The sequence below is a fragment of the Aotus nancymaae genome, unplaced genomic scaffold (genome assembly GCF_030222135.1).
Source record: "Aotus nancymaae isolate 86718 unplaced genomic scaffold, 86718_ANA_hifiasm-v0.15.2.pri h1tg000016l, whole genome shotgun sequence".
Lineage (NCBI taxonomy): Eukaryota > Metazoa > Chordata > Mammalia > Primates > Aotidae > Aotus > Aotus nancymaae.
The window spans coordinates 72967159-73241672 of NW_026988428.1; the positions used below are offsets into that span (position 1 = coordinate 72967159).

The 274514-nt window shown below is 40.0% G+C and overlaps 8 protein-coding genes, 1 long non-coding RNA gene, 2 other non-coding genes and 1 pseudogene across 23 annotated transcripts; 9 read left to right on the plus strand and 3 right to left on the minus strand.

Annotated features, from left to right (window-relative positions):
• Positions 1-1373: 1373 nt before the first annotated feature.
• LOC105707862 (coiled-coil domain-containing protein 77) lies at positions 1374-46908 on the plus strand. Of its 6 annotated transcripts, XM_064377633.1 has the most exons (13): positions 1473-1727; positions 8761-8814; positions 12269-12500; positions 19264-19413; positions 26525-26629; positions 28091-28163; positions 29702-29790; positions 31352-31500; positions 36565-36784; positions 39062-39187; positions 39289-39441; positions 40175-40356; positions 46029-46908. In XM_064377633.1, the coding sequence occupies exons 2-12, from the start codon at positions 8777-8779 to the stop codon at positions 40319-40321; spliced, it is 1482 nt and encodes a 493-aa protein (XP_064233703.1). In that variant the 5' UTR covers positions 1473-1727; positions 8761-8776; the 3' UTR covers positions 40322-40356; positions 46029-46908. The 6 variants fall into 6 exon arrangements, with proteins under 6 accessions (XP_064233706.1, XP_064233702.1, XP_064233703.1 ...); XM_064377632.1 differs by lacking the exons at positions 1473-1727; positions 46029-46908 and adding an exon at positions 1380-1452 and having other exon boundaries at positions 40175-41039; XM_064377631.1 differs by lacking the exon at positions 46029-46908 and having other exon boundaries at positions 1474-1727; positions 40175-41039.
• Positions 46909-55986: 9078 nt separating this feature from the next.
• Positions 55987-152402, plus strand: KLRF2 (killer cell lectin like receptor F2). Of its 7 annotated transcripts, none has more exons than XM_064377637.1 (8): positions 55987-56358; positions 113040-113228; positions 133648-133716; positions 137426-137518; positions 140879-140926; positions 148008-148156; positions 148723-148835; positions 151461-152402. In XM_064377637.1, the coding sequence occupies exons 3-8, from the start codon at positions 133650-133652 to the stop codon at positions 151603-151605; spliced, it is 615 nt and encodes a 204-aa protein (XP_064233707.1). In that variant the 5' UTR covers positions 55987-56358; positions 113040-113228; positions 133648-133649; the 3' UTR covers positions 151606-152402. The 7 variants fall into 7 exon arrangements, 5 of the variants coding, with proteins under 5 accessions (XP_064233707.1, XP_064233710.1, XP_064233709.1 ...); XM_064377638.1 differs by lacking the exon at positions 55987-56358 and adding an exon at positions 80103-80339; XR_010343057.1 differs by lacking the exons at positions 133648-133716; positions 140879-140926; positions 148008-148156; positions 148723-148835; positions 151461-152402 and adding an exon at positions 133773-133916.
• On the plus strand, positions 58591-59061 carry LOC135275222 (zinc finger and SCAN domain-containing protein 21-like; the record flags this gene model as incomplete). Its single annotated transcript, XM_064376662.1, has 1 exon — positions 58591-59061. A coding segment is annotated over exon 1 (471 nt), but the record flags the coding sequence as incomplete, so codon positions are not given.
• On the plus strand, positions 59060-59884 carry LOC135275223 (cyclin-P-like). The gene has a single exon (XM_064376663.1). The coding sequence runs from the start codon at positions 59060-59062 to the stop codon at positions 59882-59884; it is 825 nt and encodes a 274-aa protein (XP_064232733.1).
• LOC135275224 (putative POM121-like protein 1) lies at positions 82151-84934 on the plus strand (annotated as a pseudogene).
• On the minus strand, positions 84931-98023 carry LOC105734268 (trafficking protein particle complex subunit 10-like). Its single transcript, XM_064376664.1, has 2 exons — positions 96498-98023; positions 84931-85025 (listed from the first exon to the last, which is right to left on the minus strand). The coding sequence occupies exons 1-2, from the start codon at positions 98002-98004 to the stop codon at positions 84931-84933; spliced, it is 1602 nt and encodes a 533-aa protein (XP_064232734.1). The 5' UTR covers positions 98005-98023.
• A 7814-nt stretch (positions 152403-160216) lies between the features above and the next one.
• Positions 160217-174429, minus strand: CLEC2A (C-type lectin domain family 2 member A). The gene is made up of 5 exons (XM_012477041.2): positions 174384-174429; positions 173263-173285; positions 169166-169226; positions 165642-165808; positions 160217-160324 (listed from the first exon to the last, which is right to left on the minus strand). The coding sequence occupies exons 1-5, from the start codon at positions 174427-174429 to the stop codon at positions 160217-160219; spliced, it is 405 nt and encodes a 134-aa protein (XP_012332464.2).
• A 4602-nt stretch (positions 174430-179031) lies between these two features.
• LOC105734271 (large ribosomal subunit protein uL23-like) lies at positions 179032-179502 on the plus strand. Its single transcript, XM_064376770.1, has one exon. It carries the CDS (start codon positions 179032-179034, stop codon positions 179500-179502), a length of 471 nt encoding a protein of 156 aa, XP_064232840.1.
• A 47772-nt stretch (positions 179503-227274) lies between these two features.
• Positions 227275-247605, plus strand: CLEC12A (C-type lectin domain family 12 member A). 2 transcript variants are annotated; one of them, XM_012477060.3, is made up of 7 exons: positions 227275-227347; positions 227455-227565; positions 240251-240349; positions 240621-240809; positions 241851-242002; positions 243288-243394; positions 246682-247605. In XM_012477060.3, the coding sequence occupies exons 2-7, from the start codon at positions 227475-227477 to the stop codon at positions 246836-246838; spliced, it is 795 nt and encodes a 264-aa protein (XP_012332483.2). In that variant the 5' UTR covers positions 227275-227347; positions 227455-227474; the 3' UTR covers positions 246839-247605. The 2 variants fall into 2 exon arrangements, with proteins under 2 accessions (XP_012332483.2, XP_012332482.2); XM_012477059.3 differs by lacking the exon at positions 227275-227347 and having other exon boundaries at positions 227355-227565.
• Positions 247606-259465: 11860 nt separating this feature from the next.
• Positions 259466-259572, minus strand: LOC135275445 (U6 spliceosomal RNA). The gene has a single exon (XR_010343078.1). It is a non-coding gene; the product is annotated as a U6 spliceosomal RNA (small nuclear RNA).
• Positions 259573-260550: 978 nt separating this feature from the next.
• On the plus strand, positions 260551-267635 carry LOC105734283 (uncharacterized). Its single transcript, XR_001111465.2, has 2 exons — positions 260551-262554; positions 266813-267635. It is a non-coding gene; the product is annotated as an uncharacterized LOC105734283 (long non-coding RNA).
• LOC135275546 (small nucleolar RNA U13) lies at positions 267635-267739 on the plus strand. The gene has a single exon (XR_010343167.1). It is a non-coding gene; the product is annotated as a small nucleolar RNA U13 (small nucleolar RNA).
• Positions 267740-274514: the final 6775 nt, after the last annotated feature.

Sequence of the window (274514 nt, forward strand, 5' to 3'; positions counted from 1 at the left end):
AGGGCTCCACATTAGGCTTTGACTTGAGGGAATGTTGTGGCTGGTTTGATCTTCTATCCAGATCACTCAAACTTTCTTTGTATCAGCAATATCTGTTTCACTTTCTTATCATTTGTGTGTTTACTGGAGTAGCACTTTTAATTTCCTTCAAAAACTTTTCCTTTGCATTCACAACTTAGCTGTTTGGTGCAAGAAGACGCTTTCATCCTGTCTCGGCTTTCAACATGCCTTCTTCACTGAGCTTAATCATTTTCAGCTTTTTATTTAAAGAGATGTGTGACTCTTCCTTCCACTTGAACCCCACTGTAGGGTTGCTAATTGGTCTAATTTCAATATTGTTGTATCACAGGAATAAGGAAGCAGGAAGAGAAGGAGAAAAGCAGGAAGACTGCCGGTCTGTGGAGCAGTCAAAACATCCACAACATTTATGAATTAAGTTTGCCATCTTATATGGGCATGGTTCATGGTGCTCCTACACAATTACAATAGTAATAAAAAGATAACAGATCAGCATAACATATACAATAATTATGAAAAACTTTGAAATAGTGTGAAAACTACCCAAATGTGGCACAGAGACACATAGTAAGCCTGTGCTGTAGGAAAAATGGCGCAGACAGATTTGGTTCTATGCAGTGGCCACAAACCTTCCATTTGCAAAATCAGTTATCTGTGAAGCGCAATAAAGGAAAGTTAGCCTGTAGCAGATGCACGTTTCATTTAGACATCCTTAGGACTCATACTAGTGAAGGGCCCCAGCTTTTCCATACAGGTAGCTGCAATTTTGAGATGAAAGTGCCTCTTCCCCGACCTTTACACCTTGCTTTCTGGAAAGATGAGACCATAATGGATTTTTAACTTGCTTTGACGATTAAAGCCCATTGTCTTACATTTCTCCGGAAAAGGAAGCAGTGTCTGCTATGGAACAAACAGTAGAATTTGAATACATAATCCCCTGACCGTAGAAACTGAACCTCAGGTCCTATCCTGGCTCAATGGAGGAAGAAACTTTTCTTAGAATGTTTATCTTCTTGACATGCTTGTAAATTACAACCTATATACACCATGAACGCGGAAGTACCTGAGCTCAAAGCAGTTTAGTAATCTTAAGTGGGGGTGACCAGAAGTGGTGCCTTCTGACCCCAAACATCACACTACCCGTACGTGGAGGAGCGGGTTGCAGCTCCGCTGCATCGCCGCGCGCGAAGCAGCAAGCAGAAGAAAAACTACATTTCCCAGCGACCACCGCGCGGCGAGGAACATCGCGAGGAGGGGCGAGATGGGGAAAATGGCCTCTATGTGAAGCCCCTTACCATTGGTGCGTAGTCTAAAGGGCCGTGTAAGCTGCTGCGCGATTGGACAGATTCAGGGACGTTCAGTGGCGCCGTGACGCTCCTTGGTTTGACTTTTATTTTTCGGTTGAGTTCCCTGACTCGGAGACTTAAGTGTGTCGTGAGTACAGAGTTTCGGGTCTGGGGTGAAGGGGTTAGGGAAGAGGCCTTGGGAAGAAAATCTGGTGAGGGAGAAATACCTGCGGAAGCAGTGCGGAGGAGAGGGACGTGGGCCTGGAATCTGGGGTCTGCGGAGGGGCTGGGGACCGGGAGAGGAAAGTTCGAATCTGCAAAGGGAGAGACCTCGCGAGTGCTGGAGGGTTGGGACCTGGAGCAGTGAGGGAGTCGAGAATGGGATGAATTGGAAAAAGGAGTACAAGATTCGGAGTCCTGGAGGTGGGTCCCTGTATACGTTCACCCTACGCTGGTCTAAGCTTCAATTTCCTCATTTGTAAAATAAGGGATAATAAAAGTACTTAACAGTTGTGGAAATAAATCAAATAAATTCCACAGGTTGTTACAGGGCTAAAAGAAAAAAATTCAAAGTGCTACACAAATGTTAATTGTTAATAGACAAGCTATAAGAGTGTACCTAAGCAAGGATATCAGAGATAGGTGCATAGAAGCTAGCTGAAACCCGTTAATTTACCTATAAACAAGGGCATTGTTTTGGGAGAGGCGCTGAAGAGTAACACGGTTTCTATCTGCAGGGAACGCACGCCATCCTGGGAGAAACGATAGCAATAAAGAACTCTAATATGTTTAATTGTAGAGAATTTCAAAGGCAGTTCTTTTGCAGGTAGATCATTTTTGCTAAATCATTTTGAACGGAGAGACTCAGGATAGAGATAAAAGAGGTGGTATTTAAGATGAGTTTTCATGTACAGACTAGATTTTGTTAACTGAAATTATGAGGGTTGTTGAGGGAGCTGTGTTCCAGCTAGAGGGAAGCTCATAAACAAAGGTATAGAGGGGGGAAGTTATCAGGAAACGGTACATTTAGGGGAGTAGAGGGAAATAAGGCGAGAAAGAGGTTTGACCCTTATGTAGAAAGCCATTAATTTTAGGCTAACAAATTTGATTTAATGCTTTAGGCTATGAGGTGCTACTGATGAATTTTATTAAAGAAAATGGTCCAGGAGAGGCAAGGAGTAGATTGAACCATTAGTTAAGCTGTTGTAGTGGTGTGGGTAGGAAGTATTGAGATTCTGAATTAACATGGTCATTTTGCAGATAAAATATATAAGATATTCATATGGTCAGACAGGAGGTTCAGGAGAATGAGTAATCAAATGATGAATTTAAGTTGCCAACTCCAGGTTGCTTGGAAACGCTGAATTAGTAACTAAAATAGGAAAGTAGAAGGGGCACATTTAAATGTTAGCTTTGAGGTGCTAAAAAAAAATCTGAGTGATTTCTTTTTTAAGTTAAACATTTCAAGCGCTAATGAGACTATAGGTGAAAATGTCCAGTATGTTTATGTTAATTCAAATTAAGAGCTTGAAAAAGATGTCATTTATTTATTCAACATGTAATTGTTGCTTACTCTAGTGTTTTAGATGATAGAATTAATAGTCTGGCAGGGTGGCTCATGCCTGTAATCCCAGCACGTTGGGAGGCTGAGGCGGGCAGATTGTGAGGTCAGGAGTTCGAGGTCAGTTTGACCAACATGGTAAAACTCCGTCTCTACTAAAAAAAAAATACAAAAATTAGCCAGGCATAGTAGCATGTGCTTGTAGTCCCAGCTACTTGGGAGACTGTGGCAGAAATTGCTTGAACCTTGGAGGGGGAGGTTGCAGTGAGCCCAGGTCACGCCACTGCACTCCAGTCTGGGCGACAGAGCGAGACTCCATCTCAAAAAAAAAAAAATGATAGAGTTAGTCATAAAAACAGGAGAAATAATGATGTTCCCAAATAAATGGTTAGAGGAAATGGTGAAGTTGAAGACAGAACCTTTTGAACCAAGAGAGTAAAATTGTCAATAATAATAATAGTCCGCCTTTGTTGAGTGCTTATATATGTGTCAAACACTGTCACTTGGCTCTATATTCATTATGTCTTTTAATACTTACACCAACCTATGACACAGAAGTAACTGAAATTTAGAGTATAACTTGCCTGAGGTACACCACTAATAAGAGGCGGAGCTTTAACTCAATCCCTAGTCTGATTTCAGAGCCCACTGTCTCAACTACAAAGCAATATTTATTTTTATTATTATTATTATTTTCAGAAAAGGTCTCACTCTGTTGCCCAGGCTGGAGACCAGTGGGGCAATCTCAGCCCAGTGCAGCCTCTGCCTCCCAAGCTCAAGCAATCCTCTTGCCTCAGACTCCTGAATAGCTGAGGCTATAGGCACGTGCCACCACACCTAGCTAATTCTGTAATTTTTGTAGAGACAAGGTTTCACCATGTTGCCCAGGCTGCTCTTGAACTCCTGACCTCTAGCCATCCACTCACATTGACCTCCCAAAGTGCTGAGATTAGAAGGCATAAGCCACCGTACCCAGCCTATTTTAATTTTTTTTGAGACAGGGACTTGCTGTATTGTCCAGGCTAGACTGCAGTGGCACAATCACTGCTCACTGCAGCCTCGAACCCCCAAGCTGAAGTGATCCTCACACCAAGCAGCTGGGACTACAGATGTGCCACAGTGCCCCGCTAATTTTTACATTTTTTGTAGAGATGAGTTCTTGCCGTGTTACCCAGGCTCAACTCCTGGGCTAAAGCAATCTGCTGGCCTTGGCCTCCCAAAGTGTTGGGATTACAAACGTGAGCCACCATGCCCAGCCAAAGCAATATATTTTTAAAGTGTAGTTGGCACTACCAGGCACAGTGACTCACGCCTGTAATCCCAAACTTTGGGAGGCAGAGGCAGGTTAGATCATCTGATGTAAGGAGTTCGAGACCAGCCTGGCCAACATACTGAAACTAAAAATACAAAAAATTAGCCAGTTGTGGTGGCAGGCACCTGTAATCCCAGCTAAGTCAGGAGAATCACTTGAACCTGGGAGGTGGAGGTTGCAGTGAGCCAAGATCATGCCACTGAACTCTAGTCTGGATGACAGAGTAAGACTCCATCTCAATAAATAAATAAATAAATTAATTAATTAATAAAGGGTAGTTAGCACTATTGAATTAAGCATACAAGTGAAGGAGTAACTGTTGGATGAAGGAGGATAGAAACAGAAAAGAGCAATTGAATTTATTAATTTGGATGTCTGCTGACCAATAAGAGTTCGGTTAGATGTCATAGTAGAAGCCTGAGGCCTGGCTCGGTGGCTCATGCCTATAATCTCAGCACTTTGGAAGGCTGAGGCAGGAGGATTGTTTGAGTCCAGGAGTTCAAGGCCAGCCTAGGCAACGTAGCAAGGCCCCGTCTTGCAGCCAGAGAGGTGAGTGTAGACAGCTTTATTTGTGGACATGTGCAATAGTGAGGACAGTCATTATGAAGGAGAAGAGGGCTGCAGGTTGTTAGAAGACTCTTTTAAAGTTTCAAATTACTCTTTTTTTTTTTTTTGAGACAGAGTCTCGCTCTGTCGCCCAGGCTGGAGTGCAGTGGTGCAATCTTGGCTCACTGCAACCTCCACTTCCTGGGTTCTTGCAGTTCTCCTGCCTCAGCCTCCTGAGTAGCTGGGACTACTGGTGCACACCACCACACCCGGCTAATTTTTTTGTATTTTAGTAGAGACGGGGTTTCACTGTGTTGCCCGGGCTGGTCTCGAACTCCTGAGCTCAGGCAATCTGCCCACCTCAGCCTCCCAAAGTGCTGGGATTACAGGTGTGAGCCACTGCACCCAGCCTCAAATTACTTTTAAATGGTTTTGGAACAGTGAAATTTAGCTTCAAGTTGTCATCAATATCCATACAATGGAATTTTATTCAGCTGCAAAAAGAGATGAAGTACTGATACATGGTGCAACATAGTTGAACCTTGAAAACATTGTGCTAAGTGAAAGAAGCCAGTCACAAAAGACCATGTACTAAATGATTCCATTTATAGGAAAGTCCAGGATAGGGACATTTGTAGAGACAGTAGATTAGTGGTTGCGTAGGGCTGGGAGACTGGGGTGATAGCTGAAGGACACAGGGTTTTTTCTTGAAGTGTTGAAACTTCTGAAATGGACTCTGGTCATAGGTGCACGTATCTGTGAATATACTAAAAAACATTGAATTGTATGCTTTGAATGCATTTAATGGTATATACAAATTAAATTTCCATAAAGCTATTTAAAAAAAAATGTTACCCATAATCCTACCATGCCAATCCAATAGTTTTTATTTTCTAGAGTATTTTGACGAGAGGCAAATTGGCCCAATCTGGAGAAGTATTTTGGAAGGAGGTGGGTTTGGAGGAGAAGAGTAATCATTTTAAAGGAGAGAATTAGAAGAATAAAGATGGCATATTTGAAGCGTTGACTGTAGAAGAAAGCAAATGGGATGAGAGAACCAGAAACAGATTTTTTAGCTGGATTGAGTAGACTGCCCAGCAGAAGAAAAGGATGTTTAATAGTCTTTCAGATTCATATTGAGAATTAATGTGTGTGTGTGTGTGTTCAGTAAATATTTATTAAATACTTATTATGAGCCAGGCACTATTTAAGTTACTAGGGATACAGCAGTAAACATAATAGATAAAAACCCCTGCCCTTAGTGAGTTTGCATATTACAGTGTGGAGAGACAGACATTAAATATTAGATAGATGTTTATAAGTGTTTGACTTTTTTTCTTCTCTCTGTCACCCAAGCTGGACTGCAATGGCATGCTGATGGCTCACTGCAGCCTTGGCCTCCCAGTGCAGACGATCCTTCTACCACAGCCTCCCGTTTAACTGGGACTACAGGCACATTCCACCATATCTGGCTAATTTTCTGTAGAGACAGGGTTTTGCCATGTTGCCCGGGCTGGTCTCAAACTCCTGGACTCAAGCAGTCTATCTGCCTTGGCCTCCCAAAGTGCTGAGATTACAGGAGTAAGCCACTTCACCCAGCCAAGGTTATAAGTGTTATGGAGAAAAGTAAAGCAGAGAAGATGGATGAGGGTGGTGGAATGGTCAGGAAAGACTTCATCAAGAAAGTGACATTTTAGCTCTGAAGGAGGAGAAGGGAGTAAGCCACATAGATAAATGAGGAAAGAACATCATAGCAAAGAGAACTACACGGGTATAGGGACTCTGAAGTAGAAATGTGCCTGTGTTTGAAGAACAGCAAAGAGGCCAGTGTTTTTGCAGCAGTGAATAAGGAGAAGAGTACTAGGTAAGGTCACAAAAGTAATGGGGTTGGCCAGATCATATAGGACCTTGTAGCCAATTTTAAAGACCTTGACTTTCTGAGTAAGATGAAAGTCATTGGAGGCTTTTGGGCAAGGGAGTTTTGTGTTTTGATATATACATTAATGTGTTGAGAATATACTGTAAGGGATGAGGTTGAAAGTGGAAGGGGGGCAGAGTGTGGTGACTCACGCCTGTAATCCCAGCACTTTGGGAGACCGAGGTGGGTGAATTACCTGAGGTCAGGAGTTCGAGACCAGCCTAACCAACATGGTGAAACCCCATCTCTACTAAAAATACAAAAATTACTGGGGCTTGGTGTCATGTGCCTGTAATCCCAGCTACTCCAGAGGGAGGCTGAAGCAGGAGAATCACTTGAACCTCAGGGGGGTGGAGGTGGCAGTGAGCCAAGATTGCACCATTGGACTCCAACGTGGGTGACAGAGCAAGACCCTGTATATAAAAAAAAACAAAAGCAAAAAACTGGGCTGAACCAGGGCTATGAGGGCATAGGTGGTAAGTAGTTGTCAGATTCTAGCTGTTTTGATGTGCTAGCTAGTAGGATTTGCTAATGGGTGTGTGTGGCATGTAAGACAAAGAGAGGAGTAAAATTTCTCCAACCACGTTTGTTTGTTTGTTTGTCATAAACAACTGGCAGCATAGAATTAGTATTTACTGGAATGTAGAATTCTAAGAGAAGAGCAAGTTTTGGTGGTGGGAGGTAGGTATCAGGAGCTCAGTTTTACACTTGACAAGCTTGGGAAACCTGCTAGACATTCACATGGAGAGACGGAGTAGGCAGTTAGGTGTGTGAGTCAGAGCAGAAGGCAGAGTAAGGACTGAGGCATCAATTTGAAAACCCTAATGTGTATATGCTACTTAAAGCCGTGATACTTCAGGAGATCACCAAAGCAATGAGTAATGACCAGTAAGGAAAGGGGACAACCAGGAAGAAGTTCCCTGGAAGCCAAACAAAGAAAACTTTGAAGGTATCAGGGAGAGAGGCACTGTGGGGTTCTGAGCAGGAAAATGGTGTATGGCAGTAACAATGGCAATGATCTCTTTTGATACTTTTTCACAAAATTCTTTCCCAAAGGACTGAAGATTTTAAGCAGATTATACCAGGTAGAAGAACATAACAGAACATCATCTGACTTGCTCAGAATCAGAAGGGGTTGACAGAGTATGCTTGATAAGAAAGCTTTCACCAAAGCAATAAAAAATCAGCCTCTCTTCCCCTCTTCCCCTTTCTCTCTCTCTCTCTCTCTCTCTCTCTTGTGTGTCAATCATGTAACATGGTATGATATTCCCTTTCCAGCCATGAGGTTTATATTCCTGAAAATTTCTTTTTTTTTTTAATGTATTTATTTTACTTTAGGTGCATACTATATCTGACATTTCTCCCCATGTTATCTCTCCCCATGAAAATTTCTATAATAAGATTGTTTAAAGTACAGGAGCTCAAGAGCTTGCATTATGAATTGAGATGGAGATTGTGAAGAGACTTTTAAAGTTTATAAGTAATTTTTTTTCTTTTGCTCAAGATGCTAGAGAAAGCATGTGAAATAAAGATAGCATCAATGGCTTTGTATTCATTTTAAATTCAATATAGTGGGTACACTACCTTAACTTCCATTTACTACTTCCTTCTTTGGAGAGGGGAGTGGGGCAGGGGAAGTCAATATGTTGCTGAGGCTGGCCTCCTGGGCCTAAATGATCCTCCCTCCTCAGCCTCGTGAGTAGCAGGGACTATAGGTGTGGACCACTGCACCTGACTGTATGTACTGTTTCTTGCTTATTAGAGACTTCTCTTCATCTCCCTCTTCTATCCTATAACTTCAAGGAAAAGACTGTAGGTTTGTTTTTCTTTGTTGCAGATAACAGGGAGACCTTTTTTCCTTTGTATGCTTATCCATTTAAATATTTAATACCATTCTGATTTTTATTTGAAAATAATTATGAGGAGTACCTTTTGAAAATTCAAAAGGCATGAATTTCAGGATTTGGAGACACTTTAAAGAAAACTACATTTTAAAACATTAAGTTCTTTCCAAGAGGCAAATATGATGATGTTGAAGAGGGAACTAGTCTATACATCCTGTACTGTTTTTATTTTTCTGTTCTTGGCCCCTCATTATGAATTTTTGTGTATTTGATAGGTGTGAAAAAGACGGCATGAACTTTACCCCAACACACACCCCTGTCTGCAGAAAGTAAGACATTTGCTTATTTTCAACTTGTTAAAATAAGAAATCAAGACTTGTATAGCCTGAATCTTAGTTAGCATAGGAACTGGAAAGGTATTGGAAACGTACTTCCTAAAGTTTTTTTTTTCTTTTTCTTTTTTTTTGAGACAGAGTCTCACTCTGTTGCCCAGATTGGAGTGCAGTGGTGCAATCATAGCTCATTGCAGCCTTGATCTCCTGGGCTCAAGCAATCCTCCCGCCTCAGCTTCCCAAAGTGTTGGGATTACAGGCATTAAGCCACTGCTCCCAGCCTGAGACAACCCCTTTTAGAAAATATGAAATGTTGGCTGGGCGCGGTGGCTCACACCTATAATCCCTGTACTTTGGGAGGCCAAGATGGGTGGATCACTTGAGGTCAAGAGTTCAAGACCAGCCTGGCCAACATGGTGAAACCCTACATCTACTAAAAATACGAAAATTAGCCAGGCATGATGGCAGGCGCCTATAATCCAAGCTACTCGGGAGGCTGAGGCAGGAGAATCACTTAAACCCAGGAGGTGAAAGTTGCAGTGGGCCTGGATCGTGCCACTGCACTCAGCCTGGGTGACAGAGTAAGACTTCATCTCAAAAAAAAAAAAAAAAAAGAAAAAGAAAAGAAAATATGAACTGTTAAGTAGGCCGAGCACTGTGGCTCACGCCTGTAATCCCAGCACTTTGAGAGGCTGAGGCGGGCAGATCACAGGGTCAGGTGTTTGAGATTAGCCAACATGGTGAAACCCCGTCTCTACCAAAAAAATACAAAAATTAGCCAGGCATGGTGGCGTGCACCTGTAATCCCAGCTATTCGGAAGGCTGAGGCAGAGGTTGTAGTGAGCTGAGATCACACCACTGCACTCCAGCCTGGGCAACAGAGCAAGACTCCATCTCAAAAAAAAAAAAATGTTATGTAAAATAGTATTTCTCTCACAAGTTTTTAATGATTGGGAAAATGTCTAAGGTTTTCTTCATACAAGTTGACAAATTTTAATATCTTCATGCTTATTTATTAGAAGTAAGCACATATATTAACTACAACTCAGAGCTTCTGGTATAGTTTCTTCACTCTGCTGTCTGTTTTGTTATGTTGTAAATTGTAGACAACCAAGCTGGATTTATTTTCACATGAGGGTTACTCTTCTTCTGTACTATTTGTTTTCTCACTTCCATTGTTTTAGCTCAAGTCTTGTTTGCTAGAAGCAAACAAACAAAAATTTCAGGTCCACCCTTTTTTTTTTTGAGACGTAGTTTTCCTCTTGTTGCCCAGGCTGGTGTATAGGCTCACTGCAACCTCCAACTCCCAGGTTCAGGCGATTCTCCTGCCTCAGCCTCCTGAGTAGCTGTGACTACAGGCGCATGCCATCATGCCCGGCTAATTTTTGTATTTTTAGTAGAGACAGGGTTTCACCATGTTAGTCAGGCTGGTCTCAAAACTCCTGACCTCATGATCTGCCCACTTTGGCCTCCCAAAATGCTGGGATTACAAGCATAAACCACCATGCATGACCTTTTTTTTTTTTTTTTTTTTAAGGTGGAGTTTCACTCTTGTTGTCCAGGCTGGAGTGTAATGGCACAATCTTGGCTCACTGCAGCCTCCATCTCCCAGGTTCACATGATTCTCCTGCCTCAGCCTCCCGAGTAGCTGGGATTACAGGCCTGCACCACTAAGCCCTGCTAATTTTGTGTTTTTAGTAGAGATGGGGTTTCACCATGCTGACCAGACTAGCTTTGAGCTGACCTCAGGTGATCCACCTGCCTCAGCCTCCCCAAGTGCTGGGATTATAGGCGTGAGCCACCATGCCCAGCCATGTCCAGCCTTTGATCAGAGTCTTTTGCCACTTATAACATCTAGTTCTAGTCTGTGCAATTCAGATGTCTCAGATGTTAGAGATTAGCATCCGATGTGATTGTTCCCATTGCAGTATGTTTGTTTCTTTTTTTTTTTTTTTTTTTTGAGACAGGGTCTCCCTATTTTGCCCAGGCTGGAAGGCAGTAGTGCAGTCTTGGCTCACTGTAACCTCCACCTCCCAGGCTCAAGCGATTCTCCTGCCTCAGCCTCCCAAGTAGCTGAGATTACAGGCATGCACCACCACACCTGGCTACTTTTTATACTTTTAGTAGAGATGGGGTTTCACCATGTTGGTCAGGCTGGTCTCAAACTCCTGATCTCAGGCCATCCAACTGCCTCAGCCTCCCAAAGTGCTGGGATTACAGGCATGAGCCACTGTGCCTGGCCTGCAATTTTCCTTTTTTTGTTTTTTCTTTGTCTTGTTTTTTGAGACAGCGTCTCACTCTGTCACCCAAGCTGGAGTGCAGTGGTGCAATCTCAGCTCACTGTAACCTCTGCCTCCTGGGTTCAAGCAACTCTCCTGCCTCAGCCTCCCAAGTAGCTGGAATTACAGGCATGCGCCACCACGCCCGGCTAATTTTTGTATTTTTAGTAGAGACTGGGTTTCACTATGTTGGCCAGTCTGGTCTTGAACTCCTGACCTCAAGTAATCTGCCTGCCTTGACCTCCCAAAGTGGTGGGATTACAGGCATGAGCCACTGTGCCCGGCCTGCAATGTATCTTATAGTACTGCATTTTCTAATTGTTACTACATGGTGTCACTTAGTTTATATTCTTTTTTTTTTTTTTTGAGGCAGAGTCTTGTTCTGTCGCCAGGTTGAAGTGCCGTGGCATGATCTTGGCTCACTGCAACCTCTGCTCCAGGTTCAAGCGATTCTCCTGCCTCAGCCTCCAACAGGGATTACAGGCACACGCCACCATGCTCGGCTAGTTTTTGTATTTTTAGTAGAGACGGGGTTTCACCATGTTGACCAGGCTGGTCTCAAACTCCTGACTTCATGATCCATCCACCTCAGCCTCCCATAGTGTGGGGATTACAGGCATGAGCCATCACATCCGGCCTATATTCTATTTTTTTTAAGTTATTTCTTTAGTCTCTAATATATTTTACTTTTACTTTTTTAGAGACAGGGTCTTGCCCAGAGTGGACTGGAACTCCTGGGCTCAAGCAGTTCTCCCACCTCAGCCCTCTGAGTAGTTGGGACTGCTCAGCTACTCAGCTGTGCCACCATTCCTGGTTCTAACATGTATTTTGAATTTAGCTTTAAACCAGTAGTACTTGGAAGATAATTAATAAAATTATTTGCTATCATGTAATATCAAACTTTCAAGATTTTTTTTTTTTTATATAGAGACAGGGTTTCACTGTATTTCTCAGGCTGGTCTTGAACTCCTGGGCTCAAGTGATTGTCCCACCTTGGCGTCCTAAAGTGCTGGGATTACAGGCATGAGCCACTATGCCTGGCCAAACTTTCGAATTTATGAGCACCTTAATTATAAGCATTTTAGGAACACAGAACCCCCCTTTATTTAGAAAGTTATAACTCATAAACTTTCACAGAGTGTGATAAATATTTCCTTTCTAATTTCACATAGGCGAACAGTTGTCTCCAAACGTGGTGTTGCCATTAGGGATTCCACCAAGAGGAGGGGAATGGCAGATTCACTGGAGTCAACCCCCTTGCCTTCCCTAGAAGATCGCCTGGCCAAACTCTGTCCTTCTAAGGAGCTCCTGGAATATTATCAAAAGAAGATGGCTGAGTGTGAGGCAGAAAATGAGGACTTATTGAAGAAACTGGAACTCTACAAAGAAACTTGTGAAGTACAGGTAAAGAGACAATGCACACGTTTTTGGAACTCTGATGAAGTCTTCATTAATTAGAGACGCTATAGAAGTACAAGCTTGTATCATAAGCAGATGTTTTATAAAAATATTCCTTTTTTATTCCCCAGCCCAGCTACCTGCCCTTCAGGCCCTCCTTGGATCATAACCCCCAAAACTGCTCTTCTTCTAAAATCTTAAATTCTGATATCTCCATATTTCTCGTACTTGTAGTTCTTTCATCTTATACCTGACTAGTCCTTAACTTTGTTACCTTCGTAGCTTCCTGACTTTTCGGTTTTCTAAGTGCTACATACAGCTCTGACATCGTGTCCTTCAAACCTAAACCCCATGATGCTTTACTTTGGTAATAACTGCACTGCCTGTAAATGACTCCTCGCTCAATTATTCTTTTGCTCCACCTGTATAGCAAAAACCTAGCTGTGGGATCATCCAGTTTTCTGCCACCTGTTCTCCTGTAGCAGGATTTCTTGACCGCAGCATTATTGACATTTTGGCCTGGATGATTCTTTGTTGTGAGGGGTTGTCTTGTGCATGACAGGATGTTTAGCAGCATCCCTGGCCTCTACCCACTAGACACCAGTAGCACAACACCCCCAGCTGCGACAATCAAGAATGTTTCCAGGCTGGGCATGGTGGCTCACACCTGTAATCCCTGCACTGTGGGAGGCCAAGGCGGGTGGATCACGAGGTCAAGAGATCGAGACCATCCTGGCCAACATGGTGAAACCCTGTCTCTGCTAAAACTACAAAAATTAGCCGGGCATGGTGACACGCGCCTGTAGTCCCAGCTACTCGGGAGGCTGAGACGGAAGGATCACTTGAACCCAGGAGGCAGAGGTTGCAGTGAGCTGAGACTGTGCCACTGTGCTCCAGCCTGGCAACAGAGCAAGGCTCTGTCTCAAAAAAAAAAAAAAAAAAAAGTCTCCAGACATTGCCAGATATTTCTGGAATGGGTGTATGTATGTGCAAAGTCACTCCTGATTGAGAACATTATTGTTGAAAGGTCACAAAACAATCAGTATATAAACAAATTCGGCTGTACCCTCAACCACCATATAACAGTTTTCCTACCTGTCCATCCTGGGTTTCCTCTCCTTCCACATCTGTGTCATACCCTCACCTCCAGCCTGCAACCCCTTCTTAGTGCTCCTCTCTCAGCATCCTTCCTGCTTGTCTACACACAGTCCCTCCATATCCATCTTCTTCTTTCCTTTCTTTTTTCTTTGGTTGGTTTTTGTTTGTTTGGTTTTTTGCTTTTTGAGACAGGGTCTTGCCCTGTCACCCAGGCTGGAGGGCAGTGGCACAATCACGGCTCACTGCAGCCTTTAACTTCTAGGCACAAGTGATCCTCCCGCACTCAGCCTCCCGAGCAGCTGGGACTACAGGCACACGCCACCATGCCCTGCTAATTTTTAAAAAATTTGTTGTAGAGGCTGGGCACAGTGGCTCATGCCTGTAATCCCAGCACTTTGGGAGGCTGAGGTGGGCACATCATGAGGTCAGGAGATTAGGCCATCCTGGCTAACATGGTGAAACCCTGTCTCTACTAAAAATAGAAAAAAATTAGCCAGGCACGGTGGCGGGTCCCTGTAGTCCCAGCTACTCAGGAGGCTGAGGCCAGAGAATCGCTTGAACCTGGGAGGCAGAGGTTGCAGTGAGCTGAGATTACGCCACTGCACTCCAGCCTGGGTGACAGATTGAAACCCTGTCTCAAAAAAAAGAAATGTGTTGTAGGGACGTGATCTCGCTATGTTACTCAGGCTGGTCTTGAACCTATGGGCTCAAGCAATCCTCCCACCTCAGCCTAACAAGGTGCTGGGATTACAGGTGTTAGCCACGGCGCCTGGCCTGTAGTCGCCTTTCTGACCATCTTCTTACTGCTTCAGGAACAAGGCATCTTTGTCTATTTGAGCTGGATTGATCATTGATCCCATGCCTACTGTAGCCCTCATCCCTTTTTCCTCTTGAGAGACCCTGCTCCATCATTTTTCTCCACTTTCTGTTGTATTTTTTTTTTTTTGAGATGGAGTTTCGCTGTTGTTACCCAGGCTGGAGTGCAATGGCGTGATCTCGGCTCACCGCAACCTCCGCCTCCTGGGTTCAGGCAATTCTCCTCCCTCAGCCTCCTGAGTAGCTGGGATTACAGGCACGCGCCACCATGCCCAGCTAATTTTTTTGTATTAGTAGAGACGGGGTTTCACCATGTTGACCAGGATGGTCTCGATTTCTTGACCTCGTGATCCATCCGCCTCGGCCTCCCAAAGTGCTGGGATTACAGGCTTGAGCCACCGCGCCTGGCCTTCTGTTGTATTTTTAACTTCTTGCTTGATGTTAGCTTTTTCTTCTTAGTATATAAACATACTGAAGTTTTTTCCAACTTAAAAGAAAAATTAAAAACTCTTCCTTCATTGTGCTTCTCTCTCTAGCTACTCTTTTTATATAAATGGCTCTTTCTTTTCCCAGTCACACTTCCAGAATCATTTAACTTTCCCATTCACTGAATGGGAAATTTCTCGACTGCAGTTTCATCTCTGTCCTCGCCACTCCACTAAAACTGTGCCTTCTGTGGTCTCTAAGTACCTCTTTGCCAAACTCGTCTCTTCTTTTTTTGACCGTTGCAGGGTTTGTCACTTTTGACCTCTCCTTTTCTAAAATTTTCTTCCTTTCTTGATTTCTGTGTCATTTTTCTTTCACGATTTCTATCTAACCTCTCTGATCAGCTCATCTCTGTGTCCGTGAACAACTCTCCTTCCTTACTCTTAAATGTCAGAGTTCTTCCAGATTCGACTGTAAATGATCTTGTATATTACACTACTACATATGTGATGATGACTGTTAAATCACTAACCCTGACTCACTTTTCTCCTGAGCTTCCTTTCTCTACCCCGCCTTCCCCACCCACACATGTACTGCCACCATTTCACCTCCCTTCATTCTGCATTCCTTAACTTTTTCTTTATTCTTTGTCTTGGTAACTGGCATCATTGCCTCTGGTTCTGCCAAGCTCCCTACACTGAAATCATTTGGCAAGTCCTATTGATTCTGCTTCCTAAATATTGCTTAATCCATCCCCACACCTACATCACTCTTGCCACGATGCTCATGCAGACTCTAGAATTGCATTTAAACTGAGACAGCATCTTCCTTGCCAGTACCTGATCTGGCCTCTTACATCCCCAGTTGGCCTCACACTTTTCATTCTAGCAGTACTGAAATATTTGTAGTTGTCCAAATTTATTATGCTTTTTTTTTTTGGACATGTACTTGTCATTTTTATCATGTTATGTATGTATACAGTGAACTACATTGTAGTTCATTCCATTTGGGCTCCTGAATAGCCTCAGGATGGGGGCTGGTTGCCAGATAACAGTGATGCAGCATCTCTAATATATTTACTGGGACTCAGGGTGAGCCACCATGCCTAGCCTAATTTTTTTTGCAGTTTCTACAAAAAAAGTGTTTCCAACCTTGTAAGTTCCACTGTGGACCTGTATGCTGTCCCTTTCTCCAAATCAGTTGTTAATATTTACTTGTCATTTTTATCACCTTATGTATGTATCTGTGGACTTCTGCGTTTTTTGTTTTTTGAGTTAAGGTCTTGCTCTGTTGCCCAGGCAGGAGTACAGTGGTGCGGTCATAGCTCACTGCAGCCTCAAAGTCCTGGACTCAAGCAATCCTCCTGCCTCAGCCTCACAAGTAGCTGGGACTACAGGCATGTACTACCATGCCAGCTATTTATTTACTTACTTACTTACTTACTTATTTATTTATTTAGAGACAGAGTCTAGCTCTGTCACCAGGCTGGAGTTCAGTGGTGCAATCTCAGCTCACTGCAACCTCCGCCTCCCAGATTCAAGCAATTCTCCTGCCTCAGCCTCCCGAGTAGCTGGGATTACAGGCACATGCTGCCATGCCCAGCTAATTTTTGTAGTTTTAGTAGAGATGGGGTTTCACCTTATTGGCCAGGATGGTCTTAGTTTGTGACCTCATGATCTGCCCACCTCAGCCTCCCAAAGTGCTGGGATTACAGGCGTGAGCCACCACACCTGGCTTGCTTATTTATTTATTTATTTATTTTGAGACAAAGTGTTGCTCTTGTCACCCAAGCTGGAGTGTAGTGGTGTGATCTCGGCTCACTGCAACCTCTGCCTACTGGGTTCAGGCAATTCTCCTGCCTCAGCCTCCTGAGTAGCTGGGATTATAGGTGCCCGCCACCACGCTGAGCTAATTTTTGTATTTTTAGTAGAGACTGGATTTCACCATGTTGGCCAGGCTGGTCTCCGACTCCTGACCTCAGATGGCCCACCCACCTTGGCCTCCCAAGGTGCTGGGATTACAGATGTGAGCCACTGCACCTGGCCCAGATTTTTTATTTTTTTGCAGAGACAGAATCTCACTCTATAGTCTAGGATGGTTGTGAACCCTTGGGCTCAAGCCATCCTCCTACCTTAACCTCCCAAAGTGTCGGGATTATAGGAGTGAGTCACTGTGCCCAGCCTTCTTTATAAAATTATTTTTAATGACCTTAATCAATTTTAAGTGTTCAGTTCAGTAATGTTAAGTGTGTGTGTGTGTGTGTATATATATACACACACACATACACATATTTTTTTTTGAGATTGAGTCTTTCTCTTTCACCCAGGCTAGAGTGCAGTGGTGCAATCTCAGCTCACTGCAACCTCGGCCTCCTGGGTTTTAGTGATTCCTGTGCCTCAGCCTCCCAAGTAGCTGGGATTATAGGATGTGCCACCATGCCCAGCTGATTTTTGTTTTTTCAGTAGAGATGGGGTTTGATCATGTTGGCCAGGCTGGTCTTGAACTGCTGGCCTCAAGTGATCTGCCATTCCTGGTGTGTTAAGTATATTCACATTGTTGTGCAACTGATCTCCAGAACCTTTTTCATCTTAAAAAACCAAAACTCCATCCCGTTAAACAGGTCCTCATTTCTCCCCACACCCTCTGTAACCACTATCTTACTTGCTATTTCTATGGATTGGAAGTAGAGCAGTATTTGCCAGGCACAGTGGCTCACACCTGTAATCCTAACACTTTGGGAGGCTGAGGTTGAGGGGGATCACCTGAGGTCAGGAGTTCGAGACCAGCCTGGCCAACATGGTGAAACCCTGTCTCTATTAAAAATACAAAAATTAGCTCGACATGGTGGCACATACCTGTAGTCCCAGCTACTCAGGAGGCTGAGGCAGGAGAATCGCCCCGGAGGTGGAGGTTGCAGTGAGCTGAGATTACACCACTGCATTCCAGCCTGGGTGACAGAGCAAGACTCTGTTTCAAAAAAAAAAAAAAAGAAAAAAGAAATAGGAAATAGAGCAGGATTTATCTAGAATAGAGTGAAATCATACTGTAGTTTTTCTTTTTGTGACTGACTTACTTCACTTAGCATAACGTCCTCAGGTTTTGTCCATGTTGTAGCATGTGACGAGATTTTCTTCCTTTCTAACAACATCAGGCTCTCTCATGGTTCTTATTTCCTGCTCTCTTTTCTTAGAATACCAACCGTCTGCTTATCCCTCTACCAGTCTTCTGTTCCTCTGTCAAGTGTCAGCTTTTTGGTGGTAGTGCTTTGACTTCCCAAACACATTTTAGAATTTTATTCCTGCCGCACTTTCCCCCACACCATTCCACCATGCATGCTTTCATTAAGTAGTGATTTTATTTTAATCATTTGCCTCTCTCCCCATGAATTTCCTTAGCTCTGTAGACAGGAATCATATCTTTTCATCCTTGTTTTCCTACATGTAATAATAATGCTTATGATATAGAAAACATTACCAAAAAAGTGTGGATAGGCCAGGTATGGCTCACACCTGTAATCATAGCACTTTGGCAGGCCAAGGTGAGTGGATTGCCTGAGCTCAAGAGTTCAAGCCAGCCTGACCAATGTGGCAAAACCCCATCTCTACTAAAAATACAAAAATTAGCTGGACGTGGTGGTGCGCACCTATAATCCCAGCTACTTGGGAAGCTGAGGCAGAAGAATCACTTCAACCTGGGAGGCGGAGGTTGCAGTGAGCTGAGATCATCCTACCATGCTCCAGCCTGGGCGACAGAGCAAGACTCTGTCTCAAAAAAAAAAAAAAAAAGAAAAAGTATAGATAGAATAGGTGAATCATATGGCATTCTGGATTCTATAGTCCATAAAAGGAAGATGTGAGAGCTTTGATGTTAAGTGCAAACTTCACACTCATCCTGTAGGTTTTAAACACCAGTCAAGGCCATGCACGGTGGCTCATGCTTGTAATCCCAGCACTTTGGGAGTCCGAGGCGGGAGGATCACTTGAAATCAGGAGCTTGAGACCAGCCTTGGCTAACATGGCAAAACCCCGTCTCTACTAAAAATACAAAAATTAGCTGGGCATGGTGGCATGCATCTGTAATTCCAGCTACTCGGGAGGCTGAGGCACGAGAATCACCTGGGAGGTGGAGGTTGCAGTGAGCTGAGATCGTGCCATTGCACTCCAGCCTGGGCAAGAGTGAGACTTAGTATATATATATATGTATGTATGTATATATGAATAAATAAACAAATAAGACTTGGTCTCAATAAATAAATAAATAAACTCCAGTCTACATATACATGCCTATTGCTGTCATTTGAATTCTGTATTGGTGAAATTATTTATTTCAGAATATTTCTACATTAATAGACTGCTCTCTGTCCCGTAAGAGATACTCTATTGAAACCCAGTATCTTTCAGGTATCTTACTGTGTTTCTTTTTTTTGCAGCATAAACTTGAATGTGATTTACAGCAGAGAGAGGAAGAGATTGCTGAATTGCAGAAAGCTCTAAGTGATATGCAGGTCTGCCTCTTCCAAGAACGGGAACATGTTTTACGCCTCTACGCAGAAAATGACCGACTGAGAATCAGGTACCAAGTAGGAGAGGGGAAAAGTTGGCGTTATAACTTTAAATTACTTTATTTATTTATTTTTGAGACAGCCTCACTCTGTTGCCCAGGCTAGAGTGCAGTGGTGCAGTTTTGGCTCACTGCAGCCTCTGCCTCCTGATTCAAGCGATTCTCATGCCTCAGCCTCTTGAGTAGCTGGGATTACAGGTGTGCACTGCAATGCCTAGCTAATGTTTGTATTTTTAGTAGAGACAGCGTTTTGCCCTGTCAGCCAGGCTGGTCTCCAACTCCTGGCCTCAAGTGATCCACCCACCTCAGCCTCTCAAAGTGCTGGGATTACAAGCGTGAGCCACCATGCCCAGCCCTTTAAATTACTTTCAAAAAGATAAATTTCTCCACATTAATTCTCTTAGGTTGTATTCCATAGGAAACAGACTCTAAGATGGAGATTTGCCTTCAGGGCAGTTATGGGAGAAGCCCTCTGTGATAATAGCTATGAGCAGATTTGGGCACAGATAGAATAGGAACAGATACAATGGTAACAGAGGCGAGGCCTTAGCCAACCCCATAGGGAGCACTAAGGATAGGGTGGCCTTTCAGCGGCAAAGGACTCAAAGTTTTGTGTCCCCGCATTGACCAGTCATAGGATGCAAGCTGTCCCCAGGAAGGGTGTGTAGACTTGGGAGAGGAAGCCCCCTTGAGCCAAGTGAAATTTTTAGAGAAGAACTGAGCTTCTGGGAGATGAATGTCTTGGTCCTGAGGGGGAATCTGAGCAGTACACTGCATGTTGCACTACAGTACACTTCTGTGTGTGTGTGCTGGGAGTGGGGGGCAGGGGGTAAAATATACATAACATAAAATGTACCATTTTAGCCATCTGAAGTGTACAGTTCAGTGGTGTTAAGTATGTTCACATTGTTGCACAACTGTCACCCCCATTCATTTCTAGAACATGTTCATATTCCTAAACTGAAATTGTGTACCCATTCAGCAGTAGCTCCCGCATCCCCGTTACCCTAGTCCCTGCGACACACACCATTCTACTTTTCATCTCTATGAATTTGACTATTCTAGGTACCTCATGTAAGTGGAGTCATACAGTATTTGTTACATCGGGCTTATTTCACTTAGCATAATATCTTCAGAGTTCATCCATGTTGTAGCGTGTGTCAGAATTTTCCTCATTTTTAAGACTGAACAACGTTCCATTATATGTATGTACCACATTTTGTTTATCCATTCATCCACCAGTGTATCTCAGCTCACTGCAACCTCTGCCTCCCGAACTCAAGCAATCTGCCCACCTTAGCCTCCTGAGTAGCTGGGACTACAGGTGTGCCAACATGCCTGGCTAATTTTTTCTGTAATTTTTATAGAAACAGGGTTTTGCCATGTTACCCAGGCTAGCCTCCAACTCCCAAGCCCAAGTGATCAGCCTGCCTCAGCCTCCCAAAGTGCTGGGATTACAGGTGTGTGCTACTGTGCCCGGTCAAAGCCTTGCTTTTCATTCTTTTGTGTATCTACCCAGAAGTAGATCATATGGTAATTCTCTTTTTATTTTTTGGAGTAACTGCCATACTATTTTCTGTAGTGGCTATACTGTTTTATATTCCCACCAGCAGTGCACAAGAGTTTTGGTTACTCCACATCCTTGCCAATACCCGTTATTTTCTTTTTTTTTAAGCTTTTTTTTTTTTTTGAGACAGGGTCTTGCTCTGTCACCCAGACTGTAGCGCAGTGGCATGATCTTGGCTCACTGCAGCCTTTACCTCCCAGGCTCAGGTGATCCTCACACTTCAGCCTCCAAGTAGCTGGGACTACGTGCATGTACCACCATGCCCAGCTAATTATATATATATATATATTTTTTTTTTATTTATTTTATTTTTTTATTTTTAGAGACGAGTTTTTACCATGTTTTCCCGACTGGTCTCAAATTCCTGAGCTCAAGCAATCTTCCTGCCTCAGCCTCTGAAAGTGCTGGGATTATAGGCATAAGCCACTGTGCCTGGCCAACACTGGTTATTTTCTGGGGTTTTTTTTTTTTTTGGAGACCAGGTCTTGCTCAGTCACCCAGGCTGGAGTGCAGTGGCAGGACCACAGCTCACTGCAGCCTTGACCTCCCAGACTCAGATGATCCTCCCACCTCAGCCTCCCAGTTAGTTTGGGGCCACGAGTGTGCACCACTATGCTTGGCTAATTTTTAAAGAGATGAGGTTTCACCATGTTGCCCAGGCTGGTCTCAAACTCCTGAGCTGAAGTGATTTGCCCACCTTGGCCTCCCAAAGTGTTAGGATTACAGGTGTGAGCCACTGCGCCCAGCCTTGTTTTCTGTTTATTTGATAGTAACCATCTTAATGGGTATGAGGGAGTCTCACTGTGGTTTTGATTTGCATTTTAAAATGTTGAGCATCTTTCATGTGCCATTTGTATATCTTCTTTGGGGAAATGTCTATTCAAATCTTTTGCCTATTTTAATAATTGGGTTTATTTTGTTGTTGTTGAGTTGTAGAAGTGCTTTTTTCTTGTTGTTGAGACAGGGTCTCGCTCTGTCACTCAGGTTACAGTACAGTGGCATGATCATGGCTCACTGCACCCTCTGTCTGCGGGCTCAAGCTGTCCTCCCATGTTAGCCTCCCGAGTAGCCGGGACTACAGGCATGTGCCACCAGGCCTGGCTAATTTTGTGTCTTTGGTAGAGTCAGAGTTTTGCTATGGTGCCCATGCTGGTCTCAAACTCCTGAGCTCAAGTGACCCACCCACCTATTACAGGTGAGTCACTGTGCCTGGCCATAGAAGTTCTTTATATATTCTGGATATTAAACCTTTATTAGATATACTGATATATGCAAATATTTTCTCCCATTCCATAGATTGCCTTTTTATTTTCTCCTTTTTTTTTTTGTATTTTAGAGACAGGGTATTACTGTCGGCCAGGATGATCCTCCTGCCTAAGCCTCTGGAGTAGCTGGGACTACAGGCATGTGCCACTATGCCTTGCTAATTTATTTTCTTTTTTGTAGTGATGGAGGGGGGTGTCTGACTATATTGCTGAGGCTGGTCTTAAACTTCTGGCCTCAAGTGATCCTCCTGCTTCAGCCTCCCAAAGTGCTGGAATTACAGGAATCAGCCACTGTGCCCAGCCAGGAGTTTTTAATTTTTATGAAGTTCAATTTATGTATTTTCTTCTTTTGTTGCTTCTGCTTTTGGTATCACATCTAAGAAAATTGCCAAATTCATTGTCAGGAAGCTTTTCTTCTGTGTTTTCTTTGAAAAGTTTTTTGTTTTTTGTTTTCTTTTTTGAGTTGGAGTTTCACTCTTGTTGCTCAGGCTGGAGTGCAATGGCGATTCTCCTGCCTCAGCCTCCTGAGTAGCTGTGATTACAGGCATGTGCCACCATGCCTGGCTAATTTTGTATTTTTAGTAGAGAGGTTTTCTCCATATTGGTCAGGGTGGTCTTGAACTCCCAACCTCAGGTGATCTGCTCGCCTCAGCCTCACAAAGTGCTGATATTATAGATGTGAGCCATCACTTCCTGCCTCTTCTAAAAGTTTTAATTATTTTAGCTCTTATGTTTAAGTCTTTGATCCATTTGAGGTTTTTCTTTTTCTTTGAGATGGAATCTTGCCCTGTCACCAGGCTGGAGTGCTCTGGCGTGATCTCGGCTTACTGCAACCTCTGCCTCTCGGGTTCAAGTGATTCTCCTATTTCAGCCTCCCGAGTAGCTGGGACTACAGGCACACGCCACCATGCCCAGCTAATTTTCATTTTTAGTAGAGATGGGGTTTCACCATGTTGGCCAGGATGGTCTCAATTTCTTGACCTCATGATCCACCCACCTCGGCCTCCCGAAGTGCTGGGATTACAGGCATGAGCCACTATACCCGGCCTTGAGTTAATTTTTGTATATAGCATTAGGTAAAGTTCCAACTTCATTCTTTTGCATGTGGATGTCCAGTTTTCTCAACATCATTTGTTGAAAAGACTTAGCCACATGGTTTATTTTTATTTTTATTTTGAGACAGGGTCTCCCTTTGTCACCTAGGCTGGAATGTTGTGGCACAATCTTGATTCACTGCAACCTCTGCCTCCCAGGCTCAAGTGATCCTCCTGCGTCATCTTTCCAAGTAGTTGGGACTACAGGCACAAGCCAACACACCTGACTAATTTTTGTATTTTTGTAGAGACAGGGTTTTTCCATGTTGCCCAGGCTGGTCTCGATCTCCTGAGCTCAAGCGATTAGCCCTCCTCAGCCTCCCAAAGTGCTGGGATTTCAAGTGTGAGCCACTGCGCCCAGCCTCGCCACATGGTTTTTTGATGTCTCATGGTCAGGTGCTCCGTTTCTAGCAGGATCTAGTATGGCAGAAGCTGGTTTTCAAATGTTTTGTCATTCTCAGCTGTAGACAGCGTAGTCTTGCTGCAGATTCTCAGAGGGTCTGTTACGATTCTTGCAATGGTGCTTGCTGTAAACTCCACTTGGTACCTTGTGCCACCACAGATACCATAGGATCTGCCAAGTCATATGTCCCAAGCAGTAGAGCCTCCTTTCAACTTGGGGCCACACTGAAAGCTCGCCTTCCATGTCAGTTGATATATGGGTCAGAGCAGTATCCCAAAATACGGAGTGTGTTGTCTACAGAACCTGAAGACGCCTTTCAGGCATTATGCTTCCTTCTTGGTGGTAGCAGGTACCAGATGAAATAATTTGATCTTTACTTTGGAGGGAGTATCCTGATATACCTAGATCACACCCTTAAAAACTTTACTGATGTGCTTTGTAAGGTTCATCTCCAACCCTTTGGAGCACACGTATCTTACCAAGGGTTCCAGTGCACTTGCTGTTTTGTTTGTGGAGTGTGACTTAATGCGATATCATCAGTAGTGAGCACCTGGCAATCTGTGAAGTAGCCAGATCCAGATTCCTTTCTTTTTGAGACAGAGTCTCACTCTGTCGCCCAGGGTGGAGTGCCGTGGCACAATCTCGGCTCACTGCAACCTCACCTCCTGGGTTCAGGCAATTCTCCTGCTTCAGCCTCCTGAGTAGCTGGAACTACAGGCATGTGCCACTACACCTAGCTAATTTTTGTATTTTTTAGTAGAGATGGAGTTTCACCATATTGGACAGCCTGGTCTTGAACTCCTGACCTCGTGATCCTCCTGCCTTGGCCTCAAAAAGTGCTGGGATTACAGGTGGGAGCCACCTTGCCCGGCCCAGATTCTTTTATACTGTATTGACAGAGAATAAAAGCATTAACATGGTCCTGGGGGAAGACTCTAAAACTACACCATTGTAGATGTCACATGATATAAACTGCCTCTGGTCTTTTGAGGGGTAGAAAAGAATGCATTTGCCTAATTAGTGGCCACATACTGTATGCCCGAGACCAAGTAATTCTGTTCTAGCAAAGGTACTACACCTGGTACAATGACTGAAATTGGGACCTACTTGCTAGTAGTCTACTGTTATCCTCCAGAATCCATCTGGTTTTGTATAGGTTGTACCGAGGAATGAAATGAGGCTTTGATAAGGACCTCCACCCCTGCATTCTTTAGGTCTTTATTGATCATCTTGACTGGGTAGGGAGGGGCGGTTTCAGCGGCTTTTATTTAGCTTACCCCAGAAGCCAAGAACCTAGTTTGGAGGTACTGCCACCTACCTAGTATGACCATTTTAATCATTTGGGAACTGAAGACATGACCATTGATTTGGTGGATCCAGTAGACCTGCTGTGAGCTAGACGTGCGCCAAAATTCCATTTATTCTTTGGTGCCCACATGCCCCAATGCCATGATGATGCTTCAGGTTTTCTGGTATCAGTGTCAGCTTAGACCCTGCATCCAGCAATCCTTAAAATGCCCAGGTCTTTCCTTTTCCTCAGTATACAGTTACTTGAATAAATGGCTATAGGCCCTTTGGAGGATGGGGGGAATCAACCATGAACATTACCCTGTGGTGTCTCAGGGTCTTACCTCCTGGGAGTACTTCCTTCTTTAGGTAATAGTCTCGGGGACTTATAAAACTGACTTGGGCCTGGAAAATGAGTCAGAGATTGTGATTTTGCATGGGATGCAGCCCTCAGCCTCTTTTCCATCTTTGACTTACCTTTTATTGTTTAGGCTATACTCTGTTGACTACCCATCTACCTTGCTGTGAGAAAGGTCATGTTCTGTAAATCATCTCTGTATCACTGGCTCTGAAATCCCTTTTTATATTTTTTATTTTTATTTTTTTTGAAACAGTCACACTGTCGCCCAGGCTGGAGTGCAGTGACGCAGTCTCGGCTCACTGCAGCCTCCACCTCCCAGGTTTAAGCGATTCTCCTGCCTCAGCCTCCTGAGCAGCTGGAATTACAGGCATACGCCACCACACCTAGCCAATTTTTGTATTTTTAGTAGAGAACTCCTGAATTCAGCCTCTCAAAGTGCTGGGATTGCAGGCATGAGTCACCACACCCAGTCTGAAATCCCTTTTCAGTGTTTGCCTCCTTTGTCAGTCCAGACCTGAGCTATCTTAGGTTGGGCTCTCTGGGAAACAGACTGTGCCGTGGAGATTTGCTTGCAGGAATTTTATTGGGAAGTAAGGCAACTTAAACTGGGATTCAGTTGCAGCAGTTCTCAGCCAACACCACACAGGGGTCTCTGAAGCTGGGATGGCTCTTCAAAGATATCCTGAACTGAGGCAAGGGGACTGGATTTTTGTGTCCCCCTCATTGACCAGGCACTGGATATGAGCTGTCCCCAAGGAATGAGAGGCATAAACTTGGGTGAGGCAGTTCCCTTGGCTGGAGATTCAACTACAAGCTGTCAGCAGACAGCATTCCTGGCAGGTGGCAGAATGAGCCCATTAGCCAAGAAAAAGAAGATCTGAGCAGTGCCCCTCAGCAGCCACTACAGTTCCCTTTTAGAATCAGCACATAATGTCCTGACCCCTTCTCTCTGAATGGAAATACCTGATGTTTTACAAAGTAGAGCTAAAGTCTGTATACATCCTATTCAGTTTTAATTTGAGGTTACTATTTTAATTTGAGGTTTAATTTTAATTTCAGGTTACTATTATTTTAAAAAATTGAAGGGAGATCCTTTAAACAGAAAAGGTTACTTACTTGGGACATATAATAATGTGTGCTTGCTTTCTATGAGAATGGCAGGGAGCTAGAAGACAAGAGAAAGATCCAGAATCTCTTGGCTCTTGTGGGAACAGACGCTGGAGAAGTGACCTATTTTTGTAAGGAGCCTCCTCACAAAGTAAGTAATCTTTGGTGGAGCATGGTGAATGTGGCTTTACAAATCACAGGCTAGGGCCCATCATCAGAAGAACTTTAGCATTTGCTAGAGAAGGCAGATGGAGAATTAGCCATCATAATGCCATGTTTGCCTGAGTTTTAAAAACCTTTTTGATCGAAGACCTTGGGAAGTAGCATTGTTTACCCCATTTCACTGTTTAGAAACCTGAAGCCCAGAGGGGTGGCTGTTTTAGTTGAGATAGAGAGGAAAGCAGGAGGAGACTGTGTGTGGGAGACAGTTTTGGTACTTAAGTTTCTTTTTAAATCTTTGTTTATGCTGATTGCAAATCTAATCCATGGTCTTTATTAAAAACAAACACAGAGTATAGTAATCTATCATATAAAAGGGGCAGGTTCTCATAATCCTGTACCGCAGTGATAATTCATTATTAATAGTTTGGTATATATACTTCCATCTCTTTTTCCATTCCTATAGAAATAGTTATGTATGTGTCTATGTATACTATTTCTTTTTTTGCACTTATATAAACAGTTTCTGAGTATTTTGTACATATCTATATATGTATATATCCATTTCCTAAGGGTCTTTGATAAAGAGGTGCTTTTTTTTTTTTTTTGAGACAAAGTCTCACTCTGTTACACAGGTTGGAGTGCAATGCACAATCTTGGCTCACTGCAACCTCTCCTCCCCGGGCTCAAGCAATCCTTTCACCTCAGCCCAAGCAGCTGTGACTACAGGTGTACACCACCATGCCCAGCTAATTTTTGTATTTTTTGTAGAGATAGGGTTTCACCATGTTGCCCAGGCTGGTCTCAAAACTCCTGAGCTCAAGCAATCTGCCCGCCTTGCCCTCCCAAAGTATGGGGATTACAGGCATTAAACCACCACATCTACCAAAGAGCCGCTTTTAAAAAAAATTTTTTTTTAATTTTTTTTTAGAGCTGAGGTCTTGCTCTGTTGCCCAGGGTAGACTCACACTTCTGGGCTTAAGCACCATCCTTCCACCTACAGTCGTGCATCGCTGTGCCCCAAGCTATTTTTGTTTTTGTTTTTAGTCATGTATTACTAAATAGCCCTACAATTTTATTTAGGTATTTATTTTATTTTTTCTAGAAACAAGGTCTTACTCTGTTGCCCAGGTTGGAGAGCAGTGGAGTGATCATAGCTCACTGCAGCCTTGAGCTCCTGAGCTCAAGTGATCTCGCACCTCAGCCTCCTGAGTAGTGGGACCACAGGCACATGCCACCACACCCGGTTAACTTTAAGTTTATATCGTCAGCACAGGGTTGTATCCAGTTTGTTACTTTGCTTATGTGGCCTCTCATATGCATGACATCCTTATATAATATCAGTTTTGACAAATTTAACTTAGAGTGTTCGATCTGCAGAACTAAGGCTGAAAAGTAAAATATTACATTTATATGAAGGCTACTTCTTCTATACCAGTTTTTGCTTCTTCAGGTCACCATTCTCCAAAAGACTATCCAGGCTGTGGGTGAATGTGAGCAGAATGAATCTTCAGCTTTCAAAGCAGGTAACAACCATATAACCTATTAGAAATTCTCATTGATTCAGAATTGAAAATCACAGTGCAGGCTGGGCACGGTGTCTCACACCTGTAACCCCAGCACTTTGGGAGGCTGAAGTGGGCAGATCACCTGAGGTCAGGAGTTTGAGATCAGCCTGGCCAACATGGTGAAACCTCATCTCTACTAAAAATACAAAAAATTAGCCAGTGTGTTGGCAGGTGCCTGTAGTCCCAGCTACTTTGGAGACTGAGGCAGGAGAATTGCTTGAACCTGGGAGGCAGAGGTTGCAGTGAGCAGATATCACACCATGGCACAACAGAGCAAGTCTCTTTTTTTTTTTTTTTTTTTTTTTTGAGGTGGAGTCTTGCTCGTTGCCAGGCTGGAGTACAGTGGCATGATCTCAGCTCACTGCAACTTCCGCCTCCCAGGTTCAAGAAATTCCCCTGCCTCAGCCTCCTGAGTAGCTGGGACTACAGGTGCGTGCTACAATGCCCAGGTAATTTGTGTTTTTTTGTTTTGTTTTGTTTTTCTTTTGTATTTTAGTAGAGACTTGGTTTCACCATGTTGGCCAGGATGGTCTGGATCTCCTGACCTTGTGATCTGCCCGCCTTGACCTCCAAAAATGCTGGGATTACAGGCATGAGCTACCACACCTGGCCAACTCTGTCTCAAAAAAATAAAAAAGAAATAAAGAAAAGAAAATCATAATGCAGACAACTGGAAATGTTTTCCTATTGTGCAGTGATAATTGACATTCATGATGATGCCTGTGGTGATCTAATGTCTTAATGAGCTTTTCGAATCATCCAAGAAATTAAATTTTGCTCAGTTCAATTTTTAGTGTTCCTTATTTTTAAAATAACCTTGTCTTTTGAAAGTTGTGTGGTGTGTCGTAACCAAAATGTTTAAGTTTTGTTTTTCTTATTCTGTTTGTTGATTGATTGATTGGTTGATTGAGACAGACAGGCTCTGTCACCCAGCCTGGAGTGCAGTGGTGCAATCATGGTTTACTGTAACCTTGAACTCCTGGACTCAAGTGACCCTCCCACCTCAGCCTCCTGAGTAGCTGGGACGATAGGCATGCGACACCACACGTGGCTAATTTATTTTATTTTGTGTAGAGGAGGTTCTCACTCTGTCACTCAAGCTGGCCTTGAACTCCTGGCCTCAAGTGATTGTCCTGCTTTGTCCTTCCAAAGCACTGGTATTATAGGCATGAGCAACAGCACCTGGCCTTATTCTGATTAAATAAAATTTTATTAAGAAATAGACACAACTATTTTAGTGGTTTATTCTAAGGAAAATTTAGTGGTTGATTGTGCCAGAAGAAGAATATGATTATTTAGGTGACATCCTGCAGAGTTCCCTTATAGAGATTCCTATTTGAAAAGTTAAGCCCTGTAGTTACAATGTTTCCCTTTTTCCTCCTTTCCTTCCCTTACAGGTAAATGAATCTGAACTCCTCTGCACGGGAAATGCTGATATTTCGATAGCAGACAGAAAAGCTGGGTAAAATCTTGATTGATTTTGTTTTCTATTTTAGATCCTAAAATAAGCAAAAGAAGACCATCAAAAGAGAGAGAAGAAAGTTCTGGGCATTATCAAAGAGACATACAGACGCTGATCCTACAGGTAAAGAATGTATTTTGGCAGACCAAGATGGCTTTTATCCACAAGTTGAACTTTATATAGCATACCTTCAGTATAATGTGGTAAGTACCTTACTGCACACAGGTTACATTTAAGCATCATGTGATTAAGAAAATTGTGGTTGTTCCTAATTTCCAAGAGCTTATATTTAAAAACCATCCTTTTCTATTGGAACACTCTAAAAGCACTACTCTGAACCTTTAATTCAATATGCTAAGCCCCACCCACCAAAATCATTATAAAGTAAGAATTCACTGGCCTAGGGGTATACAGAGAGTTGCAGAAGGAAGCTTGTCTGTGCTGATATATCAACATTTGGTGGAATATTCATTTATTTAGTGCATGGGTTCTAAAATCTAGGAAAGTAATGAACTATTAACCTCCTCGTTATTATATGTCATTTGGAACCATGATTTTTCATCTAATTGCACTAAAGTTTCTCTCCTCATTAGGCTAAGTCTCTTGATTTAAATGACAGTTCGTACCTTTGGCCAGTGTCTCCATGTAGAGTCATGACAGCCAGACACAGAGAAGGAAATTACATTATATTCATTTTGCTCTACTTGTTGAAGCCAAAAACTAAAAAAAGAGTCATTCTGTTTCTATACAGCTAGGGTGTCTTAAAAGGGAGGCAGTTAAGGGAGATAGCGAAAAGGCAAAAATCATAGGGTCAAGGAAATTGAATTTTGTAGCTTTGTTCGTGTAATGTTGGTGCTGGGTTTTGTGTGGACAAAGAATCTACTCTTAGCCTAACCCCATTTATAAGACATTAAGAGGAGGCCAGGCAAGGTGGCTCATGCCTGTAATCCCAGCACTTTGGGAGGCTGAGGCAGGTGGATGACGAGGTCAGCAGATTAAGACCATCCTGGCCAACATGGTGAAATGCTGTCTCTACTAGAAATACAAAAATTAGCTGGGTGTGGTGGCACATGCCTGTAATCCCAGCTATCAGGAGGCTGAGGCAGGAGAATTGCTTGAACCAGAGAGTCAGAGGTTTCAGTGAGCCAAGATCGTGCCGCTGCACTCCAGCCTGGTGACAGAGCAAGTCTTGGTCTCAAAAAAAAAAAAAGACATTAAGAGGAATTGGGCTGGGCATGGTAATGCCTATAATCTCAGCACTTTGGGAGGCCAAGGAGAGATGATTGCTTGAGCCCAAAAATTTGAGACCAGCCTGGAAAACATAGTAAGATCCCATCTCTACAACCCAAGACCAGCCTGGACAACATAGTGAGACCCCCATCTGTACAAAAAATAAAAATAAAATTAGCTGGGTGTGGTAGTACACACCTGTAGTCCTGGAGGCTGAGGCAGGGAGGACTGCTTGAGCCCAGGAGATTGAGGCTGCAGTGAGCTATGATCACGCCACTGCACTCCAGCCTGGGTGACAGAGCAAGACCTTGTCTCAAAACAAAGAAGAGGATTAGAATTGAGACTTTTTGTTTGTGTTTGTTTTTTAATTTTTCTGAAGAAAGGCTCACTTTTCCTAGAGGTATGAAGTAAGTGGAAGTAGGGCTGGATTTCTCACACTTTTTGGCCTGTCTAGGTGGAAGCACTGCAGGCTCAGCTGGGAGAACAGACCAAACTTTCTCGAGAACAAACGGAAGGGCTCATGGAGGATAGACGGATTCGCCATGAGGAAATACAAGTTCAGCACCAGAGAAATCAGGACAAAATCAAAGAACTAACCAGAAAGTGAGTGTCTAAGAAAGCTGTGCCTAACAGGTGTTTTATTTTTCTGAGTGGCTTGAAAGTTAACATTTTGTACTTGAGCAGCAGCAGGTCATAGAACTGAAGGGAACCTTGAAAAAATTGTCTTCCTCAGAAACACCTGCCTCCAGGTAGATGAGTGTCTCGCTTTTCCAGGCATGCTGTTGAATAGCTGACGAGTTTTTCACGTACTCCTTTAAATCCATTTTAGCGTTTTAGCTTGCTTCTGGTGGTTAAGAAGTTCTTCGGCTAGGTGCAGTGGCTCACGCCTAGGCGACAGAATGAGACCCTGTCTCAAAAAAAAGAAGTGTTATTTTATCCACTAATGTACTGTCTGACTCAGTGTACTAGGGCCCTTTTCTTTTGTTTGCCCCTTCATGAATATGGAAAAGATGAGTTTACATATCTATACCAAAAAACCTGCACACTCAGTATTTTCATCAGAACTCTGCCAGTGCTTTTTTCTAGAGATGTGTCATCATTTTTGTCTTCTAAGAAATTTTTGACCCAAGAAAGGCAGGATTATATTTTTTTCAGATTGAGTTGATGTAGTGTATTCTTGGTTATCAAAATCCTCAAATAGCTTTGGGATTTTGAATTGGTAAATATCTATGATGTGTGAAACAGCATGGTACATACTGTACAATCCCAATCCCATAAAATTGGATGTTGTGTCTACACACACGCAAGACTTAGAACGTCCTATAAACTTTACAGTTTACAAACTGTAAAGTGCCTCTGATGGTGGATGACTTCATTCTTTGCTTCTTGTGTGTTTCAGTTTCCTATAATGTACATGCTTTTTAAAAATTATTAGGCTGGGTGTGGTGGCTCACACCTGTAATCCTAGCACTTTGGGAGGCTGAGGCGGGAGGATCACGTGGTCAGAGTTCAAGACCAGCCTGGCCAACATGGTGAAACCCTGTCTCTACTAAAGATGCAAAAAGTTAGCTAGGTGTGGTGGCGTGCACCTGTAATCCCAGCTACACAGGAGGCTGAGGCAGAATCTCCTGAACCCAGAAGGCGGAGGTTGCAGTGAGCCAAGATCGCACCATTGCACTCCAGCCTGGGGGACAGGGCAAGATTCTATCTCAAAAAAAGAAAAAAAAATCTAAACAAATAAAAGCAAGAACTGGCAAACCCTGTCCTCATGGTTTTTATTCCTGACCTGCTTGTCTTTCTTTACTTTTCTGCAGTCTGATTTCATCCCCACCATTTTATTAAGCATGCCCTTTCTGGGATCATCATTGACCTCTTAACTTTTTTTTTTTTTTTTTGGGAGACCAAGTTCACTCAGTTGCCCAGGCTGGAGTGCAGTGGCGCCATCCTGGCTCACTGCAACTTCCGCCTCCCGAGTTCAAGCAATTCTCCTCCCTCAGCCTCCCAAGTAGCTTGCATTACAGGGGCATGCCACCACGCCCTGCTAATTTTGTATATCTAGTAGAGATGAGGTTTCACCATGTTAGCCAGTCTGGTCTCGAACTCCTGACCTCTGGTGATCCACCTGCCTTGGCTTAAAGTTCTGGGATTACAGGCATGAGCCACTGCGCCCAGCCATCCTCTTAACTTCTAAGACCAGTTATATCTCTGTTCAGTCCTTATTATACTTAGTATCTTCCTGCATATTTGTCATCACTGATCAGCCCCTCCTTGAAATTCATTTTTCTTGATTTCTGCAGCACCTGTCTTTCTTGGTTCTTCTACCTGTCTAACCACTTCACCCTTTTGTCTGGTTCTAGTGGCCAGACCTATGCCATAAGGACATCCTCAGTTGAATGTGTTTGAGCCTGTCAAATTTACCATTACTGAAACCACACTGTTTCTCTCTTCCAACAAATACCCACATCCCCATCTCAAACCTACTACTTTCTTTTGTTTAGTTTCATGGCATCACATGTATTCAGTTTCCCAAGCTTGAAACCACAAGATCATCTTCAACTCTTAAACTTATTCCTTAATTCCAGATCCTATGGACTGTAAGCCTAAAAACCCTCTTAAGTCCATTCTCTGCTCTGTTACTGTTTTATTTTGTTTTTTCCAGTAAAGACAGGGTCTGATGCCCAGAGTATGAGTGCAGTGGCGTGATCATAGCTCATTGCAGACTTGGACTTCTAGGCTCATGCAATCCTCCCGCCTCAGCCCTCCGAGTAGCTAAGATTACAGGTGCATGCCACCAGACCTGGCTTATTTTTATTATTTTTTGTAGAGATTTGGTCTTGCAATGTTGCCCAGGCTAGTCTCAAACTCCTGGCTTCAAGCAATCCTCTCACCTCAGCCTCCTGAAGCACTGGCATTACAGGCATGAGCCACTATGCCCAGCCCTGCATTCTTATTCTTACTACATTAATTCAAGCTCTATTACTTTGTTTAATTGTTGCAGTAATCTACCTGTTCTTCCTATCTCTGATCCTTTGTATTCTTATAGTCCTCCTGACTACTATGATTAGTTCCTCTATTAGGAATTATCAACTGCTTAAAAATATTTGATATGTCTCTATTTAGCTTATGATTAAGTCCTGATACCTTAGCATCAATTTTTAGGGACATCATCATCTGACATCAAATAAACCTTCAGCCTCAGCTCCTCCCCTGTTGCTGTAGTTCGTCTTGTGCTTCAGCCAGACTAATTATAATAACTATTGTTTATGGGACACTTGTTATGTGGCAGCACCTTCCATCACCTCCTTCTTTGACGACTTCTCTAGGCCAACTTAAGTTCTTCCTTCTCCATATTCCCATGTTTAGCATGCCTCTGTGGTGACACTTATCACCACGTATTGTAATGCTGCCTTTGTTCCCAGAGTCTTGCTGTGTGGCCTCTGCCCTGCTCTCTGTGCACAGTAGGCACACAGTAAATGTTTGTTGAATACTTAACAGTCCTTATCAAATTGTACCTTACCATCGCTTTTGTGCATTAAACATCCTACATTTTAAAATATTTTCTCATGTTACATTCTTCATTCTTATATCATTTTCTTACTGTCTTCCCAAACTTTTCTAGTGTCTGTTTCTCCATTGTCAAGTGTGGTGATTAAAATTGGACATGATATTCAAATTAGGATCTCTGAAAATTGCAGGGTAGAAAATGTCTTCTGGCCCTTACAAGCTATGTTTCTTTTCTTTCTTTTTTTTTTTTTTTTTTTGAGATGGAGTCTTGCTCCGTTGCCCAAGCTGGAGTGCAGTGGCGCGATCTCGGCTCATTGCAACCTCCGCCTCCCAGGTTCAAGCAATTCTTCTGCCTCAGCCTCCTGAGTAGCTGGGATTACAGGCACCCGCAACCACGCCCAGCTGATTTTTGTGTTTTTAGTAGAGACAGGGTTTCACCATGTTGACCAGGCTGGTCTTGAACTCCTGACCTCAGGCAATCTGCCTGCCTCAGCCTCCCAAAGTGCTGGGATTACAGGCGTAAGACACCACACCTGGCCTGCTATGTTTCTTTTAACATACTATAATGTGTTTGCATTTGGCCAGTATTTCTCCATCTTCACTTTTATTTTTAGTATTTTTGCACTTAAGTATAGCATCTTGACTTTTCATTGGGTTTTGTTTCTAAGGGACAGATATTTTTAAATTGTCACAGTAATTTGTAATTTTTTATCTGTTTTCCAGAATATCAGTAACTTTCCTTGTTTAGCATTATCTTCACATCTGAGCACGTGATCGGTTCCTTCCATTAGATAGATCTTCCTAAGAATGGCATGAAATCCAAGGCCATTAATGACTGCCCTTTGGGTGTCATTTTTCAAGCTACTTGTATTTTAACAACCCCATACTTTCCTGGTTTGTAATTGAGAACCTAATGTAAGACAGAATAAAATAACTCATTGAAAGTGGGAGAGATCCGTGTGGTAACTGAATCAATCTCGCTCTCTTTATACACACCATACATACCTGACTGCATATATTCATCTTGTGACATTTACTCTGCTGTGTGCTTGGCACTATGCTATCATTTTCCTCTTATCTCATGGAAATAACTAAATGGATCTGACATTATTTGTTCAGTAGAAAACTATAGCGATTGCTTCATGATATTTAATACTCTTGCAAGCAGTTAGATCATTTGGTATAGCATTTTTCTAGGTTTTGATGTTAAACTGATGAGTTGCTAACTTCCAGGGAAATTGTTTTTTAGAGACAGAAACATTGTCTATCCCCAAATTTCAGGAAATAGTCATCAAGAATCTGTTTACTGCCTGTGTATGTCTAGTAGTTAGTATTATCCTTGAGAATTTCATGGCATTGGGGCAAAAATAAGCGATAAATAAGGTATATGCTTTCACTCAGGCTGGGAAAAAGTGCATGTTGACAGTTAAAATATGACAGATGAGCAAGTGTTGGATTATAAGACAAGGGAACATTAACACTTACGGAATTTCAGAGAATGGAGGAACTAAAATAGGCTAAGTTGTTGAAAATGACTTCAAATAGGAAGTTGATTTTTTAAAAAGGAAGCTAGGTGCAGTGGCTCACACTTGTAATCCTAGCATTTTGGGAGGCTGAGGTGAGAGGATTGTATGAGCCCAGGAGTTCCAGACCAGACCAGCCTAGGCAACATAGCAAGACCCTGTCTCAAAAAAAAAAAGTTCTTTTTAAAATAAAAAAGGATAAGATTTTGATACAGGCAGTTCTACATGGAGCACAACATACACAAAAGCAAAGCTGTTTTTGATACTTTAGAATTTGTGTTAACTTGTCAGAAACCATGATTTAGTTCTTCCTTGTCTTATTCCTAGGAATAGTCCATACTTATGCAGCCTATGTGTAAATATCCCTGCAGTCCTTCTAATCATATAACCTGAAATTAGCACTCAGGAAAATATCTGTAAAGACCAGTCTATGAACCAGTGAGCATGGGTAGACACATTGTGCTTTGCCCAGTGAAACATGTAAGATTGCCAGTGATCAGATTTTTAAAACTGCTAATATTTTACAAAATTTATATATTATACAATTTTAAAATAACCACTCTCTTCCATTTTGGAATAATCCTTGCTTTCAAGTGTGTTCTGTGTGCATCCTCGTGTCTGCATTTATACTCTTTCCTAGTCTTCACCATACCCAAGAACTGCTCTATGAGAGCGCCAAAGACTTTCTGCAACTCAGATCTGAAAACCAAAATAAAGAGAAGTCATGGATGCTTGAAAAAGATCATTTAATGTCAAAGATTAAGCAATATAGGGTGCAGTATAAGAAGAAAGAAGATAAAATTGGAGAAGTGTTGCCTGTTATGCATGAGAGTCATCATGCCCAAAGTGAATATATTAAGGTAATGTCCTTATGTTTTAAAGAAGTGATTTATTTTTCTGGAAGAGTTGAAGGAATTCCAAATAACCTACAATTTGTAATATAAGATCCATTCAATCCAGGAAGCTCTTGTAGCAGCTACAAGAGCTTCCTCAAGAACTAGGTTTCAAAGAACAGCTGATCGTTACAGTGTTTGAGGATTTAAAATATTAGACTTGTTGATTCATTCATTCAACAAATATTTATTGCACTCCTGTTATGGGTTAGGCTCCAGAGTTACAGTAATAAATAATCTAAACAAGGTCTGCCCTCATGGTGTTTATATTTTAATGGGTGAGAAAAAAATAGAAACCTTAACAACTAACTAAGAAAATAATAGATTAGGCCGGGCATCATGGCTCACACCTGTAATCCTAGAACTTTGGGAGGCTGAGGTGGGTGGGTCACCTGAGGTTGGGAGTTCGAGACCAGCCTGACCAACATGATGTGAAACCCCGTCTCTACTGAAAATACAAAAATTAGCTAGGTGTGGTGGCAGGTACCTGTAATCCTAGTTACTTGGAAGGCTGAGTCAGGAGAATCACTTGAACCCAGGAGGCAGAGTTCGTAGTGAGCCGAGATCATGCCATTGCATTCTTTTTTTTTTTTTTTTTTTTTTTTTTTTTTTTTTTTTTTTTTTTTTTTTTTTTTTTTTGAGACGGAGTCTCGCTCTTGTTACCCAGGCTGGAGTGCAATGGCGCGATCTCGGCTCACCGCAACCTCCGCCTCCTGGGTTCAGGCAATTCTCCTGCCTCAGCCTCCTGAGTAGCTGGGATTACAGGCACGCGCCACCGTGCCCAGCTAATTTTTTTTGTATTAATAGAGACGGGGCCATTGCATTCTATCTTGGGTAACAGAGTGAGACTGTGTCTCAAAAAAAAAAAAAAAAGACTTTCGGAGGCCGAGGCGGGTGGATCATGAGGTCAGGAGTTCGAGACCAGGAGTTCAAGACCAGCCTGGCCAACATAGTGAAACCCCATCTCTACTAAAAATACAAAAAATTAGTCAGGCATGGTAGCGGGCACCTGTAATCCCAGCTACTTGGGAGGCTGAGGCAGGAGAATCTCTTGAACCCAGGGAGGCAGAGGTTGCAGTGAGCCAAGATTGCCCACCACACTCCAGCCTGGGTGACAGAGCAGGCCTTTGCTTCAAAAAAAAAAGTGGTATTCCGGGAATAAAAGAATTACATGAAGACTATATGAAGTTGCTGGAAGTGAATTGTATTAATAGAAGGAACGCACAGGGACACTCTCTTATATCTAGCGTTTTTGTTCAGACCTGAAAAATGGGACTAAGCTTGCCATATAGATCTTGAGGAAGAGCATTCCTGGCAGAGGGAAAAGCAAATTTATAGGCCTGGAGTATGTTCAAGGAAATGGAAGGCTGGTGTCATGGTTGTAGAGAAATAAGTAAGGAGGAAGTGGTATGCTCTTTAAGAAGGCAGGGTCAGCAGCAGCCCATTGTGGAGGGCCTTGTGCATCATGGTACAAAGTGTGAATTTAGCTCTCAGAAGTGTTATGTCCTTGAAGGATTGTGTGAAAGAAGTAACATGGGCCAGGTGTGGTGGCTCCCGCCTGTAATCCCAGCACTTTGGGGGCCGAGGCAAGCGGACCACAAGGTCAAGAGTTCAAGACCAGCCTGGCCAACATAGTGAAACCCCGTCTCTACTAAAAATACGAAAATTAGCTGGGCATGGTGATGCACACCTGTAGACCCAGCTACTCAGGAGACTGAGGCAGGAGAATCGCTTGAACCTGGGAGGCAGGGGTTGTGGTGAGCCATGACAGCACCACGGTGCTCTAGCCTTGGCAACAGAATGAGATTCTATCTCAAAAAAAAAAAGTAACATAATCTGATTTGGGTTTTTAAAAGATCATTTTAACTGCTCAGTAGAGCATGTATAATAAGTGTTGTTGTTCATATTTCCTCCTTTTTAAAGAAGAACTTTAGAAATGTAGCCCAAAACATGTATTGTAATGTCTTACTTGGGACAGCTTCTGAGCTCCACTGTCTGACTCTACCCAGAGCCAAAAATATTTGTTTGAATTTCTACTGTGTACATTTGAGAATAAGGGCTTAAGAGACTAGTCTAGAAGTAGGAGATTTTCAGCTATTCCTCAAAGTTCTTGTCATCTGGTTCCTCAACTCATTTTGTACCTTTGGAAATCTCTTGTTTTCTTTCTTTCTTTATCTAAGTGCTATTTGAATTACCTAAATTGTAGAACTGATTATTAATGGTTTTTGTCCCTTTCACTTGCAGTCCCTAAAAGATAAGTTAGTACAAGAGAAAAAGCTGTCCAATATGTACCAAGAGCAGTGCATTTCCTTAGAAGAAGAACTTGCCCGAATTCGTGAGGAAGAGGGAATGAGGAGAGAGATCTTCAAGGTACAAAATTGTCTGCCACTTATAATGGAGTAGGAAGTGCAGATGGCTTGGGAAAATGCTTCCGTTACCTTCATAAGTGCCTTCCCATTCCCCGTATTTAGGATCGCACTAACAAGATGGGGAAGCGTTTACAGATAATGACAAAACGCTATGAGGCATTGGAGCAGCGACGTATCTTGGAAGTAGAAGGCTTTAAGACAGATATTAAGGTTCTCCGACAGAAACTGAAAGACTTGGAGCAAATGTTGTATAAGGTAATTGCTGATCCTGAATTGCCACAAGGGAGAAAAGAGGTGGAAGTGAGGGAACATTGGGTCACGAGGGTTCCTTAAAAGAAGGATGTGCTGTTTCCCTGCTGGTAGACACTAACAGATCACCATCTTTAAGCCTCCCTGAAAATTAGTTCAACAAGTACATGCTAGAGAGAAAATAAAAATACCCTGAAATCATTAAATGACTGCATCATGAATACTTCCATGTAAGCTAAACTTAACAGAAATTGTCATCCCTCCTAATTCAAGAAGTAGATTAAAGAATCATGTCTGTTTTACAGTTGGGGAAAGTGAGTAATTGAGTGATAGAGTAATTTTTTCCAGCAGACACAGCTTTTTAGAATACAAGTTGCCTCAAGAGCCTTCTTAATGAGATTTAGCCAGTTAGCCTGTGTTCCAAGCAAGGTTAGTTACAGAAAAGAGGAGATGCCTGCTTTGATTCTTTGACAAATTTACCAGTGGTATTGCTTATTCTGGTCTCTTACTCCTCCTTCATTGTTCATTGATCTCTATTTCAAGGCTCCTTTATTGTATGGGAAGGAGTTTCACGAGATTTCTACCTTAATTCTACATTTTCCCTCTTTAGTTAGCCACTGAACAAACTAAGGATGGAATTTATCTTATGTACTCAAAATCTCATAAAAAGGAGCCAGCATAGCTGTCTTTTTGACTGATATCTCTGCCCATTTCTTCTTTTTTTTTTTCAAATCCCTAGGTAACAGTTAATGCCCTGGCAAATCAGGATCTCGCCATTCTGTGCGAAGTCCGTGACAGCAATAGACGGGCACATAAGATACAAGGAGAATTGAAGAATCTTAAGTCCAAAGTGTTTGGTCTGGAGAATGAACTTAGAGTCTGTTGATGTCTACTTTTGGAAATGGCCCCCGTCTGGAAGAGGTATGCTTCTTGAAACCTGAGGACAAGGTCATCTGCTGCCAGAAAATGTAGACCTAAGTTGACTAGAGTGGTGGTATTCATTATTATAAAGACAGGGTGAAGAATCAGGGACCACTAGGAGAGCTTTTCTTGCATACTCAGCTTGCTTTATCATTTTTGCTGTCCTTTTAACATTTGTGAGGAGTGGGGGCCTGGTCCCAAATGACTGAGAAGCTTTCATTATTTATCCTGTCTGTATTGACAGGTTTTTGGGTTTTTTTTTAGAAGACAGTGATGATGAAAGCTTAGGAAGAAGGTATTTTGCAATGAGCTTGGCTGAGTGTCCGTGGGAAGAACACTTTCCCTAAAGAGGAGAAAGAGGCTGCCTTTCTCCCGAGCTCAGGGAGAAGTCAGCACATCACAACTTGTCACATTGGAGTAGGCGCTAATTCTATTTCACCTTCTGTCATGCACAGAACCTCAAATCACATTTTTGGGCAATTTCATGGTGTTTCACCAGAGGGCACTAGAGACTCTAACAAAATGTCCATCTGGATGAACAAAGGAGATACTTTGGCAAGGGTGAATGAAACTGAAATTATCCTTATATGGAAAGTTTGATACTTTATCAGTAACATGGCTTTTTAAAAATGATGTATCTATTTTAAATTAACTATTTTCAATAAAATATTTCATTCAAAAGATTCTATTTGAGTTTTCTATAACTTCTCAATGCTATGTTTATGCTTTGTTAATGACTCACGCAGCTCAGTCTACTCTCTTGTTCTATGGCCTCTGCTGTACAAGTTTGTTTTTTGTTTTTTGTTTGTTTGTTTGTTTTGAGATAGAGTTTTGCTATTGTTGCCCAGGCTGGAGTGCAGTGGTGCAGTCTTGGCTCAGTGCAAACTCCGCCTCCCAGGTCAAGTGATTTTCCTGCCTCAGTCTCCCAAGTAGCTGGAATTACAGGCACTCACCACCACGCCCACCTAATTTTTGGTTTTTTTTGTTTTGTTTTGTTTTTAGTAAAACAGGGTTTCACCATGTTGGCGAGGCTGGTCTTGTACACCTGACCTCAGGTGATCCACCTGCCTCGGCCTCCTCTCTAATTCCAAAAATTAGAGAATTTTGGAGTAAGAAAGAACTCTAAATATTTTTTTTTCTTTTTTTAATGTGTTATTTTTTTTTTTTTTTTTATAGAGATGGGGTTTCACCATGTTGGCCAGGCTGGTCTTGAACTCCTGACCTTGTGATCCACCCACCTCAGCCTCCCAAAGTGCTGGGATTACAGGCGTGAGCCACCGTGCCTGGCCGAACCTTAAATATTATATACTCCAACTTACTTAAAAATGACTGAGACCTACTACCAGTGACCTCAGCAATCAGTTGATAATGTTTCTGACATCCTGCTCTCAATTCTAATGACATTCATCTTTATATTAACCACCCACTGGTGTGGCCACTCTTTAAATCTCATGATCAGTTAAAACTATCACCAAGAAGCAGCATAAAATAGAGGAAAGGGTACAGGCTTTGGACAACCACAGGTCTAGACTGAGTCACACCTCTTACTAAAATTCTCCAGGCTCTAGTCTCTTTGTCTGTAAACGAGACAAAAAGCTACCTGTTTCAGCAGGGAGATTGTGAGAATTAAGAAAGAAAATCTAGTATCCAGAGTATATAAAGAGCTCTTACAACTCAATTAAAAACACACACAATTTTAAAATGGGCCAGGGATCTGCATAGACATTTCTCCAAAAAGGATATACAGATGGCCAATTAGTACATGGAAAGATGCTCAACGTTAAGGAAATGGAAACTAATGCTCGCTAGGATGGCTATAATCAAAAAGTCCGTAACAAGGGTGGATAAGGATGTGGAGAAACTAGAGGCCTCATAGATTGCTGGTGAGAATGTAAAATGGTGCTTCCCCTTCGAAAAACAGTCTGGCAGTTCCTCGAAAAGTTAAGCATAGAGTTACCATATGACCCAGCAATTCCACTCCTTAAGTATATACCCAAGATAAGTAAAAAATACACCCACACAAAATCTTGTGCATAGCTGTTCATAGCAGTATTATTAATAATAGGCCAAAAGTGGAAACCATTCAAATCTCCATAAGCTGGTGAATGGATAAACAGAATGTGGGATATCCATATAATGGAATATTACCAGCAATGGGAAGGAATGATGTAGTGATACATGCTATTACATGGGGGAACCTTGCAACATTTTGCTAAGAAGGCAGAAATCGAAGGCCACATATTGTGTGATTCCCATATACATGAAACGTCCAGAATAGGCAAATCCATGTGGAAAGTAGATTAGTAGTTGCCAAGGGCTGAGAAGAGGGGGCAATAAGGAGTGACTGCTAATGGGTACGTGGTTTCTCTTTAAAGTGTTGAAAATATTCTAGAATTAGTGATGATGGTTGTCAAACTATGAAGATACTTTAAAAACCACTGAATTGAATGCTTTAAAAGGGTGAATTTTATGGTATGTGGGTTTTATATCAAATTTTTTTTTGAGACGTGGTCTCGCTGTCATCCAGGCTGGAGTCAGTGGCTCAATCTTGGCTCACTGCAGCCTCAACCTCACAGGCTTAAGCGATCCTCCAACCTCAGCTCCCTTAGTAGCTGGGACTACAGGCACGTGCCACCATGCTCAGCTAACTTTTGTATTTTTCTGTTAAGGGGATTTGCAACCTGGTCTCGAACTCCTAGGCTCAAGCAATCCTGCCCTGGCCTCCCAAAGTGCTGGGATTATAGGCATGAGCCCCTACACCCAGCCTATATCAATTTAAAAACAAAGCAAAACAAAACAAAAAGCCTCCATGAAATGGCTTAGTCTGGTGCCTAGTATATAGTAGACATTCAGTTACAAGTAGCTGTTATCTATATTTTGGCTTCAATTGACTTATCAATTGCTCACTACTGCCAATTGGATCCCATGATGTATTTAATGCAATTTATTTCTTCATTCAGTAATTTATTTCTTAAGTGCTATTTATTTTGCTTTGTTTTTCAAGAAACAGCGTCTTGCTCTGTTGCCCAGGCTGGAGGGCAGTGGTACAATCAAAACCCACTGCCATTTTGAACTCCTGGGCTCAAGCAATCCTCCCACTTCAGCTTCCCAAGTAGCTGGGACTACAGGTGCATGCCACTACACCCAGCTAATTAAAAAAAAAAAAAATTGTACAGATAGAGTCTCACTGTGTTCCCAGGCTGGTCTTGAGCTCCTAGCCTCAGGCAGTCAGTCCTCCTGCCTCATCCTCCCAAAATGCTGGGATTACAAGCATCCACTGCACCTGGCCCCTTAAGTGCTTTTTATGTTCTAGAAATTATGCTAGATCTTAAATTTACAGAGAACACTATAACACTTATGCTCCAAAGGTTGGTGGGGAAGATAAACATAGAAAAAACTCAGTAATGAAGTGCAGTGCTATCAGTGCTCTCTATAGAAAGCAACAGAGAAGGCGACTCAAAGGAGTTGCGTGTGAACTGAACTTCAAAAGTGAATTTGGAGACAAACAAGAACCTGGACCTCGTAGGCAGAGGGACAACATGTATGAAGGCATTGAAGAACAGAATGTTTGGGGAAATGCAAGTGCAGGAGACAGAGCTATGTAATATAAGACATAAGAAATGGAGTGAAATTTCATTTAATACAATTATGCAAACCTGTTAAATATTCCCAGACACTTTGAATCAATTGAAAATGTTCGGGTTTACTTAAAACTAGAGAAAAACAACTTAAAAATCTGAAATATTTTGTGATATAAAGTCATGCATGAAAAATAATTTGAAATGCAAACTCATTTCTTAAAAATTAGGGGCAAGGGGGTCAGGGTGTGGTGGCTCACGTCAGTAATTTAGTAATCTCAACACTTTGGGAGGCCGAGGCTTGCTAGAGCCCAGGAGGTCCACGCCTGTCTGGGCAACATGGCAAAAACCCATCTACAAAAACTACAGAAGTTAGCTGGGTGTGGTGGTGCACATCTGTAATCCCAGCTACTTGGGAGGCTGAGGTAGGAGGATCACTTGAACCTGGGGCGTTGAGGCTGTAGTGAGCCATGTTTGCACCTCTGCTACAAAACAAGACTCTGTCTCAAAGCAGGCGAGGGGGTAAGAAGTATCATGAAATAATAAATATATGAAATGTTTATTTCCTGGTAAATCTTTGTATTTCAGATCAAGCTAAGGCACAATCACTTGATTCTAGGATTTATTGCAGTATCTGCAGGAACAAATCAAAGGATAGTGCAAAAGATCTTTGAAAAGCACCATCATTATCATTTGCTCTGCATTTTAAACTTTGTCTTTTAACCATATATACGAGTAACTTGGTAATAAGTCACCTTTTTATCCATATAACTTAGGCGATTTTTCACAACATAAAATAGCCTCTGGCTATGTTATTTTTGGTCCAGTCTTACGATTCTCACTGCCTCTCCACCCACACCACATTAGTTGGGCTACTAAGACTTACTGTAATATTTGCAACATAGCAGATTGCACTATCATCACTCACTGTATCTAGGAACAGAAGGAAAAAGATGGCTGCTGTCCTCATCCAGAAGAGAAATTCAAGGTCTAAGCTAAAGGGAGACATTGAGAAGAAAGTGGAAGGGACAGATTTGCAAATCATTTAGGAGTAGAATGGTCATCGTATCTTTGTGATGGATGAGATGTGAGTTAGGGAAGAGTTAAGGAGGTGGGAAGATAGCTTGAGCCCAGGAGTTTGAGTTTGAGACCAACCTGGGTAACACAGTGAGATCTTGTCTCAACAACAACAAAATTAGGCAGGCATAATGTCTCGTGCCTGTAGTCCTAGCTACTCAGGAGGCCAAGGAGGGAAGACTGCTTGAGTCCAGGACTTTGAAGTTGCAGTGAGTTATGATCGTGCCACTGAACATCAGCCTGGGCAACAGAGTGAGACTGTATCTCAAAGGAAAAAAAAGGGATAATTCTCTAACTTCACAGTTTCTGGCTTGAAGTGCCACGTGTCCAGTGACACCATTAAGTGAGCTTCAATGTATAGGAGAAGCAGCCTGTTTCTAGTAAATTTGGGAATAGAGATCTGGAAGATAAGTTAGTACTAAAGATTTGGAATTCTAAGATATAGAAGGTAATTGGATGTGGATGAGATCCGAGATGAAAAGCATACAGAAAAAGAAGAGAAGAGAGTCAAAGAGGAGAAACCTTAATAGTAAGAGGAGGGGTAGCCAGTAAGAAAGGAACGGTCTGAATAACAAGAACCTAGTGTTCTGCAAAATCAAACACCGCATGTTCTCACTCATAGGCGGGTGTTGAACAATGGGAACACATGGACACAGGGAGGGGAGCACTACACACTGGGGCCTGTTGGGGGGAAATAGGGGAGGGACAGCCGGGGGTGGGAGGCTGGGGAGGGATAGCATGGGGAGAAATGCCACATATAGGTGAAGGGGAGGAAGGCAGCAAATCACACTGCCACGTGTGCACCTATGCAACAATCTTCCATGTTCTTCATATGTACCCCAAACATTTTGGAGAACCTTCTCTTTCCATAGCCCTCAGAGCCTCTTTGAGCCATTCAGGTAACTGGTCTCCATTACCACCTGGTCACACCAAATTTTCCCTTCAGACGCAGCACCATCCAGTCTGATTTCCCTTTTCTGGGCTCAGTTTGACTCTAAGTCTGTTTTGCTATTTCAGAAAAGTCAAACCTAGTCCTCAACAGAGCTTGCCACCCAGAGATGTTCAGGAGACCACGCAGGCTCTGAAAGGAGCTCCTAGTCACGGCAGCTGCCTATTTGAACCAACGGAAGGGTGCCAAGCTGCCTCTTTTGAAAGCCGGTGCTCACTGGGATGGCTGACTTCTGGAGTGTGTGTTCAGGATCAATCATTATTATCCTTGTAGTCATGCCTTGATCACTTTGAGATGAAGCAGGGATCACAGGCCTGGGTTAGCATCCTGAGGACACACGGTACTGGGCTCTCTGGGCTGGAGTCTTTATTCTGCTTTATAGCTGTGTGATCTTAGGTATGTGACTTGTGCTTCAGTTTCTATGTTATAAATTTACAGACAATAACTGCATCTGTCTCTATCATGAGGATTCAATGAGTTAATATATTTCAAGTGCTTAAAAATGATGCCTGTGTCCATAGATGAATGGATAAACAAATTATGGTATGTGCAAACAATGGAGTATTACTCAGCCAGAAAAAGGAATGGGTAACTGATCCATGTCACCATGTGATTAAACCTCAAAACCATTATGTGAAGTGAAAGCAGCCAGACACAGGTTACATATTGTATAATTCAATTTATATGAAATATCCAGAATAGGTAAATCTATAAAAACAGAAAGCCAATTGGTGGTTTCCAGGGGCTGAGTGGAGGGGAGAATGGGAAGTGGCTGCTTCATGGATGCAAGGTTCCATTTTGGGATGTTGAAAATGTTTTGGAGCTACCTACAGGGAGTGGTTGCAAAATGTTGTGAATGTACTAAATGCCACTTTTAAATGGTCAGTTTTGTGTGCATTTTACCTGGAGCATAAGAAGTGCCGTGCAAGTTACTAGTGTTACCCTGTATGCATTCCTTGACTTCCTCAATACTCTTGTACTTTCCTATCCTCCTTGGTGTGAACATTTACTGGATGTGAGGTGGAATCAGAGAAAGTGAGAGCCTGAAAGACCTCAGGAATCACAGAGCTGATGCTCCACCGATAGAGGAGATGGGGAGGGGACACTATTGGGCTCTTCTGTATGCTCCAGGGAAAACTTTCCGTTTCTCAGGTCCAGGATGAGGAGGCAGAACAGTGTCCCTGTCACCACAGTTACTGAGTGCTTGCCCTGTGCCTTCAAGCAAGCTGGGGAAACAGACACATAATCACATGATGTGAGCGCGATGCGTGTTTTGATAGGTGCATCGAAGTGGAGCAGGGTGCCTGGGAGCACTCACCGAGGAGCTCTGTCCAGTTAAGATTACTTTCAGCTGTGCCCAAGAAAAACCCAACCACAGTGCTCAAGCACCGGGGTTCGTATTCTCCACACAACAGGAGAAGGGAGGTCGGCAGCACAGGGCTGACGTGGTTGCTCCATGGTGCCTTCAGGAACCCAGGACTTCCTTCTACTCTATCTGAGCACGTGAGTTTCAGCCTAAGGGTTGTAATATGTGTGCCCATTTGCAGGTGCTGCCTCTGAGTCCCAGGCGGGAAGTAGGCAAGCCCAGAGAAAAAAGTTAAAAGGCAGAAATGAGCCTAATCTCTTTCTTTTTAAAAAGCTTTCCTGAGAATCTCCACCCTGCTGCTTCCTCTTACATCTTACTGGCCAGTACTGGATCACATCACTGCTTCCAGCTGCACGGGAGTCTTGGGATTCTATGAGGAAGAAGGGGAAGGCAGGCAGAGGGCAACCAGCTGTGCAGCATCTGCTGGAGACACCGAAGACTTGGTGGAGAGGTTGGGGTGCCCGGAGAAGGCTTTCTGGAGGGTGTGATGGCAGAGATCAGCTTAAAGGCCAAGTAGAAATTAGCCTGGTGAAGCAGGGCAGGGTTATAAGCATTCCCGGGACAGGAGGCAGCATGAGTGTTTTAATGCAAAGATGGCAGTTGCTGTAACAAAGTATAAACAAACAAACAAGCAAATAAAGGCTTAAACACAATAGAAGTTTATTTCTCACTAAAGCAAAGTCCAAATCCATGATGGTTTAAGTCAGGGACCCAGGTTCCTCCCATCTATAGCTCTGCCACTGCTAGTCTGGGGCTTCCATGATGGCCGTGGTTTTTGGAAGTGGGAAGAACAGGCAGAGAACACTTAGACGGTTTGAGGGACAGGCTTGGAAGCAGCATGTGTCACTCTTGTGAAGAGTCCATTGGCCAGCACTGGCTCTGATGGCCACATCACTGCAGGGGCAGTGGGGAAATACAGTCTGGCTATCTACCCAGGAGGAGGAGTAGCCAGTCTCTGCTACAGTGATAAGGTGAGAACATGTTCAGTCGGGCATGGAGTGATTATTTCTTCTTTGTTTGTACACAGCAGGTGAAGAGGGGATGGTGCCCTGATATTGGACAAGGAAACTATAGTCGTTGGAACTTTGACTTTTGCTCTAAACTTAAGGCCTTGGCTCTCTAGTTTGTCAGGCTCTTGGTTGAATTTGGTTAGCATGAATTTATTCTGCAGCACGAAGTTACTCCCAAATGAGCTAGACTTGATGAGTTTCTGCAAGACTAAGCACGAGATCTTTAACTCATGATGAATCTAGCAAGTGCGGTCTTCTGAGTCCCAGCTGCCTCCCCCAGGTGACCTTCTTCATTTCTTGGTATGAAAATAAATCTGATTAGAGGGTCCACTGAAAACAACATCCTCCGAGTAGCAGCTTCAATTGAAAGAGATCTTTGTACACATCTAGTCTGATCCCTGCCCCATTAGAGGTCCCATAAGTGATCGTCTAAGCCAGCAGTGAGCTTATCACCTCAAAATTTATTCTCTTTGGAGTAGATCTGATTGTGAATATTTGTTTTTCTTTACATAGCCAGCTGAAAATTTTCGGTTTGTAAGTTCATTTCTCTAGAGGTACACAGGATAAACGTACTTCAGCCACAGGAAAGCCTTTTGAAACATTAGACTTGAAGGAATTATACATAAGATGTAAACATCCCTTACAATGAATTTCTCTTTTCCTTAACAATGTAAAGACTGTTCAATTTAAGAGAAGAAGATGATTGAGTGACTTTTGTATTGTAGGCGGAGGAATGAGTCTGACTGGAACAAGTGCTAAGCTTGTCTTTTAATCTTCTATTACATGGTGACTATCAGGAGCTGTGGAGGTTCTGAAATTTGACCTTATTTGCAAAGCTAACAAATGAGTCTGCCACAGTTTCAGGATGCTGGCATTGGACGTGAGACCCCTGGGTTAGAGATAAAGGACAGTTAATTACTCATAGCAATAGCAGTAGCCTGAGCACCATCGTTTTCTTGTGCTGGTTCCCCAAGCCCTAATTCCTACATGGCTGACAAGCAGGGCCAGGTGACAACTCCATATACAGGGTGTGTTGCAGGAGAGGAGCCCTGAGTTTAGGAGACACCATCTTTTATTATGGGCTCTAAGCAAACCTGCTCAGCTTTGCCTAGGGGAAAACATGATCTTCATTGTACTGAACAGCAAACAAACCAGCCCTCTCCTCCAGAGGGAGACACTACCTCTATTTTCCAAGGGTGTTCTCTATGCAAACATCTTTGGAAAGATTATCTAGGGCAAAGGCAGTCAGGGCCTCTGCTTGCAGTATGTGAAGAAACAAGATAACCCTGGAGAACTGTCTCCCATTAGGATCTACCTTTGACTTCAGTTCAGCTCTTTCATAAAAATCTGCAAATCACCTAAAGTAGTACACTCATTTTTCTAAACTTCCCACCAAATCAAAATTCCATTTTAAAAGATGCACAAGCTAGCAAAAGGAAAAGAGAAGGTGGGAGCTGCATTATTTCATTATTTCCCTACTCAGTTTCATGTGCAACACTCTCTATTCTTTTCATTCCCATCCAAGAGGCTGCTTCCCTTCCACATAATTCAGATTAGAAGAAATTGATTTGTAGCAATGCGTGAATTCAACTGAAATTTTTTATGGATTACATAAAACTTAGGAATTTTATGTGACAAAAGATAAAAGAGTGAACTTTTTTAAAACTCAAGTGAGAGGCTTGGATAAAACATTTGCAACTTTTTAAACAGGCCAAAGATTAACAAATGTACTATTGCTCCTGTGTGTCCTGCCTGCCAAAAAACCAACCAGCCAATAGAAAAAGGACAGAGAAGTTGAATAAGTAACTCCCCAAAAGGGAAATGGAATGGGCTGATAATCTTTGAAGAAGTGGTTAACCTGAAGCACTCATCAGGTAGAAGCAAATAAGAGAATAAGACAGCCTCAACATATGGTGAAAATGTGAAAGGTTGACCGTAGCTGGCCTTGGTGAGAAGGTTAGAAATAAGCACTTTCAATGTGGGGAATGGTGATGTAAATTGACACAAGCTTTTTGGAGCCAACTTCTTAGTTGAATCTCATGAAAATGCTAATTTAATATTTCTGGTAATAGTAAAATATTGGAAATTATGTAAGTAGCCATCAATAGGTGGATGGTTAAATAAATGATGGCATTTTATACTATGGTATAAGTCCATAGTATAAAATATGGCCATGCAGCTTTTTTCTTTTATTTTTTGTATATTTCCTGACCGGCTTGAAAAAAAAAAAAATATATATATATATATACACATATATATGTATATATATATATACACATATATATGTATATATATATATACATATATATATGTATATATATACACACACACACATATACATACCTACATACATATATGTACACATACATTCCCTTTATAATTTTTAAATTTTATTATTTATTATTATTATTTTTTAGAAACAAGGTCTCATTCTGTCACCCAGGCTGGAGTGCAGTAGCCTAATCATAGCTCACTGTAACCTCAAACTCCTGGGTTCAAACTGTCCTTCCACCTCAGCCTGTAAAGCAGCTTGGACTACAGGTGCATGCCACCATGCCTGGCTAATATTTTAAATTTTTTGTAAGATGGGATCTTACAATGTTGCTGAGGCTGGTCTCAAACTCCTGGCCTCAAACAAGTTATCCTACCTCAGCCTCCCAAAGCACTAAGGTTATACGTGTGAGCTACCACACCCAGATTCTGCAGCTTTAAAACGAATGTAGAATCTATTTACTCATTTTAAAGGATATCTAAGAAATTAATTAACAATAGTTAATTAATAAAAATGAAGTTGCCAATCAATACTTGTAGTATGATGTTATTTTTTTTCCTTAAAAAATCCAAAACAGGCCAGGTGCAGTGGCTCACGCCTGTAATCCCAGCAGTTTGGGAGGCTGAAATGGGTGGATCTCCTGAGGTCAGGAGTTCAAGACCAGCTTGACCAATGTGGCGAAACCCCAACAGTTCAAGACCAGCCTGACCAATATGGTGAAACTACAGGTGCGTGCCACAATGCCCGGCTATTTTTTTTTGTATTTTAAGTAGAGATGTCTCAAAAAAAAAAATCCAAAACATATTTCTACCTGTAAATGCCTAGGTATGTGTATGCATATAAAAGGCACAGAAGATTACAAACCAGCTGCCAATATTTGCTAGCTCTGAGGAGTATAACAAGCTCCTCATGGACCAGAAATGTAACTCCAGTTGAAGAAACAGGTGGAATTTTAGAACAACCACATGGGAGAAAGAAAATCCTCCTATGTTTGCACAGCACAGAACTGAGTGGCTTTCTGTGTCTAGAGCTCCTTAATGAAAGAGAGAAACACACGCTGATATCAAAAGAGAGATCAAGGATGATTAAAGAGTAGAAACTAAAACATATTAAAAGAACGCAGTAATTTCAGGGATTGAGGAAACCAGCATACATATTATAGAGATGCTATAGATCCTCAGTGATCTGGGAATTAAGGTGTCACAAAACAGCTGCTCAAGGAAGTCTTACCAGAGGTTCTCAAAGTATGGTCCTGGACCAGTGGGGTTATTGCCAGGAAACTTAGAAATGTTAGAAATGCAAATTCGCAGACCCCGACTCAGACCTGTTTAATCAGAAACTTGGGTGTGGGGCTCAGCAAGGTTTTAACAAGCCTTGTAGAAATTTGATGTTCACTTAAATTTGACAAATGCAAATCTGGACAGGTGTCTCTAAAGTTAAAAACATGCGACTCACCTGGGAGAGTGTTAAACGGCGCGTCTGATTCAGCAGGAAAGCCGGGGAGCCTGAGGTTCTGGATTGCTCCCGGGCTCCCAGGTGAGGCTGTTGCTGCTGCTTCTCAGCTGCACGTTGAGTCATTTTTGAAGGAAGATGGAGTGAGCATTTAATGACTGGATGGCTTCACAGGGAAATAGTCCAGGAAAATACAAATAGCAGCATCAGTTTATCTCCACTGGCATTTTGAAGAATAGAAGCAGGAAAAATGCCGTTTTCTTTCAGTGGCTTGTTACCTGGTGTTCTGTGGATGCCTTCACCAATAGCGGTATCTGTGCATGTCTACAACTGAAACTCTAAGCATTACTTGCTACCCCTAATTTTTGTTAACCACTTCTCTTCGCAGATGCAAAAGCTGAGGCTGGACAACAGAGCTATTTTTGTTCCAAGGTCATAGAAGCCTTGGACAGACCGGGTTGGCAAAAGTGTCCTGACTACATGGCTGAAGCGCTTTCTGGGGGGCCCTTACGGCTGTCTTAGTCAAGCCACAGTGGGAAGGAGTGACAGAGCTCATGAGACTAATGTTGCTCTGGCTGAGTCGTAAAAACTGACCCAGCTCTGTCTCCAGGCTCTCTGGAGAATAACAGGAATCTTTACCATCCTTTCTGTTAGAAAGCATTTTATTTAAAATTCCTCGGCTAACTCAAAGGGTCAGCTGGCCTGTCACACGAAGTGGCTATCACACGGGATAGAAACTGGCAAATAAATACAGCACCCCACCTCAGCAAACTCAGACCAAGATGTTCACAGGCCAGCCCAGTCCAGGAGGAGCTGGGGGCTTTCATTTTTAAACTAAGAGGTTTCCAGAAAAAGTGAAATAAAGCTTAAGTGTGTTATGCTGAATTTTGGGCACCTGTCCCCATCAATAACTTGGCATCCTCAAAATGCTACAGCAGGACTCCAAGGGCCAAGAATGCCCATCCTCTGCACAGATCAGGGACGGCCAGTGGCCTCACTGCAGAGCTGCCTCTCAAAAATTGGAAGATGCCCAAAGGGAAGAGCTTGCTCCAAGGACAACTTGTTTGTTTACCGACTCTGGGGATGAGGAGAGACACATTCCTCAAATAATAGATGCAGTTTCCTCTGCACACTCTGGAAAGAGTGCTGCACCTGTAGCCTGTGTTTTGACTGTAGCAATGCAGGTAAGCAACTCAAGTGCATTTCCATGATGGCAAACGGCAAGGTGGGCATAGTGAGTAGTGAGTTTCCTGGCTTACAGGGGGCAATCAGAAGTATGGTCTGGATGCACTGGCACAGCTCTGCCTGCAGTCCAGGAAGCTTTTCTGTTACAAAGGTGTCCTTTCTGGACCACCTTTAAAGTGTAAATTAACCAGAGTGGAGTTGGTGTGCGTTTTCTGGATCTGGCGGTGTGTGTAGGGATGCCTAAACAAGAGGTGTTGCCACTTCCCATTTTAGCCAAAGACTTGGCCAGAATCCTACGCTTTAGTGGGACTGGGAATGTGATGGTGAGAGGGAGGTATGGGGATGAGTCTTGCACAAGCTAGACTCATTAGTCACATCTTCCCGAGCCCTTGATGTGCCTGGGGAATGATGGCTGCCCAAGTGCCATCATTAAAGTATTTGCCAAAGAAATGATAGACAGGAGATGCTTTTTTCTTTTTCCTCCAGTATGTATTCTCTTGTGCTGAGTTAGGTTAGATTTTGTGCTGAAGACTTTAAAACACTGATTGCATTCATTGAGCTTCACTCCACGATGACTTCTTTCTGTTTTTACACGTTTAGACTGTTCTTTTTTGAAAACATGCTTCTTAGGGGTTAACCATTTGGCTTTAAGTAGAGTCTCCAAATCTGGACAGGTGCTTGGTAGAATTCCTCTTTCCTCTGTCATTACCTTCTTGTCTTGTTCCAACTGGGATATCAGTCTGGGTTTATTAACATGACAACCCAGGGAGGCCAGGTTCCTGCAGTTCTCCAGCATCACAGGGTCTGGCAGGTGCTCAGTAAATATATCTTAAACTGACTCACAAGCTCTCAGGTGCTTACTGGATGGTACCTGACTGTTGCTAATTAAATCCCCAGTCCACCAATGATTATTTTGACTCAGCAGTCCTTCCCCATTAGTAATCATAAAACTTCAGGGAAATAAAAGTCTCTCATTTTGATTTGTTTTGGAATTACTAGCATAAGATTAGGAAAGGCTAATATACATTTTTTGCTTCCTTTGCTGCACATGCCACCCCATGTCTTCCACAAAGACTTTACTTATGTTAGGTGCATAGATGCTCTTGCTCCCCTAACAGTGGGCTTGGTTTCTCTTTATCAGAATGTTTGAAGATATTTCTTGTTGCTTTTATCTGAGGAATGGCAGGTTGGGCAGAATGTAATTCTTGTGAGGTAGTTTGACATGAATTGGGTTTTCACCTAGTAAGCAAGTTGGCCCTTGCCCTATTCCTTCTGCACATTCCATTCTTTTCATCTGGAGTTTTGAGGGTTGGTTCTGGGTCTTTAAAGTAAGCCTCAGCTGAGTTGGTCACAGTGGCTCATGCCTTTAATCCCAGCACTTTGCGGGGCTGAGGCAGGAGGATCGCTTGAAGCCAGGAGTTCAAAACCAGTCTGGACAACATAAAGAGACCCCACTCATCAATACAATAATTTTAAAAATTAGCTGAGTGTCTTGGCTCATGCCCGTAGTCCCATCTGTTGGGGAGGCTGGGGATCGCACTGAGCCCAGGAGTTTGAAGCTGCAGTGACCTATGATGGCACCACTGCACTACAGCCAGAGTGAGATCCTGTCTCTAAAAAATAAAATAAATTTTTAAAACTTTAAAAAATAAAAAAAAAGGTTGCTCACGACGCCGCGGATCCCGGAGCCTGCGTAGGTTGGGTCGTCGCTGAGGCCGCTGCGCCTCGGCTGGAACGTGACCCCCCCCCGCCCCCAGGCCCTCTCAGGACCCTGCGAACGGGTACAGCCATCCAGAGAGCGCAGGAAGGCGTCCGCGCCCTCAGCTCTCGTCCCCATGAGCTCCCAGGGAGCTGCGGTCCCGCCGGGCAGAGCTCAGCCTGCAGGCCCAGCGGCAAGCCAAACAGCCCAGCAGCCCAGCAACCCAACCTTGCGGCGCCTCACAATCGATGACTTTGAAATTGGGCGTCCCCTGGGCAAGGGGAAATTTGGGAATGTATACCTGGCTCGGCTCAAGGAAAGCCATTTCATCGTGGCCCTGAAGGTTCTTTTCAAGTCGCAGATAGAGAAGGAAGGACTGGAGCACCAGCTGCGCCGGGAAATTGAGATCCAGGCACATCTACAACACCCCAATATCCTACGCCTGTATAACTACTTCCACATGGTGGAAGGGCAAAAAGGTTCTCTCAAGTGTCTTTTATAAAGATTTAAACACACGAATTTGTTGGGGAGGGGGCACATACATTCAGACCACAGTGTATTGGGTAGACAAAGTCACTTTTTTATAGTACAGTACATCTTAGAAACTTTAACATTTTAATATGCATTATGGATCTTTAAGAAGAGGATGGCATGCGCAGAGCGCGGTGCGCGCGGCGGTTGGGCCGTTGGCTGTTCAGCCCTGGGATCCGCCGCGACTCTGCGATCAGCGGGCTCTGAGCCGCGATCCGCCGTGAGCACTCGGACTCAAGCGGGCGCCAACGAGCCCGGGGGCATAGCCCGCAGCGGCCAAGCTCATGGCCTGCTGAGCAGGATGCCGCCTCCGCCTCAGCCACCACCACCGCCGCCGCCGCCGCCGCCGCCTCCTCCTCAGCCGGCGGCGGCCCGGGCCCAGCAACCATGGCCGAAAACTACTGGGACGGGCGCCTGCGGCGAACAGGAGAAGGAGGTCGCAGGGCCTCATCCCGGGCCGCCGCCCCAGGCGCCGCCTCGCCGGCCCAGCGGCTCTGAGGTTGCTCGCGCGCCCCCACCGATCTCCATGGATCGGATGAAGAAGATCAAACGGCAGCTGTCAATGACACTCCGAGGTAGCCGAAGCATAGACAAGACTAATGGTGCCACTGAGCAGATAGGCCTGGATGAGAGTGGTGGTGGTGGTGGCAGTGACCCTGGAGAGGCCCCCACACGTGCTGCTCCTGGGGAACTTCGCTCTGCACGGGGCCCACTCAGCTCTGCACCAGAGATTGTGCACGAGGACTTGAAGATGGGGTCTGATGCGGAGAGTGATCAGGCTTCAGCCACATCCTCGGATGAGGTGCAGTCTCCAGTGAGAGTGCGCATGCGCAACCATCCCCCACGCAAGATCTCCAAAAAAAAAAAAAAGGGTAACATAAAGGTACGTTTTAATATTTAAGTTATTCTATCTTGGAGATATAATCTATGTGCAATTCACCAGTATTACCAGTTTATTGTATAAATAAGAGATTTGGCATGACATGTTCTGTATATTTCAGGAAAAATGCCTTTAGTGCTTTTTCAAGAACTAACACAGTAATTCCTATGCTGGATTTTAGGTCTCTGAAGAACTGCTGGTGTTTAGGAATAAGAATGTGCATGAAACCTAAAATACCAAGAAAGCTTATACTGAATTTAAGCGAAGAAATAAGGGGGAAAAGAGAAGAATCTGAGAATTAAGGAGGCATAGATTCTTATGAAAATCACAAAATTTGTCGTAAATTAGAGGGGAGAAATTTAGAATTAAGTATAAAAAGGCAGAATTAGCATAGAGTACATTCATTAAACATTTTTGTCAGGATTAATGTTCCTGTAAAGACATAGTGAGCACTTTTCATATACTAATTTAGTTGTACATTTAACTTCGTTTGTATAATACAGAAATCTAAATATATTTAATGAATTCAAGCAATGTATCACTTGACCAAGGAATTGGAATTTCAAAATGTTTGTGTGGATATATACCAGATGAGTACCATGAGTAGTTTTATGTATCACCAGACTTGGTTATTGCCAAGTTATATATCACCAAAAGCTGTATGATTGGGTGTTCTGGTTACCTGGTTTACAGAAGTATCAGACTAGTAAAACTTTGATATACATGAGGACATTAAAACCATGCTGAGTATCATTTGACTTCGATTCAGAAAGTACTTTAGTATCTCTCAGTACTTCAGTGTTGTCATTGTGAGCAATTGCCTTTTATATTCAGTACTGTAACCATACTAGGCCTTTCTGTGCCATTCTCTAGATATTTCTTTTTTACACAATAAATTCCTCATGTCAAAAAAAAAAAAAAAAAAAATTCAACATCAACTATGAGTTTGCCAAAGCCGACGGAGCCTCCCATGAGTAAACGCCTGTCTTCATCCACTGTGGCAATATCCCATTCCCCAGACCGAGCTCATCACATGTACCTTAGTGAAATGGAAGCCATTCTTTTGCGACTGTTGACACCTACACAGTCTTCTTTAGCGAGAAACAGAACTTCATTCAGGCTCTCTGGGCAGGCCAGTAACTCAGTATTCCCTGTCTGTCCTCGTTTAGCTCTTCTTGGCCCTCTTAACCCTTCTTACAAGTCTTCACCGACTCGAAACATTGAGAAGAAGAAAGCTGCATCTACATCTACATCTACATCTGACACAGGAGATGTTGGGAAAGAAGCCCTTGTGGGAGGAGAGGCCTCTCTGGTGGAGAAGGGGAAGCGGGGGCAACGAACAGCAAATTCTCTTCCCACTGTGAATTTCGGGTCCCCTCTGAGAAGATGCGAGCTTTCTGGAAGCATTCCTAAGAGACCATCTTCTCCTGTGATATCCAAGACAGCTATTAAAGCTTATCCACAGTCTCCAAAGACAACAAAACCTCCCTACTCAGGGTCTACTATGAGGTACCGCTTACCTGCCCTTTCCAGCCAAGAGATGCCCAAGAAGAAAGCAGATAAAGAGAAGAGCAACAAGGAAAGGGAAGCTGCCTTGACTCAGCAGACTGCTGGCCTGCAAGGGGAGGAAGCCCCAGAGAAGCACGTAGTGGACAAGCATGCCAGCGAGAAGCACACTGCTGCCGCAGGAGGGAAGGCCGAAAACAGTGCAGCCTTGGGGAAGCCCACAGCAGGCACCACTGATGCGGGAGAGGCTGCAAAGATCTTGGCGGAAAAGAGAAGACAGGCCCGGCTGCAGAAGGAACAGGAGGAGCAAGAACGACTGGAGAAGGAAGAACAAGATAGAATGTGAAGCTTTGCATAGTGCCACGTGAGAGGTGAGGAGTAAGGAAGGAAAGGACCAGACAACCTGGGGCTGGAACACAGCGGCCACCTCTTGGAATAAGATCATCCTCAAATCTGTTTTATGTTTAGAGTTAAATATAAAATAGTTAAAGCCACAGATATGTTGCCAAATAAAAGAATTTAGAGAAAAATAAAGTTACTTGAGTCAAAAAAAAAAAAAAAAAAGACTTCCGGCTGCGCGGCCCCGAGGTTTGCGGTGCGATCTCCTGGTACCAGGAGCGGCTCTGACTAACGGTTTAACGTGTGGCCCTAAAGAACTGGAAACCCAAAGGAACCAATATTCCTGCCTCACAGAGTCCCATCTTTAGTGGGGCTGCTTCTGGAATTTATATGATGACCAAGGTCCTAGGCATGGCCCCAGTTCTGGGCCCTAGGCCTCCACAGGAGCAGATGGGGCCTCTGATGGCAAAAGTCGAGGAGAAAGAAGAGAAAGGCAAGTGCCTTCCTAGCCTGGAGATGTTCCGCCAGCGCTTCAGGCAGTTTGGGTACCATGACACCCCTGGACCCCGGGAGGCTCTGAGCCAACTCCGGGTGCTCTGCTGTGAATGGCTGAGGCCCGAGATCCACACCAAGGAGCAGATCCTGGAGCTGCTGGTGCTGGAGCAGTTCCTGACCATCCTTCCCCAGGAGCTCCAGGCCTGGGTGCAGGAGCACTGCCCGGAGAGCGCTGAAGAGGCTGTCACTCTCCTCGAAGATCTGGAGCGGAAACTGGATGAGCCAGCACACCAGGTCTCAATTCCTCCAAATGAACAGAAACAGCGGTCAGTGCTTAGCCTCACTCACGACGCCCTTCTGGAAGATGCTGAGTCCCACTGCCTCCCTCGATGCAGAGACTCCGAGCGTCCCAGTCCCCGACAGCTTCCCCGCGGGCCCCAGTGTCTCCCCAAGACGCCTGGAGAGGCCGCCGGGGCTCGAGGAGGCGCTGAGCGCGCTGGGGCTGCAGGAAGAACGCGAGTACGCCGGGGACATTTTCGCCGAAGTCATGGAGTACCTGGGTCTGGCTGGTGACACACTTTACCTGGCGGTGCACCTGCTTGATTCCTACTTGAGCGCCAGCCGCGTGCGCTCACATCGCCTGCAGCTGCTGGGCGTGGCCTGCCTGTTTGTGGCGTGCAAAATGGAAGAGTGCGTGCTTCCCGAGCCCACCTGCCTCTGCCTCCTGGGTGCGGACTCCTTCTCGCGGGCGGAGCTGCTGCGCGCGGAGCGCCGAATCCTGAGCCGCCTGGATTTCCGGCTGTACCACCTGGGCCCGCTGCTGTGCCTCGGGCTGCTGGCTGCGCTGGCAGGGAGCAGCCCCCAGGTGATGCTACTTGCCACCTACTTCCTGGAGTTGTCTTTGCTGGAGGCCGAGGCGATGGGATGGGAGCCGGGTCGTCGCGCGGCTGCGGCTCTGAGCCTGGCGCACCGCTTGCTCGATGGGGCGGGCTCCAGGCTCGAGCTGGAGCTTTACAGCTCCGAGGAACTGGGTCCCATCGAGCCGTGCATGGCCCGCGCTGCGCTCCGAGGTCCCGCGCCGGGCCGCGCCGCCGTCTTCTTCAAGTACGCGCGGTCCCAGCGGCAGGGCACCAGCCTCACCGCTGCCTGCCTGCTCCGCCGCCTCCACCTGAGCCTCCCTGAGTGCTGAGACTCAGTCATCAAAACAAACAAAAAAAACAACCTCCCAGTGTGTGTTCTTCTCTCATCTCAATAAAGTTTTTATTTTGAGCACTCTCTAAAAAAAAAAAAAAAAAAAAAAAAAAAAAAAAAAAAAAGCCAGATGCTCTTCACCTGGCTCCACCGCCCCGTTGAGCTCCAGTGAGCGACCCAGCAGGGAACGGACGCGCTTGGACCGCATGTCGAGGATGGTGTCTGTGTAGCCCACCTCTTCCAGGTACTGTCGGAGAAGCTGCCGCCCCTCCTTCCACACCAGCGGGCTGTTCTCCAGGGTGACCGATTCCACGGGGCCATTGGAGACTTGTTCTGACACATCTGCTTTCTTCTCCCCCTGGTTCAGGTCTGTCCCAAACTTCAGTTTATGATATTTGGCCCTTTCCTGCTTCAGTGCGTACTTTAGCATCTTGATCCGCCGCACCAGGTCCGTTTTGAGATTCTCCTGCCCTTTCCTCTCTCCCTGGAGGAAGGCCACCTGCGCCTGTAATCACAGCAACACAACTGACCGCTTGCAGCTCTAACAAATAGAGCTGCTTGGCAAGATTGCCAAGCGCGAGTGCAAGGTCCTGGTGGTGGAACCCGTCAAGTAGCACCATGCCAGCTCTGCTCCCTCTTACACTCCAGAGACCCAACGCCCCCAGATGGGATCCCTGCTCCCGAGCTTTGCCTCCCCTGGGATGCCTCCCGGGGGGGGCGGGGGAAGAGGCCCGGCAGTGCTGCCTGACTGTGTCTGCTGATGAGGGATGGGGGAAGAAGCTGTGAAGTGGGCGGGCATGGCTGGGACTAAGCCACCAGTATTCCCCGAGTTCCTGTGGGGAGGGCTGGCCCCACCCCTAAGGCAGGGCAGGGGTTCCCAGAGCTCCCTTGCCCCCCGCCCATGACCCTGGTTCTAAGTTTACAAAGTCTCTTCCTCATTCCTGTTGCGTTCTTTCCCACCTCTGACATTCCTTCCCTCCGTCCCTCCCGCAGGGCTGATATTAGAGGGTGGTGATGGGTAAGGGCCCCTGACAGTGACCCTCCTGTCTTGGGTTGGGGACAGAGCCAGGTGGCCTCCTTCTGCCCCTTCATGTTTACGTTTGCAGCCTGAAGCACTTTAAGTTGTTTTTCTTGTTTTTTGTTGTTGGTTCCTGTAACTTATTCTCCAACCATTGCTTCCAACTGAAATAAGACTATTAAATGCCTGTTCAGGAGGGAGAAGGAAAAAAAAAAAAAAAAAAAAGGGCACTTTTTTTTTTTATTTTTTTTTCTTCAGTTTGATTGTCACTCCAACTTCCTCCCAGTCTAGCCCCTTTAAGTACTGCCAGGTTTCAATATCCCCAATCTCTTAAATGTCCAGTTTCTTTCCTCCTTTGCCCCTACCGATGATCTGGTTACTCCTTTTTGCTCCAACATTCCCCCAGACCTTCTCAAACACTGATATTTTCCCCTCTTTCCCCACAAATCTCCCTGCCAGGCTTCTGCCCCCAAGCATCTTCTCACCCCTTCACACCACATCACCCAGGTCCTTTAGACTCCCATGCACCCGATTTCTCTGTCCCCTCATACCCGCTTGCTTCCCTTGCTCCCACCACAGCAATGCCCATCTGCTCCTCCCCGCTCACTCAGGTCTGCTGCTCGGGACGCCTTTGGCGACGGCGCGGGAGATTCTTGCTGAGGAGGGGCACCGGGGGCAGCATGGCAACCCTGGGGACCTTTCAGAATTTTGCAGAAAAACTGTGCTTCTTAAAACCAGTGCTGCCAGGCACAGTGGTTCACACCTGTAATCCCAGCACTCTGGGAGGCTGAGGCAGGAGAATCTCTTGAGCACAGGAGTTTAAAACCAGCCTGGGCAACATATCAAGACCTCGTCTTTACAAATAATTAAAATTATCCAGACACGGTGTCACATGCCTGTAGCCCCAGATGCTCAGGTAGCTAAGGTGGGAGGATGGCGTGAGCCTGGACAATCATGGCTGCAGTGAGCTGAGATTGTGCCACTGTACTCCAGCCTGGGTGGCAGAGCAAGACCCCATCTCAAAAAAAAAAAACCTTAGTGCTTCTTAATGTATTAAAGTTTAACTGGCATTAAATTATTGCTTTGTAAAATAGCTTGTCTTTGTTTTGGAGACAGAGTCTAACTCTGTCACCCAGGCTGGAGTGTAGTGATGCGATCTTGGCTCACTGCAAACTCCGCCTCTCAGGTTCATGCAATTCTCATGCCTCAGCCTCTTGAATAGTTGGGACTACAGGTGCACGACACCATGCCTGGCTAATTTTTTGTATTTTAGCATGTTGCCCAGGCTGGTCTTGAACTCCTGAGCTCAGGTAGTCTGCCCGCCTCAGCCTCCTGAAGTACTAGGATTACAGGAATAAATGACCATGCCTGGCCAGCTTGTCTTTGAAATGGAAAAGGTATTTCTGCTCAGTCTTGTATTTTCAATATGGCTGGATGGACTTAATCTTACCAAAGGGAAAAAAAAAACATCTTCAGGGTGAGACCAAGACAGAAAATTTCAAACTAAGGATTTTTCAGCCAGTTTTGAGTGAATGAAACCTGATTAATAAACTTCCCATTGCACATTGTGTTACAGTCAAGCTACTGCACTCATCCAAACAATTGTACTCACACACATGAACTCTGTTAATATTGTCATGTTTCCCCTTAATTGAGAATGTACTTAGGTGTGTGAAATTGTATTCTCCTCATTAGTCCCTGAGAAACGAGAGACCTGGGTCATCTACAGAGGAATACAACAACTAACAATCCCTACTGTAAGTTTCTTCATAGCTTCTAAAGATTGGTGGAGAAACCAACCCATTTCCTGCTTCCTTACCCCAAGTAAGAATGTAAGGGGGTAATATAGGTTGTCTAACAATACAAAATGACTTGCCTGTGAAAGTATTGTGATCAGAGTTTTGACTTCAGCTTTAAAGGCCAAGAAACATAAGATGTGAGTCACTGCCAAATATGCATATTGTTTTATTTTGTGTGCATGTTTTGTTTATGGTTTTGTTTTTGTGATGCAGAGCCTTCTGCTCCTGACATTTGTATTTTTCACCTCATATCTCCAGTGCATTTCATGCCACCATGCTCCCCCCAACACCACCCCCATGAGGACAAGACAAGAACTTTGTCTGTCTTTTTCAGTGCTAGGGCAGTGCAGAAGGGAAATGTGGGGTCAGAACCCCCACACAGAGTCCCCACTGGGACACTGCCTAGCGGAGCTGTGAGAAGAAGGCCACCGTTTTCCAGACCCCAGAACAGTAGATCCACCGCTGGTTTCCACCGTGCACCGGGAAAAGCCATAGGCACTCAATGCCAGCTCATGAAAGCAGCTGGCAGGGGGACTGTGCCCGGGACCCCACCTCTTTCACAGCATGACCTGGATGTGAGACATGAAGTTAAAGGAGATGATTTTGGAACTTTAAGGTTTTGTAACTGCCCCATTGGATTTTGGACTTGCCTAGGGCCTGTAGCCTCCTCGTTTTGGCCAGTTTCTCCCATTTGGAATGGGTCTATTTACCCAATGCCTATACCCTCATTGTATCTAGGAAGTAACTAACCTGCTTTTGATTTTACAGGCTCATGGGTGGAAGGAACTTGCCTTGCGTCAGATGAGACTTTGGACTTGGACTTTGGGGTTAATGCTGGAATGAGCTAAGACTTAGAGGGACTGTTGAGAAGGCATGATTGTGTTTTGAAATGTGAGGACATGAGATTTGGGAGGGGCCAGGGGCAGAAAGCTATGGATCGACTGTGTCCCCACCCAAATCTCATCTTGAACTGTATTTCCCATAATCCCCACATGTTGTGGGAGGGACCCATGGGAGGTAATTGAATCATGGGAGTGGTTACCCCTCCATGCTGTTCTCGTGATAGTGAGTAACTTCTTAAGAGATTTGATGGCTTTATAAGGGCTTTTTCCCCTTTGCTTGGGACTTCTCTCCTCTGCCACCATGATTGTAAGTTTCCTGAGGCTTTCCCAGCCATGCAGAATTGAGTCATTTGAACTCTTTCCTTTATAAATTACCCAGTCTCGGGTATTTCTTCATAGCAGCATGAGAATGGGCTGATACACTATGTCTTTATATTTAAAGCGGGTTTCTTATAGAGAGCATGTATCAAATCAGTAATTGTCTTCTGATTGAAATGTTTAGAACATTTGCACCTGTTATAATCATTGACATAGTCGAGTTAAATCTATCATCTTTATATTTATTTATTTGTTTCATCTACTGTTTTTTCCTCTGTTTCTGTTTTAAATTAATTATTTTTTATTATTTCATTTTATTTTCACTAGTGGCTTAAAGCTCAACTCCCCACCCCTTTTAAGTGATTGCTCTGTGGTTTACAATATACAGTTTTAGCTTATCATAGTCAAATCTTGAAAACACACCACTTCAGGCATAGTATAGGAACCTGCCAATAGTACACTTCTGTTTCCTTTGTCTCACACTTTATGCTGTTGTTGGCATACATTTTATTCCTTTATGTATTATAAACCCCATAGTACATTGTTACTCTTTTTGCTTTAATCAGTTAACTTTTTTCAAACATAAATTTTACCATCTTAAAAATTTTTACGTGTACAGTTCAGTGTTATATTTATAATGTAAACTATCACCACCATCTATCTCTGTAGCTCTTTTCATCTTGCAAAACTGAAACTCTATACTTGTTAAACAATAACTCCCCATCCTCCCTTCCCCCACTATTCTATCTTCTTTCTCTCTGATTTTACTACTCTAAGGACTTCAAGTAAATGGAATCATGCAGTATTTGTCTTTTTGTGACTGGCTTATTTCATTTAGCAAGGTTCATCAGGGTTTCACAGGGCTTATCTCTGTTGTAGCTTGTGTCAGAATTTCCTTCCTTTTTAAGGCTATTGTTGTATGCATATACCACATTTTCCTTATTCGTTCTTCCATTGATGGACACTTGGGTTGCTTCCACATTTTAGCTTTATTATCATGAATAATGCTGCTGTGAACATGGGTATATAAATATCTTTTTGAGACCTTGCTCTACGTTCTTTTGGTATAAAATCAAAAGAGGTGAAATTGTGGGGCTATGTGGTAATCCTATTTTCGGTTTTTGGAGTGACCTTCCTGCTGTTTTCCAGTCACTGTACCAATTTCTCAACAGCAGTATACAAGGGTTCCAATTTCTCCATAAGGCTAACACTTGTTATTTTGTGGCCTTTGGTGTGTTTGTTTATTTTTTGTTTATTTATTTATTTTGGTGTGCTTTTTAAATAGTAGCCATCCTAATGGGTGTAAGGTGCCGTCTCATAGTATTGATTTCCATTTCCCTAATGATTCATGATGTTGAGCATCTCTTCATGTGCTTATTGGCCATTTGTATTTCTTCTTTGGAGAAATATCTATTCAAGTTTCAGCCTATTTTTGAATCAGATTTTGTTGTTGTTGTTACTGAGTTTTAGAAGTTCTCTACATATTTTGATATTTATCCCTAATCAGATATCTGATTTATAAATATTTTCTCCCATTCTGTGGTTACCTTCTTACTGTTACTGTGTTAATAGTGTCTTTTGATGTATAAATTCTTTTATTTTCGTGAAGTCTCATAACTTACTGAGACTGGGTACAGTGGCTCATGCCTGTAATTCCAGCACTTTGAGAGGCCAAAGCAGGAGGATTGCTTGAGGCCAGGAGTTGAAGACTAGCCTGGACAATGGTAAAACCCTTACCTCTACAAAAATTTAAACTTAAATTTAAAAATTAGCTGGATGTAGTGGTGTGTGCCTGCCGTCCCACCTACTCGGGAGGCTCAGGTGGGAGGATCACTTTGGCCCAGGCGTTCGAGGTTGCAGTGAGTTATGATCATGCCACTGCACTCCAGCCTGGGCCACAGCATGAGACCCTATCTCAGTAAATTAAAAATAAATTTCAAAAAAGAACTTCCTTTTAAATGTCTTGTAGTACAGGTCACCTGGTAATGAATTCTGTTTTATTTGTCTGAAAAAATGTTTTTTAATCACCTTTGGCTATGGCTGGGATTGTGTCCCCACTCCTAAAATTCCTGTGTTGAAGTCCTAACCCTCAGTACCTCAAAGTGTGACTATATTTAGAGATAAGACCTTTAAAGAGATAATTAAGTTAAAATGAGGCCATTAGGGTGAACCCTAATCCAGTGTGACTGGTATCCTTTTAAGAGACACACCAGGGTACACACACAGAGGAAAATACCACGTAAGGGCAAAGCAAGAAAGGCCATCTGTAAGCCAAGGAGAGAGAGGCGTCAGAAGAAATGAAACCTGCTAATACTTTGATCTTGGACTTCTGGCCTCCAGAACTGTGAAAAAATTAATTTCTGTTGTTCAAGCCACCCAGACTGTGGTATTTTACTGTGGCAACCCTAGAAAACTAATGCACCTTGTTTGTGAGATGTTCTCCTCTGGGCACAGATTTCTTGGTTGACAGGGATTTTGTTTTTTCCTCTTTCTTTTAATACTTTTAAGATGTGGTTCCATTTTCTTTTGGAGTGTATAGTTTCTGTGGAAGTCTTCTATTTTCTTTTTTTTTTTGGAAACAGTGTTTCGCTCTTGTTGCCTAGGCTAGAGTGCAATGGTACAATCTCTGCTCACTACAACCCCCACCTTCTGGGTTCAAGTGATTCTCCTGCCTCAGCCTCCCAAGCAGCTGGGATTACAGGCATGTGCCAGCATACTCAGCTAATTTTGTATTTTTAGTAGAGGTGGGTTTTCACCATGTTGGTCAGGCTAGTCTCAAACTCCTGACCTCAGGTGATCCACCCGCCTTGGCCTCCCAAAGTGCTAGGATTACAGGTGTGAGCCACCACACCCAGCTGGAAGTCTGCTATGTTCATATAGTTTTGTTTTGGGGTGAGTGGGTGGGTGGGTGGGTTGGCTGGTTTGTTGGTTGATAAACCATGTTCTTTTCTCTCCAGCTGCTTTCAAGATATTCTCTTTATCTTTAATTTTCAACCATTTGATGATAATGTACCTAGTTGTGTTTTTCTGTATATTTATCCTGTTTGGAATTATCTGAGCCCCTTCTCTGCATCTGCGTTTTGTTGTCTTTCATTAGTTTTGGAAAATTATTGGCCATTACCTCTTCAGATGTATCTTCTGCCCGCTTCTTTCTTCTCCTTTTATAACTACCATTACGTATTTGTTAGATCATTTGAGATTGTCCCATATCTCTTGGATTTCTGTTCTGTTCTGTTTTCCACATTTTCTTATTAAACTTGAAGTTTTCTGTTATTAGTTTGGATAATGTCTATTGATCTATCTTTAAGTTCACTTTCTTTTTGTGTGCTTCTCATAATTTTTTATTAAATGTCATTGCGAAGCCTTTTGGCTAAGATCAAGTGTATTAAATGTTAATAGTCTAAATAAAAAGAACAGTAGAAACCAAGATAAATAATACTTGTATCTGGAAATATACATTCCTCTTCTTCTGTCAGGCCATTAGCATTGGGGACTGAATCAAGTCTCTAATTGAGCTGGGTTTGGGCTTCTTTCCACTATAGTTACCTTCATTGCGCCACAGGCCCTAAGATTTCCAGTGGATTGCCACTTTCATACGCTTAATGTGAGCTCTATGGTGCTGACGTTTCTGTTTCAGGCTTCTCTCTCAGCTTTCAGCGTGTCCTTCGTGCCTGCACCGCAGAGGGCTTTCTCTCCATGCTCTTGTCCTTCTCCAAGCAGTAGACTGTTGTTGTTATAAGACTCAGGGTTGCTCAGGGGTGGCTTCTTCATTTTCCTGCTCCAGTCTCGATCTTGGTGCTTCTGTCCCACCTCCAATGACAGACAACATATCTGCCTACTCAGCACAGGTCTAGACTGTTGGCTCATTTCCCACCCTGTCCGCAGTAGCAGCAGACTTCTAGTTTGAATCAGTTCATAATTTAGGGGGCCTACTGGACTCCCTGTCTCCTTCCTGGCGACAGTTTGCTTTTGCCTAACGTCAGCAGAAGAGGTAGGGCAGAGTTTATACTCCTTTTCTAGCCTAGGAACAGAGGCCCTGAAGGTTTCTTCCCTGCCCTCAGGAGCACACAGCTTTTTCTGTCACAGTAGGGCTGGGTTCCAGGCACTGAAGTCTTTCTTGCTCTTCTCTGGGTCTCATGTTCTTAAAGAATGATAGCATAAGAATCAGAAGAGATTTAAGATGCTCTTTCTGTCCAATTTGGAAAATCTCTTCCCTGGCACATTTCTTTTTCTTCATATCAAAGGAAAGCCCAGGGTACAGGTGGAACTCATGGGCCTGTCACCACCGGAGCCAGTCACGTCTGTGCTCACGCAGGCCAGAGCATGGCTCGATTTCTGTCATGCTCCTGCTCTGCCCTCAGTGTTGGCAGGCCCACACCTCTGTACCATAGAGGAGCGCTCTCTCAGTTTCCTGCTCTGTGCCCAATCTTTCCAACAAAGCCAGTGGGAGCCAGTGGAAGAGTTGGACAGTGGGTGTGTACTCCTTTGTGTCTGGGGCTCTGAGGGATTTGGATCTGTCAGGTTCTTTCTACCCGCTTTACGGCTGCCACCTCTTCCTCCAGCGTGCTACCAGAGGTGTGTCCCATCTCTCCTCAAATGGGCTCATTACCTATGAATTCAGTTAACCTCGTTACCTTGGGATTGCCACTCCAATGAACTAAAAAAATTTTTTTTTTATTTTGTAGCTTGTCCAGCCTGTTCTTGTTAGTGTGGGAACAATGTTCTTTTAGGGATTTCTACATTCTGTGCAGTAGTGGAACTCCTCATAAACTTGGGTTATTGTCAGTTTTCAAGGTAAAAGAAGAAAATACACAAAGGGACCGGTCACGGTGACTCACACCTGTAATCCCAACACTTTGGGAGGCCGAGGCAGGTGGATCACGAGGTCAAGAAATCAAGACCATCCTGGCCAACTTGGTGAAACCCTGTCTCTACTAAAGATACAAAAATTAGCTGGGCCGGATGGTGCATGCCTGTAGTCTCAGCTACTTGGGAGGCTGAGAGGCAGGAGAATCGTTTGAATCCAGGAGGCAGAGGTCGCAGTGAGCCGAGATCGCACCACTGCACTCCAGCCCAGGCAACAGTGTGAGACTCCGTCTCAAAAAAAAAAAAAACAAGAAAGTACACAAAGGGCATTATTTTAAGGCTTTCAGCATCTCCTGGTCCTTTGCACATGTTTACACAAAGTTCTCTTTATCTAGCACCCTCAAGTTCTGCCTACTTGGACAGCTGCAGTCTATTAAACTTATGTGCCAATTTTTAAAATACATTTCTGTATAGAATACATATAAAAGAGAGATGATTAAAACAGCCCATTGCATATGCATTCTTAGGCTTTTTGAATGCTGACAGATTACTGGTACTTTAATTTGTGCTTACTTGGATAGGCGAGGTGGACTATTTGAACGGCAAGAGAGAGAACATGGTAACGTCTCATGTCCTTAAAGAATGATGATATGAGGCCAGGCACTATGGCTCACGCCTATAATCCTAACATTTTTTGAGGCCAAGGCGGCTGGATCACTTGAGGCCAGGGGTTTGAGACCAGACTGGCCAATATGGCAAAACCCCTCTATACCAAAAATACAAAATTTAGCTGGGCGTGGTGGCATACTCCTGTAATCCCAGCTAGTCGGGTGGCTGAGGCAGGAGAATTGCTTGAACTCAGGAGGTGGTGGTTGCAGTAAGCTGAGATCACATCACTACACTCAACCTGGGGGACAGAATGAGACTCCACCCCTCACCCCTCCCCCTCAAAAAAGAATGGTAGCATGAGAAGAATCAGAGGGGAAACAAGGTGTTCCTTCTGTTCAACCAGTTTGAAAAATCTTTTTTAACCAAGTAGAAATAAAACTCAAGGAACATACTCAAGAGAATGGTCCCCACATCTTACACTCTCTCCCCTCTCCCTGCTCCCCCTTCTCCTCCCTCCTCCCCCCTCCCCTCTCCCCTCTCCCCTCTCCTCCTCTCCCTTATCCTCCCCTCCCCTCTCCCCTCTCCTCTCCCCTCCCCTCTCCTCTCCTCTCCCCTCCCCTCCCCTCTCCTCCCCTCCCCTCTCCCCTCTCCTCTCCCCTCCCCTCTCCTCTCCTCTCCCCTCCCCTCCCCTCTCCTCTCCCCTCCCCTCTCCTCTCCTCTCCCCTCTCCTCCCCTCTCCCCTCTCCTCCCCTCTCCCCTCTCTCCCCTCTCTCTCCTCTCTCTCCCTTCTCTCCCTCTCCCTCTCTCATACACACACACATAGTGCACACAGAGTGTCATAGTAGAAAAATAATGACCCCTGGTAAAACAGATCTGGGTTCAAAGTCCAGCTCTGTCACTTTCTGGCTTTGGACATGGAAGAACTCCTAATCCTTCTGAGCCCTAATCTTTTCAAGTCTAAAATAGGGATAATACTTGGCCCCCAGGATTGCTTTTGGCTTAATGAGATATTATGACCTAAATAGTTACAAAGAAACACTCTGTAATGGTGTTTTCAGGTGAATATCAGGCCATATGTTCAATTGTGAATCACTTCATCCAAGGTTCTCCCTATAGACTAGTTAACCTTTCTCAATTCCTTAAGATTTTTTTTTTAAGACAGTTGTACATTTGGCACTTGTTCTTGTACAACCCATAGTATTATATCATAAAAGATAAAAATAGGCCTGGCACGGTGGCTCACACCTGTCATCCCAGCACTTTGGGAGGCTGAGGTGGGTGGATCACGAGGTCAGGAGTTCAAGACCAGCCAGGCCAACATGGTGAAACCCCATCTCTACTAAAAATAACAAAAATTAGCTGGGCATAGTGGTGCACTCCTGTAGTCCCAGCTACTCAGGAGACTGAGTCAGGAAAATCGCTTGAACCCAGAACGCGGAGGTTTTAGTGAGCTGAGATCGCACCACTGCACTCCAGCCTGGCTACAGAGTAAGGCTCCGTCTCAAAAAAAAAAAAAAAGAAAGAAAAATAAATTCAGAACAATGAATAAATCTTATCTTTAAAAAAAAAAAAACCCAGGCTGGCCACAATGGCTCACACCTATAATCCCAGTGCTTTGGGAAATGGGAGGATCACTTGAGGCCAAGAGTTCAAGACAGGCAACATAGTAAGACCCTGTCTCTAAAATAAAATAAAATAAATTAGACATGGCAGCACACACTGTAGTCCTAGCTACTCAGGAGGCGGAAATGGGAGGATCACTTGAGCCCATGAGTTCAAGACTAGTGAGCTATGATTGCATCACTGCACTCTCGCCTCAGTGACAGAGCAAGACACTGTCTCTTAAAAAAAGAAATCAAGAGATGAGAATATGAATTTTTTTGTCAGAGTTATAAACTGAAAAATTAAAAGTCACTGCTATGTATAGATTCAAGGCAGAGCCTGAGAAGGAATTAGGAAGTAAAGTCTTATCATTGTGTCAGAATTCCGTAATTGTCTGTTTAGGAAATATGATGATTGCTGTCATTTTATTCCTGGTGCTGTACAGTTGACTGAACTGGCATGGATTTACTCCAAGTAAAACGCTCCATTTTTGAAAGTCAGATTATTTAAACCCATACAATTATTAAGTTTTTTTAAAATCAGACTTCCTGTGGGAAGTTAATGACAGTTACAGGATTGCTAGCTGGCAGAACATGATGAACTCCTTTCTAGGTTTTCCCTTGAATCTGTTCATAGCAGTGACTTTTCATTTTTGCATTTTGTAAGTCTGCCCCCAAATTTTATACTATTTGGAGTTTTCTTTGGGCATGATATATTCATTTGGATTGAACTGAATTAGTAGACAGGTACGTGGTTGATAGGCAGACAGATGTACACGAGTGCCACGTGCTGTGGTGGCCGCTTCAGTGCATGTTGGAAGGTAAAGGCCTACATTTTAGAGTCAGACAGACTTGGATTTGCTTTGCGTCCCCTCCACTTCCTGTTTGATCTGAATTTTCTTCACATCTCTATATCCGTTCCTTCATCTTGCAGTGGGCACAATGCTGTTGTGAGAATTACAATGCTTAGAGGTCGTAGTGGTTATTGCTCTTATCATCATCATCATTTTCAGCTAGTATTTTCTCAAGAAGCAGCCTGATAGCCCCACATCAACTTTGGAATTTTTCCTTGTTCTAGAATGTTGAGTATGGAAAATTCAACCTTATATCTACTCACATCTGGGCTTTCTTAATGTCAAGCTCCCTGTCATTCTGTGTCCATGTTGTGATCCAAGAAAGCAGTCTTAAACATGCATATTTTAGGAGTCACAAAAATTAATTGCAGAGGATTCCAGAAGATTTCTTCTGTGAAAACCTTCACTTATCATTTTTTACATAATATATATATTATTTCTATTTTTGTCCCCAGGCTTTTTTCTTTATTGTGTGTGATTGTATCAAATTAATTTTAATGAAATATTTCAAACATTTGGAAAAGTATAGAGATTAATATAACATTACTTTTATACCCAGAATTAACAAATATTACTTTGTCCTATCTGCTTCAGATCTTCTTTAATGCTAAATATAGTATGATATTGTGATATAATAAGAAATATATATTTGATCTCTGCCCCTGGGTCCTTGTACACAGCTCCTAAAACTCTTGGAATCTCCAGAGTGCTGCGTGTTTTTTTAATGTTAATAGATGATTGGTGGCTGGGAGCTCTGGATGAGACTGGTTGTCAAGGGAACCAACCCTGTGATAGATGGTTGGGGCTCTCCAGCCCACACCCCAGCCTCTAGGGAGAGGAGAGGAGCTACAGGTTGAGTTGATTGCCAATGGCCGGTGATGTAATTAATCATGCCTACTAAATGAATCCTCCATAAACACTCAAAGGATAGTGTCCAAATGGGTTCTAGATAGCCAGCCGAACACATGGAGGTGCTGGAGGATAGTGCCCAGAGAGAGCGTAGAAGCTCCACACCCCTCTCCACTTACCTTGCCCTATGCAGCTCTTCATCTGCCTGTTCATTTGTATCCTTTGAAATATCCTTTGTAATAAATGGATAAACATAAGTAAAGTGTTTCTTTCCCCAAGTCCTGTAAGCCATTCTATGAAATTAACCTAATCCAAGGAAGGGATCATGGGAACTCCAGTTTATAGCTGGTCAGTCAGAAGCACAGGTTACAACCTTGGGCTTGTGATTGGCATCTAAAGCTGGAGGGTGGATATTGTGGGACTGAGCCCTTAATCTATGGGGTCTGACACTGTCTCCAGGTAATTAGTGTCAGAATTAAATTAAATTATAGGACATCCAGTTGGTGCCTCCATTGTCAGAAGAGTTGTGTTGACTGAGTTAGATTAGGAAAAACACTGGTTTTTCCTGCCTCTAATAACAATTAAAGTCTTCTTTGTACCTCTTCTCAGCTGTATTTTTCTTTTTTCAACTACAGTGGCAGCCACTGTCCTAAATTGGTGGGCGTTTTTATAGTCCACATTTTTAGCTTTTTAATACAGTTTTCATGTTTCCATAAACAATGTACAACATTGTTTAGTGTGATATAAATTTGAAATATATTGTCTCATACTACTTAGGCTGGCAATTCATTATTACTCACTGAACTCAGGCCCTCTAGTCATTTGATATTTGAAGAAAACACATTATTGAAATTTTTCAGAGAGGGTGATTCTTAGACCATTTTATTTATGGTCCTGGAGCCCTAAGGAAGCTTTTTTTTAAAAAATAGGCAGAGATAATGTCAAGGTGGAACACTATTATGGTACAGAGTGTCTTGACCTAGCACTAAGAAAAAGGTTTTATTAAATTAAGGGGTTTTTTTCAATTGATATATCATAGATATACATATTTTTGGAGTATGGATAATAATTTGATACATCCATATATAGTGTAATAAATGGGAATAATTGGAATATCTGTCACCTTAAATATTCTTTCTTAATGCTAGGAACCTTGAAATTCTCTTCTAATCTTCATAAAATGTACAACAGATTAATATTAACTGTAGTCACCCTATTGATCTATGGAACACTAGGTCTTATTTCTATCTAACTATATTTTTACCCCCTAATCAACCTCTCTTCAGCTCGCCCCAACCCCTTTACTGTCCTCTCAAGTTCAGTTTTAGATTTAAGCATCTTCTCTGTTTACTTTAGGACACTCCCATATTTGACCACTGTGTTAGCTTTTAGAATCACAGATCACTGAAATTCCAGGTCCAGGGGTTCTGCACTGCACTTAGAACTTCTCCTCATATATAAGATGCCCTGGTTGCACTGCCAAGCCCTATTGCCATCTGTTGGACAGGAAGCCTTGTTAGTGCCTCCATGAATTCAGCATTGACATTAGCTAACATAGAACTAACATCTACTCAGGGAGTTCTGTTAGTGGCTTTTAAGTTGAACTCCATGAAAATTGGGAGAAGGCTGGGTGTGGTGGCTCACGCCTATAATCCCAGCACTTTGGGAGACTGAGGATCATTTGAGGTTGGGAATTTGAGACCAGCCTGACCAACACGGTGAAACCCCATCTCTACTAAAAACACACAAAAAATTAGCTGGACGTGGTGGCATACACCTGTAATCCCAGCTACTCGGGAGGCTGAGGCAGGAGAATCGCTTGAACCTGGGAGGCAGAGGTTGCAGTGAGCCAAGATCATGCCACTGCACTCCAGTCTGGGCAACAGTGCAAGACTCCGTCTCAAAAAAGAGAAGGCCAGGCGCGGTGGCTCACGCCTATAATCCCAGTACTTTGGGAGGCCGAGGCAGATGGATCACAAGGTCAAGAGATCAAGACCATCTTAGTCAACATGGTGAAACCCCGTCTCTACTAAAAACACAAAAACTAGCTGGGCATGATGGCATGCGCCTATAGTCCAGCTACACGGGAGGCTGAGGCAGGAGAACTGCTTGAATCCAGGAGGCGGAGGTTGCGGTGAGTCAAGATCACGCCATTTGCACTCCAGCCTGGGTAACAAGAGCGAAACTCCATCTCAAAAAAAAAAAAAAAAAATTGTGAGAAATTTTCAATGAAAACATTTTTGACAAATCATCTCTTGTATATAAATTCAAAGTTTTTTATTTTGAGAATTTCAAACCTTTTCATAGAACTCAGATTTGAGTCCTGCTGCATTTGTGAAGGGTAACAATGGGTTTTACATAAACATTGTGTATGATTTTGAAAGGCAGTAGTGAACATGTGCTGCACATTAATTCCTTTGTTTTGAAAGATGCAACAGAGTGGGAAAGTTCTATATCCACAGGTGCAGATATTAGAAAGACCACACTAAAGTATGTGATCTTTCTCATAGCTGCAAGTGATTGTGTTCAGCTTTACAATGAGGTGAAGAAACATTTATGAGCCTCCTATGGCTCTGTTATTCATACACCACTGTGCTGTGTAACACAATTTTCCTGCAACAATAAACTTCAACTTTTCAAGTTGTCACCAGTGCAATGGCTCATGTAATTATAAAGTGAATGTGGTAACAAAGTTGGGGCATAATATTGTTCCTCAAAAGTATCCTAGTTTGAAGAAATTTTATGTATTGTGATTTTATACACATTGGTCAGAGTTGGATAGTCTGATTCAGTAGATTTGGTTTTGGCTACCTATATGTAGTTAATTCTGCATACTTTATTTTGGTTTGCAGGTATTTTTTGAAGACTTAAGTATTTGGTTTCTATTTCTTTGGATTTCCTGTCTCTAGATTCTACCAAGCTTATGTTGTTGAAATAATGAATTCAGGGCCACTTTACCTCTAGCTGCAATCTTGTCAAGTTCCAGCAGCTAAGTAAACTTGGACCAGGTCAGATTGGAGACACCTTATGACCAAGAAGATACTGTTCCTAAATATCTTGCATATGTGAAAGAACAGCCATTATTTTATCTCTTCAAAGTAATTTTCTTATCTAGTTCATGTGATGTTTTTTACTTCTTTATATAAAATTGGAAGTTATATTCATAATATCATATAGTTGTAATGTAAGGCTAAGGGGGAGCACACGTCAGAAGATGGAATAAGCAGACAGAAACTTGGGTCTGAGTCTCACAGTCCTCGAGATGCAGTAAGTAGTTCTGGAGCTGTGCTTCTCAGAGACGGTGGCAGCTGTCAGAGAGAGTGGGTCATCAGAATCGCCAGAAGAACTTTGTTCTTTTCTGCATTCCCATCCCCCTAATTCTAATAATCTAGAGAAAATGAAGATAGAAAAAGTAAGGGGAAGTCAGGAGTGAGCTCACAGGCACTGTCAGAGATTTAATTATTATCATGTGCAACATGACAATGTTTCAGTCAGTGACAGACTCCATATTCCGTAGGGCTCACATAAGATGGTAATGCCATATTTTTACCATACCTTTTCTATGTTCAGATATGTTTGGATCTAGAAATACCACTGTGTTCCGGTCGCCTACAGTATTCAGTACAATCACATGCCGTACAGGTTTGTAGCCTATAAGCAGTAGGCTGTACCATATACCCTCAGTGTGGAGTAGCTATACCACCTGGATCTGTGTAAGTCACTCTATGATGTTCCCACAAGATCACCTGGTGACGCATTTCTCAGAATATATCACCATCATTAAGTGACATGTCTGTAGTATGCAGTTTATAGTCTCCCACAAGATTAAGACAAAAACAGAAAAAAACTCCCCCCAACGGGTCTTCATAAAAAATGTAATTGTAAGCAGCATCTTCAGCATCCTTCCGTATGTACAGCCATGAGGCTCAGAAGACTTCTTTTTTTAAGAAACATCTCAGCAATACCATAATGCCAAAGTACATTTCATAAAAACTATTTCCTAGTAGACTCTAAAGATTGCTGCCCAAGCACTCAGATGTCTAATCTACTACTTAATATAGGGAATACATTTTCAAGTATTTGGAAAGATTTAGGCAATACTCTAAATATTAGTTGTCTCAACCAAATTTTTTTGTATATTAAGCAGCAATATGTTTAGGATCTACTCTTTGACAGTTACCAGAATGTAGTTATTCAGTGTTCCTTTCAAGTATAGAGCCATACACTTTAAAAGTTAATTGAAAAAGGGAAAAAAATTAGCCAAGTATGGTGGTGCATGCCTGTGGTCCCAGCTACTTGGATGGCTGAGCCTCACTTGAGCCCAACATGTTGAGGCTGCAGTGAGCCAAGATCACACCACTGCCCTCCAGCCTGAGCCATAGAGTGAGACCCTGTCTCAAAAAAAAAAAAAAAAAAAAAAAAAACAGAAAAAAAAAAAAAAGTCAATCTGCCCCTTCCCCTTTATTGTGGCCAAGGAATCACCTTTCATGGTCAGTGAGGCTGGTCCCAAGTATTCAACTGATACAGCCAAAATGATTGGCAGGACAGAGGCACAGGATTTGACCAGCATGGTTGATATATTTGGTAGTGAAGCTGGTCCTCAGGATCAGGCCGTGGGCATTTGGCAGGACCATGGATTCTGCTAGCATAGCTGGTGTGTTTGTCAGGCTGGGGACCAAGAAGCCAACCCGAATAGCCAACATTTTTGGCAGGCAAGGGCTGAGGACTCAGCTAGCATGAGTGGAAATAGCAGGCCAGGGCCAAGAAGGTAGCTAACATGGTTGAGAGATTGGTTACATACCAGGATATCAAGCAAATGAGTAAATTATTGGGGCTAATATATTGAGGATAATGTGTTTGTCATGATAGGAAATAAGAGTACCAGATACAGAAAACCCTACCGTGTTGGATTGTTTTTAGAGGTATTGATATGAATTCATGGTTTTAAACAGATAAATAGATTTAGATTTCTCTGTGTGTGTGTGTATATATACATACATATGCATGTATGTATTTTCTAACCTTATTCTGCTGAAGTGACCTGAAAGCAGTGATACCCAGTAACAGAGAGCTCACTTAGTACTCAAATGTTGGTTTATTAGATGCCTTTTCTCACCAGAAGGAACCAGAGCTCTTTGGAGAAATGACTGAGTCTAGGGCTATGTGTGGGAAAGCAGATGATAATCCCAGAAAGTAAGGAAGCATTCCAAGAGTGGCGGGGATATATCAAAATAACATGGGGAAAATCTTGAGGAATTTGAGCATCAAAATAAGTAATGATGGTAACAGATTATAACAACACATTCCTGTAATCCCAGCTACTTGGGAGGCTGAGGCAGGAGAATCTCTTGAACCCAGGAGGCGGAGGTTGTGGTAAGCCAAGATTGTGCCATTGTACTCCAGCCTGGGCAACCAGAGTGAACTATATCTCAAAAAAAAAAAAAAAAAAGTCTCTAAACCTCATAGCTGTATATAAGGAAGGATACCGAAGATGTCGTTTACAATTAGATGTTTTATGAGGACCCATGGGGGAGAAATTTCTTTCAGATCTCAGGACTAGAAATAATCAATATTCTATTAAATAAAATAGAAATCTATGAATCTGTGATGATATAAAGAAATGAATGAGTGAACACATAAATGGAGGAGAAAGGAAAACTCTACCCTGTACTTGAATGCCAGCATAATGTAGACGGAATTACGGAATTAGAGAATCTCCATTTGGCACCATTATAGTAGTAACTGATTTGGACAAGTATCATCAATGATTGTGAAAACCACTGGGTACAGGTTTGCTAAAAACAATCTATTTGCATAGACTGAAAATTTCTCTTCAAACACACAAAAATGTCTTTCAGTTAATTAGCACAAAATATTTATAATTTACATTGGAAAAATCTGACACACGCCATCTAAACCAAGTGATTAAGGTTAGCATCTCCAATAATGGGACACATCAACATGTGCTTCTTGGTCATATGCACTGAAAAGAACACAGGTGGTATTCTTGCCAAACGATTATCACCTGAATTTAACACTAGGAAACATTCACTGAGTGATACAGATAGAGACACAGATAAGGATACAGATATAGACAGATGTGAATACACATGTCTATTTATCAAGATAGAGAATTCATGAATGAATGATACGGCAAATGTAAAATGTTAGCAATTAAGAAATCTGGGTGAAGTCTATACCAGAATAGACTCATAGATTTCTGTTTTACTCAGAGAGTTATAATATGTTATAATCATTTATTTCAGTGCCCAAATTCTCCAAGATTTTTCCCACATCCTTTTGGAGAGTTTTAAAAACTAAGGTTGAATCCCCAACATTTAGTGCCCCCTCCCCAATCTCACCATACTTGTCAATATTGTACCCATTTGATACAGATCATCTCATCTAATTAGCCACATGGAATATATGGCCAATTAGATGAGACATGTATGACTTGTATGTTAAATGATTGAGTATTTTTGAAAGTGTATACAAAAATTAGCCTAGTTTGGTGGCAGACACCTGTAATACCAGCTCCTCAGGAGGCTGAGATAGGAGAATTGCTTGAGCCTGGGAAGCAGAGGTTGCAGTGAGCCGAGATTACACCATTGCATTCCAGCCTGGGCAACAAGAGCAAAACTCTGTCTCAAATAATAATAATAAAAAAATTAAAATAAAATTGAGTCTTTGTAGCAATGGGTGGTTGTTTTAAGCCTTAATACAGAATGTGTTTTAATTCCAGATATTAACCAAAAGACACATAACATATATTGCTAAAACTACCCCCAATTCAGCAGACATAGAGACATAAATCACTAAACTTAAGAGAACAAAATGGTAAATTGGACTTTATCAAACTTTAAACTTCTGCTCACCAACACTGGGGAAAAATACTCACTAAATACATACATACATACACACACACAACAAAGTACTTGTATCGAGAAGATATTTTAAAAATCAGTAACAAAATATATTTAATGTATATTTAATACTATTAGATATTTAAAACAGCATAAGTTTTTAAATGGGCAGAAGACTTGAACAGACTCTCCAAATATACAAAGTAAGCACATTAATAAATGTTTATACAAATGAAAGCCACAAAGAGATAGTACTACAGTATCACTAAAATTAACAAAACTGACAGTACCAAATGTTGGTGAGGATGTGGAGCAACTGGAACTCTGATACGTTGTGATGAGAGTGTAAAATTTTGTAAGATTTTGGAAAACTGATAAGCAGTTTCTTATAGATGTACATCAGTCCTGTATCCCAGGAATTCCATTCTTACTCAAAAGAATTGAAAACATATGTCCACAAAAAGACTTGTGTAAGAGTGTTCATAGCAGCTTTATTGGAAAAAGTCCAAAAGTGGAAACAACCCAAATGTCCATTAACAGAATAGGTATTTTAGAATGATTATATATCATATAATGGAATACTACTGAGCAATAAAAAAGAATGAACTACTGATACACACAACTGATGCTCCCACAAGCAGCGATTCTCCACGCTCAGCTCTTCCAGCCGCCGCTCCAGCTCGTCGACGCTCTGGCGCTGGGTGTGGACAAGGCTCTGCTGGTTCTTTTTGGTTCTATTTCTTTTTTATTTTGACGGAGTCTCGTTCTGTTGCCAGGCTGGAGTGCAATGGCACGACCTCAGCTCACTGTAACCTCTGCGTCCCAGGTTCAAGCGATTCTTCTGACTCAGCCTCCCGAGTAGCTGAGACTACAGGCGCGTGCCACCACTACCAGGTAATTTTCGTATTTTCAGTAGAGACGGGGTTTCATCGTGTTGGCCAGGATGGTCTCAATCTCTTGACCTCGTGATCCACCCACCTAGGTCTCCCAAAGTGTCGGGATTACAGGCGTGAGTCACAGCGCTCGGCGAGGCTCTGCTGGTTCTGCACGATGGCCCTGAGCTCCTTGAGGTGGAGCCCGGCGCACCAGATTCTCCGGCAGCCTCTCCAAGGCGCCCACCCGCCGCCTGTGCCCTGCGTGCGCCTGGGCGGGTGACGGGGAGCGTGAGGGAGCGGGATCCTGGCAGCCCAGCGTTCGGCTAGCTTCCTTCTTCCCCGGACCTAGCTTCCCTCCCGCCGCTGGCGCCGCCTCACGGCCACCCTGACCTTCACACACCCACCGCGGGGCGGTGCCATGACCCAGGGCAGCCCCTCCTGTCTTGGCGTTCAGAGGAGGCTCTTACTCGCCAGGTATAGAGAAGAGGGAGAAAGCGAGCAAGACGTTCGGGTGTGGGAGGGAAGCAGCATAAATGCAGGGAACTGTAGAAGGATGGTGAATCTGACTGGCGAGACGCAAAAGTGAGTGAGTGAGTGAGTGAGTGAAAAGGAAGCAGCGATACTGGGAAGGTGCGGTCGGGCCGGTAGGAGAAGAGAAGCAGATAAGAAAGAAAGAGAAGGGGAGAGGCTGGCAGAGAGGAAGCAGAAAAAGTGAAGGTGAGGCAAAGGGAGAGAGAAATGTGCTGGAGGAGAGGAAGGTGTGAGACCCTGAAGTGGCGAATTCTTTTCCCTGGCCCAGCCCTTCCAGAGGTTGGGGTCCATCTAGAGACCTGTTGGGGTCCATCTAGAGACCTGTTTGATGAATCTCAAAAATATTTAGGCGGGACGTGGTGGGGGTCATACCTGCAATCCCAACACTTTTGGAGGCAGAAACAGAAAGGTTGCTCGAGTTCAGGAGTCCGAGACCAGCCTCGGCAATAAGGTGAAACCCCGGCTCTACAAAAAAATACAAAACATTGGCCGGGCGTGGTCCCCACACTTGTAGTCTGAGCTATCTGGTCGACTGTGCACCCCTCTCCGCCCGCCTCGGTTGTCCCCCGCCCCCCATTGCCAGCAGGTGCCTCGCGCGTGTACATCGACCCCTCTTCCGCTCCTGCCAGCAGGTGCCTTTTGCGCATACCTCGCCGCCCTGATCCCTTAACGTCCCGGGTCCTTTGTGCTCGCCTCTCTCTCCAGTACCTATTTCGCGCGCCCGGCCCGGACCCCCATTTTCCTGCCCTTGCCAGCAAGTGCCTTGTGCACGTGTCTTGCCACGCCAATCCGTTAAGATTCCGAGCCCTTTATGCTCGCCTCTCCCTCCAGTACCTAGTGCGCGCACCGCTCCCTACCCCGCCCCCGATCCCGCAGTTGCCAGTAGGTGCCTTGTGCCCGTACCTTGCCGCGCCAATCCGTTAAGGTCCCAGGTCCTTAGTGCGCGCGCCTCTCCCTACAGTACCTCATGCGCGCGCCACCCCTTCCGTTGCCATCAGGTGCCTTGCGCGCGAACCTTGCCGGCCAAACCGTTAAGGTCTGGCGTCCTTTGTGTGCGCGCCTCTCCTTCCAGTACCTATCAGGCACCCTCTCTACCCCCGCGCCCTCCCCCGCCACCATTGCCCGCAGGTGCCTCGCACTCATATTGTGTCCGCCGACTCCGCATTGCCAGCGGGTGCCTGGCGCGCATACCTTGTCCCGGGAATCCTGTAAGGTCGCACCTCCGGTGCGGATCTGTCACCTGCAGATCACTGATTGTGACTCTCATCTGTCGATGTCACAACCGCTCAGATTTGAATGATGCGTTTCCTGGCAACAGGAGAATGTTCTCTTAGCCTTCGGCCGAGTTGGCAGCAGACAAGAGGACGCTCAGAGCCCAGCTCTCGAGAGTTCAAGGGTCTGAAAATACCCCACTGCTCCCAGGAGCGGTTACCTGGACACTCTGTGCCCCTTATCCCTGTCCCGGTCCCGTCCCGGGGCCGAGGACCGGCCAGTAGGACTCAGGTGCCTTGAGCCTGCTGCCCGCATCCCTCAGTTCATTTTCCTTGTGGGACCTCTCCGTTGCTCCTGCCCCTGGACGGAGTGGCAAGCCATCCTACGAGTACCCAGACACACGGAATCAGCCTGGTGTCGAAAGAACTCCAAGGTTTTCTGTATCCTACAAGCCCTGTGTTCCGTTCTGGCGATCCTGCCTTCAATTTGAGGCACAGGTACCGCAGCAAGCCAGTGCTGTGTGGTCGCAATAGCAGAATGTCCTGCAGCTCAGCGAGTGCACTGAGCCTAAGGACTCTTAGTGAGGCACTGGAGCAGGTAGTCACCGTTTCGGGGCCCACAACACCCAGCTGTGCCCCACGTTCCTATCCAGAGAAGATCATGTCGAGGGCCCTCAAGGTGAGTGGGACAGGGATGCCTGTGCAGGACAAGGACCCCAGAGCCCAAGAGAAGCCTGATGATCAGAAAGGGGGCCCTGAGGGCACCAGGGATGCACGGTCTGCATTTAGGCCGCTGCGGGACAATGGAGGCCTCTCTCCCTTCGTGCCCAGGCCTGGGCCCCTGCACAGAGACCTCCATACCCAGAGGTCAGAAATCCCATCTGATAAGAAATACCAGCCCTCCGGGATGAGCTGCTGCACCCAACGAAATGCCATCTCCAGCTCCTACAGCTCCACGGGAGGTTTCCCGTGGCTAAAGAGGAGGAAGGGGCCAGCCTCATCCCACTGCCAGCTGCCCCTCACGTCTTCAAAGACAGTGAGTGAGGTCAGCCCTCCGGCTGTCTCTCGGGGTCAGACCCAGTGTGAAAAGGCGGCAGATTCAGCACCTGGGGAGAAACCGGCCCCCAGGAGTGGCTCCCAGACATCTCAGGCCTCTAGGCCTCCTAGACGAAAGTTCCCTCTGCTGCCACGCAGGCAAGGGGAGCCTCTGATGCTGTCACCTCCCTTACAGCTGGGGTTCCGGGTCACTGCTGAAGACCTGGACCTGGAGAAAAAGGTGGCGTTGCTGTGCATTGACAGTGCACTGCGGGGTGAGGCCAAGGGCATCATTGAGTGCAGAGCCTCACTGCTTTCCCACGCTTTGGCCTCACCTGCAACAGGGACGTCTTCTTTGCCTTCTGTCCCTAAAGCACCCAGCAGGGATGCACAGCAGGAGAGATGCAAGTCCCAAGACCGCCGGGACCCCGTGGCCCTCCTACCATCTGCTGCAGGGTCCCCCTCTAGACCTCCTGTGTCTGGGAGGAAGCGCAAGTCAGCAGGCCCCTTGGTCTCCTCCTCAGACCCCCTTCCTGCCACCTCTGCACACTCCCGGGACTCAGCCCAGGTCACCTCGCTGATTCCTGCCCGCTTCCCAGCTGCAAGCAGCACCTTGAAGCGGGCTCGTCCATCTTCAGATCTAGCTGCTTCAGCTGCAGCCCAGGCCTCATCTTCTGCTCCAAGACAGCCAGCCCAGGGCCCCAGCACAGCCTCAGGAAAGGACACCACCACCCTGGCCGGACAGAGGGTCAGTGGTCCCAGCCCAGGACTGAAACTTCCCATTACCGCTGCAGCCACCACCCAGCCCAAACCTGTGGTCCTTCATGGGCAGCAGCAGGGAACCCGCGGCTTGAAGCGGGCTCGTTCATCTTCAGATCTAGCTGCTTCAGCTGCAGCCCAGGCCTCATCTTCTGCTCCAAGACAGCCAGCCCAGGGCCCCAGCACAGCCTCCGGAAAGGACACCACCACCCTGGCCGGACAGAGGGTCAGTGGTCCCAGCCCAGGACTGAAACTTCCCATTACCGCTGCAGCCACCACCCAGCCCAAACCTGTGGTCCTTCATGGGCAGCAGCAGGGAACCCGCGGCTTGAAGCGGGCTCGTTCATCTTCAGATCTAGCTGCTTCAGCTGCAGCCCAGGCCTCATCTTCTGCTCCAAGACAGCCAGCCCAGGGCCCCAGCGCAGCCTCCGGAAAGGACACCACCACCCTGGCCGGACAGAGGGTCAGTGGTCCCAGCCCAGGACTGAAACTTCCCGTTACCGCTGCAGCCACCACCCAGCCCAAACCTGTGGTCCTTCATGGGCAGCAGCAGGGAACCCGCGGCTTGAAGCGGGCTCGTTCATCTTCAGATCTAGCTGCTTCAGCTGCAGCCCAGGCCTCATCTTCTGCTCCAAGACAGCCAGCCCAGGGCCCCAGCACAGCCTCCGGAAAGGACACCACCACCCTGGCCGGACAGAGGGTCAGTGGTCCCAGCCCAGGACTGAAACTTCCCATTACCGCTGCAGCCACCACCCAGCCCAAACCTGTGGTCCTTCATGGGCAGCAGCAGGGAACCCGCGGCTTGAAGCGGGCTCGTTCATCTTCAGATCTAGCTGCTTCAGCTGCAGCCCAGGCCTCATCTTCTGCTCCAGGACAGCCAGCCCAGGGCCCCACAGCACACTCAGCTGCAGGGGTTTCCTTACCTACCACGTCCACCTCGAGCCCCCCCACCAAAAGAAAGTCAGCCTGGGCTGCAGGCCCGGCTGGGACCCTACCTCACCCAACTTCTACCTCTCCCCATGATGCACATGCTGCCTTCTCACGCTGTGGCTTGGCCAAAGCTAGGCGGCTCCGCTAAACACTTGGAAGCAGGACCCTGGCCCCCTCGATGTTGGTGGTTTCTGTAACATAAATGGGGCTGCAGCAGCAAAGTGGCAAAGAGAAAGGCCCTGAGAACCACAAGGCAATGCAACGTGAGGGGGCCTGAAAATGAGGCCCCCCACCAAAGGCAGAGCACCCCCATGGTGACTAGGGGACCCAGCACCAGGAGCAACTCTGTTGGGTGACGCTTTTGTCTTTACTTTCCATCATATCCCTGGGGGGCCATTTTAAGAGACACCCCAAATTGCAAGGCGGAGACCCAGTGCCACTGCAAACAAGGCAGGCTTCAGGTGCAAGTCTGGGCCAGCCTCTGACCCTAGCAACCCCACTTCCCACGTGAGCATAGCAAGGAGGCCTTTAAGGTTATTTATTATTTAATCCTAAACCCATCTCTATAATGTTCGTTTATTGGTTTGAGACAGCAGTTGCTGAATCAGATGAAGAAAATAAGCTTTTATTTTTTGTTGAAAGTGCTTATCAGGAAACACTTAAAGAAACCCATTATAAAATGCAAACCTTGACTGAACCCTCAGCTGGGTAAATAAAAAAGTAGTTACACCTGTAAAAACAACCTTGGGGAAATTTGAATATGAAGTAGTTATCCCACTTTCGTGGAATTGTTGTTAATTTTTCTTAGGTGTGGTGATAGTACTGTGGTTTTGATGGAGAAGTCCTTGTTCTTAGGAGATGCATGCTAAAGTACTTGGAGGTAAAGTGTCACTATGTCTGAAACTTAATTCCAAATGATTCAGCAAACAGAAAATGCAGATATCCAACTCACAGCTTATATCCAAAGTGTATGCAGCAAAAATGGACAAATTTGAGGAAAGATACAGAAAATTCAATAATTAGAGTCAGAAACTTTATTGCACCAATTTCAATAATGGGTAGCACAATCAGACAGAAGATTAACAAGGGAATAAAAGACTTGAACAATATTATTTGTGTATTGTCGCATAGTTTGTGAAAACTCAACCTAACAGACATCTGTAGAACCCTTTATCAACAATACAATACACATCCTTCTCAAGCACATCTGGATTATTCTCTAGCACAAAACATGTACTAGGCCATAAAACAAGCCAAAACACATTTAAAACGATTAACATCCTTTGAATTATAGTCTCTGGCCATGATGGAATGAAATTAGAAATCAGAAATTAGAAAACAGAAGGAAATTTGGAAAATTCACAAATATGTAGAAATTAAACAACATACTCCTAAATCATGAGTGAGTCAAATCTCAAGGAAAACTAGAAAATACTTTGAGATGAATGAACACAAAAATGCAACATACTAAAATTTATGGAATGCAGCACAGAATGCTTAGAGGAGAATTTATAGCTGTAAAATACCTGTATGAAAAAAGAAATAGAATCTCAAAACAATAACATAACCTTCTACTTATACCTAGAAAAAAATTCACAGTTAACAACATATTCAATGACTAAACATTGAAATAATTCTCCTTAAGATCAGAAACAAGTCAAGGATGTCTGCTCTTGACACTTTTATTCAATATTGTACTGGAGGTTCTAGTTAGGGAAATTAAGCAAGAAAAAGGAATAAAAGGCATCCAAATTGGAAAGAAAGAAGTGAAAATGTCTCTATTCACAGTGACATAATCTTAAATATAGAAAATCCTAAGGTATCCTCTCCCACCACTGCCACACACATGTGCAAATTATTAAACTAGGAAATGAATTCAGCAAGGATGTAGATATAAGATCAATATATAAAAAAACTTTATTTCGATACCCTAGCAGCATCCAACAATAAAAAAAAGAAAATAACTTCGTTTATAATGACACCAAGTAGAACACCTATTTAGGAAGAAATTTAACAAAGGTAGTATAAATGTTGTACATTGAAAAACTACAAAACATAATTGAAAGAAATCAAAGATCTAAATAAATGAAAAGACATCTTGTGCTCATGGATTGGAAGGCTTAGTATTGTTAAGATGGCAACATTCCACAGATACACAGTTTCAAAATAGTCTCTATAAAAATTCCAGCAGCCTTTTTTGCAGAAATTGGCAAGCTGATCTTCAAATTCATATGGAAATTTCAAGAGACCCAGAATAGCTAAAACAATCTTGAAGAGGGGGAATAAATTTGGAGGACTCATGCACACCAATTTCAAAACCTACTACCGGGCAACAGTAATCAAGATAGTATGTTACTAGTATAAGGATAGATGTATACACCAGAAGTGAGAATCTAGAAATAGACTCTTACATATTTGATCAATTGACAAGAGTGTCCAAATAATTCAATAGGGAAAGAATAACATTTTCAACAAATGGTGCTAGGACAACTGGATATTCACTTGCAGATGTGCGAAGTTGGACTCTTCACAACATATACAAAAATTAACCCCCAAAAATTGGCTTATGCAAAGTATTCACGACTAGGACATCAAAAGCACTAGGACATCAAAATAGACAAATGGGACTTAGTTGAACTAAAAAGCTTCTGCACAGCAAAATAAATAATTGGCCAGGCGTGATGGTCCAGTACTTTGGGAGGCTAAGGTGGGCAAACAACTTGAGGTCAGGAGTTCAAGACCAGCCTGAACAACATGGCAGAACTCTGTCTCTACTAAAAATGCAAAAATTAGCTGGGTGTGGTGGCAGAAGCCTGTAATTCTAGCTACTTGGGAGGCTGAGGCACGAGAATCACTTGAACCTGGGAGGTGAAGGTTGTAGTGAGCCTAGATCATGCCACTGCACTCCAGCCTAGGTGACAGAGAGCCTCTGTCTCCAAAAAAAAAATCCACAGAATGAACAGACAATCTGCAGAATGTGAATGTGAATAAATATTTGCAAACCACACATCCGACAAGGGACTAATATCCAGAATTTACTAGGAACTGAAACAACTCAATAACAACAACAAAAGATCCTCTCACAAATAACCTCATTACAAAGTGGTCCAAAGGGGCAAGCATAACCATGGCAACCCTGAGCTGGTTGTGAGAAGCTCCAGGCCCCTTGCTGGTATATGAAATATCAAATTTCAAGCACAACAAGTCACAAATCCAGGATCTGATTGAGATATAGTATCCACTGCATGTGTGCAGCCTTTTGAGGTACTAGAAAAAAATTGCAATTACTGTAGAATTACAGATCCTGAACTTCTGGCCATGAGCATAGCAGCAGCTCCATCCAAAGCTCCCTTATCTACTCCAGTGGTGGGAAAACATTACTGCAACTAATTTAGAAAAGCTGCTGACCTGCTACAGTGAGCTCCCTCACTGCTGCCTTCCACTTTGCCACACCTGCCACTCTCAGGCACTTCAGCTGCTCAGAAACCCCAAAAGTCATCTCTCAATATTGTTAGTTTCAGAACATCCATACCCAACATCAATCCAGCAGAGCCAAAAGTAACAAGTGGAGTTGAGGTGGTAGATAAATTTGCATACATGGCTAAATGAGGGAGAAGACAATAAAATTTGAGCTGATTTCATGAGTACATTTGGAATACATTAACGTGGATCCCAGGAGGTTATCATTGACCAATATGTAAGCATCATAAAATACTTTAAAATGACTACGTACAAGAACATAAAATGAAACACCACATGTTCTCACTCGTAAGTGGCAGTTAAACAATGAGAACACATGGACACAGGGAGGGGAACATCACACACTGGGGCTGGTTGGGGGGCTAGGGGAGGGATAGCATTAGGAGAAATACCTAATGTAGATGACAGAGTGATGGATGCAGCAAACAACCATGGCACATATATACTTATGTAACAAACCTGCATGTTTGCACATGTACCCCAGAACTTATAATAAAAAAAGACTCCGTAATAAAAATTTAATACATTTCCCTCTTCACTATAGTTTTATTTCATAAGGGGTGGATTTTCTTGGGAATTTAGTTTGCCAGGAGATTTAGAGCTATTTCAATTGTCAGGTGACATGACTTTGTAGACTTTTTTTTTTAAATAGAGAATAGTGAAATACAAGTCACCTGGGTGAATATAATTGAGGCTATCAGGAGTTTTGATGGCTAAAGAGAATATTTGTTAAATTCAGTTTTATTCTTTTTGCTCATGTGTAAAAATTTTAAAACATGCTTTAATTGATTCTTTATTTAAATTTATGTTTTTAAAAAGACTTTCATTGGTCAAGCATCCTGCAAATATATATCAAAGGCTCTCTATTTGCAGAGAAATGCATATACATGAAGGCACAAAGCATGGAACATAGTATTGCCCACAAAGGTGGCAACCTACTTGAATAAATAATAGTGTGCACTTTAAACAGTTAAGAAACAGTACCAACATGAAATACTATAAAATTGCACTTAGAGGGGGAGGATGGATGAAAATTGCTGTTGTCAATAATTATCTAATATGTGGAAAGTGTATTGGGAAAACCAGGAGCTTTGAAGACAGGACTAGGCTGGAATATGAATTCAGTTAATTTCTAGCTGTGTGATATTGGGTAATGTACTTAACCTCTCTGAGCCTTAGTTTCCTCATCTCTAAAATAAAGTTAATAACACATAATTCACAAAGTAGTGTAAAAATTAAACCAGATAATATATGTGAAGAATATAGCATAGTACCTGGCATGGAGCAGGAATTCAGTAAATGTTAGTTTCCCTTTCCCTTTACTATGGGAGATTATGGGATATCAAAGAAAATGGCCCTACAGTCCACAAACTTACAGTCTAATTAGGAAGATGAGACAATGCCTCTAGAGATGAAAAATACATATGTCCATATGAAAAATACATACAGTGTATTGAATTATCATGTGTACCCCAAAATATGTACCTCTGTTATGTATCAACAGAAAAATAAAATTTAAAAAATGAAAATGCATAAGGCAATAGTGAAAAGTGGCAACTAAGCAGGCAATAGGTTCCATAGGACTCAGAAGGAGAGAGGATTTTAAACGGATATGATAAAAGGAGATTTTCCAGGATGTGATGGAATTTGGGTGGCATATACATAGAGATAAAGAGTGTTTTCTCTTTCTCTTATATGGTTATATTCACCACACTTCTGACACCAGATGTGTGGAGGTTGCCCCCCAGTACCAATTCTCCAGCAGCACAGTCTCTGGTGGACCAGGTGGGGATCCTCTAATCAATTCAATTCTGACACTATCTACCTGGCTAGATGGTTGAGTCCGCAGATTAAAGATTCGGTTCCAGAAGACTATCCGCCCCCACATCAGATGCCAGTGGCAAGTACAGATAGTGAGTGACCTGTGTTTTGACTTGATATATAAATCCCACAACCTCTATGTTGTGTTCAATTAATTTGTTAGAGCAGTTCGCAGAACTCAGGGAAATACTTATGTTTAACAATTTAAAGCATATTGCAAAAGATACAGAGGAACAGCCAGATGGAAGAGATGCATAGGGCGAGGTAGGGGGAAGGGTTGTAGAGCTTCCACACCCTCTCAGGTGTCGCTGCCCTCCGGGGACCTTTATGAGTTCAGCTATCTGGAAGCTCTCCAAATATTGCCTTTTTGGGCTTTTATGGAGGCTTCATTAGACGGGCATTTTTGATTATATCATTGGCCATTGGTGATCAACTCAACCTTCAGCTACTCTGGCCTCCCTAGAGGTTGAAGGGTGAGACTGAAAGTTTCAACCCTCTGATCACATGGTTGGTTTCCCTAACCTGCCACAGCAATGCACTTGACTTTTCTGAATACTCTTAAAATGCATGATGATTTGCTCAAAGATTTATCCTGTACCTAGCTGTCTCCAAAGATGTCGGAAGAACCTCACAAACGCCTATGGAAAGAAAAATTATCTTAAAATAATTTTGAATAGAAATTTCCAAGTTCCCTATTATCCTATGGATATTTATAAAAAATAAAGCTTTAGTCGTCTGTGGGGCTTAATACCTAGGGGATGGGTTGATAGGTGCAGCAAACCACCATGGCACACGTTTACCTATTCAAAAACCTTTATGTCCTGCACATGTATTCCAGAAATTAAAATAAAATAAACTTTTTAAATCGTTAGTAGTCAAGAAAGACCTTTGAATATCCTCAAATGGTTTGTCACGTTGGGGGCAAAATCAATTGTACCTTACTCAGTAACTCCTGTAGGAGGGGCTTAGTTGTTATTTGTTTATGACTTCACACAAAGTTAATACATTATTTTAAAATGGAAATATTTAATAATAATAACATTTATTTCATAGAGTTATTGTATGGATAAAATGAAATGAAACACATAAAGAATTTAGCAGAGTGCCAAGCACATAATAAACATTCATTAAATGTTAGTAATCATTATTATTATCAAAATAGGTTAGTCTTTATTATCATAGCTATCACAAGATGGGATTTACACATTTCTGCTAAGATAGTCCCATAATGAAAATAAGACCACATTTTACTTTGATCATGATTTACATGATAGTTAAAAATTTATCCTACAAATCTTTTTTGAGTGCCTCCTTTGTTGCTAAAGTGGGCACAGAGTATCCAAGGATAAATAAGACCTGTTTCTTGCCCTCCAGAATCTTGCAGTCAATTGGGAGACACTTACAGAGATATAATTGAAATCCAGAAGAATAAACATTGTAGCAGAATGCAGAGGAGAGAACAATTAAATCAGTTTAAGAGGTTCGAAGGAAGAGAAAAGGTGATTATTTAATTGATCCTTATTATGAGAATGAAATTGTGTCAGAAAATGGAAAGGCATTTTTGGGCTGGGTAAATACTGTGGAAGAATTGTGTAAAACTTGTGTCAGAAAAGAAAGGGCATTTCAGCCTGGGTAAATATCATATGTAGAGAAGTTAAAGTGTAAAAAATGTGCTCTATTAGGGCACAAGTATACCTCTGATTTTTGTTTTTGTTATTTTGGTATTTAGAGCCTTAGTTGTATCGTTAGAAATACATGTGACAGATAGGGAATGCATGGATTATGAGGGAGTTCAAATGAATGATACAGTTTAAAAATTGGTGTTTTGGAAATTGTGGTAAGGACAGTTGACATGAGATCTACTCTCTTAACAGATTTTTATGTGTACAATGTGCTATTGTTAACTACAGGCACAATTTGTCCAGCATTTATCTAGAAGTTATTCATCCTATGTAACTGAAAATTTACACCCATTGGTTGGCAACTCCCCATTTTCCCCTTTCCCTGGCCTCAGATACCACCATTCTACTCACTATTTCTATGAGTTTGACTTTTTAGATACCTCATATAAGTGGAACCATGCAGCACTTATCTGTCCTTCTGTGACTGCCTAATTTCACTTAGTATAATGTCCTCCAGGTTTATTCATGTTGTCACATATGGCAGGAGTTCCTTCTTTTTGAGGCTAAATAATATTCCATTGTGTGTGTGTGTGTGTGTGTGTGTGTGTGTGTATGTGTGTGTGTATACCATATTTTCTTTATCCATTCACCTATCAATGGACATGTAGGTTGTTTTCATATCTGGCTATTTTGAGTAACCCTTCAGTGAATAAGGAGGTGTAGATACCTGTTTAAAATCCTGTTTTCTATTCTTTCAAATATATATCAAGAGTGGGATCTTGTTGTAATTCTAGAATTTGAGTTCATATTAAATGGAAAGAATAAGTTTTAAAATGAAAGAGTTATTGGATTAGATCTGTGTTTTCAAAAGAAACATGGTGGGCAGTATAGAGGATAAGTTGGAGGTAGGCAAGATAGAAAACAGGAAGACCATTCAGGGTGTGCTTTTAATAGACTAATCAGGAAAGGATGATAATCTAAACCATAGAAGTAAGAGTAGTAACAAAGAGCAAGGGATGTTGACTAATTAGGAATAAGAGACAAGGGAAAATACTTCAGGGGAACTCACAGCATCCTAACTGAGCAGTAGTGAAATGGTGCTATCATAGATCAGAGATGCTAGAAGAAAATATGATTTAAGAGAAAATATGTTATTAGACAGGCATGGCCAATTACTGTAACAGACAATCTGAAAAGTTCAATGGCTTGACAAAGTAGAATTATGTCTTACTTGTTTAAGTCCAATTAGTAAAGAAGGAATATTCAGCTCCACACAGTCATGAGAGACCCAGGCATCTTCCACCTACAGTCCAGCCATGCCTTAGAGCCACACATTTCTGTTGGATTCTTAACATCCAGCAAGCAACATGGAAGTAGAGAATGGAAGGTAAATGTAAATTTTGGTGGCCAGACACAGAAATGATGTACATAACTTCTATCAACACTTTATTACCCAAACCATCACCTGGCCACACCTAATTTTGCAAGGAAGGCTGGGAAATGGACATAACCAGGAAAAAGAAGAAAAAAATGATTTGTTAAAAAAAATAATAATAAATTTGGTTTTTGACATAGGGTATCTAAGGGAAGAATTCCAGAAAGCAAGTGAACCTCTGGAAATTAAAGAAATAGAAAAAGCAGATAACGAAAGGGAATTCTCTATATAGTCTCGCCCAAGTCTGAATGACTTTGTTTTTCTTAAAATGTGAAGTAGAAATACTAGCTCTCACTATTGCCCAGTACTACAGAAACCAAACTAAGACATTTCTAAGTTTCTTAGTGTGAGACACAAACTTGCCTGTACAAACCTAAAGAATGGACTTAGGAAGCCAGAGAACAGCGAAAGTGAGAATTTTAATGAGAACAGTGAAAGTGAGACTTTTTAAATGAGAACAGTGAAAGTGAGACTTTTAATGAGAACAGCGAAAGTGAGACTTTTAATGGTTTTACAAGATTGGGTGTTTGATAGGCAGACACACCCAGTGTGGTTTTAACAAGCAATTTGTCCCCTACTGCCCAGGTCCCTTCCCCTGTTCCTTATAGGATGAGTACTATAAGGTTACAATTTTCCCAGCCTATTGACTGTTGGGTAGGGTCTTCAGATGTTTTTCTAGGGTTGTTTTGCTGCATTTTGTTGCAGGCTACAATGTATTACAATCCTAGTTAGTTTCGGGGCTCTTGATTACCTGACTTATGACCTAAGTAGCTGGGGAGGCTGATAAGTACAGACAAAGCAAGCTATTTGCAAACTAGTAAACTTTTATTTTAGGATAAACTTTTTTGGTTTGGGCGAGGGCAACTACAGTCAACAAGCAGGCTTTGGCTATCCAAGCAACAGCCTAGTATATCCTGTTTTTTGTTTTTTTTTTCTGTAGTTTTCTGACCTAAGCTGATTGAAGGCACTTTGTCTTGGAAATGAAACATTGTATACATTATTTCCTTCAATTCCCTCCTCTTTTTCTTTTTACCCCTACTGGCCCCATTTCCACATTTATTTTTGTGTCCTTTGGTTCTTAAATTTATTAGGCACTCCTCTAGGGACATCTATTGAGTTAATATAGATGTTGGGATTACAAGAATTTGTTAGATTTCTCCAACTTTGGTGGGCATGTGAATTTTCAGGGATTTTATGGAATACCAAGGTGAATGGAATGGCCAATTGAACTAAGGCACAAGTCCCAATCCAGTTTTATGGTAACAGGTCAAGGAAGTTCTTCTTCCCACAATACCACCAGACATTAGCCTGGGGTATATGAAGAGCTGGGTATTTGCCTTTGTTTGACTCACCAGCCACATTTAGGATGTGGGTACAAGTTGAGAGTTTTCCCACCGGCCTATTGGAGCAAGAGGAGTGGTTCATATTCCCTGTGGAGATCAAGGGGATTTTTAGGGTCTGACCTTTGCAAGGTGGGAAAGAGCAATAATAGACTTTTGCAGGTTTTATTTCCCCATGTGTCCCTGTCCTGTTATAGACCCAACATCCAGCATATTCCTTTGGGATTGGTATCCCATTCAAGGGGAAACAGAACTACCTGTGTCTGAGGCCGCCCAGCTGAGCATGCATAACAGTTGTCCTTATTAAGAGCTTGTACCAAAAATTTGATCCATTCAACCCAGGCACTTACATCCCCATATCCAGTCTTAATTTCTAAAGTTTGCCTCAAGTTAGTTAGCGTAATTATTTTTACTTTCTTAGTGTCATCGTCTGGTGGATTAAAGGAAGTAGTGGGACCGGGAGTTATAGTAACCCTGGTGGGCTTGGGGAGGAGTTGGTAACTAGCCTAAAAGCTAACTGTCCTATGGGATTCCTTCCTGAGCTGTCTATTCCTAATTCATACCTCCAAGGTTCCTGGTTTAGAGTAGCTGAGTTGTTTATGGTAATTAATATGGAATTGCATTCTAAATTTCTACAGTTAGGTGTCATGGGGCCCTTATATTTTGTTATTTAAGGGTTTGTTTTTGGAAGAAGACTCACCCAGCCTTGATATTGAGTGGTCCACCAGACCTGATTCCAGCCAGCACAGAGCTTATCTGAGAGGGCCCAATAATGATGTGTTTTAGGATGCAGATATTTGTTGTCTCATGACAACTAGTTTTAGTTCCCTAAATTCCCACAAAGTAAGACTTGGCAGGCATGAAATTTTATAGTTTGGTTGGATGGAGGTCTTAGTTACGTTGACTGTTAGTTTGATTGGATATTCCCTACTTTCCACCTCTAATACTGGGGCCTAGCCAATACTTATGTCTCTTTTCATGCCTTGTATTAGGATTAATCCTAACAATATTTACCCCCAGTGACAGGGGCTGCTCATAGCTTCCTCTTAGGTTTTCCTTAGAGTTAGCTTTAAGCCTTCCTCAGGTGATTTATACACTCCCCATCTACCCTTTTCCCTTCCTTCTGGGGGTTCTTTTACCAGTCTGTGACTGGAGTGTCATGTGTCCACCCCTGTTCAGCTGTTCATATGGCTGTTACAGTGATTAGGAGTACATGATGGGGACCTTCCCAGCTTGGGTAGAGCTTGTCTTCTTTTTAAGTCTTAATTAGCACCGATTTGCTAGGCTGGAAGTGGTGAACTTGAACTTAAGAGGCAGGGTTTGAGTTAGAAGTTCTTTTAACCTAAGGCATGACAAGGTGGAGGATATGGCCAGTATATTATTTCTTCAGAATTGTTTTTTGGTTTCCACAGTAGGAAGGTCAATAGTCCCGCCTAAATACAGGAATGCTTTGAAATGGCCTAAACCTAGGAAGTTTTCCCTCAGTAGTCTGCTTTCTAACTACCTTTGTGTTTATTCTCTGGCAGGTTACGTAACCTCCTCACACTTATTTAGCAAGGGTATAAATCCCTATACACTGATAATTCTTGACTATTTCATCACACGTGGCCTGGGGACCCCAGTGACTTCTCTTATGCAGTATGGACATTAGTTCTCTTATTATGGGTTTGCTTATTATTTTTCTTTTCTTTTTTTTTTTTTTTTTTTAAGAATCTACATGTCAATTTACTCATCATTATACTTCCTTAGAATTCTTTAAGTAAACTTAGTTACAAAAATTTAGATGTTTAATTAAATAAAAGAACCTCAAAGACCAATACTAGTTATTAAGAGTAACAAGCAGAAAAGCTCTCCACTGGTTTTCAGAAGAAACTGAAAAACAAAATGATGAGGATGGAGGAAAAATTAGCCGGGCATGGTGGAAGGTGCCTGTAATCCCAGCTACTTGGGAGGCTGAGGCAGGAGAATTGCTGGAACCCGGGAGACGGAGGTTGCAGTAAGCCGAGATCGCACCATCGCACTCCAGCCCGGGCGACAGAGCAAGACTCTGTATGTAAAACTCTGCCAGATCTTTTCCAACAAACTTAGCAGATCGAATCCTCCCAATGCTTGTATACATTTCAATGGTAGCATGAGACAAATCTAAGTAGTGTTTCTCAAAAGCTTCCACTGATGATAACGCCTCTTTCAATTTCTTATAAGGACTCTGAGCTGTGTTGGCTGTTTCTGGCCGCTCAGCTCCCAAACCTGCCGAAAGGTCCACCGTCCTGTTGAGATCTTCTGAGTTCGGTCCTTTCTCTGACACAAGTCCACACAGATAGCCCAAGGACTTTAACTTTTCTGTGGCATAGCTCCACAGCCCCACTGTGTGGGCAATGTTTGAGTCGATCTGTGCCCGGTCACAGCAGCCTTCTATCCTCTGCAACACCTCCAGACAGCTCAGAAACACCCAGCAGTCCAGAGCACCAGGCGGGACGGAGACTTCTAAGAGCTTCAGTTCCTGCACACAGTTGTGCAGCAGCTCTAGGGCGTGCTGGGCCACCTCCCACGGCCTCTGCAGGAAGAGCAGCAGGGTGCACTGGCGAGAGAACAGGTAACTGCGCAGATCTAACAGGGTGGCTTCTCGCCTCTGGATCGATTCCCGCTTCTCCATATCTATGGGCTTTCGGAGGACCAATCCGTTCCAGCTCTTCACTGGCTGGCAGAAAAAAGTCAGCCAGTTGGCACCATCCCCGGCCCCGAAGTTGACGACATACTGAGAGAAGAGGGCGTCCAGCTCGTCGTACTGCGCCAGGGCATCCTCGAACTGCTGCAGCATCTCGAAAACAAAGGCAAGCTCCTCCTGAACCATGAAATATTCACAAAAGCTCCAGCCTGGCTCAGTCCTCTTCTCCCTCAAGGTTCTCATGTCATCCTCAAACTTGCCTAGGTTTTTGGTAAAAGACATAAGCAGCAGTGTCCTGAGTTTGGTCAGGAAGGCATTCCAGGATTCCTGAGTTCGAGAAGAGTCCTTCAAGGGGTCGGAGAGCACAACACACCTGTCACTCTGTTTATTACAAAAATCATTTCTTATTTTGTCCACAATAGAGGTTCGGGGAAGGATGTTGGTTTTGTTTTTTTTCTTGGCATCATTTTCAACTATCACTATTAACCAGTCCACAGAGCTGTGAGCCTTCAGAACATTCTGCCACTTGGTGAGGTCATCTTTTACTGTAGCTTTATACACTTCAGTATCACAGCACTCTGTCCAGTAAATATGGAGGAAAGGAAACGTGAGCAGAGCTTTGTTTCCTTCTTTGGGCAACAGCTCCTCTTTGAACTGAACAAAGTTAGACTCTAGGTGAATCATCTTGGGAGCCCAGCCATAGGACCTTCTCCATTCCATCGGTTCTCTTGGAAGCTGCTGAGAGAGCGTTGGATAAACAGAGGTAAATAAATTCTGATCTCCAGCACAGGTGACGATGGGCTTGTTCTCCATGGTGTAGATCACCGGCGGCAGCGGCTCCTCAGAGGCGTCCATGGGCGTCCGGCGTCACCGGCCCGGCCCCCCGCGCCCCATGGGCAGCCCCGAGGCCGCGCCGGGCCCAGCGCGAGCCCGAGCCTGAGCGGCGCTGCCCGCCCGGCCGCGCGAGGCAGCTCTGGAGCCGGTAGCGCCACCGCTGCCGCCCGCTGCCGCCAGCCGCAGCCACCTGCTTATTATTTTTCTTTCACTAGGGAGCACCCACCTCCCATCCTCAGTTTGAGTGGCCCCTATCTTGCCCAGCTTTTCCTCCTCCTCTTTAGAAAATTGGGGTTTTAATACCACCTTAGGGATGTTTGGGATTAGGCTAAAGAATTTACTAACTTTTTCCTCCAGGGAGGCTTGCTTAGCAGCTTTATCCACAAGCCTGTTTCCTACAGCTTCTATAGTGTTTCTTTTGATGGCCATTTACATGAACTATGGCATCTCAGCTGGAAGAAGGAGGTTTTTTTTTTTAAACTTGTTTGACCAGTTTCCCATGTACCAACTCTATACACCTGCTATTTATTAGGTCCTGCTTTGCCCAGATTTTTCCAAAGGTGCGTATTACTCCATAGGCATGTTTGGAATTAGTATATGTAGTGTCTTCCTGGCCTTCTAGGAGCTTTATGGCCTGGTTAATAGCACATAATTTACAGGTTAGGGCTGACCAGTTACTGAGTAATTTACCTGTTTTACATAAGGATTGTTTGTTTTTACTAATGACAGCAGAGCATAACCATTGTGTTTTTTACCATCTATCACGTGGGATGACCCATCCACAAACTGCCTGATTCCATTATGTAGTGAAGTTTCTTTAAGGTTTGATCTAACTTTAGTTTGATATTCTATGATATTTAAACAGTTATAGTTTGATGACTTTTTATTCTCCTCTCCTTTCCATAAGAAACTGGATGGATTTAGGTTAGGCACCTCTCCAGGGCCCACTGACCCCAGGAGGAATTTGGGGAGGCAAGGGACTGACCAGCTGGCCTCCCAGGGTGCCCTTGACCAGGCCCTGCTGGGTCTGACTCTGGGCCAAGAACTGCTGGTTTAAAGAGCTGCCAGCCTGTGCCACCTTCCCAGATGGGCTTTCTTACCAGCAAAGGCATCACTGGATCCACCCTCCCTTCCTCTTTCTTTGCTTCAAAGGCACCGTCCATCTCCCTGGCAGGCTGAGAGCTGTACTGTTTGTGTTCCACACCACCTCTGCTGTTAGCCCAGCAACTGCAAAGCGTCTCTGGTCTATCCAGCTCTGGGAGGGGACTCTGGCTTTTTCTCCTTTTCAGTGGCAAGGATCGTCCCCCAGCCCAGCCTGGCTCTGAGATACAGAACTTCCATACATCCCACCTCAAAGCATCTTGGTGGACTTCTCCCCAGCATGATCTCTCTACTTCAGTGATTGCAAACTGGCATCCTCTTTTGCCTGTATTGGGTTTTTAAGTTTGTTGAACTGATCACCAGCATTTAAAAATTCTATTTTACATAAAAAGTGAGAATGCTGGCCTCTGACAAAGCAGACAATCTGGCAACACAAGGCAGGCACTGTAAGAACAGCTGAGCAGCCGTAGCCTCTTTTTTAACATGGTGCACCCTCTTCAGTTAGCCACAGCCCTCACCCAGCCCTGCAGTCCTCTTCATCATTTGCTGGTCCTGTAGATTTGAGTTTACAGCCCTAGTTCTGATCTTCCTTTTGTATCCCCCAGCCCTTCTGCAACTTGACTTCCAGCTGCCCCTGGTGGACTTACAGCCTCTCAGTAAAACAACAACAAACCTTAATGGTCATCTTATCCATTTATCCTTCCATAACCTGAACCCTTTCTACCACCTCCTGACAAATAGCCATCTAGTCTTTGCTGTAGGCAACCCACTACACCTCCAGTGGCCTGATCCTAAACTCTCCTCCACATGCCTTTCTCACTTGCGTACCCCAGTTCCTGGGCTCTGTCCTTCCTCAGCGGCCACACTGCATCCTTTCCCTGCACCTCCTTGTTGCTTGAGACTCTAGAACCTTCCCCCAGCCTTGCCAACCTCCTCATGCTTTTACCTGGTTACCCCCAATCCATCTGCAAAGACAGACAGCTCTGCCAAAACGACAGAGATTCAGCAGCAACCTTTATCAACAGCTTTTCCCAGCCAGCTCCTATACACAGCTGTGGAGCCAGCTCTCCCCTGCCCTCACAGTCAGTGGCACAACTCTTTCTTTCTCTCTCTGGCCCTCTACATTGGCCGTCTCCTCCCTTTCTCTTTCCAATTTTCTTTTTTACTTTTTTTCTCTTTTTCCCTTTCCAAGTTTCTCCCTTTTCTTATGAAAACCTTCTGAACGTCCCTCAGTAATTCCTTAATCAGTTTATCAGTTTTTCATTCTATCCATTAATTTTTTGAAGATTTTTAGTAATATTAGGCCAGCTTTTAGTCACAAAATTAACCTTTGAAAGGCCTTGCCTTACTGGGCCCTCTGGATTTAATCCCGAATATTTTCTTATTTGATACTTGAGCCTCTGCAGAAACACAGATGGAGTCTCCTCTTCCTCTTGTTGGATCTCAAATGCTTTTGAGACATTTTCTGTCCCAGGAGTGCACTCTTCAATTCCTCTTATTATTAGTGTCCCCTTAGGTCCTGCATTTGGGCCCAATTTTGGGGGTTATTGTTGTCCCAGCTGGTATTTGCACTAGGGAATTTCTGCTCGGTTGACAAAACTCCTTGCCCAGGAGGATGGTGTCTCTCCCAAATGGTCATGGCTGCCCTTCTAATTATTCCCCTCTCTTCCCCAGTCAACAGAATATTCATGATTGACATTATCTTAGCCCAAGTATAAAAATTAGGTCCTAAAAATTGATCTAGCCGCTCTGATAAACTGAGGGAATTTTCCAAGAGTGGCCTCATTTCTCTTTTAAAATTCCTAACCTCAGTACTTGTTAGAGGCTCACTTACAAATCCAACTTCTCCCTGTCCCACAGGGACTTCTCTAAGAGGGTACCTGTTAAACATCTGCTGTTTAGAAGGAATAGCGAAATTTTCAATGTCTTTCTTACATTGTTCTAATTATTTCCTCAAGTTTGGATAAGGATTTAGGGGAGCAGTGGGTTTAGCTTCTTCATGATCCCCAGATTCCTCTTCCTCTGATCTTCCTGTTGCCCTCTGATCTTCCTGTCCCCTACTTTGTGAGATGTATGGGAGGGCAAGCTTGTTAGGGGATCCCAGGATTTTCACTGGGCTAGGGCTCTTTACTATGGTCTTACTCTTCCTTTTTAAGAGGGAACCTGGGAGTTAATTCACTAATCCAACAAAGAGCATAACTCATCTCCTCTTGTGAAAATGGGGTTTTATTATTCACACAGAGCATTCAAGCTTGGCACACCCAATCCTCATCCGAGCCAAACTTAGGCCAAAAGACCGAAGGCTGACAAATGGACTCTTTGGGCCAGATAAAGCAACAATACCTTATCATCTTTTGCTTTTCCTTGCCCCTGGTTTGAGGATTATCCCTTCAAACCTGCAACATTCTCCTCAATGGACTATCTGGGAGAATGTCACAGGGGGTCTTTTTAGTTCCCTCTTTCCTTTGTTCCCTAGGCCTAGAATTCCTGTTTCCCATTTTCTGTTTGTTAGTCTCTGTGTCTGAGCTTTACCATGTGTACTTAATTCCCTCCCCTGACAGGAGATTTCTTGCACACCCCTTGTCCTCCGACAATGCCCAACCACCAAGGCAATACTTACAGTCCTATTTGCCTAAATAGGCTCATGCATGAGGTTGCCTGTTTGCCATGGTGCCTGCTTTTCTCCCTGTGTCACTTCCATTGTCTCATGAATAACAGTTTCAGGTTTGTCTATGGCGTTTGTGGGGAGCCGGGACATCCAGACAGAGAGATCCACATAAATCAAGTGAGATGCATCCCCCCTCTCAGTCAGAGTTTCACTCCAGGCACGCACAGAGATCCCTGTACAGACCATCAGGTTATAAGAAACAAACTCATCTGTCCAAACCCAAAATTGACATAGAGACCCAGAGAACAGTGAAAGGGAGACTTTAATGATGGTCTTGCAAGACTGGGTGTTTGATAGGCAGGCACACCCAGCACAGTTTTAGCAAACAGTTTGTCAGGTCTCTCCCCCAGTTCCTTATAGGTTGAGCACTATGGGGTTACAATTTTCCCAGAGGTCACCTATTGATTGTTGGGTAGGGGTTTCAGATTTTTTTTTGGGTGGGGTAATGTCTTGCTGCATTTTATTGCAGCCCACAATGCATTGCAATCCTAGTTAGTTCGGGGGCTCTTCATGTATTTGACTTACAACCTAAGTATCTGGGCAGGCTGATAAAAACAGACAAAGAGTGCTATTTTGCAGGCTAGTAAACTTCCATTTTAGACTAAACTTCTTTGGTTTGGGTGAGGTCAACTAAAGCTGACAAGCAGGCATTGGCTACCCAAGCAGGACCTAGTATATCCTTTTTTTCCCTATAGTTTGCTGACCTAAGCCAATTTAAGGCACTTTGTCTGGAAATGGACTACTGCATACTTTATTTTCCTCACTTAGTCACAGATAATATTTAATGTAAACCAATGAAAGACCATGATTTTATGTGCAGATGATCTAAAACTTTGACAGCTTTGAATTGAGATTCCATTGGCCAAGAATTTTATTGAAGGGTTATGCCACCAAAGTGAACATAAAACTGTAGAAGCCAGAAGTCATAACATCTGAAGGGTCAACTTTTTATTTCTACCAATAAGTCATATCTATATTATTTTGGTACCTACTGCTTAAAAGAAGAGACAGCTAAAAGCTACCAATATATAGATAGAAAGATGGGGGAGAGAGAAAGAGAGAGAGAGAGAGAGAGAGAGAGAGAGAGATATTTGGGGGAGGAGGGGTGTCTGGGCATTTATTGCTATATATTTTCCTCTAGACACTGCTTTAAATGTGTCCCAGAGATTCTGGTACATTGTGTCTTCGTTCTCGTTGGTTTTGAAGAACATCTTTATTTCTGCATTCATTTCATCGTTTATCCAGTCAACATTCAAGAGTCAGTTGTTCAGTTTCCATGAAGCTGTGCAGTTCTGAATTAATTTCTGAATTCTGAGTTCTAACCTGATTGCACTGTGGTCTGAGAGACTGTTTGTTATGATTTCCGTTATTTTGCATTTGCTGAGGAGTGATTTACTTCCAATTATGTGGTCAATTTTAGAGTAGTTGTGATGTGGTGCTGTTAAGAATATATATTCTGTGGATTTGGGGTGGAGAGTTCTGTAAATGTCTATTAGGTTTGCTTGGTCCAGGTCTGAATTCAAGTTCTGGATATCCTTGTTAATTTTCTGTCTCATTGATTTGTCTAATATTGACAATGGGGTGTTAAAGTCTCCCACTATTATTGTGTGGGAGTCTAAGTCTCTTTGTAAGTCATTAAGAACTTGCTTTATGTATCTGGGTGCTCCTATATTGGGTGCATATATATTTAGGATCCTTAGCTCTTCTTGTTGCATTGATCCTTTTACCATTATGTAATGTCCTTCTTTGCCTCTTTTGATCTTTGTTGGTTTAAAGTCTATTTCATCAGAGATGAGAATTGCAACTCCTGCTTTTTTTTGCTCTCCATTTGCTTGGTAAATCTTCCTCCATCCCTTTATTTTGAGCCTTTGTGTATCCTTGCATGTGAGATGCATTTCCTGGATACAGCACACCGATGGGTTTTGGCTTTTTATCCAATTTGCCAGTCTATGTCTTTTGACTGGGGCACTTAACCCATTTACATTTAGGGTTAATATTGTTATGTGTGAATTTGATCCTGCCATTTTGATGGTAGCCGGCTGTTTTGCCCATTAGTTGATGCAGTTTCTTCATTGTGTCACTGCTCTTTACCATTTGGTATGTTTTTGGAGTGGCTGATACTGGTTGTTTCTTTCTATGTTTAGTGTCTCTTTCAGGAGCTCTTGCAAAGCAGGCCTGGTGGTGACGAAATCTCTGAGTGCTTGCTTGTTCATAAAGGATTTTATTTTTCCTTCACTTATGAAGCTTACTTTGGCTGGATATGAAATTCTGGGTTGAAAGTTCTTTTCTTTAAGGATGTTGAATATTGGCCTCCACTCTCTTCTGGTTTGTAGGGTTTCTGCTGAGAGATCTGCTGTGAGTCTGATGTGCTTCCCTTTGTGGGTGACCCGACCTTTCTCTCTGGCTGCCCTTAGTATTTTCTCCTTCATTTCAACCCTGGTGAATCTGACGATTATGTGCCTTGGGGTTGCTCTTATTGAGGAATATCTTTGTGGTGTTCTCTGTATTTCCTAGACTTGAATATTGGCCTGCCTTGCTAGGTTGGGGAAGTTTTCCTGGATAATATCCTGAAGAGTATTTTCCAGCTTGGATTCATTCTCTCTGTCACATTCAGGTACACCTATCAAAAGTAGATTAGGTCTTTTCACATAGTCCCATATCTCTTGAAGACTTTGTTTATTCCTTGTTACCCTTTTTTCTCTAATCTTGCCTTTTCATTTTATTTCATTGAGTTGATCTTCAATCTCTGATATCCTTTCTTCTGCTTGGTCAATTCAGCTGTTGAAACTTGTGCATGCTTTGTGAAGTTCTCGTGTTGTGTTTTTCAGCTCCATCAATTCACTTGTATTCCTTTCTAAGTTGTTTATTCTCATTAGCATTTCGTCAAATCTTTTTTCAACGTTCTTAGTTTCTTTGCATTGGGTTAGAACATGTTCTTTTAGCTCAGAGGAGTTTCTTATTACCCACCTTCTGAAGCCTGATTCTGTCAATTCATCACACTCATTCTCCATCCAGCCTTGTTCCCTTGCTGGTGAGGAGTTGTGATCCCTTGTAGGAGGAGAGGTGTTCTGGTTTCGGGCGTTTTCATCCTTTTTGCACTGGTTTCTTCCCATCTTTGTGGATTTATCCACCTGTCATCTTTGTAGTTGTTGACTTTCAGATGGGGTCTCTGAGTGGACGTCCAGTTTGTTGATGATGAAGTTATTTCTTTATGTTTCTTAGTTTCCTTCTAACAGCCTGGCCCCTCTGCTGTAGGACTGCTGAGGTCCACTCCAGGCCCTGCTTGCCTGGGGATCACCTGCAGCTGCTGCATAACAGTAAGGGTTTCTGCAAATTTCTTCTTCTGTTATCTTTTTTCCCAGAAGGATACCTGCCGGATGTCCGTCTGAGCTCTCCTTTATGAGGTGACTCTTTGGATATACAGGGGTCAGGGAGCTGCTTGAGGAGACAGTCTGTCCTTTATAGGAGCTCACGTGCTGAGCTGTGAGCTCTGTTGTTCATTTAGAGCTGCTGGGCAGGTACGTTTAATTCTGCTGCAGCAGAACTCATAACCTCCCCCCTTTTTTTCCCCAGGTGCTCTGTCCCAGGGATTTAGGGCTTTATTCATGAGTTTCTGTTGTGCTGCTGCCTTTTTTCAGGGCTGCCCTGCCCAGCAGGAGGCAGCCTAGTCACTGTCTGCCTGCAGAGGCTTTGCTGAGCAGCTGTGGGCTCTGCCCAGCTGCCGTGTGAACTTCCCTGCAGTCCTGTTTATACAGGTATAGTTAGAACTGCCTCAGCAATGGCGGCCCACCTCTATAATGGCGGAGTCTGTCTGTAATGGCGGGCTGCCTTGGCAATGGCGGGCTGCCTCAGGAAAGGTGGACTACCTCTGTAGTGGTGCACTGCCTCAGTAATGATGGACACCCCTCCCCCACAGAGCTGGACTGTCCCAGGTTCAGCTGTGCTTGCTGTGAAACTCTCAATCCAGAGCATTTCAGATTGCTGTTTTTTTGTTGGGGTGGGACCAGCCAAGCCTGATCACCTGGCTCCCTGCCTCAGAGCCTTTTTTTTTTTTAGTTGAATGGGCAACTCTTTGTCCCAGGTGTTCCAGTTGCCTGTTGAAAAGGCACTGGGATCTGTGTGATTTCCCGTGCAGTGACCCACTGTGCCAGCTGCAACAGTCACGCTGAGGTTTGTGGCACTTTTTTGTCCAGGAATCTCCTGGCCTGGCTCCCTGTTTCAGTCCCCTTTTTGTAATCAGTTGAATGGATGACTCTGTGTCCCTGGAGCTCCAATCGCCAGCTAAAACAGCACCTGGACCCATGTATTTTGTGTGGACAACCACTGCGCCAGCCAAAACAGCCTTGCCGGCCAAAACAGCTGCACTGACGAAAACAGCCATGCCAGCCAAAACAGTCACGCCGGCCAAAACAGCCACACTGGTGACCTGTGGGGCTCCTCCGCCTGGGATCTCCTGGTCTGTGGGCAATAAAAATCCATCTGGAAATGTGGCGTCCATTCACCCTCCATGCTTTCGCTGTGAGCTGCAATCCTGAGATGCTCCTTATCAGCCATCTTGGATCCTGCCCCCTGAAGTTCCTAGTGGTGGGTTTTCTAAGAGGCTGAACACAGACTCTCACCAGATGGATCATGAAACCACATTGGGATCTGAATTTTTTTACAGCAACAAATGAACCTCTGGCTAAGGTTCCATTGGCACTTCATGCAATGAAAGGTCACCCCGGTTTATGGTGTACAATAGTCCATTGTGTTTCTCCCCTGACCATTACAAGAAGCTCAGCTGTTTTGCAGTTATAGCTACTTTTAAAATATGCTTGGTCAAATAATATTTATAAGCAGCTTTGGAAAGGGCCAGCCAATTTATTCTACAACTACCAACAGAAATCCTAGAGCTAAATTGGAAAGATTATGAAATCTTCTTTAGAGAAGCACAGTGAAGATAGGGGAATCCTGGCAAGATGTGCTTCAGCTGTCAGGTCCTGAAAAATTAGGAATCAAATTTTGACACTTGTAATTGATTCATCCACCCTTCTAAGTGAGCCCAGGCAAACCTATGATAGTTTTAGGACCTTTCAAATCACATTTTACTCTTTAGAGTTCATAGCAGGACCTGAGGCTCCTAAAATTTCCCAGGAGATAGAACAAAACAGAATTAAATAAATTTGGCTCAATTCACTGTAATAAAAGTGTAGTGTATTGTGCATGCAGTCTAGGTAATGCCATACTTTTAACCCCAAATTTTAAAACTTTTCATGGATTTTTTTTTTCTGGAGAATTAACACTTGGACAGCAGTTGAAGCACCATTAGAGATAGTAACAGCTGTGTAGTGGTGATTTGATTTATAATAGAAGCACAGAGACCTTGGATGGTGTGATTAAGTGTGTTTTACAGATGGATGTTCCTGCACCACAAATTTCATGTAATACAGATTTTTACCCACATATATCATATTGATTATTACAGATTTTCTTACAAGAATGAGCAGTAAACTAGACACTACCATGTGTAGATAATTACATTGCTTATGCTTGACTTTGTGAGATTTTCTAATTTACAGTTGGAAATGTTCCACTAACAGGTTAGAAAAAGTTAGAATATTATTTGTATATGTATTTATATGGCACTAGTTATGATGGGTAATTTAAAAAGACTGAATTTAGCAGATAGCAAAGGCTGCTTTGAAACATTTTCTCTTGTCTTAAAACAAAAAGCAACTCTGAGACCAGACTTCAGGGATTCCAAATAATTTATTGGAGCATGACATGATGGCCTTTTCAGGTTTTCTTCAAGTCTGAAGTTCTGTCTAGAGCACAAGACACTGTCAAATGAGCTGGAAGACTATGGCCTTTGTGCATATTCATGCCACTCCTAAGCAGTTGGTGCTATCTCATCTCATGCCTAACTCCCTTGGGCCTATTCTTGTAGTTCTCTATGCTTATAAATTATTTGATGAAATAACTGATGAAGATGTAATCGGCATATGGAAAATAGCAAGGATGTTGGACTAACAGGATTTGAGGACAGAAGTGTTCATTCTAGTTATTTTTTCTAACTTACTGAACTTTGGTAAGTAGTATTCATTTATCTATAGGTTTCCTAGTGCTTTTTTACTTTAAAAAATGTCTCTGGCCAGGTGTGGTGGCTCACACCTGTAATCCCAACTCTTTGGGAGGCTGAGGCGGGAGGATCACCTAAGGTCAGGCGTTCTAGACCAGCCCTGCCAACATGGTGAAACCCCATCTCCACTAAAAATACAAAAATTAGCCAGGCATGGTGGTGCTCCTGTAATCCCAACTACTAGGGAGGCTGAGGCCAGAGAATCACTTGAACCTGGGAGGTGGAGGTTGCAGTGAGCTGAGATCATGCCATTGCACTCCAGCCTGGGTGATGAGAGTGACTTTGTTTACAAAAAAAAAAAAAAAAAAAAAAAGGTGGTATGGTTCTTAAACAATATAAATTACTTATTATAAGATAGTCTTGTCAAGTCTTCACAGCTAATTACTTTGAAAATTATTTTCATGCCAGATACTGAGGGAGAAAATTTGCAGCAGGAGCAGCAAATCTTGTTTCACATAAATATCTAGAATGATGCCTAGAATCCAATAATTCTTTTGAGTTCCTGATAAACTTGAAAAACATTTACAAATGGTTATATTCTTAGAGAAATAAACTGCCTATCAATTAAAAAGCTAGCCCAGATTCTGATCATTACTCTTAAAGGTGGTAAAACATATTTAATAGACAAAAGGAAAAAGAACATTTGTCAATTTCCAGTTTGATCACAAGGGAGCTGAGTCTTTAAAATTGGTCCTGAAGCCAGAAGCTAGCGCTATAAAGCATTAGTCCATTACGAAAACCAAATGCACACAGAGATAAAGATTAGAGTTTCATATAATTGAATACTGTCTCAGCACCTGCTAGTATAACTGTAAAGTATTAATCTTATTTGATCTCAGCATCTAAAATGATGGCTGCTCTTTCATAGAAGACTAATTTAGATCACAAATGTATTTAGGTACAAATGATTAGTAATAGCTGGTATAATGGGCTTTTCTGCCCAGTGGCAAGCTTTGTAGTTCACTTTACTGACAAATTGGTTTGATTTACCTGTTACAATACACTATGGGAATGTTTTTCCTTAGTGTTCTAAGGATTTGTTGCTTACCTCCTATGCCTTTAAAAAAATTAGTTTTTTCCTTTATAGCTAAAGATGACTGACTGGGAGTTCTTTATAATATCTTGCCCAGCTACTGCAAAGGCTGAGTGGATTAATATCTTAGCACACCCACAATATTTGTGGCATGTGCGTGTACCAGAGCATATTCCATTTAGGAAGCTCTGCTTGGGAGCATTGCTACTCAAAGTGTGGTCTGAAGACTAGTCTACAATCTGTTAGTTTCTTCTAATCTGCAGCCATATAAATTGAGAGGAAACATTTAGAAACCCTTATAGTCACTTGACAAACCTCAGTATTTTCATTATTTTACAAAAGTGTCCAATGCACAAATGTTTGGAAAATTTTTAAAAACTGGTCCTTTATCCTTAACAGATAGTTTGAGAAACTCCTGCTACTCATAGATGTGGAGTTGTTGAGCCATAGAGTATGTACAATGTCTACTTCAGTAGACATGCCAAGTTGTTTTCCAGACTGTTGCTGTAAATTATATATCTCCCTACAATTTCCTCCACATCATCACCAACACTTGGTATTGAAGGACTTTTCATTTTTGTCAATTGGGTAAATAAAATAGTATCTCATTGTTGTTTTAATTTTTATTACTACCTTGATGTCTCACTAAGGTTGAGCATCTTTTAATTTTTTTTTGTTTGTTTTGAGATGGAGTTTCAATTTTGTTGCTCAGGCTGGAGTGCAATAGCACAATCTTGGCTCACTGCAACCTCTGCCTCCCAGGTTCAAGCAATTCTCCTGCCTTAGCCTCCCAGGTAATTGGGATTACAGGTGCCCACCACCATGCCTGGCTAATTTTTTAAAATTTATTTTTAGTAGAGATGGGGTTTCATCATGTTAGCCAGGCTGGTCTCAAACTTCTGACCTCAGGTGATCCACCCACCTCGGCCTTCCAAAGTGCTGGGATTACAGGCAGGAGCCAATGTGCCAGGCCAAAATTTATTTTTTATTAAGAATAAGGGCCTAAAAAGTCAGCATCCCCAGTCAAAGTAGTAGTTGGAGTGAGCTACTATCTTTTAAAATTCCATTTTACTATAAGGAAATTGACCTTCTCAATATGACCATTTATCACATTGTCCCCTTCTTTATGGTCATACTTTTTTCTTCCAGTTTGTCATTCAAAAGTAATTACCTAAGATAATCAGCTCTTTCAGCCTTTGCAGCCCAGATGTGGCATTTGTAATGGCAGCTGTATACACACAAACATGCTTGTGTGCACTAAGAGAATGGGAATAAATTGCACAAACCCAGTGAAAATCCCAAAAGTGATTTTTAAAATCAATTTATCTGTGAAAGAAGATAGAGAAAACCAAGCTTTTAAAAAATGAGGAACGAAATAGGGATGAATTACCTGGCATCATGGAGGATATAGTAATAGAACCATGATCAAACTGTTTCGTCATTGGTGCACAAAGCATATTTGCAGTTAAAATAATGTTACCTTTAAAAACTGCACTTGGAATTCTTTTTAAATTTTCCACAAGCAGTGTGTGTGTGTGTGACTCTGTTGCCCAGGCTGCAGTGCAGTGGTGCCATCTTGGCTCACTGCAACCTCTGCCTCCTGGGTTCAAGCAATTCTCTAGCCTCAGACTCCCGAGTACCTGGGATTACAGGCACACACCACCACGTCCAGGTAATTTTTGTATTTTTAGTAGAGACGAGGTTTCACCATGTTGGCCAGGCTGCACTTGAACTTCTGACCTCAAGTGATCTGCCTGCCTTGGCCTCCCAAAGTGCTGGGATTACAGGCATAAGCCACCACGCCCGGCCACAACAATATATATTTATGCTCAGAAATAAAATACAATATTTTTGAAAGGTTGGCATTGTTTGCCAAAAGCTATCCAACTTCCCCACTCTAAATTCTCTGCTTGATTGAAACATTCTCTTTTTTCTGTGACAGGCTGTGTTGACTTCCCTGTCGTAGGTAGGAAATTCCAGCACAGAACTGGTACCAGAAACTCCTAATCCTGCTGATTAGGAATCTCTTCTAGAGGCCAGGAGCCTTTCACAGAAGCACTTTGGTGTTTATCCTTTATCCTTAGAGAGAGAGAGAGAGTTTTAAAAACAAAAATAATGCTGGCCTAGCACACTGGCTCACGCCTGTAATCTCAGCACTTTGGGAGGCTGAGGTGGGCAGATCATGAGGTCAGGAGATCAAGACCATCCTAGCCAACATGATGAAACACCATCTCTACTAAAAAAATACAAAAATTAGCTGGGTGTGGTGGCACATGCCTGTAATCCCAGCTACTTGGGAGGCTGAGGTACGAGAATAGCTTGAAGCCGGGAGGCAGAGGTTGCAGTGAGCCAAGATCACGCCACTGTACTCCGGCCTGGCAACAGAGCGAGACTCCATTTCAAAAAAAAAATTATATGCTAAATTGATTCATTTTCTCTGGTTTGTCTAGCCAGGCTCCAGCTTATATGTTATTTTATACTGTATAGACCTAAACTGAACTCTGATCTTTTTAGTAAACTAAAGATTGTTTTAGCCACTAAGCTCTTGCTCTTTATTCTCTCTTAATTATTTCCTGGAAATAATATTAGAAACAAAGGAAATACACTGTGTGTATTATGCAGCCATTGAAAACATTTTCAGTCATATATAATGCAGTGAACAGTACTCACAATACAATGTTAGTTAAAGAATGTGTCAAACGAAATGTGAAGTATGATACTGTTAGAAGCTGATTTATATAAATTTATTAAAAGACTTGGCATAAAAATTACCAAAATGTTACAAATGATTACTTCTTGATGGAAGTGTATGCAATTGTCTTATTTCCTTTATATTTTTCTTGTTTCCCCAATTTTTTGGAGTAAAATGTATATTGTTTTTATAATAAAAACATAAAATTATATTTGCTTAAGAAACTCTTATTTAAAAAGAAATAACGGAAGGTGACAGGAGCAGTCCTCTGAGGGGGTCCAAGGAGGAATCACTGTTACTGTGGAAAGTAATACCAGGCTTTGCTTCTGTTCACTTGAAGATTATTGAGCTCCCAATTCATTAGTTAGGCCAGAGGTGTCCTGTTGATGAAAATTGCCAGGCTGGTGACATGCAACAGGTGCAGACCTCTGTAGTGTGAGCCCTGGGAACACACTGAGAACTGCCAGCGTTTTGGTGGTGCTTCGCAGTGCTCACAGCTGCTGTGTGTCAAGCAGGTGCTGCTCTAACGCTTCAGTGTTCTGTGATGTGAGGTCTGGCCCCACTCTCTTCCTGAACACTCCAGGCTTTGACCACCTCCCAAATACCTGACCAGACTATTGTCACGAGAGCTGTCAAATGAAATCCTGGGGCAGGAGTCATCAGTCATTTAGTGAGCTTCCAGAAGGAATCAAAGGAGTAACTGTTCATGCAGGGTAAAGGAAAGAGAAAAGAAAAAATGGAGAGCAAGTCTGTTCCTTAAGAAAAACACAGAACCAATGTTACAACTAAGAATTTTAGAGTCCTTGGCTGTGAGTCAGGTGTTTGGTGTTATGTAAGGATTTATCAGTCACTGTTTCAGAAGAGTATCGGATAACCTCTGTGAAATGAATGAGGGGAGCATAAGCCAGGATGAGGCAGAATTCATAATGAGTTCCCTCATCACATCTCTTGGCCAAGAAAAACATGCACTTTCTCCAGAGACGGAATTTTTCTTCCATTCCAGGAGGTGGAGGAACATTTGAAGTATATGTAGTCCAGGATTTCAGATGAGCAGCTTTCACCAGCAGTTTTTTGTAATTCACTCATACATAAGTGAAAAGAGAAATTGTGAGGTAACTGGAGTCTTTCTGTATCAGGAATAGCATCTCTGTAAAAACAAGTCAGTCCTGTTCTTAATCCCTGTCTCAATACAAAGCTATCCTCTAGTGTGGATATATTAAGCCAGCATTCTCTTCCTGTCTCCCAGAAGGGCAGCTGGGTGTGACAGCACAAATGTGTGACACTGTGTGACAATGTTTCTATAATCTTGAAGATTTCAGTAGTGATTAGAAGAGCTTTAGTCTCTGGTCAATTTTCTTTTACTTGGGAGGCATAAAGAATATTTGAGTCCCTCATTTCAGACTGACCTTGACTTTTCTTATTGTTATGATTTCTTTTGCCTTAGATCATCCAGCCCCTCTTAGAACTTGACCAAAATAGAAGTAAATTAAAGTTGTACATTGGACACCTGACAGCCCTCTGCCATGACCGAGACCCTCTGATCCTCCGTGGACTCACTCCACCAGCTTCCTATAACTTGGACGATGACCAGGCGGCTTGGGAGAATGAGCTGCAGAAGATGACCCAGGGGCAGGTGAGCCTCTCACTCATACTTTGACAAGAGCTTGTGAAAATCCATTTGCTATGTAGGTTGATGCAGTGGAGCTACCTTGGGGAATTCCATGTTCAGATTCAAGATTTTGGGGGTGGTGAGGGGTTTCCAGATACCATTTTTTTAATGATTTTTAATTGCTTTTTTATTGTTTTATTTTTTTAATTCACAAATTAAAAATATATATTTCTCATGTACAACATTTAATTTTGAAATGTTTATCCATTGTGGAATGGCTGAATAGAGCTAATTAACATTTGCATTACCTCGTATACTTTTCATTTTTGAGTGTGTGTGTGGTGAAAACAGTTAAAATCTACTCTCAGCAATACGTTGTTAAGTGTAGTCAGCATGTTGTACACTAGATCTCTTTTTTTTTTTTTTTTTTTTTTTTTTTTTGAGACAGAGCCTTGCTCTGTCATCCAGGCTGGAGTGCAATGGTGCGATCTCAGTCACTGCAACCTCCACCTTCTGGGTTCAAGCCATTCTCCTGCCTCAGCCTCCCAGGTAGCTGGGACTACAGGCATGCACCACCATGCCCTGCTAATTTTTTTGTATTTTTAGTAGAGATGGGGTTTCACCATGCTGGCCAGGCTGGTCTCAAACTCCTGACCTCAAGTGATCTGCCCACTTCAACCTCCCAAAGTGCTGGGATTACAGACGTGAGCCACCAGATCTGGCCAGTTGTACACTAGCTCTCTTGAACTTATTCCTCCTTGTCTAATTGAAATTTTGAAACCTTTCAGCAACATCTTTCCAGCCCCTGGTAACCACTATTTTCCTCTTAGATTCAAGATTCTTGACAATGAATAGTCTTCAACAGATATTTGGAATTACGTTTTGAGGGAAATACCACTCAATTCTTGCCTCAGTGTAACTTACTCAAGTATCAGGAAGGGCTGATTCATAAGGGAGAAGGCTAAGGACAATCTGTTAACATTGTCATAAGTTATTACATAGAAGTGGTAGCCACTGAAGGAAGGTCTGAGTAGTTTAGGTTAATCCCATGTCTTAGTCCATTCAGGCTGCTAAAACAAAGTAGCACAGACTGGGCGGCTGATAAACAGCAGACGTTTATTTCTCTCTGTTCTGGAGGCTGGTAGTCCCAGATCAGGGGCCCCAGCATGGTTGGTTCCTGGTTCCTTTTTCCCTATTCCATTCTTCTGATCTCATGAACTAATCACCTCCCAAAGGCCCACCTCCTAATTCCATCACATTGAGGGTTAGGATTTCACCATATGAATTAAGGAGAGGAGGGTAAACATTCCGTCCATAGTACTCCCTATACTACATTTTCTGTTTACTGTCACCTATAAAAATCCAGTGATTATTTTTTTTACATGTTATGATTTTTATTTCAATAAAGACAGGGTAATACTAGCCTGGAGACAAAAATCAGGAATAAAAGAAACAGAAGACAGGATGAAGATAGGGATAGAGTACAGACATGGAAAGGGAAGCAAAGAAAAAGTGGATAAACACTGAGAAATAGAAAAAGAGAAAAACAGGTCAGTTTTTAAAGTTAAAGCTCCTTTTGCTCCTAGTTTACTGATAGAGGTCAGTGATACTCCTTACCCCTTTCAGACTTAATCATACCAACAGAAGTCTAAAGAAATGCACAGATGTTATAAACTTACTAACACTCTTCATCAGAACTTTGAAGCTATGCACTATTTCTAGCTAAATACTTTCTATTTCTTAAATATTGTTTGTTTACTCATGGTATGTGAAGGTAAATTGTATTTAATACAAAAATTCCTGTGGTATGATATTAAAGATAACAGTGACAACCCACAAGTCAAGAAATGCAACCTGGTGAGACTTAGAGCTGTACTTTCTTTCCCGTGATGTGGATATTGCCTAATAGTTCATAGACATATTTCACAGCCCAACTAGTTATCCAAGGCACCTCGTTTATTTGATGTGAAAAGATAAGACCTACTTCTCAAATTTAGCATGTTGCCATAGGAATTTTATTTTCTTCTTCTTCTTTTTTTTTAATAGAGACAGGGTTTCACCATGTTGGCCAGGATGGTCTCGATCTCCTGATCTCAGGTGATCCGCCCACCTCAGCCTCCCAAAGTGCTGGGATTACAGGCGTGAGCTACCGCACCTGGCCCAGGAATTTTAATTTCTTTCTTTCTTTCTTGAAAGAGGAAAAAAATGTAAAGGACAGTATTAAATTCAGTGAGGTGCTGTGGCTTACACCTATAGTCCCAGCTATTCAAGAGACTGAGGCAGGAGGATTGCTTCAGCCCAGGAGTTCAAGGCTACAGTGAGATATGATTGTACCACTATACTCCAGCCTGGGTGGTGACATAGTGAGACCCTGTTTCCAAAAATAAAAAAAAGAAAAGAAAGGAAAAAAAGAAGGACCTTATTAAATTCCTAATAGCTCCTTTTTATATTGATAACCATATAGTAAAAATGTAGTGGAAATAAATAAATATATACATAATTGCAATGCAATCAAAAGCCCATCGGAAACAGGGCCCATGGCTATTCATTTTAGAGACTTTTGCTTCAGAATTTTGCAGAAAAACTGTGCTTCTTAAAACCAGTGCTGCCAGGCACAGTGGTTCACACCTGTAATCCCAGCACTCTGGGAGGCTGAGGCAGGAGAATCTCTTGAGCACAGGAGTTTAAAACCAGCCTGGGCAACATATCAAGACCTCGTCTTTACAAATAATTAAAATTATCCAGACACGGTGTCACATGCCTGTAGCCCCAGATGCTCAGGTAGCTAAGGTGGGAAGATGGCGTGAGCCTGGACAGTCATGGCTGCAGTGAGCTGAGATCATGCCACTGTACTCCAGCCTGGGTAGCAGAGCAAGACCCCATCTCAAAAAAAAACTGAGTGCTTCTTAATGTATTAAAGTTTAACTGGTATTAAATTATTGCTTTGTTAAATAGCTTGTCTTTGTTTTGTTTTTGTTTTGGAGACAGAGTCTCACTCTGTCACCCAGGCTGGAGTGTAGTGATGCGATCTTGGCTCACTGCAAACTCCACCTCTCAGGTTCAAGCAATTCTCATGCCTCAGCCTCCTGAATAACTGGGGCTACAGGTGCACAACACCATACTGGGCTAATTTTTTGTATTTCAGTATGTTGCCCAGGCTGTTCTCGAACTCCTGAGCTCAGGCAGTCTGCCCACCTCAGCCTCCCAAAGTGCTAGGATTACAGGAACGAGTGACTATGCCTGGCCAGCTTGTCTTTGAAATGGAAAAGGTATTTTTGCTCAGTCCTGTATTTTCAATATGCCTGGATGGACTTAATCTTACCAAAGGGAAAAAAACATCTTTGGAGTAAGACCAAGATAGAAAATTTCAAACTAAGGATTTTTCAGCCAGTTTTGAGTGAATGAAACCTGATTAATAGACTTCCCATTGCACATTGTGTTACAGTCAAGCTACTGCACTCATCCAAACAATTGTGCTCACACACATGAACTCTGTTAATATTGTCATGTTTCCCCTTAATTGAGAATGTACTTCCATTACTGAAGTTATTGTTTGAGGTGTGTGAAATTGTATTCTCCTCAATAGTCCCTGAGAAACGAGAGACCTGGGTCATCTACAGAGGAATACAACAACTAACAATCCCTACTGTAAGTTTCTTCATAGCTTCTAAAGATTGGTGGAGAAACCAACCCATTTCCTGCTTCCTTACCCCAAGTAAGAATGTAAGGGGGTAATATAGGTTGTCTAACAATACAAAATGACTTGCCTGTGAAAGTATTGTGATCAGAGTTTTGACTTCAGCTTTAAAGGCCAAGAAACATAAGATGTGAGTCACTGCCAAATATGCATATTGTTTTATTTTGTGTGCATGTTTTGTTTATGGTTTTGTTTTTGTGATGCAGAGCCTTCTGCTCCTGACATTTGTATTTTTCACCTCATATCTCCAGTGCATTTCATGCCACCATGCTCCCCCCAACACCACCCCCATGAGGACAGGACAAGAACTTTGTCTTTTTCAGTGCTAGGGCAGTGCAGAAAGGAAATGTGGGGTCAGAACCCCCACACAGAGTCCCCACTGGGACACTGCCTAGCGGAGCTGTGAGAAGAAGGCCACCGTTTTCCAGACCCCAGAACAGTAGATCCACCGCTGGTTTCCACTGTGCACCGGGAAAAGCCATAGGCACTCAATGCCAGCTCATGAAAGCAGCTGGCAGGGGGGCTGTGCCCGGGACCCCACCTCTTTCACAGCATGACCTGGATGTGAGACATGAAGTTAAAGGAGATGATTTTGGAACTTTAAGGTTTTGTAACTGCCCCATTGGATTTTGGACTTGCCTAGGGCCTGTAGCCTCCTCGTCTTGGCCAGTTTCTCCCATTTGGAATAGGTCTATTTACCCAATGCCTGTACCCTCATTGTATCTAGCTGTGTCTCCACCCAAATCTCATCTTGAACTGTATTTCCCATAATCCCCACATGTTGTGGGAGGGACCCATGGGAGGTAATTGAATCATGGGAGTGGTTACCCCTCCATGCTGTTCTCATGATAGTGAGTAACTTCTTATGAGATTTAATGGCTTTATAAGGGGCTTTTCCCCCTTTGCTTGACACTTCTCTCCTCTGCCACCATGATTGTAAGTTTCCTGAGGCTTTCCCAGCCATGCAGAATTGAGTCATTTGAACTCTTTCCTTTATAAATTACCCAGTCTTGGGTATTTCTTCATAGCAGCATGAGAATGGGCTGATACACTATGTCTTTATATTTAAAGTGATTTTCTTGTAGAGAGCATGTATCAAATCAGTAATTGTCTTCTGATTGAAATGTTTAGAACATTTGCACCTGTTATAATTATTGACATAGTCGAGTTAAATCTATCATCTTTGTATTTATTTGTTTCATCTACTGTTTTTTTCCTCTGTTTCTGTTTTCTTTTAAATTAATTGTTTTTTATTATTTCATTTTATTTCCACTAGTGGCTTAAAGCTCAACTCCCCACTCCTTTTAAGTGATTGCTCTGTGGTTTACAATATACAGTTTTAGCTTATCATAGTCAAATCTTGAAAACACACCACTTCAGGCATAGTATAGGAACCTGCCAATAGTACACTTCTGTTTCCTTTGTCTCACACTTTATGCTGTTGTTGGCATACATTTTATTCCTTTATGTATTATAAACCCCATAGTACATTGTTACTCTTTTTGCTTTAATCAGTTAACTTTTTTCAAACATAAATTTTACCATCTTAAAAGTTTTTACGTGTACAGTTCAGTGTTATATTTATAATGTAAACTATCACCACCATCTATCTCTGTAGCTCTTTTCATCTTGCAAAACTGAAACTCTATACTTGTTAAACAATAACTCCCCATCCTCCCTTCCCCCACTATTCTATCTTCTTTCTCTCTGATTTTACTACTCTAAGGACTTCATGTAAATGGAATCATGCAGTATTTGTCTTTTTGTGACTGGCTTATTTCATTTAGCAAGGTTCATCAGGGTTTCACAGGGCTTATCTCTGTTGTAGCTTGTGTCAGAATTTCCTTCCTTTTTAAGGCTATTGTTTTATGCATATACCACATCTTCCTTATTCGTTCTTCCATTGATGGACACTTGGGTTGCTTCCACATTTTAGCTTTATTATCATGAATAATGCTGCTGTGAACATGGGTATATAAATATCTTTTTGAGACCTTGCTCTACGTTCTTTTGGTATAAAATCAAAAGAGGTGAAATTGTGGGGCTATGTGGTAATCCTATTTTCGGTTTTTGGAGTGACCTTCCTACTGTTTTCCACAGCCGCTGTACCAATTTCTCAACAGCAGTATACAAGGGTTCCAATTTCTCCATAAGGCTAACACTTGTTATTTTGTGACCTTTGGTGTGTTTGTTTATTTTTTATTTATTTATTTATTTTGGTGTGCTTTTTAAATAGTAGCCATCCTAATGGGTGTAAGGTGCCGTCTCATAGTTTTGATTTCCATTTCCCTAATGATTCATGATGTTGAGCATCTCTTCATGTGCTTATTGGCCATTTGTATTTCTTCTTTGGAGAAATATCTATTCAAGTTTCAGCCTATTTTTGAATCAGATTTTGTTGTTGTTGTTACTGAGTTTTAGAAGTTCTTTACATATTTTGATATTTATTCCTAATCAGATATCTGATTTATAAATATTTTCTCCCATTCTGTGGTTACCTTCTTACTGTTACTGTGTTAATAGTGTCTTTTGATGCACAAATTCTTTTGCTTTCATGAAGTCTCATAACTTACTGAGACTGAGTACAGTGGCTCATGCCTGTAATCCCAGCACTTTGAGAGGCCAAAGCAGGAGGATTGCTTGAGGCCAGGAGTTGAAGACTAGCCTGGACAATGGTAAAACCCTTATCTCTACAAAAAATTTAAACTTAAATTTAAAAATTAGCTGGATGTAGTGGTGTGTGCCTGCAGTCCCACCTACTCGGGAGGCTCAGGTGGGAGGATCACTTTGGCCCAGGCGTTCAAGGTTGCAGTGAGTTATGATCATGCCTCTGCACTCCAGCCTGGGCCACAGAATGAGACCCTGTCTCAGTAAATTAAAAACAAATTTTAAAAAAGAACTTCCTTTTAAATGTCTTGTAGTATAGGTCACCTGGTGATGAATTCTGTTTTATTTGAAAAAATGTATTTTTATCACCTTTGACTATGGCCGGAATTGTGTCCCCCCTCCTAAAATTCCTGTGTTGAAGTCCTAACCCTCAGTACCTCAAAGTGTGACTATATTTAGAGATAAGACCTTTAAAGAGATAATTAAGTTAAAATGAGGCCATTAGGGTGAACCCTAATCCAGTGTGACTGGTATCCTTTTAAGAGACACACCAGGGTACACACACAGAGGAAAATACCACGTAAGGGCAAAGCAAGAAAGGCCATCTGTAAGCCAAGGAGAGAGAGGTGTCAGAAGAAATGAAACCTGCTAATACTTTGATCTTGGACTTCTGGCCTCCAGAACTGTGAAAAAATTAATTTCTGTTGTTCAAGCCACCCAGACTGTGGTATTTTACTGTGGCAACCCTAGAAAACTAATGCACCTTGTTTGTGAGATGTTCTCCTCTGGGCACAGATTTCTTGGTTGACAGGGATTTTGTTTTTTCCTCTTTCTTTTAATACTTTTAAGATGTGGTTCCATTTTCTTTTGGCGTGTATAGTTTCTGTGGAAGTCTGCTATATTCTTTTTTTTTTTTTTTTTTTGAGGCAGTGTTTCGCTCTTGTTGCCTAGGCTAGAGTGCAATGGTACAATCTCTGCTTACTACAACCTCCACCTCCTGGGTTCAAGTGATTCTCCTGCCTCACCCTCCTAAACAGCTGGGATTACAGGCATGCGCCACCACACCCAGCTAATTTTGTATTTTTAGTAGAGGTGGGTTTTCACCATGTTGGTCAGGCTAGTCTCAAACTCCTGACCTCAGGTGATCCACCCGCCTTGGCCTCCCAAAGTGCTAGGATTACAGGTGTGAGCCACCACACCCAGCTGGAAGTCTGCTATGTTCATATAGTTTTGTTTTGGGGTGAATGGGTGGGTGGGTGGGTTGGCTGGTTTGTTGGTTGATAAACCATGTTCTTTTTTCTCCAGCTGCTTTCAAGATATTCTCTTTATCTTTAATTTTCAACCATTTGATGACAATGTACCTAGTTGTGTTTTTCTGTATATTTATCCTGTTTGGAATTATCTGAGCCCCTTCTCTAGATCTGCGTTTTGTTGTCTTTCATTAGTTTTGGAAAATTATTGGCCATTACCTCTTCAGATGTATCTTCTGCCCGCTTCTTTCTTCTCCTTTTTTAACTACCATTACGTATTTGTTAGATCATTTGAGATCGTCCCATATCTCTTGGATTTCTGTTCTGTTCTGTTTTCCACATTTTCTTATTAAACTTGAAGTTTTCTGTTATTAGTTTGGATAATTTCTATTGATCTATCTTTAAGTTCACTTTCTTTTTGTGTGCTTCTCATAATTTTTTATTAAATGTCATTGCGAAGCCTTTTGGCTAAGATCAAGTGTATTAAATGTTAATAGTCTAAGTAAAAAGAACAGTAGAAACCAAGGTAAATAATACTTATATCTGGAAATATACATTCCTCTTCTTCTGTCAGGCCATTAGCATTGGGGACTGAATCAAGTCTCTAATTGAGCTGGGTTTGGGCTTCTTTCCACTATAGTTACCTTCATTGCGCCACAGGCCTTAAGATTTCCAGTGGATTGCCACTTTCATACGCTTAATGTGAGCTCTATGGTGCTGACGTTTCTGTTTCATGCTTCTCAGCTTTCAGCGTGTCCTTCGTGCCTGCACCGCAGAGGGCTTTCTCTCCATGCTCTTGTCCTTCTCCAAGCAGTAGACTGCTGTTGTTATAAGACTCAGGGTTGGTCAGGGGTGGCTTCTTCATTTTCCTGCTCCAGTCTCGATCTTGGTGCTTCTGTCCCACCTCCAATGACAGACAACATTTCCGCCTACTCAGCACAGGTCTAGACTGTTGGCTCATTTCCCACCCTGTCCGCAGTAGCAGCAGACTTCTAGTTTGAATCGGTTCATAATTTAGGGGGCCTACTGGACTCCCTGTCTCCTTCCTGGCAACAGTTTGCTTTTGCTTAATGTCAGCACAAGAGGTAGGGCAGAGTTTATACTCCTTTTCTAGCCTAGGAACAGAGGCCCAGAAGGTTTCTTCCCTGCCCTCAGGAGCACACAGCTTTTTCTGTCACAGTAGGGCTGGGTTCCAGGCACTGAAGTCTTTCTTGCTCTTCTCTGGGTCTCATGTTCTTAAAGAATGATAGCATAAGAATCAGAAGAGATTTAAGATGCTCTTTCTGCCCAATTTGGAAAATCTCTTCCCTGGCACATTTCTTTTTCTTCATATCAAAGGAAAGCCCAGGGTACAGGTGGAACTCATGGGCCTGTCACCACCGGAGCCAGTCACGTCTGTGCTCACGCAGGCCAGAGCATGGCTCGATTTCTGTCATGCTCCTGTTCTGCCCTCAGTGTTGGCAGGCCCACACCTCTGCACCGTAGAGGAGTGCTCTCTCAGTTTCCTGCTCTGTGCCCAATCCCAACAAAGCCAGTGGGAGCCAGTGGAAGAGTTGGACAGTGGGTGTGTACTCCTTTGTGTCTGGGGCTCTGAGGGATTTGGATCTGTCAGGTTCTTTCTACCCGCTTTACGGCTGCCACCTCTTCCTCCAGCGTGCTACCAGAGGTGTGTCCCATCTCTCCTCAAATGGGCTCATTACCTATGAATTCGGTTAACCTCGTTACCTTGGGATTGCCACTCCGATGAGCTAAAAGAATTTTTTTTTATTTTGTAGCTTGTCCAGCCTGTTCTTGTTAGTGTGGGAACAATGTTCTTTTAGGGATTTCTACATTCTGTGCAGAAGTAGAACTCCTTATAAACTTGGATTATTGCCAGTTTTCAAGGTAAAAGAAGAAAATACACAAAGGGACTGAGAGTGGTGACTCACACCTGTAATCCCAACACTTTGGGAGGTCAAGGCAGGCGGATCATGAGGTCAAGAAATCAAGACCATCCTGGCCAACTTGGTGAAACCCTGTCTCTACTAAAGATACAAAAATTAGCTGGGCATGGTGGTGCATGCCTGTAGTCTCAGCTACTTCGGAGGCTGAGGCAGGAGAATCGCTGGAATCTGGGAGGTGGAGGTTGCAGTGAGCCGAGATCGCACCACTGCACTCCAGCCCAGGCAACAGTGTGAGACTCTGTCTCAAAAAAAAAAAAAAAAAAAAAAAAAAATAGAAAAGAAAGTACACAAAGGGCATTATTTTAAGGCTTTCAGCATCTCCTGGTCCTTTGCACATGTTTACACAAAGTTCTCTTTATCTAGCACCCTCAAGTTCTCCCTACTTGGACAGCTGCAGTCTATTAAACTTATGTGCCAATTTTTAAAATACATTTCTGTATAGAATACATATAAAAGAGAGATGATTAAAACAGCCCATTGCATATGCATTCTTAGGCTTTTTGAATGCTGACAGATTACTGGTACTTTAATTTGTGCTTACTTGGATAGGCGAGGTGGACTATTTGAACGGCAAGAGAGAGAACATGGTAACGTCTCATGTCCTTAAAGAATGATGATATGAGGCCAGGCACTATGGCTCATGCCTATAATTCTAACACTTTTTGAGGCCAAGGCAGCCGGATCACTTGAGGCCAGGGGTTTGAGACCAGACTGGCCAACATGGCAAAACCCCTCTATACCAAAAATACAAAATTTAGCCGGGCACGGTGACACACTCCTGTAATCCCAGCTAGTCGGGTGGCGGAGGCAGGAGAATCACTTGAACTCAGGAGGTGGTGGTTGCAGTAAGCTGAGATCACATCACTACACTCAGCCTGGGGGACAGAATGAGACTCCATCCCTCACCCCTCCCCCTTAAAAGAGAATGGTAGCATGAGAAGAATCAGAGGGGAAACAAGGTGTTCTTTCTGCTCAACCAGTTAGAAAAATCTTTTTTGACCAAGTAGAAATAAAACTCTAGGAACATACTCAAGAGAATGGTCCCCACATCTTACACTCTCTCCCGTCTCCCCCTCTGCCTCCCCGCTCCCTACTCCCCTCTCCCCTTCCCCTCTTCCTCTCTCCTCCCCTCTCCCCTCTCTCTCCTCCCCTCTCCCCTCTCTCTCCTCCCCTCTCCCCTCTCTCCCCTCTCTCTCCTCTCTCTCCCTTCTCTCCCTCTCCCTCTCCCTCTCTCATACACACACACATAGTGCACACAGAGTGGCATAGTAGAAAAATAATGACCCCTGGTAAAACAGATCTGGGTTCAAAGTCCAGCTCTGTCACTTTCTGGCTTTGGACATGGAAGAACTCCTAATCCTTCTGAGCCCTAGTCTTTTCAAGTCTAAAATAGGGATAATACTTGGCCCCCAGGATTGCTTTTGGCTTAATGAGATATTATTACCTAAATAGTTACAAAGAAACACTCTGTAATGGTGTATTCAGGTGAATATCAGGCCATATGTTCAATTGTGAATCACTTCATCTGAGGTTCTCCCTATAGACTAAACTTTCTCAATTCCTTAAGATTTTTTTTTAAGACAGTTGTACATTTGGCACTTGTTCTTGTACAACCCATAGTATTATATCATAAAAGATAAAAATAGGCCTGGCACGGTGGCTCACACCTGTCATCCCAGCACTTTGGGAGGCTGAGGTGGGCAGATCATGAGGTCAGGAGTTCAAGACCAGCCAGGCCAACATGGTGAAACCCCATCTCTACTAAAAATACAAAAATTAGCTGGGCCTGGTGGTGCACTCCTGTAGTCCCAGCTACTCAAGAGGCTGAGTCAGGAAAATTGCTTGAACCCAGAAGGTGGAGGTTTTAGTGAGCCGAGATCGCACCACTGCACTTCAGCCTGGCTACAGAGTGAGACTCCATCTCAAAAAAAAAAAAAAAAAAAATTTCAGAACAATGAATAAATCTTATCTTTAAAAAAAAAAACAACCCAGGCTGGCCACAGTGGCTCACACCTATAATCCCAGTGCTTTGGGAAATGGGAGGATCACTTGAGGCCAAGAGTTCAAGACCAGCCCAGGCAACATAGTGAGACACTGTCTCTAAAATAAAATAAAATAAATTAGGCATGGCGGCACACACTGTAGTCCTAGCTACTCAGGAGGCTGAAATGGGAGGATTACTTGAGCCCGTGATTTTGAAGGGCAATTTCTTCATATAGCCCCATGTAAGCCAATGGCATCTAGCCAAGCATTGCTAGGATAGGCCAGCATATCGCACTTCAGGTACTCAGCTCTCTGTTCACTGGCTTCATATAGTATGTAAATCATGGCTTACATAAAAATATTAATTTTCCAGATTTCCTATGGCAGGTAGCTGAAGAAATGATAAAAATGCTTAGAGAAGTGGGCATGCTATAGTGGATAAACTATATAAGGCCAGGAAATCCACCAGTGGACTCTGTTCTATGGGATGGTATAATCGGCACCATAAGGAAGGCACTGGTGAAAGGACTTAAGTCCTTCATAAACGTCACTGAGAAGCTTAGCATGACTCTCCTCTGCATGCCAAAGATTACAGTAGGAGATGTTTCCACAGAAGTGGATTCGGAGAGAGAGTATTGGGAACGACAGTGTTTAAAGTAGGAAAGGCCAAGTGTTAGAGCTCCACTATAAAACAAGGTGGGCCCCATTATGGTAATAAGGGTTGAACTGCAATAGCAGCTGAGATTACTCACCCACAGAGCTATAGCAATGTCAGATAAATCTCAATGTTCGCAGAAGTAATACAGAGAGCAAAAAGGTGCTTCTACTTCTGTGCTTTCCTATAACAACTGGTGGCACAGAGAAAAACACACACAACAAGCCCTGGTTTGTAACACCAACTGATTTCCATGATGTGATTATTCCCACCATTGCCGATTTCAAGGTACCCAGGTGACATCACTGAACACAGAGTTGGAAATTAATGTGCAGTAGTACAGCATTACTTATTATTTTCACTATACAGATGTAACAGATGTTAATAACTTCATGCATGGATAATAGCAAAATGCACTAAAAATCATCACAAATTGATGAGTTCTAAGTAATTGTTTTATTAGCTTGGTGTTAGGTCCACAACCATGCTAAATATCATGACCCGGGTTAGGTTCCAGCCAATGCTGAGGTCTGAGGGGAGTGGGTGGATGGACGATAGCTGAAAGAACACTCGGGGGCCATAGGCAGGTGAAATGGAGATTTATTTAGCAGCTCTCTCATCTCACACAGTCTGCCTTTATCTGGGCTGTCTGCTCCGGCTCTGTGGCTCCTGTCACTTCCACACCTGCAGCAGCACTCCCTGGCCTGCAAGTCCAGCTCTGTCAGGAGCAGCAGCTGCACTCTTTCCCTCTGGGTACAAGCTAGTTCCTGGTTCCCCTCTGCTCACCTTCAAGGCCACTGGCTCTCCCTTACAAGGGTCAGTACTGTTACTCTCTTTTTGGGCACCAGTGTGAGCCATGTCATGACATGCCATGCAATGCTGAGCCAAGGCAAGCCCAAGAGTGCCCGTACAGCATCAGTAGGGTTGTTGTATTTTTTCCATAGCTTCCAGGCAAGCATGAGCTTACACAAACAGGCTATACAACATGTGGAGTTACATGCCTACGCTCCAAACTCACTGAGTCACTTGCCTGGATGTCTGCCTCAGCCTGTTTCTTGACCAAAGCACATTCATGTACCTTACAGTTGGTGCAAAAGTACCTTTTAATATTATTTTTATATTTTATGTTTTTGCTTTTAATATTATTAATTCAAAGTTTAGATAATGCAATGTTTAAAAATAACTATGTTTAACAATGGGCTCGAAAACCCTCGGAAATTTCACAATCAGCTCTTGCAAGTATACCACTGGCTTTGCTGGACATGTACAACAGGAAAGAAATCAAAGGTAGATTATTAGTAGGCTAAGGGCAACCGTGTCCTCAAAACTTATAAACTATGACCCCAAGCTAGTTTGGCCAAAGCCAGTTTTCTGACAGAGGACCCAATAATGGGAGAACTCATCGTTAAAAGGAAGCCCTCTTCAACACCAAGACTGGAGTAAATGGTAAGTATTCCTCCAGTCCATCCCCGGTGGGACTTACGTTAGTCTTCTCAAGCTGCCATAGTGAAATAACATAGGCTGGGTGGCTTAAACAACAAGAACTTATTTTTCATCATTTTGGAGACTCAAAGCCTAAGATCAAGGTGCTAGCCAGGTTAATGTTCAGTGAGGTCTCCTTTCCTGGAGCTGACTACTGCCTTCTTACTGTGTCCTCACATGACATTTTTTCTGTGTGTATGCAGAGAAAGAGAGCTCTCAGATATTTTCACCTCTATCTGTATGTACGCCAATCTTATGAGATTAAGGCCTTATCCCTATGACTTTATTTAACCTTAGTTTCCTCCTAAAGATACTCTCTTAAAATATAGTCACCTTGGGAGTTAGGTCTTCAGCATATGTGTTTGGATGGGAGTACAAATCAGTTCTCAACAAGATTCAGGGCCATTTATTTGAATAACTAGGAAAAACATCTAGGACATACATTTTTAGGATTACAGAATGCAGGGATAAGTTGACATCGATTCCCAAGAAAGGATCATGACCCTCCTGTTAGAGTAGAAGCTTATGGAGTCCCAGTAATAGAGTACTTGTTTATGTCTGGTTCACAGTAGGCCCAAGGACTCACCCAGAAGACATTCTTTGGCCTTTGAATACACAATTGGGCATCACATAATTAAGAATCGGTATGAAGTTTACATTGGTTCCTTGGCCAGCTTGGTACATACTGTGGTCAGAAAGACCAAGGCTCCTGAAACTGTTCTCCTCCCCTCCACTGAGCATGATAGTAAACCCAAACTAATTTTGAATTATAGAGTGAGTGACAGAGGTTATTTCCACCTGTAAATACCTCAAAGATGCAAGGATGCTGGTATCCATTTATCTCTATTTTATTAACCAGTGTAGCTCTTACGGAAACTATATGGATTCTGGATGATGACAATTGATTATTGCAAGTTCAATCAAACAATAATTCCAAGTGTAGCTGTTGATTCAAATGTAGTATACTTGTTAAAGCAAATTACCCTACTCTCAGGTACAAAAAATATGGTCACTAATTTGGCAAAAGAATTATTTTTTAATCTCTTTAAGAAATGAGTACCAGAAATATTTGGTATTTATTTAGGGCTGACATGAGTAAATACTTATTATATTCTTACCCTAGATCTGTTAATTCTCCCACTGTGTAACATAATATAGCGAAGAGACCTGGACTGCTTGGACATCCTACAAAGTTTAACTCTGGTTCACTGTGCTAATGACATTATACAAATTGGACCAGATGAGAAAGAAGGAGCAAGTACATTGTAGGCATCAGTAAGATGCGTACACTGCACTAAGTTGTGAATACAACAAAGATTGAATGGCCACTGCATCACATCAGTGAAATTTTTAGGTTTACATGGGCTTGGTGAATGCTGGGGCATCTCTTTAAAAAAGCAGAGGACACAATGTCTGGTAGGCCTCACTGAATACTGAGGAAGCATTGTTCATCCTGGGAATAGAATTCTGACATATATATTAGGGGATATAAAGGGCTGCAAGGCTCCTATCATGGCTCAGAGAGTAAGTGTGGACTCCTCAGCAAATCTGCTGCAGTGGAAGAATCTCTACCACTGGAGCCACGCAACTTATGGCACACTATGATACCAGAGGTATCAATGGTGAGAAAAAACTTTGTGGAATTTATGGCCAAGTCCTAACAGGTGAAACAATTTCTACTGATCCCTTGAGCCCTAGAGCAAGACCAGATCAATTATACCTAAGCATTTATAGAGCTTTTGTGAAATAGCTCCTGGCATGCTACTGGACCTTGTAGAAATTGGATGTGAGTCATCAAGCATACATATGTTCTGAACTGCCATTAACAAAAATGAAACCCAGCCAGGCACAGTGGCTCACACCTGTAATCTGAGCACTTTGGGAGGCTGAGGGAGGCAGATCACTTGAGGTCAGGAGTTCAAGACCAGCCTGGCCAACATGGTGAAATCTTGTCTTTACTAAAAATACAAAAATAGATGGGCTTGGTAGCAGGTGTATGTAATCCCAGCTACTAGGGAGGCTGAGGCAGGAGAATCACTTGAACTGGGAGGCAGAGGTTGCAGTGAGCCAAAATCCCACCATGGCACTCCAACCTGGTGACAGAGCAAGACTCCATCTCAAAAAAAAAAAGAAAAAAAGAAAAAAAGAAAAAAAGAAAGAAAAAGAAACCTGTAAGACTCACCAAATAAGTTCAAGCACTCCCAGCAGCAATTCATTATAAGATGAATTGGTATATCCAGAATCAGCACAGGCAGATTCTCAATGAAAAGGCAAGCTGAAGACCCCTATGCCAACCAGAGAGGACAGGCAAGCTTCAGAAATAATACTATCCAGCTGTTTCACTGGCACCTATCCCTTGGCTCATTTCTATGGCTGTTTAAGATATTTCCTATAACCTGCTGACAAGGAATAAAGTTGAGTTGGTTCTTAGAAAGGTCTGTTTTCGATGTAGATGAAAGCTCTAAATGGACTATGGTTACACTATAGCCCCACTAACTGAGATTCATAAGGCAATAAAAGTAACCCACATTTAAAACATATATAAACTCCTGGGCAGTAAGTAATGTGTCTCTGCCACTGGAATGAAAGCTCCATGAAGCTATGAAATCAGAGGTGTTTTTCTGTTTTACTTGTTGATGTCTTCTCAGTAGTTAGAACAGTGCCTGTAGCATAACATATTCAAAAAGTCTTATTGAATGAATTAATATATGAATGAAAATATATGGTGGAATAGTCATAAATACATTAGTAACAGAAAATGAACAAAGGCACAAATAGCTAACCCATAAAAAGGCAAACATAGTTAATGTATCCAAAGTTGTCTAAAAACAATGAAAAGTCAAGAAATCTAAACTGAAACAGGCCGAGTGCGATGGCTCACACCTGTAATCCTTGGGGTGGCTGAGGCAGGTGGATTATGAGGTCAGGAGTTCAAGTTCAGTCTGACCAAGATGGTGAAACCCCATCTCTACTAAAAATACAAAAAATTAGCTGGGCATGGTGGCAGGTGCCTGTAATCCCAGCTACTCGGGAGGCTGCAATTGGAGAATTGCTTGAACCCAGCGGCAGAGGTTGCAGTGAGCCGAGATCACACCACTGCACTCAGCCTGGGTGACAGAGTGAGACTCTGTCTCAAAAATAAAATAAAAAATAAAGTGAAACAATACCACAGCCCATCAGATTGAAAATGTGTCTATAATCACTTGAGCTCAGGAGTTTCAGGTTACAGTGAGTTATGATCACACCACTGCATCCAGCCTGGGCAACAGAACAAGACCCTGTCTCAATTTTTAAAAAAAATCCTATATAAGACTAAAATAATAATCTCATATAGGTCTTGGAAATTCCGGATTTCAGAAGTGTAAAGTTGTAACATTTTTGTAGAGAATAAAGACTTCCTTTTATTAACCAATTAATACATGAGGATATGAATTTTGTAAAAGATGCATATTTTCTATATCTATTTTGGATTTTTTGGGCATCACATTTATTAAGCATCTCAACCCTTAAAAATACTCTTTTGTTTTTCATGGGACAAGGGGAGAGGGCAAAAGGAGACTAAATGCCATGAAGGAATAGTGTCAGCCCACATGGTGGTTGAGCCAAGATGATGGCTTTTAAAATGGGAAGTAATGAATTTACTAGGGAAGTGTGCAGGGGATTAAACGGACAGAATTTCATTACTAATTATGTAGAAAACACTGGATAAATCTATAGTTTGGGAAAAACATTAAGATGTAAATTTTAGACATCTTTAAGTTTTGATACTCTAAAATATTTCAGCATTCAATCCCACCGAATCTGTTAGACCCATACTGAGAGAATTAGACTCATACTGAGAGAATTAGCCCAGGCATAGAAGGTAAAGAAAAGAGAAGTTTCTGAAGCTACTTGATGGCCCTGGGGTAGAACTGAGGGGTCTGGAGTTCAGCATGGGTGTGGGGGAGAAGTTTCAAGGTCACCACATTTTATACAGTGAGGAGGGTAGGCAGTCATTGATCCCCTTTCTACAGCCTCCTCTAGGCTTTGATTTCCTCTCCTCAAGGCCAGTTTTGTGGGTTTTTTGGAAGGGTAAGGGGTGGAGAATGCTGTGGTGAGAGACACTGGTGACGGTCTGTTGTGGCAACTGTTCTCTGTTGACTACAGATGTAGTGGGAGATGCTATAGTGGAAATCAGGCTTTCTCATATCACTGGTAATAATTTGACTCTAGAGGTCAAGGGGTTGAATTTGATATAATAAGCCAGAGGGAATAAGCCAGAGTTTTCATCCACAGAAATCTGTGACAATGATTAGCTTATTTTGAAGTTTTGGGAAATAAATAAAACAAAAAGAAAAAGCAAAAAGAAAGGATATTTCACTAAGGAGCTGCTGATATGCTAAGGAAAAATCCATGCATGTTGGCTGGGAACTTAACACATCTTCTCAGAGAGGAGACTCATTGTGTCTTACCCAATCCCCAGACTTCAATGCAGTTAGTAGGCAAAGCTTTTCCCAGACCAGGAACCACTCAACTGGAAAGGAGATAGGTTGGGTCTCTTGTTGAAGGATATTGTAACATGGTCACAGGTATAATTATGACATTTATTCCCCAACACCTAAACCAGAGGAAACTTCAGTCATTTTCTTGAACGACTATATACTGGGAAAATGCTGAGAACCTGTGATGGTTTCCAGCTTGTATTTACAAACAAAAATAGCAAATATTTCTTTGCTGCCTTGCCCAGGTGTATGTCAGCACTCCTGATCTCTGTTATAAGATGGCCCAGAGAGAACTAAATCATCTTGATATAGCTCCCAACATGATATACCTCAGAACTGGCTGCATACAATAGATTCATTACATTGGTGCAATCATGCTAACTATTCCTGGTGAAATGTAAGCAGTAAACATTCTACATATTTTTATAAGATATTATATCCACCAGCAAGAAATTGATCTAACCTGACCACTTTGACCCAAGGAACCCTAAGTTTACAACTGCACAGAAGCATTTTATCATAAACATAATTGTGGCATTTTGGAGGCCAGGCCTGAGCAGTTCCAAAGAAGCTCAGTAAATTGCATGAGCAGATGACTCAGACTCTGATGGCACATGTTCACATTCCTTTGCTATCTCCACCTCAAACGTACCTATGGTCCGGGTTGGGGAATGGGGAAGAGCATTCTGTATGATCTTATGCTGAAGTAGTTGAAAAAAGAGGTTTAGAAGTGGATATGTAAAATATGGCAACTGGAAATAGATGCCATTCTATAATCCCATTCAGAAGAAGACTGTGAAAGACAGAAGTGAAGATAAATCTTCCCAACAAACCAAAGTTTGGGTGATATGTCTGGTTGTTCACCCGACAGGAAGGATAAGCACTCCGAGAAGTAATCTAAATTGTCTCGTCAGAAATTAATAAGTAAGATGCCTTATCAGAAACTCAAAAAGAAGAAAATAGAAAAATTAATGAGAAGCTAAGAGGTACATATAGAGATTATGCAGAAAGGACACGGAGTGTGTAAATATTTATTCCCATGCACATACTCACAAGTGACATCCAGTGTTGAAGAGGAGACTCAGTAACCAGGTGGACACAACATGTGCTGTGGGAAACAGTCAGTCACTTTCCCCAGATACTCTGGTGTTTAATCAATGAATTGATATTGAGTGGCCATATAGCAGAAACAGAACCATTAGTGCATGTGTGTTTGTGTGTGTGAGTTGTGTGTGTGTGTGTGTATGTGAGTTAAGTAAAAAAATAAAATAAAATAAAATATATATATATAAAATAAGGAATCTGATTATGGAGGCTGGTAAGTCAAGATTCTGCAAGTGGACATGGACATACTGGGTACCTAGGAAGGCTCGTGTTTCAATTCAAGTGCAAAGTCTATTTATTGTCTGTAGAATCAGGAAAAGCCAATGTTGCAGATAAAGTCTGAAGGCCATTGCTGGAGAATTCTTTCCCACTCAGGGAAGATAAGTCTTTTTGCTCTATTCAAGCCCCAGTTGACTCAATGAGGCCCAATCACATTACAGCAAGGCAAATCTGCTTTACTCGAAGGCCACCAATTTAAATATGAATCCCTTCCAAAAACACCCTCACAGAAATAAACAGAATGATGTTTGATCAAGTATCTGGACTCTTTGTGGCTCAGTCAAGTTGGCACAAAATAAACTGTCACACCTACTGTAGGAAAATCTGTCAGGCATTTTCTGAAAAACAAACAAACAAACAAAAAAGTTAAATTCTTTTAAATTGATTCCTATTTTCACCAGCTTGAGACTTGCTAATCATTTATTTTACTATTTTGTCTCATCTAACCATTGTTATTTGGACCCTACGAGTCAAATATGTCCCAAATAGCAAAATGGCTATTTTAACTTTTTTTAATTTAAAATTTGAATTTTTATTTACTTAGAAATTTGTTTTGCTTCGTTAGAGATTATTTGGTTTCTTTTATTTTTTCTCTTACTTGATTATAAAAAATATGAAGGAAGGAAGTACGTCTATCTTGTTCAGTATTAAGTTTCGAATACACCGCATGCAAATGGCAGGTACACACAAGTCCATTTGTTGGAAAGAGTAGAATGCACTAGCTACCTTTATCTTGAAATACACAGAATTATAGCCAAATATTAACAAGTTTATGTCCATTTTCATTTACCAACACATCCTGTGTGGTTTTAGACATCTGAGTCTGAATAAATTTTGACTATTTTTGGTCTTCCTTTTAGTTTCTTTTGGTATCTTGTGCCTAAGAGACATATCCAAGGTTGAGATTACTTTCCATTTTCTTTGTGCTATCTTCTGGATAATAATATATTAAACATTTGAAGAGATGGAGAATGAAGATGGGTATATGATGCTGAATTTCAAGAATCGTAAATTCAAGCAGAAATCTAAAGGTAGGAATATTGCCTCCCATTCCCCCATTTAGTTTAAAATTGCATTATTCTTCTAGGAAGAGAATTATCTTTGAAGATTTTTAACATCTTAAAATTGATCATAAGAAGAAATATAAAAATGGTCATAAATTGTCTGAGATAGATTATTTAGATTCATGAAAGTATCAACAATAAAAATGCAGCATTTTCAGAGCCATGAGGTAAGAGAAATGCTAATATGATGATGTATAATCCTGCATGTTGTAGCATAAGAAAGAGTATAATTTTCAAAGAAAAGGCTGAAAAATTGTGTTTTTACAGAAACTTCCTCCTACAAAACTTAAAGTTTATGGAAACACTTATCTTGGTATGGTATCTATGAAAACATGTTTTGCGAAGTTGCCTATTACAGTTGGAAGGTAAGATCTAGTGGTGGTGGTGGGAGTAAGAGTGGTCCTGTAGTGTGTTACAGCTTAAAAAACATATATATATTAGTTTTAATCTTCATAAAAGCTCTATAGGATTGATAGAACAATCTACTGGGAATGAGAGAAGAGGGAGAAAAGAAAAACATTAATCTTTGCTCCTTAGGGCTGCTCTGTGTTTGGTTTTTGTTTCTTAAGGTCTGTTACAGGTTCTATAGACAAGTTTGATAAACAACATGCTGGTGCCTGAATTCAATTTGTCTAAAGGGAATTTTGAAAACAATCTTGTTGAAGTCATCAAGACCTAAGTTAAGATGACATAGGCCAGGAATTCAGAATTACCAGCCACTGTGGAAGTTCTGCCATATGTATCGAACATTCTGGTGTACTATCTCATTTTACATCTAGCAAATGCAACCACCCCCCCACAAAAAAATGACGCTTTTGTCATCATCTGAAGACTCAGGATCTTTTTGTGTTTTAATATCATGAAACAAATGTTTACTTTTTCAATAGTAACTTACTTCCATGCAGCAAAAGCTAGTACCAATGGTATTAAATTGACTGAGTCAGGTCAGGCACAGTGGCTATTCCTGTAGTCCCAGCACTTTGGGAGGCTGAGGCAGGCAGATCACCTGAGGTCAGGAGTTCGAGACCAGTCTGGTGAATATGGTGGAACCCTGTCTCTACTAAAAATACAAAAAACTAGCTGTGTGTTATGGTGCATACCTGTAATCCCAGCTACTTGGGAGGCTGAACAGGAGAATCACTTGAACTAGGGAGTGGAGGTTGCAGTGAGCTGAGATCATGCCACTGCACACCAACCTGGGTGACAGAGTGAGACTCCACCACAAAAAAAAAAATTTGAGTCAGACCCTATAGCCCACAGACTAAATGTACAGCTCTGGGAAGAAGCATTTAGTCTTCTTAAATCTCAGTACATTGATTTATAATAAGAAAAATCTACCTAATGATGCTTTTATGTGGATGTTAAACTAAATTTACTATTTTTAATCTATAAACTACTTTTTAATACACAAATATGTTCAGAGACTTAAAATCTGAGTATTGATACATAACATATAAGATAATATCCATTTAAATTATAAATAAAGGATACAGATGGGAAAATAAATTGGACCAGAAAGGTTACTGTAGGCATGTTTGTTCTTGTCATACATTTGCTTCTAAGCTTCCTTGTCATTATTGAGATAAGGGAAGCCTGACTAGTTGTTCAATTCACATTGTGTATAAGATAAAGTGACACCTATTTCTTTTCTTTCCTTTTCTTTTTGAGACAGAGTTTTGCTCTTGTTACCCAGGCTGGAGTGCAATGGCATGATCTCAGCTCACTGCAGCCTCCGCCTCCTGGGTTCAGGCAATTCTCCTGCCTCAGCCTCCTGAGTAGCTGGGATTACAGGCACATGCCACCATGCCCAGCTAATTTTTTGTATTTTTAGTAGAGACGGAGTTTCACCATATTGACCAGGATGGTCTCGATCTCTTGACCTCGTGACACCTATTTCTTAAGATAGATATAATTAATCTTCATCCTAATTCAGAAAAAAAATATTTTCCTGAGTTCTCATGAAGCACATAAAATAATACAATTATTGTTCTTGCAATAGTAGCATTAAAAGATTTTGAAGGGCAATTTCTTCATATAGCCCCATGTAAGCCAATGGCATCTAGCCAAGCATTGCTAGGACAGGCCAGCATACTGCACTTCAGGTACTCAGCTCTCTGTTCACTGGCTTCATATAGTATGTAAATCATGGCTTACATAAAAATATTAATTTTTGATCTATTGTTAGGTTTTTTATAAATCTTATTTGGCAAGAACTTTAAAGTCTCCCTCCCTGGCATGTATGGAATGAGCACTTGTTCTTTATTACTAGTTAACTGCAGATCCATATACCTATGATTGGTAGTTCCTCATAAAATTACACAAATGTATTTTGATGATCTTCAGCTAAGTAGAAGTCTTTCCATATTTCCTTGAACAGTAGAAATATCTACAGGTAGGAAAAAGAAAGAAAACTGTTTTGGACTTAGTAATACAGACAATTCAGTGTTAAATTTCAAAAGGTATACTACATATAGTAAATTCTCTAATTATATACTATACAGCTAATCAGATGCAGTAAATCCATAAAACCTATTAAAGTAAGGCATCCACACAGTAATTAGATGTGAAAAACAGTACTTTTATTATGACTTAGAAGATGTGTTTTTTTGTGAAATGTACAACCAAGATGATGAAATTAAGGGCTTGCTTATAGACAAAATAATAAAAACTAGGGAATAATTATCAGAGTATCTCAAATTACTTTGCTTTCTCTTTGACCACTAGCCTGGCAAATTTACTAGAATGATTCTAGATTGAGATACTAATCAAATGATATCTGCATGTAAAAGGAACCTGTCATAATTTTGTGAAAAAAAGTGTATACATCTAATTTATTTGAAAGTGCTAATATGTAGAAGGAAGTAGATAAAATTGAAAGAGGATTATAATATATATATATGTTCCCATTTACCCTCTCTAGAGGTTACTTGTTTATTCATCTGTAAGGAAACTATTCTTTTCAACTCTAATGCAGCGAAATACTATAGCATAGATTCCTTATAAGTATCATTAATTGGAGATCTAATACTGCCTAGGCTGAAACTGATTCCTGTCTAGAAAGCCAAATCCAGAAAAATATAATGTATTACATGTATAAGGTGAAATAAAACATGAATATTCCCAGTACAGTGACTGGTATGTACTAGAACTTTAATAAATATTTCTTTCCCTCTTTTATTTCTTACAGTGAGTCACTAAATTGAATAAAACACATCATTGTGCCTGATATAGATATGTATATTCTATATGTTATTCTTTCTATATAATTTACATATATAAAATAATGTATTATATACATTTACAGTGCATAAATTTATATTTTAGATATTAATATGTTGCAATAAATATATTATATATAATTTATATAACTATATGTCATAATTTTTTGTATGTATAATATATATGGAATTCAAGACATCATTTTTAGGTCTTCAAAAGCACCACCAAATAATTAACAAAGCCATCTCAGTACCATTCAAAACATTAAAAAATAGTATCTCCTTGGTTTGGGATTATCGACTTTTTTATTTTTAAATTTTCATTTCATCATACATTCTAATGACATATCCAAAATGAATATGAATTATCTCTGTAATAAAGATGAAACAGAAAAATGTTTATAAAGTGAAAAACCACAAGAATTTTAAAATTCACGAAATAAAATTCAACATTTCAGATTTCTCCCTATATCCAAGTTATTGTCTTCTGCTCATATTTGGATGCGTTGGGATCCTTATTTTCATTATGACAGTGACTGACCTGTTCTGGCGTGAGTAATGAATTTTTATTTCTTTGAACTTTTTCAGAAGATAAACATTGATCCTTCATTCCTCTTAATGCCAAGATAAGATATGCATTATAGCCCAAAATTGGTAAATTAAACGGACCAGTGGTATATGTCATATTATAAAATTATATTACATTAAAAAAATTAAATACTTAAATGCAAAATTAGTATTTATTCTGCATCTTTTCTTATAAAGAACCCCCAATAGAGGTTGACTTTATTATCCTATAATGAAAATTTAGTAATTTTTCTTTTCTAAAAGAGTATATGCTCATTGGTGTCTCTTTGTGAGGTCACTATTTAAATAGTTTTTCTAAGACCCCTTTGAAAACCATTTTAGGTAGACTTCCAGACTTTTTTCTTCCTGAAGTGGTATTTATATGTGTATACTGTAGCTATACTATTTGAACAACCAAAGAAATTCATAGTTTCTTTGATTTTTTTTGTCTTGCTTTTAAGCCTGTGAGCGAAAGTGAATAATGTCTTACATATAACATGACAGGAAATAGATTTTAGGGGATTTTGAGATGAGATTTCCAAAAATAGGTGAGTCCTAAAGCAACTTCTTTAGGGCAGAAGATTCTTTACTTCTTAGTAAGAAGTATTTTTGTATTGGGCAATTGGGCAATTTTGTGTTTTTCCTAATACAAGGGAAAATATCAGACTTTTCTCAGACCAAATATGTATTCTACTTAATGTATTTTTTCTCTGAATATCAATCATACACCTCAAATGTGTTCAATGCTATATTGATATCAATTACTAATAATCTGAAAATTTTCACTTATTTAACATTCAATGTTAAACAATTATTTTTTAGTTCTTATGAATCTAGCTAAGTAAGTATTGCTTTCTGTTAACCAGCAATTCTAAGAAGTTGAATTCACTGTACTAATTATTATAGCTTTAAAAATGCTCCTAAAATTCAGGAGTAGATAGTTGCTTGTTAGACACTGAGTATGATCTTTATAGGTCAACATGCTCTCTTGTAAATCAGTTTTCTCTTCAACAAAGTATAAATGGTAAAACGACATAAGTGATGCAATTTTTTTTTTTAGAGAGAAATGCTATTGGGAAGAAATCAATAAAATTTGACATGCTGATGAATTACTAGTCAGAAAAATATTTTTTTCTAGCCATATTTTTATTCTAATAAATTAGTAACAATTACAATATGTGTGTTTCTATAAAATTTGTCCTTGGATTTTGACCCGTTTAAAATTTTCCATGTCTTCCAGTCAAAATGGAGTATTGACCATGAATATTTATATCTCCTCTCCCCCAAGAATCTATCCGTAGAACAAGAAATGATAACAAAATGGAATAAATTAATCAAAGTACATAGAATGGAAAGGGGAGAAAATTTTAAAGAAGATGAAAGCTGGATAGAATAATGCTATTGGAGAGAACCTTAGTTAAAGCGTAAAAGACAGCTGCAGTGTAGATGGAAACTGTTCATCATGGCTAAGCTCAGTCAGGGCTCCATTTCAGAGAGGAGAGTCAGAGGGTAAATGAAGGTCTAAAACAAGGTAATTCTTGAATGCATACAATGCTTATTGGCAATTAAATTTAAAAATAAAATAACCTTTGAAACCAAAAAAATGAAGCAAAGTAATTAAGTGAAAGACTTTCTAAGCCGTGCTCTTTTAGATTGGTGCTTTGCCAATCTGTTGGTCCATTTACACAGTGGCTTTTGCCCCTATATCATGCAAATAAATAAGTAAATAAATAAAATCAAAGAACTCTCTAAAACAGTGAGATATATAGATAGAGCTAGCTAGAGCTCCTGATTTATGGACTGGCGGTTGGTGCAATAAGATGTATACCCCTTTGTTTTGGTTCTGGAGTGAGAGAGGGGAGTAGTGTATAGGTCTACTATGTAGCTTGGCTATTTCTTGTGCCCTTTCTTCTGAAAATTCATGGTAGCTAACCAAATATCCCAGAGCACAGAGCAAAATGTCAGGGAAAAAAAACCATAAATAAATATAAGAGGCTATCTGAGACAGAAAACCAAAATTCACCTGTTTATCCAGGAAGGTCAATAGCTCTTTTAACGAGCTTCTAGAAGAAGAAAATAAGTGGGAAAAAAAGTAGACATAAAATAATGAAAAAGTATTATAAACCATTTTTCAAGAGTAAAAGGGAAACCAAAAAACTGTGTTTTCAGCTTATAAGAACCCATTAAGTTCAGAACAGGACACCAAAATAGATAATACATAGAAAGAGATGATAAAGATAGATAGATAGACAGATATTTCAGAACACTATGAATAAAAACATAACCTAAAGGAAGGTTTTACATACATAATTAGTTTTCCCCAAAGCAAATTATCATCAGTTTTATTATTATTATTATTATTATTATTATTATTTGAGACAGAGTTTCACTCTTGTTGGAGTGCAATGGTGCTATCTCAGCTCACCGAAACCTCTGCTTCCAGGGTTCAAGTGATTTTCCTTCCTCAGCCTCCTGAGTAGGAGGCTTATAGGCATGTGCCACCATGCTGGCTAATTTTGTATTTTTAGTAGAGACGGGTTTCTTCGTGTTTGTTGGCCTGGTCTCGAACTCCCGACCTCAGGTGATCCACCTGCCTTGGACTCCCAAAGTGCAGGAATTACAGGTGTGAGCCACCACTCCCAGCCAGCATCAGATTTTTAAAAGTACCTAAAAACACTCTACTGTGCCAATGCCTTCAAAGTTATTAGCAATCTTGATTTTAACTTAGATTTAAAGCAAGAGTAATCAATTAAATATTTTTCCTAGTCATTCTTTCGGAAAAACAACAGCAAAAAAGAACATGGGAGGTGGGTGGCTAATTTTAGATAGAACGAAGCTAGCCTAAGAATACAATTAAAAGACTTTTCAAATTAACAACTGTTCGGTGTTCCTAGCCAACAATGAATTCTGTCCATATGAAAACAAACTATAAATAATACAACTAGGAAGCTGAAGGAACTTGATGATATGGTCAAAAGATTTTTTTTGGTTTGCAACAAGGACAAATAAGATCAAGACTAAGTGCTGGAGCTCATGCCTGTTAAGAATATCGATTTAAAAGACCATGAAAAAAAGAAAATAATATACAAAAATGTAACATCATATATGAAGTCTAAGATTGCACATATTATTTAGAATTGTGATTTGCACTTAAAGGAGTAAAAACGGATATGGTGAAAAGTAGTTAAATCTGGGGAAGAAGAGGAGAGTGGACGCATAGGAGAAGAGAAACTCACAATTTTTGTTAGCATGCCTCCATTTTGTGCTGGTACTTTATGCTCATGTATCTAGATTGCTTTTAATTTTTAAATGTCTCTCATATCTTTTCTTTGCACTGAGTACAGATAAAAAAGTGGATTTCTCTCAGAATGTAAATATCAGCAGTCTATCAGGTAATGCTCTTTTTGTTTGTTATGTGCTACTCTTAGGGATAAATGTAGTTTTGACTTCCCTCTTCCTGCATTCACTCTTGTTACACACTAAGCCAAGAGCTCTGGTAAAGAAAGGTATGGGACTGAAAAGGACATCCTCTTCCTCAGTGCCACTGCTGCATATCAAATGGTTGAAAGGAAGGAGGGTTACGGTGATTTCTAGAAGGAAGAAAATAGGGTTTTTCCTAGTGAGTCAGCAACAGGATGATAGTGGATTTCCTGCCATACCTAACTTGCCACGTATTTATCAAGCATCCAATGATAGGTGTGTGTGTGTAATGGCTGTGGGCTGTAGTGGGAAGCGTGCGGGCTTGGGATAGACCTATGTTTGAATCAAGAGATTTCAGCCAACTGGTCACATGAATTTAGGCAAATTAAACATCAATTTTTTTTTTATTTTCAAATGGGGATATTATAATAATAACTGTATCATAGAATGTTTCATGTAGATTGAACAAACTGTGATTAATTTTGTGTGTCAACTTGGCTAGGCCAGAGAGTTTGTGAAATACCAGCCTAGATGTCACTGGGAAGATATGTTTTAGATGAAATTGGATTTTACATTTGTAGATTTTGAATGAAATGGATTATCTTCCATAATGTGGGTTGGTCTTATCCAATCAGCTCAGTCTTAGAAAAACTACTAAGGTCCCCAAAGGAAGAGGGATTTTGGCCTCCAGACTGCCTTCAGACTGAAGAAATAATATCAATTTTTCCTTTCAGACTGAAGATATAATAGCAAGTTTTTAACCTGATGGCCTGTTCTATACATTTTGGACTTGCCTGCCCCCACAATTACATGAGCCAATACCTTAAATCAATCTCTCTCTCTCTCTCTCTCTCTCTCTCTCTCTCTCTCCCTCCCCCCTCACTCATACACACACACACACACACACACACACACACGCCATTGGTTGTGGCTAAGAAGAACTCTGACTAATACACTAATACAGTGTGGAGGCAGTATAGTGCAGTGGATGAGAACATAGGCTGTACATAAAAAGGGATGAGTTATGAACATAGGCTGTACATAAAAAGGGATGAGTTCATGCCCTTTGCAGGGACATGGATGAAGCTGGAAACTATCACTCTCAGCGAACTGATACAAGAACAGAAAACCAAACACCACACGTTCTCACTCATAAGTGGGTGTTGAACAATGAGAACACATGGACACAGGAAGGGGAACATCACACACTGGAGCCTGTTGTGGGTGGGGGGTTAGGGGAAGATAGCAGGGGGTGGGGGGGATTGGGAAAGGCTAACATTAGGAGAAATACCTAATGTAGATGATGGAGAGATAGATGCAGCATACCACCATGACACATGTATTCCTGTGTAACAAACCTGCTCTTTCTGCACATGTATCCCAGAACTTAAAGTACAATAATTAAAAAAGAAAAAAAAAGAACATAGGCTGTAGAACTAAGCTAGCAGGGTTAGAATTTCAGTTCTGATATTTATATGCTCTATCAGTACGTAGAGTTAAACAATCTCTATATACCTCAATTTCTTCATCAGTAAATTGGGGGTAATAATGACACCTACTTAATAAGGTTTTATTTTATTATATACTTAAATTTGTATTATATACATATAAATGGAAGTAGAGTGAATTATATAATAAATCTCCTTGTACCACTTTGAAAGGTACAATATTTTCCATCTCCACATCAATATTTCCCATCTATATCTCCACCATCATCACTCCCCCAAGCTAGATTATATTAAAATAGTGACTAGATCTCATACCATTTAATATTTAAATACTTCTGTATGTGAGTCTTACAGCTAAAGACATCTTTTGCTATAACACAATCACAATGTCACTGTAACTCCTGCACTTGTTTTTGATTGGTATATAACAAATTACCACACACTCAGCGGTTTAACAATGTATACTTGTTACCACCCAGTTCCATGAGTTGGGAGTCATGGCCCAGTTTAATTAAGTCCTCTGCTCAGGGTCTCACAGGTAATGCAGTGTAGATGTGATGCTGGCCAGACAACCCATCTTTCTAGAGCTGAGGTTCCTCTTCCAAGCTCTCTCTTATAGTGTTGGAACAATTACATGTGGTTGTAGGATATAGGTTACCACTTTCTAGGCTTTCAGCCATAACTCCTCTAAGCTTCTGGAGGCCTCTGCATTTCTTTGCCATGTGTCTCTCTCATACACCCTCTTGAAACATGGAAGCTGTATAACCTGATTATGTGAGTGACATTTCATCATATTCACAGTCTTACCCACAGTCAGGAAGGAATTACAAAGGTCATGTGCACCAGAGGCTGGATCTAAGCAGCCATTTTGGAATTCTGTCTACCACAATTCCTAACAAAATTAGCAATAACTTTTTTTTTTTTAATAAAATGGTGAGTTGAATCTCAAGAACTCAAGTCATATGTCCACAGCCTGGATTATTTGAGATGCAGGCTATGTTTCTAGGCCTTTAATTTTTCATACTTGTTTGATTTATTGATTTTATTTTTCTTCTCTAGCCATTGATCACAAAAAGCTAAGTCATTGCCATATTAAATAAATTTGTTTATAAAAGATAAAGCTGCCCATTTGTTTCTATTTACTATTAATTTCACCCATCATTATTCAGCAGCCTTGGTCTAACTGCAGATACTAGCATCTAGTTAAGAGAGCCATCACACCTTTTTTGATGTAGGCATATATATTAATGTCCAAATTTGAGATAACTGTTAAGTACAAATGACAGGCACTCTATTAATTCAACAGAATTTTATGTCATTATCCTCAGGCTCCCTGTTGTTAGTGCTATATTTTGGCAGCACGTCCTTTTTTTTTTTAGTGAGAGAAAGAAAGAGAAAGAAAAAGGGGGAGAGAGAACAGGAGTCTTGCTCTATTGCCCGGGCTGGAATGCAATCTAAAAATAGATATTAAAAACCTCTTTTATGCCAATAATTGTGCTTAACAACAGAGACAGGAAGGAATAAGGGAAGAAAATAACAAACAAACAGCCAACCAATATTTCATTTAAGTCTGTGAAATGCTATGCAAATGCTGAAGAGTGATTTACTTCCAATTATATAGTCACTTTCAAAATAGGTGTAATATGATACTGAGAAAAATGTATGTTCTGTGGACCTGGGGTGGAGAATTCTATAAATATTCACTAAATTTACTTATTCCAGGTCTAAGTTCAAATCATAATGTCCCTATTAATTTTCTATGTCATTGATCCGTTGAATATTAACAATGTGGTGTCAAAATCTCCCGCTATTATTGTGCGGGAGTCCAGGTCTCTTTATAAGTCATTAAGAACTTATCTTATGTATCTGGGTTCTCCTGTATTGGGTGCATATATATTTATAATCATTAACTCCTGTTGTTGCATTGATCCTTTTACCATTATGTAATGTCCTTCTTTGTTTCTTTTAGTCTTTGTTACTATTAAAGTCTATTTTGTGAGAGATGAAAGTTACAACTCCTGTTTTTTTTTCGCTCTCGACTTAATTGGTGAATCTTCCTCGATCCCTTTGTTTTGAGTCTTTGTATGTCGTTGCTTGTGAAATAGATCTGGATACAGCGTACCGATGGGTTTTGACTTTTTATTCAATTTACCTGGCTGTGTCTTTGATTGGGGCATTTAATCCATTTAAATTTAGAATTAATATCAATATTTGTGAGTTCAATATTGTCATTTAATGCTAGCTGGCTATTTTGCCCATTAGTTGATGTAGATTCTTCATTATAGAGATACTCTTTACGTTTTGTTAACTTTTTGGGATGACTGATACTGGTGGTTCCTTTCTGTTTGTAGTGCTTCTTTCAGAATCTCTTGTAAAGCAGGCCTGGTGGTGATGAAATCTCTGAGTGCTTGCTTGTTCGTGAAAAACTTTCTTTTTCCTTTGCTTATGAAGCTTAGTTTGGTGGGATATGAGACTCTGGGTTGAAAATTCTTCTTTTTGAGGATATTGAATATTGACCCCCACTCTCTTCTAGTTTGTAGGGTTTCTGGTGAGAGGTCTGCTGTGAATCTGATAGGCTTCCCTTTATGGGTAATGTGACCATTCTCTCTAGCTGCCCTTAGAATTTTCTCCTTTATTTCAACCCTAGTGAATCTAGCAATTATGTGTCTTGGAGTTGCTGTACTTGAGGAATATCTTTGTGGTGTTCTCTGGATTAGCTGGAGTATTGTCCACTTTACTAGATTAGGAAAGTTTTCCTGAATAATATCCTGAAGAATATTTTCCAACTTGGTTTCATTCTCTTCATGAGATTCAGGTATACCTATCAATCGTAAATTAGGTCTTTTCACATAGTCCCATATTTCTTGGAGACTTTGCTCATTCCTTTTTACTCTTTCTTCTCTAATCTTGTCTTCTCATTTCATTTCACTAGGTTGGTCTTCGACCTCTGATATCCTTTCTTCTGCTTGATCAATTCGACTGTTAAAACCTGTGCATACTTCGTGAAGTTCTCGTATTGTGTTCTTCAGTTCCTTTAATTCACTTATATTCCTCTCTAAGTTGTCTATTCTTGTTAGCATTTCATCAAATCTTTTTTCAAAGTTCTTAGTTTCTTTACATTGGGCTAGAACATGTTCTTTTAGTTCACTAAAGTTCCTTATTATCCACTTTCTGAAGCCTAAATCTGTTAATGGAACACACTTGTTCTCCATCAGGCCTTGTTCTCTTGTTGATGAAGAACTGTGATCCCCTATAGAAGGAGAGGCATTCTGATCTTGGGTATTCTCAGCCTTTTTAGGCTGGTTTCTTCCCATCATTGTGAGTTCATCCACCTGTTGTCTTTGTAATTGCCTGCTTTCAAATTAGGTCTCTGAGTGGATGTCCAACTTGTTGATTCCCAGTGCTGAAATCTGAGCAACCCACTGCACCAGCCAAAACAGCGGCATTAAGATCCATGGTACTTTTCTGCCTGGGGAATCTCTGGTCTGGCTTCCCTCTTGAGTCCCTTCTTCAATCAGGTAAATGGGCAACTCGGCCTTCTTGGAGCTCCAAACGTCGACCAAAAGGGGACCTAGTCCCATTTACTCTGCACCAAGAACCGCCACGCCGGGGCACTGGCAAAACTGCCACACCGGCCACAAGAGTCGCTGTGGTGACCCGTGGGGCTCCTCCACTGGGAATCTTCTGGTCCATGGGTAACAAAAATTCATCTGAAAGTGTGGCATCCTCTCGTTCTGTGTGCTTTCTCTGGGAGCTACAATCCCGAGCTGCTAGTGATCAGCCATCTTGGATCTCTCTCCAGCAATAACTTCTTAATATCCTCTAATAGTCAGCATTAAAATGTCTTTTTGTTCTTTTCATTGGATTTCTAAGAATTATAATCAAAGACTATAATTGCATTTGGTTAATATGCTTCTTGAATTTATAGATCATTTATAGAATATGCCTCTTTTAATTTATAGATCCTTGTCTCCTTTTATTTGCTCTTTGCCATTTATTTGTCAAAAGGTAGGTCATGGTTGGGCATAATTTTTTATATTCTGATTTTTCCTTTTCATACTTCTCTTGTGTCATTTAACTCTACAAAGTTATTTTAAAAACTGAGTGTATATAAGATGCTTAGAAACCTGCCTGACCCACAACAACAGCTGTACGTGTATGTTGTCATTATTATGTAAAGCCTCTAAGAGAGCAGTTGATGCAAAGTGTTGTTCAATAAATACTTTATTTTCATCCTGTATTTCTTCTTCTTATAGAACATAGCACTTAAAGCTCAGTTACCTACAATAACTCTTTTGGACAGTTAGCATCCACACCATGCTACACTGATCATTTGGAGTATTTTTATTGTGTTTTGCAGCACTGCAGTAATACTTCATTGACCAGTCTGTCAATATCTACATAATAAAATTATTTCATCTAAGTGACACCTTCTCACTAATAATCATGAATAAATATAACCTCTCAAATCGTAACTTGAGAGGTATATTAGAGGTCATTTTATACCTTTTAGCAAACATATGTATTTGTACAACTGAAATTACAATTCAGTTATCCTGAATCTTTTCACAGTTTTTTTAAATGATAATTTTTTCAGCATTGGCAACACTTGCCCCGATATAGCATGTATTAATGAGTTAAGAATATATATGAAGTTTCATAAATCTAAATTTAGGTCATAATAACCTTCTTCAAGTTATACCTGCTCAGGTTACTTTTTTAAGCTTGGCTGGACTTATAATTTAATTTCCAAAATTAATTTTTAAATAAAATTTTAGACTTATAGTTGACATACTAAAATATTAACAATGAAAATATTACATGCTTTAACTTAAAATATTTAATCCAACCATTCAACATTCAACAACAATTGCTTATTACGTACAAAGTGTTGAATGATAAGAGATTCAAAGATGAATATGACAGTCCCACCTCAGAAACCTTTCAATCACGTGGAAGATATGGAGATGTTTACAAGTGACTAAGGATGTAAACTATTTGTCCTTTGCTTTAGCAAAGATATCATTTATGATACCTAAGTGTTGAGTTTTACAGACAGCAGAAATTGACTGGTTCAAGACTTCCTTTTTGAGGTGGAAATATAATTGTACATTAAAGAAAAAGTTAGCAGGTAAAGAAGGAAGAGGAGGCTATTCAAGACTAAGGTAACAGTATGAATGAAAAGCACAGGAGAATAAGTACCCAATGCACCAGTAATAGTAAGTAATCTCGCAGACATGAAATACAGGCTGCAAAGACAATCTTGAAATGTCAAAGGACTTAGAACCAGATAGTGGAGGAAGTTAAACAATAAGCTTTTACTTTTTCAGCTGATAATTAACTGTCAAAAATGTTATAATTTGCGTCCTCTGATTATGGGGATCAGAATCCACAAACTTAGTTCTCACCTACTCCATCATCCAAAACCCTGTCCAACTCCAGGAAATAGACAGGTTAGTAAATTATTCTCATTTTATAGAACTGCTTTTTTCATGACAAAAAATGAGGTGGTAAAGTCTATTTTCCAAGAAATCACATTTGATAATATTTATATCTTCCCAATTGGCTATAAAGTTTAATTAATTTTCCCCTATGTTTCCTTCAGGACATAATTATTTGTGCCCAAATGACTGGCTGTTGAACCAAGGGAAATGTTACTGTTTTTCAACTTCTTTTAAAACGTGGAAAGAGAGTCAACATGATTGCACACAGCTACAGGCGCATTTACTGGTGATTCAAAATTTGGATGAGCTGGTGAGAAATCAAAAACAGAATCTGACTGTACAGGGAAAACTTGTTAAGTGCAGGTTCACTGTCTAAGAAGCATGGGAGGGGCCGGGCGCGGTGGCTCAAGCCTGTAATCCCAGCACTTTGGGAGGCCGAGGCGGGTGGATCACGAGGTCAAGAGATCGAGACCATCCTGGCCAACATGGTGAAACCCCGTCTCTACTAAAAGTACAAAAAATTAGCCGGGCCTGGTGGTGCGTGCCTGTAGTTCCAGCTACTCGGGAGGCTGAGGCAGGAGAATTACTTGAAACCGGAAAATGGAAATTGCAGTGAGCCGGGATCGGGCCACTGTACTCCAGCCTGGCGATAGAGCGAGACTCTGTCTCAAAAACAAACAAAAAAAAGAACATGGGAGGTTTATTGTCATTGCTTTTGAACATGTATTAGCTGTAAGGTAGTTACTATTGTTTATGAAAATGCTAATGTATATAAAAAATATATTTTATTAATGCCTGGCACAGAGATTTACTCTGTAGAAGACATCAAAATTTGTTTAAACAAATGAATGAATAAATACACCATTTTCTCTGCAGAAGTTCATACAGAACAGTTTAAAACCTGGGCATTTTGGTTGGATTGGATTATATGTTACATCCCAAGGAAACCTATGGATGTGGATAGATGAACGCTTTTTAGTTCCACAATTGTGAGTAGTTATTTGTAAGGGAGGGGTGATAATGTTTATTGATAGAATTATTTTTTAAATTACGCTTCCTTACTTTCCATTCTTTTTGTCTTCTTTCTCCATTTTCCCACATCTTTAATTTTGTTTTCTTTTTTTTTCCTTTCTAGCTCTCTCTTTTCTTTTTTCCTTCCCCCTACCTTTTTTTTTTTTGCTTCCTCTCTTCTTTTATATTAACTGATTTTGAAAAATGGGGATGGAAAGCATTTGTCACCTGGCATTTTAATTGTCCAAAATTCATAATAATTTTTAAATTTCTAAACTGATTTAAATCTCGTTTGAAATAATATTATGCAAATCTTTTTATGTGGTAAATGCAAAGACAAAATTCGCCTGTAAATAAAAGCAGCTGGAATATGTAGAAAGGTCTAAAGTTGAAATCAGAAAACATGAATTTAAAAATTTTGGCCTTCAGAAATTCAACTAAACATGTTGATGCTCCCTTCCTTCCTTCTTCCTTCTTTCCTTCCTTCCTTCCTTCCTCCTTCCTTCCTTCCTTCCTTCCTTCTTTCTTTTTTCAGCAGAGCCTTGCTCTGTGGCCCAGGCTGGAGTGCAGTGACATGATCATAGCTCACTTGATAATGCAACCCTTCCGCCTCAGCCTCCAGAGTAGCTAGGACTACAGGTGTGTGCCAATATACCTGGCTAACTTTTTGTGTGCTTTGTAGAGACGGGTTTTCTCCATGCTGCCCAGGCTGGTTTCCAGCTCCAAACTATCACCCACCTCAGCCTCCCAAAGTACTGAGATTACAGGTGTGAGCCACCACTCCCAGCCTGATACCTGTATATCAGTATAAAAAGAACAATGGTACTTTCTTTACATTGTTCTTATGTGAACAACATGAGGTATTGCATGTAAGAGTGCTTTAAAATTCTGAAGCATCACATTTAGACATTTTCTTCTGTACTTTCATTTACTAGTCATATTGCCAGAACAATTGAGATGTGGTAAAAGCAAAGAACGTGGAGTGATAGTTCATTTCAGTTGATAGTTATCTACTTCTAGGTACATCTATTCTACATTTATTGTCATCCTTCATAAACATAAACTAATGTATGAAGTTGTGTCCATTTCCTGAACCTGCTTTTAATACAATGTTTGAAAAATAAGTAATATTTCTTACTAATTTTTATTATAATTTCTATTTTTTTTTTTTTTTTTTTTTTTTTTTTACTTTTTTGGAAGCTAGTATTACTATAAAGGTAACATATCCTTTTTAAAAGCTTTTTTTTTTTTTTTTTTTTGAGACGGAGTTTCGCTCTTGTCACCCAGGCTGGAGTGCAATGGCGCGATCTCGGCTCACTGCAACCTCCACCTCCTGGGTTCAGGCAATTCTCCTGTCTCAGCCTCCTGAGTAGCTGGGATTACAGGCACGCGCCACCATGCCCACCTAATTTTTGTATTTTTAGTAGAGACGGGGTTTCACCATGTTGACCAGGATGGTGTCGATCTCTTGACCTCGTAATCCACCCGCCTCGGCCTCCCAAAGTGCTGGGATTACAGGCTTGAGCCACCGTGCCCGGCCAAAAGCTTTTATCTTATCATTTAAGGGAAACAACACACATGCAGTTGGTTATAATAGTGTTCAGTTTGTATTTTCTTAAATTACCATTAGTAACTAGAAAAAACAGTTTACGAAATAGCTCTCTTCAAAGTCATTCCATTCATACATCATGAATTGTCCTACCTTATATTGTGGAGTTATATAAAAAATTTAAGAGTCATCTAATAGGTTTTATTTTGACTTAAACAAAATCCTGGGTGGCTGGCTGCCTCCCAACTCACATCGTTTTAGCCTATCTATCATTGTGTAGTTTTTATTGAAAACATTTATTTTGGCATCTACTTATCATACACAAAATTATTTATGCTGCTATCTGGAAAATGAATAGATGGGAGACAAAATTGAAACTACGGAGGTCAGTTCAAAGGCTATGACTAGAGATGAGGGAGAGATAATGGTAGCTTGAGTCTAAATTGAGAAACTGGGAGAAGTGAATGGATAGAAGGGATAATCTGGAAATAGAATACTCAGGTATTGCAGGTACATACAGTGGGAGGTTTGAGAGGTAAGGAAGAAGTTGGGATGTCTTCTAGTCTAGCTTGAGCTTGCATGGCATTGTTACTAAGATAGGAAAGAGGAGAAGAGGCTGCATTAGCAATGAAAATTCCGTTCTAAAACATGTGCAAAATGTTGGCTGCTGAAGAATTACCTATAAAAGTTTGGCTGGAGAAAACTTTAAAAAATACTAACATCAGGCCAGGCACAGTGGCTCATGCCTGTAATCCCAGCATTTTGGGAGGTCAGGAGATCGAGACTAACTGGGCCAACATGGTGAAACCCAGTGTCTATGAAAAATACAAAAATTAGCTGGGTGTAGGGGCACGTGCCTGTAATCTCAGCTAGTTGGGAGGCTGAGGCAGGAGAATGGCTTGAACCAGGGAGTGGAAGGTTACAGTGAGCTCAGATGCCACTGCACTCCAGCCTGGTGACAGAGTGAGACTCCTTCTCAAAAAAAAAAAAAAAAAAAAAAGATACCGTCATCATTTTAAGATAGATGCTCAAAAATCTATTCTTTATCTCTTAGGTTTTCGGTGATTGGACCAACTGATGACAGGAGCTGTGCCGTTATCACAGGAAAGCAGGTGTATTCTGAAGACTGTAGCTCCACATTTAAAAGCATTTGCCAGAGAGATGCGATCTTGATGCACAATAGAACCAGTAGTGTGTAAATGTACAACAATGTACAAAATGTAGAAATACCTTACAAGTTAAAGCAGAGCCAGATTTTAAAGACTTGGGTTTTTTAGGTAAAGTTTCTAAAAGAAAGTTTCTGCTAACAGACACCATCTAAAAAGGAGAAAAGTATTTTGTCCTAAATTGACTATAAAGACAACTTCTGAACAGAACTTTTACTCCATACTTGTATTTCTGTTTTGTCTTTTACATGGCTCTACAATGAAAGCTAAATAAAAAGCTTATTTAGCTTTCATTGTAGAGCCATTTTTTTTGCATTTAAAATAGCATAGAATAAGACAACTTTAAAGGAATGTTATTTAACTATATGTGCTATGTGGTAGATGAGAAGGAAAGAAGCAACATATGTATAAATATAATATTCAAAGCATGGAACATTATTGTGAATTTTTCATTTGTGTATTGTAGCCTGAAGTGTTTGGTGGGGAGTGGGTGTTGAGAAATAACCTAATTGGTATAATGCAAACTAATCAGGTGATGGATAAACTAAAACTCAGACTTCGCCACTATGTGATATATCTACGTAACAAAATTATACTTGTGCCCCTTAAATTTATACAAATAAAATAAAATAAAGTCATGTGGCCAAATATTTAAACAACAGAAAAGAATAGAAGCAAATCTGTGCATGTAAATAAAGAATTGAAAGAAATATGTATGGATGTTAACAGCGCCTATTTTTTTTCTTTAGTGAAATACAAATTTATTTCATTTTCTATCCAAATATAAAATGTTAATGTAATGCTTTTAAATAAAAAAATACAATAACTCATTTTTATTTTTAATTTATTCTTTAAAGCTTTATTGAGGTCAAACTGATATACAAAATATTGCACATACTTAGTGTATACTTTCTGGTGAGTTTGTATATACCTGAGATGCCGTCACCACGGCTAAGGTACTAAACATATTAATCACCTCCAAATATGTCCTTATGGTCTTTGTGTCTACCTCGTTTTAGTTTTATAAGAATACAACATGAAATATAATTTCTTGATTTTTCTTGTTTTGGAAATGGAGTCTCGCTCTGTTGCCCAGGCTGGAGTGCAGTGGTGTGATCTCAGTTCACTGCAACCTCCACCTCCTAGATTTAAGCAATTCTTATGCCTCAGCCTCCCGAGTAGCTGGGATTACAGGCATGTGCCACCATGGCCAGCTAAGTTTTGTATTTTAGTAGAGACAAGGTTTCACCATGTTGGCCAGGCTGGTCTCAAACTCCTGACCTCAAGTGATCTGCTCACCTCTGCCACTCAAAGTGCTGGATTATAGGCGTGAGCCACTGTGCCCAGCCTCTTATAGAACTTATTCATCTTGCATAAATGAAACTTTCTGTGCTTTGAGCAACAATTTCCCATTTCCCTTTCCCTCTTGCTGCTGGAACTAGCATGCTATTCTCTGTTTCTGGGGGTTTTATTTTTAATGGGAAACCAAAAAACCTTATTTTTCAATATACTAAAAAACTAAATTTAATCTCATTCTGTCACTTTTTCTATGTGATGCAGGAGTTTTGTGACTTAGTTGAGCTAAAATCCGGGTTCTCGTCACACAACCAGGAAAAATTAGGCACGTGGACACATTGAAAGGTGAGGAGAGCAGAATTTATCAAAAGAAAACACTCAGAAAAAAAAAAAAAAGTGGAGGGAGGCGTCCTGCCAACGGTCCCAGCTGGCATATTGAATACCAGGCCAACACCCATGCAAGCCAAAGAGGCCAGGCTCCTCTACCTGCATAAGGTTTGAATTCCTGGTAGCTCCACCCCATTCTCCCAGTGTGCAAGCAGGCCCCCAGTCCATTTTGTGCAGGATCCCTCATCTGCACAAAAGCATCTGATGTAAACACTTTTGGGGTGGGTCAGAGATTCTCTGAGGCTCCTCCCTTATCTGCCTCCTTCATCTATCACATGTGTTTTCTATTCCTTGGATTTTAACTCCTCCTAAGCATTTGGTGGAATAATAGACCAGGCACATGACTATAGTTATGCCATTTCTTTGTTAAAATCTCCCATTATTATAGTGTGGTAGTCTAAGTCTCTTTGTAGGTCTCTGAGAACTTGCTTTATGAATCTGGGTGCTCCTGTGTTGGGTACATATATATTTAGAATAGTTAACTTTTCTTGTTGCATTGATCCCTTTACCATTATGTAGTGCCCTTTTTTGTCTCTTTTGAACTTTTTTGGTTTAAAGTCCGTTTTATCAGAGACTAGGATTGCAACTCCTGCTTTTTTGTGCTTTCCATTTGCTTGGTAAATATTCCTCCATCCCTTTATTTTGAGCCTATGTGTGTCTTTCCATGTGAGATGGGTCTCCTGAATATAGCATACCAATGAGTATTGACTGTATCTTTTAATTGGGGCATTTACTCCATTTACATTTAAAGTTAGTACTGTTATGTGTGAATTTGATCCTGCCATCATGATGCTAGCTGGTGGTTTTGCCCTTCAGTTGATGTAGTTCCTTCATAGCATTGATGGTCTTTACAATTTGTAATGTCTTTGCAGTGGTTGGTACTGGTTGTTCCTTTCCATGTTTAGTGCTTCTTTCAGGAGTTCTTGTGAGGTAGACCTGGTAGTGACAAAATCTCTTGGCAGTTGCTTGTCCATAAAGAATTTTATTTCTCCTTCGCTTATGAAGCTTAGTTTGGCTGGATATGAAATTCTGGATTGATAATTCCTTTCTTTAAGAATGTTGAATATTGGCCCCCACTCTCTTCTGGCTTGTAGGGTTTCTGCCGAGAGATCCACTGTGAATCTGATGGGCTTCCCTTTGTGGGTAACTCAACCTTTCTCTCTGGCTGCCCTTACCATTTTTTCCTTCATTTCAACCCCGGTGAATCTGATGATTATGTGCCTTGGGGTTGTTCTTCTTGAGGAGTATCTTTGTGGTGTTCTCTGTATTTCCTGAATTTTAATGTTGGCCCGCCTTGCTAGGTTGGGGAAGTTCTCCCGGATACTATCCTGAAGAGTGTTTTCCAACTTGGTTTCATTCTCCCAGTCACTTTCAGGTACACCGATCAAACGTAGATCTGGTCTTTTCACATACTCCCATATTTCTTGGAGGCTCTGTTCATTTCTTTTCACTCTTTTTTCTCTAATGTGTCTTCTAACTTTATTTCATTGAGTTGATCTCAATCTCTGATATCCTTTTTCCACTTGATTGATTGAAACTTGTATATGCTTCATGAAGTTCTCGTGCTGTGTTTTTCAGCTCCATCAGGTGGTTTATGTTCTTCTCTACATTGGTTATTCTAGTTAGCATTTCGTCTAACCTTTTTTCAAGGTTCTTAGCTTCCTTGTATTGGGTTAGAACACGCTCCTTTAGTTCAGAGAAGTTTGTTATTACCCACCTTCTGAAGCCTGCTTCTGTTAATTTGTCAAACTCATTCTCTGTCCAGTTTTGTTCCCTTGCTGGCAAGGAGTTGTGATCCCTTGGAGGAGAAGAGGTGTTCTGGGTTTTGGAATTTTCAGCCTTTTTGCACTGATTTCTTCCCATCTTCGTGGATTTATCCACCTTTGGTCTCTGAAGTTGGTGAACTTTGAATGGGGTCTCTAAGTGGACATTCTTTCTGTTGATGTTGAAACTATTTCTGTTTGTTAGTTTTCCTTCTAACGGTCAGGCCCCTCTGCTACAGGTCTGCTGGAGTTTGCTGGGTCTGGTCAACTCCAGACCCTGCTTGCCTGGGAATCACCAGCAGGGGGCTGCAGAACAGCAAAGATCACTGCCTGTTCCTTCCTCTGGTAGCTTCATTCCAGAAGGGCACCCCCCAGATGCCAGCCAGAGCTCTCTATATTAGACATCTGTTGGCCCCTGCTGGGAGGTGTCTCCCAGTCAGTATACATGGGAGTCAGGGAGCCACTTGAGAAAGCAGTCTGTCCATTATCAGAGTTCAAACACCATGCTGGGAGATCTACTGCTGTCTTCAGAGCTGCCAGGCAAGGATGTTTAAGTCTGCTGAAGCTGTACTCACAATTGTCCATTTTCCCATGTGCTCTGTCCCAGGAAGGTGGGGGCTTTACTTATAGGTCCCTGACAGGCTGCTGCCTTTTTTCAGAGATGCCCTGCCCAACAAGGAGGGAGTCTAGTGGTACAGCCTGCCTGCAGAGGCCTGGCTGAGCTGCTGTGGGCTCCGCCTAGTTTGAACTTCTCAGCAACTTTGTTTAAACAGGTGAGGTTAAAACCACCTACTCAAGCATCAGCAATAGCAGATGCCCCTCCTCCCACTGAGCTCAAATATCCTAGGTCGAGCTCAGACTGCTGTGCTGGCTGTAAGAATTTCAAGCCAGTGGATCTTAGCTTGCTGCTTTTTGTGGGAGTGGGACCTGCTGAGCCAGATCACTTGGCTCCCTGGCTTCAGCCTCCTTTCCAGGGGAGTGAACAGTTCTGTCTCACTAGTGTTCCAGGTGCCACTGGGGTATGAAAAAAAAAAAAAAAAAACTGCTGTGACTAGCTTGAGGTCTTCCCAAATGGCTGCCCAGTTTTGTGCTGGAAACCCAGGGTCCTGGTGTTGTGGACACTGGAGGGAATCTCCTGGCGTGCAGGCTGTGAAGACCATGGGAAAAGTACAGTATCTGGGCTGGAGTGCAGGGGACAGTCCTTAATGGCTTCCCTTGGCTAAAAGAGGTGCTTCCCCAACCCCTTGCACTTCCCAGGTGAGGTGATGACCCACCTTGCTTGGGATCACCCTCCTTGGGCTGTACCCACTGTCTAACCAGTGCCAATGAGATGAACCAGGCACCTCAGTTGCAAATGCGGCAATCACCTGCCTTCTGTATTGCTCTCACTGTGACCTGCCTACCAGAGCTTTTCCTATTCAGCTAGCTTGCCAACAATCCCTCTAGTAGCTTTTCTTTTTATCTTAGAAGTGTGATAGTTATTTTTGAGTTTTTTTGATGGGTGGATGGTGGGGAGGTTGGGGAGGGATAACATGGGGAGAAATGCCAGATATAGGTGATGAGGGACGGAGGCAGCAAACCACATTGCCATGTATGTACCTATGCAACAGTCCTGAATGATCTGCACATGTACCCCAGAACCAAAAGTTTTTTAAAAAATCAGAAAACAACTTTTACTGAAATAAAAATTAAAATAAAACTATTTACATTTGCTGCAAATCCACTTGATATCAATAAATCCTCTGGAACTATGGACTCCATCAGCAGTCAGGAAAGCATAGGATCCATTCCCTGTAATTTCAAACCTGAAAAAGAACGCTCTAAATCAGTCTGGAAATCACTTACAGCTGTAATCAAAAAGACAATTAAGAATAGAATGGGGGCCAGGCGCGGTGGCTCACGCCTGTAATCCCAGCACTTTGGGAGGCCGAGGTGGGTGGATCACAAGGTCAAGAGATCAAGACCATCCTGGTCAACATGGTGAAACCCCGTCTCTACTAAAAATACAAAAAATTAGCTCAGCATGGTGGCGCGTGCCTGTAATCCCAGCTACTCAGGAGGTTGAGGCAGGAGAATTGCCTGAACCCAGGAGGCAGAGGTTGCGGTGAGCTGAGATCACGCCATTGCACTCCAGCCTGGGTAACAAGAGTGAAACTCCGTCTCCAAAAAAAAAAAAAAAAAAGAATAGAATGATTTGAAATACACTAAACAGTGAGTTCTCAGAAAATCAGAAAATATACCCACACATCTTCATATGCTACATTAAAATATCTGGCATACTAAGGGAAATTAAGACTGAATATAAGTGTTTTAAGTGTTTTTGTTGGAGTTAAAATCTGTAACCCTATTTAAAACAATTTGTAGATAGGCAGACAGACACATATAGATATATAAAGACAGGGGCAAAACCATTATTTCCTTCCTTCCCTCCCTTCCTCCCTTCCTCCCTTCCTCCCTCCCTCCCTCCCTCCCTCCCTCCCTCCCTTCCTTCCTTCCTTCCTTCCTTCCCTTTCTTCCTCTCTATATGGAAAGAAAGAGAGTGTTTGCCAAAATCGAAGATCTCTGAAATTAAAAAAAATCAGTTTTCTGGCCTAATTTTAGTAGATGTACTTTTTCAAAAAGTAAAAATAAGATTTATATTTACTTGGTACTTTTGAAACATACTGCAGTAGAAACCTAAGAGACTGCTTACAATATTTTTTACATTTCATCTTCATGGATAGGAAAAATCAATATCATGAAAATGGCCATAGTGCCCAAAGTAATTTATAGATTCAATCCAATTCCCATCAAACTACCACTGACATTCTCCACAAAATTAGAAAAAAATTACTTTAAATTTTATATAAAACCAAAAGATATTCCATATAGCCAAGAAAATCCTAAACAAAAGGAATCAGCTGGAGGCATCACATTACCTGGCTTCAAACTATGCTACAAGTCTACAGTAACCAAAACAACATGGTGCTGGTACCAAAACAGATATACAGACCGATGGAACACAACAGAGACCTCAGAAATAATGCCACAAGTCTACAACAAGCTGATCTTTGACAAACCTGACAAAAACAAGCAATGGGAAAAGAATTCCCTATTTAATAAATGGTGCTGGGAAAACTGGCTAGCCATATGCAGAAAACTAAAACTGAATCCCTTCCTTACATCTTACAGAAAAATTAACTCAAGATGGATTGGAGACTTAAATGTAAAACCCAAAACCATAAAAACCCTAGAAGAAAACCCAGGCAATACCATTCAGGACATAGGCATGGGCAAAGACTTCATGACTGAAACACCAAAAGCAATTGCAACAAAAGCTAAAATTGACAAATGGAATCTAATTAAACTAAAGATCCTCTGCACAGCAAAAGAAAGCATCATGAAAGTGAATAGGCAACTGACAAAATGGGAGAAAGTTTTTGTAATCTACCCATTTGACAAAGGTCTAATATCCAGAATCTACAAGGAACTTAAACAAATTTACAAGAAAAAAACACTGTCAAAAAGTCAAATATAAACAGCCACTTCTCAAAATAAGACATTTCTGCAGCCAACAAACATATAAAAAAAAAAGCTCAGCATCACTGATCATTAGAGAAATGCAAATCAGAACCACAATGAGATACCATTTCATGCTAGTCAGAATGGCAATTATTAAAAACTTAAGAAACCATAGATGCTGGTGATGATGTGGAGAGATAGGAATGCTTTTACGCTGTTAGTGGGAATGTAAGTTAGTTCAACCATTGTGGAAGACAGTGTGATGATTCCTCAACCATATAGAACCAAAAATACCATTTGACCCAGCAATCCCATTACTAGATATATTCCCAAAGGAATACAAATTATTCTATTATAAAGACACATAGACACATATATTTATTGCAGCACTGTTTACAATAGCAAAGACATGAAATCAACCCAAATGGGCTATCAATGATAGACTGGTTAAAGAAAATGTGATACATAGTGGTACCACAGAATACTATGCAGCCATAAAAAGGAATGAGTTCTTGTCCTTTGCAGGGACATGGATAAATCTGGAAGCCATCATCCTCAGCAAACTAACACAGGAACAGAAAACCAAACACTGGATATTCTCACTCATAAGTGGGAGTTGAACAATGAGAACACATGGACACCTGGAGAGGAATAACACAAACCCAGGCCTGTCAGGGAGTTGAGGGGGTGAGGGGAGGGAGAGCATTAGGACAAATAGCTAATGCATGTGGGGCTTAAAAACTAGATGATGGGTTGATAGGTGCAGCAATCCACTATGGCACATACTTGCCTATGTAACAAATCTACACATTCTGAACTTGTATCCCAGAACTTACAGTAAAATTATATATATATATAGTTTTTAAATTAGTTTTCTTTGTTGATAACCAAATCTTTACTTATTTATAAATACAATTTGTCCTGTCTTGCATATTTCAATATTTATATTGTTGGTTGTTTTTCTTATCTAGCACTTAATTAAAATAATAAGGCAAAAATACATATGTATCCAAGAAACAGTTATATAAATAAATAAAAAATAAGTAAACTAATAAAAAATAATCAAAAATTTAAAAAATAAATACAATATTGCTTATGATGAACATTTGGAAAGCTAAAGACAACTACACAATCTTTAACTGTTTCATCCCAAGAAACACTTTTAACAATTTTAATTCACTCAGGAAATGTTTACAGAAATAAAAATAAATAAAATAAGCAATAAATAAATAAAAATAAATACTATTCATTGTGGCAGACATTTGAAATATTAAAGACAATTATAAGGTCCTTAACTCTTTAAAGACAAAGAGATCTTATATAAACTTAATTAGCTGGAAAGAGGTACAAGTAATACATGAGTTTGGGTTTAAAATTGGCAGAATGGTTGAATTTGAATTAGCAAAAGAGCTCTTATTGTCAAGCAAGAGCTTATTGTAAAGCAAGAGCTTGACAATAAAGATAAAATAACAAAAATAGAAATGGAAAATTTTGCCATGTGTTATTTAACAAGGTGAGAAGAAAATGGGTTACTCTAGTGTGTGCTTCAGTGTGAAAGGGCCCATGTCATAGATAGAAGACTGAAAAGTTAATTACACATAGAATAGAGAAAGATTTGTTTATATTAATACAACTGAAAATGGTTTAAAAATTTTTATGCAACATCAGAATAAGAACATTCCTAATACATTGGAAACTCACCAATTATTGAATGTGGTGCCATTTGTCCATTTCCAATAATCTTCTGGTTTCCTGCTTAGTCCAATCCAGTACATAGCCATTCCTGCAAACCTCTTCAAAAATTCCTTTCACAAAGCAAAGGGAATCATCAATTACTTAATATGTTACAGTACATTGCTTAACATGCTTCCCACCCCAATTATTCCATCTTTTAGGATTCACATTCTAATTTGTCTTCCCTGAGGCTTCTAAAATAACAAACGGCACAGATGTTGATATTTGTTAGTTTTATCAGAAAGATTTTCATTTTGCTTTTCTGCATCTTAAGTATCTCCAAATAGTTGGGCTATAATCAAGTAATTGATGCTGAGCTACACTCTGATTATCTTTAAAGGTAAATTCCATGTCTCTAGTTGAAAATTAATGAGAAAACCATATTTGAGTTTATTTCCTTCAAGTTCAAATTCCTAAACCATTAATATGTTCTAGTCACAGATTGAATGACATAGGCTATCAATTAATATGATGTTAAATTTGCCTAGATGACAATATAAAACCTTAGCAAGTTCTATGAGATCTGATACAGATCTTCTTCAAGGATGACAGAGAACTAATGTTTATATATATTTTTGTGTGCACAGGCACTCTTCCAAAAATCATAGAAGAGGGATTGCAGGGGGAGGAGTTTAATGGAAAGTGTAAGTGGTATTAGAATAGAAAAACCCAATGATAAATTACTTTGATTATATACTATAATATGAATGTCACTGATATCGTATTTTTTACATAATCAGATATGAAACTAACTTCTATATGAATATAATTTACTGAACAAAATATATTAAGTGATGGGTTTAGTCATTCCTCTATTGGTTTTTTGCTATTGAACCACAAAGCTCTTCATCAGCTTTTTGTTCTTTAACTTTTATTTTAGGTTCTGGGGTATATGTGAAGGTTTGTTACATAGGTGAACTTGTGTCATGAAGGTTTGTATTACAGATTATTTCATCACCCAGGTATTGAACCATTAACCAACAATTATATCTGTCATGTCTGTCATCACATAGTTCTAGGTTAATCACAGCAATGTGCTAATTGAGATCAATAGGAGAGGACCAGAAAGTTTTTTACATACATCATTTACATAAGTACTGAACAAACTTATGTATTAAGCAATTAACTAATTAAATATGAGTCTTATCCAATCCTGTCAGTAGTAATTTTAGATCAAAGATAAAAGTAGACTTATTAGTTAAGAGAAGACTTTCAAAACAATGAATTCATCCATAACAAAAGAATTATAAAGTCAATCATGTAAACACCACTGCAACCATTGTGGTTCTGCTTTTAGCTCTTTGAGGAATTGCCACACTGCTTTCCACAGTAGTGGAACTTATTTTCACTTCCACCAACAGTGTATAAGTGTTCTCTTTGTTCTGCAACCTCACCAGCATCTGTAGTTTTTTTGGCTTTTTATTAATATCCATTCTGACTGGTGTGAGATGATATCTCATTGTTGTTCCGATTTGCTTTTCTCTAATTGTCAGTGATGTTGAGCCTTTTTTCATATGTTTGTTGGCGGCATGTGTGTCTTCTTTTAAAAAGTGCCTGTTTATGTCCTTTGCCCAATTTTAATAGGGTTGTTTTTGTCTTGTAAATTTGTTTAAGTTCCTTTGTTTTGGCAGATGCATAGCTTGCAAAAATTTTCTCTCATTCTGCAGTTTGTCTGTTTACTGTGTTAATAGTTTCCTTTGCTGTGCAGAAGCTCTTACATTTAATTAGATACCACTTGTCAATTTTTGCAATTTTTTTTTCACCATTGCTTTTGTTGTTGTTGTCATGAAATTTCCCTGTTTCAATGTCCAGGATGGTATTGCTTAGGTTTTCTTCTAGGCTTTTTATAGTTTTGGGTTTTACATGTAGAATTGACCTTTGTATATGGTATAAGAAAGGAGTCCTGCTTCTAATCTTTTGCATATGGCTAGCCAGTTATCCAGCACAATTGATTAAATAGGGAGTTCTTTTCCTATTGCTTGTTTTTGTCAGCTTTGTGAAAGATGAGATGGTCATAGATGTGTGACCTTATTTCTGGGCTCTCTATTCTGTTCCATTGGTCTATGTGCCTGTTTTTGTACCAGTACCACGTTGCTTTGGTTACTGAAGCCCTGCAGTATAGTTTGCAGTCAGATAACATGATGCTCCCAGCTTTGTTCTTTTTGTGTAGGATTGTCTTGGCTATTTGGGCTCTTTTATGATTCCATATGAATTCTAAAATATTTTTTTCTAGTTTTGTGAAGAATGTCATTGGTAGTTTGATAGGAATAGCATTGAATTTCTGTCCCTCAGTATCATTCAACTGTTAACCAGTCAATTCAGGCTGGTTAGAACTCTTGTTGGAGAACGGGTGCAGTTGTTTAGAGAACATATGACACTCTGGCTATGTGAGTTACTGGAGTTCTTGCATTAATTATCTCATCTCTGCATGTGGGTGTTACTTTAACTGCAGTGCATATTTAGTACTGTCAACAGACCTCTTTTATGTATGTTTTCATAGGGGTGAGTGATGCCTATAGATTGTGGCCTGGCACTCCTAGGCCGCCCACTGCAGCTCTTGGGTGATCTCAGTGTTTATATTTCCTCCCTAACTTTGAGGCAGCAATGGAAGGGATCTCAGTAGTGGTTAAGGCCAAGTCTATTGCTTTTCTCCTGGGAGCTTCACTCCAGAGAGATGCAAGTAAGTAATCATTCAGTGCAATCAGCCTAGGATGGAGAGTCTGCACTGTGGGCCCAAGCTGGGGGTTCCACGTCTGGTCAAGGTGGGTGGGCAGAGCCTGTGAAGACGGACTGGCCTCTCCTGCGACTTACTGGAGGCATGGATAAGAGACTTAGAGTCTTTGCTCCTTCATTAGTCTGACGGCAGCAAGGGTGGTTCCAGGGCAGAGGCAGTGGCAGAGAGGTTTTCATTGCCCCTGGAGGCTCTGTCCAGGACATTCCAGAGCTGCTACTGGCTTGACAGCTCTTGAGAGGGGTGGCTGGAGGCTGAAACCTGGAGGACCCTCCTAGTAAAGAGACAAGGAGATGGGCACCCATGTAATAGCCTGGCCACTTTTTCATAGGGCTGCTGTGGCATGGTGGCGGCCATCTCCAGTCCCTATTCACCTCGGATTTTCCAATACCTGTAGGTACCAATGGTGAAAGCTGCAAAACAGCAAAGATGGTGGCCTGCCCCCACCTCTGTGAGCTCTGTGTCAGGCAGGTACACACCTATTGCTGGCCCGAACACACCTGAAAGAAGTGGCTAGTGACCCTGATTGGATATCCTGCCCAGTGAGGAGGAATGGGATTGGGTAACCACTTATAAGAGCAGTCTGGCCACTTTTTTTGTAGAGCAGCTGTGCTGTATTTGGGGCCACTTCTGCCCCTGGTCAACATGGACTCTCCAAAGCCTGAAGGCTGGATGGCTAAGTCACCCAAACAGCAAAGATGGAGGCCCACATTTCCCTCTAGGAGCTGTCTTAGGGAGGTGCAATGCTGTTATTGATGGCTGGCTAAAATTCCAAGACAGTAGGTCCTATCCTGTGAGATGCCATGGAAGTGGGTCCTGCAGAATGTCACTGCTCAGTCCCCTGGATTCAACCCCTTTATTAGGGACATGTAAGGTAGTGTATAACCTCCCTCTTTGCTGGAGTTGCAACTACTTTTGCTAGGAAGCCTGGCAAGCCTGGCTAAGGCTCCCAGGTCTCTGCATGTGCCTGAGTGGCTGCTCTTCTGAGGCTCCAGGTAGCTCTGTCAGACTGAAGGCCCTGGTGGAGTTGGTTCACAAGGGGATCTCCTGACCTGAGGGTTGCAAAGATCCATGGGAGCAGCATGGAATCCTGGGGTTGGACATTCACTCACCACTTCCCTGGGCAAGGAGAGGTTCCCCTGGCTCTGTGTCATTCCCAGGTTGGCCATCTGCCTGCCTTGCTTTTCTCCATTGTCCATGGGTTGAGTTGTTTCCATGATGAGTTCCGTTGTATGTACCCTGGATGTTTCAGTTGAAAGTGCTGTATTTACTTACACCTTCAGTTCCTCTCCGTGAAAGCTGTGCACACCAACTACTTCTAGCCGGCAATCTTGCCCACTCCCCAATCCCCAGCTTTTCTTTAAAAACTAACTAGTCTATTTTCTTACTCTGTGTCCCTAGAGTCCACGTGTCACCTTCTTCACTTCCATTAATTCACTCGCTTCTTCAGAGTGCACATATTTCCTTCATATCCTTGTCTCTAAATTTCAAGAGCTGTATTTTATTTTTTTCAGTCTATGCTTGGTAGAATGCAAATTGAAATGGTTTAAAAAATAATCTACTTAATAATCTAAGAACATTTAATGAAGACATTTAGATACAGAAACAGTACGCATTGTGGTAAAGGACATGGCATCACTAGTCATCTTGCCTGGGTTCAAATCCCAGCTCAACAAATTATGGCTGTAACATTGGCTGGGTTACATAATATTTCTGTGACCCACTTTTCCCTCTTTAAAGTAGGGAGAGTTATATAACTCCTTCATGGGTGTTACTAGAAGATTACATAAGTTTCAGTGCTTAGAACACTGTTTAGCACATATTGTCATATACAGTTGACTTAAACAATGTGGCAGTTAGGGGCACTGACCCCCTGTGCAGTCAAAAGTCATATATAACTTTTGACTCCTCAAAAAGTCAACGACGCTGGGCATGGTAGCTCAAGCTAATTATAGCACTTTGGGAGGCTAAGGAAGGAGGCTTTCTTGAGCCCAGTTTGAGATCAGTCTGACCAATGTAGTGAGACCTCATCTCTACAAAAAATAAACAAAATTAGTCAGTGTGGTGTGCACCTGTAGTCCCAACTACTCAGGAGGCTGAGGTGGGAGGATTGCTTGAGCCCAGGATTTCAATGCTGCAGTGAACTGAGATTGCACCACTGCACTCCAGCCTAGGCAACAGAGTGAGACCCTTTCTTAAAAAGAAAACAAAAACAGAAAACGTAGCCACTAGTAGCCTACCATTGACTGGAAGTCTTACTGATAATATAAAAGTAAATTAACACATATTTTCTATGTTATTTGAATTATATGCTGTATTCTTACCAAAAACAAAGCTAGAGAAAAGACGGTATTAAGGAATCATAAAGAAGAGAAAATTTATTTGCTATTCATGAAGTGGAAGTGAAGCATCCTAAGTGTCTTCATCCTCATTGTTTTCATATTGAGTAGGCTGAGGAGGGGGAAGAAGAGGAGGGGTTGCTCTTGGTGTCTCAAGGGTGGCAGAGGGAAGAAAATCCGTGTATAAGTGGATCCACACTGTTCAAACCCATATTGTTCAAGGTTCAGTTGTATTATAGTATTAGCTATTATTGCTTTTATTATCTTTTTATAAAAACTTAATCTCTGAAATTACTGAAGACTTTTCTGTTTTCTTACCATATCTTTTTGTGTATCAATCTGAGCAAGTTCTGATTTCTGTAAACTGCAAAACATTTTACTGGCTGTCCAATTTCTGGTATCATCAGAAAAATAGAAACACTTATCTCTTATTCCAAGCCAGCCCTCTGAACATGCCACAGGTTTAGCACGTTTTGAGCATATGACTGAAAAAAAAAGAAAGAAATGATAAGATAAAGCATAATTTAAAAAGTGTTTCTACTCATTCTACTGTATTAATTTTATTTTTTGCTTCCATGGTTTGAGGTCTGTAAATTAGCTTCACCCCTCGAATGAAGATTAATTAGCTTCCCCCATCTGTAAGGAAGATCATTTAGTGATCAAGCAGTATATGCTTTTTTTTTTTTTCTATTTTCCTGGCTTCTATTTTGAGAAATGGTGCTACTCATGTAGGGCAAACTTAAATGTAGGGCCAACTCCAAAGCCTGCACTCTCTACTCCACCATGATGTATTTTTGTTGTTGTTGCTGTTGTAGTGCTCAGAAGTGGATACACGCTACTACACAGGGTATAAAACATATTGTGTTTCAACTCTCTTTCTTTCTGCTCTTTTTTAATTCAAATTTTTACTTTCAGTTCTGGGATACACCTGCGGAACATGCAGGTTTGTTACATAGGTATACATGTGCCATGGTGGTTTGCTGCACCTATCAACCCATCATCTGGTTTTAAGTCCTGCATGCATTAGCTATTAGTCCTAATGCTCTCTCTCCCCTTACCCACTACCCTTTGACAGGGCCTGGTGTGTGATGTTCCCCTCCCTGTGTCCATGCATTTTCATTATTCAACTCCCACTTGTGAGTAAGAACATGCAGTGTTTGTTTTTCTGTTCCTGTGTTAGTTTGCTGAGGATGATGGCTTTCAGCTTCATCAATGTCCCTGCAAAGGACATTAATTCATTCTTTTTTATGGCTACATAGTATTCCATGGTATATACATGCCATATTTTCTTTATCCAGTCTATCATTGATGGACATTTGACTTGGTTCCAAGTCTTTGCTATTGTAAATAGGGCTGCAGTAAACATCTATGTGCATGTGTCTTTAGAGTAGAATGACTTATAATCCTTTGGGTATATACCCAGTAATGGGATTGCTGGGTCAAATGGTATTTCTGGTTCTAGATCCTTGAGGAATTGCCATATTGTCTTCCACAATGATGGTACTAATTTACACTCCCACCAACAGTGTAAAAGTGTTCCTATTTCTCCACAGCCTTGCCAGCATCTATTGTTTCCTGACTTTTTAATAATCACAATTCTGACTGATCTGAGATGGTATCTCATTGTGGTTTTGATTTGCATTTCTCTAATGACCAGTGATGATGAGCTTTTTTTCATATGTTTGTTGGCCACATAAATATCTTCTTTTGTCCTTCTGCTCTTTTTAATCAATGGGTAAACAAATATAAAAAACTTTTTGTAGAAACTCTTGTCTACATTTAACTTCCAGCTATTTAGACACCAATAACATTAAGCTCTAATACTACAGTGACAGAAGAGACTATAAACTATCAGTATTCTTGAGAATGACCAAAACCAAAGCAAACCAAACCAAAACAAACAAGAATCAGCAGTGCTAAGCACTAACTTAGCCAAATTTAAGTGCTAAATTAAGCAAAACATTTTCAATATTGAAAATCAAGTGCTGAGGGCTATTTGGCCATAATTAAATTCCACCTTTGGATCCATTTCACAAAATAAACCCATAGTTCCCAGAGGAAGTTTAACAACTTCATTTTTACAAATATTGCAACTCCTACAATGAGACAATCTTGCAACAAGTCACATACGCCATTATTTCTTCATTTTTTCATTTAACTTAATATGATAGTAAAGGAGTTCAGAACATGATGCCCTGAAATATGTCACTCTAGCATATAGACTATTTTGAGTTAAAGGCACTTATAAAACAGCAGATGCAAGACAAAACACTCTGAACTTCCTTCTTTTTCTTACAAGCAGGAGACAAAATACCTACGTGAAAGATAGCCTCTCTATACCAGAAGGAAAGTAAGAGTCTTATAACCAAGGATAGGTAGTTGAGGCCAAAGGAAATGTGTACAAACAACGTTGGTTAAACTAACATTTATCTTTCTGGTCACTTTTCCACCCAATTAGTTACCCTAGATCAACCCCCTTTTCCTTGCCACATTTTCATAATTTATTACCTTTTGTTTAATTAATTATCTAAATGTTCAACTCTAACTGAATCTTTAGGCTTTCATAAGTAAGACATACATGTCACATAAAACTTATATTAAATAAATGAATGTGTTTTGCTGAAGTTGATGTGTCTTGCGCCAATTTCATTCTCAGGCCCAGCAGCAAAATCCTGAGAGGGTAGAGGTAAAATTTTGCCTCTCAACTAATATAAATAAATGTTTTATAGAACAATGGTTAGTGGCATAACTTACTCTTGATTAAAAAGAAATTAAAGGAATGCTACAATTATGGAAGTACAGCTGCATGATTTTTAAAATTTATCATGGATTACAGTTATACAGACAAGGTTTTTGATCCTAGGTCCAGAATTTATTATTTGTGAGAGGCAACTTACTCATTCTGTCCTGTATATATTTTTGTCTGTAAATGGATTTCCTTATATCTGTGTCCTAGTCCAATGAGGATTAAATACAAATAACAGAATATAGTGTATTTAACATTGGCTTACAAATTCACAAACGTCTTAAAAAGAAAATTAGCTGTAACAAGTCCTAAAAAAAATAAATATAGAGATTGATCCTCCTGGTCTTAAAGCTTGAAACTTACATTTGTCTTATTTGAGTTCTTTCTTTAGGAATCTGACCCTTAGACCTCCCAGATAGTGTCAAGAAACTGAAAGTCACCAGATCACCACATCCAGATAATGAGATGCCCAACTCCTCACTGTCATGACTGCCTAACTGACCACCTGTTCTCTGTTAATCCACTCTTCTTTTCTACCCCTCCATAATTCCTATTGATCAACTCCCACTCCTCCTTTTTATGGCTCCCTAACTCTTCTTTTCTCACACATAGTTACCTTTCTTTCCTTCTGTATGAACCCCTAATTTTAGTCAGCTGCGTAAGTGAATTTGAGACTGATTTCCCATTCTCCCTGTTGCCATCTTCCAAATAAAAAGTCTTTTTCCCTGGCAATAGTCATAGTCTTTGGGATTGGCTTTCTGTGCCGTGAGCAATGGGACCTAGACTGAACCCCTGGCAATTCAGTAACATAGCTATTGCTTTTGCCATCGAGTGGTCATCTGAGAATTGAAGATTATTTTTCTTAAATATCAAGAACTATAAAGTCAAGAACATAATTCTATTGTGAGACTGTGAGTGTTTTGGGAAGAGGCAAGGATTATGGTAAAACCTGTTGTACTGGTAAAAACTTGAGGACAAGTTCACTACAAAACCCTTTAATTACTCCAGATCTGGGAGATTTGGAGTTAAGCTTGAGATAGAAATGGACCTCTCAGGTGTGAAGAACCATAGAAAGTGTATGAGTTAAACCACTCACCTATTATTGTAGAAATTAACACTATAATAATCAGGAAGCACATACCAAGGTAAATCTTCATCTTGTAAACTGCAAATTAAATCAACACATATTATAAAATGTCTAAATAAACACTGACTGGATATTATTACTAGTGTATTTCTCCCTCATAATTGTTAATCAAAAAATTCTCAATAAAAGGATATACATCTCAAAATAATAGAGAATAGAAAACCATCACAAAGTGCAAGGAAGGTAAGTACCAAAATAAATAAATAAATAAAAAGATTGCTACAGCTGTTCAGATGGAGAGAGGATGAGTGGAGAAATCACTTAGTCTTAGGGGAATGAGGAAGGAAAGGAAAGGTTACTCAAAAGCTGGAAATAGTTTGAATGGAGGATTGTAAACAAAAGAGCATAAAGATCATCAAAAGATCCATGAAGAGCATAAATGTTTATAACAGATATATAAGGCAATAAAATTGAAGACAGTAAAAAAAAAAAAAGTCATATGGTCATGACAGAAGATTTTAAATGATATATTTTTTTCTTTATTCTTTAAGCCATGGCAGAAAGAGTGTGTTTGAGCAAGAGACTATCAATATAAAAACCATAATTTATTTATTTGTGGTAAGCAGAAAAAATTAGAGAACACACAGGATTTCCCACTCATGGAAAAGCTATAAGGTTAAGGACAAATAATAATTCTATTAATGATAAAATTATTGTATTTGATACATTATTAGATGTAGAAACAATCTAGGAAGAATGAGTGTGTACATATATATGTACATATATAGATGTATATATGTATATATATTATATATGTGTATACATATAATATACATATATATGTGTATATACATATATATGCATGGCTTAGCAATGGGGGGATATTTTGAGAAATGTGCCTTTAGGTGATTTTGTCATTGTGTGAACATCATAGAGTGTACTTACACAAACCTAAACAGTATAGCCTACTTACACCTAAGCTATATATTACAGACTGTTGCTTCTAGACTACAAACCTGGATAGTATGTTATTGTACTAATTACTGTAGGCAATTATAACACAATGCTAAATACTTGCATACCTAAATATAGAAAAGGTACAGTAAAAATACCACATAAAAGATCAAAAATGAAACACCTTTAAGGGCAGCTTCATTACAATCTTATGGGACCACTGTCATTATGCAATCTGTCATTGACCAAAACATTGTTCCGTGGTGCATGACTATATATGTATATAGTGCATATGTGCATAAACACATATTGTGTATATATATATATACACACACAAGTATGCAAGCCTGTATGCATATATGCTTTACATGTATTTATATATATATACATGTACATATATATGCATATGTTCAAATATGCATATATATGAACAGAGAAAAGAGGACGTGAAGAAAGAAAAATTTAAAAAGAAGTTATAAGGTTTCTCTATTTCTTCAGAGCCTAAAGCAGACTTAGTGAATGAAAACTAAAAAAGTTATTAGTTTTCATGATCACCAGACTACAGATAATGTGTAACAAAGCAATTTCAAGAAGGGATTGAGAGAAGCCAGATTCTAAGATGTTTATAAAGAGAATATTTGATAAGAAGAAGAGTTTGGTAATTTATCTTACATCAAGAGAAACAATAGCTAAAGAGAAAATATAAAATGAGTTTTCTTTTTTTTTCAAGATTAGAGAAAAATGAAGAACAAGGAAGAGGAAAAGATAAAATCCACTGCACAAATTTCAGACACTCAAAAGAGTAATGTAACACTTAATATAAAACTCCAATAATGAAACAACGTGTTTTGAGGGAAAAGATTGGTGTATAGATGGATGAAACACAATGAGGAGTCCAGAAATTGACACACACATATATTGTTAAATAATTTTTGCAAGGGTAACAAAGCAGTGTAATGAGCAAAGCCACATCTTACACAAAAGGTATGAAAATAACAGAAAGAAAGACTTTACCATACTACAACATCATTTTACAAAATTTAGTTAAGATATATCTTTGACTTGAACATAAAACCTAAAACTATAAAATTTCTAGAAAACAAAATAAGTTGTTTGTGACTGTGAGAACTAGTAAAGATGTCTTAGAGAGAACAGAGAAAATACTGTATAAAATTAAAAGAAAATGATAAATTGAACCTAATTGAAGTTTAAGGGCCAGGCATGGTGGCTCATGCCTGTAATCCCAGCAGTTTGGGAGGCCAAGGCCGACAGATCACCTGAGGGTAGGAATTCGAGACTAGCCTGGCCAACGTGGTGACACCCCATCTCTACTAAAAACAAGAAAAATTCCCTGGGCGTGATGGTGGGCACCTGTAATTCCAGCTACTCGGGAGGCAGAGGCAAGAGAATCCCTTGAACCCAGGATGTGGCGGCTGCAGTAATTGAAATACCACTTTACTCCAGCCTGGGAGTAAATTGAGACAGAGTGAGACTATCTCAATTAATTAAAAAAAAAAAGAAATTTATAACTTTTGATCATTTCAAGTTACAAGACACTGTTATAAATATAAATATTTAAGGTACAGACTGGGAGAAAAAAGTTGTAATACATGTACCAAAAAAGACTAGTATCCTAAAATATTAAAAGGTCTGTAATTTAGAGATAGAGTACAAACAACTTGATTTAAAAATGAACCAAATTCTTGAACAAATATGAAAGAATACACACAAGTGACCAAGAAGTACATAAAAGATGTTCCATATTATTAGTCACAAGAAAAATGCAAAATAAAACCACAATGAAATATGACTATGTGCCACTTGCAGTAAAACAAAAAAGACTGCCAGTGTCAAGTGTTAGGATATAGAGCAGCCGAAACACATACACCACTGGTTGAAGTACAAAAATGTACGAGCATTTGGGAAAACTCTTTAGCAGTTTTTATTTTTAATTAAAATGCATGTCCTTCTTTCTTGTTCTGGCATGTGATATTTGCAATAGCTTGTAAGTCATCCCTACGATTCTCACAGTGACAACAAAAAAAAGCTGAAAAAACTAAATAAAAACAACACTTCTGGTATACAGACATAGTATGGTTTTGTTAAATGTGCTCTTTTAAGTAACCTTGCTGAACTCTGGTATTATTTCTTATAGTTTTCTCGTTAAGTTGGTACTTATTTTTATATAATCAAATTGTCTGAAAATATTGCAGATACAACTCTTCCATTGTAATCCTTTTCCTTTGTACTTCCTTCTGTTTTCTTATATCTCTGGTTATCACCTTTAGCATTGCACTACACTATACCAAACAGTAGCAGTTACAGTCAACATTTTTTACTTGTTTTTAATCCTAAATGGAATGTTTAAATTTTCATTATTAAGCACTATAAAAATGCTGTATACATTTAACATATAACATTAGCAATTCAAGAAAGAGTTTTTCTATTCCTTGTTTCCCAAGAGGGACTTAGATAGACATTGAATGCTATCAAATGCTTTCTTATGATTATCAAATGCACTTACTGAATAATCGTGTGGTCTTTCAAAAGGTTTTAATGAGATAGCTTGTACTGATTTTCTGAAATCAAAGCATTCCTAAGATAAATCCACTTGAATATGAATTTTTAACAGCTTTGTTGTATATAGTAAATAAACATTTTCTTGGGATTTCTACTTCTAATTTCATAAGAAAATGAATTTATTTCTTTTTGTCTTGTTCTGACCTTGTTTAAAAATCAAAAGGTCTATTAAATCGGGGTAAATTTCTCATTTTGCTATTTCTTGAAGGATGTTCAATAGAAAAATTAGCTATTCCTTGAAAGATCGGTAGATTATTTTAACTGCCATTTCAATTTATTTATCTTTAATTTCTACAATTCTATAATTCTTTATTCTCATTACATATTGGCATTTTATATTTTTTAGACATCTATGTTCTTTTTTTCATATTTATAAATGCATTAGTGTTTTGGTTTGCTAGGGCTGCCATAACAAGCTGTCGCAAAGTAGGTGGCTAAAATTAACTGGAATGTATTGTTGTGCAGTTCTAGAGACAAGAAGTTTAAAATTAAGATGTTGATAGGATGGGTTCCTTGTGAGGCCTGCGAGGAAAGAATCTGTTCCGGGCCTTTCACCTTGGCTTGAAGATGGCATTCTCCCTGGGTATGAATCTGTCTCTAAATTTTCCTTTTTATGAGAACACCAGCAATATTAAATTACGGCCCACCCTATCAACCTCATTTTAACTTGGTAAAGACACTGTCTCCAAATCAGGTCACATTCTGAGGTCGGGGGTTAGAGGTTCAATATATAAATTTTTAAGGGAACAGAGTTTTCCCCATAATAATTAATAAATTATTTCCATAATGTTTTATTTAACTGTAATATTTGTGGGTTTTGTGATTATTTGTAGTTTTTTAATATTTTATTTATTGTATCTTCTTTTACAAACTTTTAGACATCTAGTTCTATAGTTTTCTCTAATAGCCACCATTTGATTTATCTTTCTCATTTCTTCTCTTTTTCATTAACTTCTCCTATTACTTCTATTTTTTAAATTTGTATATTTTTATTTCACTCTATTGTTCCAAGATGCATGTTTTTTTTTATCTATTTTGTTTGCACACTTGATATTATTTGAATATCACTTAAATGAATGATATTGAATAAATATTTGAATATTATTTCTTCAAATATTTCCTATCGACTATTCTTTTTCTCTCTCTCTCCATTTCAGATTCTTGTTATATAGAAGGTGGCACTTCTACTTCTATTTTTCATATCTCTCAGCTTTTATTTTGTATTTTATATTGTTTTCTTTTCTGTCATATTTTTAATAGAATCTCCTAGGTCTTACTCATTCTTAATCAGCCTCCATTCTACTAATTAACTCATTTCAGTCTCGTTAAGTCACAATCATCAAGCCTCCTTCCAGAGTAAAGCATTTACTTTTTGTTCTGGATAAAAGTGTTAAGCAACTTTTTTTTGGTGAAAGTACATTTTGAAAACATCCTTATTGAGATATACTACATGCAGCATAAAATTCTCCCCCAAAACCTTCTTATACACAAGCTTATACCGTCTCTTGCAGAAATAAAACTCTACTTGCTCTGGTAGTCTTCCACAATGCTCCAGAATGCTTCCCCCATGCGTCACTTGCTCTAGTAGACTTTCACCATAAGTAAAGAGTCCACATTTTTAAGCTGTCCTGTATTTTATTTTATCTCTCCTTTACTTCCTTCTCATTCACTCAATAAAACTTACTTGTCCGACGTATGAGGCCATCAGATCTGCCATCACGTAGCTCTGAATTAATCATGGCAATGTTCTAACTGATGGAGATCAGTGGGAGAGGAAGAGAAAGTTTTCACTTATGTAAGATGCACTGAGGAAGCTTCTCTTTTGGACAAGATAATTACCATCAAGACTCTTACCCAATCCAGGCAGAAACTGTCAGTACTCGCTTGAGATCAAAGATAAAAGTAGGCAGACTAGTTTAGGGAAATAATCTAAAATTATTTCCATAGCAAAAGGATCATAAAGTCAATCACATAAACACCACGACAACCATGCTATGGAACATTTCCATCATCTTTCTTTTTTCCCTTTTGTAATTATTATGTTTTCTGACCCTGGTCCCTGGCTAGCATTAATTTGCTTTATATCAACAGAGTTTTTCCTTTCATGAAACTTTTATTGTTTTTGAGACAGGGTCTCACTCTGTTGCCCAGGCTGGAGTGCAGTGGGGAAAACTTGGTCCACTGCAAGTGGTCCTCCTGCCCTAGCCATCCAAGTACCTGGGGCTAAAGTCATGCTCCATCATCCCCTGCTAATTTTATTTTTTGTAGAGACTAGGTCTCATTATGTTGCCCAGACTGGTCTTGAACTCGTGGGCTTAAGTGATCCTCCCACTTCAGTCACCCAAAGTGCTGGGATTACAGGCATGAGCCACCACGGCTAGCCCCTTTCATAGAGTTTTATATAAATGGTATCATATGTAGTGTCTTGTCTCTGGCTTATTACATTTATAATAATGCTGAGATTCACTCAAGTTGTTGTGCAGGTAAGTAGTTCATTCCCTTTTATTTCTGAGTACCATTCCTATTGTATGTTGTACCAGAAATTGTCTATCCCATCGCGAGTTAATGGACTTTTGTTGCTAGGGTGTGACTATTATAAATGAAACTGCTGTACACAAGCATTCCAGTCTGGACAAGTATTCTCTTGCATAAATTCCAAGAAATTGAATTGATGCATCAGGTAAGTATGTTTATCTTTATCAAAAGGTGTCAAGACTGGGTGTGGTGGCTTATGCCTGTAATCCCATCACGTTGAGAGGCCAAGATGGGCAGATCACAAGGTTCGGAGTTTGAGATCAGCCTGGCCAACATGGTGAAGCCCTGCCCTAGTAAAAGTACAAAAAAAATTAGCTGGGTGTGGTGATGGGCACCTGTAATCCTAGCTATTTGGGAGGCTGATATAGGAGAATCACTTGATCCTAGGAGGCAGAGGTTGCAGTGAGCCAAGATTGTGCCACTGAACTATAGCCTGGGCAATGTAGCAAGACTTCATCTCAAAAAGAAAAGAAAAAAAAAATGCAATCAAACTGTTTTCCAAAGTAGGTATATGAGTTTCAGTTTCCATCAACACCACTTGTTATTGTCTATCTTTTAATTTTAGCTATTCTACTATACATGTATTGATCTCTCATATGGTTTCAGCTTACATTCCTCTAACGACTAATCATGTTCAGCATCTTTTTATGTACATATTGATCATATGTCTTCCTTGGTGCCATACTTGTCCAATGCTTTGCCAATTTTTAATTGGGTTTTCTATTATTGACTGATAAGAATTATTAATAAATATTGGATATGAGTCCTTCATTATATATATGTTTTGTAAATATTATTTCCCAGTTTATGACTTATTTACTTTTTCACAGATTTTTGAAATGTCAAAAGTATTCCTTTTAAATAAAGTCAAATTTATCACTTTTTCCATGATTTATGAGTTTTGTGCCTTCACTATGAAATCTTTGCCTATCTCAAGATCACAAACATTACCCCATTTCTTTCTAGATATTTTAAAGTTTTAGCTCTCCTATTTAGGTTTCTTGCTCATGTTGATAAAAGCTTTGCATATGGGATAAGGTAAAAATCAACATAAAATTTTCAAAATATGAATATCCCACTGTTCCAGAACCATTTGCTGAAAAGATTCTCTTTCTTTTTTGAATTACTTTGTCACTTAGATGAAAATTCAATCTCCTTTAATTTGTACTCAGCAATGTTTTACAGTTTTTAGTGTACAAATTTTGCACATATATCATTAATTTTATCCCCACATATTTTATATTTTTGATATCTGTGCAAATGGTGTTATATATTTAACTTAAATTTCCAATTGTCTGTTGTTACAATGTAGGAATGTAGTTTATTTTTGTTTATTGAGTTTGCATCTTTAGACTTTGCTGAACTATTCATTTATTTGTTCTATTATCTATTTTGTAGATTTCTTTGGATTTTCTGCAGAGACATTTATGCCACTGTGAATAAAGTCCATTTTACTTCTTTTCTAATCAGTATTCCTCTGTTTCTTTTTCTTGCCTTATTTTCCTGCTAGCACCAGCATAAATGTCGAATATAAGGGGGACATTTCCTCCTCCTGCAATGTCTCCAGTCTTAGGAGGAAACCATTATCTTCTATCATAAGGTATGCTAGGTGTAGGGTTTTGAAGACGCTATTTATCAGCTTGAGGAAGTTTCCTTCTATTTGTAGTTTGCTGATCCGGCTAGATGTTTATCCATCTTTGAATTGGATAAAAGTTGATCTTTCCAGCAGGGTACAGTGGTTCATGCTTATATCCCCAGCACTTTGGGAAGTGGAGGCAGGTGGATCACCTGAGGTCAGGAATTTGAGACCAGCCTGATCAACATGAAGAAAACCAGTTTCTACTGAAAATACAAAATTAGCTAGGTGTGGTGGTGCATGCCTGTAATCCCAGCTACTCAGAAGGCTGAGACAGGAGAACCACTTGAACCCTGGAGGAAGAGGTTGCTGTGAGCCAAGATTGTGCTGTTACACTCCAGCCTGGAGAACAAGAGTGAAACTTCATCTCAAAAAAAAAAAAAAAGTGATCTTTCCAAAACATCAGATATTGTTTCCATTAATTTTCTCTTTTAGTTTTCTCATTTTTATTTCATTGTTTTCACTTCATTCTTTTTTACATTAGGTTTAGTTTTATCTTGTTTTTCTTTCTTAATGTAGAAGTCTAGATTTGAAAAAGGTAGAAAAAAGTAGAAAATAATAAGTTCCAGTCATTAAGTCAATTGCCTCACTAAAAAATTAACTCTCTTACTTTAAGTAAAACAGTGACTGAACTTTTAGCCTGCATTTCTCCGTCTCCCAAGGGGGAAGTTGCAGTGAGTTGAGATCATGCCACTCACACTCCAGTCTGGGTAACAGAGCAAGACTTCGTCTCAAAAAAAAAAAAAAAGTTGATGTTGGGAGAATATGGCCTAAGTGCACACAATAATGGGCTTCCCAATTCTGTTTCTGTGAATGAGACAGATTACCTCCCCAGGAATCAGCATTACTCCCGAAGAAAGGTGTTGGGTAGCAAAATAGAATGCACTCAGTGCCCATGCAGAATAGAATATGCTCCACTCAGACAGTAGATCTGGAGTAGGATGGAGCTAGGGGCTGAACCAGGCAAAATTCCTCACTTAAACCCACTATTCAGATAAGTCACCTTTTCTCCTAGGAGTCTTTTGGGAAAAAACTATTTTCATAGAAGTCAGACAAAGATCTCATACTTCTCATTCTCTGAGAATCCATATAGAGATGTTGGCTGGGCGCCGTGGCTTACACCTGCCTGTAATCCCAGCACTGTGGGAGGCAGAGGCAGGTGGATCACTTGAAGTTAGGCCAACATGGTGAGACCCCCATCTCTACTAAAAATACAAAAGTTAGCTGGTGTGGTGGCAGGTGTCTGTAATCCCAGTTACTTGGGAGGCTGAGGCACGAGACTTGAACCCTGGAGGTGGAGGTTGTAGTGAGCCAATATTGCACCATTGCACTCCAGCCTGGGCGACAGAGCTAGACTCCATCTTAACCAACAAACAAAAATACATTCAAATATACATTAAGAATACATTTAGAGATATATACACACACATCACTTGCTGCCTTAGAATTACGTATATGCATACATTTTGCCTCTTCATTCTCTTATTCAACATTTACAGGGTGCCTAATTTTTACTTGGCATTTTTCTGGGTGCTTGAGATACATCTATTAACAAAACAGACAGAGGTTTCTTTACTTGTGGGTTTCCATTCCAGGAAGATTAAATATACTATAAAGTCTAAAGATGATAAACAAATGGTGTGATATTTCAGTATGTAATAAGTTCTGCTAAAAACAAAGGATGAGCCAGGTTAAAACTGATTAGTAATGTCAAGATTGAGGAGTGTTAGCTGCAATTTTAGTAGGGTAGTCAGGGTAAGCGTTACTGAGAAGGTGAACTGTAAATGAACTTTGAGGAGGGAAAGTCCCATGTGGCTATATGGGGGAGCATCATCCTGGTGGAATTGTGTGAAGATCCTAAAGCAGGTGTGTCACATTCCAGAAAGAGTGAGGAAGCCAGCTGTGTTTGGATGAGGAGAGTAGTGAGAGAAGATTTCAGATAAGTACTGACAGGGTAATTCTGTTTTTGCCATTCTGAGGTGTCTGGCTAATATTCTAAGTGAAAAGGGAGGATGGAAAATTATTTTGAGGAGAAGAGTAGTGTGATCTGACACACATTTAGTATGTTCATTCCGGGTATTGTTCTCAGAACGAATTGGATGGGGATGAAATCTACTTATTTAGCCAATAAGTATACTTAAAAATATTCAACCCTCTGCCTTTTCACAAGATGGCTCCGAAAGCGAAGAAGGAAGCTCCTGCCCCTCCTAAAGCTGAAGCCAAAGCGAAGGCTTTAAAGGCCAAGAAGGCAGTGTTGAAAGGTGTCCACAGCCACAAAAAAAAAAAAGAGGATCCGCACGACACCTTCCGGCTGCCCAAGACACTGCGACTCCAGAGGCGGCCGAAATATCCTCAGAAGAGCGCCCCCAGGAGAAACGAGCTTGACCACTATGCTGTCATCAAGTTTCCGCTAATCACCGAGTCAGCCATGAAGAAGACAGAAGACAACAGCACACTTGTGTTCATTGTGGATATTAAAGCCAACAAGCACCAGATAAAACAGGCTGTGAAGAAGCTCTATGACACTGATGTGGCCAAGTTCAACACTCTGATTCGGCCTGATGGAGAGAAGAAGGCATATGTTCCACTGACTCCTGATTACGATGCTTTGGATGTTGCCAACAAAATTGGGATCATCTAAACTGAGTCCAGCTGGCTAATTCTAAATATATGTGTATCTTTTCACCATAAAAAAAAATTTCAAACTTCTGTTCCTCGTGTTCATAAATTTCAACCAATAGCCCATTATTTGTTCCTTTCTCTTTTCTTCTTTACCTGTCAAATCTTGATCACTTGGCACTCTGACTCTTTTTAACATTATTTTTATTTCAGGACAGTTTGATAAAAATTTCATCGTTAGGACTGAATTGTTCTTGTACAGCATGTAAATTATAATTTAACAAAGACTGCATTTAACCTGCTAACACAATTTATACACTATTAAATCCCAGCCCAGGAGAGAATAAAGAGATGGTGACATTTGATTCTGATGATGTTAAATGTAACATCTATTTTTTCAATATTATTTTCTGTATTGCTTGAATGTAGGTAATATTTGTGATACCCAGCTGAGTTTAAAATGTGTTTCTACCATTTACTACAATCCCAGGTGCCGAGACCAGCTCAGCCATGGAGACCCTAACCCAGGCAATGCTGAAGGAATTAAGAAATAGACACAGAGATAGGAAGCAAAAGGTGGGTTCAGAGTGGAGCACCAGGGGTCTCACAGCATTTCCAGCTGAAAGCCCAGAGTCGACTCTGATCCACCTATTTATTCTTTACTTCCAGTGAAAAGTTTTACAATCGGATGCTCTGTGTTCTTTCATTGGTTAAAGGTAAACTAACCAGGCAGCTAGTGGATATTTACTATAGGTTAAAGATAAACTAGAAAGCACTCTTTAGAGAGAACAAAGGAAAGAGTCACATTTCTTGTGTTCAAAGAACGAATTCATCTGGCATGAGACATATTCATATTGGTTACTGTTTTATAACGCTTTGAGCTGTTTTCTGCTTTGAGCCGTTTTCTGCTTTGAGAGGCAGTTTTTCCACTTTGGGGGGCTGACTAGGTTTTCCTTGCTGCCACTCTCAGCAAACAGTATGATTTCTCACACACGTCAGAATTTGCTCTCAACATGTTCCAGCTTTCTTTTCCTGCAAAGCTAGGTAAGCAAGTACAGCTTTATCTTGGTGAGCTATTTCTCAAAGGATTCAGGATCTGCATATGTAGACTACGCAAAGAGAAATAAGACAAATTAATAACACAATCATAACAGCAACCATAGATCCTCCAAGTGTTTTTACCTGAGCCACAGGGTTCAGGGGTGCGATTCCATCAGCAGCTCCCTCAAGCACTTCAGTTCATGCAATTAAAGTTAAATGTGCTTGAGAGACTTGAAAAACTTGTTCCTTTAGTTTTGTTATATCAAGTCATAAATTTTCAGCATGACCTTCCAAGTGACACTTTATTTTTTTTCCAGTCATGTTCAATTTCATTATAAGGATGAGGAGTGATATGATAATCAGAAGTATTCCAATCACACTGTAATTGAATTTTATACTCTAACTACTCTGTCCCCTAGCCAGAGAACAGTTTGCCTAAGATTATTAATCTGATTAGCTATACTTTGATCTATCTTTGTTTGAGAATTCCACAGTAAGGTAGAGTTTTTCTGCCAAGTATTAATGAACTCAGCTGTCTGTACTGATGAATGCAGAGCCATTCCTGCTGCAGTGGCTGTAGCCAGGACTGCAATAAGACCCATAGTGATTAAAATTAAGGTGGCAATGAAATTTCTGGTATGTCTTAGCACCTTTTGTAAAATTTAAGTGAGAAAATGTACTGATGGGGATGCTTCCCTGGACAAGATAGATTTACTGGTAGCCATATTTCTTCTTGGGTTCTCACCAGTAAAATAGAGTTACAAGTGTCAAACCTGGAGGCATTAATACAAGAAAACAATGTACAATTTTAACATGTTACCTTGGAGTTAAGAAAATTGATCTGTAACCTTCCCACTACTAAAAGATAAGGAGGTTTAAAATAGCTCTGAATCCAGAGTTCCATTTTTCACAAATTCTAATGAATAATAATGATTGTAACGGGATCCTGTAAAATTTCCTTCCCAGACCTTTATTAGTTTCAGGGCCATAAATAATTTCCAAAGTTTGTTTATTCAATTCTCAATTTTGGCCACATCATTCTTGGTCATGGTCCTACCATGTCCCCATTTCTTCACATAATAGGGACATTTGTTTCAGTGCATATTGACTCAAAACTGTTATTACTTGTTTATACCATTTAAGTAATTCCATGTCATGACAAGAAGGCTGACTGATGCAATTAATGCTAAATATCCCCTTAGGGGACCGATTAATAACAATTCCATGGGAATTATTGTGCAGCACCTCAGCCTGTGCTGAAACACAATCTTCCCAAAATTATTATTTTAACTTAGAGGACCACTCTTTATTTTGTCTGTATTTAGGTTTTGGGGGGTGAAACATAGTTGTTTTATTTCCTGAATTATTATAAAAAATACTAAGGCCAGAAATCATATTTCAATAAAGGAGGAAAAGAAATATATGCCCAGTATGTGACATTTCCTTTAACTTTTGCCCCAACTCCAGGAGTACTCACTGCAATGGTGATAACTGCTGCTCATGGTAAGGCTTTAAATGTCTGGATGGTACCCACGCCTGTTGTTGATTTGAACTTGGAGAAATGCAAACAAATCCTCTCCCCCATGTTATTACATTGCCTTTTTCAATTCTTTGTGAGTGGATCTCACCACCAGATTAATTGCCTTAAAGTTTCTTCTTTGGATGGTTGTTCAGCCAGGTGTTGTTCCGCCACTGTTATTGGTCCTCCTTAGCAAACTTAAATTTTTAAGTTTAGTAATGCTGTTAAGTTGCATTTGTGGGGTCCTATATTCACTGCCCCCCCTTTTGTTTTTCTTCAAATGTTGTTTAAGAAAAAGATTTATTCATTCCACAATAGCTTGTCCCTAAGAGTTCTATGGGATACCTGTAATATGAGTAATGTTTCATTGTTTAAAAATGCTCCTAAGGAATGACTAACATATTCTGGGACATTGTCAGTTTTTATGGAAGAGGGAATTCCTATAATGGCAAAACACTGTATTAGATGTAGTTTGACACAGGCTGATGCTTTACCAGTTTGATAGGTTGCTTAAACAAGAAGAGAAAAAGTATCTACACAAACATGTACATATGCTAACTTTCCAAAATTAAACATAGGCAACATCCATCTGCCACAAAGTGTTTGGTTTTAACCCCCAAGGGTTTACACCTCCTAAATTGGAGAGAGAATTGACTAACTGACAAGCTGAACAGGTTTGAATAATCCTTTCAGCTTCTTCCCAGTTTAGATTATATTCCCTTCTCAGTCCTGTCGTGTATAGATGAGTCAGTGGGTGAAAATGTTGAGTATCAGAAAAGACTGCAGCCACTAGCCAATCTGCAGGGTGACTGCCTGCTATTAGGGACCCTAGAAGAATAGTATGAACTCTAGGATGAGTGATGTAAAAAAGATGCATTTTTTTTCTTACTTTTGTTTATAATTGACTAAATAGTTTTATAAGTTGATCATCTGTACTAAAACGCAGTTGAGCACACTCAGTCAGTCAAGTAGAGTGTACAACATATATAGAATTAGAAATTACATTAATAGGTTTTTTTTTTCAAATTTGATAATACCTGAATGACAGTTACCAACTCTGCCTTTTGAGCTGACGTATAAGGAGTTTGAATAAATTTGCTTTTAGATCCTGAATAAGAAGTTTTACCGTTATTAGATGCATTTGTGAAAACAATTTCTGCATTTTTAATGGGGTTTGATTTAGTAATTTTGGTTGATATCCAATTGGTCAATTTCACAAATTGAAAAATTGTGTTTTTTGGATAATGATTATCTAAAGTGCCCATAAAATTTGCCAAATAGGCTTGCCACGTTACACTATTAATATAGGCTTGCCGAATTTGAATTTTTATAAGAGGCACTATTATTCTTTTGGAATCAAATCCATCCATGTAATTTTACAACTCAAGAACACACAAAATTTCACTGTGGGTCACCCGTGGAGAGCAGCATGCAGGTATCTGGATGGCAGCCGCGCTGACGGGCCCCCTCCCAGCTGCTGGCTGCAGCTTGCTGCTTGCTGCTTTCCACTTGTGTTGCATTTGCGCGGCTCGCTCCCCCCACCCGGGCTGCAGTTACTGGCCTTAGGCTGAGCCTGCTGGCTTGAACACCGCTGTGATCTTTCTTTGCTGCTGAGCATTTTTCCATTTTTTTTTCCCTCTTTTCCCACCCACTTGGCTGCAGGCAACACCTTTTGCTTGCTCTGCTCCCTCCTCCTGCCTGGGCTGCAGCTACCTGCCTGGGCAGAGCTTCCTTCTGGAGATTTTTTCCTTTTTATTGTTTTCTTTTTTATCTGAGTCATCTTTGATTCCCTCGTTCCCATTGCAATTTCCTTCTTCCCCAGTTCCTTCTTTATAAAGCAATGAAAGACAAAGAAAGCAACAGAAGAATGGAGTAAGAAAGCACAGATTCATTGAAAACAACAGACAGAACAAGCAGCTGGTACTAACTTTAACTCTCCCTCTTCTTAGCAAATGGTGAAGGAAACTAAAATAAACTTCTCATTTACTTGAACCTTGACCCATTTGTCAACCCTGATTCTTCTGAGCTCCCCCTAATTTACCTGGGAGAGGTTTTCAAGAGTTCTTGGGTGTCCTTCAGTATAAATTATCTTCCCCTTTTCTGTCACTCAGGCAACCCTTTGTCCTGGGTTCCAGCCCCACTATTTGGGTGCCACTTGCTGAGACCAGCTCAGCCGTGGAGACCCTAACCCAGGCAATGCAGAAGGAATTAAGAAATAGATACAGAGATAGGAAGCAAAAGGTGGGTTCAGAGTGGAGCACCAGGGGTCTCACAGCATTTCCAGCTGAGAGCCCAGAGTCGACTCTGATCCACGTATTTATTCTCTACTTCCAGTGAAAAGTTTTTCAATCGGATGCTCTGTGTTCTTTCATTGGTTAAAGGTAAACTAACCAGGCAGCTAGCTAGTGGATATTTACTATAGGTTAAAGATAAACTAGAAAGCACTCTTTAGAGAGAACAAAGGAAAGAGTCACATTTCTTGTGTTCAAAGAACGAATTCATCTGGCATGAGACATATTCATATTGGTTACTGTTTTATAACGCTTTGAGCCATTTTCTGCTTTGAGCCGTTTTCTGCTTTGAGAGGCAGTTTTCCACTTTGGGGGTCTGACTAGGTTTTCCTTGCTGCCATTCTAGCAAATCATATGATTTTTCAGACATGTCAGAATTTGCTCTCAGCACCCAGGTAAATAATCTTTCATTTGCTCATTTATTTAAGCCAAAATATGATTTAAAAAATTATTCATCATTGAGGGGTGAAAATATTTAGCATAATTCATGGTACAACTTAATACTCATTATTTCAGGAAATGTACGAGTGAAGAAAAGGAAACTAGGCCAAAGTAAAATATTAAAAGGTGGAATCTAAACCCCAGAGCTTTGTGGGAATCCAGAGAAATCACCGTGATTTCTTCAAGTCACCAGGGCCTCCTACTTCGTGGTTCTTCCATCTCTAAATACTCATGTTTTGCTTCCATGACTCACAGCACAAAACTTGATTCTTCCACTAGTTTCTTTCTTTCTTTTTTTTAAAGAGAAGCAGGAGCAGCCACATCACATGGCCAGAGCAGGAGCAAGAGAGAGAGAGGTGGGGTGGGGGGTGGGGGAGCACCCACAGACTTAAACAACCAGATCTTGTTTTTTCTTTTTTCTTTTTTTTTACCCTCTAAAAAAAATTTTTTTTAAATGTAATAAAGTGAGGATTATATACAGAACTTTTGTGTATGTACTTACATACACATTGTTACGTTAAGGGAACAGTTAGATTGAATTAAATATAGACTTATCTTTCTTTTTTTTTTAAGGAAGAAAGAAAGAGAGAAAGAAAAAAAAGAATGAAGGAGAGGAAGAAAAAGGAAGAGAAAGAGGGAGAGAGAACGGGAGTATTGCTTTATTGCCCAGGCTAGAATGCAGTCTAAAAATGGGAATTGAAAACCTCTTTTATGCCAATAATTGTGCTTAACAATGGAGACAGGAAGGAATAAGGGAAGAAAATAACAAACAAGCAGCCAACCAATATTTCATTTAAACCTGTGAAATGTTATGCAATTACTGAGGAGTGATTTACTTCCAATTATGTAGTCACTTTTGGAATAGGTGTGATGTGGTACTGATAAGAATGTATGTTTCCACTAGTTTCAACAACAACAGCCACAACAAATCCACTTAATGTAAATAATTTACTAGTTTAGTACATTAACTAAAGACCTAGGGAATCATGGGAAGTTGCACGTGGCTCAGTATGAATTTTATTTCCAGGGAATTTGGTCTCTGATGGTGATGCAAGGTCAGAGACCCTAATCAATTTCTGAGTATTTCTCCCATGGACCTTCTTTCCAAATTGTAATTTTTAACTTTTCAGTTTCAGGGGTATATATGCAGGTTTGTTATATAGGTAAATTATGTGTCATGGAGGTTTGGAGTACAAATTATTTCATCACCCCAATAATAAACATAGTACCTATAATTTTTCATTCCTCGCCTTCTTTCCACCCTCTACCCTCAAGTAGGCTCTGGTGTCTTTTGTTCTTTGCGTCCATGTGTACTCAATGTTTAGCTTGTGCTTATATGTGAGAACATGTGGTATTTGGTTTTCTGTTCCTGCATTAGTTCACTTCAGAAAATGACCTTGAGCTCCAACCATGTTGCTGCAAAGCACTTGATCTCATTCTTTTTAATGGTGAAGTAGTATTTCATGGTGTAGATGTACCATATTTTCTTTATCCAGTCTATCATTGATGGGCATCTAGGTTGATTGCATGTCTTTACTATTTTGAATAGTGCTGCAATGAACATACTCACACACATGTTTTTATGGTAGAGTGATTTATATTCCTTTGGGTATTATATACCCAGTAAGGGGATTGCTGGGTAGAATGGTAGTTCGGTTCAAATGAGTTACATACCACTTAAGGATGAGTGAAACACTGGATACTCACCAAATTTTGCATATCTTTTTATCTTTTAGTCAGTTAATTGAATTTTGGTCTAGTGGAGGTGTCTTTCACCCTCTTCCCTTTACCTTTCAATTCGTTCTGCTGAGGAACTGTTGATAAATCAGTTCTGACCAAGATGACCATTATGCTCATGGGTTTAAATGTAACAATTTATGTAGTCTAGCAGCACCATGTAAAAACTCATTTTAATTTCTAGGTTTCTTGATGATTATTTAAATAAAGATAAATATCATTTAAATTCTGATCAATTAACTTAAAACATGTTTTATACAAAGAAAAATGCATCTATATTCATTTATAATACATAAAAAGGATGGGTTTCTGTTAATTATTTTATTTCCTGTATGGGAGAACTCTTAATCTAAGGACAGTAGCTCTTCCTGCTGCAAATATATTTTTTTGTATCATTACAATTGTCACTACTTATGCCTGTCTTATGTATGAAGGCACAATCGCCTCCTTCTTCAATACTGAACCTGGAACAAAACAAAGACATGAATTCTTTATTTACTGGAACTCATGAGAAATAACTGAACAAAGCCTCAAAAACAGATTGTAAACTTCGTTAGCCTTGTTTCTAAAACAGGTGCAATGTGGAAGGAGTAGAGGAAGTGAAATAAACTGTTGCTCTCCTCGTATCTTTCTCCAAATTTCACCTCAGGACCCTGATGGTAGGAAGAAAAGGACAATATGGTACTTCAGTGCCTAACAACACAGTCCTGGAACTCTACGCTGTTGATACTATAGCAAACATTGTAAATCATTTTGTGAGGGATTGGATTTTTCCCTTTATACTGTAGAATAAGCATTGATAAATCAATTTAGCCATTTAGAAATTATAAAGAGGGGGAGTATAACTGACATTTCATTGAACATACCTTTCATATATTATAAAATTGGTGTATTAATGCTGAAATAAATGTTCATTTGGCCACTCTTTATCACCATCACTGTAGTGAAATAGGTACTCTTTACTCAATAGATTATGATACACATAATATATTGAGTAATCATAAATAAAATATATAGAAAAGATTTCCTCAGTTTACATTTTATGCCATACATATGAACATATGAAATTAAAAATTCAAAATGGGGGAAAATAGAATGGTGAACTGTGATACATTTCTGGTTATATTGTAATTATTTTGAGGAACTTCACAGTACTGGTGTATACTTTCCTAACTTCTAGGATATCTTCAAATTTTTATCTGCCCATTCCCAAAATATATGTGTATTTTTATGCTTATCCAATCTATAGTGCCAACTAATAACAACTGTTATGGGCTGAATTATATGCCTCCAAATTTCATACATTAAATACCTAACTCCCAGTACCTGAGAATGAAACAGATTTGGAAATAAGGTATTTGGTTTTTTTAAAAGAAGTGATTGAGGTAAGACAAGGTCTTTAGGATGCATGCTAACACAAAATGACTGATGTCCCTATAAGAAGAAATAAGTTAGACACAGACATGAGTGTGTACAGAAGGAAGGCCATATAAAGACAAAGTGAGAAGACGGCTGTCTCCAAGCCAAGAATAAAGGCCTCAGAAGAAACCAACCTGATCTATTAAAACACATTCTTAATCCAAGATGGCCAAATAGGAACAGCTCTGGAGTGCAGCTCCCAGTGGGAACAATGCAGAGGGCGAGTGATCACCACATTTCCAAATGAGCTTTTACTGCCCACAGACCAGGAGATTCCCAGGCTGAAAAGTGCCACGAGTTTCCAGTGAGGCTCTTTCAGCCGGCGCCATGGGTCTCTGTGCAAAAACTCACACAAATCTGGGTGGCCATTTCAACTGGCACCCGGAACACCTGGGAGACAGAGCCACATGTTCAACTGAAAAAAAGGGGGCTGAAACAGGGAACCAGGTGATCTGGCTCAGTGGGTCCACTCCCACAAATATCAGCAAATTGAAACACTCTGGATTGAGAGTTTTGCAGCAAGTGCAGCTGGACCCAAGATGGTCCAGCTCAGTGGGGGGAAGAGAGTCAGCCCTTACTGAGGCAGTCCACCACTACTAAGGCAGTCTGCCATTACTGAGACAGTTCACCATTACTGAGGCAGTCCACCATTACCGAGACAGTCTGCCATTACTGAGGGAGACCACCATTACTGAGGCAGTTCTAACTATACCTCTGTTAAAAAAAAAAAAAAACCACAAGGAAGTTCACACAGCAGTTGGGCAGAGCCCATGGCAGCTCAGCAACACCTCTGCTGGCAGACTGTGACTAGACTACCTCCTTGCTGGGCAGGGCATCTCTGAAAAAAGGCAGCAGCATGTCAGGAATTTATAAATAAAGCCCCACCTTCCCAGTACAGAGCACCTGGTAAAAAAGGTGGTTATGAGTTCTGCTGCAGCAGACTTAAACATACCTGCTCAGCAGCTCTGAATGGAACAACAGAGCTCACAGCTCACTTGAGCTCCTATAAAGGACAGACTGTCTCCTCAAGCAGCTCCCTGACCCCCATATATCCAAAGAGACACCTCATAAAGGAGAGCTCAGGCTGACATCAGGTGGGTACCCTTCTGGGATGAAGATAACAGAAAAAACCGGTAGCAACCCTTACTATTTTGCAGCTCCCACAGGTGATCCCCAGGCAAGCAGGGTCTGGAGTGGATCTCCAGAAGTCCTACAGCAGAGGGTCCTGACTGTTAGAAGGAAAACTAAAAAACAGAAAGAAATAACTTCAACATCAACAAAAAGGACCTCCACTCAGAGACCCCATCTGAAAGTCACCAACTACAAAGACCACAGGTAGATAAATCCACAAAGATGGGAAGAAACCAGTGCAAAAAAATGAAAACACTGAAAACCAGAATGCCTCTTGTCCTCCAAGGGATCCCAACTCCTCACCAGCAAGGGAACAAAGCTGAATGGAGAATGAGTGTGATGAATTAACAGAAACAGACTTCAGAAGGTGGGTAATAAGAAACTTCTCTAAGCTAAAAGAACATGTTCTAACCCAAGGAAAAGAAACTAAGAACCTTCAAAAAAGGTCAGACAAAATGCTAATGAGAATAAACAGCTTAGAGAAGGATATAAATGACTTGATGGAGCTGAAAAACACAATACGAGAACTTTGCAAAGCATATGCAAGTTTCAATAGCTGAATTGACCAAGCAGAAGAAGGGATATCAGAGATTGAAGATCAACTCAATGAAATGAAATGAGAAGGGTAGATTAGAGAAAAAAAGTGAAAAGACATGGACAAAGCCTCCAAGAAATATGGAATTATGTGAAAAGACCTAATCTATGTTTGGTAGGTGTACCTGAATGTGATGGAGAGAATGAATCCAAGCTGGAAAACACTCTTCAGGACGTTATCCAGGAGAACTTCCCAAAGCTAGCAAGGCAGGCCAACATTCAAGTCTAGGAAATACAGAGAACACCGCAAAGATATTCCTCAAGAAGAGCAGCCCAGGCACATAATCATCAGATTCACCAGGGTTGAAATGAAGGAAAAAATACTAAGGGCAGCCAGAGAGAAAGGTAAAGTTACCCACAAAGGGAAGTCCATCAGTCTCACAGTGGATCTCTCAGCAGAAACCCTACAATCCAGAAGAGAGTGGGGGCCAATATTTAACATCCTTAAAGAAAAGAACTTTCAACCTAGAATTTGATATCCAGCCAAACTAAGCTTCATAAGCAAAGGAGAAATAAAATCCTTTACAAACAAGCAATTGCTGAGAGATTTTGTCACACCAAGCCTGCCTTACAAGAGCTCCTGAAAAAAGCACTAAACATAGAAAGAAATAACCAGTACAAGTCACTCCAAAAATGTACCAAATGGTAAAGATCATTGACAAAATGAAGAAACTGCATCAATTAATGGGCAAAACAATCAGCTAGCGTCAAAATGGCAGGATCAAATTCACACATAACAATATTAACCTTAAATGTAAATGGGCTAAATGACCTAATCAAAAGACACAGACTGGCAAATTGGATAAAAAAGTTAAACCCATCTGTGTTCTGTATTCAGAAAACCCATCCAACGTGCAAGAACACACATAGGCTCAAAATAAAGGGATAGAGGAAGATTTACCAAGCAAATGGAGAGAGAGAGAAAAAAAAGCAGGAGTTGCAATCCTAGTCTCTGATAAAATAGACTAAACCAACAAAGATCAAAAGAGACAAAGAAGGGCATTACATAATGCTAAAAGGATCAATGCAACAAGAAGAGCTAACTGTCCTAAATATATATGCAGCCAATACAGGAACACCCAGATACATCAAGCAAGTTCTTAATGACCTATAAAGAGACTTAGACTCCCACACAATAATAGTGGGAGACCTTAACACTCCATTGTCAATATTAGACAGATCAAAGGGACAGAAAATTAACAAGGATATTCAGGACTGGAAATCAGATCTGGACCAAGTGGACCTAATAGACATTTACAGAACTCTCCAACCCAAATCCACAGAATATACATTGTTCACAGCATCACATTGCACCTACTCTAAAACTGACCACATAATTGGAAGTAAATCACTCCTCAGCAAACGCAAAAAGAATGGAAATCATAACAAACAGTCTCTCAGACCACAGTGCAATCAAATTAGAACTCGGGATTAAGAAACTAATTCAGAACCACACGACTTCATTAAAATTGAATAACTGACTCTTGAATGTTGACTGGATAAACAATGAAATGAAGGCAGAAATAAAGATGTTCTTTGAAACTAATGAGAACAAATACGTGATGTACCAGAATCTCTAGAACACATTTAAAGTAGTGTCTAGAGGGAAAATTATGGCAATAAATGCCCTCATGAGAAGCAAGGAAAATCTAAAATCAACATGCTGTCATCAAAATTGAAAGAGCTAGAGGAGCATGATCAAAAAAACTCAAAACCTAGCAGAAGACAAGAAATAACTAAGATCAGAGCAGAACTGAAGGAGATAGAGACACAAAAAACCCTTCAAAGCATCAATAAATCCAGGATCTGGTTTTTGAAAAGAACAACAAAATAGACAGACCACTAGCTAGTTTAATAAAAAATAAAAGAGAGAAGACTCAAATAGATGCAATAAAAAATCATAAAGGGGATATCACCACCAATTCCACAGAAATAGGAACTACCATCAGAGATTACTACAAACAACTCTATGCACATAAACCAGTAAACCTGGTAGAAATGGATAGATTCCTGGACACTTGCATCTTGCCAAGCCTAAACCAGGAAGAAGTTGAAACCCTGAATAGACCAATAACAAAGTCTGAAGTCGAGGCAGCAATTAATAGCCTACCAACCAAAAAAAGCCCAGGTCCAGATGGGTTCACAGCCAAATTCTACCAGATGTACAAAGAAGAGCTGGTACCATTCCTTCTGAAATTATTCCAAACAATACAAAAAGAGGAAATCCTTCCCAAATCATTTTGTGAGACCAACATCATCCTGATACCAAAACCCAGCAGAGACTCAACAAAAAGAGAAAACTTCAGGCCAATATCCATGATGAACATAGATGCAAAAATCTTCAATAAAATACTGGCAAACCAATTGCAATGGCACATCAAAAAGCTTATCTATCACAATCAAGTAGGCTTCATCCCAGGGATGCAAGGCTGGTTCAACATACACAAGTCTATAAATGTAATTCACTACATAAACAGAACCAAAGACAAAAATCACATGATTTATCTCAATAGATGCAGAGAAGGCCTTCAACAAAATTCAACGCCCTTTGTGCTAAAAACTCTCAATAAACTAGGTATCGACAGAACTTATCTCAAAATAATAAAAGCTATTTACAACAAACCCACATCTATATCATACTGAATGAGCAAAAACTGGAAGCATTCCCTTTGAAATCTGGCACAAGACAATGATACCTTCTCTCATCACTCCTATTCAATATAGTATTGGAAGTTCTAGCCAGAGTAATCAGGCAAGAAAAAGAAATAAAGAGTATTCAATTAGGAAAGGAGGAAGTCAAATTGTCTCTATTCGCAGATGACATAATTGTATATTTAGAAGACCCCATCGTTTCATCCCAAAATCTCCTTAAACTGATAAGCAACTTCAGCAAAGTCTCAGGATATGAAATCAATGTGCAAAAATCACAAGCATTCCTATACACCAATAACAGACTAAAAGAGAGCTGAATCAAGAGTGAACTCCCATTCACAATTTGCTATAAAGAGAATAAAGTATGTAGGAATACACCTAATAAAGTATGTAAAGAACCTCTTCAAGGAGAACTACAAATCACTGCTCAAGGAAATAAGAGAGGACACAAACAGATGGAAAAACATTCCATGCTCATGGTTGGGAAGAATCAATATTGTGAAAATGGCCGTACTGCCCAGAGTAATTAATAGATTCAATGCTATCTCCATCAAGCTACCTATGACCCTCTTCACAGAATGGGAAAAAATCACCTTAAACATCATATGGAACCTAAAGAGAACCCACATAGCCAAGACAATCCTAAGCCAAAAGAACAAAGCTGGAGGCATCACACTACCTGACTTCAAACTATACTACAAGTCTACAGTATTCAAAACAGCATGGTACTGGTACCAAGAGATATAGACCAATGGAACAGAATAGACCAATATTCTGGCCTCAGAATCTACAGAATCTACACCACACATCTACAACCATTTGATCTTTGACACACCTGACAAAAACAAGCAATGGGGAAAGGATCCCCTGTTTAATAAATGGTGTTGGGAAAACTGGCTAGCCATGTGCAGAAAAAAGAAACTGGCCCCCTTCCTGACACCTTACACTAAAATTAACTCCAGTTGGATTAGAGACATAAACATAAGACCTAACACCATAAAAACTCTAGAAGAAAACCTAGGTGAAACCATTAAGGACATAGGCATAGGCAAGGACTTCATGACTTAGACACCAAAAACATTGGCAACAAAAGCCCAAATGAACAAATGGGATCTAATTAAACTCCAGAGCTTCTGTACAGCAAAACAAATAATCATTAGAGTGAATCAGTCACCAAAAGAATGGGAAAAATTTTTTGCAATCTACCCATCTGACAAAGACCTAATATCCAGAATCTACAAAGAACTAAAACAGATTTACAAGAAAAAAACAAACACACCCACCCAATCAAAAGTGGGCAAAGTACATGAACAGACACTTTTCAAAAGAAGACATGTATGAGGCCAAAAAACATATGAAAAAATTGTCATCATCACTGGTCATTGGGGAAATGCAAATCAAAACCACATTGAGATACCACTTCACGCCAGTTAGAATGGTGATCATTAAAAAATCAGGAGACAACAGATGCTGGAGAGGATGTGGAGAAATAGGAACACTTTTATACTGTTGGTGGGAGTGTAAATTAGTTCAACCATTGTGGAAGACAGTGTGGTGATTCCTCAAGGACCTAGAAATAGAAATTCCATTTGACCCAGCAATCCCATTGCTGGATATATACCCAAAGGATTATAAATTGTCCCATTATAAAGACGTATGTTCATTGCAGCACTGTTTACAATAGCAAAGACCTGGAATCAACCTAAATGCCCATCAGTGATAGACTGGACAAGGAAAATGTAGCACATATACACCATGATACTATAAAACCATAAAAAACGATGAATTCATGTCCTTTGTAGAGGCATGGATGAATCTGGAAACCATCATTCTCAGCAAATTGACACAAGAAAGGAAAATCAAAGACTGCATGTTCTCACTCATAGGTGGGTATTGAACAATGAGAACACATGGACACAGGGAGGGGCACATCACATACTGGAGTCAGTTGGGGGGGGACTAGGGGAGGGACGCAGAGGGTTGGGAGGTTGGAGAGGGATAACATGAGAAGAAATGCCAGATATAGGTGATGGGGGGGTTGGAGGCAGCAAACCACATTGCCATGTATGTACCTATGCACAATCCTGCATGATCTGCACATGTACCCCAGAACCTAAAGTACAATAAAAAGTATATAAAAAATACAAATAAAAAAGAAGGAAACCAGCCCTACTAACACCTCGATCCTGGACTTAATGGTCTCCAGAGCTGTCTTTAAGCCACCCATTCAGTGGCATTTATTACAGCAGCTCTAGCAAATCCATACACTAATGTTAACTCCTGTCTCATTTTTTGATGGGCCTATATATAATATATAATGCCACATTAAGCTGTTAATATTTTCTTTCAAGAAAATATAATATTATATTTTATAGTCAGAAAGTTTAACCTGTCATACTTTTTTTTACATTTTCCAAAGTAAATATATAATATTGGGTATATTATCACTCTCAAATCGTTGTACATTTTTATTCCAAATTGGATGTAAATACAATAATCACAAGAAAGTTTTCTCAAATTTAGGAGATTTTCCTACTAATATTATTATATTATATACAACATGTATATGTTGTATATAATGTCTGGCACAGAATACCACAGAACCAGTATCTATTACAAAGTAGGCAGTCAATAAATGGTAGCTAGTGCTCACCTTTAGCTCACCAAACATATTGAGAACACAATATAATATGATATTTTCTTGAAAGCAAGTATTAACAGCTTAATATGACTTTCTTCACCCTGAAGTTGGAGAACAAAATAGATTCTAAGTGTACAATGAATTTTTCAAGGTACAGAATATTAAGAAGTTCTTGAATTTTTAAAGAAAAGTAAACTGGCAAACATTCTCTTTTTAACGTACTCTCGTCCATGTAAGGCCACTGGTGGGTGTGGAAAGCTTAGGCTTCGGTACACTCGGCAATGCTCCCCCATCAATGACAGGCCAAAGGAGCAACAACAGCAGCAGGAAAGGCCCCAGGTGGAAAGAGGAAAGAATCAAACTACTTAGACTTGTATCTAGTTTAGGACAAAGGGAACACTTGCGATTCACATGTGGTATACACCAATTCAACGTAATATTTAAATATTGGTATGTGATGCCAAACCCTCACTAAAATCCTTAACTTTGAGTATTCTCTTCAGCATCTATTTTTTGAGGGCCTTTTGGAGGGGTGGTGTGGAGGAATCTATTGAGGAAGCCAATTATAGACTCAGAATCTTTACCACACTTTAGACATTTAAGAGTAAATACATGTTATTAAGGCTTACCAATTGCTGAATGCAGCTCCATCGGCCCACACCCATGTTTTGTTTGCATTGTGCTTGCTCAGTTCAAACCAATAGGAAGAGGGCCCCAGATAATGCATCAAAGATTCCTTTTACAGAGTACAGAGTGCTGTCACAGGTCTCTCCTAGCTTTCTCATTCTCACCACCTCCAATGCCATTGTCCTTGTTTAAGTTCTTATTATCTTGCCACAGTTACTGCAAAGACCATGATTCCCTGCTTTTACATTTGCCACTCAGTATGAGATGTGCCAGTCTAATCACAGCAAAGATAATGATTCTTTCACAATTTAAGTCAGATTCTATCACATTTTTCCTTATAATTTGGCAGTATCTCTCTATTTTGCTTGGAGCAAAAACTAAACTCTTTACAATAGCCTGCAAGACTATTGTAGATAGTCAGTAGATCCACATTCTTCACTCATTCCCTCATCTTAGATACATTGACTGGCTGCTTCTTTTCTGTTCCTTGAATATTGCAGACATTCACTGGCCTTAAGACACATGCTCCAGCCATTTTCCTTTCCTGGAAAGTTCACTTCCAGATAGTCCCTTACCTGCTTCATATCCTTGCTAAAATGTCACCATCTTATTGGGATATAAGTTTACCTGCAGTAAACCCACTTGGAGACTCATTACATCCCTTAATTTGTACATTTTTGCATGAAACTTAATAACTTCTAACACAATATATAACTTACATATATCTTAAGATAATTTTTCATTGCTTATTTCTTCTCCTAGGATGCAAACTCTACAGGGACAAAGATCTTTGCCTCTTTGGTTTCCTAATGTCTCACACCCTAGAAGTGTGCCTAGCTATTAAATGAGATTAATATTGCAAAGGAGAAATCTAACCATTTCATTCTGAGAGTTGATCCTGGCAAGAGATCTATAATAACTTCTGCAGTTTTCTTGACCATTGATCCAAGTTGTTTCATGTTCAGATTGAAAGAAGTTTATTGATTTGGTTCCAGCCTTGTGGGCATACAGTTAAATTCTCTAGGCATGTCTTGTTTCTGAGGTGCCTTGGATTTCCAGCTGAAATTAACAAGTGATAGAGAAAAAGAATAAAGAAAGAATCCGAGGAAGAAAGAGTTTGAGCTTCAGAGTAAAATATTATATAACCCAGACTAATGTATTTTATTTACATATTCAATTGGAATGACTTAACTTAAACATCAACTGAAAAAAATTGAATATCTAGAACAAAACATGAAAGGAATAAGCACTGGAGAATGAGATCTATGAAAAATTTTAAAACTTGATAACAAACTTCCAGAAATTCAGTATCTTCCAGCCATTTTCCCTCCTACCTTTTTATACTACTTGAATTTTCTTTATTCATCTATTTCCTTTCCTAGAATTTAGTATGCTCTCTAAGACAGTTTGCAGTGTAAATAAACAATTTTTTCTATATTCATAACTTCAGTGTGCTGGTTTCTATCATTGACTTAACTGAGACTAAATTGTCTTTCAAAGACAGCATTTCTCCAGAAGGTGGAGCAGTTTCCTTGTCCTTTATGAAACAAGAACCACTGAAAGAGGGAAAAGAATGCTAAAATTTCTCTGGCTTTTTACTCTCCACTTTTTACCCCTTAACTTACTGTGCTATTTAAAGGAAGTTACTTGTTAAGGTATAACCCTGAAAGAAACAAGCTCTAAGAGCACCTCCTACCCACAGCTAAAGTAAATGATGTTCATATTGAAACCTGTGAATGGGAAAATCCTCAATGAGAAGCATCATCTAGCAATATGGTTCTATATAGGTAAGACCTGTAAAGAGTGGAGTGAAAAAATCAAGTTATCAAGATTATTTGGAAGTGTTATGTTCAAAATTATTTTAAAATGTCAAACTCAAGTCAGTAACCAATGTTAAAATCAAGTGCTTGGTTCAAAACTTGGGTCACCGTAAAGCCAGTTTTCTCATTTATTTGCTAATTAGTTCATTCTTTCATTTATGCATTCAACAACTACCGGTTGAGTACCTACCACATGGTAGACATTTTCGTGGAGATGAGGGAGAAGGTATAAATTACTCATGAATGGCAGCAAAAGAAGTAACACACTTAGGGAAATGGAATACAATTGCCAGTTCCCCACCCGACTTCTTTGTAACGCCATCATAACTACACCTGGAATGATTCTCTGATGTGTATGTTCGTTCTAAGGTGATCTTTGATAAATGCTTACTTGACTTTATGATTCAGCACAAATATTTCTCCCTTCATTAAAGCCTTACTTGACTACAAGAGGCTAACATAATCTCCTCTTCTGCTTTGAATTGAACATAGTTCTATCTAGCAATTATTTCTTTTGTGTTACAGTTGTTCACTTACATGCTTCTTTATTCAGTTAAAGATAAATTACTTTCAGGCAAGAAATACCATTTTTTCATTGTTGTATCATCAGCGTCTAGCACTGTGCCTGAAGCTTGATACATATTTACTGAAAGACTAATCATTCTAGAAGGTGAAGCAGGTGACTAACTTTGAAGAGCAGTTAGGTGCTCTGTCTTGGAGAATACATTTGCTTCCAAATTGTTCTATATTAAGGAAGAAAAGACTAGTTATTGGTATCCAACTGAATCAATAATACAATTAATAATTTTAGCAGAAAGTGTTCACTTACATTTTATGGGACATCCTAAAATCCACCAAAGAAAAAAAATGCCTCCAGAAATCAAAATTGAGATGACCATTATTCTTTTTATTATACCAAAGAGAAACACATGTCATTGCTTATCTTCCAGAGAGAAACAAGCACACAAACAAAAAAACCCAGCATGTTTATCTCTTTTCTCTATCTTCTGTGTGTTCTACTGTTCACAATTCAGCAATTAGGATATTAGAAAAATGAGAAGGGGAACTAAGATCTAACTTTTGAACATCAGGGGGCTCAAAGGTGCTCTGGCTCCACCTTCCTGTGCTATTTGGGAGAACTATGTTACTCATTCTTCTGCCCTGCTTCCAGAACAGAAAACTGACAGTTTCCTCGTAGGGTCTTTTAATGAAATGCTGCCTTTTCCAAGGGAAAATTCCAAGTATTTTTAATGAAATACTGTCTTTCTCAATATGGTGGAGAAGGCTAGAATCTCCATTTATTATTATTATTATTAGAGTCTTTGTTTTATTAATGAAAATTGCTTTTATTTAAGACCTATATTATGGTCACTATCCTTCATCCTGCTCTTCCCTCCCAATGCTGAGGGTGCAAGCTGGGATCAGGAAAAGATGCTAGAATTATCACACAACCTCACCCCCTGGCGTGTTGGTCTTCTGCTTCACAACCTCCATCCCATCCTTATTCTCTAACCCTTCTCCCCTCATCTCCCACGCTCATGCAGAAGGCTCTTCCTTCTGTGTGAGATCACAGAGGTTGGAATAACCTTGTGGGTGAATTGCAAATTGGTAATTCTATTTGGTGAGTGCAAACCGCGGGATACCGAGGACCCGGTGTTTCTGAAGGGTAGTGAGGCAGCAAGACTGTAGGAGAAACAGCGCCGCAAGCTGGCATCCTTGGCTCAGGCCTGCACATTGGACGATGGTTCCCATGGGCATGTCATTTGCCTTCTTTGACCTTTGGGGGGCAGTAACGGCAGCCGGCATGCACCAACAGTACCTCCGAGGCCTCCGCAGCCCATGACTGGCTGGGGCACAGCGATAACTGAGAATTCAACCTAATGGGCAGCTCGCCTCTCACCTGCTTTCTACGCAGAACAGAGAATGGGGAGTCCCATACTCGCCCTTTTTGGGCTTCTTTATATTGTCTCCCTAAAAATCTCAGATCAGACAAAGTTATATAACATAAATTGCCTGCACTGGAAAGTATACACATTCCCTCACACCACAAGGCAGATCTGCCTCCATTTTCTGGTTTTTAATAACTTTTTTTCTGTTCTGTATGTTTAACTGCTGTGTTCTAAATTTACCTGTGGAGTGTTTAGTAAAATTTGGGAAAACAAAGCTATTGTTTTTACATGTTTTCGTAGGAACTAATGAAAGCTTGTTTCATATACAGTTTTTATGTTGCACAGCAGTAAAAATTACTGCAGAAGCTGAAATCACACCAAGCTATTTTAATAATTAATAGGGAATTGCGATTTTTCTTTTATCCTTTTTTCATAATTGAAAATTATCTTCCTTTCACTCATAAATGTGTAGGGAAATGTGAAAAAAATAGAATTAATATTTTTAAAGTATGTCAAGTGTTTTGCTTAAAAAAAATAGTATGAAGTGAGCACATAGTCTTGTATCACAATATGGAGCCAGCATCTTTTTGATGCCTTCTCGAGCTTTTTTTGTTCCTAAATTTGGATAGACTTCCAATATTCTGTCCTTTGCATTTGAAATGTTATGAAACACTTTGAGTGTTCATTTGACATTAAGACTTTTGCTCGAATAACTTCCTCTGGGACTTCTTCATTCTTTTCATCACAACCACTTGACTTATTTTTGTCAGTGAATTTGCCTTCACTAAATTCCTCTGGTTGCATTATCTAGAGACTCTTCAAAAGGTGGAGTGGAATATTAGTAACCCTATCAACAGCTATGCTTCTCGAACTTCATGTATCTCCTATTTGATTTTCCCTTCCAGTATCAACACTTTTTGCTGCACTTTGTGTTGCTAACCAATTTCCTGTTTCAATTATCTTCCTCTTCCTGTCTTCATGTTTCAAATTTCCTTTGAAATTTGTCACACAGTGATAAATCCATGTGACATTTACAAAATAATGGATAACTGATAACATATGTATAGAATAAGGTATATACACATAGAAAATATATGCTTATACATGCACGTGTGTTTGTATATGTATATATGTATATATACATACGTGTATATATTGAGACTCTGTTTCAAATAACAGATGCACGGTGACCAATGAATCATTGACAGACTTGGAAAGAAGTGACGTGATTGGTCATTAATCATAATAAAAACCTGTTATGTATACAGTGATTCGTGAACTGAAAAACTAGCATACAAGTTTCTACTTTATATAATTGCTTACAGCAAATATAGTACAAATATAGGTAAGTATGCTTAAAGAATTAAACTGTGCTTTTGGGGGTTATTTAATTAAACTGTGGAGAGTGAAGTTTTTGCATATTAGAACCATGCAAAGTAAAGTGTATACACACACCCTACGCCCATGGACATTCTCTTTAAAATATACATATACAGCCAGGCACAGTTACTCACTCCTGTAATCCCAGCACTTTCGGATGCTGAGGTGGGTGGATCACCTGAGGTCAGGAGTTCAAGGCTAGCCTAGCCAACATGGTCAAATCCTGTCTCTACTAAAAATACAAAAATTAGCCAGGCATGGTGGTGGGTGCCTGTAATCCCAGTTACTCAGGAGGCTGGGGCAGGAGTATCACTTGAACCTGGGAGGCCGAGGTTGCAGTGAGCTGAGATCGTACCATTGCACTCCAGCCTGGGTGACAGAGCAAGATTTCATCTCAGAAAATAAAATAAAAAGTGTGTGTGTATGCATACATATACAAACAAATACAATAAATAAATAAGATAAAATGTGTGTGTGTATACATATACAAACAAATATATACATAGACGAATACATATGCATGTATAAGCATGTGTTCTATGTGTATATATCTTATTCTATACATATGCTATTTATACTTATTTTATGTATTCCTGTGACTTCAGTAATCAATTAGCACCAATTTCAAAGCTATAAATGGTAGAAATGTGTTCTCTTACAGTTCTGGAGGCTAGAAGTGTGGAATAAAGAGGCTCTGAGGCAGGACCTGCTCCACACCTCTCTTCCAGCTTCTGGTGGCTGCTGGCAATCCTTAGTGATCCTTACCATGAAGCCACACCATGCCAGTCTCTGCCTCCATCTTCTTAATGAGTGGAAAATAGTTTCTAGGATTCAACCAGAAGATTTCTCTCATTTTTCGTTTACCTTGCCAGAGCATACATTCCTTCTTAAGTCGATGACTTTCAAGAGGAATAGAAACACTACACAATGATTGGCTTAGATTAAATTCAACCAGCTCATTACAGATAAGATCAAACTGTCCCTCATAGAAGCAAGTATACATATATATATGGGGGGCAGGAGGATTGTTTCCTCTTTATAACACTCTCAATACTTCACCTTCTACACCAGATGTGTGGGGAGAGGGTTTCTCCTCAAATCAATAAATTGTCTAGGGCAGGGGGTTCTGAGGAACCAGGTTGCACAGCAGGAGGTAAGTGGCAGGCAAGAGAGAAAAGCCTTTTCTGAATTTACAGCCACTTCCCATCACTTGCATTACTGCCGGAGCCCCACTTCCTGTGAGATCAGGTGCTGCATTAGATGATTTTAGGAGTGCAAACCTACTGTGAACTGTGCATGTGAGGGATCTAGGTTGTGTGCTCCATATGAGAATCTAATGCCTGATGATCTGTCACTGTCTCCCATCACCCCCAGATGGGACCATCTAGTTTCAGGAAAACAAGCTCAGAGTTCCCACTGATTCTACATTATGATGAGTTATATAATTACTTTATTATGTATTATGGTGTAATAATAATAGAAATAAAGTGTGCAATAAATGCAATGTGCTTGAATTATCTTGAAACCATCTTCCCCCCACCCCAGGGTCTGTGGAAAAATTGTCTTCCCTGAAACTGGTCCCTGGTGCTGAAAAAGTCGGGGACTGCTGCTCTGGGGGACAACAACTGTGTGTCCTATAATTCAGTTCAATGCTGACAGTATCTACCTGCAGTTCACATCAAATTCCACAGATTAAGGGCTCATTCCATCAAGGCTGCCCTCCACTTCAGATGCCAGTGTCAAGTCTGGGCCTCTGGAACCACTGACCAACCAGCTACAAACTGAGGGTTCCCTCGACACCTCATCACATTTTATTAATTTGAGAGAGGGGCTCAGAGAACTTGGAGAAACACTCAATGTTTACCAGTTTATCATATTAATAAAAGGTCCGCATGAACATTCAGATAAAAAGATAGTTGGGGGAGGTCTGACAGGGTCCAGAGTGTGGGAGCTCCTGTCCCTATAAAGTTGGGGTGCATCACCCTTGCAGCACATAGGTGTGTTTGTCCACCTGGGAGTTGTTGGAACCCCATACTTTTGGGATTTTTATGGGGGCTTCATTATGTAGGCGTGATTGATTACTAACTTTTTCCAACCCCTTTCACATCTGTGGAGAATGTGGGGTGAGACTGAAATTTCTAAGCTTCTAACCATGTCTTGGTCTTTCTGGCAACCAGTCTTCATTTAAGAACCTACCAAGAGTCACCTCATTAGAACCAGAGATATTGCTATTGCCCAGAACATTCCAAGGGATTTAGGAGCTCTGTGTTAGATGTTCCTGTCATTCAGCCAATTTCAAAGGTGTTAGGCACTCTGTGTCAGGAACCAAGGTGGAAAACCAAATATTGAAAGATACCCCTAGCACTCCTACTGTTCAGGAAATTACATTTTTAGAAGTAGCTAGGGATAGTTACTTCTAAAAGGAACTAGGGATAGATATAGATAATTTTATATAGGCCCACTCCCCACTGCCAAAATTAGGACTCTACCTGAAATATAAAAGAAGAGAATGGATTTGGACATGTAACCAATCAGTCTTATTGCCAAAATATGTTTAAGGGAGAGAGAGAAAGAGAGAAAGAGAGAGAGTCTGCATCTGTATGGAAGTTGTTTACTCATTGCAAGACATAAAAAAAGGAAGTCCCATTTAAAAAAAGAGGAAGTACCAACACCATCCATATATATTATAATGAAATCTTCTAAATAAAAACTGATTCTGCTCAGTTTTAGCTGAGGTCTCAAAGGTCAAGAACAATTCAGAAGTTTTGAGTAGCTTTGTATCCTAAAGATACAGATGCTATGTCACTTAGCAGGAGACACTAAGAGAGTATAATTCCCAGTTGACCTACTTTAATCCATGATTCTCCTTATGAATACAAAGAAATGTGAGTAAAAGAATAGAAAGGAGAAATGTATTTGGAATGAGTTGTCATTATGCTGTGCATAATCTCAAAGATCCACAGTAAAGGAGGGATTTTCTACTCAGGATTTTCTACTGAGTAGGAAACTCTGAGTTTCCTACTCAGCCCCAAATAAATGACAGGAGCTTCCAAGGGACCACTCAGCAGATACAAATGTACTCCATAGAGTTAGAATGGAGAAGCAGTGACCCTTAGCAGACCCTAACTGGAGAAGTTTAAAAAGTATTTACAGAGCAGCCTGGAGTCATTAGAGGAAAGAAAAGACTGCAAAGGAGTTCATCTACTTTCACCAAGAACAGAGGAGAACCAAATGTGCATCCCACCTTGGGCAAGTGGTTTGGGTGATTATAAAATGTATCCAATGCAGACTTAATGCAATCTCTATCAAAATTCCAATGGTGTTTTTTGCAGAAATATAAAAATCCATAATAAAATTTATGTGAAATGTTAAGATATCTCAAATAACCAAAACAAAATCAGCTCAAAGTTAGAAGTGTCACACTTCCTGAACTGAAAGTTTATTGCACAGTTATAGTAACCAAAACAGCATGGTTATGGAATAAAGACAGATATATAGACTTATGGAATAGAACACAGAGCCCAGAAATAAACTCTCACATATATAGTGAAATAATTTTCAACAAGGGTGTCAAACTCATTCAATGGGGAAAGGACAGTCTTTTTAATAAATGGTGCTGGGGAAACTGGATATCCACATGCAAAATAGTAAAGTTGGACCCTTACTTTACAATATAAACAGAAATTAACTCAAAATGGAGAAAAGACCTAAATGTCAGAGCTAAAACTATAAAACTTTTAAGAAGAGAACTTTATGACATTAGATTTGGCGATGATTTCTTGGAAATGACACCAAAAGCACAGGCAACAAAAGTAAACATAGGCAAATTGGACTACATCAAAATTAAAAACTTCTGTGCATCAGAGAATGTAATCCACAGAGTGAAATGGCAACCTGCAAAATGGGAGAAAATGTTTGCAAATCATATATCTTATAAGGAATTAAAATGCAGAATATATCACAAATTCCTCTAAGGCAATAGAAAACAAACAAATGAAAGGAATAAAAATAACTTGATTTAAAAACTGGGCAAAGGACTTGAATAGATATTTCTTCATAAAACATAAACAAATGGCCAGCAAACATATGAAAAGACATTTAATATCACTAATAATTTGGGAAATTCAAACCAAAACTATACTGAGAGACCGCCTCACATTCGTTAAGATTGCTCCTGTTGGCTGGGTGCGGTGGCTCATGCCTGTAATCCCAGCACGTAAGGAGGCCAAGGCAGGTGGATCACAAGGTCAGGAGTTCAAGACCAGCCTGGCCAAGATGATGAAACCCTGTCTCTACTAAAAATACAAAAATTAGTCAGGTGTGATGGTGGGCACCTGTATTTTTAGCTACTCGGGAGGCCAAGGGAGAGTATTGCTTGAAGTTGGGAGGCAGAGTTTGCAGTGAGCTGAGATTCCGCCACTGCACTCCAGCCTGGGTGACAGAGCAAGACGCTGTCTCAAAACAAACAAAAAACAAAAAAACAGAAAATAACAAATGCTATGGGGATATGGATAAATTGCAACCCTAATGAAATTTTGATGGCAATGTAAAATAATGCAGCCACTACAGAAAACAATATGGTGGTCCCATCCAAATTAAACATGAAATTATAATGTAATCCAGCAATTTTGCTTCTGGATATATAGCCAAAATAATTAAAGCAGGATCTCCAAGAGTTGTACAGCCATATTCATAGCAGCATTATTCACAAGCCAGCAGGTTAAAGCAACCTTAGTGTCCATCAATGGGCAGACTAAAAAAATGTGGTATATACATAACAATGGAATATTATTGAGCCTTAAAAAGGAAAGACATTCTGACACAGGCTACGACATAAATAAACATCGAAGGCATTGTGCTATGTGGAATAAACCAGTCACAAAAGGACAAGTACTGTATGATTTCACTTATATGAGGTACATAGGGTAGTTAAAGTAGTTAAAATAGTTAAGAAACGGAAAGTAGAATGGTGGTTGCTGGGTGAGGGGGAAAGAGGAAATGGGGAGTCATTGCTTCACAGGTAAAGTTTTAGTTTTGCAAGATAAAAATAGTTCTGGAGATTGATTGCACAACAATGTGAATGTACTTAACACTACTGAACTTTACACTTAAAAATGGTTAAGATGAAAACTTTTGTTATGTGTATTTTACCACAATTTTTAAAAAGTAGTATCCCAGAGGACAGCCAGACAATGAAATCCTAATGGTGAGAAACTGTAGAATCCCAAAAATTGAGGATAAATCAGCTTAAGAGAAGTACCTCTGACAGGAAGTAAGTTTCAGTCATATGACGTGACTTCTGAAAAACCCACAAGAGCACTTGGTAAGAGGAAGAGCCGTTAACAGCAGACATCTGTGCTTCTATTCCTCTCCCCCATGAAAAGTTTAAGGAATAGCAACCAACGAATAGAGGATTTTTATGATGCTAGGGTAAAAAGAGGCAGCAAAATAGCCTGTCTCTTCTTCTGCAGGCTTCCAAGAAGAGGTTTTAAATTGAAGTTTGGAGTTTCAATATTGTGCTAGACTGGACCTATTAATTTCTGACATGAGACTGCTCTTGTTACTTAAAGGGACCATAAAAGCCATGGGATTGACTCCAGCCTACCCAGATGTGGGGATTGCTAAGTCTCAGAGTCAGCTTGAGGGGAAAATAAAGTGAATGCTGTGTGTACATACCAAAGTGTGTTTCTTTCCAACCACAAGAGTCACCTGTTTCTCTGCCTTCTGGTTTTTGTGATGCATTCTTCCCATTTTCCTGAGTGTGTCTGAGGGCTGTGGATTAGTGATTTTTCCTTGACCATAAACCCAGTAATTTCATTTTCTGTTGGGTGGAAGGGAAGAAAGGCACAACCTTAAGAAATATTTTGTTCATACAAATTACATTTTTAGTAAATATACAATGTTTTCTGGGATCTCATGATTGGGTTGGAGGGTTTTTTCTATTTATTTCAATAACTGTTTTATAAGGAAAGATTCCCTCTTAGTCCTCAGAATGGACGGCTTCTTTTAAACCTTTAAATCATTGCATCTGCCTGCAATTATTTCCATTTTTCTAGCATTGAATTTTGAGATGAGTTACTTCAGAATGAGTATTTAATGTTTTAGATGAAAGTGGATAAAAAAATCTGTATCATTGCTGGGCGCAGTGGCTCACACCTGTAATCCCAGAACTTTGGGAGGTTGAGGCAGGTGGATCACAAGGTCAAGAGATCGAGACCATCCTGGTCAACATGGTGAAACCCCGTCTCTACTAAAAATACAAAAAATTAGCTGGGCATGGTGGCACGTGCCTGTAATCTTAGCTACTCAGGAGGCTGAGGCAGGAGAATTGCCTCAACCCAGGAGGCAGAGATTGTGGTGAGCTGAGATCATGCCATTGCACTCCAGCCTGGGTAACAAGAGTGAAACTCCGTCTCAAAAAAAAAAAAAAAAAAAAAAAATCTGTATCACTGACTGTTACAGTTTTTGAGATTTAGAAAACAAATTGAGTTGTAGTAACCAAAAATATGGACCATAATGGTCTGACAAAGCCTGTGGTCCCTGTGGATAATGATCTGAAGATGCTCTGAAGCTGAGTTGGTTGTCTGGGAACATTCCCTTGACTGGACTCACTTCTAGGTACTACCACACAGAGCTTGTGGGGTGTTTGTTCCCCATCAAATTTCCAGTTGAAAAATTTAAAAAGGCAGAGATGGTGACAACTAGCGTTGTGGTGTATAAGTGCATATATTTCAGGTATTCTGCTGCTATTGTTGTGGCAGTCTGAATTTAGAACTTGGTTCTATGAAGTTTCTTTTACTAACAAAGTTACTTTGCAGAATCCTTAGTGGATAGGTTCTTGCTTTAGTCCATAAGCTTTCTGTGACTTGTGAAGGCCAGAACCTAGAGTGGCAGGCAGCTAATCCACAAAAGAAACATAACAAATGTCCTGATGCCTCTCAGTCATCTGGAAAATATTAACTGGGCACCTAAATACTTGATAAATGCTGTGAAAAACACGGGATTGGGTGGTGAATAGGTTGACTGACAATGTGTGTAGAAGGGTGGGGAGAGTGCACTTTAGGGTGGGTAGTGAGAATAAACCTCCCTTCTCATTAAAAGAATGTTTACTGCATATACAAATTTGTCTTCATTTTTTTGTTGTTGTTTTTTTAGCCAATCCACTCCAATGGGCTTATGGATATGGTGGCAATATTTAGCAAATTAAGACACAAGATTTCCACTTAAATTTGAATTTCAGATCAACCACAAATGTTGTAGACACAACAAATACAAACATTGAATGAGCAATACTTACATTAAAATAAGTCACTTTTATCTGAAATTCAAATTTAACTAGATATCTCCTAGTTTATCTGACAATCCTTAGATTGCAAGAATCTGTCTTACCTTTATATAAGTACTCCAATGCTTGGTCTGGGGTTTTTCTCTACTTAAACCTCAAGTCACACCTCTCTCTGAAGCTTTAGTGTAGGTGTATGTGTCTGGATGTTATATGTTATTTTTAGAGGGTAATAAATTGGCTTATAAATTAAAAAGTGTTCATAAATTAAGTAGATGAGTCAACATTTTTCAAGTTTACATGTCTTAAGTAAATCTTTAATAAACAAGATAGCTTTTAGGTAATTTGTAAAATAAAAATAGAAATGTCTTTGGAATAGTCAGCATATCTTTTTGGTTTGGTTTTACAATTGTCTCTGCTAGATATTTTAAAATGTCAGAGTTTGGCAAAAAGGTTATGACCATAAACCCAGCCAAGAACAAAATTTTCTTTGTTTATTATTTATCTTTGTTTATTAATTATCTGTGTGATTTTTTGATAAAACTAATTTAATGTTGTTAGTTTAATAAAAACAGCTGAAACTTTTGCATTATTGCTGCAAGTATCCATGTATTTAACTTTATATTTCTTACTTAGGTGAACATCTAATATGCACAAGTTGTAAAAATGGTTAACAAGGAAATAATGAATAGATTTGATATCTCATTTCTCATAAGTAACATAGATAATTGCTAAAAAGTGAATGAAATATGAATGGCATAAATGCTCTAGGTAAACTTTTTGTGTAATTTAATATCTTGAAGTTATTTCAGATGCTCATGAGATGTCTGGGTCATTTCCAATTATGAAAGGGTTGTAATACAGAAAGTTAAATGATGTAAAAACCTTAATTCCTTTAAATCTCAGTTTTCCTAAACAATCAAAAACCTAACAAAAATGACATAGAAATTATTTTCATAAAATATAAAATCTGTCTTTTTATCAGTTACCAAAAGGCAAAGAAAAACCTCCTGCAGTGAGTGCTTCTCCTATGGGACTCCTGTCTCGAAAACCTGAAAGTCAAACCTGATAAACAATGTAGACATATCAAGAAAAGCCAAGAGGACAGAATCAAGTTATACTGGAGGAAAACATTGCTTTTCTAGACTTTTAAAATAAATATTTCAGCATTAGACCACAACAGCAGTTAAGACCAGAGGAAAAAAATATAAACTGACAAAGTTGAAGGGGAGAGTGATTATTTCAGGCTCCTTCAACAAAAGACAAGCTAAAAACAACAAAACATAATGAAAGTACACTCTGAAGATCTAAATGTGAGAAGTTTTCAAAAAGTAATGGATTATAGAATCAAAATCAAAACTTCTTGTCCAATCAATAATTTAAGAAAACCTTGTTCTAACGCAGGGAACGAATCTATATCTCTCTCCTCTAGTTACTGGTTTCTTTCTAGCTTGTTTCACAAACAACCTAAGTCCATAATTTGAATTAATGTTTAGATAACTTCTGAATTAAACACAATTATCCTTTTTATCAATAAGAACGCATCTTCTTTGGCACATTTTGTACATGGAATTACACAATTCACAAGAATTCTTATTCTTAATAACTCTAAATTTTAATGGAAACCCAGGAAGCATGAAATCCTGAGCTGTCTATCAGGTATTGACATTTTATAAACGAGAAACATGAATGCTTTCAGGCCCAGAAACCTCAAGTAATTTTGGAAACTCAAGAAAAGAGGAACTCACCCAATTCATACAGGTATCTGCAAGCACAGATAGATTCTTAGTTGTGCTCAAGAGGCCTTTAAAAATCAAATCAGAGATTCCTTACGATGAAAAGTTCCAGCAAAGCCAATTTAAAAGAGCCTTTATGAACAGTAATTCTTGCTGCACTTTATGCAAATAATCAGGCAAACTATAATAAGATTAAAACTGATTTTGCAAATAAATTGGTCCTACAATGATTTGCCTTTCATGGAAATGGAGAACTGGAGAGAGAAAAATTATGTTTTGGAAGAAACCTATAATACACCTGTTATTAGGTTAATCTTTGACCTATGGCAAGCTGGTTGCCCATGGTATGGAGATATATCTGTGCTGTGTTGCATTCAGCTATTAAAGGTACAGGTTACCAGTGAAATTTAGATATGGATTCAATACTAAGAAGTTGGTTCACTGGATGTATAAGGAAATAAAAGCTAATTTTTTAAAAAAAATTTCAATCCATTTTCTTTGTTGTCTATATTAACCAAAATGTATCTGAGGCAGGTCTCAATTAATTTCAAAGTTTATGTTGACAAGGGTAAGAATATGTGCCTGGGAGACAGGTCTGTGCCTTTCTCCAAAGGTGATTTTGAGGGCTTCAATATTTAAAGGAGAAAGGGCAGATATTGGGGAAAGAGGAAGAAATGTTAAAAAGGTGTAGGAAGATAAGAGACAAATGGTTGCATTCTTTTGAGACTTTGATCAGCCTTTCACTGAATACACAATTACATGTGAGAAGCAGTAAAGAATAGTCACTTCTGCCTCAGTCTAGTTCAGTGAATCTGCACTTTTATACAAACAAAAGGGCAGAGGAAGCAGTCAGAGATGCATTTGTTTAAGATGAGCAGAGGGATGACTTAGACTTCTGTGCTTTGTCCCATACCTGTGAAGATAAGCTATCAATTTATATGCCAGGGTGAAAGTCAATGGAATAAAATGGGAATCAGGTTTGCCTGACACAGTTTCCAGCCTGACTTCTCCCTTTGGCTTAGTGATTTGGGGGTCCCGAGATTTATTTTCCTTTCATATCTGTAACAGCTGAAATTAAAGTAAGAGAATATTGGGTCAGGCCTTGAGGCTAAACCAAGCCTAGATGCGGGTCTATCTGAGCTCAGATCACTAGGCCTCAAGGCTACTCATGAATGAGAAAATTATGCCTGGAAACCAGAAAGTACTGCTGAGAACTTTGGTTCCCTGGAAGGTAGTGAATGTGGGGAAGGGGCAAAACCAAGTAACTTCTGAAACCACAGGGTATAATGTGAAGGAATTGTTCCATTTTGTAAGTAAATATAATTAGCTTCCATGAGGAACCTTTACTAAAATGGATTGTGAGAGTAATTAATTTAGATGCAGTGCCTATGGTTTTAAATGCTTCAGAGTGGAAGAGCAGGTTTTGCTTGATACAGAGCCCATAGCTCACAATTGAACAATTGCAGATGGGTATATATAATCCAGACACACAATATGTTATTCCCAAAAGAACAGACTACTTGGTGGACTGGATAAAACACTGTGAGAACTATTTACTCTGAGAAGGAGAATTGTCCCACTCCACCTATAAATGCCAAGTGGAGCACTCCAGATGAAGCAATAGACATGCTTCAAATGTAAGTCATGGGGGACTGGCTTTATAATGATGTGGCAGGCCAGGTCTCACTGACACAGGCCTCCATAACAACTGTTTCAGTGCTGACTGAGTGGTTAAGTTAAATGTTAAAAGCTAAAAGAGCCATGCCCTCATACAAAGGCTGGATTATAACAAAAGTCCATCAAGAATTTTGCCTAGGACTTTCCTGGGCCTTGGACCATGGGCAAGATAATGAAGGAATCCTTACAGGACCCCTTTAGGATTAAATAAGTTTGATCCTGGGGGTCTGAAGAATCTTCCCAAGCCTCTATGAACAAGTTTATTGAGGGTCTTAGGAATTTCCCAAACCTCCATGATTTAGCAGGAGACAAGATAGGATAATCACTCCAGTACCTGGACCCATTTAGATTAAGTAAATTTACTGAGCCTCCAGAAGAAGGTCTTCAGAACTCAGATCTCATTGTACATTAAAAGAAGTTAATCACTTATGTTTTTAGATGAATGACACTTACACACAGACAAATAATTTAGAAGATATATAAGCTCTGGAAAACTGTAATTTTGAGTTGGTCTGGCAATATTTTCCTTCTCCCTATAACTGGTTACAGAAATCAAAACTGTCTTCCTCCCCAGTTCATTTGCATCTTGTTATTAGGCTGGGAGAAATAGCAGTCTGACCCTCGGTTTGGTCTGGGAACAATGATAGAAATATTAACTTGACCAGGCATGGTGGCTCACACCTGTAATCCCTGCACTTTGTGAGGCCAAGGTAGGTGGATCACCTGAGGTCAGGAGTTTGAGTCCAGCTGGGCCAACATGATGAAACCCCGCTCTCCTAAAAATACAAAAAAATTAGCCGAGTGCATTGGTGGACACCTGTAATCCCAGATACTTGGAGGTTGAAACAGGAGAATTGCTTGAACCCATGAGGTAGAGGTTCCAGTGAGCCAAGATTGTGCCACAGCACTCCATCCTGGGCAACAAGAGTGAAACTACTTCTCAAAAGAAAGAAAGAAAGAAAGAAAGAAAGAGAAAGAAAGAAAGAAAGAAAGAAAGAAAGAAAGAAAGAAAGAAAGAAAGAAAGAAAGATTAACCTTACTTTTTGGCTTTTGGTTTTTTGCTCTTAAATTGCTTACAGTTTTAACAGTTAATGAGTACCTGGCACCTCTATTCTTGTCTGGCCTAGAATGTTTAATTGGCTATAAGTCTTTTTTGACTCTAAGTCCCTTGGCTATAGGGGTCCCAATGAGGAACAGGATGGACTTTGAGCTGGTAGTCATCCCATCCTGGAAATGATATGGAACAAAATAAAGTTTGGCCATTAATGCACGCTCTGGCATATTCCAAGGGGACCTCAGTTTCCAAGAAATAAATCTTACCTGGGAAAATGTCTTGCCCCCTTGCTCTGCTAAGCATACTGGTAGCCCCCAGAAATGTGTTGGCTCTTAGCCCCTTTCAAAATGTTGACTTGGAGATTTTTTGTGGACTCTCTGATGCTTGAGGATTTTTTTCATCCCTTGAAACAGAAGCTAGGTCATTAATTGTTAGGGACAAGTTGCCTCAGAAAATCCCCTCCATGCACCTGACCTCCCACCCCCCACCCAGATTGCTCTGCAGCTGCATTCCTGAACTCTTATCTAGGTGACACAGCAAGGCTGCCAGACATGCTACCATTAAGTAAAGTCTTATTGCAGCCTTCGAGACAGCGCAGGGGGGAAGTCATGGAAAACAAATGTCTGTTACACATACTTGTAAATCCCTGTTTTACGCTTCCTGTCATGACCTGAACCAACCTCTCAGGTTAAATTTTCAAAGAGCCCTGATTGAAGACTAAGTCCATTCAGATGGTTGGAGGATCTTCGAGTTTTATTTTTGGTTTACACCCCACACACAGCTACATTTCAGCCTGCACGTAGCTATATTCCTTTTCCACTATATAACCTCCTAATTTTAGTTTGTTGGAGAACAAAGCCAGAATAAAGCCAGTTCTAGCCATAGCACTGCAGCTTGTATCAGATGAGAGAAACCTACAAAAACATAATTATAAAAGATAGATACAATTTATAAAACAACTGAGAAGGCAAAATTTGAGGGGGCTCCAACTGATCAAGGTTTGCTGTTCACAACTATGTGCCTGCCACAAAAAAAAAGAAAAGAAAACTTTTTGGTCAGAAGATCATTTAAAATTTCTGGTTTTAATACATAAGGGCTGTCATTTAATAAAAAAAATTATGAGATGACCTAGAAAAAAAACCTAAATATTAAAACATTGATCGATAGGCCAAATTATAAAAACTGACCTACATGTGGTTCAGATAATAATATCAGTAAAATGAAAATTATCTGAGACAGTTCTCATTCAATTTAGAAGTTTATTTTGCCAAGCTTAAGGACATGTCCAGGAGAATAAAATATAAACACCAAAATAGTCTGTGGTCTGTGCCTTTCTACAAAGAAGACTTTGAGAGTTTCAATTTTAAAGGAGAAAAACAAGCTTTAGGGGAAAAAGTGAACGTGTGGTAATCCACAAGTTGCAAGGGAAAAAGAGCAGGAAGGGGAATAGTCAGTGATGTATTCCTCACAGTAAATGGGCATTTTACCTAAGATAAGGAATTTTCCTTTCATGTGTTAGACAGAAATGTAAAGCAATAATGATTAATGTGTTCAAGTAAATGGAGAAAAGTATTAAGAATTTCAACAACATAAAATAATTCAGGAATAAATAAAAATTATAGAACTGAAATAAATAACTATAAAATTTAGAGTAATTTAATTAAGTGCTAGAAGAGGGCAAGATAGAATCCAACAAATGAAAGTGTTTAAGAAGGAAGGAGTAGCTATGGACATCAAATGGTTCTAAGGAATAAAGTCAGTTAAGATGTAGGGAATATTCTGTGGATATAGTGAAAAGATAGTCTTTGTTGAACTTGGTGAGACCTATTTTTTTAAAAGAGAAGAATTCATATTGAATTATATTGATGAGGTTTATGGAGTAATTTATTAATCGTGGACTTGAAAAATGAGTTATTAATCTCCTTGGCATTCCTTCTATGCCCTCTGACAAAGAAACTCATTTCATGGCAAAAGAAATGGGGCAGTGAGTGCTAATTTACCGTATTTAACACACACATTCATCACCCAAAATCAGCTAGTTGGTTAGAGCAGAGGAATGAGTTGAGTGCTTTTTTAAAGACTTAATTGTGGTATAATAGGGAACACAATACTTAAGCAGATTCAAGTATTTTCTTATATAACTTGTTGTATTTGCTTTAAAACACCTGTCAAAATATGGTGTCAACCTTCCATATGCAGAATGTGAAAATAGGAGTAGCTGCTTTGTGTATTGTATGTGAGAGCCCGCATAATAAATATGTGCTTCTTGTTTGCCAAACTAAATTTTGATATGTTTAGAGGTCCCAGTCCCAAAGGTTGTAATGTTTCCAATGAAAGAACATAGTCATGTTCCTATTAATTTAAAAACAAAAATTCAGGAATTATTATCCTAACAATTTAGGAATTTGGTTATCATTATTTTTTTTTTGAAAGAAAGAGAAAGAGGGAGACAGAACAGGAGTCTTGCTCTATTGCCCAGGCTGGAATGCAATCTAAAAATAGGTGTTAAAAACCTTTTTTTTGCTGATAATTGTGCTTAATGCAGAGACAGGAAGGAATAAGAGAAGAAAATAACAAACAGCCAACCAATCAATATTTCATTTAAGTCTGTGAAATGCTATGCAAATGCTGAAGAGTGATTTACTTCCAATTATGTGGTCACTTTCAAAATAGGTGTAATGTGTTACTGAGAAAAATGTATGTTCTGTGGACCTGGGGTGAAGAATTCTATAAATATTCACTGAGTTTACTTGTTCCAGGTGTGAGTTCAAATCATAGATGTCCCTGTTAATTTTCTATCTTGTTGACCATTGAATATTAACAATGTGGTGTCAAAGTCTCCCGCTATTATTGTGCAGGAGTCCAGGTCTCTTTATAAGTCATTAAGAACTTGTCTTATGTATCTGGGTGCTCCTGTATTGGGTACATATATATTTATGATCATTGACTCCTGTTGTTTCATTGATCCTTTTACCATTATGTAATGTCCTTGCTTGTTTCTTTTAGTCTTTGTTACTATTAAAGTCTATTTTGTCAGAGACAAAAGTTACAACTCCTGTTTGTTTTTTTTTCTCTCCATTTGATTGGTGAGTCTTCCACCAATGCTTTGTTTTGAGTCTTTGTGTGTCCTTGCTTATGAGATTGATCTGGATACAGCGTACCAATGGGTTTTGACTTTTTATTCAATCTACCTGTCTGTGTCTTTGATTGGGGCATTTAATCCATTTAAATTTAGGATTAATCTTGATATTTGTAGTTTAATATTGTCGTTTAATGCTAGCTGGCTATTTTTCTCATTAGTTGATATAGATTCTTCATTACAGAGATACTCTTTACCTTTTAGTAAGTTTTTGGGATGACTGATACTGGTTGTTCCTTTCTGTGTATAGTGCTTCTTTCAGAAGCTCTTGTAAAGCAGGCCTGGTGGTGATGAAATCTCTGAGTGCTTGCTTGTTCACAAAAAATTTTATTTTTCCTTCATTTATGAAGCTAAGTTTGGCTGGATATGAGATTCTGTGTGGAAAATTCTTTTCTTTGAGGATATTGAATATTGACCCCCACTCTCTTCTAGTTTGTAGGGTTTCTGCTGTGAGTCTGATAGGCTTCCCTTTATGGGTAACCTGACCTTTCTCTCTAACTGCCCTTAGAATTTTCTCCTTTATTTCAACTCTGGTGAATCTAATGATTATGTGTCTTGGGGTTGCTCTACTTGAGGAATATCTTTGTGGTGTTCTCTGTATTACCTGGAGTTGAGTATTGTCCTGCATTACTAGGTTAGAAAAGTTTTCCTGAATAATATCCTGAAGAATATTTTCTAGCTTGGATTCATTCTCTTCATGACATTCAGGTACACCTATCAAATGTAAATTAGGTCTTTTCACATAGTCCCATATTTCTTGGAGACTTTGCTCATTCCTTTTTACTCTTTCTTCTCTAATCTTGTCTTCTCATTTCATTTCATTAAGTTGGTCTTCCACCTCTGATATCCTTTCTTCTGCTTGATCAATTTAACTGTTAAAACCTGTGCATACTTTGCAGCGTTCTTGTATTCTTCAGTTCCATTAATTCACTTATATTCCTCTCTAAATTGTCTATTCTCATTAGGATTTCATCAAACCTTTTTTCAAGGTTCTTAATTTCTTTACATTGGGCTGGGACATGTTCTTTTAACTCACAGAAGTTTCTTATTATCCACTTTCTGAAGCCTAATTCTGTTATTGGAAAGCATTCTCCATTAGGCTTTGATCCCTTGTTGATGAGGAACTGTGATCCCCTGCAGAGGGAGAGGCATTCTGATTTTGGGTATTCTCAGGCTTTTTATACTGTTTTCTTCCCATCATTGTGAATTTATCCACCTGTCATCTTTGTAATTAATGACTTTCAAATTAGGTCTCTGAGTGGATGTCCAACTTGTTGATTCCCCATGCCGGAATCTGAGCAACCCACTGTGCTGGCTGAAACAGCAGTGTTAAGATTGATGGTGCTTTTCTGCCTGGGAATCTCTGGTCTGGCTTCCTTCTTGAGTCCCTTTTTCAATCAGCTGAATGGGTGACTCTGCTTTCTTAGAGCTCCAAACATCAACCAAAAGGGGATCCAGTCCAGTTTATTCTGCACCAAGAACCACTGCGCTGGCCACAAGAGTCATGCTGGTGACCCACGGGGCTCCTCCACTGGGAATCTCCTCGTCCATGAGCAACAAATATTTGTCTGAAAGTGTGGCATCCTCTCATTCTCTGTACTATCACTGGGAGCTACAATCCTGAGCTGCTAGTAATTGGCCATCTTGGATCTCTCTCAGGAATTTGGTTCTTAATAATTTAGAAGTTGAGAGCTGGGTCACTGCTGGCAATTGTGTGCTGCTTATGCTCCTAAAACAACCAGTAATATTGTTCAAAGTGAAAGATTCAAATGATAAGTGCAATTTGAGTATGGCTACACAGTGAGACAAGCAGGATTGTATCTAGGGCTCACGGAATAATGAATAGCATTTTGTCCTCTCTTTATCAAGAGAATAGGCAATAGAAAGCTATGATAGTCCTATGTAAATGGACTACTGAAAACTCAGATTCAGTGAGAATGAATATGAGGGTCAAATTATGGTAAAAACAGTGCTGGAAGAGGATAAAAGGAATGTAAAATAAGTGCTTGGAAAAGAAAGCTATAATTCTATTTTAGTTATATGTGGAAAGACAATAATAGTAATTTTTTCAAACATTGAATGTTTGAAAAACATTCCCTTACACTATTCTGCTCTGTTCTATTGAGGAAAGAGACCCAGGCATCTGGGATTCCCTCCCCCTCTGTCATCCACTGTGCCTCTCAATAGAAGAGAGAGCAGGCCAGCTGGCACCTCCTGAATCTCCTTCCTGAAAATAACACGCTTGGTCTTGGGGAAATCCGTTTCCCATGGCTGATCCTGCTACATTTTTGATGCATTGGCCCGGAAGAGAGTCTTGGACAGCAGATGGTGAGAAAAGGTCTCTCAGTTGATTTGCCTAGCTCTGTGGAGCATCCCTGTGGGGGGCTCCTGCTCACTGGGGTGATGCATCCTGAGAGTTCTCCTGGGCAGGTATTTGCCCAGTGGAAAAGCCTCACCAGAGTGGAGCAGGAAGGCCCTGCAGTGTGGATCCACCCAGTGGCTGAACACCAAGGAGGAAAGGGTATTTGAGATGTCCAGACCCCTGAATCTGGTAAGATTGAACCCAGGAAGGTAGCTCACCCCCTTTTGGGTTGGAAGCATGGCCTGATCACTTATGGGTGCCAAATTCAACACTTCTGAATGTAGCTCTCTCTCTCTCTGTAACTAACCTTGGAAGCTTTTTGCTTATGGTTTGGAATTGGAAGGAGAGCGATTGGATGTGTGTCTGTGTGTGTAGATGTGTCTGACCAGACTCATCAGTTGTGAAAGGTATCAGGCCCATTAGGAAGGGCCTCATGCATTGAGCAATTTGTAAGAATTAGAGACAGCCACATAAGGCTGAGTGAAGAAGCCTCTGGGCATTGTGAAAGGATTGAAGTGAATGTAAATCGGAGAGTGCTCCATGCTGCATCTTGCTAGGTGGGAACAGGAACTGCTGTGAGTGAACTAACACTCTCCTAACTGTGGGAATGTTTCTTTGAAGTGTTAATATGGGTCACTCCCATAGCAAGCCCACCCCTTTAGGAACCATGCTGAAAAATTACAAGAAGGGATTTAGTTGGAGTTATAAAGTAACTATGACACCAGAGAAATTAAGGGTTTTATGTAGGGAAGACTGGCCAGCATTTGATGTTGATTGGTCCCCAAAGGGGACCCTAGACAGGTCCCTTGTCTCCAAAGTGAGGCATGAGGTTATATACGGTGAACTAGAACACCTCAATCAATTTCCATACAGAGACATGTGGTTGCAGTTAGTTTTAAACCCTCCAAGGTGTCTAAGAGAGCAGGAAGTGACTGTTTTAGTAGCCAAGGGACAGACTGCTAGAAACCACCATCCCCCTCACCGCTGAGAAACAGGGACTCCCAAGTCCAGGCAAATTCAGTGGCAGAAACAGGCAGGATTTGCATGCATGAATACTTCACAGTTATTGGAAATAGCTAACCAGGTGTTGTAAACCAAGAGGCAGTAAGTTAGAGGGAAAATCATAGGGAAAAGGAACTTCAGGCTCAAAGGAAGGCTGACTTGATAGCTGCTGCTATGAGAGGAACACTCCCAAGAGTGTGGAAAAAGGTGGGTTCCTGGAAAGCCCCACAGTCTGCCCGCTCATGCCTGCAATGTGATCATTGTGCATTTTGTCGAGAAATAGGACATTGGAAGAGAAAAGCCCACAGTTAACTGGAGAACAGTGTGATCCTAAGCATGAGATCCAGATAGAGCTGAAGGGGCTCTGTTCAATCTAAGGAAAGGGCCACTGGACTAAAAAAGAGGAGGGCCGGGCTCATATGCCCCCCAAAGAGCCCATGGTCCAGATCACAGCCCTGTAATCCCCAATCAAAAAACAAAACAAAACAAAACCAATATTGTTAAAGGTATTAAGGTGTTAAGAGAACAGACTTTCTTGTACTTAATGGACTGCCCCTGCCCCTCTTCTCCCTTCTCCAGCAAAACTTGTTGTGCAAATCTATATCCCATTCAACAAAAGAGACTCTCTGCAGCTAAAACTGCCTCAGTCGGGGGTTATCCAGGTTCTCATTGTCCCTAGGAAAGGAAGGTGGAGACTTCCTAGCCAGAAGCAGAAGACATATTATCACCCAGGCCAGAGCAGGGTTTGCGTGGCTTTGCACCCAACTCATACATGCACTTGGGATTATTGCCAGCAGAGGATAGTTGGTTCACTTAATTTGACTTAAAGAATACCTCCTTGGCCTTGGAGGGTCAAAAACTATTTGCATTTCAATGGGAGAAACCCATAAGCAGGTATAACCACTCAATACACCTGGACCCAGGTGCTCAAAAACTCTCTCATCATCCTTGGGGAGGCATCAGCCCATGACCACCACCCAGAAGCTTCTTGCTTGCCTGCTGCCCCTGTATGCTGATAACCTTCTATTGGGACACCCCACGGCAGTCAGGTGCACAAACAAATGCCTTACTTCAGCACCTGGAGGACTGTGGGTATAAAGTGTCTAAAAGGAAAGCCCAGATTTGCCAAAAAGCAAATGCAGTATCTGAGGCTCATCATCCAGAAGGGGGAACGCAGCCTAGAAGCAGAGAGGAAGCAAGCCGCTTGGAAAGTGACAGAACCTGAGACTAAAAGGCAGGTGAGAGAGCTCCTGGGAGTGGTGGGTTTTGTAAATTGTGGATTTCCAAACTTTACAGTATTGGCCAAACTGTTACACAAAGTGACAAAGTGGGGAGGGGAGAAGACAAGACACCCTTTGAATGGGGCAGAAGCAAAAAGTGAAACTTCTGTCAGCCCTGGCTTTGGGGCTAGCCAATTTAACACAGCCTTTTCATGCTGTCAGAAAAAAAAAAAAAAAAAAAAAAAAGGCAATCAAAGATTCTAGCCTCAACTCTGGGAATAATTTAATATCAAAGCACACCATATAGCGGTGAATCTAATGAATACCAAAAGACCTCACTGCTAAGCCTGCCAAATACCAGGGCCTGCTATGTGCAGTGGTTGTACAAGCCATACATGAGACCACTCATTTAGGTCGAGTCACTTGAAAAGATGTTTGGCCAGTACTTTTACATCTCACACTTAGCAGCCTTAACCAAAACTGTGGCACAGCGATGCATTACATGTCGGCAACACAATGCGAGGCAGGGTCCAACTATCCCCCCTGGAATTCAAGCTTATGGAGCAGCTCTGTTTGAAGATCTCCCGGTAGACTTTATTGAAATGTCCAAGTGTGGGGGACATAAGTATTTGTTGGTCCTGGTGTGCACATACTCTGTGTGGGACTGAAAGAGCCCACGAAGTAACCCGTGTGCTGCTTTGAGATCTGATCCCTAGGTTTGGACTGCCACTGTGCATCGGATCAGACAATGGACCAGCATTTGTGGCAGATTTAGTCTGGAAAACAGCAATGGCCTTGGGTATCACCTGGAAACTGCATGCTGCCTACCGACCTCAGAGTTCTGGAAAAGTGGAAAAAATGAACCAGACCATCAAAAACAGCTTAGGGAAAGTGTGTCAGGAAACAAGATTAGAGTGGGTGCAGGCACCTCCCTTGGGGTTATTCAAAATTAGAGGCATCCCCTTTAGGAAAAACAGGATATTCCCCTATGAAGTCTTATACCATAGGTCCCCTCCCCTACTCTGGACACACCTAGAAACTCCTCGGGAGTGGGGAGAGATTGAGTTAGGTTGCTAGTTACCAGCTCTAAGGAGAATCGCTTACGATACTTCAACCTAAGTAAATAACAAATGTCTTGTAAGCCTTTTTCTCCCCAGTTCACCCTTTCTCACTAGGTAATCACATGTGGATAAAGGATGGGAGTACAGCCCCTCTAAAGCCACAATGGAAAGGACCTCAGACCTGATCCTGACCAATCCCACAGCCGTGAATATAGAGGAAATCCCAGCCTGAATCCACCACAGCCATGTAAAAACCAGCAACAGCTAAGACTTGGACCAAGGCAAGGACTGCAGAATCACCTTAAAAATGACAACAAGCCTTGCTCCAGCCACATCCCAGAAGCGGGCTGGTCCACGCACAGCCAAAGCATGTGGAAATTCATCATGGGTCTTGTTCTCCTTAATATTTGGACTTGTACAGTAGGAACATAACTAATTTTAAAGAACGCCCTCAGTATGTACACCAGGTAGGATGTAAAAGTTACTGACATTCTTTTGTCCTGCAGTTCTTATAAATGTACGGGGACACAGAAGGGAACCTGTTTATATAATGGTACTCTATAAGGTGCATAATCCATGAGATGGACAGGTAGCTGTGTCATAGGCATCATTAAGCCCTCTTTCTTCCTATTATCTGTTAAGACAGGTAGGCTGTTAGGGTATTCAGTCTACTCCAATAGGGATAAAAGAAACCTAAAAATAGAAGATTGGACAAATGATGAGTGGCCACCAGAGAAAATTATTGAGCATTATGGGCCGGCCACATGGGCTGAGGATGGCTCATGGGGATACTGGACCCCTATTTACATGCTAAACTGGATCATCTGGTTGCAGTCTGTTTTGGAAATACTCACTAATGAAATGGGCAAAGCTCTGTCCCTCTTGGCCTGACAAGAAACTCAAATGAGAAATGAGATTTATCAGAACCAGCTGGCCCTAGATTATTTGCCAGCAGCTGAAGGGAGAGTCTATGGAAAATTCAATCTAACCAACTGCTGTCTGCACATGGATGACCAGGGGCAAGCTGTGGAGGACATTGTGTGAGACATGACCAAACTGGCACACGTGCCTGTACAGGTGTGAAAAGGATTTAACCCTGAGTCCTTATTCGGAAGTTGGTTCTCATCCTTGGGAGGATTCAAAACCCTCATCATAAGTGTTATAATAATAAAAGGTGTTGTTTACTGCTACCTTGTCTACTCCCCCTGTTCCTTCAGATGATTAGGGGGTTCATCACTACTGTAGTTAGCCAAAAAATGACATCACAAGTATAGTATATGAAACATTATCAGTCGGTTTCTTTAGAAAATCTGGAAAGTGAGAATGAAAGTGAGACCTCTCACTGATATTATAAAATGGTAAGAGTCTCAAAGTGGGGGGTGAGGAAGGAGACCTAGGCATCTGGGATTCCCTCCCCCTCTGTCATCCATTGTGCATCTCAATAGAAGAGAGAGCAGCCTGGCTGGAGCCTCCTGAATCTCCTTCCTGAAAATAACAAGCTTGGTCTTGGGGAAATCTGTTTCCCACAGCTGTTCCTGCTACACTATAAATTGCAGAGGTGGTAGTAAATATTAGAGATCTATTTAAAAGTATTACTGAATTGATATTAACCCATAATGATATGGCAGCTGATAGTGATAGGGACAGGAGACAGAGATATTCTAAGAAGAAAAGGGCCAGGCCCCTGGCAAGAGCCTCACCCTCAAGTCTGAATCTGTGATCCAAAGTGAGAACTTTACAACCCTGTTTTTCACTTAAATGTTGCCTTTTGCAAAACCACCCCTGGCCTACCCTACCCGCATCCTGTACCCATAAAAACCACAGGTTCCGCTGTCAAAGAGCAGAGAAGGAGGGAAAAGAAGAAGCAACCAGACATCAAAGAGAAGCCACTTGACTTCAGATGGATGGCTTGATAGCAAGACTTCAGAGAACAGTCCTGCTGGGGATGGCTGGACTCCATGGGAATATCACCTTCCCACTCCATCTCCTTTCTGGCACCTCTTCCTACTGAGAGTGACTTTTATCAGCAATAAAATCCTCCACATTCACCACCCCTCAATTTGTTCATGCAACCTCATTCCTCCTGGATGCCAGACAAGAACTTGGTGCAGGTGCAAAAGGCTGCCACATTGCCCTTCCACTGAGCTGTTAACACTTAAGCCATCTGCAGCAGCAAAGTTAAAAGAGTACACTGTAACAAATGTCCTCTGGGTCTTCAGAGATTGCTAAATACCCCCTAGATGCTTCTGTGGGACCACACAGAGTTTTGCTCCTGCGAGTGCCCAAAAGCACTCACTCTGGCTTCTGCACCCACTCACCTGTGTATTCCCCCTCCTGTGAGGGGTTGAGAGCTGCAGGCTGAGTAAGCAAGGCACCCCTGTTGCGAGGACTGTGAAGTGGTCAAGGAAAATTTCCTGTTACATCAGGATTTTGTGTGTCCTCTGTGTTTGCTTTTCATCTGGAACAATAAGAGTGGATGCTGAGGGTGAAAGAGATCAGCTGTGTTGGATATTCTGTTTGTTCTTATAAACCTCCTCTTCACCATTTTAATCCCTTTTCAGTGCCCCGAGATGCTGACTCTTATGTACAATATCCCTGGACGCTAATGTCCTGAAGCTCTAGGCACTTTTGTGCTAATAGGAAGAAAAAGCAAAGATTAAAAGGTGGGAGAATCCTTTCCTACAGCACTAGGAAATGGATATGGTGTTTTTCTCACTGAGTGTACCTCCAGGGAGGCAGCCTTCATCAGCTGTAGTTTCTGCTGCTTCAGCTAATTGCTACCAGTATTGTTCTCTCAGGCTACCCACAGGAGCTACCCCTGGGGTATTTCACTACCCCATTTGGTTTCCTTTGGTCTTATCTACATCTTGTAAATTGTCCCATTAATTTATCTTCTTAAATTTTCCTTTTAATGTATAACCTTTTTTATAGTTTTTGGATCCCAAGTGTGTGTTTCATTTTTGTATGAGTATATCATGGTCACCGTGGTCTCTCAACTTTTAAATTATGTGACTCTGAAGATGTGTGTCTCTAACTTTTTATGCCTGTGCACTTTTCTTCACCTATCTTTATTTATTTCCCTTTTTTTTCCATTATAACAACCCCCAGAAAATATATAATTTAGGTAATGGATAATTTATCACTTATGTTTAATATTGGAAGATATTTGTAGTTGACATTTGCATATCATCTCTTAGTACTCAACTGGAATGAAAATTAATATAGGTTGATTTCATATCTTGTGTGCCACAATGAACATGGGAGTACAGGAATCTGTAGTATATATACACAATGGAATATTACTTGGCCATAAAAAGGAATTTGTCATTTGCAGAAACATGAGTGGAACTGAAGGTCATCATGTTAGCTGAAATAAGCCAGGCACGGAAAGACAAATATCACATTTTCTCACTCATATGTGAGAGTTAAAAGAATGAATCTCATGAAGAGTAGAATGGTGGTTACCAGAGGCTTGGAAAGGGGTTGTGGGGAATGAAGACAAGTTGGTTGGGTACAAAAATACAGTCAGGTAGAAGGAACAAGTTCTAGCATCTGACAGTACAGTGGGAAAACTATAGTTAACAATAATTTATTGTATATTTCAAAATAGCTAAAAGAGAAGAATTGTAGTATTCCCAACAGAAGGAAAAGGTAAGTATTTGAAGGAATGAATACCTTATTACCCTGATTTGGTCATTACACACTGTATTCAGCTTTCAAAATATCACATATACCTCTAAGATCTATACAACTATTATATATCAATAACAAATTTAAAAAAAAATCTGATACAGACTGTGAAGTGCAAACCATCCAATAATCTCAGATCTCAGCTTATTCATGTGGATATAAATGTTTTAGCTGGCTCTAAACCAAGGATTTTGTGTGAAGTAATAGTTATTCAAATATTTTTATCAAACAAGAATACCGTGAAAACAGGACTTTTAGATTTTTCAGTTGTTGCCCCTTACAATTTATCATACTCTTTATCTTTTAGTGATTGATGAAACAACCTTCCATGTGAAAAAACAGAGCAATATAATACAGAACAGGGCTCTACCTGCAGAGTGTACAGTTTTCATCCTTTTACAAACAAAGAGAATATTATAAACAAATATTTATATACAAACATTTGATCCACCTGGGAAAAATAGAGGGCTAGTCTTTCCCACCGGGAGAGGCATTAGAGCTTGTGCATGTATTTGGACAAGGCAGCCAGAGTCTTTGGTCGTCTCAACTCTACCATTCACCAACTGTGTGATGTTGGATACGAACTTAACCACTTCGCAGATGGGCACGGTGGCTCACGCCTGTAATCCCTGCACTTTGGGAGGTCAAGTTGGGTGAATCACAAGGTCAGAAGTTTGAGACCAGCCTGGCCAATATGATGAAACCACGTCTCTACTAAAAAATAAAAAAATTAGCCAGATGTGGTGGCCCGCACCTGTGGTCTGAGCTATTCAGGAGGCTGAGGCAGGAGAATCGCTTGAATTCTTGGAGGTGGAAGTTACAGTAAGCCAAGATACCACTGCACTCTAGCCTGGGTGACAGAGTGAGACTCTCTCAAAAAAAAAAAACACACACAAAAAAAACGAAAAACAAAAAAAGCCTTAACCATTTTGCAACTCACTTCTCTATCTGTAAAATATGATAATAATGGTACCTGATATAGAGAGTTATAAAGATAAAATCAACATTGGTGAAGTACATAGGATGAAGTAATCATGTTTTGAATATATTTTCCTTTAAATTTTGCTGCCAATATTTTCATGGTAATATTTTCAGATGTATTTCAATAGCTTTTTATTTAAGTATCAGGAGAAAATCTATTATTGTTTTAATTAAATTGAAATTGAATTTTTTGATATATTTAGGTGAATTTAATTTCTTTTTTTTACAGTATTGAGGCTTCTAATCTGAAGGAATGTTTTTCAATTTTTTTCTTTTCTTCAACAGTTTTAGTCTTTTTGTTCATTTTGGTTGTGCAAATATCTAGTTAATTTGTATCTGTAGTATTTTCCTATTTACTTTTTAGTAGCACTTATAAAGGGAGTCTTTCATTTTTCCTGTCTATCCTAAAATAATAAAGCAATTAATTTTTGATTTTCAAAAATCTTTATGCATTCTCTTTTATATGTATAATAATAATACCTAACCATTTTCTATGATTTACATGAAGAAATGCCAAGAAGAATTTTAAAGTAAGATTTACTAACAAAAATTAGAAAACATACTCAAAAACAGTCCTCTCCACCCCCTCACTTCCGCTTGCATACTTGATCAAGAAATGAAATAAAAAATATTAAGACTGTTGAGTCAAGCTCATAAGACACAAATCTGGACTTTGGAGACTCATTTCCTTCCTGCTTTTGGTAGCTTAGGTGAGGAGATCAAATGGATTGAGTCAGTCTGTAGAGAGATAGCAAGGCTGATTATAGTTTTCCTGGCCTACAAAGTTGTTCCCAGAGCCCTCAGTATACAGATCTTGGCCATAAGTATACATGCTCCCTGGTGGGGGTTTCTGGGCCTCAAATCCCTTAATATCTAGGTTGGTGCTAAAGTAATTTCATAAACTTTTAATGGCAAAAACAACAATTACTTTTGTGCCAACCTATGTATTGTTATTTAGAGAAACTAGGCATTCCCTAGTTCTCTTACGGAAGCCTATACATATGTAACATGGCAAAAGAATGGCATTAACTGTCTCATTCTCCTTGGGAGTGCTCTCTGCATGTTCAGTGTCCCGTTGAAGAGAACTTTTCTAACAGGACCTTCATCATGATACTTAAGGAACAACTATGCCAGGCCATAGCTGCAGATTAGTGAGTTTCTGAGAACTGCATCTTTTCTGTTATTTTTCTGCTTGAATGTTTTTCACCAATAAATCCTGCACTATGTTTGCACCATGTGGTGCTAGTTATTTGTGTGCTCCTGCATGACACTAGTAATATTATCCAAACAAAATTTCAAAAACCACTTTCCGTAGTTGGTAAATATATAGAAATGAGAAAAAAAAAAGAAAGAAATATGAGGAAGAAAGATGTTATCTGTTGCCATAGTTAAATGTTCTTAACTGAAGCCACAGATGAGATGTGACTCATTTGCAGACATACTGGTGATTGGTACAGTAGATTTAGAAACAGTTTAAACTTGTAAGCTTAAGCTTCCGTTTATAAACAGAAGTTAAAAATCATAGGTCCTGTTTAACATTCAACTCTGTTAACTTACTCTCACCTCTTTGTTTTTTTACTTTGTCAAGATTTCTTCACATATTTATCAATGTCTGAAGAAGTTACTTATGCAGACCTTAAATTCCAGAACTCCACTGAGACAGAAAATATCCGAGAAATTGACAAATTTGGGGAAAAAGGTAAGATTTTGAGTTATGGACGTGTTGTATGGTTGTTTAATAGTAGTTGTTTAACCCTGCATCTTCAGTATTAGTGATATAGTTATCATTTAACTTAAATTTTCAATTAAGTCTCCTATATCTAAGCAAAGGAACCAAAGGTATCTAAACAAAATAATTAGGAAAAAAGATTTCTGTAAAATCACATTGAATAGGTGAAGGAATGAATTTCAATCATATCAGTGCATTGAACACTCAATCTTTTATATTTTTGTTTTATTATCACACTCAAGATAATTGGGACATAATTTTTCAAATGATTGGGTTGTGTAAAGATTTTATTTCTTTATAACATAAAGCCATGGAACAAGGAATGTGTTCAGGATTTCTTATGTGTTTCTTTTTTTATAAGAAAATGCTTTGTATATGTGTGTCAAAAAGAAGGAAAGACAGACAGACAGGTAGCCAGAGTGACCTGTTAAGGATTCCATTTGACTATCTACCAAACTCGACATACATCATCCTAAAATTTCTCCTACTTCTTTTGGAGATATTTTACTAACTTACTAAAAAATAAAAGATGTTAAGTTAAATGAAGTGAATCATCAAGGAATAAAGGAGGAAAAGAGATAAAGAAATATCAGAAGACAAAATATATTCATAATATTCAAAACCACACTATATCAGGAAGCTTCATATTTTTCAATTTAAATTTAAATAATGAAATAAGTGAACAATCTGTGTTGACTTTCATCTTTCACTTCAACAAAACTCTACCCTTCATCTTACTCAGAATCCTATGGTTTTACTATATGTATGATTCTTACCTTCTGGTTCCTGGCTTTTGGAGTGCAATCTGCCCTAGTGAATCCATAGTTGAAATCAGTGTGTTTGAGTTAAAAATAACTTAAATAATGATAATGGAGAATACACAGGATATAATATTCTAGCATTGCTATAAACAGAAATTTCATTGTTAAATCTTGGATCCATTTATTATGAGCATGGTAAATCTTGAGAAAGGCTAGCAGATTAATTTTGTGGGCTTTTTTAACACTGAAACTTTTTTAGAAAGAAGAAGGGTCTAAGAATTTTACACTATTTTCTGTCTTTAGTTCCTTGTTTGTATTTCTTCTTTTATGTGCTGAAAGAGGATGGCCATATCATGAGCTTCATAGTATGAACAATTGCCCTTTAACTGTCCTCTCACACCCTTTCCCACCTCCTTTCCTGCCAATCCAAATGATTTTTAGTTCCCACGACAAGAATTCCTTTAATTCATAGAGATCTTGAATCCATGTCTTCTTCATGTTCTTAACCTCATCTAATTTTCTCATTAACCAGCTTAGAAACTATGTACACAATTTAGCATTGTATTATGTAACATCTGCCCTTAGTCTCTTACACTTCCCCTCTCCAATGTACTTTTGTTTTTCACTAAAAACTCTAGTTCTGGCTAGGTGCAGTGGCTCAACCCATAGTCCTAGCACTTTGAGAGGCCAAGATGAGAGGATTGTTTGAGGCCAGGAGTTTGAGACCAGCCTGGGCAAAGTAGAGAGATGCCATTTCTATAAAAAGAGACTTTTTTTTCTTAGGTATCCCAATATTTTATTTGCATACCATTCTGGCATAGGTCATCCCTTAAGATGCATCAACATCATTTCATAAAAAAAGAAAAACTAAGAGAATACTGTCTCCTACATTCTCATTAAATCTCCTTTTAATCTGTGGTTAAACATTATCCTTCCTAATTTTCGGTCTTTATAATTTTGTTTTCTTTGTTTTTTAATTGTACTTTAGGTTCTGGGGTACATGTGCAGATCATGCAGGATTGTTGCATAGGTACACACATGGCAAGGTAGTTTGTTGCCTCCATCCCCTGTTACCTATATCTGGCATTTCTCTCTGTGTTATCCCTCTGCAATCTCCCCACTCCCCACAACCCTCCCCTAGACCCCCCAAAAGACCACAGTGTGTGATGCTCCCCTCCCTGTGTCCATATGTTCTCACTGTTCAACATCCGCCTATAAGTGAGAACATGCAGTGTTTGATTTTCTGTTCTTGTGTCAGTTTGCTGAGAATGATGGTTTCCAGATTCATCCATGTCCCTACAAAGGACATGAACTCATCGTTTGTTTGTTTGTTTTTTTATTGTACTTTAGGTTCCGGGGTGCATGTGCAAATCATGCAGGATTGTTGCATAGGTACATACATGGCAAGGTGATTTGCTGCCTTCATCCCCCCATCACCTTCATCTGGTATTTTCTTCCTCATTATCCCTCCCCACCCTTCCCATCCCCTGCTATCCCTGCCCTAGCCCCCCCGACTGACCACCATGTGTGATGCTCCCCTCCCTGTGTCCACATGTTCTAATTGTTCAACATCCACCTATGGGTGATAACATGCAGTGTTTGGTTTTCTGTTCTTGTGTCAGTTTGCTGAGAATGATGGTTTCTAGATTCATCCATGTCCCTATGATGGACACAAATTCATCATTTTTTATGGCTGCATAGTATTCCATGGTGTATATGTGCCACATTTTCTTTATCCAGTCTATTGATGATGGACATTTGGGTTGGTTCCAGGTCTTTGCTATTGTAAACAGTGCTGCAATGAACATATGTGTACATGTGTCTTTATAATAGTATAATTTATAATTCTTTGGGTATATACCCAGTAATGGGATTGCTGGGTCAAATGGTATTTCTATTTCTAGGTCCTTGAGGAATCACCACACTGTCTTCCACAATGGTTGAACTAATTTACACTTCCATCAACAGTGTAAAAGTGTTCCTATTTCTCCACATCCTCTCCAGCATTTGTTATCTCCAGATTTTTTAATTATCACCATTCTAACTGGCATGAGATGGTATCTCAATGTGGTTTTGATTTGCATTTCTCTAATGACCAGTGATGATAAGCATTTTTTCATATATTTGTTGGCCTCTTCAATGTCTTCTTTTGTAAAGTGTCTGTTCATATCCTTCACCCACTTTTGAATGGGCTTATTTGTTTTTTTCTTATAAATTTGTTTTAGTTCTTTGTAGATTCTGGATATTAGTCCTTTGTCAGATGGGTAGATTGCAAAAATTTTTTCCCATTCTGTTGGTTGCTGGTTCACTCTACTGATTGTTTCTTTTGCTGTACAGAAGCTCTAGAGTTTAATTAGATCCCATTTGTCTATTTTGGCTTTTGTTGCCAATGCTTTTGGTGTTTTAGCCATGAAGTCTTTGTCTATGTCTATGTCCTAAATGGTTTTGCCTAGTTTTTCTTCTAGGGTTTTTATGGTGTTAGGTCTTATGTTTAGATCCTTAATCCATCTGGATTTAATTTTAGTGTAAGGTGTCAGGAAGGGGTCCAGTTTCTGCTTTCTGCACATGGCTAGCCAGTTTTCCCAACACCATTTATTAAACAGAGAATTGTTTCCCCATTGCTTGTTTTTCTCAGGTTTATCAAAAATCATATGATTGTAGATGTGTGGTGTTGCTTCTGAGGCCTCTGTTCTGTTCCATTGGTCTATGTCTCTGTTTTGGTACCAGTACCATGCTGTTTTGATTACTGTGGCCTTGTAATATAGTTTGAAGTCAGGCAGCATGATGCCTCCAGCTTTGCTCTTTTTGCTTAGGATTGTTTTGGCCATGTGGGCTCTCTTTTTGTTCCATATGAAGTTTGAAGTGGTTTTTTCCAGTTCTGTGAAGAAGGTCATAGGTAGCTTGATGGGGATAATATTGAATCTATAAATTACTCTGGGCAATATGGCCATTTTTAAGATGTTGATTCTTCCTAACCATGAGCATGGGATATTTTTCCATCTGTTTGTGTCCTCTCTTATTTCATTGAGCAGTGGTTTGTAGTTCTCCTTGAAGAAGTCATTTACATCCCTTGTTAGTTGTATTCCTAGGTATTTTATTCTCTTTATAGCAATTGTGAATGGGAGTTCACTTTTGATTTGGCTCTTGGTTTGTCTGTTATTGGTGTATAGGAATGCTTGTGATTTCTGCACATTGATTTTGTATCCTGAGTCTTTGCTGAAGTTGCTTGTCAGTTTCAGGAGATTTTGGGCTGAAACAATGGGGTCTTCTAAATATACAATCATGTCGTCTGCAAATAGAGACAATTTGGCTTCCTCTTTTCCTAGTTGAATACACTTTCTTTTTCTGGCCTGATTGCTCTGGCTAGAACTTCCAATACTATATTGAATAGGAATGGTGAGAGAGGGCATCCTTGTCTTATGCCAGATTTCAAAGGGAATGCTTCCAGTTTTTTGCCTATTCACTATGATATTGGCTGTGGGCTAGTCATATATCGCTTTTATTATTTTGTGATTCGTACCATCAATACCTAGTTTATTGAGAGTTTTTAGCATAAAGGGCTGTTGAATTTTGTCAAAGGTATTTTCTGCATCTATTGAGATAATCATGTGGTTTTTGTCTTTGGTTCTGTTTATGCAATGGATTACATTTATAGACTTGCATATGTTGAACCAACCTTGCATCCCCAGGATGAAGCCTACTTGATCATGATTAATAAGCTTTTTGATTTGCTGTTGCATTCTGTTTGACAGTATTTTATTGAAGATTTTTGTGTCGATGTTCATCATGGATATTGGCCTGAAGATTTCTTTTGTAGTTGTGTCACTGCCTAGTTTGGTATTAGGATGATGTGGTCTCATAAAATGAGCTGGGGAGTATTCCCTCTTTTTTTTATTGTTTGTAATAGTTTCAGAAGGAATGGTACCAGCTCCTCTTTGTACATCTGGTAGAATTTGGCTGTAAACCCGTCTGGACCTAGGCTTTTTTTAGTTGGTGGCTATTAATTGCTGCCTCAACTTCAGCCCTTGTTATTGGTCTATTCAGGGATTCAACTTCTTCCTGGTTTAGTCTTGGGAGAGTGCAAATCTCCAGGAATTTATCCATTTCTTCCAGATTTACTGGTTTGTGTGCATAGAGTTATTTGTAGTAATCTCTGATGGTAGTTTGTATTTCTGTGGAATCGGTGGTGATGTCCCCTTTATCATTTTTTATTGCATCTATTTGATTCTTCTCTCTTTTCTATTAGTCTGGCTAGTGGTCTATCTAGTTTGTTGATCTTTTCAAAAAAACAGCTCCTGGATTTGTTGATTTTTTGAAAGGTTTTTTGTGTCTCTATCTCCTTCAGTTCTGCTTGGATCTTAGTTATTTCTTGTCTTCTGCTAGCTTTTGAGTTTTTTTGATCTTGCTCCTATAGCTCTTTCAATTTTGACAATAGGGTGTCCATTTTAGATCTTTCCTTGCTTCTCATGTGGGCATTTATTGCTATAAATTTTCCTCTAGACACTGCTTTAAATATGTTTCAGAGATTCTGGTATGTTGTGTCTTCATTCTCATTGGTTTCAAAGAACATCTTTATTTCTACCTTCATTTCATTATTTATCTAGTCTACATTCAGGAGCCAGTTGTTGATTTTCCATGAAGTTGTGCGGTTTTGAGTTAGTTTCTTAATTCTGAGTTCTAATTTGATTGCATCGTGGTCTGAGAGAGTGTTTGTTATGATTTCTGTTCTTTTGCATTTGCTGAGGAGTGATTTACTTCGCCTGCTTCTGTCCATTCATCAAATTCCTTCTCCATCCTGCTTCGTTCCCTTGCTAGTAAGGAGTGGTGATCTTGTGGTGAGGGAGAGATGTTCTGGTTTTTGATGATTTCATTCTTCTTGCACTGGTTTCTCCCTATCTCTTGGATTTATATAGTTTTCATCTCAAGTAGCTACTTGGGGAGGCAGCCTTTCCTTTGTCTGCCTGCAGAGGCACTGCTGGGCTGCCACAGATTCAGTGGAGCTGCTGCATCTGATATTTACTCAGGAAAATTAGGTGGGCTCTGCAATGGCATCTTCCCTTCCACCCACCAAGCTGGATCGGTCCTGGTTGCTCTCTAACTGATGTTCTGGGTGCCTAACTCTGGAGTGAGAGGTTTTGGCCTGTTGGGCTTTGTGGGACAGGGGGACTCTTCCTGCCATTTGGGCTGTTATCCTGCGTTCCATTCCCCTTCTTACTGGGAGGCAGGTAGCTCTGTCCCACCAGATTTTTGGCTTTATAGGGTCAGCCATTGCTTCCGCCTAGATCTTTGGTGACAGCCCCAGCACTGGCCAAAGTTGCTGTTCACCCTGTTCAGGCAGTTCACTAAGGCTTTTCAGCCCAGTGAAGATCTCCTGCTCTGTGGGTTGTAGAGGGCTTGAGTGGAGCACTGTATCTGAATCAAAGTCTCAGAGGGGGAGATCCCCCAGTCCTTTGGTTGGTTGCACTCTCCTTCTGGGTAGGGCAGTGCTCCACATTGCAGCAACTTGCCCTATTTGCTTTACACCCACTGTCCAACCAGACCCACAAAATGAACCTGGTACCTCATTTGGAATTGTGGAGACCACTCGGCTTCTGAGTCTCTCTCGCTGGGAGCTGCTTTCTGGAGCTGCCTCTTATTCGGCCATCTTGGGATCCTTGAACTCATCATTTTTTATGGCAGCATAGTATTCCATGGTGTATATGTGCCACATTTTCCTTGTTCAGTCTATCATCAGTGGGCATTTGTGTTCATTCTAGGTCTTTGCTATTGTAAACAGTGCTGCAGTAAACATACATCTTTATAATAGAATGATTTGCAATCCTTTGGATATATACCCAGTAATGGGATTGCTGGGTCAAATGGTATTTCTATTTCTAGGTCCTTGAGGAATCACCACACTGTCTTCCACAATGGTTGAACTAATTTACACTCCCACCAACAGTGTAAAAGTATTCCTATTTCTCCATATCCTCTCCAGCATCTGTTGTCTCCAGATTTTTTAATGATCGCCATTCTAACTGGCGTGAGATGCTATCTTAATGTGGTTTTGATTTGCATTTCTCTAATGACCAGTGCTGATGAGCATTTTTTCATATGTTTGTTGACCTCATGTATGTCTTCTTTTGAAAAGTGTCTGTTCATATCCTTCACCCACTTTTGAATGGTTTTTTTTTTTTTTTTTTTTTTTGTAAATCTGTTTTAGTTCTTTGTAGATTCTGGATATTAGTCCTTTGTCAGATGGGTAGATTGCAAAATTTTTTTCCCATTCTGTTGCTGGTTCACTCTACTGATTGTTTCTTTTGCTGTACAGAAGCTCTGGAGTTTAATTGATTGTATTTGTCTATTTTGGCTTTTCTTGCCAATGCTTTTGGTGTTTTAGCCATGAAGTCCTTGCCTGTACCTATGTCCAAAAAATTTTTTAAAAATTAACTGGGCACTGATAGTCTTAGCTGCTTGGGAGGCTGAGGAAAGAGGATTACTTGAGCCCAGGAGTTGGAGGCTGCAGTAAGCTATGATCAGGCCACCATATTCCAGTCTGGGTGATACAGCAAGATCCTGTCTCAAACAAATCAAAACAAAATGAAACAAAAAACCAAACAAATAAATAAAAACAACTCTCATTCTGGTTAAACCCAAATATCCACCCAGTCTGCTCCAGAGTTGAATATTTCTGGTGAAAAATACACACATTTTCAACCCCAGTTACTCTCTCCTTTCCTCTGGTGAGGAAAAAAGCATCATCCTATACTTTTTATTTCTGTTATTAAAATTTCTATCCTACCATGCCCTTACTGATACTCTGCCTTCCTTCCAGATAGTATTTGTGACAAGTATGTACTTATGAAAGGACAACTCCTCATTTTGCTCTGAATTTCAGTCCATGTTTTCTTTTCAAAGACAGACTTCTGTAATTTTTTCCTTTTTCTCCTGTGTCATTATTATTTCTTCCTTCTCTGTTTTCTCTTTTTAAGTGCACCAACATACTCTACTACTGCTATTATAACAAAACACAATCCTTGTTTGACCACTTAAGCCTTTCCGTTATTATTTAACTTCTTTGTTTCCTTTTGCAGCTCAACTTTTGAAAGCATTATCTTTGGCCACTGACTCTCAGTTCTTCACTTCCCATTCTGTTCTCAGCCAACTCTATTTGGCTTCTGCCCCCTTGGTTCCATGAAGACTGAGCTTTAGGTCACTGATAGCCTGCCTGTTTCATCCCCATAGTTACATGTTTCTTCCACTACTTCACTTCCCTGAAGCGTTCAAAAAGTTAAACAGTTTTCTAAATGCTTTCTTTGCACATCTTTCTGGACATATCCTCATGGTTTCTCCTGTCACTATGCCTGCCCTCCTCAGCATTTGTTGACTCTTCCTCCTAGATCAAACTCTAGAAGATGGTATACTCTGAAGCTCGTTCTGGGTCCCCTTTTATTGTATCACTCAATAACTCTTCTAAGTCACCTCATCCAGTTGTTTGACTTTAAATAGAGTGACTCCCAAATATCTCTGTATGACCTTTCCCTGAATCTCAAGACTAGAAAATAAAGTGCCTCTTTCACATTTCCATATGGAGTTCTAATCTCATTATAAATTTAAAATGGCACAAATAGTAATATTTATTTTTGTTCTAAAATGGTCTCTCTCTCCAGACATCCTCATGTCACTAAATACACATTTAAGAATATATTTAAATACAATTTCCAGGTGTTTGTTCTGTGCCAGTGCTGTTCTAATTGCATTACAAATATTAAATCATTTAGTGTCTGACACTTTTCAGTCTTTCTATCTTTCTCTCTGCCTTTCTTTAACAATGCTGAAACCCAGACACAGAGATGTTAAAAAATGTTAAAACTTTACCAAGGTTTTGCAAGTGATAAGCAGCAGAACCAAGATTCAAACCAAAGCATGTTGATATGGTTTGGCTGTGTCCCCACCCAATTCTCATATTGAATTGAAACTCCCACATGTTGTGGGAGGGACACAGTGAAAGGTAATTGAATCACAGGGGTGGGTCTTTCCCATGCTGTTCTTGTGATAGTGCATAAGTCTCATGAGATCTGATGCTTTTATAAAGAGGAGGTTCCCTGCACAAAGAGGAGTTTCCCTCCACAAGTTCTCTCTTCTCTTGTCTGCTGCCATGTGAGATGTGCTTTTCACCTTCTACCATGGTTGTGAGGCCTCTCCAACCACATGGAACCATGAGTCCATTAAACCTCTTACTTATAAATTACTCAGTTATGGATATGTCTTTATCAGTAGTGTGAAAATAAACTAATATAGTAAATTGATACCAGTAGAGTAGGGTGCTGCTCTAAAGATTGGCATTTCCTAGAGACTTGTTGAATGGCTTTGCAAGTTTCTCATCACCATCTCTCAAATGGTGATGAGAAACTTGTTGGGAATTTGAACAAAGGTGACTCTTGTTATGTTTTAGCAAAGTGACTGGTAGCATTTGACTCCTGCCCTAGAGATTTGTGGAACTTTGAACTTGAGGGAGATGATTTAGGGTATCTGACAGAAAAAATTTCAAAGCATTGAAGCATTAAAGATTTGACTTGGGTGCTGTTAAATGCATTCAGTTTTACAAGGGAAGCAGAGCATAAAAGTTCAGAAAATTTGTGGATTGACAATCATATAGAAAAGAAAATCTCATTTTCTGAGGATAAATTCAAGCTGGCTGGAAATTTCTAAAGCAATGAGGAGCCAAATAACAATCACCAAGGCAATGAAGAAAATGTCTCCAGGGCATGTCAGAGGTCTTTACTGCAGCCTCTCTCATCATAGATCTAGAGGCCTAGGAGGAAAAAATGGTTCCATAAGCTGAGCCCAGGGTTCCTCTGCTGTGTGCAGTCTAGGAATTTGGTGCCCTGCATCCCAGCTGCTCCAGCCATGACTAAAAGAGGCCAAGTAAAGCTCAGGCCATGGCTTCAGAGGGTGTAAGCCCCAAGCCTTGGGAGCTTCCATGTGGTGGTGAGCCTGTGTATGCAGAGAAGTCAAGAATTGGGTTTTGAGAACCTTTGTCTAGATTTCAGAGGATGTATGGAAATGCTTGTATGTCCAGGCAGAAGTTTGCTGCAGGGGACGGGTTCTCATGGAGAACCTCTGCTAGGGCAGTGCAGAAGGGAAATGTGGGGTCAGAAGCCCCACAATGAGTCCCTACTGGGGTACTGCCCAGTGGATCAGTGAGAAGTAGACCATGTCCTCCAGACCTCAGAATGGTAGATCCATTGACAGTGTGCACTGTTCACCTGGAAAAGATGCAGACACTCAATATCAGCTTATGAAAGCAGCCAAGAGGGAGACTGTACCCTGCAAAGCCACAAGGGTGGAGCTGCCCAAGGTCAGCTCTTTCATCAGCATGATCTGCATGTGAGACATGGGGTCAAAGGAGATGATTTTGGAGCTTTAAGAGTTGACTTCCCCATTGGATTTTGGACTTGCATGGGTCCTGCCGCCCCTTTGTTTTGGCCAATTTCTCCTATTTGGAATGACTGTATTTATCCAATGCCTGTACCCTCATTGTATCTAGAAAGTAACTAACTTGCTTCTGAATTTACTGACTTATGGGTGGAAGGGACTTGCCTTGTCTCAGATGACACTTTGGACTGTGGACTTTTGAGTTAATGCTGAAATGAGTTAAGACTTTTGAGGACTACTGGGAAGGCATGATTGGTTTTGAAATGTGAGGACATGAGACTTGGGAGGGGTCAGGGGTGGAATAATATGGCTGTCCCCACCCAAATCTTGTCTTTAATTATAGCTCCCACAATTTCCACATGTTGTTGGAGGGACCTGGTGGGAGGTAATTGAATCAGGTGGTGGGGTGGGGTGGGGGTGGGGGGTCTTTCCTGTGCTGTTTTTGTGATAGTGAATAAGTGTCATGAGATTTGATGGTTTAATAAAGGGGAGTTTCCCTGCACAAGTTCCCTCTTCTCTTGTCTGCCACCATGTGAGAATTGCCTTTCACCTTCCACCATGATTGTGAGGTCTCCCCAGCCCTGTACAACTGTGAGTCCATTTAACCTCTTTTTCCTTATAAATTACCCAGTCTTGGGTATGTCTTGTTAGCAGTGTGAAAACAGACTAATATACAATATACATGCTAACCCTAAAGATGATATTTTGTTCTTTATCACTATGAGATAGTGCCTACAAATGTGCATATCTTATCTACTAAATTTCTCTAAATGAAAATTTCATAAATTTGTTTCATAGATTTTAGCTTAAAATGTATACTTAATTCATCCAAAGGTCATCAAATTCCCCAATGCTAGTTAATCAAACTACTGTTCTCTTTCACATGTTATATTGTAACAGATTTCTTACTTATACAATAACTCAGTTATTTTTCCCTCCTGATCAACCAGTAGGTTCCCAAAAAATCTAACTTACTCTGGCTAGAAAAGGCTGTAAATAAAGTCCCCCTCCTTTTTATTTTAAAAACAAAACAAATAAAACCTTCTTTAACACATTTTTCACATTGGCCACAATTCTTTTGCCATTGTGAATATATTGTTTTTCAAAAGAAAACTTTTTCTTAAATTATTGTCTTTGAACTTCATGTAATTGCAATCTGTAATGTTCTTCCTACTGATTTTGCATGCTTGCTCCATTGTTCATAAGATTTGAATTGCCTGCTCTATGTAACAGCTTAGTTTCAAATCTCTGCATATCCCAACTTGAGATCTTTTCTCCCTTTCTTTCCCTTTCTCCCTCTCTCATTTATATATCTGACTATTTGTCTATTTCCTCTCACAATTAAAATTTGTATCTATGAAAACAGGAACTAGTACATCTTGTTCACTTTGATGTTAGCACCCAGGTATGTCTAGTAAATAGAGGGTGCCCAAAAGATAACTTTTGAATAATTGAATAAGCTCATTGAATAAACTCTTTTTTTTAAATTAATTAATTTATTTATTTGTACCCCAAAACCTAAAATGCAATAAAAAAATAAAAAATAAAATAAAAAATAAAATGAATAAACTCTTGAATAACTTTTGAATAATTGAATACATATATAGATTTCACAGTATATTGCACCATTAACTATGAAATGTAAGACATAGCTCAGAAGTATAGTAAGATTATCATGGTATCCCTGAATTGTATTTTCTTGAAATATCTAGCTAGTCTTTACCTATACACATAATGTTGATTTAAATAACTTAGTCACAATAATAATTCATTCATAATATAAAGCTTATAATTCCTGTTTTTTTAAAAATAGATAAATGATCTATCCGTGACTTCCATAGTCACTAAAAAGGAAGTATTCAATAAAAGTTTCCTTTGAAAAAAAATGAAAAAAATTTGAAAAATTACAATAAAAATGGTGTATATCTGGACTGACTAAGATAAAAGGCTACTGGGAGAACACTCAAAGACGTTACAAAGAGACAGCCTATCTTGTTTATTCTGCAGCTAAACTCTCAGAATTACCTGAGGGATATGTAAACAACTGAAATTGTTTTTCCTGACATGCCACAATTGTCTACTCAAGCAACAACTACTCATATTGGCTTCTCTGTTAATTTCCAGTTACTCACTTTTCCCAAATTTGTACAAAGAAAGTATACTATATCTAGATTAATTGGTGTTCTCCATTCTCTATTATAAATTCTGTTTTTGCTTCTCTGTTTTTTGAATCAGTCTACCAGTTAACAGCTTCTAATGCCAGAATCAAATTACATACAAAACAAATCAGTGATTTTGACTTATTCTTGACATGTTCTTCAAAATATTTTTAAAATATCCTTGAATGTCTAACAAATCCATTCCTTTCCAATAGGCATATTAGTAAATAAAAGTAAAATGAACGAATGAATGAGTAAATAATTCAAATGAAAGTGTATACCAAGTTTAGACCTCCCTTTTAATTTTGTTTTCCACAGCTCCTCCCTCTCCCTCTCGTGTATGGCATCCAGCAGCCTTGTTTCTGACTCTTCTGTGCCTTCTCCTTCTCATTGGATTGGGAGTCTTGGGAAGCACATGTATGTACTAGCCCTGTTTCATTAAAAGAGAAAGTATCTAGAATTTCAAATATTTAACAACAAAAGTTTATTCCTTGAGTGGAAGATTTGTAATAATGATAGGTGATATGCCCACAAGGAGGACTTACAATGTGGAACGTAGTGTCTTTCCCTTACTCCTGTAGGGTAATGGCCTTCCCTACCCCTTTAATCTTTATACTACTTCTGCAAATGATAAAGGATGATGGTTCTATTGAAAGTTTACAATTTTTTTGTCATTTTTAATGTGAAGTTTACATAACTTTGAAGACAGAAATGGAAAAAGTGAAAGAACTACAAAATATCAATGAAGAGCTTCAGAGAAATGTTTCTCTACAAGTGATGAGTAACATAAATAGCTCCAACAAGATCAGGAACCTCTCCACCACACTGCAAACAACAGCCACCAAATTATGTCGTGAGCTATATAGAGAAAAAAAAGGTAATCCTGTATTCTCTTAGTGTTATTTGTTGGACAATAAACTAAACCACTGAGTCTCTTAAGAATCATTTTATAATTAGCTAGCAGCCTTTTCCTAGGGAGTCATCATTTGGGGGAAGGAATTACATGTGGTTGATAGAGAATTCATTTCCTTGCAGTTAGAAGAAAGACAGAAAGAGTAATAATAACAATAGGCCCCCAAATTATTAAGAGATAGCAGTTACATGATAAAATGTTAGAACGGTTTCTCTAATCTGTCACTATAATTATTCTGGGCAATGAGGTTAATAAAAGATAGGGAGGAAGTGACACCTCTTTATAGATGACTTAATTCTTAAATTTCAGTCAGTGATTGATAATAAAGTCCACAAGAAAAAAATAAATTGAGATGTCTCCTTCGGGATCAGGGGAAGTTGGTCTTATAATATCTCCATAAGTTTCTATAGTCATGGTTGCTAAAATGTATTTCTTTTGCTCCTGAGAAACCTCAAAGTTTCACTAAGTCAGAGAACAGAAATTAAAGAAGGTAAGATTGGTATAGATAGGTGGGGTTAATTCTTACTATACAGAGTATTTCCTATAATTTGTGTTTGTTGTCATTAAAGAATACAAAAAATAGCAAAGAGGGATTGATACAGGAAGATACACTTGAATCCCAGTGCTTAATTTGAAATTTTTTTGTTCAAGTTATGTGTCTGACACATTATGATGGTACACAGGGAACTAGAATACAGGATTCGCTTACTTCCCCTTTGATGTAAAAAGACAAAACAGCATGTAATCCCAGCTACTTGGGTGGCTGAGGGGAGAGTCGCTTGAATCCAGGAGATGGAGGCTGCAGTGAGCTGAGATCGCACTGCTACACTCCAGCTTGGGGAAGAGAGCAAGACCCTGTCTCAAAAAAAAAAAAAGAAAAAAGAAAGAAAGAAAGAGAGAATAATAAACAGCAAATGTGGAGAATGTCACATAGAGAGGAAAGGAAATGATAAGAATTATTAAGACTATTAATAAAACCCAAATAAAACTATGTTCTTCTTTCAGAGCACAAATGTAAGCCTTGTCCAAAAAGATGGATGTGGCACGAGGACAGCTGTTATTTCCTAAGTGATGATTACCAAACATGGCAGGAGAGTAAAATGGCCTGTGCTGCTCAGAATGCCAGCCTGTTGAAGATTAACAATAAAAGTGCATTGGTAAAGCCCAAGTGTTTCTACCATCATGGGATAGAGAGGGGTGTGGCATGTTAGAGAAGACCTCAATCAACCAACTCATGATTCTGGTTTATTTTAGTTGGGGTGAGAAGTGACTGGAACTTTGTACATTTATCTCAAGATATCATAGGCAAGGTAAAACATATAAAACCTTAGCTTAGGACCTTAGCATAAGAGGCATATTACTAGCTGACAGGTAGATGAGTAGATACAGGGCACACAGAATTTATAGGTCTGTATGTATTTCCAAATTAGAATCTGGAATCAAATCTCAGAACATAATTTATAAACATTAAAAACAGGATACAGAGATTATTCCTGAGGCTTACTAATTCCATAAAAATGACATTGGAGGATTTGTTTTGTTTCTACCATTTTGTATTTTTTAATTCACTAAGAGAAATAGGCAAGTTATAGTAGGCTAGCATAAAATATGTGTAAACAAGAAGAGCTGAAGGAAGGTGGCACAGCCAAGTGTCAAGCAGCTGTATTGCACTGAGTCCTCGAGTCTCAGGAAAAATGTGTTTTCTAGTAGTTTTATTGATTTATTCATTTTCTTAGTTTTTCTTGTCTAGTGTTTCCATGTTACACTTGTTTTATATAGCATTTTTGGTCTCTCAAATAATAATCATATATTTTTAATCAAAATTACATTTTCTAAAAGTCCCTGCTTCCCCACAATAAGAAACTTTTGTTATACTTTAGAAGAAAGAGAAATCAATCCATAATCTCTTCCTCATCAGATTATTCTCAAGTGACCCATTCACAGTTACTTACTCTAAAAAAGGTCTTTTTTAAGTGTGGAATAAGAAAGAATACCTGTTATTTGGCTACAAAATTCTGAACTCTTTCTGAATTCTGTTTTATAACTACTCACCTCTGAGTCTGTGGCATTTTTTCCTACTCTTTCTGTTTCTATTAACTCCTGTTGGTAGCCATTAGCCACCTCCTTGGACACAATGTTTACAGCTCAAATTTTTAAATCCTGAACTTGTCATTGTGAACTTTTCAATGACTGTAAATTAAGGTTATACATGGATTAGTAGGGACTCTCTTCTTGTGAAACTAGCAATGATATTATTTTTTAAAATGTTGAAATTTTATAGTAAGGAGTACTTTCTTTCAATTTCTTTTAATGGCATTTAATAGTAGTAGTGCAATGTCAAGTATGTTACCTTAAAACAGCAATTTGTAAGAAATTACATTATAATGTAAAATACAAAAGTAAGAAACTGTTTCTTAAATAGACCATTTGTATTTCCTGTAGGAATTTATAAAATCCCCAAATAGATTATCTGGATATTGGCTGGGATTATCTCCTGAAAAATATTACATTTATAGTAAGAGCATTGATAATATAATCAACTCTGACTGGTAAGTGTCTATTCTTGTTAAAATTTTATAGTTGTGTTTGAGTGGAGGTATTTTCCTTAGGAGCACTGTAGATTCGAATTAAAACTAGCTTCAGTAGCAATTACATTCTAAAAGAACCATTTTCTCTCATGCTTTCTTGATGATTTTCTAATATAGAAAGTTACCATAAATGTCTTCTCATAACTTTGACAAGCCACTAACAAAACTACAGTAGCCAAATTATGGAGACTTCTGAAAATAATAAGTTTAAGAAAAATTCTGGAAGCCCAGAAAAGTCACTGGACTCTAACAAATACTTAATATTGTGCTAAGTTCTGGGGTTCAAAGATGAGTGAAAGATTGATTCACCACTAAAGTTACTTAACCATTGATTGTATGTGCAGACTGATTGAATGATGCTAGAGATAAAGAGAATATAGCGTGATAATGCTTCAGCAAGAATATACAGACTAACCAATCATAAATTTTAGCAATGCTACTTTTGTTATAAATGACACTTGAAATGAGCCTTAAGAAAAAGTTTCTGAAATAAGGGGGTACAAGGGCAGTTTTGTTATATAAATATATTCCATAGTGATGAAGTCTGTGTTTTCAGTGTAACTGTTACGGGGATAGTGTACACTTTACCCTATAGCTAATTTCTCCTTTATTTTCCTCCCACCCTCCTACTTCTCGGAGTCTCCAATGTCCATTATTCCACTTTTTATGTCTATATGTACATATTATTTAGCTCCCACTTAAATGAGAACATATAAAATTTAAATTTATGTCTCTGAGTTATTTCACTTAAGAGAATACTCTCCAGCTCTATCTATTTGGCTGCAAAAGACATGATTTTCTTCTTTTTTTATAGTTGAGTAGTATTTCATGGTGTATATACCTTGAAAGAAAATATAATCCATTGATGGAAACTTAGATCATTTTTATGACTTTGCTATTGTGAATAGTGCTACAATAAACATAGGAGTGTAGGTGTCTTTTTCTTAATATAATAATTTATTTTACTTTGAGTAAATACCCAAGAGTGGAATTGCTGGATCAAATAGTAATTCCATTTTTAGTTCTTTGAGAAATTGCTATAGCACTAACTTATATTCTGAAATGGGCATTTTTGAATGAAAAATTTAAAGACTGGTTTAGAAGAGCATTTCAGGTCAAAGAATAAACCTTAGCATGATAGATTACCTATATAGTAGAGAGAAAATAATTTGTGTAGTATAATGAGGAATGTGGCTATATGCTATTTTAAGTGGGCTTATGTGTTGTATTTGTTCTGCTTATAATGAGAAAAAAAATAAGTCTTTACGTAAAAATAGTGGCTCATGTCTGTAATCCCAGTATTTTGGGAGGCCAAGGAGGGTGAATCACGAGGTCAGGAGTTCGAGACCAGCCTGACCAACATGGTGAAACCCCGTCTCTACCAAAAATAGAAAAATTAGCCAGACGTGGTGGTAGGCACCTGTAATCCCAGCTACTCAGGAGGCTGAAGCTTGAACCCAGGAGGTGGAGGTTGCAGTGAGCCGAGATGGCATCACTGCACTCCAGCCTGGGCGACAGAGGGAGACTCTGTCTCAGTTATTAATAATAGTAATAATAATAAAATAGTGACAAATTTCATTTGTACTTTTTAATCTTTTAAATTTGGGAAGCAGACAATATCAGACAAAGAAAGAAACCAGAGTCTCAACCTGCTGGACACTGTTGGAATTTCATCTATTTTTTTTTTTTGAGACGGAGTTTTGCTCTTGTTGCCCAGGCTGGAGTGCTGTGGTGCAATCTCGGCTCACTGCAACCTCTGCCTCCGGGTTCAATTGATTCTCCTGCGTAAGCCTCCTGAGTAGCTGGGATTACAGGCATGCGCCACCACACCCAACTAATTTTTGTATTTTTAGTAGAGACGGGGTTTCTCCATGTTGGACAGACTGGTCTCGAACTCTTGACCTCCTGATCCGCCTGCCTCGGCCTCCCAAATTCCTCGGCTGGAATTACAGTCATGAGCCAACACGCCCGGCTGGAAGTTCATCATTTAACACGTGTTTTTTAGTGTATATTTTTAGCAGGAGACAGCTCTGAGTCAACTGTGTTGAGGTGCCACCACACTTGAGTTTAGGCACTGTCATCCCTGCGTACTCATCACATTGGGTCATAATGGCAAACAGAATTTTTTATTTTGTTTATTTGCTTTTTCTTTCAGATAGAAATAGTAAGTGTAGGAGTGTGAGTCAGAAAGACAAGGTGGCCCCACCTCTGGTGGTTGGCAATGATAGGATAGAATGGGAGATAAGCAAGCCCCAAATGGAGGGGAGAAGGACATATATTTTAAAGGTCTCGTTTGGAGTGAAGGACTACAGACAAAGGTAACATGTATGTCAGGAGAGAGTACAGAAGGAATCTTGTTTTGAAAATATAGCATATGTATGTGTTTGTAATCATTGAAAATGCAATTGTAATCTATAATGGAATGGAAAACAGTAGATATTTTCAATTATCAAAAGGAAAACTGAAAAAAGTCTATAACAATTGTATACATGAAATGTATATACATAAATATCTTATTTTCATTTTTTAACTCTGTGTTGTTTTGGGGTTTGTTTCTGAAAGGGTGCAGTAATAATTGACATCTGTACTATGTCACCACAAATAAATCTCATTCTTAAAAATTTAATTGATCAAGTTATTTACTGGTTGATATCATTATCTTTTTATCCAAGTGTGGATACTAAATTAATCTAAAAGATAATATTTTTAATTTATAAATTTGTTTTTAACACATAATCCCTGATCATTAATCTAGTATTGATGGGCTGGTATTAGAATTTCAGAGTAAAATCTTATGAAAGCGTCACTTGGAGATGATGTTGAACTTAAGGTATCACACCTTAGGTGAATTCCGGGACTCTGATGATTATGAAAAGCACTTGAGGAAGACAGGGTCCGAGACTTACTACTGGGTCAGTTAGACTAGAGAATCTTCGGAAATGGCATTATTCCAAATTATATTATATATGAAGGGGATGGGGTGCTAAGTCTGTAAGTAAAGGACAGCAAATATCAGATGCTGGAAAGTGGAAAAAGCAGGGGGAAATGAAGCAGTATTTGACATTGCATATGTGTCAATATAAGGAATTAACTTGGACACTTTTGATACTCTGAACATTAAATTAGATTTAGTTTAAACAATGCAGGGTCTAGGGCAATATTATCATGTTGGAAATGTAATGTTTTTTTCTGTGAATGTGTTTCAAATATCTGACTTGCCAAGTATAATTCTTTACTTTCTCTTTCAGGGTTATAAGAAACTCATCTGACTTAACGAACATGTATTGTGGATATATAGATGGATCATATGTTACTTATTGTCTCTGCACTTATCAAAAAAGAACTATATGTGAGAAGATGGCCAATCCAGTGCAGCTTGATTTTATACATTTTACAGAGGCATGAGGCACCAATTAAATACATTTAAGAAGTGCAGGCTGGGCGCGGTGGCTCACCCCGTAATCCCAGCACTTTGGGAGGCCAAGGAGGGCGGATCACAAGAGGTCAGGAGTTTAAGACGTGGAACCCCATCTCTAAAAATCAAAAATAATAAATAAAATGAAAAAAAAATTAAGAAGTGCGGTTGGTGGCGGGGGTGTCGGTGGTGGGAACGTTCTAGGCTATAGGTAAATTTAAACATTTTCTGGTTAACAACTGGTTGAGTTTGTCTAAAGACCTGGGATTTCATCAAGCAGGTGAAACATCTAGGTAGAAGGCTTCAGATAGAATAGATTGTGAATGTTAATGCTGGAGAGTATAATGAAGCATGTCTGACCTCCCACTTCCCATCATGGCTTGATCTAGTCTTTCAGATGAATTTTAAAAGAGTCCTGGTTGAAGAGGAAGTCCATTCAGATGGTTTGAGGGGGGTGGCTTAGAATTGTATTTTTCATTTATATTCTTCCCCTTCTGGTCAAGATTTGTCAGAGGCAACATCAAAGACCAGCAAATTTTTATTTCATCCCATAGCATTGCCAGGGTGGCATGGCTGCCTGCCCCAGGTCCATCCTGTACTTCCACAGGACACTCTGTGGCTGAAGGCCTTATGAGTCAAAGGACTTATAGCCAATTGATTGTTTTAGACCAGATAAGAATGAATGTGAACAGGCATTTATTGCCTCTTAAAATTATTATTTTGTGTAAAAGCCAATAAACAAACATGAAAAGGCCAAGTTACAAGACTGACTTATTTTTAACTTCTGTGTGTTGAGCTACTATAAGCTTGGTTTTTGTTACGGACAGACATACAGTGATTAGCTACACAAACATAAGCATTGTTCTGAAAAATATTAAATATATATATGTTTATCTTCATAACTCACAACTGGGAGTATTATACCCAAAATCTTTTGTTACAAAGTATTTTTATTATTATTATTATACTTGAAGTTCTGGGATACATGTGAAGAATGTTCAGATTTGTTACATAGGTGTACACGTGCTATGGTGGTTTGCTGCACCCATCAACCCATCATCTACATTTCTCCTTATGATATTCCTCCCTTAGACCCCCAACCCTCAACAGGCCCTAATGTGTGATGTTCGCCTCTCTGTGTCCATGTGTTCTCATTGTTCAGCTCCCACTTATGAGTGAGAACATGCAGTGTTTAGTTTTCTATAACTGTGTTAATTTGCTGAGAATGATGGTTTCCAGCTTCATCCATATCCCCACAAAGAACATAAATTCATCCTTTTTTATGGCGGCATGGTATTCTATGGAGTATATGTGCCATATTTTATTTATACAGTCTATGATTGATGGGCATTTGGATTAGTTCCAGGTCTTTGCTATTGTGAATAGTTCTGCAATAAACATATGTGTGCATGTGTCTTTACAGTAGAATGATTTATAATCCTTTGGGTATATACTCAGTAATGGGATAACTCTGGACCAAGTGGACCTAATAGATATCTACAGAACTCTCCACCCCATAATCAGCAGAATATACCTTCTTCTCAGCACCACATCTCACTTATTCCAAAATTGACCACATAATTGGAAATAAAACACTCCTCAGCAAATGCAAAATAATGGAAATCCAGTGCAATTAAATTAGAACTCAGAATTAAGAAACTCACTAAAATCCTTAGAACTACATGGAAACTTACAAAGTATTTTTTTATCCAGTTAGCAAATATTTTTCTGTAACTCTATAGTAAGCAAAAACTTTTTTATAGTTTGGGTAGATGGAAAAGTGACACATAATAGTTTAGAAGACAACTAAACTTGTTTTACCAGCTGTTTAGGCATCTTTGTACCTCTCCTTGATTCGGAGGGTTTGACCTTGAATGAATTTTATCCCTCAAAACCAGCCCTTACAATCTTATGCTCTCCCTCTTCTGTTCTACAGTAGCTGGGCCTAGAGGGAAGGTTGCTGGTATAGTTTTTGCTGCAGAGCATTCACAGTGAAATACAGATTCTGGCTCAGTGGGATGCCAAGATGAGGGAGATTCACGTCTCTCATCTTCAAAATACCATGATTTGGGCTTTCTTGGAAGTAAAACAAGAAGAGATAAATAACATTTGTAGTTTGACAATTAAAAGAGTAATGTGTGTGTCAGAAGAGAAAAAGGAACATATTCCATTAGGGTACCAACAAAAAGTATAAAGAAAAATTATAATCTGGTACTCTCTAGTGGATTATTGTAGCCAAGAAACAATGATTCAGACTGCACTCAAAAAAAAAAAAAAGTTAGGGCTGAAATCTAGTATTAAATGTTTTCCTTGGAAGCATTTTATTTAGCACCCCCTTCTTTTTTATTAAAGAGAAACTATAACAAGACCAATTTGTGTGCAAAAGAAGTTTTAGACTTATTATACTTGGCCTGGTTATTTTTCATAAAATGCAGCCTGATTGTCTGAGGTCAGGAGTTCAAGACCAGCCTGGCTAACATGGTGAAATCCTGTCTCTACTAAAAATACAAAAATTAGCCAAGTGTGGTGGCACACACCTATAGTCCCAGCTACTTGGGAGGCTGAGGCAGCAGAATCTCTTGAACCCAAGAGGCGGAGGTTGCAGTGAGCTAAGACTGTACCGCTGCACTCCAGCCTGTGTGACAGAGTGAGAGTTTATCTCCAAATAAATAAATAAATAAATAAATAATGCAGCAAGAATTGTTTGGCCATATAGGCTTCTTGAAGTTGACCTTGCCAGAAATTTACCTAAATATATGCTATTTTAGTTAAAGTCTTGTTAAAATAACCAGTGTCTCAAATTCTTTTGTTTTAAAAGACATTTTTTGAATTTATGCAAATAACTATTTTGTCATAAAATCACAATCCAAATTTTAGAATTCAAAGAGAAAGATAAATTTCCTTACAAAAATGCACTTCACCTAAATAACTCAAAAGAAAAAGATTTTGTTGACCATGCTTTAACCAGAGCAGTAGCTTTCAAACAACATGTTTGTTTATTTGGGAAATGCCATTTACAAGCCAACAGCTCATGAAAACTGTCTACCAGGTATGGTAGAATCTAGGAAAGAGCCTCCCTATTTATTGTATTTTCTCCTAATATCCCCAGGTAGCAAGATTCTATGTAAATCATTTTTTATTTTTTATGGAACTATTCTGTGCACCATCATTTTTATTAGCATAGGGATAGCTTCAGTTAAAATTCCATAGCAGGACAGTAAATGCCTCTCAGGTGGAAATTCTCAGTTCAGTTATTGTCATTGGGAATTATTTGTAGTTTTTTGCAATCAGCCCCAATAAATGTGCCACAAATAACTATGAAGTGTAAGATTTGTCCTGACTACCACTCCACCCAATACTTTGCTTGCTCAGGCGATTTTACTAGTTCCCATTTACTGTGTTCAATTAACATTTACCAAAAGAGCAGACTTACATGTCTTCAGTTTTATAATACCAGAAAGGGGAAACATTCCCCAGTCAAATGTAGTACCCATTTTCATAAGACATTTAGGTAAAGGGCTTACAGCTACTTTCTGTAAAGTTTGTTTAAACACTTAAATTTTATAATTCTTTTAATCTGTATGTTTTCATTTGTTTGTCTTTTTTGTCTTGTTTTTTTCTTAGCCCCAGATCATTTTACCTTTTCTTTTTTTCTTTTTTTTTTTTTTATTGAGATGGAGTCTTGCTCTTGTTGCCTAGGCTGGAGTGCAGTGGCATGATCTTGGCTCACTGCAACCTCTGCCTCCTGGGTTCAAGTGATTCTCCTGTCTCAGCCTCCCAAGTACCTGGGATCACAGGTGCCCATCATCATGTCCAGCTGATTTTTGTACTTTCAGTACAGACAAGGTTTCATCATTTTGGCCAGGCTGGTATCTAACTACTGACCTCAAGTGATCCACCCACCTAGGCCTCCCAAAGTGCTGGGATTACAGGAGTGAGTCACAGTGCCAGGCCCATTTTACCTTTTCTAGTGAAAAAGGGTTTGGGTTCCCCACAGGGAGTTGCATCTGTAAGACCTATGAGGGACAGCAAATATGATAAGCCTTCTTAAACAGTCCTATGATTCTGTAGGAAGGGCACCAATGTAAAAGGGGATCCCTTAACCCCAAAATTTACCATGACCTGGGTAATAGGCACATTTACTAGGAGGCTATTCCAGTTATCATAAAACCAGCTGAATATGGCTTGCATGTAAAGCATATTAATCACCTCACCTCATCTGGGGTGCTTCACTTGGTATTTTATAGGAAAAGTTGGGCAGTCCCCTTCTGATATGGTTTGGCTGTGTCCCTACCCAAATGTCATTTCCGACTGTAGCTCCCATAATTCCCATGTGTTGTGGGAGGGACCTGGTGGGAGATAACTTAATCAGGAGTGTGGTTTTCCCAATACTGTTCTCATGCTGGTGAATAAGTCTCACAAAATCTGATGGTTTTATAAGGGGAAACCATATCATTCCATCCGTGGCCTTCCCACATCTCATGTCCTCACATTTCAAAACCAGTCATGTCTTCCCAAAAGTCTCCCAAAGTCTTAACTCATTTCAGAATTAACTCAAAAGTCCGCAGTCCAAAGTCTCATCCAAGGCAAGGCAAATCTCTTCTCCATATGAGGTAGTAAAATCAAAAGCAAGTTAGTTACTTCCTAGATAAATGAGTGTAAAGGCACTGAATAAATACAGCCATTCTCAATGGGAGAAATTGGCCATAACAAAGGGTGTATTTTACTGCCCCACAGTACTTCAGACTTGCAAGGGGCTACAGGCCTCTTCTCACAGCTCCACTAGGCAGTGCCCAAGTAGGGACTCCGTGTGGGGACTCTAACCCCACAATTCTCTCCTGTACTGCCCTAGTAGAGGTTGTCCATGAGGGCCCCACCTCTGCAGCAAACTTCTTCCTGGGCATCCAGGCATTTCCATACATGCTCTGAAATCTAGGTGGAGGTTCCCAAAACTCAATTCTTGTCTTCTGAGTACTCACAGGCTCAACACCACATGGAAGCTGCCAAGACTTGGGGCTTGCACCCTGTGAAGCAACATAAGCACACAAGAAACAAAAAAACGTGTGGAAACATGACACCTCCAAACAAACCAATACTTTTCTAGAAAAAGACTATCTCTTCGTCATGAACTCTGCCTAAACCAGTCTGTAGAAAATATTTCTAGCTATTATCTTATAAAAATTTTTATGGTTTCAGGTCTTAAATTTAAGTCTTTGATTTATCTTGAGCTGATTTTTGAATAAGGTGAGAGATGAGGATCCAGTTTTATTTTACATGTGGATTGCTAATCATCACAGCATGATATGATGAATAAGATATCTTCTCTTCGCTCCATGTTTTTGCATGCTTTTTGAAGATCAGTTGATTGTAAATATTTGGCTTTATTTCTGAGTTCTGTATTCAGTTTCATTGGTATACATGACAATTTTTATGCCAGTACTATGCAGTTTTGGTATTTATATTCTTGTAGTATAGTTTGAAGTCAGGTAATAAGATGCCTCTAGATTTGTTCTTGTTGCTTAATCTTGCTTTGGCCATGCAGGCTCTTTCTCAGTTCCATATAAATTTTAGAATTTTTTTTCTAGTTATGTGAAGAATGATGATGGACTTTGATGGGAATTGCATTAAATTTGTAGATTGTTTTGTCAACATGGTCATTTTCACAGTGTTGATTCTACCCATCCATGAGCATGGATGTATTGCCATTTGTTTGTGTCATCTATGATTTCTTTCAGCATTTTCTGTATTTTTTTTTAATAGATCTTTCAACTTTTGGTTTGTGTGTTCCTAAGTATTTTATTTTATTTTTGGCAGCTTTTGTAAAAGGAATTGAGTTTTTGATTTTTTTTCAGCCTGGTTGTTATTGGGGTACAGCAGTGCTACTCATTTGTGTAAAATGATTTTGCATATTGAAATTTATTCAATTCTTTCCTCAAATCTAGGAACTTTTTGGATGAGTTTTTAGGGTTTTCTAAGTATGCAGTTAAATCATCACCAAAAAAACCAGTTTGACTTCTTCTTTACTGATTTGGATGCCCTTTATTTTTTTTCTCCTTTCTGATTGCTCTGGCTAAGACTTCTGGTACTATGTTGAATAACAGTTGGGAAAGTTGGCCTCTTTGTCTTTTTTCCAGTTCTCAGAAGAAATGCTTTTACCTTTTCCACTTTTACTATAATGCTGCCTGTGGGCTGGTCATATATGGCTCTTATTACCTTGAGGTATTTCCCTTCTATGCTAATGTTACCAAGGGTTTTAATCATAAAGTGATGCTAGATTTTGTCAAATGCCTTTTGTGCATCTATTGAAATGGTCATTTTTTAAATTCCATTTTTGTGATATATCACATTTATTGACATATATATTAAACCATCCCTGAATCTCTGATATGAAATCCACTTGATTGTGGGGTGTTACCTTTTCAACATGCTGTTGAATTCATTTAGCTAGTATTTTGTTGAGGAGTTTTGCATTAATGTTCATCAGGGATATTGGTATATAGTTTTTTGTTGTTGTTGTCCTTTGTTCCTTTACTGGTTTTGGTAGTAGAGTGATACTGGTTTCATAGTATGATTTTTAAAAGATTCTTTCTTTCTCTATCCTTTGGAATAATTTTGGTAAGATTGGTAAGAAATCTTTAAATGTCTGATAGAATTCAGCTGTGCATCCATCAGGTCCTGTACTTTTTTGTTTTTGGCAATGCTTTTATCACTGTTTCAATTTCAGTACTTGCTATTGTTCTGTTTAGAGTTTCTATTTATTGTTGGTTTAATCTAGGATATTGTATATTTCTAGTAATTTATCCATTCTTTCTAGATTTTCTATTTTGTGCATGAAAACGTGTATATAATAGCCTTGAATAATTGTATTTCTCTATTATCAGTTGTAATATCTCCTGTTTTATTTCTAATTAAGCTTATTTGGAACTTTTCTCTTATTTTCTTGACTTATCTCGCTAATGGTCTATCAGTTTTGTTTATCTTTTTATAGAACCAGCTTTTTGTTTCATTTATCTTTTGTATTTTTGTTTTAATTTCATTCAGTTCTGCTCTGATCTTTGTAATTTCTTTTCTTCTACTGGGTTTGAGTTTGGTTTATTCTTGTTTCTCTAGTTTCTTGAGGTGTTACTTTAAATTGTCTATTTGTGCTCTTTCAGACATTTTGATGTAGGCATTTCATGCTATGAACTTCCCTCTTAGCACTGCTTTTGTTGTATGCCAGAGGTTTTCATAACTTGTGTCACTATTATGGTTTAGTTCAAAGAATTTTTAAATTTCTATCTTAATTTAGTTGTTTACCCAAAGTTCATTAAGAAGAAGATTATTTCATTTCCATGGATTTGTGTAGTTTAAAGAGTGCCTTGTGTTGTTAATTTCCAATGTTATTTCACCATGTTCTACAAGGTTACTTAATATAATTTAGATGTTCTTAAATTTATTGAGATTTGTTTTGTGTCCTGGCATATGGTTTATCTTGGAAAATGTTACTTGTGCTGATGACAAGAATGTGCATTCTGTAGTTTTTGGGTAAAATCTTCCATAAACGTTTGCCAACTCCATTTATTCTATGATACAGTTTAAGTCCATTGTTTCTTTGTTGACTTTCTGTCTTGATAACATGTCTTGAGCTGTCAGTAGAGCAATGAAGTCCCCCACTATTATTGTGTTGATGTCTATCTCATTTCTTAGATCTAGTAGTCATAGTTTCATGAATTTGGAAGCTCCAGTGTTGGGTGCATATATATTTGGGATAGTAATATTTTCCTGTTGGAGAATTTATTTTATCATTATATAATGTCCATCTTTTTAGTTATTTACTGTTTTTGCTTTGAAGACTGTTTTGTCTGCTATAAGAATAGCTACCCTTGCTTATTTTTGCTTTCTATTTGCATGGAATATCTTTTCCACCTCTTTATCTTAAGTTTATGTGAATCTTTATGTGTTAGGTGAGCCCCTCGAAGACAGCAGAAACTTAGTTGTTGGATTTCTAACAATTGTGCCACTCTGTATCTTTTAAGTAAAGCATTTAGGAAATTTATATTCAATGTTCGTGAGGATATGCGAGCTACTGTTCTATTCATCATGCCAGTTGTTGCCTGAATAACTTGTGTGGTTTTTTTTAATATTTAAATAGGCCCTGTGAGATTTATATTTTTAGAAGGTAGTACTTTTTTGTGTTTTGAGGTATTGTTTCAAGATTTATAATTCCTTATTTTACTCCAGTGAAAGAAAAAAAAAAAGATTTAGAACTCTTTTTTTTTTTTTTATTTGTTGTAGTTCTGTCTTGGTGGTGACAAATTCTCTCAGCATTTATTTGTTTAAAAAGACTATCTTTCCTTCATTTATGCAGCTTAGTTTTGCTGGACACAAAATATTTGGCTCACAACTATTTTGTTTGAGGAGGCTTATGGTAAAACCCCAATCCTTCTGACCAGTAGGATTTCTGTTGTGGAGTCAGCTGTTAATCTGATAGGTTTTCCATGAGAGATTTCCTGATGCTTGTGGCAGCTTTTAAGATTCTTTCCTTCATCTTAATTTTATATAACCTGATGACTGTGTGCCTAGGTCATGATCTTTTTTCAGTGAATTTCCCAGATGTTCTTTGAACTTCTTGTATTTGGATATCTAGATCTCTAGCAAGGCCAGGGACATTTTTCTGGTTTATTCTCTCAAATAAGTTTTCTAAACTTTTAGATTTCTCTTAATTCTCAAGAACAAAAACTATTCTTGTTTACCCATTTAACATAACTCCAACTTACTGAAAGACTTTGCTCATTTTTTAATTCTTTTTTCTTTGTCTTTGTCAAATTGGGATAATTGCCTTGTCTTCAAGCTTTGAAGTTCTTTCTTTTTTCTGTTCTAATCAACTGTTGAAACTTTTCAATGCATGTTGTATTTCTCTAAGTGTGTTTTTCATTTTCACAAGATGTACTTGTTTTTTCTTTATGATATCTATTTCTCTGAAGAATTATTCATTTATATTTCATATTTTTTAAAGAATTTGTTTAGGTAGTTTTCATCTTTCTGTGGTACTTCTTTGAGTAAATTAATAATCAACCTTCTGAATTCTTTATCTCATAATTCAGACATTTCTTGTTTTGGATCCATTGCTGGGGATCTAGTGTGATTTTTGAGTGTGTTATAAAATCCTGTTCAGTTATGTTACCAGAATTATTTTCATGATTCTTTCTCATTTGGGTAAACTATTTCAGTTGGAAGATTTGAAACTCAAAGGCTGCTGTTCATATTTTTTCATGCCATGTGGTAAGCTCTCATTGTGTTGTTCTCCTTTTTCCCCTATGGATTGGGCTTCTTGAGAGCTGGACTGTGGTGATTGTTATTGCTCTTCTGGGTCTAGCCACCTAGCAGGGCTACCAGGCTCCAGGGTGCTGCTGGGGAATGTCTGCAAAGAGTCCTATGAATTGATCCATCTTCAGGTCTCCCAGCCATGGAAACCAGGATCTGCACTGATATAGGTGGCCAGGGAGTGGAAGTAGATTCTGTGAGGACCTTGATTGTAGATATGTGTAGTGTGCTGACTTTCTCGAATGCTGGTTATGCTAGCAATGAAGTTGTCACGTGGACAGAGTCAGGACCTCTGCTTAGACAGGATGTTTTAGTCAGTGGAATTAGCTGTTATCTTCTTATTTTGAGCAGGGTTTTACTGTCATGAGTTGCTGCAATGGTTTGAGTTTGTTTGCCACGAGGTGGCACTTTCAAGACAGCAACAGCTGTTGGAGTAGAAGGGGTACAAAAGCTTGCTCTAAGTTGGCCAGGATAAGTATTCAATTTCTCAGGCTATGAACAAGGCCATATAGCTCCCAAAATTTATGTTTTTTTTTTGTATGTGTGTTTGGATACCAGGGCAGCAAGAGAAACAACATCGGGTGCGGGCAGGGTTACACATATCTGAACTCAGACTCTTCTTGGGTGGGGCTTGCCATAGCTGCTGTCAGGAATGGGGACTGCTTCTCAGGCCAATGGAGTTATGTTTCAGAGGGCATTATGGCTGCCTCTGTTGTGTCACACAGGTCACCAGGGAAGTGGAAGAAAACTGGCAGTGACAGTCCTTAAGCAGCTCCCAGGCAGCCGAGGAGACCAGTCTTGCTCCTGCTGTGACCCACCAACAGGGCCAAGTTTATATCAGGCAGGCCATGGGGCTCAGTCATTGCCCCTGGCTGCAAGCCTCCAAGAAAGCAATCAGGCATTTAGGCCACACACCTCTATGCCTTCCCACGGTTAGGCCACAGCTCCTGTGCTTATATCTGCAGCATTTCCTGTTTGCTCCCTGGATTGCCATCAAGAAAATTTGTGCCCAGTCAACATTATTACAAAGTTCAGTTAGAAGCTTCTTTCATCCTGAGACATCCTCCTTAATTCTGCTGGCTGCCTTCTCCAAGGACCCCTGCGAGATAAAGTCATCCATCGCTTTGCTGGGCTCAAGCTGGAGAATGGGAGTACCTACCAGGCTTTTCCAGCTGCTTCTTCTACTTTTATATTTTGCATGGCTCCCTTTCAGGATTCCCAGTGGGGATGTGTGTTCAGAGGCAGATTCCCCCCAACAAACTTTTTTGGCTATCTCACAGAATTTGCAGTAGCAAATTGTTTCAATGTATCTATGAATTTTTTAAGTTTACTTCATATATTTCTGTGGTGTTTTTGGAGCAAAAGTTTACAGTTTGAGTCTTCAAACACTGTTCTGTCATACAAGTGGGAGCTGTACCTTACTCCTGTCTCCTGTCATTTTCTCCCTGTGACTCCACATTTTTAGACAGACTTAAAGAAGTTAATTTTCCCAAGGTGATGTGATTAATATATCATATATGCTCTGGAATCTAAACTTGAATATAGGCAATATAAGATCTCTGAGATACTAAAAAAGGTATTGTTTGTCTTCCTCATATGCAGAAAATAGAAATAAGCTGTCCAGTCTGACTTGGTTATTTGGGTTAGTTTTTTTTTTTTTTTTTTCACATTTATTTTATTTTTATTTTTTATTTTTTTTCTCCTTGAGAACGTTATGCTAATGTTATTTTTATTTTATTTTTTTAATTGCATTTTAGGTTTTGGGGTACATGTGAAAAACATGCAAGGTTGTTGCATAGGTGCATACGTGGCAGTATGATTTGCTGCCTCCCTCCCCTTCACCCATATCTGGCATTTCTCCCCATGCTATCCCTCCCCACCCCCCCGCTATCCCCCCTCCCCCCAACAGACCCCCGTGTTTAGTGCTCCCCTCCCTGTGTCCATGTGTTCTCCTTGTTCAACACCCTCCTATGAGTGAGAACATGTGGTGTTTGATTTTGTGTTCTTGTGTCAGTTTGCTGAGAATGATGGTTTCCAGGTTCATCCATGTCCCTATGAAGGATGTGAACTCCTCGTTTTTAATGGCTGCATAATATTCCATGGTGTATATGTGCCACATTTTTCCTGTCCAGTCTATCATCGATGGGCATTTGGGCTGGTTCCAGGTCTTTGCTATTGTAAACTGTGCTGCAATGAACATTCGTGTGCATGTGTCCTTATAGTAGAATGATTTATAATCCTTTGGATATATGCCCAGTAATGGGATTGCTGGGTCAAATGGAATTTCTATTTCTAGGTCCTTGAGGAATCACCACACTGTTTTCCACAGTGGTTGAACTAATCTACACTCCCACCAACAGTGTAAAAGTGTTCCTATTTCTCCACATCCTCTCCAGCATCTGTTTTCTCCAGATTTTTTAATGATTGCCATTCTAACTGGCGTGAGATGGTATCTCAATGTAGTTTTGATTTGCATTTCTCTAATGACCAGTGATGATGAGCATTTTTTCATATGTTTGTTGGCCTCATGTATGTCTTCTTTTGTAAAATATCTGTTCATATCCTTCGCCCATTTTTGAATGGGCTTGTTTGTTTTTTTCTTGTAAATCTTTTTTAGTTCATTGTAAATTCTGGATATCAGCCCTTTGTCAGACGGGTAGGCTGCCAAGATTTTTTCCCATTGTGTTGGTTGCCGATTCACTCTATTGACTGTTTCTTTTGCCGTGCAGAAGCTGTGGAGTTTGATTAGGTCCCATTTGTCTATTTTGGCTTTTGTTGCCAATGCTTTTGGTGTTTTGATCATAAAGTCCTTGCCTACGTCTATGTCCTGAATGGTTTTGCCTAGGTTTCCTTCTAGTGTTTTTATGGTGTTACGTCTTATGTTTAAGTCTTTAATCCATCTGGAGTCAATTTTAGTGTAAGGTGTCAGGAAGGGGTCCAGTTTCTGCTTTCTGCATATGGCTAGCCAGTTTTCCCAACACCACTTATTGAACAGGGAATCCTTTCCCCATTGCTTGTTTTTTTCAGGTTTGTCAAAGATCAGGTGGTTGTAGATATGTTGTGTCACCTCCGATGCCTCTGTTCTGTTCCATTGGTCTATATCTCTGTTTTGGTACCAGTACCATGCTGTTTTGATTACTGTAGCCTTGTAGTAGAGTTTGATGTCCAGTAGTGTGATGCCTCCCGCTTTGTTCTTTTTGCTTAGAATTGACTTGGCTATGCGGGCTCTCTTCTGGTTCCATATGAAGTTTAAGGTGGTTTTTTCCAGTTCTGTGAGGAAGGTCATTGGTAGCTTGATGGGGATAGCGTTGAATAAAAATATGGAACGCTTCACGAATTTGCGTGTCATCCTTGCGCAGGGGCCATGCTAATCATCTCTGTATCGTTCCAATTTTAGTATATGTGCTGCCGAAGCGAGCACTGGGTTAGTTTGTTAGTACCACCATCTCATCAATACTCAGCAAGACACCACCTTGCAACAGAAAGAAACCTTAAGAAATATCTCCCAACAGCTAAAATCTCTTCAGGCCCAGAACATGGAGCTTGCAGAAAAGCTGCAGCATGTGACTGAAACACTCTGTCGTGTGCTCTATGACAAAACTGGAGGTAAGCATGTCCTGGTCACTCTACCCCTGTGCTATCTTGCAATAGAGAGCTGGAATTCCCACCAGTGAAACCAAGAGCCAAGTATTATTTAACTAATGGTCTGGCAAACTGAATAAGGAATTTGTGCTTCAAGTTCACAACCAGTTATTGCGAGCGTGCTGTTCATATGTGTCTGTGTTCCCACACATGAAGGGACTGTTCAAATGTAGACACTTAACAAAAACAATTAACTAGAATAATAAAAATAATACTATGAGTAAATAAAATACAGGTTTAGGTCTCAATTTGCCTCAGCAGATGTTCCTACAAATTCTTTCCTAGAGAAAAGTAAACAAACACATAACTATGGTTTTCAAATTTTAAGAATCATCAAAAATGTAGATAACCTGAATCCAATTCCAGTTATTTTAATTCAGTATAACATAATTGGATATGAAAAATATGTATTTTAATGTTTAATTTTTGTTTTCTGAGATGGAGTCTCATTCTGTCACCAGGCTGGAGTGCAGTGGTGTGATCTTGGCTTACTGCAACCTCCGCCTCCCAGGTTCAAGCAATTCTCCTGGCTCAGCCTCCCGAGTAGCTGGGACTACAGGTGTGTGCCACCATGCCCAGCTAATTTTTGTATTTTTTGTAGAGATGGGGTTTCACCATGTTGGTCAGGATGGTCTCGATGTCTTGACCTCATGATCCATCCACCTTGGACACTCAAAGTGCTGGGATTACAGGTGTGAGCCACTGCACCTGGCCATGTAAATTGGTATTTTATAAGAGAGTTCTTAGAAAGTGTACATGTTCAGTTTGGAAATTGATTGGTATTTTAATTTCACTAGTTGTATGTGCCATTGACAAAACATTTGAGAATAGTTCATTTTTAGTCCACACATTTATCTGGCTAAAAATATTCATTTTATCCTTAAAATTATGTATATTTCTATATAATCTATCTATCTATGGAGAGAGAAATGAATTTCTTCTGAACTATATTCCTATTTTTTATCCCATTCTATATGTAATATTATATCAAATATTTATTTAGGTGAAGTTGTAAAGGTAAGGAAATTTCTCTATCTCTGTCTCTTTAGTTACATCGTATCACCACCTATTTCACATAAGCCTCCTGGTTTTTAGTCTATCACCTTTTAATCTAATGGTCACTTGCTTCCTCTTAAACGTGCATTGAAAATTTTACTTTCCATTAATTCCCATATATGTATGGAGCTTGTTTTTACACACAGCACATAGAGCATCACTTGTCATATCTGAAGACTGAAGGTATTTAAGAAAACATTGTACACAAAAGGGGAATAAGGTATTAATACACTGTACCAAAATTGCAGTTACACAGTTTCTATTTACTGAATCAGAGCAGACATTACAGTGAACCAAGAATCTCCTTCTTGCAGAGTACAGATGCTGCTTCATAATCTTTTTCAGCACAGCTCTCCAAGCAGGTATTACCCATCTAAATTCTCATAACAACGGGGACCACAGTTGAAACTGACATTTATTGAGTGCTTTGTATGTGTCAGTCTTTGTGCGAACTGGACTATTTTACTTATTTACTTTGTACAGCAATCTTTTTAGGTAAGCATCATTCCCAATCTTGTTCCATTTTTTAGAAATTCTGAGACTCTCTTAATTTGTGGTTAAGTCTATCCAGGTTTGTTATATTTCTTCTGGTAGAATTCTAAGTCAAGAAGAACTGTCTGAGAGCGTGCAAAAGCTATTGAGCTCCACAGCAAGTTTATCACAACATGACAAAGATAACTTTCTAAGTTATTTATTTAAAATTTTGTTTTACTTTATGAAATATTTCAAATTTACAAGACTATATAAACAATGGTATAATACCTACCAGTGTATTGGCCAGTGAGATTTTAAAATGTTAACTAGATCACTTTTAAAATAAATTGTTATGGATATGACTCAAGTTTTCACCCCACTGCAAAGCCACAAAAGACTGCATTACAGGTTCCTAAGTCTAAATGACCCAAGGTCATGTATCCACATAGGTGTTGAAACTATGACTTCAGGGCCTGGCCTCTATATTTGCTGTCACTACCCATACTTCTGTGGCCTGGATGCCCAACTTAATTTGTGACACATGGAGTTTCAGCATTCTAACTTCATGCTTGCCTCAGTATTTGTTTTGCTTAAAATTGTATTTATTTCTTTTAGATTGAGGAAAGACACCACATCATATCAGTATGCATTGTATTTTTTAAAACATTTTTTACTATTATATAAGATAATTTTGAGGATGAACGTTATAAAAACTTTACTTCCTAAACACAATGCATTTGGAGTCTCTGTACATATGAACAGCTTTGTGAAATTGAATATTGTTTTCATGTACTGAATTTCACAGGCAAGTGGCAAAAAGGTCCAATCATTTATTACTAGATTCCATACTCCACATAAACAGTTAATGAGTGTTTTAATTTCTACAGTATCTCAGTGCCACTTGTAATTCCTGGCATTTAGTATGTGCTTATTAAATATTCATAGTTATCACTGCCTGGGCTATTCATTAAATGTTGAAGATGACTCAGTTTTTCTTGGAACATCAGATACTGTACAATTTCAGGAGAGGAACACAACAGACTCATTGGAAAATAACAATAAAATTGACTTTTTTCCAATCACATAAGTGCAGTGCTTGTCCAGACAATGGAAGTGGCATGGAGACAATTGCTACCAGTTCTATAAAGACAGTGAAAGTTGGGAGGACTGTGACTATTTCTGCCTTAGTGAGAACTCTACCCTGCTGAAGATAGACACAGAAGAAGAGCCAGTAAGATTCTGAGGCTTTTCAATGTTTGAAGGATTCTCAAAAAGAGGCCTTAAAGAGCTAGGCAAGAAGATTCTAAGGATCAAGAATATCATTCAGAGGTTTTTGCACTTGTTTTAATCAGAGCCTGAGTCTTATTCCTATTGCTTTGAACGGTCCCCTGAAGTAGATAAAAGGAGTTGTGTTCGCCACAAATACCCACCCCTAAGAAACATGAGTAATATCACTTTAAACTTCCCGCTCAGTCAGGGAGCAAAGGTAGAATATCTTAACTTCTTTCCTCTTTTGGTTTGGGTGGAAAAGGAATAATGTTGATGCAATGTCAGAAACATGAACATAGTGCTGCCTGCTCTTCCATTCTAAAAGTGGCAAAGCTTTTAAGTGGAAAACATTTACCTAAGTTATTGCCATAATCTGCAAATACATATCTTGCCTTCCAGAAGTTTACGGTGTAGGATAGACTGATCAAGGCAAATGTGGTAATAAAACTACAAATTGATGGGCTGGGCACAGTGGTTCACGCCTGTAATCCCAGCACTTTGGGAGGCTGACACAGGTGGATCACGAGGTCAGGATATCAAGACCATCCTGGCCAACATAGTAAAACACCATCTCTACTAAAAATACAAAAGAATTAGTTGATGTGGTGGTGCATGCCTGTAGTCCCAGCTACTTGGGAGACTGAGGCAGGAGAATTGCCTGAACCCAGGAGGCAGAGATTACAGTGAGCCAAGATCACACCACTGCACTGCAGCCTGGGTGACCATGTGAGACTCTGTCTCAAAAAAAAGAAAAAAAAAAAAACTACAAATTGACATATAGTGAGTTAGTACATGCAATTAAAGTACACTAAATAAATGTGATTGTGCCCCTTTCTCTCATATTTATTATTGCCTTTGAAGTTATCAAACTATATAGCCATTACTTATCATTGCTTCTCTATAATTTATCAGAGATCTTTCATGTTGCAGAATAGCTTATCAACAAAGGGCTATTTAATTGAATTAAGTTCCCAGTTCAATATACAAATTCTTAACATCATTCTAGTTACTTTTAAAGTTGTACTCGCTTCCTGAAATCTGTGATGAATGAACCTCTGTCACTTCTCTTGTCTACTAAAATAATATTTTTTTTACCCTTTCTTGATGGCTTAAATTAGGCATAAAAAGAAACCATTTTTTGACTAAGAAAACATGCCCTGACATAAACCCTCCTAATTTTTCTCATTTTCTTTGTTTCCTCTGCCTCCAACATATACTGAGGACTCAGGTGTATAATTGCACTATATTATATCATGTGGCAGGAAATTTTGTTGTGAACTTAATAGCTATTTTCTATTATGGATTTCATATATTTCTATATATTTAAATATGTTTCAAATGATTCGCTCTCAAAACTTTTTATTTAAAAGGACCCCTCAGTTAATCGGAATCAATGTTTCAACTATCGTTATTTTCACATGCTACTCTCAGACTATTGCTTGGTAATAGTTTCATTACTATTTCCAATAATCTCTCATTAAATCAATATGTTCCATTAACTATCTAAGAGTTTGAGGATATAACAATGAAACAAAGTGTATAGCCTTGAGAAACATGCTGCAGGGTGGAAGCCTAAGATATAAAGTGGGTTATTGTAATAAATTTCTAGGTAATTTCCACTTTAATATATTAGGAATGCATTGTGGCAGGGAGGTTGAAGCTGCAGCGAGCTGTGATCACACCAGTGCATTCCAGCCTAGATGACACAGTGAGATCCTGTCCCACGAAAAACACACACATATGTGTGTGTGTGTGTGTGTATGCATGTATTAGGAGTGAGAGTGAGACTAGATGGAAGTAAATAATTTTTTAAATGTAAATATATGTTAAAAATAAATATTGGGAAAAGAATTATCATGTATAGGACTATATATGCGTATGCACACACATATTTATAAATGAAAATTTAAAAATTTCTCTTCTCCCCTTCCAAGTCTGAGAAATGTATCATCCTTCCAAATCCCTTTTATTTTTTTCCTTCCTTTCCCAGGTATTCATGAAGGTTACTACCTCATTCCTGCACTTTTCCCTCCATATTCTTCCATATCCCAGAGTCATTCTGCATCTCTTCGTTAATCTTTCTCTTATATTTTTATATCAATATCAGCATTTAATTCTGTGCCTTAAAAGCAATGGATCAGGAATAAATCTTGGTTGATGTGATTTCTGCTTTCAGAATATTGATATGTGTTCCATATTTACTAAGACAAAATAAGTTATTAAACCTGGATAAATTTCTGACTGGCCTCAGGACAGATGCTTTTTCTCTTAAGCATTCAAGCATCTATGTGAAGCAGGACTTGTGTGTGCTTTGAGAAAAGTGCTGGCTGCCCCATGCACGTCTGTACATGTGTGTAATTGTGCCACCAAATCTAAAGGTTTTCTTGTGTACTTTTCACAGGAGTTTGCCATGTCTCAGAGCTACTCTGAGTTTTTCTACTCTTATTGGACAGGGCTCTTCCGCCCTGAGAGTGGCAAGACCTGGCTGTGGAAGGATGGAACCCCTCACTCTTTTGAACTGTAAACCTTCACAACATTTGATGGGAAAAGTATTTGCTCAAGTGATAGAGTTCAAGAATTTCGTTCATCAAGTATTAATCAAACTTCTGCTTTGTACTGAATACTGTGTTTGCAGAAGGATGACTGACGATGTTTGAAACATAGCGAGTCCTCATTTTTTTTTTTTTTTAGATATGGTCTTGCCCTTTTGCCCAGGCTGGAGTGTAGTGGTGTAACTTCTGCTCATTGAAACCTCTGCCTCCCAGGCTCAAGTTGTCCTCTCACCTCAGCATCCCGAATAGATCAGATTACAAGAGTGCACCACCACATCGAGCTCATTTTTTTTTGTATTTTTTTGTAAAGATGGGTTTATGATGTGTTGCCCAGTCTTGTTTAGAACTTCTGGACTCAGGTAATTTTTCTGTCTTAGGGCTGGGATTAAAAGCATGAGTTACTGCACCCGGCCAGTGGTTGCTTTTGAACTGCTTATAAGCCAGTGAGGGGGACAGATACATAATATTTGTAAAATATCAGGGATAGTTCTCTTGCTGCTTTCAGAAGTTTGTGTCTGGGACATATTGTGGATGAGAGGAGGAAGAGACAGAGAGAGACATCTTTATGGGTGAACAAATTGAAGCCCAGAAATCCAGGCTGTAATGGTGGTTGCCTAAAGTCACACAACTTGTCAATACTCAGAGATAGGATAAGATTTCTTGGCTTTCTGTGCAGTAAAATAGGGAGCACATCTTTAAAAGATACAGTCTCTGAGAAAAGATTTGCAGAAAATGTAAGTAGTAGTATAAAATACTAGTTATACTTACACTGTGAGCATTTAGATAGGAGTACACATGGTATCTGTGTTAGTCCATTTTTATGTCACTATAAAGGAATACCTGAGACTGGGTAGCTGATTTAAAAAAAGAAAGTTTAATTGGCTCATGATTCTGTAGGCTATACAAGCATCTGCTCAGCTTCTGGGGGGCTTCAGGGAGCTTTATTTATGGTGGAAAGTGAAGCAAGAGCTGGCATGAGAAGAGATAACAAAAGAAGTTGGGCGGGGAGGGGGAGGGTGGACATTTCAGGCCCTTTTAAACCACCAAATCTTGTGTGAACTGAGTGAGAAATTACTCATCACCAAGATGAGGGCCCCAAATCATTCATGGGGATCTGCCCCCCTGACCAAAACACCTCTCACACTGCTGCCCGCTCCAACACTGGGGATGACATTGCAACTGAAATTTGGAAAGGGCAAACATCCAAGCCATGTCAGTATCCTTTGAAATAGGAAAATGTAGTTTCTCTATCAAAACTATTTCATTTAAAGCCATGCTTGAACAGATACCATTCTTCCCTATATACAATATAGGATTTATTCTCCCAGGAGACAGGACGTAGTCTATGTAATCATTTGTATCTTACAGTTATCTGAGTTACAGAGAGGTAGATAAGTTTTTAAGTGGCAGAAAATCATATAAATTTGGAGTAGAACATACAGCTTACTTTCAGTTAGAAATGATTTTTGTTGTTTTGGGTGACCTGCTGTTTCTAAGAATGAGTATGGAAATTGAGGGGCAGAAAAGAAAGAGGTTGGTGACCCCACGTTTCAAGTAAACTCATTTTGGTACAGAGACTATAATTGGATCACCCAAGGAAGAATGGATACTTAATACTTCATTTTAGAAATAGAGTGCGATTAAATTTAGTTTTTCCTTCTTTTAAAGGTTTCATATTGTATTAGATGACACAACCCCAAGAAGCAGAGGCTGTGTGGTCATCATCAATGGAACGGCTTTCTCAAAAGACTGCCAAGAGTTGAGGCGGTGTGTGTGTGAGAGGAGGGTGGCAAAAGTGAAGCCAAAAAGCCTCTGTTAGCCTCCCTGAACCATTTGGCAAAAGTGATTGACTCTCCAGCTGCAACTACAAGAGAGTTGAGCCAAGTGAGGTCAATGCAAGGGCTACTCGAGACACTGGGAAATGAACATTATCAGGAAAGACCATCTCTATCACTAATACAGGATGGAGTCTCATATTTCCTGCTCACAGTCACCAGCCTTTCCAAACTTGGGTCCATGCACATATTTACCAGTCACAACTTATCACAATTGTGATACAAATACAAGTCTTATTTATATGCCACTAACCAGCCTCAGAAATTCATAATGTCATCTACCTTCTTGGCTTAGAGATAACTTTTAGCTTTCTTTCTTCTCAATGTCTAATATCACCTCCCTGTTTCCATGTCTTCTTTACATCTGGAGGAGTGAGAAACTTTTTAAAGTAGAAGAAATATTTGGAAGTCACATCTTTTGCTCTGACAGCCAAATAGTCCATCTGAATTTAGCAGTCGTTCCTCAGATTGTACCACCAAATACACAAGGAATCTTTTTCTCATTTCAGTTCACACTGTTCACTTCCCAGTCCCTCAGCAAAGACCCCATCTACTATGTCTATGGCCTGCTTCCCAACAGGGATGTCTCTTGTTATGAGAATCTCAATGTCCTATAAACATCCATCTGTGTGTCCATTAAAATTCTGATAATTCGGTCCTTTTGTAGGTCATGAGCATGATGATTGGGTGTTCATGAGCACATGTGAGATATGCCACCCTCTGAACCTTGTTATGGCATTGGTACACTACCCATCTGACCTGAGGGGGGAAAAATTCTGATAATTGTCTACCTTCCATAGGAATTTCTTCTAGGAAAGAAATAGATCCCAACTCAATTCCATATCAGAATTACTCTCCCTGATATTCCCTTCAAAACTGAAGACCAAAGAAAGTCACTCTCTTAAAATACAACAGTCTGCCTTACTGAGAGTTTTTGGGGAATCTACAAGAGTACTGATTATGTGATCATTTGGGAAAAAATAAGAGGTATTTGAAATGCATATTGTGTTCAAGAGAACAGTTTTAACACTTTACTAAAATGAAATATTTTGAGGCAAACTCATGGCATCAACACTTGGTTGATGAGTAAGCTGAGTTGCATTAGTGCACGTGATTTCTAATCAGATCATGAGACATGAACAGAGACAGTGACATCTGTGTAGCTGTTCCTTTGGTAGGCACTTCTTTCTTGAGATGACTCCATGAGCAAACATAACTGGGATTGTTGTGAGTGACACCATCACAGCCAACAAGTTTATTGTTTCATTGATAAATCAATTGTGGGGCTTTGATGCTAGAAGGATAATATATTAGAAATCTTTATTTTTCAATAGCAGAAACTAAGGTGCTTCACTTTTGTTTTCAGTAAACATCTATCCCATTTTGAACTAACATAGAGTATCAATTACATGATAGAAAGAACACAGTGCTCATTTTCATAAGACTTCATTTCATAAATTGTCACTTAGCAAAGACTATTGCAGATTCTTCCTTGAGAACTTCCCATTTTCTGTTGATTTCCTTAAACATTTCTTCAGAGTTGAACAAGTTCTGTTGATATATTGTGTCCTGCAAAGAAAACTGTATTTGTGGTCAAAAAATAAGGATTTTAGATCTCTTATTCTGATTTATTTATTTGGCAAATCATTTTACTTCATGGAGCATATTTCATTATATATGAGGCAGAAATAGTTATAATTTCCTCATAATATTACTGTTAGCTGAAATGAGGCAAATGTGAAATAAGTTTCATAATATGAATGGCAATATAAAATGTAAGAGAAATCAAGAAAATATTTTTAAAAGGATCTAGTGATTTACTTTGGAATATAGGGGAGCACAAACATGCATAAACAATGTTAAAAGAAAAACGTAAGATGAATTAAATTTAAAGGGGTTTAATTGAGCAATGAATGTTTAGTGAATTAGGCAGCCTCCTGAGCCAGAGTAGACTCAGGCTCCAGCACAGCCAGGTGGTGGAAGAAGATTTATGGACAGAAATAGGAAAGTGTAGTTCAGAAAAAGGGCGTGAGGTACAGAAAAAACTGGACTGGTTACAGCTCAGCGTTTGCCTTGTTTGAACATGGTTCAAACAGTTGGCTACATATGATTGGCCAAAACATAGTGATTGGCACAAATGTAGGCTAGGGTCTGTTTACACGTCAACTTGCTATAGTTCAGACAATGTACAGAGAAACCTTTAGGCAGAACTTAAAATATGTAAGGAGACAACAGGAGAAGTTTTGTTGTTAAACTTGTTTTAACAACAAACTTCTTTGGATATTTGTATTTTTTTTTTTTTTTTTTTTGAGACGGAGTTTCGCTCTCGTTACCCAGGCTGGAGTGCAATGGCGCGATCTCGGCTCACCGCAACCTCCGCCTCCTGGGTTCAGGCAATTCTCCTGCCTCAGCCTCCTGGGTAGCTGGGATTACAGGCATGCGCCACCATGTCCAGCTAATTTTTTGTATTTTTAGTAGAGACGGGGTTTCACCATGTTGACCAGGATGGTCTCGATCTCTTGACCTCATGATCCACCCGCCTCGGCCTCCCAAAGTGCTGGGATTACAGGCTTGAGCCACCGCACCCGGCCTGGATATTTGTATTTAAGAAAAAATTGTAGAAGGACACCTACATTAGGGAGCTAAGGAAATTATTAGCAAATATTTTCTCAGATACACAAGAAGAAGTGAGAATTAAGTCTGTAATTAAGCAATTGTTATGTAAGCCTTGGTGCTACAAAAAGAAAATATGGCTCATGGAGAAAGTCAAATGATTTGGGGGATTAAGTTGTAAAACAGAGACATGTATTCTAAATGTTTTGACTCCTAGCATCCTATGTAGTTGCAGTCTAGCTCAGGGATGGATGGCAAGCATCTCTTTAAATGCCATTGATGTGAAGAGTCTAGCTACTTGCAGAGTGAGTGTTGAATGGTGTCTTTCCGAGTCTGGGACTAAGCAGTAGTATCACTTTAGAGAGTGAAGAGGGAAAAAAATAGCAAACATTTCAAAACAACAGAAAAAGAGTGTAGCATAACATTCTCTCCATTCAATTTTTCACATTGAGTTTAAAATAGGAAATAATCATAAAATGAAATTTTAACTGATTTGCTGAGAACAATATCCAGTTAAGAACCAAAGAAGGGCACCGTATGAATTGGTTATCAGCATGAGGAGACTTTTTTTTTCTTCTAGGTTCTTGTTTATGTAACTCTGAAGAAATTGCAGGAACAGTCAAATAAGGAGCCTAGCCTTTCCTAGCAGAGCTAAGATCCCTAGAATACATACCGAGTTCCTTCTTTCCCAAGTATATCAAACCTCCTCTCAGAATTTATCAACAGGAAACAGGCCATGAGCCCTGTTACAGCAGAAAGTGTGAGAAAGGTAATGGGAAGCTTTTATTTGGGGGATGCAAATAGATTATAAACAGAAAAGTCTAGTAGGTTGTCTCAGGGCCAGTTTTAATATTTGGGAGTCAACTCCTCTGTAGAGAGATTCTTACAGTTTTTGAAGATTACAAACAGCAGGATAATCTGAATTAAACTGTGCTTGACTTTTGCATAAGCTTCACATAGGAATACTTTTTTAGGCTCCAATAATATCTAATATAATTCTACCAATATTATTATCCTATTGATTTTCTTTTTACACATTTAATGTACTTTAACAAAACCATGTAATGAAACCTCTTTACATTTGCAGGACAGTTTTACTTTCAGTTTTTTTTTCCTTTGTTTAAAGCTAACTTAACAACTTGATGAGACAGATCTAAGATACCCAATTCATTGTGGGTGGGACTAGGATGTAAGACTGGTATTCCCAGTGCTGTCTCGAAAATGCCTTGAATCCTGGACCAAAAGCAACCTGTAGGGAAGAGTCTCCCACCTAGAGCATCTGTGAGGAAAGCAGCATCGCTGCTGAGGAGATTTGGAGGAGCTGAAGTCAATTGTGCTGTGGATAAATTCTAATTTGTAAATGCTGCATCATACACTGTGGGACGACATCAGCTGAAGGATGTTTGCCCTTTTGCTTCACTGTACTTTTTCTAAGAATAATTATACATGTTTCCTATCCTTTCTCTAAACATAACTCCATGACAATACTTTGAAGACAGTCTTTACTAGTAAACTCTGCTACCATTTCTCCTTTATTCCAGGCTATTACATTCAGCTGCCAGCTGTCAGCTGTGAAAACCAAACACAGGAGGCAATATATGTTGTGTATTCTCTGCTATTCTTTTTCCAGTTCGGCAGAACACTAGAGAAAAGTCTCTTTTATTTAAACTTCCACATTTAAACTCCAGGTCAATGATAAATAAAAATAAAAACATGCTTTTCCCTTCCTTACATGGCCTTACCCATTGGGAAAAAAAAAAAAACCTTTAGGTAACAAGGTATTTAGTTTTGTTTACATGATTTCCACTGACTTGGTGAATTAGGTTGTATTTCTACTTTATATATTTAAGTGAGGCCTTTTTTATTTTTATTTTTGTTTTTTGGGACAGAATCTCACTCCTTCACCCAGGCTGGGGTACAGTGGCACAATCTTGGCTCACTGCAGTCTCTGCCTCCCTGGTTCAAGCAATTATCCTGCCTCAGTCTCCAAAGAAGCTGGGATTACAGGAACCCACCACCACGCCCAGCTAATTTTTTCATTTTTAGTAGAGATAGGGTTTCACCGTGTTGTGTTGACCAGGCTGGTCTCAAACCCCTAGCCTTAAGTGATCTGCTTGCCTCAGGCTCCCAAAGTGCTGAAACCACAGGCATGAGCCACTGTGTCCAAAGTAAGTGATGCCTTTATCCTGAAGAAGAAAAGATGAGAATCTAATGTACCTCAGCTCCTCTTTGTGAGAAATGAAGAAGTGAATAAAATCATATTGAATTGAGCAAATACTTGTTGAGAACCTACTGTGTGGTAAGGTGTAAGGATGGAAAGCGGTAAAAAGTGATATAATAATAATTAAGGAATTTGTTCTTTCTGTAAATCACAAGGTACTTAGCTATTACCTGTCTCTTGGGAACCAGATAATTCATGCTTTGAGGGGCCTACAGACTTAGGGCAGAGACTGTCTATAGATTTATTTGAGGAGAATCCATTAACTTTAAAGCAAATATTCTCTCCAAAGTACTGCTGATGTTTTACACATAAACTTTAACTTCTCAATATCCCTGCATCAGGAGCCAAAAAAAAAAAAAAAAGGATCATTTTTTTCCCTGAAATGCACAAACAAAAGTTGAAATCTAGAGATGACTAAGGGATCATTTTTCCCTGAAATGCACAAAGGTTGAAACCTAGAGATGACTTGTGACGTACTCCAGAGAACAACAGCAAACACTGACAGTGTTCACTCTGTGCAAGACTATTCTCACCATTGACATATATTTATGACCTAATCCCCAAACAATATTCTGAAGTAAGCTATATTGTTATTTTACAATGAGGCCGTTGACACACCATGAGGTGTAATTGAAAGTGCTGAACCAAAACAACCTGCAGAGAAGAACCTCCCACCTACAGTATCTGTGAGGAAAGCAGGATCAAATTGGAAGTGGGGAGATGGGGAATAGGAAAACAAAACATGCTAATTGTTACTTTGCATCTTTTAAACCTTTATTTTTACAAGTACACTACTGTTATAGAATATTAAGGAATTTGATCTTATGAGAATCGGGGATTTTTTTTTTAAAATAAGTAACATGATATTTTCAGAATAACAAAACCACAAAACAGTATTTACCATTTCTTCTTTGCTGTCTGTTTGTAGCAGTGTGGAGTCTCCCTTTAAACAATTCTCTTGACTGGTGTGCCAAAATTTCCAATTTTCAGAGACATAGTAACAACTTTCTCCATTCTGAATCAAATTGTCTGGACAAGGGGTGCAGTTATGGGCTTTGAATGTAAACTTTTTACTTTATTATTATTATCATAAAATTTTAGCATCATACCTTCCCAGAATAAACCCTGCATCACCCCCAGTGAGGCTGAACTCTGTAACAGAATGGTTCACATGTTGCAGGACTTAATCAATTTCAGTTTTTCTGAGGCAGAATATAGTAAAATTCATATAATAATTTCCACTTGCAATGGGCCTTTAACTTAGAGATAAAATTAATTTGGGGATGTCTTTACCAAAATTTTTCCTTTTCTATAAAAATGGATCAGATTTTTCCAGTTGTGTCAATCTTTCCTTTCTTTGACTTCTCATCATTTATAGTGTTCCCTTGTCTGCCTATTGTTTCCTGTCAGTTAATCTTACTGTCCCAATTTGGCTAAAATGTACTGGACCATTGGATGGATTAAATAATAAGCCCTGAATTTATGTTTAAATTCTGAGGGTTAAGCAAGAAAATATTTCATAGATAATGGAGAGAACAAGTAATGCACCTTTAGGAGTGCTTTGAAAACGTACTGGTGAAGAAAGTTGGAGAAGAACATAAATGAACAATATGCTTAATTTAGGACTCTGATACAACTAAGAAGTAAGTCTCAATGTTTCATCAGTTTTATGGAACCTGTCTTAAGAAGGAATATATTCACAAAAGAACAATGATCAAATGTGTAAAAGGGGAACCAAAGACCAAGAATTTGACCAAATGTTTCTGGCAGTTTTATAGAAGGAAAGACGCTGAAGTGTCCACAACTCTGGTTTATAGACAGGCCCTGTGTTTAGAATAAGCAATAATTCATGGCCGGGTGCTGTGGCTCATGCCTGTAATCCCAGAACTTTGGGAGGCCAAAGAGGGTCAACCACGAGGTCAAGAGATCAAGATCATCCTGGCCAATATGGTGAAATCCCTTCTCTACTAAAAAAAAAAAAAAAAAAAAAACACAAAAATTAGCTGGGTGTGGTGGTGCACGCCTGTAGTCCCAGCTACTCAGGAGGCTAATGCAGGAGAATTGCTTGAACCAGGGAGCTGGAGGTTGCAGTGAACCGAGATCACACCACTGCACTCCAGCCTGGCAGCAGAATGAGACTCTGTCTCTAAATAAATAAATAGAAATAATTCATTAGTGCTTCCATGGCCCAGATGTTGAGTTGTTTAAAGCTCTTCAATATTTTTTGTTTGGAATCCCTGCCAACCAATATCCTGAAGATTGTAAAATTATAGTGTAAATAGTATAGACAATGGTATTTGTGGGGTTGGAGAACATGTTAGATTTGTAGGTCTCCATATTGGATATTGTCACTGTATTCAAGGTTAATGGCTTAAGCTTGCAATGACCTGCTACATACAGAAACATTGTTGGGCACACAGTGATTCTTCAAACATTTACTTGATTAAATTTTAATCGGAAGGAACTATGGTTGACTTTTTACCTGTCATTGGTAATTACATAAATGGCATCCACTACAGGAAAGTTAATTCTCTAAATTATATGTACAAGTGTTATTGAATGCCAATTAAGTAACCATAGAATACTTGACAAACTATACCACAGGCAGAAATATATTTGGGGGGCTTTAAAATGCTTGTAAAGAGTAGAAATGATTAAACCACAGAAACTTTATAGAATTATTTAAAAGAGCTTAGTCCTG

What these genes read in the sequence shown, in the direction of transcription:
- CLEC2A (XM_012477041.2), bottom strand. Translation starts at nt 174,429, where the DNA reads ATGATTAATTCAGAGCTACGTGATGGCAGATCTGATGGCCTCATAC. An exon ending in GATTCATACCCAGGGAGAAT is followed by an intron (nt 169,227 to 173,262) that starts GCCATCTTCAAG and finishes GCAGTTTACAAG; the next exon opens with ATGAAGATTTACCTTGGTAT. An exon ending in GTTAATTTCTACAATAATAG is followed by an intron (nt 165,809 to 169,165) that starts GTGAGTGGTTTA and finishes TTTTTTTTTCAG; the next exon opens with TCATATGCTCAAAACGTGCT.
- LOC105734268 (XM_064376664.1), bottom strand. Translation starts at nt 98,004, where the DNA reads ATGGACGCCTCTGAGGAGCCGCTGCCGCCGGTGATCTACACCATGGAG. An exon ending in GCCCGGGCTGGAGTGCGATG is followed by an intron (nt 85,026 to 96,497) that starts GTGCGATCTCGG and finishes TGTGGTTCTCAG; the next exon opens with GGCCTTTCTCTTTGCCACTT.
- CLEC12A (XM_012477060.3), top strand. Translation starts at nt 227,475, where the DNA reads ATGTCTGAAGAAGTTACTTATGCAGACCTTAAATTCCAGAACTCCACT. An exon ending in GGGAGTCTTGGGAAGCACAT is followed by an intron (nt 240,350 to 240,620) that starts GTATGTACTAGC and finishes TTTAATGTGAAG; the next exon opens with TTTACATAACTTTGAAGACA. An exon ending in AATATAATCAACTCTGACTG is followed by an intron (nt 243,395 to 246,681) that starts GTAAGTGTCTAT and finishes TTTCTCTTTCAG; the next exon opens with GGTTATAAGAAACTCATCTG.
- KLRF2 (XM_064377637.1), top strand. Translation starts at nt 133,650, where the DNA reads ATGGAGAATGAAGATGGGTATATGATGCTGAATTTCAAGAATCGTAAA. An exon ending in AAATATCAGCAGTCTATCAG is followed by an intron (nt 140,927 to 148,007) that starts GTAATGCTCTTT and finishes TGTTTCCTTCAG; the next exon opens with GACATAATTATTTGTGCCCA. An exon ending in TTCAAAATTTGGATGAGCTG is followed by an intron (nt 148,157 to 148,722) that starts GTGAGAAATCAA and finishes TTTTCTCTGCAG; the next exon opens with AAGTTCATACAGAACAGTTT.
- LOC135275223 (XM_064376663.1), top strand. Translation starts at nt 59,060, where the DNA reads ATGCTGAGTCCCACTGCCTCCCTCGATGCAGAGACTCCGAGCGTCCCA.
- LOC105734271 (XM_064376770.1), top strand. Translation starts at nt 179,032, where the DNA reads ATGGCTCCGAAAGCGAAGAAGGAAGCTCCTGCCCCTCCTAAAGCTGAA.
- LOC105707862 (XM_064377632.1), top strand. Translation starts at nt 8,777, where the DNA reads ATGAACTTTACCCCAACACACACCCCTGTCTGCAGAAA. An exon ending in GACTGAGAATCAGGTACCAA is followed by an intron (nt 19,414 to 26,524) that starts GTAGGAGAGGGG and finishes GCTTTCTATGAG; the next exon opens with AATGGCAGGGAGCTAGAAGA. An exon ending in GTAAGGAGCCTCCTCACAAA is followed by an intron (nt 26,630 to 28,090) that starts GTAAGTAATCTT and finishes TTGCTTCTTCAG; the next exon opens with GTCACCATTCTCCAAAAGAC.